The 283,355-nt window shown below is 41.1% G+C and overlaps 2 protein-coding genes across 9 annotated transcripts; both read left to right on the plus strand.

Annotated features, from left to right (window-relative positions):
• Positions 1-53,210: 53,210 nt before the first annotated feature.
• SLC35F4 (solute carrier family 35 member F4) lies at positions 53,211-210,524 on the plus strand. Of its 6 annotated transcripts, none has more exons than XM_084905254.1 (8): positions 53,211-53,549; positions 184,734-184,919; positions 190,772-191,069; positions 195,623-195,842; positions 203,067-203,192; positions 205,564-205,756; positions 207,833-207,922; positions 210,107-210,206. In XM_084905254.1, the coding sequence occupies exons 1-8, from the start codon at positions 53,444-53,446 to the stop codon at positions 210,193-210,195; spliced, it is 1,308 nt and encodes a 435-aa protein (XP_084761380.1). In that variant the 5' UTR covers positions 53,211-53,443; the 3' UTR covers positions 210,196-210,206. The 6 variants fall into 6 exon arrangements, with proteins under 6 accessions (XP_084761380.1, XP_084761378.1, XP_084761379.1 ...); XM_084905252.1 differs by having other exon boundaries at positions 53,212-53,549; positions 210,087-210,524; XM_084905253.1 differs by lacking the exon at positions 53,211-53,549 and adding an exon at positions 63,516-63,552 and having other exon boundaries at positions 210,087-210,524.
• A 31,346-nt stretch (positions 210,525-241,870) lies between these two features.
• CCDC198 (coiled-coil domain containing 198) lies at positions 241,871-261,846 on the plus strand. 3 transcript variants are annotated; one of them, XM_084872003.1, is made up of 6 exons: positions 241,871-242,327; positions 244,748-244,830; positions 253,778-253,864; positions 255,149-255,250; positions 256,040-256,199; positions 260,504-261,846. In XM_084872003.1, the coding sequence occupies exons 1-6, from the start codon at positions 242,105-242,107 to the stop codon at positions 260,737-260,739; spliced, it is 891 nt and encodes a 296-aa protein (XP_084728129.1). In that variant the 5' UTR covers positions 241,871-242,104; the 3' UTR covers positions 260,740-261,846. The 3 variants fall into 3 exon arrangements, with proteins under 3 accessions (XP_084728129.1, XP_084728131.1, XP_084728130.1); XM_084872005.1 differs by having other exon boundaries at positions 256,040-256,221; positions 260,354-260,824; XM_084872004.1 differs by having other exon boundaries at positions 241,920-242,327; positions 255,152-255,250.
• Positions 261,847-283,355: the final 21,509 nt, after the last annotated feature.

Below are 283,355 nucleotides of genomic sequence, written 5' to 3' on the forward strand. Positions count from 1 at the left end.
CAGCAATTACAAGGGTTCTAATATCTTGTTATTCTTGTTATTTTCCACATTTTTGATGATAGCTCTCCGAGTGGGTGTGAGGTAGTGCCTCATTGTGGTTTTGCTTTGCATTTCCCCAAAGACGTTCAGTATCTTCTCATGTGACATTCAGTATTTTTCCAAGGTAACCAACATACCTATAAGAAATGATGACAGGTCACTCGAAAAACATGGTCACCTTTGCCCCTGGGAGGGAGTAGAGCCTGAGATCAGAGAATGGAGAACTAGCAAATTTTGATTGGAGAGGTAAGGAGAGGAGAAGGTGGAGGAGGAGGGAGGTAAGGGCAGGCCTGGGCACTGCTGGAATTTGTGGAAGGGGAGCAATTGCCTAAGTGCATTTGAGAGAGAAGACTCCTCGCAACCAGGGACTGAGAGCTTTGTGTACCGTATTCGTGAGCTTGGGAGGATAGCAAGGTTAGCTTATGTGATCCTAGAGAGAAACATGTGAATGTTAAGGACCAGGCTCCCTTCTTCACAATTTATCTAAGAGCAACTACTCTGCTGATGAGCAAATGATTACACTGCTCAGGGAGAAGAAGCAGAACTATGCTCCAGTCATTAGGAAGCCTCTCCACCTGGCAGCACAGGAGAAAGCAGCCTTTACCTGAGACAAGAGAGGAGGGGGCAGCATTTGAGAACATCAAGAGTCCTCTTAAGATTGTGAGGTGGTGCAGGCCCCATCTTTAAAATTTTGGGAGGGGCCAAGATAGTGGCATAGGTAAATGTGGTATTCACATCCTCCCACAACTACATCAAAATTACAACTAAACCACGGAACAAACATCATTCAGAACCACCTGAAATATGGTTGAATAGAACCCTGCAACTAGAGAATTAAAAAGAAGCCACATTGAGACTGGAAGGGGGTGGATGCACTGAATGGACTGGTCTGAAACACACGTGTATTTTTTTTAAACACACATGTGTTTCAGACCAGTCCATTCAGTGCCTCCACCCCCTCTCAGGAGGCCCCAGAGTCAGTGCACCAAGTGGTCAGTTTCAGACCATGCCAGATTACAACCCTATCACATCCATGAACAACACACTCAAGGGGCAGACTTGGAGAGCACCAAAGCCCCACTGAAGCAAGTTCTGCTCCACAGGGGCATTTCCTGCACAGCAGCTCTTTTGTTGTAGTCACAGCTGGTCCGCACAGCCAATTGGCCTGGGGGGTCAATTCCTCTTAGTGATGCCAATAGCAATCAAGGCTCAACTACAACAGGAGAGTGCACACAGCTCACACAAAAGCACACCTGAGAATATTTTTTCCCATTGATTTTATAGAGGGATTGGAGGGGAAGCAGGAAGGAGAGGAAGGAAAGGAGAGAGAAAGAGTGAAAAGAAAGAGAGAGAGAGAGAGAGAGAGAGAGAGAGAGAGAGAGAGAGAGAGAAAGAGAGAGAGAGAGAGAGAGAGAGATACATCAGTGTGAGAGGGATACCACATTGATTGGTTGCATGCAACCCTGTCAGAGCTGGAGTCAAACCACAATCCAAGTATGTGTGCCCTTGACTGGGAATCTAACACTCAACCCTTCACTGGCCAGGGCTCAATTATTTTCTATATAGCAAGCACATTGCTAAGTACTTTATAACTTGTTGCATGGTTCCAAATTTAACTTGCTGTATAACCTGGATGTTTAAAAAAAATATATATAATATCTTTATTTTGTTTCTAAAATGTTTGGCCTTTTTCTCTAGTCCCAACCCACTGGGAAAAATTACTTAACTGCCCAGTTCAATTCCAAATATAGTCCAATCCCATAAATTAAGTAGCTCCCTTAGGTAGCATTGAGTCTCTCTCTCTTGGATAAAAATGCTCCGCTTCTCAGGGATCCTCCCTCCCTCCTTCTGCTCCTTCTTTTTTAAAATGTTGTTTAGGGATATGCAGGGAGGGGTGAATTTCCATAGCCATCGGGCAACATGAAAGAACCAGGCTCCTTATGGGTGATATTCTTTTCTCTTCTGGTCTTCAGGCCAATGTCCCATGTCTATCTGGGTGCTGGTTGCTCTGCTGACAAAGATGGCCAAAGTTGGTGGTTCTCTCTTGGTTTGGGCAGACTGTGTCACTTACAGGGGTCTTCAAACTACGGCCCGCGGGCCACATGCGGCCTGCAGAGGAGTCTGATCCGGCCCGCCAGATTTTTTGGGCAGTGAGCGCAGCCGAGGTGTTACAGTAGGAATTAGTAGTTCATATAGTCCGGCCCTCCAGCTCTCTGAGGGACCGTGATCTGGCCCCCACTTTAAAAAGTTTGAGGACCCCTGCGTCTAGCAGATGGAAGGGCTCCTTTGAGATCTAGCTGGCCCTAGCTAAGGAGGTCTGTCTTGGGGTCTTTCACCATTGGCAAAGAGATTCTCTCTGAAGAGCTTCCATGTCAGAAGCTCAGCTATTGTGGAAACATACCAAACTCCATTCTCTCTCTTATCACTCTGAAGTTGCACTGGCCTTCTTTCTGTTCCTTGAACACCCAAAGCTTAATCCCACCTCATGGCCTTTGGGATGCTCTACCCCCAGCTCTTCTCATGACTGACTTATTCTGGTCATAGAGGTCGCAGCTCAAATGGTTGAGAAAGTAATGGCATTAAAGTCAATTCTTGCCCTGGCCGGTTTGGTTCAGTGGTTAGAGTGTCTAGGGTTGCGAGTTGGATTCCTGGTCAAGGACATGTACCTTGGCCGCAGGTTCCCCAGCCCTGATGGGGGAGCATGCCAGAGGTGTCCAATTGATGTCTCTCTCTCTCCCTTCTATCTCCCTCCTGCTCTCTCTAGAAATCAATGGATACAATGTCCCTGGGTGAGGATGAAAGTTAATTTTTAACATCAAAATAGGTTTAGAAATAAATTGGTATTAATTCAGCAGTATTCTTGGAATAAGTGGTGGGAACTATGAAAACATCTCAGCAAAGATCAATATATTAAATTTCAATTTGTTCTTGACTGTATGTCTGAAAAACAGACCTGCTGAATGCATACCTTGATTTAAAAACTCTTTCATTTTTCTTTTTTGAAAATTCTGAACCAAATAGATATTTTCCAAAGAATGCTCAGCATATGACTCTCTTCATTGGGCAGCTGAAACACGTCATAGGTAAGTGTAAGAGCTGTGAGTGCTGGGAGTTTATGTCCACATGACCCTCCTCCAGCCAACCCTGATTGGTGTAGAAAACCCAGCTCTTTTGCAATGAGTCCAGACAAACTTTCAGAGCCAGTTCACACCAAAGCTGTTGTGGGATCAAACTGAGGCTGGACTCTGCCTCAATTCACACCATTGCATGGCTTCTTCTGCAATCTCATCCCATGTCCTTCCGTCTCTTATTGGTTTCCCCAGGCAGTGTGTCCTTAATAAATCATCTCCCCATGAATCTTAGTCTCAGGACTCACTTCTGGGGAACTTCACCCAAGAAGTAGAGATTGCATGTTTGATTGGGTGAGAAGGAAAGTCCTTCCTGAGAAGATGCCATTTGAGCTGAGACCCATTTGACTGAAAGAAGCCAATCATGAGAAGATCTGGGAGCAGAACATTCCAAAGGTGATGAAGCAGGAATGGGTGTTGGGTATTTTAGGATTAGAAAGGAGGTCAGTGTCATTTCAGAGTGACTAAGGGAGAACATGGGGGAAGAAGCATCCCACCAGCTCCCCTTCAGGACTGGAGGGCAGCCTACATTTGGTACAATCTTTCTCATCTCCACTTGGCAGAGGCATGAATTAGGGGAAGTTTAGTTGCTTTTCCTCCCCCAATACTCAGCACAATCTATGGAGAGGGGCCTATAAATGGGAAGCACCCATCTAAAAGATTACTGACTCCAAAGAAAATTGAGGCCAGCCTTTGTTTTTCTGCTGTAGTGCTCGAACAGCATCTTTGTTGCATAAGAGTCACTTGGAATGACCAAATATATCCAACAATTAGATGGCAATGGAGATCCCGGGAGATTCTGGCTCAGTTTCTGTGCATACTTGGTACTTTCATCAAAGAAAGGCCTCACTGCAGTGCCTGGAAGAGATTGATGTAATAATAATTTTCATGTCTTGGGAATCTTCTCATTTTAAGCGTAATGGTGTGTCAAGATACTTCACCAAGTATATGAATGTGATGCTGGCCAGAGGAGTGAAAGGAAGCATATGAAAGTCTGGATGGCCCTGTTAGGAATCCTTTGCTGGGGAGATGGATCAAACCTATAAAGCTGGGATCCAGACAACTCTACTGTGTGCCTTGGCTGGAAGAGAAAAGCCTTCCTAAATGAAAAGTAGGAAGGAAGAGGGATTTTTTTGCTTTAGCCTCACTGGGAATTGGTTAATAAGAACACTTCAAAGTATCACAGCATGCAGCCCACCTCACTTGACCATGAACTTGGCAATGAAAAGCCTCATCCATCCAATTAATCTTCTTTGTCAGAATGAATCATTGTTCATGCAATTGAACTTAGACTTAAATTTATACAAATAAAAATTACGTAGATGAAGACTGAGAACACCTCTAGTACCAATAGCACAAATAAGAAAAATATCATATTCTTTAAAGAAACCTATCCACTCAAATTGTTCAAGTCTTTAATTATATCTTCATGCCAAGACTTTATTTCTTGCTTCAGGTGCACTCAATGAGCAATAATTGGTGCCATTTCTTCCTGATCCATGTATGCTTTGTACTTAATGAAATTTTAAAAGGAAAAATTTAACAGAGTATTGATTATCTAGACCTAAAGTCCCTTAAGATCTCCTACCCCACCCCCCAATTTGTTTCTATTTTGTTTTGTCAATATTTGTGTTAAGCAATCTGCATTGATTTGAAAGAAGAAATGTTATCCAGCTACCTTTCTGGCCATGCACCAGAGCAAAAAGGAATCTTCTGCCAAACCCTTCTTGGCTGACTTACCAATTCAACCAACTGACTGGCATCAGCGTTGTTCTCTTATTTTCAATAAGAAAAGTGGTAGCATACAATAGGGAAAGGAACCTTACAGATTAAACATGGAGACCAAGTAATTAGCTTTAGTTAGCCCATTGCTTAGGGTCTCTGTGTTGTAAGTAATGTACTACCCAACAATTTGTAGGGTCTTTGGGTGAGATACTAAATGTACATCCCAAAAATAAATAAGAGAGAACGTTGCTTCATTGGCCTGAGATTAACACCAGAAGGAAAAGAGAGGAAGGTCATTTTCCTAAGGTAGAGAGGTTGAAATAGGTGTTGTATCCGAGGTGAAGAGTTTCTCTATAATCTACATCCATGATTTTTTATTCAGTTGTGAGTTCTATACATTTGATTATGTGCTGTTCATAAGTGTAGCCAGAGAAAAATCAAGCTGTGTGTGTCTTGAGGGAGTAGTAGGTAGGAGAAGTGAGGACTGGTCATGGCAGCTACCTGGTAAGGACCCATTCCCAGAAACCAAAACATGTTTGTTTCCCAGAAGCCTGGTTCAAACCCACCCATATCACCATTCTCTAGATTTACCAGTGAACTTTCTTCTTCTTTTATCTCCCTTATTTTTCTCTCTTGCTCATGTAAAAGGAGAGAGAGAGGCCAAAAATGGGGTTGGAGGAGGTAGTTCTCTGGATCATACATTTCATGGTATGGGCAGCTGCTACATATTTTTTGGTTGTTGCTATTTTTAAGGCACGTAGATAAGTTGATAACTAATAACTGTGATAATAATACTTTAGCAGCTCAGGAATTCTAAGCCTTCAGTCTTATATATCATAACAAATTGGAAAGCTTTGGCTAAACAAGCAAACACCACCAAATCTAGCAACTTGACATGACAATTCTTGCCTTTGAGTTACATTGGGAATTTGGGGGGAAATGTTATAAAGAGGACGCATTGCCCATAAATGATATGAATATTTTAACCATGTCAGCAAAGCAGTACGATGGACCAGAGAATGAAAGAGACCTCCTTCAAGGACATGGGGAACTGGCAAGATTTGGGGCTATTGCTGATCCTATTCCTATGTAACTTTAAGTCAACCCCGTAAATGATCATTTACTTCTCTTTCTTCACATGAAGAGTTTTGCATACACTGTGGGGGTGTAGGGCAGCAAATGGGAAGATTAAAACTGGCTCTTTTACTCAAGCTTGAACACGTTCCTTAGGACATTTTTGGCCCTCTATTGAGTTGTGCTTTGTGGTTCATTTAATGTGAAGACAGAGTGGGCTTTGGGTGTTTTCTTGACAGAGAAGCAGCTGTGAGATAATTGGTGAGCAGAGGTCAGAGGAGCTATAGATCTCTAGCAATTGGAGCTCTCACAGGCAGGACAATATGATGTAATGTTCAAAGAAGATGATGGGTGTCACCAGTTTCTGTTTGATGCAGACATATTGTTTCCCTTCCTTCCACCTACATTAGAAAGGACTAATTTCAGTTTTATGTGACTTGTTAGAATTTCTCATTTCTATTGGGATATTTTCAAACCCACATCACCAAGCCAGCAGGCTGTCACATCTGCACATCCTTTTTATAGACTCTACCTAGCTCTGTGCCCTTCTTTTCAGTTCGATCTTTGTCAGACAGCTATTCGTCAACATTACTAGAGATCCTCTTTTAACTCCATAAATAGAAGGGATGCATTTGATTATAACAAATTCAAAATTTGAGCATGATAATGTAAGAAGTATGGATTAAAGCAATGGAAAGTTATTTTTCTCATCTCTAAGTATCTAACCAGATACAGGTGTCAGGTGGCTGTCCATGAAATTGGACACCACCAATAATGTGTACTAGAAGGAGCCCTGGACTGGAAGCAAGTAGACCTGAGATTCTGGTTCTGATAGCAATTCACTGTGTCACTGGAACAAGTCTCTCTGGCTTTATTTTCCTCCTTTGTAAAACGAGACAGGTGAAAACAGTTAATCTCTAGGGTTCCCTTCAGGTGTAATGTTCTCTATTATTTTGATATCCTTTCTTACAAAGTGAAAAAAAATCACAAAATTATTCCCATTTAATATTTTTTCTATTTTTCCCCCCTAATTACCACTTCAGTTTCTCTGGAGGAGGTACCACATTGGGTCATTACTCTTTCTTTCTTCATGCTTAGGGCAAGCAAGGTTAGACTCGAGGCATGAACAGATTAGGAAATTGCCTTTTAAATGTCAGTTAAGTACTACATCTAAGTATTTCTCACATAGGCTTTCCTTTGAAATATGAAATTCCCTCCTCAAGACTTTGTTTCCTACAGATAAGTCACTGGCACTCGATTAATATACATACATATGCTCTGGGAGAGGCAAGGCATTATGCTTGTTTCAGCTAAATTAGAATACATTTATCTCAGTTTTCCCAATGAGCTGGCTAACTGACCACAGCATCTTGGAGGAAGAAAGAGACAATGGGACATTTTTTTTTTTATAGGGCAGAGGTGTGAGTGATACATAAAATATCATGACAATGCCTGGTGTTGCTACCTGGTGGGAGACAGAGTCAGAAACAATGAGGGGATAGGAAGGGGGTAGAAAAGGGGTTAATGGAACACTGTAATACAGGAAGTCCTGAACAGCAGTGAACAAGGAAGTCTGCAAACACAAGGACACCTTCTCCCCCAAGAACAAATTTGCCTTATGATTTTCCTTAGCCTGTGTCTGTCCATGTTCATTTGTATGAAACACAGGCAGTTCCACCTTGCTCAATGAGCACTTAAGAGCAAGAAGGCAAGGAAGGTAATCATTCTATATTAACTTGTGACTCTATACTTTCTCCTGGCTCCTCCAGAATCTCTTTGTTTTCATTTTGCTTGAATTTCAGATCTATAATTAGAGTTGAGAAGAGAATGTTCTGCACAGGGAGTTTTGTTCACATCACTGTTTTCGGGAGAGGAAGTTCTGACAGAGGTGAAGACTACGGTAAATCTTCCCATCCCTTTGTAAAACTCTCTTTTAAGAAGCGAACAATGGTAGGTTGTTGCAGTTTGTCTCTAAAAGAACTAACTTCTCTTTAGGGGACAAAAGACCAACCGAGACCACTTATCAATGTTGCTAGTGGCCACCCTGAAGCTTCTATGAGAGTGCGGGGTGAGAGGTGCATGTTGGGAAATTCACTTTTCTTTAGTGCTATGCTGGCTGAGGGGAGATTCCACTGATTTGATGTGTGTCTTTGTTTCACACTGTTCTGACATTTTATAATGTGGCTTTCTTCTGGTAAAGTAGATTATATAGTATTTTTTTCTTGCTTCAATAATTCATGTGTTTAACCTTACAAGTGACACTTGATGTTATAGTGATGGAGTGGTTAAGGAAGTTTGGTGAAAGTGTTATACATCAAATCTGTGTGTATCATAAAGAAGTGGTAGCCATGAGAAGATTTTGAAAAGGTCATTGCAAAGGTGAGGAATACTCTTCAGTAGTTCCAGTTTTTAGAGTTAATATCTCCTGAATGCCAATGATTCTTTTCTTCTCAGTGAACTTGATCCCACCAAGCTCAGATGCCATATTCAAAACGAAAAGTTTCTATTTCCACTCTATTTTGCTTTGTTTACCCTCTTCTTATTAATTCTTTCACCTTGTCTATTGGACAAAGAGAGGCCAAGGGATTAGGCCAATCTGTTTGGCCAATTAGTGGGAAGAACATAGCAGATGGGGATGTAGGAGCTCATCTACTCTACCTATAGTAACAAGATGGTCTTCAGTCCAGGCCCACTGCTCTTACACTGGCAACACAATCTCTTACACCTTAGAACTACTTATGTTTGCGTCCTTTTCCCCCCTGCAGGTTTGAATCTATTGATCTCTACTCCCTCCCCTTATTTTCTCCCATATTGTTCAGATTTGTTCATTTCCATTCCTTTATCTTTCAGCTCACTGAGTCTTTCCTTTCTTCCATTCTGCTTCTTAATTCAGTTACTGTTTTTATATTCAGTCATTCAATTACTGATATAATAGAGGAGAATGGAAGAGACAGAAGAAAGAATAAATGAACTGGAAGATAGAACAATAACAACTTATAGCCCTAAATTTACATCTGGTTCTTCTACTTATTTGCTGAAGTTTTCTATGTTTTCATTTGTTTCAAGAGTATTCATAATAGCCTGTTGAAGCATTTTTCTCAAAGATCCTTCAAAATCTTTGTCAACAATTTTAAAACCTCAGTTGTCTTGGTGTTGCCATGTTTTAATTGCATTTCCCCCCATTCAGTTTGAGTTCGTTCTAGTTCTTAATATGCCAAGTGATTTTCTGTTGAAACCGAGCACCTTAGATTATGTTATGAGACTCTGGATCTCAGTTAAAATTTCTGTTTTAACTGGGTTTACCTGACACCACTCTGGCAGGGAAGGGAGAGCCTTGCCTTGCTACTGCCAAGTCGAGGTAGAGGTCCATGTTTCCCGCTCAGGCTCTGTTGACACCTGAGAGAGAGGGTGTCTTATTACTCTTGGAAGGAAGTTCCAGTTCTCCACGTGGTCTCTCCTGACACTGAAGTGAGGTAACCTTGTTATCACCAGGTGATGGTGAAAATCCCAACTCTACTCTAGGCCACCTCTGAAAACACCCAATGGGAGGAAGAGAGGTGCTATCTGCCTGGCAGGGTTAAAGTATAGAGTCCCCACATGGCCTTCACTAACATAGTGGAGGAGGGTATAGAGAAGATGCATTATTGGCAAGGCTAAAGTTTCTGGCTTCCTACTTGGTCTTCTCTGATACTACCCTGGAAGGGGCATTGGGGTGCCTCATTAGAGCCTATGAGAATGGAAATCAAGGCTTGATTTCCATTCTCATAGGCTCTAATGAGGCACCCCAATGCCCCTCACTTAGCTTTTGCTGATATGGGGGAGGGGAGTAAAAAATTTTATTCTGTGCTATTATGGTGGAGTAGACCAGTTATTATCTAAGAATTTTCTGTCCTTAGATCATGAATTTAAATGTAAAACCTAAAATTTAGAAAGATTTTAGAAAAAAATGTAGAAGAACATATTGGGTATTAAGAGTTAGACAAAAAGTTCTTTGAATTGACACACACAAAAATGATCCATAATAAGAAAAGTTGATAAATTGGATTCCATCAAATTAAAAAAACTTTGGTCTGTGATATTGTTAAGAGGATAAAAAGACAAACTATAGACTGGAATAAAATATTTGCAAACCACATGTTCACCAAGGGAATGGTATCTAGAATACATTATTTAAAACTCTCAAAGTTTAACAGTATAAAACTCAAAACAATTCAATTAGAAAATGAACAATTGACATGAAGAGACATTTTCACCAAATAGTACTAGTATATACAAATGACAGATAAACACATGAAAAGATGTTCAACATAATTAAGAAAATGAAAATTAAAAGCCTTAATAAAATATAACTACATATCTATAAGAATTGCTCAAATAAAAAAAAACTATCAACACTAAATGCTGGGGAAGCTCTGGAAAAATGGAATCAGTCCTTGATAGGATTGTAAAATGGTACAACTCTCTGGAAAAGAGTTTGGCAGTTTCTTGAAAAAAAAACAAAAAAAACCCCCCAAAAACAAAACACACACACACACACACACACACACACACACACACACACAAAACAAACTCAAAAAAACCCAAAAAATAAAAAACCCAAAAAAACAAACCACCTCAAAATGTGACAACCATCCAATCCAACTTGGCATTTATCCTCACACAAACACCTCTACAAAAATGTTTATACCAGCTTTATTTATAACTAGAGGCCTGATGCACAAAATTCGTGCAAGGGGCTTGGCCCTTGCAGCTCTGACTTCATCTGGAAAGTCGTCTGGAAGGTTGTCCAGCTGTCCGGTTTAATTAGCATATTATGCTTCTATTTTTATAGATAACCCCAAACTTGAAACAACCCAGTTCTTCAGTGGGTGAATGATTAAACAAACAGTGGTGTATTGATGTCATAGACTACAACTCAGCCAAAAAAAATGAAAACAAACTACTGATACACAGAACAACCTGGGAAAGTCTCCAGAGAAGGATGCTTAGTAATAAAAGCCAATCCCAACAGTATATATGTATAATATAATAGTATGACTCCATTTATATAACATTATTGAAATGACACCATTATAGAAATGAAGAACAGGTCAAAGGTTGCCAAGAGTGAAGGAGGGTATGAAAGCAGGAAAAGAGAGCTGTGGTTATCAAAAGGCAACAGTGAAAGATCCTGGAAGTAAGGAACTGTGCATATTCGAGTCTTGATAAAACTGCAGGCTTACCTTATAATCAAGTGCTAATAGCGCCCACTCTTCAAGGGAGTTCATGTGTTCCAACAGAAACAGAACAACTGGCAAAGCCTGATCCATGGACAGGGCTCCCTTAGCCAGGCCTTCAGATGTAATGCTGGTGGGGTGCTGCTTGGAAGGCCCACCTCCAGGGCAGATTACACCAGCTGCACCTTTAAGGAAGGTACAAGCCAATGGCTTTGGGGATGCTGCCTCCATTCCCAGGTCTGGTCACCTGGCGGTGGTATTTCTTTTTAATCTCTGAGTTTGTGGCAAATTTCAGCATTGCTTCTCCCCTGCTCCTCAGGACACAGAGAGGCCAGACGGCAGCTGTGGGATCTCAGCAGGACTTAAACAGTCTCTGCTGGAGGTGAGCATGCAGATGGAGAACAAGTCTTTTGCCATCTTGTCTCCTCCCCAAGGCATCATCGTGCCTTTTGCTACACATCTCCATCCCCTCTCCCACTTTGTGGTTATAACCCCCCTTTTCCACCCAAAGAAATGGTGAAGGATATATTCTCAACAGAAGGAAATATACGAGTTGAGTCATTCAGTGTATTAGGGTTTTCCTATCCCTCACTTTTGGTTTGCAAGACCAGCCTGCATCCCATGTAGACCTTTCCTCATGTAGATTCCCCCCCTAATGTGCTTTCTAGCATCTGGATGCTTTTTCATCACTGCCTCGATCTTTAGAAAGCTGTTTCTCCCCTTATTAAATGTATGTAAGTCTCACTACCAGTGGCTGGAAGCAGAAAAGACTGTGAGTGTGTTTTTGTGATTTTGTAAGTGACAGGGGGGGAAGAGGGGGAAAGAGGGGAAGTTGTATGTGGTGTCGGCTTGTAAATTCGCTTGGCAGAAGTTAGCATCAAAATTCCTTCCTAAAGAAACAATGGAAACATCCTAATTATTGACAGCAAGCATTACAGGTTATGTGCTAAACACTGGGAGAGGTGCTGAGGGTATAAAACTGTTAGTGACACAGGTCCTGCACCAGGGCTTTATGGCTTGTTAATAAAAATGGAAAAAAACTGAAGGGGGTGTAAAGGAATATCTGCGATTGATAGTCAGGGCCTTGGTAGCATTATTAATTGCTCTCCACCATTCGGCAAGGTAGTGAGAACCATTCCAGCTCCCCACACATAAGAACGGACACTCAGATTCAAGGACTTGCCCAGGCTCCCAGAGCTAGAAAATGCTGATGTTCAGGTCTGAACCCATCTGCATATGCCATACTATCTCCAAACAGAAAAGAGGAGAAAAAAAATCAGTAAATGGGCAGGTGCTAAGGAAGTAGCCTCTTTTCTGGAAGCGGCAGATGATAGAGGCTGTGAGATACCTGAGGAGGGAGAGATGCCTATGCCAAGAGTGAGCACTTCATAAATATGAATGGCGAACTCTGCCTAATGTCTGAGCTGGAGGGTATTTTTTGTATTGGCTTAATTGGATGTGAGAGCTATAACAGCAGTCTAACACAAGCACATCAGTACACTTGGTAAAGTGGCACAAATTATCCTCTTGACAAAACATGAATACATTTTTATTAAAAAGAAAAAAATATATTCCTTCAAACTTGCCTCGGAGTTTTCCACTCGGTGAGGGTTTCTCTATTCTGTTTATTCCAGGACACTCCTGCCTGTCTTCTTTCTTCCTTCCCATTTCCCAGGAGCATCTGTTCTTGCCCAGTCTTTGTCTTTGAAGTTAGCCAATCCTCCAAAAATGCAGAAATATAGAGTGAGTGCAAAAATACACGCACAATACATCATCATTCAAGGAAACTCTTCATTCTTTGTGACTTCAATAGAATAAGGAGGCAGTAAGGGGAAAACAAACGACAGGCCAACTGGAGAGCTGTGTTAGGACAGAAGTGATTAACATGGGAATGTTCAAACAACCCAAGTCCTTCCAACTCCCTAACAAGCCTCCTCCAATGATGAGCTCTATTCCCCTCTTCTTCCCCGACCTAAAGAGGATATTTTCTTGCCTCCAGAGAAGCTAAGTCAGTTGACTAAATAAAGAATGGGAAGCAGAGGAGAGGCTAGAGAGGGAGATAAAGGCATCCAGAGGGAAGCTTTGGAATGGATGTGAAATGGGAAAGCAGCATAGTTGGAATTACGTATTTAGATTTTGTTTCAGATTTTAACTCAGATGAGATGGGTGTTTGAGCAATTTTTTTTTTTTTTTTTTGGTTTTTGGTGGGTAGAATTTCTACATTTTCAGGAGCCAGCGCCACTTCTGGATGATGCGCAAAGCTCACTACATTCCAGGACTTAGAGACCAGCCAGAATCAGCTCACCTGGTTCTATGGGTGGTTGGAGGGAGGTGGGTGAGCAAAGCAAATCAATTCAACAACAGCTAAGGTGCAAGGATTATCTGTGAGTAAACTATTAGGTTAGATTTTTGAAAGTGCCATATGAAGTATAAAAAATGTGGAATATTGCCGAAACTAGTTTAGCTCAGTGGTAGAGTGTCGGTCTGTGGCCTGAAAGGTCCCAGGTTTGATTCTGGTCAAAGGCATGTACACTGGTTGCGGGCACATCTCTGGTGGGGGATGTGCAGGAGGCAGCTGGTCGATGTTTCTCTCTCATCGATATTTCTATCTTTCTATCCCTCTCCCTTCCTCTCTGTAAAAAATCAATAAAATATATATATTTTTAAAAATGTGGAATATTGTCAGTTTCATATGATTTGATCTCATACAGTCTCCTCATCTTAAATCCATTTCTAGACTTTTTATAAGGATATTGAAATTAAGCATGTTGGAAGGAGTAGACACTGGTGCTAAAAGATATTTGAATTCTAGAGCTTTTTCTTATTTGACATATGATCTTGGGCAAGTTAGCTCAACTCATTTGAGCCCCAGTTTTCTTATTGAGATCTTTAGCCTTTATTTGCTTGGAATGTTGGACAACATAGTTCATCTATCTGGACTTTCACTACTCCCAGCTCTCAGAATCAGTTGTTTTAGAGGAATAAGGAGCCTAATTACTCATTTAACCTAATGCTGCATTTTACAAATGTGAAAAGCCAAGCCTGGAGACATTTCCCTGAGTCACAAAATTAGCCAGTGTCAAGATCCCTGCTAGCCAGGTCCAAGCCACCAGTTTCAGAGGCTTAAGTTGCTCAAGGTAGTTGGTCTGACATACACTGAATGGCCAGATTATTATGATCTCTGAATGCATAATAATCTGACCACTCAGTGTATATCTTATATAATAAAAGGCTAATATGCAAATTGTCCCCTCAATCAGGAGTTTGACCAGGAGGCAGGCTGGCCAACTGCCCGTGTCTCCTCCCCTTAGCCTGGCTGGCCAGACCCTACCCATGCACGAATTCATACACACACACACACACACACACACACACACACACACACACTGAGTGGCCAGATTATTATGAATTCAGAGATCATAATAATCTGGCCACTCAATGTATGGTGTCACTGTTCTTTCATCCATCCAGCAGAAACTCAGAGTGGGGAATAGAGGGACAAAGAGAACCCTGAATGTGCTCTAGAGTAAGCTTTCTTTTTCAGGATCTTTAAAAAAAATTGAGATGTAACTAACAGATAACATTATATTAGTTTCAGGTGTACAACATAATGATCTGATATTTTTATATATTGTGAAATGATAAGGCTCTTGTGTAGACTGTGTGGATCCCAGAAGACTCAGAACTGCTCTCAGCTTTGGGTAGGAATGGCAGATTGATTTCATCTCATGACCAATTCTTAGTAGTTGCCAGGGGAGCTGTGTTAAAGATCATGTGACCATTTTCAGGTTCATCAAGACAGAGTTCTATGATTGATTAATGATATCTTCCTTGACTGTGAAAGGGGAAAGTAGTAGCATGAATTTCTAGTTCAATGAGATGAATAAGCTCTTGAAATAAACATGATAATAACTGAAGACACATGAAAGAAATACAAAGTATACTGTTAAGATGGTCCATGCTTAAACTATTAGAAGACCATGTGAAAATGAAATCACCTGTAATTTTTTTTTCAGTAATATTGTTTATATTGCTATTAAGAGATTTTTTAAATCTATACATTTGTTGTAAAAATGTTCCCAGGGCCCTCAGCTACTGTTTCTTGATGCTGATGGGATCCTTCAAAGACTCACACCATTGGAAGAGAAGGTATCCCATAAGGGTTATAACCCTGATTACAATGTATTACTCTATTTATTTTTATCGACCCACTGCATATTATAGTTGTTAGTCCATGACCTAAGAGCCCAGGCTGCTCCTTAGGGAGGGGAAATGGTGACTAGATTAATTGGACATAGTCTTCCAAAGGCTTCCAATCATCAGAAGTAATTGGCCTGATTTTTATATGTGGCCATTAGTGTTTTATATTTGATTCAGGAAACATAAAGCAAGAAGAATTTATACCAAAGGCTAATGTAGAATGAGCCTGTTCATAGTAATTCAATTAAGCAAACATGGTTAAATAAACATAATTGGCTTTTTGAAGACATGCACTTTATAGAGTAAAGAATATGAGCTTTTAATAGAAAGATAAGGAAACAACATGCAAGTATGATGCTTATATCACAGATTTTACATGGCGGGCTGAACAGGGAGGCTCACTTCTCAAGGTGAAAGCAAACAGGAGAAGAGTTAAAACTTGTGGAAGCAATCTGAAAATTGGTGGAGAGACATAGAGAGGCAAAGAATGACCATCTGCAAAAGAATCACCATTTTCCCACTGGCCTTTTTTTCCACACGAAAGCCTTTGTCACATGATGCTCTGTCCTCAGAATTAATCTCCAATGCCTTCCTCTCCAATGCAGAGGCATCTCCCCCTGGAGTTCCCACTGGCCCTTGGACAGGACAGCTGGCATCTCACTCTGCCTGGTATTGTAGTTATTTGGGAATGCTCTCTCACACAGGTTCTACAAGGGCAGCTCCTTGACCCAGTGACCTTAGTTACCAGCCCACCCACCACGCCTGTTCCTCATATAAACCTGCAGAGGGATCCAGTTTTCTCTTTGCTGCTTCCTGACCACTCCCCATCTGCAGAACTCACGTATGATGGGAAACCAGGGGAGCAGAGATAGAACATTCACTCTGAGACAAGAGTTTGTTCACGCCCTAACACAAGTTAACTACTTGATAAACCTTTTTCCCAACTACTTTTTCCTTCTAAGTGTTGTGAGTTAGAAAACTTCCAAATTCTTTTTCCTCCCTTAAGAGTAGAGTATAGGGAGTATATTCTTGCTCCTTATTCCATGAGTGTAGTTCTTTCTCTCTATTAAGGTAAAACTAGCTGCTATAATTAATAAACATCAAACTTTTTAGTGGATTCATACAAGATAAATTTGTTTCTCTATCATGTAACAGTGTGATATGTGTAATCCTGCTCAGTACGAGGCTTTCTTACTTATGGTCATGCAGACACACAGGTTCCTTCCATCTGTGGACCTTCTGTCTTCTGCTTCCCACTAACAAAAAATTCTGAACATGGCACATATCCTTTCCGCTCACATTTCACTGACGTGAACTAGTCATATGGTCAAACCTGGATGTAAGGGATACTGGGTAACAAATCTATGATTGGACATTTACCTTTCAGCAACATATTCACACTACAGAAGAGGGAGCATAAATTTGGGGGGTTACTAGCAGTCTCTGGCACACTACACTATGCTAGCATGAGTAAGAACTATGGTGTTAACTACGTATTCCCTGCCTAATTGCCTCACTGCAGCCCAGCAGGCAGCATTTCCAAAGCTGTCCTTGAGTTGGGCTGGACCCCAGGACTGTTTAATTACCATCCAAAGGCATAAGCCAAGCCTTTGATGCTTTGGCAGGGTTGGAAGTGGGCTGTTGTAGAGGAGCTGGCAAGTATGGGCCAAGATCCCAAACCACTGCCTACAGCTCTGCCAGCCCTTTCCTATTCTGTAACTTTACTCTGGATAGTTACAAGTTTGGACACGGATATGGATATTTCTTACCCTATGGGCTTTGCAAAAATAAATATATTTTTAAAAGACCATACCTGGGTGCGCTTGTTTCTCTTTCAGCACTCAGGACTGTTTCCAAGTAGCCCTAACACAGTGCCTTGCTCATATAGGTTCTCATAAATATATGTTGAATGACTGGACAAACTAGTGTTAGTGGCTTACCAATGTCCAAGGGGAGCTGTATATTAGGGTTCTAAACATTTTATATGCCAACCAACTCGTGGCCTCAAATAAGAAGAATAGAACTTAGTGTTTACATCAGATGGGGACCATCCACATAAGGGAGCCACCCCAACCCATGATCTCTGCCTTCAATGCTCATGAAATAATGCTTTGGATGGGTCTTTTCTGGTCATTATTTGCTATGGAGAGGATTTGCCCCCCTGGACACTGACATGGATAGTTACTTAAGATTATAACTCATTATATTGGTTTATAAATTGGGCTGGGACAGTGTGAATCATTCTACAAGAATCTTAGTTGCTCTGTCCCTGAGTGCCTTGGCCAGCCAGACTCCTGAGGCCACAGCTGATCACATCAAAGCTCAGTACTCTCGCCATTTAAGGTGGAGGAGCAGAGACCATGGCTGTCAGCCTGGGTGCTAGTGGGCTAGGTTTGAGGGGAGGGGACTACAGAGTGGTAATATCCTTCAGAGTGAAGCAAATGAATATTGAATGGGTGCTTGAATGTCTCCCTGGAATTCAGCTAACAAAAGTTATGACCAGATAGAGAAATAGGTAAGCTAGAAGTATAGGAAGTATTTGTGAGAAGAAAATAACATGGGGAAAAACATTCAAATTATCTGGAAGCTTAATGAAATTTTAACCTATTTACTAGTCCTCAGATCTTCGTAAAGCAGAGCTGCTTTTCATTTCTTTTAAGACTTGATTTGCACTGAGGTCCTTGGGGAAGATTGATTGCATTTAGAGTGCAGTCTTTCCATGAATTCAGGAAGGGGTACTGGTAGGGCTGAGGGTGGGGTAGGGCCCCTTCTAGCTGTGCTTCTCTGTCTTCATCACAGGCAGAGAAATCTGTGGGAACATGTACAGAATTACCTGGGTAAATATATTGTCTGGCTCACCTGACATTTTACCCTACACTATCAAGACTCTTTCTAAAGGCATGGAATTCTCTCTAAAACATACAAGGCTTAGAACTATTGGATAATAACTTATTTATACTATGAATAAGCTGATAGCTCTTGAGTTGGCCTATAAGTCAAGGTAATTATAAATATGTAATGTAAAATACACACAAGAAAATTGGTACAACCTTTTGTGAAGGTACTATCTATTAAAAATGTGAATGTGCATATTCTTTGATCCAGAAATCCTACTTCTGGGATGTTACCCCAGAGAAATATTCCCACAGTTATGCAAGGATGTTGCATATAATGTTTTCTTGGGCATGTTTCTGGTGGCGAATAATTAGAAGCAATTCACATGTCCTTTTGTAGGGGATTGGTTAAATAAGTCAAGCATCAATCATGAAACAGAGTATTAAGAAACTTAAAAAGAATGAAGTGTTTCTATAGTAACTGATACAAACAGATGTCAAAGCATTATTGAAGAACATAGAAGTGCAATACAATACACACAGGGCAATTGTGTATATTTCTCTACTGTCCAGTCTTGGGAAAGGTCTGCAAGGACATACACTAAACTGTAAGTGGTAGACATCTTTAGGAAATGAGAGATTAGACTTTCTGCTTTTATTATTCTTCTACTATTTGAGTGTTCAATAACATATGTTACTTTTGAGATATATATATATATATATATATATATATATATATATATATATACACACACGCGTGTGCCCAGTTCTAGTTCTGTGCCCTCTTTCTGATCTCCCACCCTCATGCTGTTAATTAACTCTGTTAATCACACAGGTCCACCTGGGTGTTCTGGGTACAAGGTCTCCTTCATAAGGACTCACTGCCAGGCCTGAGTCTCCTGCAATTTGATGTCTTTGCTTCAAATCCTTTTAAACGTGCTTTCCCTTCATCACGTAACCACGCCTGTCTTCCATCTTCATTGCTTTCCTTCTCCCTCCTGCAGTTTCCAGTTCTCTATGTTCCACTCTCCAAAGTCTTTTATTTGACTTTCTTTCTCTCTGAAGAGTCCATCTGCTAAAAGTTGTCTTTCTCTAAGTCCTGTTGTTTACCGCCACCCACTCTGAACCGTGTAGAAAACTCTTTCACTTACTGCAGCTGAAGGTCTGAGCTCACCCGTGTGCAGCTGCTGGGATGCACACCAGCAGTTTTGCAGTAATTTCCTGACTTTCCGACTCTACACGAGGCCATTGACACACTGTCACTGGCCTAATGCAATCTGCGAACTGCCAGGGGAATAGCAGGAGGACTGAGGTGATGAGCCTCCAAGAAGACCCCCAGGGAGCCTCACCTGGTATTCTCACCCTGTGTACCCCTCTCATAGGGTAAATCAAGGTGGACCTGTGTGATTAATGGAGTCCTGGGGAAGGTCACAGGGGATGACTTCAGAGGACAGATCATAACAGACATTGCAGCATCTCCCTTGGTTTCATGGATTTCTGGCTCTGGGGGAAGCCAGCTATCAAGCTGTGAGGATGCTGAAGCAGCCCTGAGGAAAGGCCCACATGTAGAGAAACTGAGGCCTCCTGCCAACAGTCGCACCGCCTTGGCAGCTATCAGGGTGAGACCCTTGGGAGTAGATTCTCCAACTGCAGTTAAGGATGCAGATGGGTGGAGTCACATCAGACGTCTAACCTTCCGTGAGAAACTTAAATCAGAACCATTCAGCCAAACCACAGCCAAATTCTTGACCCACATATAGGGTGGGCAGAAGTAGGTTTACAGTTGTGAGTATGGGAAACAGTTTATTCTTGTATTATTATTTATTATATGTATTTTTTCCATGCAAACAACTATAAACCTGCGTTTGTCCATCCCGGTTTATGGCACTATGAGATAATAAATGATTCTACTAATTTGGATGGTGATTTGGATCATAGCATTAGATGAATAATGCAAGAGCCAAGTCCCAAAGACACATAATAGCTTTTCTCTCAATGGTCTTTCTATGTTTACTTTTTTGTAAAGTCAGGCTGTAGCAAGAAGTAATTAAGAGCATAGACGTTGGTGGTAGACCTGGTTCACATTCCAGCACCATCACTTTCTAGTTTTGTGACCTTGAAAAAAGCTGTTTAACCTCTCAGAGCTTCAGTTTCTTCATTTTTAAAATGGGGAGGTCCCAGCTGTTTTGCCTTAGTAGATAGAGCTTTGGCCTGCAGACTGAAGGGTCTTGGGTTTGATTTCGGTCAAGGGCACAGCCAGGGTTGCAGGCTCGATCCTCAGTAGGAGGGGTGCAGGAGGCCATTGATCAATGATTCTCTGTTCTCATGGATGTTTCTTTCTCTTCCTCTCCCTATCTCTCTGAAATCAATAAAAATATATTGAAAAATAAAAATAAAATGGGGAAGGATGATGGTATCCACTTAATGGAGCTGTGGGTTAAAGATGATTATATGTAAAATAAAAATCCTAGATGCTGATACAAATAAAATGTTTAATAAATATAATCTTAAATAAAGGCAGAGAGAGCCAACAACAAAGGCAGAACTCCCACACTGATTCTCCTATCGACTCTTTTTCTCGACTGATGTACATGAACTTAACAATTTGAATTCAGTTCAACTGTGTTTTGCTATTAAATTCATTGTTCATCCACTGCCTTGCTTTTGTGTGAGTGAAAATATCCTAAGCCTAGAATGGAATACTGGAGTCCATGAGGTTTCTTTCTTTCTTTCTTTCTTTCTTTCTTTCTTTCTTTCTTTCTTTCTTTCTTTCTTTCTTTCTTTCTTTCTTTCTTCCTATCTTTCTTTCTTTCTTTTTTAAGAGCCAAGGCCCCTCAGATCCTCAGGTATCAAAGGTCCTGGGGGGGGGGGGGTGCGGCAGGGGACACCATGTCTTCAAGGGAAGTCAGAGCCCAGTGCTGGACATCATAGGGGCTCCATGAGGTTTCTTTGGACAGTCCATTAAATCAAGAGACCTCTGAGAATATTGCCTGTTTTCCTTTATGGATATAGCCACACTGCTCATATTTCAATTATGAAAATGAGAACTTTCTGCAGAGACAGCATTTCTCTGCTTCAGAACATGAGAGACACATTGTTGTTTCGCCTATTCCTACAAAAGCACATTAGTGGAATTTTACCACCAATAGATACATCTTCCAGGGATGCTGGTAGATTTATGGTGGAATGAATAATTCAGAGCTTGTGCAGACCCCAAATTCCAGGCTTCAATTTTTAATGAATTTATCAGTGTGATAGATTGATACAGTCACATCTGAATATAAAACTACTAAATATTTATAGTGATTCTTTATTCAAAAGCCAAGTGATTCCACTTTCTCAAGCTAATAACTTGAGCTGTAAAGGCAGCACTTTTTCTTTGCAAGAATATTTTCCAATCTCCCAACCAGTTAAGTAAGTTGTGTAAGAATAGAACTTATAAAATTCATGTCAAATGGCAGAATCAAAGACTTATTGAAATGGATTATATGCTCAGGAATATCTATTACTGTGTCAGAAGGAAGTCTGTGGGAATTAGTTTTAAACAACCTTGTAGGATAGATCTCCATCATCACTGATAAACATTCATTTTACTCAGAGTAAATAATTTGAGAAGTTTCTACATAATTACCTCTCTTGTCAGAAATTTCCTGTTATCCACTTTAGACTTTTGCCTGTAAACCTTCTCTTTTGGGAGTAGTGTGATACTTAAACTCAACAGTTAATTAAATTATATTAAGTTTTTATGATGTGCAGGCTTTTAATGAGTGTGTGTGTGTGTGTGTGTGTGTGTGTGTATTTGTTTTGATTTTGAGAAAAAAATAACCCAATCATGGACTTTGTCAGACAAGCTCAACCCTCCACACAGATCCATTTTATATCAATCAGGGTTCAATTATACAAATAAAATCACTGGGGTATATATCTTCATAATCTGTATACATATAATTTTTAAATGGGGATTTCATAGGATACAATTGTGGGAGCTGGTTAAACAGTCTCTATAGGGCAGTCATTTCATAGCTGATCTGGTTTCTGAAGTCTTCAGGCAGGCAGTTGGGAAAGATGGGTGGGAAGTGAGGAAATAAAGGACCAAATGGAATCCAGGAGCATGAGCGAGAACTCAGGTCAATTCTCACTGACTCGCACCTTGGTGTCATGGGAGAAGTTGATAGCCTTCATCAAAAAACTTACCGCATGCCTGGCCAGAAGTGTAAGAAGATGCAGGAGGATTCAGAGCAAGGTGGAGTGACACTAGAGATACCTTACCGAAGGGTAAGTTATTACTGTTTCACACTAATGAGGTGAGCCAGCAACATATGTGAACTATAAAAATCCTGCCTCCACCTTCTGGGCATAAAAATAAAAATGGCCACTGCTCTAACTTCACCCTCTAAATCTTGCATGAAGTATATATTTTTGGCCCTTCCAAACTGGAAACTTATGTGGATGGCAATTCTGAGCTATGTGGTTCAGTCTGGCCAAGTCACCATATTACAAAGACACCGCATCCCCAGATCTTCTATACCAGTGCTTGGCAAACTGCTGCTCGTGAGCCACATGCAGCTCTTTGACCCCTTGAGTGTGGTTCTTCTACAAAATATCACATACAGTGCGACTGAAACTTCGTGGCCCATGCGCAGAAGTCGGTTTTTGGCTCTCAAAAAAAATTTCAATCATTGTACTGTTGGTATTTGGCTCTGTTGACTAATGAGTTTGCCGACCACGGCTCTATACCATTGTTCTTATGCCTAGCCTCCCTACCTGGTTTCAGAGGGCGTTAACCACTATCAGCCAACACTTGCAATTCTTCTCTTGAAGACATAAGCTTGGGCTACTGGAGATGCTTTTGGGAATGTCTGGGAGTTTACTTCCCTGCAAGGCAGACCTTGGCTGATGACTGTCCAGTGTATTAGTCCTCCGTGTACCCCAGTAACTTGGATCTTTGCTTTGGATTTAAGTTTCCCAACGATAAAATTCTTCTCTAGCATTTCATATGGCCCAGTCGCTAAAAATTTCCCCTAGAAACTTAACTTTTCTATGGTAAGATCCTTGAGAACACATACCTCTGTGCCTCTCTGAGATTGATGGCCTGACCTAAACCTGATTTGATAGGCACCCTCGGTCCTAGATCCCCCATCCTTTCCTTGTGACCTGGCTACGAGGTCTGGGCTCACCGTAAGACATGTCCTTCTCATGTATCCTTCCCAAGAATATCAGCTCTGGCCTGCGCTTATACGTTCAGGTCTTGTCCTTTACCCCACCAGCAGGCCTTCTGGATCTGCTTGTCAGAGCCTTCCCGAGACTGAGAGCCCTGTTTCTGACCAAAGGAAAGAAAAATAAAAGGAGTTGGAAAAGTAAAAAAATTTGATAAGTGAAAAAATATGGAAGTGGGAAGCTTGAAGAAGAAGAATCAAGACAGGATAAAATATTATTCAACATTATTCAGGATATTGTTCTAGATCAGTGGTTGGCAAACTGCAGCTCGCAAGCCATATGGGGCTCTTTGGCCCCTTGAGTGTGGCTCTTCCACAAAATACCACAGCCTGGGCGAGTCTATTTTGAAGAAGTGGCATTAGAAGAAGTTTAAGTTTAAAAAATTTGGCTCTCAAAAGAAATTTCAATCGTTGTACTGTTACTGTTGATATTTGGCCCTGTTGACTAATGAGTTTGCCGACCACTGTTCTAGATGATGGACACATTGCAATGAACTCACCCAAGCCCCTGACCTCATGGAGCCTATTGTCTCACGAGGAAGAGAAAGACAAAATAAAGAAATACATACGAGGTAGAAATAAGTCTTAAAGAAAACAAAGCACAGGATGGAGATTAAAAAAAGAACAGTGAGATTAAAAAAGACTGATTTACAAAATCAGTCTCAGGGATGCTGTTTAGAGAGCGTGGTTTGGAAAGTCCCCTGGGGGTAGGGGGCAGGGAGGTCACATTTAGGCAGAGGTCTGAAAGAAAGGAGGGAGTGCATGAAAGGTATCTGGGGAAAAGGATGGTCCATGCACATAAAACATAAATGTGAAGGCCCATTAGCTTGAGAGAATAAGCAGAGATTTATTGCAGCCTACATTAATTGATTAGGAGGCATCCTGTTATGCACTTTACATATATTATCTCTTTGAATTCTAAAATGGTGATGTGATTAATGTTATGAGAATGTTTTTATGTACAAAAATTTTTCTTCATTTATTTTAATAATTTTAATAGGATAAATTCCTACGAGTAGAATTGGAAATTAAAGGATATGGACATCTTTATAGCTCTTTATATTTTATTACCAAACTAGACGATAGAGTCCCTAGGTCTGGCTGGTGATCAGGGCTTATCTGCGGCCACCTGCTTGCCGGCTCCACACCCTGCCTCAGTTGTTGGTCAGTTCCCTCTATGGGGCCATTGGCGGGGCAATGTGTGGGGAGGGGTCCTGCTGGCACCTGCCTTGTCTGGCCTGGGGCCTCCAGGCTGGAGGCAGCTCCTGCATTGAGTGTCTGCCCCCTGGTGGTCAGTGCACATCATAGCAACTAATTGTTCCATCAGTTGTTCCACCATTTGGTCGATTTGCATATTAGGCTTTTATTATATAGGATTATCTTAAAAAACAAAAACAAAAAACTGTACCAACAATTTACATTACCACCAGGAATGTCTAATATAATAAAGAACTATTAGAATGGCATGTTTAGTTGCAAATGTCCACACTCAAAGGACAGTTTAATGTTTTCCCAAAGTATAGGGTAGAATGATGTTTTCTGAATTGTTTGTTGTTAGTAATGTTTTCTTTAAAGCAAATTTGCTTCCAGGGCACATTTAATAAAAATCCATATTATCAGACCTACACCAGCTTCCATGGACTGTATACCCATGAATTACCATAAACTTTCCTGAGTGCTTGATTTTTGGGAATTGTGGAGTTATAGAGAAGTGCTTTGTTGGCTATTAGGAGCAAATGAGGAACAAAATTCATCCAAAAGGCATAGGCTTGTTCTTCTGGAGTCCTCCACAGCCTTTTCCCAAAGTGGTTTTAAACCACAGATTCTGACTGATAGAAATATTGAAGAATATTCCTAGAAAACCTATTAAGGAAACGCATAACAAAGATTAATCTAATCAATACGGCAACACGGGAGAAATGGATAAGTAACTGGATATTTATTTCCATATTGAATAAGTTGTCAAAGAGCAACAGGGCTCTTACGGAATTTGCTGACCTCATTTCTCTTTCCTTTAACATAATACAATGCGAACACGCAAATTGAATAGTGGAACAACTGCCAGATATTTTAAGTGAGTGTTGCCTCATTTGAAATTCATGGATAATTGCATCACATGTCTGTATCGTTAAAGAGACAGGAGATGTTTTCCGGGTCTGTTTCCTATGTCTGTTTTCTTCTGGTTTTTCCCAAGAAACTTATTAAGGTTGGTGCTTAATGATCTGATTGAAGCACCCACACACCCAACTGGTTAACTTAGTTATTAACTTTCCATTTCCAAGGCAATAAAATACTCCAATCCCCGGTGTGTTAAGCCCAGAAGAAAAATCACTGCATGTCCTCAACCTAAGGCATGCAATGAATTGTGTTTAGCATGCTGCGTTCAAGCATTTCCATGTGTTGACCCAGCATAAGGATAGAAAAGGCAGAAGAGGCAACATTGTTATGAATCTGGTACATTTGGTTTTGTCACTGAGATAATTGCGTTGTTACTCTAATTTTGTTTTACTTGTTTGGGTTCAAGTGTGAGGGAAACCCAAGATGACATAAATGCTAACTGTTATTCAGGGTTTATAAAGTTTCCTTTTACAAAATCAGTCTCAGGGAGGCTTCTGGCAACATTTTATGTATGGAGATTATTTGTGATTTTGCTGTACTTCCTTGGCTACCGGAAGAAGGTATATTTCAAGCCATTTTAATCTTTTAGCACTTCAGTAGTCATCTCTTAACATCCATAGAGTCAGTGTTGTTTTTAATATTGGGGTTATTACTGGTGACTTTAAATGAAACTCATTGGGAATGCATTCCAAAATCGAAATAGTAAAAAACTGATTGCTTATGCTCTGTTTATAAATGTCATTGGTGGGGGCTAAATTTAGAAGCAAGGCAGCAGTGCCCTGGGTGAGAGCTCTCTTGAGATAATTTTTCATTGAAGAGAGGTAACCAAATTATTTTCCGTTTCAAAGATGTTTATTTTTTATAAGCAAAGGCAAAGGAGCTATGCAGAGTAAGAAGCCATCTACGTACCATCTCCCCACACAGGGTGGACAAGGTGAGCTTCAATGAGCCCCAGAAGACCTGGTTGCAAGCAGAGATGGAACTGCTGGAGCATGCATCACTGATCTGTGATCCCACAACAGGGCGGAGGGGTGACGGATCGTCTGCCTCTCCTGTGCTTGGTCCCAGGAGTTCCAATGCAGACTCTTTGTCCCTTCCTTGCAAGTGAAAAATGTATTATAAAGCCGGTTTGTGTACTCATCCTATATCCTTTTGGGTTCTTCTTGTTTTATGACCGCAGAGTTTCACTGTAGATTTTCTCCTGTCCTAATGCCTTCTCTTTGTCATTTATCATGCTGGCAGTTTAATAGAATTGCAAGCCTGACAGATGGTGTTGGGATGTTCTTTCCACACAGTGCTAAGGAGCTTTAACCCTATCCGTGAGTCTCCTGACACACTATTGCACAAAGTGACACTAACCATCCTGATATGACAAAGCAGCAACCAGCAAAGTAAAAGTGTACATGCATCAATTGCATGTGCTTTTACCTTCAGTGCTTTGGAAGAAGGGCCATCATGTAGGCAGCTGGGATAGTACACTTGGTTAATTAAACTCACAGAGGAGGTAAAGTAATGCTTGTGAAAATACCTAGGTAGGGTACAGCTGCTCTTCCAGACAATAGCAAGGAAAGCAGGATCTAGCAAGGCAGAGAGAATATGAAAAACAGTTACATCCTAAGCAACTAAAGAGACTTAACTGCAACAAGGCTGTACACAAGTACACAAAGGGGAGCACCAAGAATGTCTACCTCAGGTAACTGGGGAGGCTGACCACTGGGCCATATAAGACACCAAACATACAAAGCCATCCTACCAATTCAGGGAAGCAGTAAAAATGCCAAGGCAAGGAAGCAGATCTCAAACAAAAGAAATGGAGGAGAACAAAAGACTGGGTATAGAGTTCAAAACCATGGTTATAAGGTTTTTCAAGAATTTCCTAGAAAAGGCAGATAAAAAATATTATACAGAGACTCAACAGCAGACTAGAGGAACACAAAAATCAAGTCAAAGATTTGGAATACAAGGAGGCGAAGAACACGCCTCTGGAGAAGCAAGAAGAGAAGAGAATCCAGAAAGTTGAAGATAGTGTAAGGAGCCTCTGGGACAACTTCAAGCATACAACATAAGAATTATGTGCCAGAAGAAGAGAGAGGGTAAGATACTGAAAACCTATTTGAAGAAATAATGACAGAAAACTTCCCCACTTGGTGAAAGAAATAGACTTATAAGTCAGGAAGCACACAGAACTCCAAAATAAAAGGAATCCAAAGAGGACCACACCAAGACATATCATAATTAAAATGCCAAGGGCAAAAGACAAAGAGAGAATCCTACAAGCAGCAAGAGAAAAACAGTTAGTTACCTATTAGGAAGCCCCATATGATTATCAGCTAACTTTTCAACAGAAACTATGTAGGCCAGATGGGAGTGGCAAGACATATTCAAAGTGATGAATAGCAAGAACGTACAACCAAGATTATCCAGCAAAGCTATCATTCAGAATTGAAGGTCAGCTAAAGAGCTTCACAGATAAGAAAAAGCTAAAGGAGTTCATCATCACCAAACCAGTATTCTATGAAATGCTGAAAGGTATTCTTTAAGAAGAGGAAGAAGAAGAAAAAAGTAAAGATAAAAATTATGAACAACAAATACATATATATCAACAAGTGAATCTTAAAATCAAGTGAATCTGAAAATCTGAGGAACAAAATAAAGTGGTGAATATAATAGAATCAGGGGCAAAGAAAGGGAATGAATTGATAATTATCAGGGGGAAAGGGTGTGGGGGGTGCAGGAAGAGACTAGACTAAAATCTTACACCTATGAATGAGGATAATGAGGTGGGGGAGGTAAGGGCAGAGGGTGGGGTGGAAACTGGGTGGAAAGGAGCTATGGGGGAAGGGGGGGAGGATAAACAATTGTAATAATCTGAGTAATAAAGATTTATTAAATTTTAAAAAAAGTTGAGAATCTCAGACAAGGATCTGAATGCTTTGCATACATTATTGAACTAAACTGGCCCACCAATCTTTTCAGGCACTTTTTCTAACATACGTTTGCTGAGCTTGACTATAGGCCAGGCCATGTGCTAAACACTTTGCAGGCATTGGCTTATTTTCTTCTTCTCAATGACTTTACCTATTAAATATCTCTCCCAAGTCTATCCACTCCTGTGAATCTGTATTGCCAACATTCAAGGCCAGGCCACCAACACTATTTTAAAACTTTTTAACATAAAATAAAGAGTTTATGGGAAAGATCACAGTATAGTAAGGAGCCCACATTCTAGGTGCACAAACATACATATCCCGAGAGGATTGCCCTGATCAGGATAGGGGACATTTCTAGTGGTTTCCCTCTTGTCCTTCTCAGTTATTACTCTCCAAAGGAAAGAATTATGCTGCCCATTATCACCATAGCACCATGAACTGTTTTTTGTTTATTTGTTTGTTTGTTTGTTTTTTCCTGTTCTTGAACTTTATATATATGGGATCACACTGAATATATAATATCTAGGGCCTGGTTTCTTTCATGTAACACTATGTCTATGAGATTCACTCATGTTACTGCATAGATTAATCGTTTGTTCTTTTTCACTATTCTTTAGTTTCCCATTACATGAATATTAGAGGCCCAGGGCACTGGGGGCCAATGCTTCTGCTGGAAGGTCGTTCCGCTGTCCAATGAGCATATTACGCCTTTGTTATGATAGATAATAGCTTGTGCAGTGTTTCTTCTCTTGTTTGCTACTTGAGTTTTTATCCTTTTGCTGTTTAAGTAGTCCTTTTTAAAGGACTGTTTATACAATTGACTTCTTTCTTTTGAGCTATTTTTCTGGAACATGAAATCACTTCTTCAAAAATCATGAATTATTTAAAAACTTTTTTTTTACTCACTTTCATATTGCTTGATCTAATGTCAATGTATAGTACCTTGAATAATACTTATGCTTACTTGCACACTGATGGTAAACATTGGGTTTTATAATTTTAAGTTATCTTGTTTCATAGGAGTTTACATGTGTAAGAGACTAAATGTGATCTACCTCCATCCATTATCTTCCTATGAATGGGCTAATAAAACTTTGGCAAATTATTGCAGGGGCATCTTCTACCTATATTTAAGTTTGTGGATGTATAATATAGTTACTGTTAAGTTATCTGAATTTAAAATTAAACCATAATACTTCAAACTTTTCATTAAAAATATCCTCCCACAGAGCTTCTAAAAAGTTCCCATAAGCAGGTGGCAGAAATCTAACTGATTTTTGAATTGATCAAAATCATTTAGACTCATAACATTTTTTTCCTATCTTCTAAAGATCCAATACTATCCTTTGGGTATTTTTTTTATATAGAAGAAGGTTAATATAAACTAAATATAACCTATAATAAACTATTCATGAAATTTTCTGTTTTTTACAAGTCAAATTTTAGAAGGCCACCTGTCCCCACTGGTTTGCAGGCTGCCAAAATCTTAGAGATGTGCACAGGGAGAAGATTTTGCCATTTGTGAAAAAAGGACAGGTCCCCATTCATCACTGGATGAATATGGCTGGGGTCTATAACTTTTGTAAGAAAAAGAAAACTAATCACGGATGCTACCTCTAACACCAAAGTGCTAAGCCAAGTCATCTTGTGTTGCAAATATAAAGCAAAAATTGCAATTCATGCTTAATCCCTCACTAGAGGTGGAGTATTGGGTATAATCAGTGTTGAAACTTCAAATGAATTGTTCCCGTAACATCTGCCAGGCAGGCATCTCTCCTGCCAAGTGGTTCTGGGAGCGGTGGCTAGGAGAGTGGAATTATTTTCGGCATACCTTTTATCTGCCGGTAATGTGTTAATGGACTTGATCGATAGGCAGCCATCCTCTATGCATGCCTGTCTTGGCTGTGCAGCCAGAGTGCCACTCCTGGAGTCCTCTGGGAGACACATGGAAAGGATGCTCTTCTTCTGATGAAACCAAAAGTGACACCTGACTAATGTGTCTAGACACAAATCTTCACCAAACGTGAAGCCCTGATCCTGCCTCCAATAAGCATGTGGGATTGCGAGGCTCTTCAGGCCACACGTTCCTGACCTCTTTCTTCATTGACTAGAAGTGAAAAGGTGAAGGAAAATGCACTTAGGGACACAGAAAACACCTCCTAAACTGACTTCATATTAAAACAATAAAATGTGACTAGAAATTAATACATGGATTTTTGGAAAAAGATCTCACATTCATATTCTTGTTCATTTCAACTCTTGGAGTTCATTTCAAAACTCTGCAAATTCTTTGTCTTCATTATAGTATGTATAAGAAACCATAAATTCATAGACCTTTCCTATAAAAACCCAAGAACTATAGATCTAGAGTCTTACAGCATTCAGTTCAATTTACTGTATTTATATTATTACTAGAGGCCCAGTGCATGAAAATTCATGTACTGGGGTTGGGGGTGGGGGGTGTCCCTCAGTCCAGCCTGCCCCCTCTCACAGTCCGGGAGCCCTCAGGGGTGGGAGGTGATCCAGTGATCTGGGGAAGGCAACACCCGCATTACACCTCTCCTGCTGCCACTGCCAGCAGCACAGGCTTGGCTGGCCCTGGTTCACTGAGCAGCTGCCATCCAAGGCTTGCCTGCACCTTGGGCCAGCCCTGCGTGGCTGGGAAGCTGCCATCTGAGGGTTGCTTGCACCTTGGGCTGGCCCTGGGAGGCTGGAGGGCTCTGGAGGCAGGTGTGCAGAGCAGTTGGGCCTGCCTGGGGGTAGGCCTGGCCTTGCGGTGGGCCTGCCGCCCTGGCGGGGCTGAGGAGACAGGTCACTGCCATCTTGTGGCTGTGGGAACCACCATCTTTGAGGGCATGACAGTCAATTAGCATATTCCCTTCTTATTAGCTGTGGGTGCTGCCATCTTTGAGTACAGGGCAATCAATGAGCATATTCCCTCCTTATTATAGGCTGTAGACACCACCATCTTTGTGATGGCATGGGGGTCAATTAGCATATTCCCTCTTTATTAGATAGGATTTTACTCTAAATCAGCCATGCTTGTGATAGACTTAATCTCCATGAGTGCAAGTGATTTGCCTAATTTATGGCAGTATTTAAACTAAATAAAAAAGTGCTAGGCATACAGTAGATGTTTAATGAAATTTTGTTAAATGAATGAATGAACATCTATTTTTTAAAATAAAAGATACCATCTTAGTGGGGGCATCTCAAAAGGAATTTCACTTTTCCCATTAGGTCTATTGAGTTTTGCTTCATTTAATCTTTTTTGATGCTTATGGGAGTCAACAGGGGATATGGTCTGTGGGGTTTTCACTGCATCGAAAGATCCACAGTCTGGTAACACTAGGGAAACAGTGATTGGATACATTCCCTGATTCCGATCAGGCCCCAACTGCCCTGCTATCTTCTCATTAAACGAGTTTACCAGAGGAGCTGACCGGCTTTCCCTAGAAAAAGGTTTCTTTCTTTTCTTTTTTTTTTTTTTTTTTAAATATATTTTATTGATTTTTCACAGAGAGGAAGGGAGAGGGATAGAAAGCTAGAAACATCAATGAGATAGGTACATCGACCAGCTGCCTCCTGCACACCCCCCACTGGGGATGTGCCCGCAACCAATGTACATGCCCCCAACCGGAATTGAACCTGGGACCTTTCAGTTCGCAGACCGACACTCTATCCACTGAGCCAAACAGGTTTCAGCAAGAAAAAGGTTTCTATTGGTATTCTTCTCTCCTGTTTCTAACCTAGAACGGTCCTGCTAACCCAGCTTGCTTGTTTTTGTTTGTTCCTTAGTGCGGGAGAAAAAAAAGTTTGTCCATATATTTTACATTCATATTTTTTGGGGAAACTGTTATCTCGGTCCTTCAATTTTTCTCTTTTAACCCATCAACCGTATTTACGGATTCTCTGTCACAAGCCCAGCGGTTTGATTTCCCATGGCTTCCCGCCTTGTTTACAAGACCTTTGGCAACATTTCTCTCCCTCCTCGGAAACTCCAATTTGTTCACAGCTTCTTTAAAATACGAGTCCGGGAAGCTGGGCATACAAAAAGCAGCTGGTGCGCTGCTCCTTCAGGGAGACTAGGTTCCCTTTCACTCACAGCCAGGGAAGGGGATGTTGAGAAATGAAGCATCTGTGCAGATGTGGCAAGGAGAGGGGTTGACAACCACAGAGACGGTAAGAAACTCAATGCTTTCCAAAACGTCTCCTCTGGGCTACAGCTTTGTTTGTTTTTTTTTCCATATAAAATAAAAACCCCTTATAATCAAACTTTCAAAAATATTAGACATTTGCTTGCATTATTAGTCTCTGCGTTAGAGAGTTATGGCTACAATTATGTGTGTAACAAACCATCCCCAAATTCAGAAGCTTACAAAAACAAGGGCTTATTCCCATGCTCAAGAGTCTGCAGGTCAGCTACAGTCTGTTGATTCAGCTGATCCAGGCTGTCACCTCTGGTGGGTTTCTGTCTACTCCACATGTTCTCTCATCCTCCTGGGGCCGGTGGCTACCCAAAGCCTGTTCTTAGGAAGAAGGACAGAGAACTGCAAGAAGCGAGCATGTTGAGGGCTTCTGTTCGTGTGCCATCTGCTAATGTGCTTTTGGTTAAAGCAAGTCACACGTCCAAGTCCCATCTCAATGGGGGAAGAGAAGGATGCGGCCCCCTCCATAAGCGGGGGAAGGGAGTGAGTGAATGCTTTCTGAACAGTAATCTAAGTAATCATCAGCCCACTTGGCTGTAAATTTTACAAGGACTGGACTTCTGTCTGTTTTGCTCACCACTGTATTATTCCCAGGGCCCTGCACATGTAGTGGCTCAAAGAACATTAGTTAAATGAATTGATGGGGAAAAATGAGATCTTTTTTTTTTTGGGGGGGGGGAAGGGTGGGCCCTAGAAATCTGAATCTGTGCCAGTAACCTAATGCATATTCTTTTTTTTAAAAAAATATATTTTATTGATTTTTTACAGAAAGGAAGGGAGAGAGATAGAGAGCTAGAAACGTCGATGAGAGAGAAACATCAACCAGCTGCCTCTTGCACACCCCCTACCGGGGATGTACCCGCGACCAACGTACATGCCCTTGACCGGAATCGAACCCGGGACCCTTCAGTCCGCAGACTGACGCTCTACCGCTGAGCCAAACCGGTTTCGGCCTAATGCATATTCTTGTTAGCTTATAGTCTAGTCACTGCCCCTTCTTTAATTATCTGGTCCTGCAAGTCCTATTTACCTAAGTACTACTCCCATTTTAGAGAGGCCATAAACCATGAATAATACACACACCCCCACCCCCCACCCCAACAGAGTTACCAGCACTGGCGCCAGGCCAGGCCTTTAGATGTAGTCTCACGGCCCCCATCCCAACACATGGGGCATTTTTTTGCAAAGCCTGCGAAAGGTCTGAAAGTCCCATCCCAAATTTGGGGACAAAGAGTATCGAGGGAAAGCTTCCTCCATATTGGCTTGCTCAGGATTTGGAGAGAAACAGCCTCCCCTGAGAAACATCTGAAAATAAATGGGTTTTTCCTGCGCCTCTGGTACTCCTGCATATTTTCCGGTCACCTGGTGAATTCTGTAACAGAATGAATGAATGAGGAAGCCAATAATACAGATTTGGCAATCGCAAACTAGGAGGACATTTTCTTTAAAACAAAGCCATGCATTTTAATAAAAGATATGTTAAAAAGTATGACACAATTTGTACAAAGGTAACTGTAATGTGCATGCGACTATATTCCTGCGTCTTTTGTATTTGTCTCACTATCAGCTCAGTGTAAGAGCCACCCTTTTGACCTGATGACCTTTCCACACTGGGTAAGCCTGGAGGCCTCCTGCAACTCGGAGTGACTGCTGAGCCTGCATGGCCATGAGCCATTCTGCCTGGAGCTGATCGGACTGACCAGCCTGCCTGCTGAACATGAATCACCCGCTGCGATCGCTGCATGTAACTTCCCGGGTTACTGTGCTCCGATCAGCGGGGTCACACGGTTTGAAGCTGTACTGCAGGCTTCCCTGCTGGTCAGCCAGGACAGCTCCCGTTTCCAGCCCTCCCTGCTGTTGTTGATCCTGACACCTGGCACCGAAAGCAGAGCCAGCTGCTGCATCACCTGCCCCTGCTGGCCATCCTGCCTGGGTCCCAGACCGTGGTCTCCCGCAGTCACTGACGAATCGCCTGGGGAAGCCAGATAGTTTATCAGGCAGATTCAAGTCTGGCTGCTAAATAAAAGGCTGAACTCTCTTAAATTTGCTCTGGCTTGAAACTTCCTGCAGAATGTAAGTTGGGGCAGGCAATTCGTCTGTCCTGTTCAACATTATCATCCCAGTGACTGGCTCATGACACACACAGGGTGAGGCAAAAGTAGGTTTACAGTTGTTCGTATGGAAAATAATACAATAGTTAATAAAGAATAATGCAAAAATAAACTGTTTCATGTACTCATAACTGTAAACTTACTTTTTGCCCACCCTGTATTCTGTGAACCAAAAGCATGATGTCATCCAAATTGTATTCAGCTTAACAATAAAGTGTTTAATATGCTATAATATGATGTTATCAAATTGGTAATATTTAAAATTAAATAGATTTTGATTTCATATTTCTACATTTAGAGCAGTAACTGGCATCTAGTGGTTACTATACAGTATTTGATAAAGTAAAATAAGTTCAAAACAAGAATGAAGTGATTTTCCTGTTTTTGTTTTTCTGATTTGGAACAAAGTACAAATAATCTAACTTCTGTGTCATGACTCCCTCCTCTCCCCTCAGAGAGATCCTATCACTAATACGATGTTAATGATGATGACAGGAATAATGTAGTAATGCCACCTAGTATTTATTGAGCATTTACCATGCACCAGGCACTCTGCTAAATGTGTTGCATGCATTATATCATTTAATTCTTAAAACAGATGTATTAGGGGAAGCATATTATTATTATTACCTTTTAGCAAAGGAACCCACAGCTCTCGGATAGAAAACGATGAGGCAGTGTTTCAGATTTTAGTGTCCGTGCCTTTCAATGCTGTTTCCAACATGGGAGGGGGCTGTAGGTGGAAGTGCTTTGCATGTCCTTGTTAAGGAGGTTGATATCAAGTGCTAGCTGAAAGACGTGCACAGGTTTTTATTTTTTATTTTATTTTTAAAAAACATTTATTTATTTTTTTCATTTTTTTATTAAGATATTATATGTGTACATATCTTACTATTGCCCTCCCACTCCCACACATGCCCTCCCTCCCCAGAGTTTTTCGTCTATTGGTTTTGCTTATATGCAGGCATACAAATCCTTCAGTTGATCTCTTATCTCTCCCATATCTCCCTACCCTGCCCGCTGTAATTTGACAGTCTGTTACTTTACTGTCTCTGTATCTTATCTTTTTGTTCATCAGTTTATAATGTTCTTTATTATCCATAAATGAGTGAGATCATGTTGTGTTTTTCTTTCATTGACTGTCTTGTTTCACTCAGCATAATGTTCTCCAATTCCATCCAGGTTGCTGCAAATGATAAGAATTCCTTCTTTTTTATGACAGCATACGTGCACAGGTTTTTGAAGTGCCTCTGAAAACTCATCTCCCCTGTCTTGAGAGAAAGTTATTGAGGTCTGTGGCTTTTTAACATGCTCCTTAGTAGTTTGGCCTGAACTCCAGAATGAACCCAAATGTCCTGTCCTCTGAGATTCTCCTTGGCTCACACTGGCTTAAGCAAGTAAGAAGAGAGATTGTAATATCGTTCGCAGCAAAGTTAATAAAGCACAGTGGGTCTTCTACAACCGGGAACTCCATGGAGGACTTTTTAAAGAGTTTCACTGCGATGCCAGAGGCTACTGTGTCTCTTGGGTCAAAAAATCTACACCATCAGCATCTCTGAGAGGCGGTAGAAGATGTGACTTTGCGTTGCTCCAGGGAAGGGGGTGTGCTGAGGCTCCCTCCTGAGAATGCTGCCCAGGAGAGGCCGTGCCCAGGCTGACAGCAGCTCTGCTAATCCTCCTTGCCTCCGACACATTCCTGTACGGACTCCGTGGCTGGGCTCTGTAAGCCGTAGGTCTCTTGAGAGCAAGGGAGGAAAAGGGGCCTGAACGTACAGCTCTCTGATCTCCGTGAGACTCCTCACTGAAATGATGGGATGCTCATCCTTCAACATGACACCTGCGAAAGCCACACCCGTCACTCACAGAAAGAAAGGCTGCCCATTCAGAGGGCAACGTGGGCTCTGTCTTTCCCTCCTCAGCCTTAGCAGACAGCAGTTGCCAAGGTGATGTAATAGCATTCTGTTTATCAAGGGCAGTGAACACCGTGTATCACCTGTAGAACAGGTGACCTGGCCTAGCTCTATCATTTAAAGCACATGTGTCAAACACAAGGCCCGCGGGCCAAATCCAGCCCGCCAGGCCTTGCAATGTGGCCCGCACCGCGCTGTCATCACTGCACTCCGCTGTCAGTTTATGACATTGTCAGTTTATGACTGTTCAGTAAACCATTCGGCCCGCGATTTAGGCTGGATTTTAGATTTTGGCCCCTTCTCTGATTGAGTTCGACATCCCTAATTTAAAGTGTGGGGAAAGTCTCCTGGGCCCAGAGAGCCTGAATGTGGCCCAAGAAGCTTGCCTCCCTCCCTTCAAGGTCACCTTCCCCTGCCGTACTTGATGAAAGGGGTTGTCATTTTCTCTGGGTGGCCTTTAACCTCGCCCCTCACATCTTAGTCAGCATTACCCTGTTTTCTGCTCAAAGTGTCAGGACCGTGTGCCTCCCTCCATAGGAACCTGCTCTGCAGTGTTGTTCCCACAGGAAAACGATAATTCCCTTTACTACTTTATCCTTAAATTACCCACAGAGCCCCTAACTGAAGGCTGCTGTGTGTGCAGACGTTTAGCCATGGTTTTTGGGCAACAGGAGTTTTGTGTCCTGCAGCACAGCATGAAATAATAACACTGGAAATAGAAAAACAGGCGACTGCTGAAGAACACTGCTATTCTGAAGTGTCTTGACCATTTTTTTTCCTTACAGGGAATATTTTTTTGGCTTCCTTGCCTTGTTAGGGGTCCGCTCTCTTCTCTTCTCTTCTCTTCTCTTCTCTTCTCTTCTCTTCTCTTCTCTTCTCGTCTCGTCTCGTCTCGTCTCGTCTCGTCTCGTCTCGTCTCGTCCCGTCCCGTCCCGTCCCGTCCCGTCCCGTCCCTTCCCTTCCCTTCCCTTCCCTTCCCTTCCCTTCCCTTCCCTTCCCTTACCTTCCCTTCCCTTTCTTTCCTTTCCCTTCCCTTCCCTTTTCTTCTCTTCTCTATGAACCTGCAATTCCCAGTTCACTCTGCCTTTATTATGCCTAATAATTTAGTTTTCACATCTCCCTTCTTTGTCCCAAATAGTTCCTGACCTGCTTTTGTGTGATCAAAAGCTTAATAAAGAGTTTGGCTAGAGACAAGGCCTTCCATGCAGGCCTCTACTCTCAGCTATATAAAGAACGAGCAGGAACTTTTAAATCATATTCCCCCCCTTACTTTGGAAAGGGTCAAATTCTTTTGGTAAGAGAAAAAATGGTGAGAAAATATTTTAATTTCCACTTTCTTTCTATGTCCTTCCTGCAAAATAGAAGAAGCTCCCAGGAATAAAATTTTATTCCCTACCTCTGAGTTACATTAAGATGTTGACTTTAAAAAATTCCTATTAAGCTTAGGGTAGAGATAAACCTTATTTAGGGGGTTACTTATTCTAACCAATTCTGGAGAGAAATTCTGCCAACAGTCATATTAGTAAACACGTGTGCAGCATTTATTCTGTGCCAGGCATTGTTGTAAGCATCTTCCAAACGTATTTATATCATATAGCAAAACCATTATCTATGTTACCTGGAATGCATCCCCAGTATTATCTGTGTTACCTGTAATGCATCACCTACATTACAAAGGCACAGTGCGGCCCAGCTGACTTGTCCATGGTGACATAATTGATGATTGGTTGAGCTGGGCAGATTGGGTCCAAAATCTGTGCTTTAACTTCTGCATGATATTGACTTTCATACAAACAGAAAAGGGCTGTAAGGTGTGTTCGGGCAGGGGATCTTCACTTCTCCACATAGGTCTCTGTCTCTGTATATATTGTAGAAGTGAAACACTTTCTGGTGGAAAAGAAAGGTCAGGAAGTAATAACAAGGTGCATATCGAATGAGCTATTTTTGAGAAAACATGTTCTTATGCCCAATTGTATCCTCTGGAAAACCTTTGGCCTTCCTATTGTCTATGATAGCCTCACCAAAGCACAGAGGGAGAGGAGTTTTCCAGCACAGAAGTTCACAGATTCTTTGCTTTGCTGTAACTTGATTGATCATTTAATAATTGTTTCCATGACCCTGGAGAGTCAAGGGTGGAGGGCACAGTATTATTTGTTATTTTATGCTAGTCACAACAACAAAACTCTCCTTGTATAAAATCTCAAAACTTTAAGAACTGCATTCCTGATCTGCCAGGGTAAACAATAGGTGCTTAAAGAGGCTCTCTCTTTGCATTGACATGCTGTAGGTAACACATTAGGCTCCATGAAAAGAAGTGGCTCCTCTGGTTATGTATTTTTGTGAAATTTGTAACACTAAAATATCCCCTTTAGAAGGGAGGTGTAATGCCAGTATCACCTTCGTGAAAGGAAACTAAACTTTAAAGAGTTCCCAATCCATTCTGAGCATTTCCACCAAATTGCGAACTCAGTGGAAATTTGGAGACTATACCATCAGAGAAAGTGGGATTACATTTTTATTAAATATTGTAATCCCATCACTACACACACTGTACTGGTTGATTTGGTGCTACAGTTAAAGCTGATTTCATACATGATTAACAGCCAAAATCTGTTGAGGAGGAACAGATGCTCTGATACCTTTGATGTTGTAATTGGATTCCTGAAACTAAGAAGTTCCTGGAAGAGCTATTGTCAGTGCTCTGATATAAAAGAATTCAGGGTTTGTCACTATTATCAAATTGTCAAGGAAGTGCTAAAGTGGTAGCTAAATTTAGTACACTAAGTGGGGAGGGAGAGATCAATGAGGGAATGACACAAATGTAATAGCTTAATTAATAAAGAAAAAAAAATCACATCTTACAAAATAAATACTATCAGAAAAAATAGCAAAAATATATTAAGAGGAAAAACAAAATATACTACTGCATATACATTTTATTCCAATTTTGCAAAATACATGTATAAAAAGCACAGACCAGGAAAAACGAATTGAATTGTCTAAATGCTAATAGTGATTATCTCTGTTAGTGAGATTATAAGCTATTTTTATCATGTTTTATAATTAAATAAAATTTAAAAGGAAAAAAATAAATTTAGAACACTAAGAAAAGAAATTAAACAGTAAAAAAAACCTGGAACTATAATTGGGAAGTTATTTTCGTCCACTTTTGTTTTCAAGGAGATCACCTGACTTGTTAGATGGAGAGGTTTTTTTCTCCTTATATATGTGATTTCAAAGTTCAAAATTAATTAGAGTTTACAAATAACATAGACAACCAAATCAAATTCTTCCTAAAATTTGGGAAGACATAGATGATCCTAGAGAGACTAAAAGAAAAACAGCTGAAATGAAAGCATATTAGTTCATTCAATGGGGTCCAGGAAAGAAAATGGCCAAGTTAATATAAACCCGATTTTCCTCTTTGCCATCTCAACCCTGTTGTATTATACATTAGGATTATCAGAGAAAAAAATTTAAAATACCAATGTTGAGCCCCACACAGGACAATTAAATAAAAGCTCTGAGGTTGGAGCTTCAGTCAAAACAGAGACCCTACTAAAAATTACATTAAAGTCTACTTAAATAATGAGGTTATTTGTGCCCTATCCGTGAATTAGTTAACTTTTTTTTTTCTTTTTCGCTTCCAAAATTCAATTCATCCTTCATCACCTAAATTAGAAGGTCCCTCCCAATTCCAGGGCTTAAAAGCCTAAAATGACGATAGTACTTTGTTTTAGAGGTCCAATGCTAAAATGACAATGGCATTTTAAGACTATGTTCGTCCTGGTGCTGTAACTGTTGAGTGATCTGGCTACTAAAGAGTGACCACACATGTAGTTAGTGACAAAGTCAGGATAGAATCTAGGTCTCCCGACTTTTCCTACTGCTGCATGTTGCTGAGGTTCTCAAACCAATACTTTCCTGAGAAGTACAATGTCACATACCTTGTAGTGTAAGCTTGGAGTGTAAGTTTGACAACACTCACTTCAAAGTTTTCCCCACACTAAATTTATGATACTGTTTGGAGGGTTTAGAGGTTGGGGCCTCAATCACCCATATGCCATTGTTTAGGAGAGAATCATGACTTGTTTAGGGAGGAATATTTTGACCCTACCTGGATGGAGGTGGCAGAGGTGGTATGTGCTCCAATGTAGGCATGAGTGCTGTCAACATTCATTAGACAATGTCAAAAATACCCAGATCTATTGCCAGTTAAAGAAGGTAAATGGATCTTCCTTTAAGAAGTAACCCAGAATATTTGGCTACAAGGACTTGTCTGTCATAACCAATATCAATTAACCAATCAATTATGCAGATATTCACTAAACATGTACTCTGTATCTGACACTAGGCTATCCATTGGGAATACAGTGGTGAACAAAAACACAGCCAGGAGATGCCCTTGCGAAGCGTATAATCTAGTGAGGGAGACAGACAAATAAAGAGGGCTTTTTTGAAGATGCGGCTTCTAGCTGAAGATGTGAGGGGAACAGACAAAGGCAGGGGCAGAGGATTGAGGGATAAGAGAAATAGCACATTTAAAGAGCCAGAGGTGAGAGAGAACATGACTTTTTCAATAATCTCAAAGAAGTTCATTTGAAACAGCTGGAATGAAGGGAACCGAGAATTGCTAGAGATGCAGATGGAGGCCCAAGTCTGTATTCAACAGTTAGGGGTGTGGAATTCATGGTGAGAGCCCAATGGAGCCTTTCAGGCATTTAAAGCAGATATTTGTTCTAGAGAAAGTGGACTGGCTGTAGTTTGGAGAATGGATTAGAGTAGAGCAAACCAGTCAGAAACCTGTGTTGTAAACCTGGTTAAGAGGGCGGGTTGCCTGGCCCTGGGTAGTGGCATTGAAGAATGAGAGAACAAGACCAATCAGGAGCTCCTATCTACAGGATTTGGTGATGTCTAGCAGCTTTCATGTGAGAGAATAAGTATGAGACTTCCCTGAAGGATATGCTTGAGACTCCAAACTCTGATTAGGGACTAGTTCAGAATTATAAGAAGGTGCTATCTTTGAAGTGCATTATCCATGTGATTCTACTCAACAGTGCTTTAACAATGTGCCATCAGGCTATATGTTTTTGAATCTTCCTGTAGATGTGCTCTAGGCTATTGTTTAGAATATTTCACGGAATCCTCATTAGGAACATCCTGAAAAATCCTACTCATAAGGCGCCCACAAAACGACTTGTGCTTCTCCTGACTGTTCTGAGCTGTGACTGTGATGAGCAATGATAGGGACCACACCCTTCTTTTTGGTTGGTGTCTGGAAAACCCCAAGTCAAATTATTTCTGCTTTTACAAAGTAAATTAGACCTTGTGGCACTTACTGACCTCATTCTGGCTTCATTTTCTGGTTTCTATTTTTAATTTGACTTTCTTCCCAGTTTTATAGTTGGTTATTATTATTTTAAATCATGCAATGTAGTATATTTATAAACCACTTCAATTTCTTTTTGGAGTGGGATTGAGTATAAGTAATTATTATAATATAAAAAGAACTTCTTTGTGCCAGACAATTAGGAAGTTAATTTTGGAAATATACTCTTAAGTGTTTAATTGTGAATTTGAAATCAAGTTGTTTTTTTTAATCTAAGGATTTTCTTCACTTAAAAAGCAAAAACATGCACTTCCTGAGCCTCCTTCTCTGGGTCATAGGTTGAGCATCACAAACTTCTTCCTTCTGAGTAAAGCTGAATTAGTAGTGTTTTCTGTATTTGTAAGGAGTAACTTATCTTGGCCAGTATTTCTGTAATTTTTCATATGCAAGAATCTGAGTATTTTCAAAGATTCGTGAAAAAATATAAACGTGGTTATATTAGTGGTTTCCAGAATCACAGAAATAACACCCTTTCTCATTTCCTTCAACAACCAGGCTGTGAAGTATTTACTAGAAATATGGATTTAAAAGATTTATACATGTCCCGGAGAAACTAGAAACCTAGGGTGGGGGGAGAGGGAGTCAACTATGCAGTGTGATAAGTGCCCCCATCAGGATAAACAGTGAATACCTTCACTTTCCAGGTCCCCACTTTTTGTCTTGGTTGTGAAGACAGCCCTGCTCAGCCAAACTCATTGCATTTGCTTGTTCTGTGTCTCACTGTTATGCAGACCCAGCCTGTGTGGGCGTCTGACTTCTTGCTCCCATTTTGAAGTCAGAAGGTTTGGAATTGTATGTTATGCTGCAGCTTCTATTCAGACAAAAATCTCATCATTGCAGGTAACCTTTTAACGCCAGATTTTTCTTAACGAAGTTACTTCCACCACTACCTCTATTAACCTAAAATTGGAAGATTGCATTGCTGATCTGGATTCAGGGAATTCTATTAAAAGATAGTTTCTGCAAAAAGGACATTCTCATCTAGTCTCTGATAAATCTGTGTTGCAACATTAGCATGGACTTACACCGGTGGATGTGGTAGAAATTAAAAAATGACAACAGTGTTTTTTGCACAATCCTATCGAGAGGCAGAGTCGATTTTTCACCCCTTGAATCTGGGCTTGCCTTGCAACTTGCTGTGGTCAAGAAAATATTGCAGAAGCAATCTAGTAACAGTTCTGAGTCTGGGCCTCAAGAGGCCTTGCAAGCTTGCCTCTCACTCTTGGGACTTGACTGCTGTTTTGAAAAAGTCTGGGCCAGCCTGCTGGATGATGAGATATGTGGTCCCGTCATCTCTGTCTCCCATGCACTAGAGATATGAAGGAAACCACTGCAGACTATTCAGTTCCCAGTGGACTTATCTGCTGACCACAGATGCACGAGCCCAGCCAAGATCAGCCAAGCCTGGATAGACCAGCAGAACCACCTAGCTGACCAGTAGGTCATGAAAAGATAACAAATGGTTGCTTATTTTAAGCCACTAAGATTTGGAAGTGTTGGACATGCAGTAAAATCCAGATAGCAGAGGAGCAATTTTGATGTTACTGCAGTGGAATGCAGGTGTTAGTGAACTGCAGAGCAGAGAAGAATGAAGGAAGGAAGGGAGTTTAAAAAAAAAAAAAGGAAAAAAAGTAACATGCACTCACCACCTTCTGTATGTCCAGTTGATACTTTTTTAAACCTAAATCAATAAATAGCTAAACAACTTTCCTTAACATTATAGTAGGAGATTACACATAAAAAAGGAGATTCAAACCCTAATTAATTCTGATTCCCAAAAGATTTGTTAAAATGAGCCTATGGTGTTTATAGCAATGTAATTTAAAAATATAAGGCCCATAATAAGAAAATGTATAATTCTATTTATTTACTAACAGCTAAAGAGAATATACACCATTTGTTTATTTTGTCTCACCCCCCACTATCCAAAAGATGAAGGGTAATGTTTCAATTCAACTGGATACCAAATTGGATAAGTAACTAGGTCCCAATTATACCAGAAACGTAAGTCACATAATCTCTAGAAAAAAAGACTTTTTCTTGGGTTTCAGTTTAATTTAACAGAGCCTTTGGTGGGTATCCTTTCTGTCTGCTGAGCCCAGGGTTCAGCTAAGGAAAAAGAAGAGGAAGAAGAGACGTGCGTGATCTGATTAAAACAGGTGGGAGGAGGAGGAAGGGATGGAGACATTTTATAGATTTGATCCGATTTCAGAAAGTCAAATAGGAAAAGGTGGCATTGTACAGTGTTAGGGAAAGGTTGATGTATTGAAAATGTAACCATCTTACCCGTGAACCTTTAAACCATTGATGTAGGCTCTCTACCCTCAATTTCCCAGTTTGCATTGGGTAAGTTGTTAACTCTCTGTTCTAGAGACAAGCCAACCCATCCTGCCTGAGCCAGTGTTTGTGCCTCACCCCTTCTTAAAAAAAGATCCTAGTTCCTGATGAAAGGTTTTGTTTATTACAATGATTCTCTCAGCCTTTACCATGCTTTGATAGTTGGGTGTGTGCCAATCCCTGTCAGTGAAGGTCGTAAGTATTCAGTGTGGAAAAGACCACACGGCGTGGGAAGAACCCTGGTGGGGTAAATACCTGACCCTCTAGGAAGGGGCTGGTGCTCGAGAAGACTACCCAGAGAAGACCCTTTATAAATAGTTGAAGGATGAGTTGCAGTAGCCAGATGAAGAAGCATTGGTTAATTTACAAACTGCTCCCAGCCCCCTCCCCTCCCTCATCCCCTTACATGGAAGGCAAGAAGAAACTGAAGAAAGAGGCAGGGGACTCCACATTGGTAGGGGACAGGTTTAATAATAAAGGCTTGATTTGGGTGACCACAGGACTGCTGATCTTTGTACCTGCCCAACCAGAATCTTAAATGTTTATATGGAGGCCACAACTGGGTTCAATCATGTATACCACTCAAATGGTTTCAGCAACACAATGCTCTCCCAAGGCTGCATTCTTAAAAATGGTTCCAGCCCTGGGACTGGTGGGTAGACCCTACATTCCGAAGACAGGGGAGAGGGTGAGGAGCCTTTGATTGTCCAGGTCCAGTGCTCAGGTCAACCGGCAGTCACCTCCTCCAACAGCCTTGTAACAACTAGCCAAGCATGAATGGTCTTATCACTTAGTTCCACTGCATAGAACCAAGTGTTACTTGTGCCCAGATAACTGTGCACTTCAAATACTTTATTAGCTTAAGAATTTGAAGATTTCAGGACTATTATGAGATGTTACAAAATGTTTATGTATTCACTACCATGGATTCCTGCTTTATAATTTATAAGAACATTGAGAGCCAGAAGAATTCGAGACCTTTAGTCAGACTTCATCACATTCATGCGGAAGGAGATAATTGTAATCACTGAAGAGATTAATGTGCAGGCAGGTGGCTCTCTCCAGCACATTGCACATAAAAACCTAGCTGCACTGGAGAATAAAGAGCGAGAAGAGGTTTTAGGGTTTGTAGTGTGTGTGTATTCATCTTGAGGTTATTAAAACCATATCTCAGGAAGTTTGGAAAATAAAAGATTACTCATAATCCTTTTCCTCTAACAATCACTTTTTGAATTTTGAATAGCTTAACAACCTTTTCCCTAACAATACAAAGGCATGTTACTGAGTTGACCATCCTTACAAGACTGACTGATCTGGCCAATTGCTCTGTCTGTTGGGGGTCAGGTTGCATAAGTTACAACTTTTTAGGGTAGTCTGTTCAGCTCCTTTCTCCCACGATCACATGGGATCATGCATTACTTCTGTCCCTTGCACGTTCAGGTTGCACATGCCTGATCCAAACAGGTGCTCTTTCGTGTCTCAGCATCAACAGGGAAGCCTGGGGCAGGAGACTGGAGGTGCATGGCATTGGCAGGATGTGAGGCGCTGCCTGGCTGTGTCTGTGGTAGTCCATGGGAACCCACACAGAGTTGGTCACTGCCAAGGTGAAACTGGAGGAAGTGAATTGGAGCATAAAAGGTCTTGATGAAACCTTTTAACTTTTCTCTTGAAAGATGCACTCTTTCTGGTTAAGTTAGAAGCCTCCTCTAAGTCAGCTAGGGAGTCGAAAAAAAGGGAAGACAAATATCCACTTCAGTACTGATGGTTTGCATTTTTTTCAAGTTATTTGAATAGCAAGTTTTATTAAAGGGCATCACTGACACTCAAAATAATGATGAAATAAAACCACATGAACATATTTCTTGCAAATTAATAGTTCTTGAAGCTAAAGGCAAAGTCATTCTCGAGATTGCTTTTGGCAGTAGTTATTCAAGATGTAAATATATTGAACATCTATTCTAGGCTCTCTGTCTTACTGATGAGTTTTAAATTTTCCATCCTCTCTGATTTTTTCATACCACCCATAATGTTTCTTTCCAACAATTTATTTTGTTTTCAGTGTTGTTTATTGATAAATTGCTTCAAGAGCTGCTGATACTTAAACATTCATAATATAGCCTTGGAAAACAAAGGACAAAGAGAATAAGATTTGAAAACTAAATGTAGTGTTATGAAAGAAATTCAAATGCCTTTTGAGTTTATTTTTTTTTAAATATATATTTTATTGATTTTTTGCAGAGAGGAAGGGAGAGAGCTAGAGAGCTAGAAAAGTCGATGAGAGAGAAACATCGACCAGCTGCCTCCTGCACACCCCCCACTGGGGATGTGCCCGCAACCAATGTACATGCCCTTGACTGGAATCGAACCCGGGACCGTTCAGTCCGCAGACCGACGCTCTACCACTGAGCCAAACCGGCTTTGGCTTGACTTTAAATTTTTTAGTAAGTTTACATTTTATGTATCAAGGTCATCTTGAATGTTGATGGTCATCCTGTCAGAGAGAAAGAGAATTCCTAGTGTCATGTATCAGCTCTGGCTGGAATAAGAAGATTGTCCATTTTGTTCAAAACTTGAATCAGTCACATGGCCTTCACATAACCACAAGGGGGCAGGAGGTGCAATCCTGTGGTCTGCCTAAACTGGGGGAGAAACATAAATGCATATGACCACCACAGCAGGTTGGCATTAAAAAAAAACACAAAAAAACTTTATTGCTGAAAGTATTCCCTATGTCCCCTTTCTCCCCCTATTGATCCCTTCCAATCCACCCCACTGCCCACCCCAGGCCTTCAGCACCTGTGTCCATGGGTAATACATATATGCATACAAATTTCGGTTGATCTCTTCCCTCCCACTCATTCACCCCCACCTTTCCGCTGAGATTCACAGGCTGGTGTGTGTGTGTGTGTGTGTGTGTGTGTTTAAAAATATTTTGTTGATTTTTTTACAGAGAGGAAGGGAGAGGGATGGAGAATTAGAAACATCAATGAGAGAGAAACATCAACCAGCTGCCTCCTGCACACCCCCTACCGGGAATGTGTTCACAATCAATGTACAATGATTGGAATTGAACCTGGGACCTTTCAGTTCACAGGCCGACGCTCTATCCACTGAGCCAAACCAGTTTCGGCAACAGGTTGGAGTTTTTAGCAGGCAATGTTATAGAAGCCTTTCAACAATAAAGTTTTTTTGTGTTTTTTTTAATGCCAACCTGCTGTGGTGGTCATATGCAGTAGGCTTGAGGTTGTGAGTGCATGATGTTTTTAGATGTTTAAATTATAGTCTTATTTGTAAAATGAATGTACAGCTGGTTTGAATGTATAACCACCAACATGGCTGCTCCAAAAGGTTATAAAAATCTTTATTAGCTTTATATGCTATACATCTTACTCTGAGTCCCTGTCCCTCAGAGGAATAGTGGAAAATTCAATCTCAGTATTACCGGGATCCTCTGCGGCAGGGTTATACAGTCAGAGGTCTTTGGCTAAGCTCAAGCATCATGGAGACATCCTGGTCTTGAGCCCCCTGGTCACTGTTGAGATGTAACTTGTCAAGCTCACATTCCATCCCTCTGAGCTGGTGGCTCTGCTGCCTATGGGTCAGGCATGGGGGCACCAGAATCTCCTCTGAGGTTGGAAGCCCAGGGCTAGTGACCCAGTCTCCTCCAGGGCACCACACTGTGATCTGAGGCCACTCCACTTCTCTGGGACACTGTCATCTAGCAGGACCTGAGTCCTTCCTATGCCTGGGGGCCACCGGCCTGTGTTCCATTCTCAGTTCGAAGCAAACTCTCTGTGCTCCCAGGTCTTCTCAAAGGGATGAATAACTGCTGATCCTCAGCAGTTTCTCTTTCCACAAAGCCAGTAAACTGTGCAGCTCACCTGTCCCATTGGCCTGCCAATGTGGTTCCAAGATCTGTCTCAAGCGGTTATAGCCATGGTTGAAAGGATTAAAGGAGACTTTCCAAAGTGATTGCCACAAAGAAATTCCTAGTAATGTGAATGAAGTATTAAAGTGTGAGTTAACATTAGTAATAAATAATAAATAATGGGCAGGACAGCTGTGGAGAGGGAGAAGAAAATGAGTTTTTATTGTGTACCTACTATGTGCCAGACCTTGGTAAGGTATTTTCATATATTATCTCACTTAACCACCACAACAACACTATTATGAAGAGAGTATGAGCCCATTTTACAGAGGAGAAAGCTGAAGCTCAGAGAGTTCTGTGCACGCAAAAATTAAAATAATAATGATAGCTAGCTTTTATGAAGCTTATTATATGCCAAGCAGGGTTATAACTCTTTATGAATATAAACTCATTTTAATCTTCACAATAGTTCCATGAGGTAAGTACAATAGCTATAATATTCCTATTTTACAGATGAGAAAATTAAATCATAGAAAGTTCAGGAGACATACCCAAAGTCCTACCCCTAGAAAATGGTGAGATTTGACTCCAGGCAGAGTGGCTCTAAAGTTTATGATCTAAATCACTGTGTTATATGACTGAAGGAGAGGGAGGAGGAGAAAAGAGAAGAAAGGAGTTACAGAGGGAGAGCGGCAAGAGGGAGAGAGACAGAGAAAGAGCTAAAGAGAGCCAGGGAGAGAGAGAAAGAGAAAGAGAAAGAGAAAGAGAAAGAGAGGAAGAGGAGAGAGAGAGAGAGAGAGAGAGAGAGAGAGAGAGAGAGAGAGAGAGAGAGAGAGAGATTGAGGTTGTAAATAATTTATAAAATTTGAATATATTCTTTGAAATTAAGACTTTCTTCAAAGAAGTTCAATGCATATCCAAATTTGGGCCTCAGAAACAGTACTCAAATGGAGTTTGATTCTTAGACACTGAGTGCTGAGCTCCCAGCCCCCTTCAGTCCTGCCATGAGCTGAAAGGTAAATTAACAACAACACCTGCCATTGCCTAAGGTTGGGATCAAAAAGCGGTGTCAGCATTTCAAGTGGGCAGCTGGTTACTTGGAGGCTGAATACTCAGAATGGCTTTCCTGAAAATGGAATACGAAGACCACGTGTTTTCTTTTTTTCTTCCAAGATGTCAGTACTTATCACCTTGCTGGCTAGATACCAGATGCTTTTAAACACCAACTGTGCAAATTATGTGGGGTCAACTCTTTATAAATTGTGTTGACGATTGTACAAAGCAAAAACTGGCCCTTCGGTATTAAAAGCTTAAAAATTCTTGGCTCTCCAAACAGCCAAGTTCCTCTTGGCTCAAGGAGGGAGGTACATTATATTAGTTTCCCAGAGGGGAAAAAAGGTCATATTCTCTTCTTTCAGCATCTTTTCTTGGTAACTCCAAAAAGGTGGTTGGAAAGACTTAATCCCCAGATTTTCTTACTCCTAGCTGCTAATCAAAGTAAGGAAGACTAGATTGCATGGATCTTATTTTACTAACCCTTCCAAAGTATAAAGGCTGGTGACAGACTATATATCCTGGAATAGAATTTACATCCAGTGATCATATTTAGTTTCTAATGTTATTACTTAGTATAGTTTTTTTCAGCATCAGACACAAATATTGTAAGTGACTATCACATGAGCTATTTTATAAATGATTTGACATATTGTTTTATAACACAAATAGCTCAGTTCTGTATACTCAGTATAAATATCTAATCTGACTAGAACAGACTATCAAAATAAATATGGTCCAGATATCGAAAGTCCCTTGAAATCACAGACAGCTGCCCAGTGCTTACTGTAGTAGAAATATTCCTGTAAACTTGCATACAAACCAAATTTTTGTAGGTCAAATTAAGATTTATGTAGGAATTAGTTTACTGTTTGATTTACTAGGGAAATTGCCTATAAGACTCTGGTTACTATAAGGAACCATTTTGTTAATCAAATAACTACCTTCATTCCTCATTTGTTTATTTATATTTTTCTTTATATTCCAGGGCAGGTTTGAGGCACATTGATAACTTACATTTTGTAAACTGGAATTTCTACATTGCACTTGTCAAAACTGGTACACTGAGGCAAACATATAAAAATGTTTTTTAAAATTCTCCCCTCAAAACACTTTTGATCATTTTTAATGTAAGATGACATCTGAAAGGCTAAAAAAAATGTTTATCAAGTGTATGAAAGAGTCCTCATTACTAACAGAAATTTGCTTCTTAACATATAATTGTAGAATTTCTATTTCATTAAAAAAAAAAAGTGTGCCCTAGAGTTGTCAGGGGAGATGGGTGAGGGCTGGGTGAGAAGAGTGAAGGAATTAAGCAAAGAAAAAAAGAGAGAGACTTATGCAGACAACAATATGGTGATTGCCAAAGGGGATGGAGGTGGGGAGAGGTAAAGAGGGTAAAGGGGAATAAATGGTGATGGAAGAAGACTTGACTTGGGCTGGTAAACACACAATACAGATGATGTATTGCAGAATTGTATAACCTGAAATCTATAGTCTTATTAACTGATGTCAACCCAATAAAATCAATGAAAAATATGAAAAAGTGTGTCCTAGAGTATAGCATCTGCTTGAATTTACTGTTTTAGTTACCCTATTATAGATGATTACAGAGAAATTTGTAAATGCTCTGCCATCTAAAAATTAATTTCTAGGTTGGTCTGAGAAATTTTATAATTTCTTTTAGAAACATAGACTCTCATGGGTATATATTTACTTAAAAATATGTTGAATTTGCTGTTTGTGTGAATGAAATTCAGTTAAATACATTTCACTTACTCTGGAAATTTCTGTAAACAAAGCAGAACTTGGGAAGAAGGCAAGAACTTATATAACAAGTATAATTTAGGATTTGCATATATTAATTATGGCAAGATAAATTATAAACATTAATAGGACAAAGCCACTTGTCTTTCAAGTCTCTGCATATTTATATTCCTGTTACATTAGAAGGTTTTTGCTTAAATTGTTTTTTAATTTCTTTCTTATTGAATTTATATGTTAATATGCTACTGATTATGATGTTATTAAAACACATAGTAGATGTAATATAGGCAAATTTGTTTTATAGAAACTAAATAAAAAGGACATCAATTAATGGGATCAATCCATTTGACCATGTACAATGCATACATTTTATATAAGGTTTGCCACAGAAATAAAAATAATAAACATTTGCTGAAAATTGCTTCAGGTTGTTGGGGGGGGGGTGGTGTCAGTGGAAATGTAGAAGTATTATCCTTTCATTTCTTGCTCGAAATGCTCAGCTCCCCACCAATGCATAGAGTTGCTTTTTCCTTTCACTTTATTTTGACTTTTTACTTCATTTCAACCCTTCCATCTTTCCTAGCCCAGAAAGCAGGTGTGGGAGGAAATTGGTTTCATTATGAACTTTCTCCCAGGCACAATCATCTCAGATTCACTCCACTCTCAGGATTCTGTGCTAGGCTTTGTGTCCCGGTGAAAACCCTCAACACATTGTGAAATGTAATACTGCAATTTATTTATTTATTTATTTATTTATTTATTTATTTATTTATTTACCTTTTTATTCCTCCCTCCCCCTTGACCTCTCCCAGCTCATGTAATACTGCATTTTTATAAGCTTACACTTCATCTTTTAAAAAAAGTTTGCATATTTCTTCCCTCTGAAGGACCCACACACAATATGGAAAATGCTTGAAGGCAGAATGGCGTGATAGATTCATTGGCGGTTTCAGAAGAGGCACTGAAGATTACATGCTTTCATTCCCCGCCCCCCCCCCCTCCGTCCCCCCCAATCTTTAGAAATGTGAAATCTGGCAGGGGTGTCTGCAGCTGGCTCTGGATGGAAGGTGGACATTATGACCCCTAAGCTGATGAGCTGACACCCCACCCCACCCCCTCACACACCTTTAGGTTCTGAGGTGAATCACTGAAGATTCTGTTTCAGGAAGCTGTGACTGCAAACCAAGAAAACAGAAACCATCCCACTGCTCTCTGACCAGCCGGTGGGTCTCCTGTCCAAGCAGAGTCACAGCGGAGTCACAGCCGAGGGCCAGGGGAGGGTGCCCCTCTGAGCACACAGCCTCAAGGACCTTCTAGACTCGATGGGAAGTCTGGAGACTGTAGCTAAAACTTTCACCTGCCCAGACAGCCACAGTTAGAAGGGCTCCCCTCCTCCACCCCCTCCCCCCCACCCGACTTTTCGGCAGGAAAGAAGAAAACCAGCTCTCCTCTGGGCCTTTGGAATGGCACAGTAAACATGCTGTGAGCAGCTGCGTCTCCCAAGCCTGAGATGTTTTTTTTTTTTTTTTTTCCCTTGGAGGATGGAGGGCCCCTGACCTAGACCGTCAGACCTTCCTGGTGGCTGGATCTCTTCAAGTCCTTGGGTCCATCATACCTGGACAACCACTGCATGCTCCACCTGCTGGGGCCTCATTTTTCCTACAATAAGACTGTCCTTTGGGCAAGTTTCAAGAACTGATGAACGCCTGGGGTATAGACGTTAATCTTGCTCATCATCCTGGCTCAGATGGTGCAGGCGCCCCGAGGGATCGATCCCCTCTCCGAGCCACAGGGTGCACCATCTCTCTCTCCTCTGAACAGCCCTTTCCCCACTTGAATCCCTCCCCGCCGAGGCCCTGCCACCACCTCACCCTCCCTTTCCCCACCCCCCTGGACCAAGCATCCCTCAGTCAGGTGGGTAGGGGGATGTCTACCCTTCCGGGAAGGGGCGCCAAAGGGTTAATGATGAGGAGAGCCGCGGAGGCCAGGTGGGGCGCCCACAGCCGCCCGGTGGGCGTCGGAGGGAGGTGAGGGGGCGCTGTTGGGGCCGCGCTGCGCCGGGCGGGCGGGCGGCGGGCGGGCGGGAGAGCTGCCAGGCTGGCGGAGAGGACGGCCGGAGTGGGGGCCGCCGCCGCCGCTGTGATGCTGAGCCCGTGCTGCGCCGGGCGGTGCAGTCAGAGCCCGGGCGCCAGAGCGCCAGCTGCAACCTCGGCACCGGCACCGGCACCGGAGGCGGCGGCGGCGGCACCTGCGCCAGCTCCCGGGCCCCGCGCTGCCCTCTGCGCCCCGCCAAGCCCGGGGCCGCCGCCCGGCGCTCTCTATGGATGTCAAGGCGGCCCCCAACGGGGTGGCCACCATCGAGGACCGGATCTTGCGCATCACCGGCTACTATGGCTACTACCCGGGTTACTCCTCCAGCCAGAAAAGTAAGACGCCCGCCTGCCGCGGGGCTGCCCGGCTGGAGAGGGGCGGGAGGCGGGAGGGAGCGCCGTCCGGACACCTGCAGCCTGGCCGCCCGCCGGGGTCACTGGGGGAAACGCGTGTGCGCTGTCCTCGGTGCTGAACCTTGGAAGCGCCTTGGGGGCCCCGTCGTTTGTTCCTCTGAGTTTGGAGACGGTCGCAGCCTTAGGGGTTAGAGGCGCAGAGGGGACCCGGTGAGCTCTCTAGACGGCGGTCGGCCCTTCACCCCGGGCTTATTTACGACCCGAGGAGATGAACATGGCTGTGGACTTAGCGGGAAGTCAGCCCTTTGGGGCTGTGCTCTCAGAAAGCCCCTACTGGGTGCCAGGCTGCGGGCGGGGTGCCGAGTACGCAGGTGGGTACGTTCGGGGGTGGAGTCAGCCGGGCGGCGGGTCCAGACGTGGGTCCTGGCTCCCGCTGGGTCAGCCTGCTCTCTCCGGCTGCGGAGACGCCAGCAGCGCGGGAATGACTCCTGTTAAAACGTCTTGGGAGGTTCTCGATCCCGGGCAGAGAAAGAGCCTGCTCGGCTCTCCCAGTCCGGAGTCTTGGAGCTGGGAGCCAGAGACCCGGGCACAGGACCGGGGCGGGGCAGGGGCGGGTGGAGGCGCGACAGGGCCACCCGCCCGCGCTGCCCTCCGCACGTCGCGGCTTCCTCCGAGCCCCATTCTGTTCGGTGGTACCCACTCTCTTCTGGCTAAACAGGTCCTGAAGCACGGATGCTTTCCCGGTTCCAACCGGGGCAGTTTTGAGGGGAGGGAGAGGAGGTGCGCTCTACTCCGGCCCCCTCCCCCAACACACAAACCCACTGGCTGTGTTTACTGGGATTAGTTCTGCCAAGCGATCTAACTGGAGCTCGCTTCTTTGTTTCTCTCTTGGGGGAGTAAGCTGCGGCTTAATTCCCAGGCAAGTGGGGTTTCACTTCTATATCAATGCACTTCTGTGGCAATGGATGGCGCTTAATTTATGTTTTTGCTTATTTTTAACCAGAAGGCTTGGAAGCTCCTGGAAGCATTTCTGATTTGTATTTTTTTTCTGTGACATTTGGGGTACAAGCAGCATTGCAGTGCATCTGAAGCAGACAAACCTTGACACATAACCAGAAAACACTATTTTCCCCCCATGTAACTTTCTCCTCCACTATGGTCCATCTCTATTGAATAACAATTCAAGAGCTTTCTTCCATGGGCTGTCTTTACACAGATATTTTCTATTTAAATATTTCATTTGGCTTCAGGAAAGGCCTATCGGATTTGGATGGTTTCTGTCTAGCTGTTTTTAGCATTAGAGGCTTACATTATTCATTTTCCCACAAAAGTAATTATATAGTGTTAGAATTTTCTGGAAAGAAAATAACATGCTGTGGAATGCAGTTTGAAGTCTTTGTACTACAGACTCAAAAACTCATCCCTCTCTGTTGGCAAAGGGTTTCTTTTTTAACTCTAGAAACATAAGTGAAGGCACTAGGATACCATGTGGGGGTTCTTTAGATTTTACCCATGAATATTTTTATAAGGAACCATGGATTTTGGCTTCTTAGAGAATATAGAAGTTATCTGTGAAATTACAAGTCTCAGGGTAGTATATTGTTATGATTTTTATCACAATGGAACTTTGGTTAATAAAGAACAAACAAAAAAGAATACTGGAAAAGTGACATTTAAATAAAGACATGTTCCTATTACCTTTCGTACTTGCTGAAATAGGTACACGTGTTTCATTTGCCCTACAGTAACCAGATAAAAAGAGGAATGGGCATTGGCCAAGTCAGGAACCGCAGGTAAAAGGAATAAAGACGGGCACTTAACCTAACTTCAGGCCACGGAGTTCAAACAGTGAAGGCAGAGAAGCTCACAAGAAGAGAGAATTACATGATAATCAAATGACTTAGATTTCTTGTGCTTTCAGAGGTAGAAAGAGATTGCACAGGGAAGGAATAGGAGAGGAGAGAGCTGGAAGAAAGCCAGGCAGCTGAGCACCATGAAACAATCCTGCTCTTCATTCAGCTTTCACTAGTAAACAAGCACAGCGAAGCAAACCTGTACAGTATGGCCAACTGATTTAGCTGTTACCAGGCATGATCAACAGCTTGGGAGACGTCTGTGGGGATGTAGTATTTATGAAGACACTGTGGTGAGGAATATATAATATGTCAAGGCAAGGTGACTTTCCGGTTTTCTGACTGCTCGTGTATGAGGCCTTAAGGATGGGATGATCTCCTGATACCCATGCTGTTGACCGTTTTAGAAATAGGTGGGGACTCACCTGAGAATACGCATCCATGATCAGCCTCATGTTAGTGCATCCTGATGCCACCCCTGCCAATCAGGGAAATGAGTACTTGTCCTGGACAAGTTCTAGTAGTCAGGCTGATATGAAATACATATGTTTTATTCTGATACATATAAATGATATGGAGATGAATAAAGCACCTGTCTAGCCTGTAGTTACTTATGGACTGCTAGGGGAAATAGATCCTTCCTTCAACAGGTGTTAATTGAGCACCTCCGATAAGCCAGGAATGCATCAGTGAACAAAACAGACAAAAGTGTTTTCCTTTTCAGAGCTTAAGTTCTAGTGGGAGCAGACAGACAAATAAACAAGTTATCTAGTATATTTCAAGGTGGCAGCTGCTTTGGAAAACTACAACAGTGTGAAAAGGATAAAAACATTCTGAAGGGGGTAGTGATTTAGCAATCTTAAATGAGATGGTAATATAAGGCCTCATTGAGGAGGACACGATTGAGCAAAGACCCGAAGGATGTGAGGGAGTTAGCCAGGTGGACATCGGGAGGATGGCATTTCAGGCAGAGGGAGCAGCCAGTGCAAAGCTCCGAGGTGAAGGATACCTGGCATGCTAGAGAAAGAGCAAGGAGGCCTGCCTGGATGAAACGTGGTGAACAGTTGGGGCAGTGGTTGGAGATGAGATCACTATGACACAGAGGCTTAGATGAAGTAGGGCCTCATTGGCATTGTAAGTGGTTTGGCTTGTAGGTCTATTCAGGGTTTTTCAGAGGAGTGATGTGACTGGACTAACCTTTCAAAAGGACCAATTTGACTGCTCTATTGGGGCAGGAGTGGAAGCAGAGAGACTAGTTAGTATGTTATTGTAATTACTTGGGTGAAAGATGATCATAGTTTGAATCAGAGTGGCAGCAGTAGAGGTGGTCAGATTCTGGATGTAGTTGAAATTAGAGCCAACAGAGTTTCCTGATGGGTTGGATATGGTAACTGCAAGAAAGAGAGGAGTGAAAAGTGATCCCATCTTTTCTGATTGGACCAAGTTTGAGTTGCCAGTGGCTGCAGTGTGGAAGGCTCCAAAGTAGAGAAGTTTAGGGGGTTAGAGGCTAAGGATAACTTTGATAACATTTTGGAAAGGTTAAATGTAGCCGGAGATGTTGAACAAGCCTGGAGATGTCTGAATGGAGATATAAAGTAGAGATTTTCCAGCATTTGGATGTTATCTAAAGCCTAAGACTAAGGAGATCTCCAAGAAATAAATGATACAGAGAAGAGAAGAAGAGCAAGGACTGACCTGAGGGCCACTCAGACATTGAGAGGTTGGGGAGAAGAGAGGAGTCATTAAGAGACCAGAAGGAGTTCCCAGGGAGGTAAAATGAAAACCAGGAGCTGTGATGCCCTAGAAGCCAGAGAAGGGTTTCAGAGGGAGGGGATTAGCTGAGTCCAGTGCTGCAGAAAGGCCAATTAAAATGAAGAGTGATAACTGACCAGGGATTTGGCAATGGGGTGTCACTGGCTACCTTGACAGAGCAGGTAAAGTAGTATAACATGGATTAGAATGTGTTTAGAGAGAATTAGAGGAAGGAATTGGAAATGTGAGCATAGACAAGTCTTTAAGGGTTTTTGTGCAAAGGGAATCAAGAAGAAATGGGGATGGTAGTGTTAATAAGGTTTTTATTTTTAAATGGCAGATATAACAGCATATTTGCATGCATGTGAGAATGATTCAATAGAGAAAGAAAATTAATGATGTTGGTGAGACAGGGTACACATTTAGTGCACAAGGGAAGGGACATTGCTTTACTTTAGATGGATATAGGGCAGAGTGTGTGGGTGCAGGTTCTGGAAGATGGATAGCTGAGATGGTGGGAGTCTGTTGAGGTTTTCTTCTTGTTGCCTTAGTTTTCTCCGAATAGAAAGCAAGGTCATCTACTGAGAGTAGGATTTGGGAGGAGGTGATAGGGGGTGGAGGAGAGAGAAAGCGTGAATAGTTAAATAAGGAGAGTGTACAAACTGGGGAAGTGCAGTAAGCTTGTCTGGCTGCCTTAAACAGCCCACTTAAAAGTTTCTGGTCACATATTTAAAGTGAAACTAGCCAGTAGGTTGCTGTATTCACTGACATGGTGTATAGGCATGGAGCAAGTGAAGAGAAATATTTAACTGGAGTTTCAGGGGGTTGTGAATGTATGCAAGAAAGATCCTATATAATTAAGAGCTAATATGCTAGTTAAACCAAACAGCAGAACTACTGTCTGAATGACCTTCCTGAGTCCCTTGTATGAATTTCGTACATTGGGCCTCTAGTATTATTATAATGATTCACCACAGATTTTAAATCTGGTAAGTAAAGAAGAGAGGAAAGAAAGATGATTGGGGAGGGTGAAAAGTGATAGGATCAATAGATTGGAAATCTCTGTGGGATCAAAGGCTAGTGGAAGTTAGCTGAAAGAAAAGGGGTAGTGGTCAAAAACATAAGAGGGTTGTATACTATAAGAAGTCATTTCCTTAACTCAAGTCAAAGGATAAACCCATTTTGTTTTATTGTATTCCATTATTAATATATTTGGGGTGAGCCTTCTTTTTGTGCTTGTATAGGAGGCGGTATATTGTGTATATAGTAAACTAAGCCATAGTGGTTAGGAAATTGATTCTAGTCTTAAACCGTCCAGCAACTGGCTCTGAGACCTGGGACACTTCTCTTGGTAGACATCAGCTTCCTTGTTTGTAAAAAAAGGGTAAAGTCTCTGCCTCAGAGCAGCCAGGCAGCACACCAGCTTTGACAGGCTTCAAAACATCTCACCCTGGGTGGAAGAATCTTACCCAATAAACTCTAGTAGTAGTATGTTGCCTCTGTGCACTCTACCTCTTATCTCAGATGGTGGCCAGTTGCCTCTCTGTTTTATGTCAGCCTTCTGTTCTTTCTATTCCCCAGTAAGTGACCAGGTTCTGTGGTTGTTTCCTACTGGTAGTTGCATAGTTACGGTAAAACCTTTTCCCCTTGCACTGATCCTATCTCTGACCACCTCCTGCCCCAAAAGAATTTGACTAACTTCTGGCTCCTATGGCTCTCTGTGTTCACCAATTGCTGCTATGACTCACCATTTCCCAAGGTTCCAGCTTCAGCTGTCTCTCCTTACTCTTTCCTTTCCCTGAACGAGCTCATTCAATCCCATGGCTTTACTATCTTCCATATGTCTATATTTCCAGGTTCACTCTTTCTGAACCCAAACCCGTATTTCAAACTACCTACTAGAATACCCACCTGAATGTCCTCCAGGCATGTCACACATAAAACTAAATTTATCATTCTGTTCTTAAATGTGCCTTTTCCTTCTTATTATGCTTTTTAGCTTCTAATATCTATATCCAACCAATTGCCCAGAGTTATCCTCAAACTCTACCCTTGCCCCATACCCCATATTCACTTAATTGTACTATATCTATCCTACCCAAAATAAGTGCTTTACTTCTATCCATCACATCTCAAATTATTCTAATCCAATGTGCACACCTTAACCACATTTAATTCCCTGGAATGCAAATCTGCTCACCTCCTTTTCCTAATAGTCTGAAATAAATTTTCAGTTTCTGTGGAATGAAGTCCAAACTTCTGAGCACATCATAATATGAGTCCATCTTACATTGTTTTATTTTAGTACACATTCCTCGCCTTCCTTCCCTCCAATTTCCAAAGTAATGCACGTTTAGTGCAGAAAATCTGGAAGGCAGAGAAGCAAAAAGAGATTAAAATAAAATTACATATAATTTCACCACCCAGGGGTGATCAGTGTTAACATTTTGGTTAACACTATTCTTTTCTATATAGACACATGCAAATACTTTTTATTTCATACCCAACATTTCCCTTGTTGGTCTATATATTAACAATGTATGCATAGTCTTGAATATATTGAAGCACCTTAATAACTTAAGATGATGAATTTTTAGTTAACTTTTCCTTCTTTTTTTAAAAAAGTATATTTTATTGATTTTTTACAGAGAGAAAGGGAGAGGGATAGAGAGCTAGAAACAAACAGCCTCCTGCACACTCCCATAACCAATGTACATACCCTTGATTGGAATCAAACCGGGGACCTTACAGTCCACAGACAGATGCTCTATCCACTGAGCCAAACCAGTTTCAAGTAATTTCTTCTTCTTAATTTTACATTCCATGTGTTCCCTCCCCTCAACCCCAAACACTGGACATAGTCTCATCAAGCAGCTCGTTGTTTTCATACCCTTATTGTTCCCCATGTATTAAGACCCACAACGACTTCCTCTCTGTTTTCTTCATCACACTCTGGAAAGCTCCCATTTATCTTTTAAGGTTGAGTTTAAATGCGCTGGCCTTTGTAAAACTTCCCAATCGCCCCAGGCCTGGTTAATCCTTCCTGCCTGCTTCTGCAGTACTGTTCCTCACCTCTGCCCCAGCTTTTAGCACACTATTTTGGACTGTTTGTACCTGGCTACCTCACCCACAGAGCTGGGGAGGGCAAGGAGTTATCTTTATTCATTTATTTTCCTCTTAGGGGAAGTGACTAGTACATTCTGAGTGTTCAATAAAGTTAATTGTACTAGTGAATGAAGGATTACAGTTGCCTCTGAAGAAATTGGAGAGCTAATTATTTTCACACAGAAAAAGAAGAGTACAGGATGGTAGATATCAGAGAGAAATAAAAAAGTTTTCTCGCTATGAATGAATCAAACAGATGTGTCTATTCAAAGAATGAGATTACATCAAATCATATTTTATGATCACTTTACTTTTGTGGTGGTAACTTCTGCATTTGTGTCTTTCCTATTTCCTTCATAATGTTTTCTGTACTTGAATGAGGGGAAAGGCAACTTTCAAAAAGACAGAGTAGTGCCCTAGCTGGTTTGGCTCAGTGGATAGAGCATCAACCTGTGGACTGAAGGGTCCTGGCTTCGAATCTGGTCAAAGGCACATGCCCAGGTTGTGGGCTCGATCCCCAGTAGGATGTGTGCAGGAAGTAGCAGATGATTCTATCAATTGATGTTTCTATCTCTCTCTCCCCCTCTCCCTTCCTCTCGGGAATCAACAAAAATATATTTTTAAAGAATTATAATTACTATAATTATAAGAAATAAAATGTAATCCCCCAGAAGTGGTTATTATTGGTCTTTATGGTAACAATCTATACTAATAAAAGGGTAAAATGCTAATTAGACAAGGTTGACAGGCCATCTTCCAGACATCTGACTTTCTTCCAGGCAAATCCATGGTGGTGGGGGCTGAGGCAGAGGCAGTTAGGGGCGATCAGGCCGGCGAGGGGGGCGGCATTGGAGGCGACCAGGTCAGCAGGAGAGGACCATTGAGGGCATTAGGCAGGCAGTCGGACCTCCCCTGAGGGATACTGGATTGAAGAGGGTGCAGGTCAGGCTGAGGGAATCAAATTTTGTGCACTGAGCCTCTGGTATTTATATAAGCTTTAAGCATTCTAATTGGAGTAAGTTATAAAATTGTCTCCTATTGGTGAAATGAAAACACCAAATATGTCTCCCAGTTCATAGTCTGTTTATACTCTGATAATAAGCTTTATGCTTCTTTGTATATATAGGCAGTATTTTTTAAACAGTTATAATTACCATTAGTATGTGGTATTGAGAAAACTTTGTAACAAAGTTTTTAACTATGACATATAAGAGCTATGTTGATCCTACATAGCATTGTACATGCTATTGATGTTGGAAAATGTGGTCATTTCTACAGTGTTAATTTTTATGTGTATTTTTCATTTAAAATGTAAATTTACATGTAACTGGGTATTTGTATTATAAAATACTACTTCTACTACTAGCTAACAGGTGGATTTAACATTAAGTTCAGATATACTTTCTTTAGAAAGCCTATATTAGGTTTGTTTGAGGCCATGAGGACTAATGCAAAGTCCACCAGACTCTGCTGTGATACTTGCTAGCTTTTTAAAGTTGTGTAAGTTGATGTCTCAAATCAATAATTTTGCTCTTGGAAATGGGAATAATAATAATAGTTGCTTCACAGGTCATTGGGAGGATTATGTAAGATAATGTATATAGAATATCTGGCACAATGCCCAGTTTAATATGGAAGCTGTTATGCTTATGGAGGAAACCAGTAGATTTGGTTTCATAATATCTAAGAGCCTTGCTCACTTTTTTCTCCATATTCAATGTTGTTCTTTGAACTGTTGAAAATTGTGTTACAATAAGGTGAAAAGATAATTTACTAATTACTCAAGTTCACAATGGTTTTTATTTTTGAATGTTGCCTTCCACTCCTTACTCATTTCTGGCTAGCCTCGTGCTGTAACTGAAAGGGGCAGTCTTTCCTGGATTGTCCCTAGGGATAGTTTACAATTGGCTAGGGGCCATTTGTGATGAGGTTAAAAAATAAAAAAAAAGGAGAGAAATCTAGAGCCTATGGATGACAGATGGGTCTGTATATCTGGAGATGTAGAGGGGAGTGCAGGGGTGAGGGATGGGGAAAATGAGGGGAAGAGAATGGAAGAGAAGAAGTGTAGAATCTGAACTGAAGATGGGTAGCATGAGATGGGGTGGTTAGGGTTAAATAGGATTGGGAAGACAAACAAGTGGAGAGGAAGTGAAGGCTGAAGATTAATTTGGATTCTTTCTGTTGGAAATTGTATTGTTCCTTTTATATGTGGAGTCTTATAGGGCAAGTTCCCTGTTTAGTTATTCATATAAATATGAATAGGGTGTTTTATGTTCTATTTTTAAAAATACATCCTTATGTCATAAACACATTTATATATTTTTTTCATAGTCTTAAATGTAATAGTTATAATTTTTTAAAGATTTTAAATTGATTTTTAGAGAGAGAGAAAAGGAGAGGGAGAGAGAAATATTGATGTGAGAGCGAGACATTGATTGGCTCCCAACCTGGGCATGTGCCCTGACTGGGAATCAAACTGGCAACCTTTAGGTGCATGCGCGACATCCAACCAACTTAGCCACACTGGCCAGGGCAATAGTTTTATATATATATTTAATGTTATGTTATAAAGTATTTAACTAACAGATACAGGGGAATATAGATAAAAGGGGAAATATTCTTGTGACTCTAACATAGCTAATGTTATTTTGGTTAATTTCCTTCCAATCTTTCTAATGCACATATAGCTTCACTTCTTGATTTACTGATAAACAAGCGGAGAGGAAGTGAACTATAGTGTAGTCATAATTATGATATGTATACAATATTGTGCCTTGCTTCTTTTCCACTTAACATTTTAGAATAAGCATTTTCATGTTTTTGAATTTATCTGTTATGAGAAGTTGGAATTAGATTTTCTTTTCAGAGACTTTGGATTAAAAAATTTGGGCAAGTTGTTTCTCAGTTATTTGAAACTAAATAAAATGGAGAGACCTGGAGTGTTAGTGAGGGCTTCTGTAAAAAAATCAATAAAATATATTAAAAAAGAATCCATGTACATACCTACTTCTTAGGGACTTTTGAGAATGAATATTAGAAGTGGAGAACTTTTAATTTCTATTTTTTAAATTAATTAATTTATTTTTTTTTCTGAGAGAGAGAGAGAGAGAGAGAGAGAGAGAGAGAGAGAGAGAGAGAGAGAGAGAGATTTGCTTGCTGTTCCACTCATTCATGCATTCATTGGTTGCTTCTTTGACGTGCCCTGACCAGAGATCGAACCCACAACCTTGGGGTACCGGAATGACACTTACCAATGACCTACCTGACCTGCCAGGGTGAGAACTTCTAATTCTCCTTCATTTTTATAACAATTGTGAGCACTTGAAGCGGGAGCTTTTTTTTTTTTTTTTTTTTTTTAAATATATTTTATTGATTTTTTTACAGAGAGGAAGAGAGAGGGATAGAGAGAAACATCGATGAGAGAGAGTCATCGATCAGCTGCCTCTTGCACACCCCCTACCGGGGATGTGCCCGCAACCAAGGTACATGCCCCTGACCGGAATAGAACCCGGGACCTTTCAGTCCACAGACCAACGCTCTACCACTGAGCCAAACCGGTTTCGGAAAAGTGGGAGCTTCTTATCTTGCCCCTTTCTAGTCCTCATCCACATAGCAGCCTTTGTGATCTTTTAAAAGCATTAATTGAATTATGCCATTCCTCTTGGTTAAAGACCTTAGTGACTTCCTGTGTCTCTACAAGGCCTACCCCTGCCGGGTTCTTCAGGTGGCCCCGCTCTTCCACGCCCTCATTTTGCTTTGCTCAATCATACCGCATGTGCTCCAGGCCCCTTTTCTTTCTCTGAGCCAGTGAACAAGCCCCCTCTCTCCCTGGTGTTACCTGGCTGGCGCCTGGCCATCTCTCACTGCCTCAGAGAAACCTTTTTAGCTTCACACCACTCAGATCTCATGCACTTTTTTTGTAGCACTTACTACAAATTGCAGTTGCTATTTACGTTGCTCTTTTTTTGGGTAGCACTTATTACGAACTGCAATTACTATTTAGGTTGCTTTTTTTGTGTGTGTCTTTCCTGCTCATTTGTCTCTTAGCTCCCTAAAGGAAGGGATGGATGGGTCTATTTTGTTCAACACTCTGCACCTAGCAGACAGAACAGTGTCTATACACTCTATAAATATTTGTTGGATGATTAAACCTTGTTAAAAATTGAGTAGACTTAAAAAAATACTAACATTTTGGGAGGAATATTATTAAACTTACAGAAAAGCTGCAAAGATAATAGAGAGTTCCTGTATAACCTCATTCATTTCTCCCATTTTTATCACTATATTTCTAATATGTATTTGTCAAAACTAAGGAACTAATATTGGCACATTACCATTAATTAGCACCTAGGCTTCGTTTATATTTCCCTTGTTTTCCCATTAAGGTTCTCATTCTGTTCCTGGATCCAGTCTGGGATTCTGCATTACACTTAATTGTCACATCTCCCAAATAGGGTTTTAATACATTGAACTTGAAAAGGTAATTTCAGTTTTATAGGAAATTCCTGGCCTAATTTTTAGGACTTGGATGAGATCACATTTGAACATTAAACTACTAGTGTTCAAGGTGACATTGGATTAAATTCATGTTTGAAATGACCTATGACTTAACATGATAATTACATAGCATCTTAGAGGACTGTTCTATAGTATAAAACAATAATTTTTAACATTTTGGGAGGCCCAGAAATCTTTGAAACCTAAATAAAACTACAAACTATATCCTCCAATGCCCATATATACCAAACATTTTAAGCAGTTTATTTTATTACACTAGAAATTTGTTACTTCACAGGAAGAGGCTCTAAAATTGATAATTCCAACAAATTGTATCTGTTTATTTTATTTTATTTTATGAGGATGGGTGCAAAATTTAATGGCAATGCCTGAAAAATTGAAATATTTCAATTTTTTTTAACTAAAATAAATATAAACCAGTTTTATTCAAAAGTGAATTTTAGTAAGAACACTCTTACAGTTTGGACTGAATAAGAAACTGAAATTTTGGAGTGGTCTTAGGCATGGGGATATGCAGCTGATCTTTGACATCCAGTTGACTTCAACTTGATTAAAATTTTAACACCTTCTAAAAACTTTACTAGGCTATGAGGTAGCAAATAAAGTTAGAGATCCCATAACTTATTTTGCAGGGAGAGGGCAAATTTGTATCAAGAAACACCAGAATTCTCATAAATTCTTCAAGTTGAATTAATGTCACATCCTTTCACTTGTACTCAAGTCAATGAAGTCATCTTTGAGGAGAGATCTACATCATCATTCTGTCTTTGTTGGCAGAGAAAGGATGATGGAATCATGTTTCAATTTTAGGGTTGTCCATGCAGAATTAACCTTCAAATATATCCTGTGGTGTATCCAGATGTCTCCAGATTATTTGTCTGCACAGATGTTTTATGATATTTTGTCATTATGGATCCTTATTTTTCTGAGGAGCTAAGTTTCCAAAAAACCTTGTGATTTTCCGCTGCATAATAATAGTGACTTTAAAGTTTTTAGTGAAAAAAAGTATCATGTTGTTATCTATAAAGTAAGCAAAGTGAAGAATCATCTTTTCCTGAATGAACTGACTTATAAGGATATGCTTTCCTTTTCTCTCTGTTAAAGAAACAAGATTCAATTGAGTAAATTTGAAGTTTTAACTTTTTATCCAATGATTCATGAGTCAGGCAACATCCTACCTAGCAACTAGAAGGGCACTCTGAGGTACAATATGTAAGGTTTTTATAGTAAGAAGGATAGGACAAAGGAGCGACTAACAAGAAAATAAAGGTTTATTTTGAGACCAGAACATCTTTTGGAGGGAATGGCAAGGGTTTTTATCATTTATAATGCCTCTTCCTTCTATAGAGGATGGAGGGGGCCCATGTGACAGATTACTGGTGCTTGACCAGAAAATTCCAGACTGATTAAGATTACATTTCTGAGAGAGAGTGATACTGCGATTAGATCAGATATTAAATCTAGGTTTGGTATCATGGGCCTTTAGCATGAGTGATGCCACTTTGGCCTGCGACTTTCGCTTCAACATCTCAAAGGTGATATAAATTCCTTCCCAAATGTCATTCAAATGTTTCAAGTCAGGGTTTCTGGAAATATCTTACCTTGTAGGTAGTCAAGAACACCACATTCTGCTCACTGGCTCTGATGGAATTGACTTTTAAGGCAATAGAAAAGGTTTCTTGTGGATCATTAACAATATTTTGAGTGTCACTATGTGCTTATGTTTAAGATAGCAAGTTACACTGATATGCAATCTTCAGGTATAATTTGTGAAACATTGCAACCTTTCATACCTCCTAAAAAAAAAAAACTGATAGAATGGGCATTCTCTGTAGATGACATTCATACACAAATAGCAGAAAATCAGAAGTTGGAAGCAGTGTGAGATACACAGTTATTTGCTAAAAGGACATAGCATAGTTGCTGAAATCTCCAATATTTGCATTAGAATTATGGCAAATGAGCGAGTTTGGGGAAATGACTTTATTTCATAAAGGCATTAATTCTATCTTTATCTCCTGCTGCCAACCACAGTCCAGTTTATCTTTTCCCAAGGCACACAGGTTCCTAAGGTCTCTCCAGGAATAATTTGTCTGCAAGTAAAGAATGCTCAACTTATATTGGCTTAAGCAATAAGGACATTTATCCTCTTTTATAGCAGGGAGTTGAGAGCTAGGATGTCTGGCTTAAATGGCTTATGTTGTAATTAATTACCAGATGCTAACCTCTTGTCTCCTATCCTTCATATCTTTGTGTGTTCTACTTGGTAAGATATTTTCTTAACTTTATTCCAAACTCTTCTATTAAGTTTTCCACTTAAAATTTCATTTAAGGTTGTAATAGCTATCTTGTTTTCTTAATATTCCTTTAAAATTATGACATCTTATTTTTGTTTTATGGCTAGGATAGCTTCTTTTATTCCTTGAGGATATTATTAACATATACTTTTTTTTTTTAAGTTTAATTATTTTGAAGTAACTGTTTCTTCCCAGTTACTTTTTAAAATTTAAATATTATTGTTAGCCAATATTGTTGGATGATTTGTGTTTTTTGTTTATCTGTTTATATTCTAGAGTATAGGGCTATAAAACTATTCAGAAATGGTGGAAATGGTTGAGGAGGTCAAGAAATATGAAGGGTCTTACCCCATTTTCAAGTAAGCACTCTATAGTCCATGGATCCTAGCAGAAGACATGAGATTCCAGGGTCAGATACAAAGGACTTTATTACTCACAGTTAAGCAAGTAACAGTAGCTTCATGCTATGTTTCCCCTTGCTCCTCAGAGGCCCCAGGGACTTTCTCACTATGTAATAGTTGAGTGACAGCTGCGGAATCCTGAGATTAGGGAGTCCTAACTATATATAATTAGAGGCCTGGTACATGAATTCATGCACGAATGGGGACTGGCTGGGGAGGTATTATGGGAGGGTTCCAGGATGTGTCCAGTCCTCTTGTCTAGTCCTGATCTGCCAGACTCCAGCAGCAAGATAACCTACTGGTCATAGCATCTGCCCCATGGTGGACAGTGTGTGTCATAGCAACTGGTTGAGCGGCCAACCAAAAGGTTGGCCCATTGGTCAGATGCTTAGCGTATTATGCTTTTATTATATAGGATGGCCTACAACAAAACTACCAAACCTTTGCTCCAGACATTAGCAGAAAAACCTGCCTTCTGTTCTAGAGGGAGACACTAACTCTACCTTCCAAACTGTTCATCTTCAGGGTCTTGAAAAGGTAGTCCAAGCAAAAAGCCCCCAGATCCTGCATGAGATGTTCAAATATGGAAGAGAGACAAATTGTCTCCCAAGAAGGGCTTGTCAAACAGCTGGGCTTTTCCTTGGGAAACTTCAATATCATATTCTTAACATCAGGTCACTTGGATCATAGAAAATCTTTCTAATCTCCTGACTAGCTGCTAGTATTCTTGGGAACCAAGTAGGAAAGAAGCCTTGGCACCTTGGTGAGCCGTGTGCATAGATTAATTTGGTGTGGTACCCAGTGTCCCTGTAGAGTGTAGGTTCTTGTTGGGGTCTCTCCAGAGAATAAAGCACTGGCTTTTGCCAGAGTTAATGGAGGCATAGTCAAATGCTATACAGAGTGAGGGTGGAGATTAAGAAGCCTTTAGCCTTCTTCAACAGACTAAACCAAGACTACTGACTTTAGGCTCCTTGTCCTCCCTGACAGTGGTAGCTGGTAACTGTGGAAAATTCTGTGTTGTAAATTGGACAAATATCCATTTTTTTTATCCTTAGTTTAGATTTCTGTTTTGGTAGGCCTGAGAAGTCTTTTACTACTTTCCAGCTTCTAAAATATTGTTACTGTCTTCTCTCTGATTCTTGCGGATTTATGCCTTTAAAAAAATTCACTAATTGTCAATTAATGAATAAACAAATAAATACATGTGTATTAAATCTGCCATCTTTCCCAGAAAAAATCATTCTACTTCTTATTATTTCTTTGAAATCTTCCAACATATTATAAACTAGATCTACTATAAACCAAAACAAATGCCTTATTCATAGTGGTGGAGTACATTATCTCATTTTCTCCCAATGGGAAGCTATTGTAGATGTCATAACATGAGGGCCAAAAATATTGTGCATTCTATATTTCTTGATCTGAATGCTGGTTTTGTAGATGTGTTTAGTTAATGAAAATATCAAGCATTGAACGTAAGGTCTGTGTCCTTTCCTATATGCATGTTATATTGCAATACCAACTTTTTACATTAAAAATTGTACATAACATGACTGTAGATCATAGCATTCAGTCAATTTGCCTCTGATTTTAATAAAACATTGAATTGTAACTTAAAAATCTTTTGCAAATTTTCAAAGTAGCATTAAATAAATAATTACTTTTGTGTGTTCCCAGTTCACTAAACTCTTAAGTGCAACCCCTAATCTCTTACCCGCATGAAGAAAGTAGTTCTCAAACACTTTGCTGCATATTAGAAACTCAGGGGAGTTCTAAAAAAATGCTCCAAAGCCAAGGCTGCATTCCAATCTAATTAAAACAGATTCTCTAGGGTGGAGACCCAGGCATCTAAAGCTCCCCAGGGGTGTCCAGTGAACAGCCAACACTGTGAACATGGGTCTAGGGTAATGCTTCTCAAATTATCTGCAGTGAAGAACCAGCCTCCTTTTTAAAATGTTCCACTCATTATAGATCAAAACTCTTGCAAATCAGTAAAAATGAACTGCTAGAAAAAATAATCATGCCCTGAAATATCACAGTAATGTCAACTTGCTATGGAGTTTTTTCTGTGCTTCCTCTCAATTTCTGTATTTGTCTTGCCACAGACTGTTAACAGTCCATGGCCAGTATCAGTCTGTAGAGTACATGCTGAGTAGCACTGACTACTCAGAACACTGGGGTACTCTGTTTCCCAGCACGAGCTGAATATCCATATCTTCTCTCTGTGGACTGAGTCACTGGAGACCTGAAGGATTTGGGCTGGGGCCTGTAGTGTGTGCTTCCACCCATTTTCTGCAGCCCCACGGACACAGTGCATCCACTCTGATGCATTTCTGGGCTCTGAAAGCATGAGGTATAAACCATTGTTATAACTCATGTATTTGCTTCAGATTTTCCAAATATTGTTTCCCCTCAGCTGTATTAAGTCAGGATAAACTCTTGACTACTAAAATCTGAGCATGTGATCTCATGTGTATTTGCAGTGGATCGGATCTGTGAGTTGTATGTACAAGTGAATTTCAGAGAAAAATCCACTAAAGACTCTCAGGAACAAAAATATCACTTCACTCTTAGTGATTTTGTACTTGGATAGAATGCAATGAAAACTCTCCAAAGGACAAGTGGAGTTTCCCTCAGGCATTTGTCGGGGACCCTGTTGTGTTTGGGGCTGAATGAGAGCAAGTGAGCTGCTGTAATCTGCTACCCGAGACATTTGGCCCAATAGTCTGGCAACATGGGGATTCAGCCATGTGGAAGGAATCCCATTAGGTTTATGAAGCATGAAATGGAACTCGAGGTTTGGAATTGGTGGGACCTTCATGCTAGGGAGGAGTGCAGAATGACTCAGATGGATTTTCTGATGAGAACATCTTCTCCTCTTCCCTTTGGGAGATTATTTTGATGGTGATGCAACTGAATTCTAGTTGAAGCAGATTATCTGATTAAAGATGTCTCTCTCTGTCTCTGTCTCTTAATACTGTCTCACCTTAGAGAAGATGACACAATTATGCTTAGTAGGAACCAAGGGCCACAGCATATGTGGTTAATTTCACTCTCAGGCTCTTGCATGGTCTTTACTAAAGCTGTCTTCAATGGCCTTCTTGCCCCTTTTGACTTCTGTTACATTCTGATTATATTTGCTGGGAGTGTAGAATTTCACAGCAGCCCACCTAGGGGTGCCTTCGGTCTGTCTCCCAGAAAGTAAACAGAAAGGAGCAATGGGATATACTCTGTGACTTTGGACTTGAAGCCTTTCCCCGCTCAGGTTTGGTTACTTGATAAGGGATGAAAAATGGAGGCTGAATGTTTAATATAATTGTTTATGGAGTTCTATATTCCTTAAAGTCTTACACTCCACATAAAGCTCACGCATCTGAAACTCCTAGCACATGTCACATCTGGCACACGAAAGTTTTCTTGGGAAGAAAACCAGGAATGGGAATCTCAGCATAGGCTGCGACTTAAGAAGGAGTTAGTTATTTTGTGGCTTTACTAGGACATTATAAGCCAAATATGTACAGCCATGGTAGGATTGTAACAAATGTAAGGCTGAAGTATGTGCAGAGCGATCTCTGAGGATTGAGAAAAGATGAATGTTTATGAGATTTAAACACTGGAGCCTTAACTTACTACAGCACACAAAAGATTCAAGCTGTGAATTCTGAATAATGCTGCTGCCACTCATATACCACTTGTATAACATTATAGTATAGCATATAGTATATTATTTTTACATGTTGGAGGCAGTAGCATGTATGATTTCATGAAAACTCACAGCCTCTCTGTGAAGTGGATAGTACTACCACTGTGTGAAAGATGAGCAAATTGAGGCTCAAAGGTTTTACCTTGCCCAAGGGCATAGCTAACAGGTGGCAGGGCTTGAGTTTGAATCCAAAGCTGCCTGTTTCCCAAACCCATACTCTCCACCGAGAGTAATAAGAAGTCAAAACTAAAATTCAGATCTTCCCACGGTGCAGCTCCTCCACTTCCTCCCGAAGTTGTGGGAGAAGATAAACTGCTGCTTCATTTCCAGCAGTGCCCTTAACCCACAACGAATGCTGCCCAGCTCTGGCCAAGTTAGCCTCAGGATCCTCAGCGGGACCTCTCCCTCTCCTCCAAGTCTGAATTTTACCTCCATGGACTCCGTGTCTGAAGGCTATAGAAAGAAGAGGCGAGGTTGAACAAGATCACCTTGAGAATCAGGCTGTGTGTGTGTGTGTGTGTGTGTGTGTGTGTGTGAGAGAGAGAGAGAGAGAGAGAGAGAGAGAGAGAGAGAGAGAGAATTAGAATCTGAAGAAAGGATTTAGGAAGAGCAGTGGAGAGACAGAAAGAGACTGCCCCTCTCTTGAGTCCCACGTGGCTCAAGATTTTACCTGGATATATGAGGAGCTATCTCTCTGGTGACACTGAGGAAGACTTGCTTCCAGAAGGGAGATTTTCCTCTTGAGAAGAAGTCTCTATTTTCTGCATCCATGGGTTAAAAAGAAAGAGACATAATAAAGGGACATAGAGGAATGTGTCTCTTCCTGTGGTGAAGTACAGATGTCTGTAGTTTTGAGTCTTTTGTGCCTGGCATGGTACCTGTGGACTTTTACCCATACATCATTCTAAGGTGTCAATGCTTGCTCTGATGGCTAATATTTCTCTACTTATAACAAATCATTGGCATGTTGATACTGATGTTGCTGTTGTCCTTTTCAGAAAAAGAGTTCAATATTCCTTTAATATTGACTCTATGGGTCTTGGAGTCTCACCCTTTATTATTACTGAGGTTTCTATAAGACTCAATGCAGACCTCTGTCAATGGCTTTGAAAATGCAAGTGTGGTTGTAGTGATGCCTCATTCCAGCTGAGATTTGAGTATCATTAGATTCACTCCATTGTAGGTAAACCAGGCTTGTCCCTGACATTTCTCTGCTCTGTTTCAGAATGCCCTTAAAGAAGAGAAATTTAAAAATTTAACTGCTGTGAACCCATATATAGAAGGGATAAATGTAGGGAAAAACACACAAATGTTTTTGATTTTTCTTTTTAATGATACGCTATCAGCCATGTTACTTATCATTTTTTTGCTTGGTTATTTTTCTATCTTTTTTCACACTCTCAGAATAAACAACATAGAGCCCAGCATTTTTGTTATAGAGAAAGGAATGAGAGAAATACTACAGTATATAGAATTTGCTGTGACCAGAAAATAGACCATTAATATTGTCAACATCTGATAGGGGCACAAAAATAACTTGGTATGCCTAGTATCTCCTTTATATAATTTTTAAATATCAAGATGACTGACATTCAGTAGACAAAAATTTCTAAGTAATTACATGTTTGTTTTTTTTTAAATTCCCCATTATTTTAGTTTTGTAGAATCACATCTCAGAATTTCAAGACAATAGCAGATACCTTGTGAAATATGGTTACTACCTTTAATGCTCATTTTGCCCCCCAGTCACTGTAGATTTATAGTCCCCTTATAATCCTCACAGCTGGATTTAACCATTTTACTTCACCTGAAGATTCACCTTTTACTATGGTCCCTGGCAGCATTTCTCTGTCTTTAAGAGACTGGGAACTGGCTGGAATGGAGAAGCAGTAGGCTGATCCCAGGTCCAGTGCCCTGTGAGCATTATTCTAATCTTGTGCCCATTCCAAGTATGGAACTTTGCCTGTTTCCATTTGGGTCAAACTCTTCTGCATCCCAGTGGACCCAAACCCCTTGAGTGGGTTTGGGTCTCTAAGACCCCATTGGCTTGATCCCTATTTTGGTTTTCTTCATCGGACTCCAGAGACTGAAGCTTTGCTTTACACCTTGACACACGTGTTCTCATAGATTAGAGATCTGCCAATTAACCCAGCCCCCTTTGCCTGATTCCCCCTGCCCATTGGCCAGATCTTCCAGACTGCGACTGCCCAATTTCTTGGATTACCTCCCATCACCTAGGTGGGGTTCAAGCTTTCCTGGGTCTCCTGCTCAGCCCTGTGTTCCAATAGGTTAGCTATAACTGTGCAGCTAGTCATTGATAATATGGTTTGTTATATATTTTCTTTTTTAAAAACCTTGTAATAAACAAGATTTATTTATCTCTTATTTATCAAGGCACCCCTAGTATTTGAAATAACACAACTTTTAAAATTAAATGGATAAAGAATTAATTGAAATAATTGCTTAAATGAGAGATTCTTAATCTAAAGATTTTTTTTTCCATGAAGGTCTTTATAAGGTTCTTTAGCTACTTGGGGGCACTGTGGCCCTCAAAATATTGAAATAATCATAGGCTTAAGAGGTACAGTTAAGAAAGGAACACATGACTTGCTCTTTTGAAAACATTCATTCTTTCAGGGCATTTAAATATTCTGTAGCAGCCTATTGATAACTATTGATACTAAATGATGCTCAGATTGTCTTAAATAATGTGTATAGGGTTTCTCTTTTGGGATTCATAATAAGGTGATTTGATTATTAACCTTCAGCTCCTGGACATGAATGAGTATGACTCAGCTTTTGACAGCTTAGACCCGTGGGAATCAAAGTCAAAGCTCATTTTCTCAAGAGCTCATTTATGTTTTTTCATAACTATAAGCTTATACTTTTTCTCTCCTTTCAGAAAAATATTATTTTCTGATAGCAAAATCTTTACCTAATTAAGTTGCTGGGTAACAAAGCAACTTTGTTGTACCTTCTATTTTTAGCTTATTTGCTATAGTTTCTCACAAATTTTATCCATTATTCTGTTACTTTGGAGTGCATGAGTATTGATTTATTCTGTATGTGATGGAGAACTCAGTTCTCAGCATTCAGATGGCTCTTGACCAGACAGTTATTTAGTGAACAAATGAATATCACTACTTTTGGGAGAAAATGTAGTGAAGTGACTAAAAAGAGCATTTATTTTGCATCAGTGCACTCTTGGGTATGAGTTCCAACTCTTCCATCTAGCTTTATGACTTTGGAAATAGAAATATTAAAATATTTGGATTTTGTGAGAATTAAATCAGATAATATTTGTAAAAATATTTAGCACAGTGCCTAGGGGCAGAGTAGGTGCTTAAAAAGGTAACTATTAATATTATTATCATTAGCATTACTGTTAGATAACGTCTGGATTGCTTATAAGAGAGTAGAACACTGCATGTATGGCTTTCATTTAGATTTTAGATAATATATTTTGGGACATGTCTTAGATTACTGAGTATCTATCAAGTGCTGGCTGTGCATTTTCAGTATCTCTTGTGGAATATTAAAATAAATCAGGTGCCTGGCTTCAATGCAGGTCTTTGGGTGTGGGTCCAGGACATACCCTTGGGTGTGCAGGTTATGAATTCAGCTCATCTGCTTAAGAGCTCTGAGGATGCTGGACTGTCAGTCCTGGAGGTCAGAAGCCACAGTTGCCTTTTACATCTGGATATTCCTAGACTGACCTTGAAGAAATGGAACTCCTTAAGCCCCTGTGTTCTTATTGAAGAATTAATTTAGATAACTTATGGTTACCTGTATAATTCTGAGTAATAGGTGCACAACAAGTAGTTATTGTCATGTGTGTGTGTGTGTGTGTGTGTGTGTGTGTGTGTGTGTCTACACATTGCATCTCAAAGCGATCACTTATAGGAGGAGGTCAGCGAGAGGATGTTCCTGCAGGTGGATCTATGAGCTAGACCTAGGCAACCGAGTAATCAGAGGCTCCTCACCCCTTCCCTGCCATTGAAATGCACATTCTGGCCACTGGTCCCACTTTTAAGAACAGCCTTGAGAGAGTAAGGTGTTATGGAGACTGTCTGGATTGAGTACACGACTGCACCCTGTTAATCTTTACATGCAAACTTTTAAGATTTGGTGTGTGGATGTGCACATCTACTCACCTTGTGGCCACACAGGACAAGCCTCAAAGTCAGTTTCTTGTTCATTAAACCTGCCACCTACCAATCTGGATGGCCTGCTCCTTTCTTCAGTCTCTTCTTGTCCTTTGTGTTTGCGGGGGCAGTTTTAGGCTTCACCAAGGAAGATTTCCCGAGTTTGTGAACCACCATCCGTATTTATTTTTCTAGTTCTTTTATTTATGCTATCCTACCACTCAAATTCTCTATTCCAGCCAAATAGAGTTATTTACAAATCCTTGAACTTATCCTGTATTTTTCTGCTTTTCACTTGGCACCTATATACACCTATATCTTTATGAAATTTCCCCTGACCCACACAATGTAAAGTGACCACTTTCAAAAGAATTCTCATGGTTGCATTAATTTTGGCACCTGGTCATGTGCTACTTGAGTCTTTTTTTTTTTTCTATTATTAGACTGAACTGTCAAGTCTCCTATTGTTGCTTAATTCTCCTTGCTTCTATAGATAGAACTCCTCAGCTAGACTGCATTTTAAACAAGCATCAGACCTTGAAGGCAGAAACAATATTAAATTATATTTCCACATAACAAGAGTTCAGGGAAGATGCATTGGTTTGGAAAAAAAAATGACTTTATTATCTTCCCATTCCTTCATTTTCATGTATGAGTTTTTGATCAAGAGTTTTTTGTTGAAACTCCTAGACCTGCGTACTGCTGTCCCCCACATGGATGATAATTTGAGCACATAGACTGCTGAGGGAACAGCTGAGTCTGGGGGGACCCTAGACGTCTAAGAAGTAGGAGACATTCTCCTTCTTTTTGTGTGCCTGCCTGGTGAAGTCTCACTTGCTCTTGAAGCCTCACTTCTGTCCTTTCCACCCTCCCAGAACCCACCCAGGGAGATCAAATTCTTCCTCCCCTTGAATTCACAGAACCTCTTTTCTGGCTTTGTATCTCTTTGTTTATTCATTTTATTTCTCTCATTGGCCTGTGAGTTACTGAGGACAGATTTTAGCTTAGTCATCTTGATATCATCAGTATTAAGCATAATATTTTACCCATTCAATGAAGTCATTTAATCAGTAAAAACAATGGAACTCATATTCGAGATATAGAAATGGGATGTGGCAAAAAATGGTAACTATCAAAAGAAAAGCGTGTACCACATTTCCAATGAGTGATCAAAACAATGAGCTGCAGGGATTTGGAAAGAGTGCTGCAGGAAACTTAGGGAAGAAAACTTGGACAAGGTAGAGGGGTCAGATTTTGCTTCACGTAGACTGAGGGGTCATTCCTGGCAGAGGAAATGAGCCCAGTTAAGGAACGGGCAGGGATTCAGTCAGGGCTTTGGGTTGCACACAATAGCATTAACTACAGCTTGTCAGTAAAAAAGGAATTAACTAAAGGATTTAGAAAGTTCCCACAATCTCAGCACCAGAGAGTCATATGCTAAGTACCATTCCCATAGCCTAATATTTAGGACTCTGGAGATGTGATTTTTATTTTTATTTTTATTTTTTAGCTTTTACTTAGGAAGGTGGGGAAAATGAGTGAAGTAATCAGGACACAGAGTAGTATTAAACTACGTTAGGCAGACATAAATGATTTGGTGCCTGAGCATGTACTAGGCAGAAACCTGAATTAGAAGAAGACTCTTGACAAATATTAGGGAATGAATTGGAGAAGATCAGTGAGAGCCCGATCATGGAACTCATTAAATAGTATAAGATGTGAGCTTTTCTCTGTGAGAGGGGAGCCACAGGAGTGAGTTGAGTGTATGTTTATGGGTGTGGAGGTTAGATATATTCTGGAAAATGTCATATTTTGGCATTTCTTGAAGGCTTGGTGATTTAATCACAAGAGAAAGAGAGCGCTCAAGATGAAGCAGGATCTAGGACCTGACACTAAAGTCCCTTCTGGCTTTGGAGAGGCGGGTGTTAGGGTGGGTGACAATGAAGGTTCAAGAAATGATGGGATGGGGTGTGAGTGCCATCTGGCTGTGAAGTCAGTCACCTCATTGGTTGCCAGGTTTGATTCAGCTGATCTGGTTGGCTAGATGGTGTCCCTTTCCTCCTTCCACATCCATGGGCACTTCTCCTCCTGAAGCTGTGAGGTCAGAAAAGAAAATCTTCCCCAATAGAGGATGTTAATGTAAAAACATTCAAACCTGTAATGAAGTTTTGTGAGTTTATTTGAGCCAAACTATTGACAATTGCCAGGAAGCAGAATCTCAATGCATTGGGATAATGCTCCAGAGAATGGCGGTTTTTCACCTTCTTTTATACATTACAATCAAAAGAAAAGAGTAATGGGTTACATGAAATCCATTGGTGATAGATTAGAGAGGCTGGAGAAAGCAAAGCAGGGAAACTTTTGGGACTGGATAAAAAGTAAAATGATAGACACTTCTTTTACTTAGGTGGGTACAAGATAGTTAGTAATCAACAATTAACATGATTACAATAACAATGAAGGAATATGTGGTGTGGGTCCTGGTGACCACAGCATTTGGTTGTACCTCGAGGGATCTGGGAAAAAAGGGAAGTTACAAGTTACCCTGACATTTCAACTATTAATGTTATCCTAGATGCAAATAGACAAAGACTCAGTTAAGGTAAAGAATGACTTTGTCAGGGAAGATACTGGCCTAGGATGTAACTACTCACCATAACTGCTTTTAGTTAAAGTATTAATTTCAGACCATCCTTTGTGGTTACTTTAGGTCTTTAAGTTTGCAAGACTGTCATGCAGGCCTTCCTTGAGCTTGTCAGGTTAGCAGGTGGCCCCTTTGGTCCACAATGAGGTCTACCCTTTGGTCAAGGGCATGTGAGTATATGTGTTCCTCTTCTTGGGCACTAGGAGAATTCCTCTAGCAGAACCAAACAAACTCTCAGGAGGTGATGGGGTGACTGAATAAATGAAGGGACCCAGTAAGAGACTGTTCTTTCCTCCTTTGTAGCTCTCTTCAGTTCTTGCTGCTGCTAGAACAATTTCCCCAGATTGCGAATTCTATCAAGTCCATAATTCCCTATTCCCTAGGGCAGTATCTCCAAAGTGTGGGGCAAATATTCCCGGTGAAATGCAAGATGATTTAGGTGGTATATAGGCATGGCATCAAATAATATTAATTACATAGAAATTTATTCCTTTGAAAATACTTTTTTAATCCTTCTGCTTTTGACAATGAGTAAATGTAGCACTAGTATATCTAACACTTTCTAATCTCCATTTTTAATAAAAACAAGCCTCAAGCTAAGTGTTCCAAAAGCAAACATATCACGCCATAAATTTTATAACATTATTTTCCTTTATAAATTTCTGGCAAATAATTTGTTTTTCATATATTTCAGTGATATAAAAATGTTTTTAAAGTACATCAACAGAGAGTAATAGAAATGTAATAGATGGGTAGGAACATGTATTCTTTTTCTAAAAAAAATTATCTTTATTGCTGTATTACAGAAATTCCCTTCTCTCTCCCTCCCCTTCCCCCCCCCCCCCATTAACTCTCTCCATCCTCACCCCTTGGAGGCCTTCATCACACTATTGTCTGTATTCTTTAAAAAAAATGTCTGTATTGATTTTAGAGAAAGAGGGAGAGAGGGAAACATCAATGAGAGAGAAACATGATCAGCTGCCTCCTGCATGCCCTGTACTATGGATCAAGCCCACAACCCAGGCATGTGCCCTGACCAGAAATCGAATCAGTGACCTTTCAGTGTACTGGACAATGCTCAAACAACTGAACCATACCAGCCAGAACAGTGATATAAAATTTTAATGTACTGGACATTAGGTGATATTTAGGAGTTATTAACTATTTTGGGTATGACGATGGTATTGTAGTTATGTTTAAAAAATCCTTATCATGTACATATATAAATGACAGTATTTATGATCTGCTTATCACAGATGAGATAATTCAGCTATGTGTGTGCTGGGGAAGATGGTATGGTACGGAGACTACAGAGAAAACAGATTGGACATGGGTTGGTATTTGTTGTGTTGGGTACGTGTAGGTTTATGTCACTACTTTTGTATACATTTGAAAATTTCCATAAGAAAATGTTTAAAAAATAAAAAAAAAATTCAATGTTAAGTAAACCAATTAATACAAAAAAATAAATCTATTTGTAGAAAAACAAATAACAATATAAATGGAACGTGGACAAAGCATTTGTCAAATTTCTGAATCCTACAAAATCCTGGCCTGCTGGAAATAGTTCAAGCTTCTCATTGGGGAATCCAAAGTCCTCATGGGAGCCATTCTCACCTCTTTTCTTGCCACTCCAGACGAAGCAGTATCAGTCACAAGGAGTTTCCTAGTGAGCCTCGCTCACACACACCGTATGTCTTGATGCAGACTGTTCTGTTTCTTGGAATGTCTTCCTAACATGTTTGCTTGGAAAATTCCTGCTCATTCTTTAATGAGCCCAAATGATGGAAATGAAAAGAATGAAAAATTCTGAGCGATCCTGAAGGAAGAGTTGAAATCACTGGGGGCTAATTGTGGTTTGATACCAGCATAGGGTGGAGAGGAGGGTAACCCCAAGGTTTTAATGGATTGATGGCAACTTTGTCTAGGGAGGCTGCAAGGCAGTGGGTGGTGCTCCTGGATAATCCTGGTAAGTGAGGTTGTAGGCACGTTGAATTTGGGGCATCCTCCAGAACTCCAGGATGTTGATAGCAAAAGAAACTGGGCAGGGGCCATTTCTCCAACCAACCTTTGAGTATTCAGCAGATAATCACATGGCAGAAATATTGCAAAATTTTTGTGCTTCCCTCTCTCTTTCCTGTCAGTCATATTTTGAGTATTGTTTTGCTGACAGACAATGAGGCAGAGCCAAAGAAGGGAGAGGGTATGAATTGCAAATCAGTCATTTGTTGCTTTTTCAGGGATATTGAGAAAGGCTGGGGGGATGAGAGAGTTAGAAACTATTGGTTTATGTCAATTTTTTCATTATAACAGAATTATAATTACATTCTTCACCTATTATTTGATTTGACATCAACTGTAGTTAATATGGCACCACCATGGCTTGTGAACTGTGTGGGTTAACTGGACACATTTTGCATGACCTTCCTGGACTCTCTGTTCTTTTTAATACCTTGGTGTTTAATGAAGAGCAACCGTATGATTACAGCATCTCAGGGAGAATGGGGTGGGCTTTACTCCAAGCAAGGGTCACCCCTGGGGATAGTGAATAACAGTGGTTCTGCTTGCTTCAAGTTTCTGCAGCAAAAAACAGCATTTGTATCGGTCCGTTAACACATCCACAAATCTATTTTGGTTCTTTGATAGGCAGCTCTCTGTACTGACATTCAGGGCAAGAGGGATTTGATCTAATTTTAGTTGGAGTAAATATGATGCTGCCCTGCTATTGTATTTGCACTTTCCATTAATAGAATGATGGTTTGGTTATGCTACTGTCTGACTCGTCTCTCGTCTCCCCTCCCTTCACTGGCAGCAGAAATCAGGGATCTGTCCTACGGAGAGGTTTTTGTGATTGTCATCATTTTACACTGCAGGCCAGAAGTGTTTTCTGTGTATTTAAAACTGAGGAGTACATGATTAGTACTTGGGTCCTCCTTGTGAGCACAGGATTTGACACTATTTGCACTCTATAATTTATGACATTTTTATAGCTCACCGTGATGGCTTGCAAAAATCAGAGAGAATGAATCTGTAGAAGAAAACCTAAGAAGCAAAATGTGAATATATCTGTGTGCTGCAGTTATTCAGTGAGGTGCAAAATCTTATACTAGGTTGTTTTGTGTGAAACAGACTTTACTTCTCAGGACCCATTTGTTCTCAACTTTTACCAACTCAGTCCTTTTGGTGTTGACATTTTGTACTCTGAAAATTTAAGAGGTCATTTGTTCGTTGGTAAACTGTTCCTTAAAAATGTCAGTTGCTCTTGCCTTAGGTGGGTTTTGGAGTCTGCCTCTGATGTTATCTCAACTTATAAAGTTTTAATGATGTGTGTTATTTTTTTTTAATGTCTTAAATCAGCACAGGATTTTGTAAATAGATTCAAATTTATTGTAACATATGAAAAGAGAGGCAACAAAATGATTCATATAGTAAATTAAACACTTTTTCAAATTGAGGCTTTGGTTTGGTTTGTGTCCTTGTTTAATGTGCATTTTTATGGATTTGGTGTGAAGTTAGGGCTCATAAAGGTGATTTGTGAATGCATGAAAAAATAATCAGAAATGCATCAGAGTTGTGCGTGCAATCTCCATGGTATACTTAAGTACACTCAACAATGTCTTAACGAGCAAAGTTAGCATTTATCCAAATTGAAGCCAATGAGAGGTTAGCTGTGGGAATGGCTGGAGTCTGTCTGTATTTGAATTTTCATTTACCATAGATTGTTGCTTCCAAGGATCCTTGTGGTGGTGTGGGTATATTTATGCCTTCAGTTGAGGAAAGTATTTCTCATTTTTAGGTATTCATCAGAATCAACTTAAGGGAGCCTTTTCACAATACCCATCTCCCGGCCTCGAACCCCAGAGATTCTTAGACGGTTGTTCTGGGAAAGAGCCCAGGCATCTCTGTTCCCATTCATCAGAATCACCTGGAGAGCTTTTACAGCACACTGGGGCCTGGGTCCATCCAGAACACTGACTCAGATGCTTTGCAGATACAGGCTTTGGGAAATCTGTTTTAATCCTTGCAAAAGGATGAATGAAAAACCCCTGGCTTATCTAGCACACATGGTCATTGACAAATGTCATTTAGGGATAGTGTTGAGATACTCATGAGAGGCCATGAGAGAAGATGAGAATTCTGAGTCTCCAGTGAGAATGCCCTGAGATTGGATGGTAATGATGATGATGATAATGATGATGATGATGATAACCAAGTGATTGTAAGCTTTATATGAGTCTTGCTTCTATTAGCTCTAAATATAGGACTTTTGTGCTTTTGTGATCTTTGTCTGCTTAATTAACATCACTCAGTAGATACTTGCTCTCATGTTCTTAAAATATTTATCATTAACTAAATGAACAAATTCTCTCACAATTATGAGGAAAACATAAAAATCCACTGGCTTTGTGTTGGCTAGGCTGATTGAAACCAGCACCTGATACATTTCATGATATTTTCTGAAGGATACATTTGCTATGAAATGTGAAATTTCTTTATTGATGTGTGCAATTTTATAGATTAATTTCACTTTCTGAATGCGATTATCAGTTGACCAGAACAGCATGTTTATCACCATCAGAGTTGTATGGAGAATTTGAGTCCCCTTTTCCCCTCATCCCATTCATATTTGGAACCAGACCATGCAAAAATTGAAGGTGATGAAAGTGAGACAGTCCAGTAAGCCAGGACACGTGGAATAGGGAAACTGAGACAAGTAACTGAACAAACTGACAGAGCAATTTACAGCATGTACAGAAGGTCACCTCCCTAGAAATAACATCTAGGCCTCAGTTGTATTTTAGATCTAGACCTAGAAAAGCAGCAAAACCAGGTGGGCGACACCAGCTGTGATGACTAAGCAATCCGTGGAGACCAGGGCCTTGGAGGAGCACACCTAGAAAACTGATGAATATTCTGCTAACACCCTCCCCTAAGATTCCACCCGTGAGAAAGAAATAAAGCCTCAAGACAAAGGATACAGTACATGCTCTCCCTCTGGGGAGCAGCCCCTACCATTCCCTTTCCCCTCTTCTTCACCCACCTTCCTCCCCACAGGCACGCATATCCTAAGTTCTAAGGGACCCCATGAGATTTGAAATCTGGGGAGCAATGGGCATCAGCAACTCAGTGTAGGCCAGTCCCCTGCACCTGTTCCCAAGGCCCCCTTTATCTGACTTCCCAAAGAGCTAGGGCAGCCCAGCCAGGCTCTCCTATTGCTGCTCTTTTCCTAAGCCCTTTCATGTTTTACTGTCCTCAGCTTTAATAAGCATTCCCTCAGAGTCACCTGGACTCTTGCTGTGAAATTTTTCCTACACAAAGTCAAGAACCCACACACTCACTACCAGCCAGCCCTAGACAGACCAGCTCAGGCTTTCAGAGAACAAAAGCATTGGGCTAGGAAGATCAGGACTAGAGTTCTAGTATTTTCTTTTTCTAGTTACTAGTTCTGTGACCTTGGACAAGCCACTGGAAGTCTCTGGTCTCCTTTTCCTCAGGTATAAAATGATAAAATGATAACAATATGTCTGCAAGTAGGGGGTTAAACCAGTTGAACTCCCAAAGACCATTCCAGCTTCCAGATCCTGTACTGAGTCTGCAGAGGAAAGATGAGTGGCCAAGGTAAGTCCAAGTCAAGCAGGGTGGGCTTCAGAACCCAGGAAGACTGTGCATCCCTTCTAGTGTTGTCCTTCAAACACTGGCTGCCTCTGCCTCTCCAGTCTTGTTCCTGGTTGCCATGGTTTTCCAGGTCTCTTGGTTTGTTGACTCACGGTTTTGCTAAATAATGTGTGATAAAGCCTCAGTGGGACTTTTGAGTCACTTGTGAGGGATTAAAGACAATTTCTCAGAATTGTTTGCTGGCTTGGAGAGTTGCAGTGCTAAAACCATGTACTTGTTAAGACATGGATATACATTTATGATTAGGAGGCATTTTAATGAAACATTCATGACTATTTCCTCCATTCCTCTGGAAAAGTAAATTCAATCACAGTAGGATTTTTCACTCAATTGCTTATTAGAATGCATTCCTCTGCCTGGGTAATTTGAAGATATAGTTAGGTTTTTTTTCCTTTTCTGTTTTGCAAAGATATTATTGGACCCACAAATATCCTCTGTTCTCCTGAGAAGAAAAAAGCTTTAAGATTTTCACTCTTCAAATTACTAAAGTAAAGGGAAATAATTACATTATAATAGTCCCACTTGCTGCTTGAGAATTCCACAGACAACACTAACGCTAGGTGAATTAGTTATCATGGTGGTTTGTGCAGCAAAGATTGCTGCCATCCTGCAAGTCTACTTATCTCTTACTACCTGTATGTGGATGGTTTCAGTTTGCCCCCGTAGATGCCCTCTCTGTCCTTCTCCACTCTCCTCTGTGACCTGAGAGGCTAATCTGTTCCACTGTATCTACTAGTGTCTTAGCCTGCTCAGACTGCCAAAACAAAACACCATAGACATTTATTTCTCTGTTCTGGAGGCTGAGACATCCGAGATCAAGATGCCAGCCACTTCTGCTTCTGGCAAAGAATCTTCCTAGCCTGCAGACACTGCTTTCTTGCTATGTCCTCACATGATGAAGAGAAAGAACTCTGGTTTCTTCCTCTTCTTTAAGGGCACTAATCTCATTATGGGGCTCCACCCTCATGGCCTCATCTAAACCTAAGTACCTCCCAAAGGTCTCAATTTTTAGTACCTTTATATTGAGGGTTAGGGCTTTAACATATGGATTTGGGAGTGGGGAGACACAAACATTCAGTGCATGGTAACCAGGTTCCAATGCCTGCCCTCAGGTTCCATTGCCCTGCCCTGCTGGTCTAATGGAAGGCACTGGTAGGAAAGGCTGGAGGACAGTGAAGTCAAGTTTCCCTTCTTCTGGTTCCCACCTGTTGAGCTGCATCTACTGTTAGGCATCCTTTACTCTCTCCAGTGGCTGTCTTGTTCCCTTCCTCTTCATGCTGTCCTATTTTCCTCCTGCAAGTCTTAACTCTGCTTCATTCTTTTATAAACAGTCACTTAATAAATACCCCTCAACTCCCTATTGTAGAGCACAGTCTATTTCCTGCTGGGACCCTGACTGCTTCATCATCTGAAGAGTCTATTACAAAAGATCACTTAAGAACCTGCTTGCAGCATCAGTCCTCTGTTCATTGCACTCGGTGTTATTACAATATTTACTCTTGATTTACTCAAGAGTAATTTGGTTGAGAAGTCACCAAATTGATTTAAAAATACATCTTCCTCTACTTTCTGTTTTAAAAATAACAGTCATTGCCAGGGGAGGGTAGAGGAGAGATAATCAACCAAAGACCTTGTATGCATATATGCATAACCCATGGACATAGACAATAGGGTGGTGAAGGCCTAGGGTGGGGATGGGTTAGAGGGGGTCAATGGGGGGGGGGAGGGGACATATGTAATACTTTCAACAGTAGAGTTTTTAAAAAATAACAGTCATTGCATGGTGGGCATATGAAAATTCTGTATTTTCTATTGGGATGATAATTTGCTATAAACTTGATGGAAAAAATATAGTAGTGTATAGGAAGAGCCTTTGCAATATTTAACCTGATGACCTACTAATTTTATTTCTAACAATCCATCCAAAGGAAGTAATTGGAATTGCAATGATATGTGCACAAATAATCACATAATATTGTTATCTATAATAAATCACAATAATATAAATAACAATGTTCAGCAATGGGCTCGATGGTTGCACTGATAAAAGAGAGGAGATGTGTGAAAGTGGTGTTGGGCCAGTTTCCAGTCCTGGCCTTACGGAATTGGTATCTTCTACTTCCTGGCTCTTAAAACACTTGCATTTGGAACCCTGGATTGCCATGTAAGAAGAATGACTCCCCTAATGGGAGACCACATGGAGAGACCCTGAGAGTACATAGAGGATGAGAGGAGCCCAGTTGAGCCCAGCTTTCCAGGCTGTGAATGAAACCATCTTGTATCCTTCAGCCCAGAACAGCTGTTAGCTGAATACCACTGAATGTTCCTATTTGATGCTCATGGGCAGAATTCAAAGGATGCTTGATATTTTGGGCCACATAGTTTTAGGGTAGGTATTTATGCAGTAATAGATAATTAGACCACTAGGAGGCCCCATGGGCATTCAATTCAATTAGGCAGAAGACCCACCGCCCTTTACAGGGGAACAATACTGTTTCTTTGTTGGTATTTGAATTACCTATTTTTATTTGGAGCTAGAAATAGGTTGTGTGTTTTTTGTTTTGTTTTGTTTTGTTTTTAGCATATAAGAAAAAAAGACTTCAAGAAACTGTCAAATTGTTAATAAACAAAATTTTTAAGTGAATGTAGAGAATTATCTAGTTTACCTAGTCTTCTTCCCTATAAGTCTGCTATTACCTGCTAACTCCTTACACCTGCAGGATAATCACTGCTGTTCATTGCTGACCTTGATTTTCTGTACTTTGATTTTGATTCTTATTTTAGTGTTAAGTGTTGCACAGGTGATACTGTAGGAGGACAATGAGGTAATTGATGGAAAAGTGCCAAGAGACACAGTTAAAGGATGGAAGACGTATTTAATTGGAAAGGACACAAAAATTTACCAGCAGGAAGGTAACCACAGAAATCAGACAGTGCAACATGCTCCAGAGGTGGAGGCCTTCCAGACCCCCAAGTCTTCCATGGGGACTTCAGTGTTAGAGAAAGGTCAGTTTGGCCTGAGGATGTTGCTGGGCTCACAGTTAGGTTTTTTGCCTCTTTGTTTGTGTCCTCTTGCCCAGGGCTAAGAATAGGGTAAGTGCAGTGAGGGGCACCAGGGCACAACATTTAAGGAGGCCCTCACTTTCAAGGGTGTCCACATGCAGAACCAGTGGCTGAGCATGAGCGCCTCCTTAAATTTTGTCCTCAAATCAGGCCCCCTTTCCAGGATCTCCCAACCCACGTTCTGGATTTCCTGTAAGACAGCCTCCTAGCCAGGCTTACTATGGGATGCAGAACAACTCTGGCATATTTCTGGGTGGTAACTTCAACACCAGGTGAAATGGAAGTCAAATTTCTAAGTAACCATGGATACTGAGAGAAGAACTACAGTAGGCTGTAGGCTTGCTGCAAGTCCATTTCTGGACATTTATTTGCTAATACTGTAGTTGATTATTTGATTCCCATCCCTAGCAAAAAAAACAACAACAGAGAATTGACTATATTTGAGGTACTCATGGTTGTCCACAAATAAATTTTACTTGAATAGACATGATATTAAGTGAACTTCCCTACTTAGGTTGTTGTTCCAGGCCCCTTATAATCTTGTTTTAGTTTTTAAAAATGCCCTTATTGCCCTGGCCAGGTAGCTCTGGCTCTGTTGGTTGGAACATCATCCCTTACACCAAAAGGTAGCAAGTTCGATTCCTGGTCAGGTCACATACCTATGTTGAATTCAATCCCTGGTCAGGATGCATACAAGAGACAACTGATTGATGTCTCTCTTCTCTCTTCCCACTCCTCTCTTCTCTCTCCTCTCTCCTCTCTCCTCTCTCCTCTCCTCTCTCTTCTCTCTTCTCTCTTCTCTCTCCTCTTTGCTGCAGTTAATATGGTGCATGAATACACTATCATCCTACCATTAGAAACCTATTGGTTACTTAATATTTGCTTTTCCCCCAGTCATAGCCTAAGCTATAAAGTAAATTTCTACTTTTATAAATTATAATAACTATTTGTTAGAAAAGCCACCTGTAGAATCCAGATTCTAGTATAATTTGATGTTCTAGCACAAAAATCTTAAATCTAGGGAATAAGTTGAATGTGTGACTTTGAAAGTGCAGAGACATAGCATTGTTGTAGTGTTATATTGTAAATCAGGAAATACCTCAGTCAATAAGCCAAATTTATTTGGAGTACTTTTCATTTCACTAGCAGGCCCAGAGGAAATCTTGCTTCTCAAATTCTGGGGCCCAATATGGTGAAAGTCTTTCCTATTTATATATTTTTCAGCTCTTTGCTTTCCAAATTTGGAATGAGACTTCTGGACCTTCTGAGAGAGTCCTGTGTGCTGGGATAGGGCTGTGAGATCATATCTCAAGGCTTGGCTTGGTGCCAGCACTGACAACTCTGTCTGGGACATAGTTTATGGCCTCTCTGGAATGGGGAATAATATTATTTTTTTCTATTATTTAAATAAGCAAACATTTACAGAAGCCAGAATAGCAGGGTTAAAATTTTAAACAGCAGTTTTTACCCAAGATGGAAGTTACTATGCTTCAGTTGAAATTGACTTGAGATTTTATAAGGAGCAAATCAGGTACATGACTGATCAAACAACAATGGCAATTATGAGTGAACTAATTCATAAAAATATATGAAAAATTAAATAGGACTAATAACTGATATAGTAAATCAAGCTGAAAATATGATGTCACATTAAAAATATGGTGTTTTATGAGCGTTATGGGGTAGCAAACTTTCTCTTTTTATTAATACACATTTCCAAGGGGTTAGCTATATCAAGAAATCTTAGGATTCTCTCTACTTTAGAATTAAATCTTTACCAGGTTTTTTTTATTATTTTAATCAATTTAAATTTGTGAGACTCATAATCCTTACAGAAGCCAGTCCCTTGTCATGGGACTTGACACTAATAATAACATCCTCAGGGGTTACTCATTTCACACTCTAAAACTCAAGCAGTTTTATTTGCTACCTTTCTGTTCACACTCACTTGGCAAATACTTTCAAAAGGAAAAAAAATCTGAAGTAATTTAGGCAGCTGGGTTATAGACACTCTGAAGAGAACAATTAATTTAAGTTCAGAATAAAACTTTAATTACTGAGGTGTCTGTGCTGTGAGACACCTCTGATCATTGGTGAGAAATATACCTTACATTGACTTATAATTTGTCTCCCCTATGACTTGCTTTCTGTGCCATAAAAAATTAATTCCAACTCTTACATAAAGTATGCCATTTTTATCTTAACCATTATCACATTTTGTCCTCAACTGCTGTCCTAAAAACTCTTCAATCTACTCTTGATTATCCTAATTTATTTATAATGAAGTGTCACAGATGATGTGCAGATTCATATAATTATAATAATCATTACAATAATAAGCATATATTGAAAGAAACACTGTGCCAGGTTTTTTTTTTTTATGATTTCTTTGTGTATGTGTGTGCTGGGGGTAAGGGGTTACAGAAACTTTTTCCTAGCTAAAGGTTATAAAAATTCTGTATTTTCTTCTAAATATTTCAAGTTTTGTTTTTCATATGTAGGTTTTTAATATACCTGGAATTCCTTTTGTTGATGATGTGGTATAGGCATCCAGGTTTATTATTTTTCCCACATACATAACCAGTTGTCCCAGTATATTCATTGACTCATTCATTCATTTATTGTCTAAGATAACTGCAGTTCTACTACTCCTAGGGATCAGGATTTCATATAGGCATGGGTCCATTTCTGAATCCTCTATTCCATTGAACAATTTGCTGAGTCCCTTACCAACACCACATAGCCTTAACTACTATCCTATCTAATAAAAGAGTGATATGCAAATTGACCATACCCCCGCTATACCCATAAGCCATGCCTACCAGCCAATCAGGTGCGAGTATGCAAATTAACCCAACCAAGATGGCTACAGCCATAGAGCGAGCAGGAGACTTGGGTTTCCCTGGCAATGGAGGAAGCCAAGCTTCCTGCACAGCCTAGATGGCCGTTGATTCCACTCAAGGCTATAAAGTTTCATTATAGAAGATAAATAAATCCCAACAAAAATGGCTGTTGCCTCAGAGCAAGCAGGAGGCTTGGGTTGCCCTAGGCAATGGAGGAAGCCAAGCTTTCCGCCTGCCCTGGCCTACCCTAGCCTCTGCTCAAGGTTACAAAGTTTCAATTATAGAAGATAAATAATTCCCAGATACCAGGGCCTCTGCTTGAGGGCATGGCCGGCCTGCAAACCACCACAGGCTCCTCACCTCATGCCCCAAGGGAACTCCCACCCTGATCTGGGACAACCTTCAGGGCAAACCAGGTGGCCCCACCCATGCACCAAGCCTCTATCCTATCTAATAAAAGAGTTATATGCAGATTGACTGTCACTCCAACACAAGATGGCTGCCTCCATGTGGTCAAAGATGGCTGCCCCCATGTGGACACAAGATAGCTGCCACAAAATGGTCATCAGGGGAGGGCAGTTGGGAGGGACCAGGCCTGCAGAGGAGGGCAGTTAGGGGCAATTGGTCTGGCAGGGGAGCAGTTAGATATCAATCAGGTTGGCAGGGGAGTTGTTATGGGGTGATCAGGCTGGCAGGCAGAAGTGGTTGGGGCAATCAGGAAGGCAGGCAGGCGAGCAGTTGGGAGCCAGCAGTCCTGGATTGTGAGAGGGTCCCAGATTGGAAAGGGTGCAGGCCGGGCTAAGGGACATACCCCCCATGCATGAATTTCAAGCACCGGGCCTCTAGAAGGTTTCTAAGAAGCCTTGTTACTCAGTAGGGTTAGTTCTCCTATCTTTTTTTCAAAATTGTATGTTATTCTTGGTTTTGTGCTCTTTCATATAAATTATAGAATCAACTTATCAAATTTCATGAACAATTTTGTTAACATTGTTTTTGGAATTACATTGATTAATAGACTAATTGGGATTTCTCCCCGTCCTTGAACATTATCTGTCTGTTTATTCATGTATTTTAAATTTCCCAAGAGTGTTTTTGCAATTTCCTTCATATAATATATATTTACATTACTCATTGTGAATGAAATCTTCTTTAAATTTTATTTCCTCATCCAATATCATGGGTATAAAGGAATGTTATTTACTTTAGAATGTGGAGCTTGTATTTCACAACATGGGTAATCTTTTTATCAGTTCTTTATTCATAATTTTTCTTGGATTTTCTTTATTGGCAATCATAACATGTACAATAAAGGGAAATTTTATCTTTTCCTTTCCAATTCGTATTCCTATCAATATTTTCTTGACTTAATGTATTGGCTCTTATCTCTTCAGAATATTAACTAGCTGTCTTAAAATCAGGGACCCCTGTCTTGAAATTGAGTTTAAATGGGATTTTTAAAGAATTTAACCATTAAATGTGATGCTTGCCATAGGTTATGGTAAAAATCTTATGTGGTTACCAGCAAAGTTGTTGCAGTCCCATGAAATGTGTCAAACAGCAAGGCTATTTCAACAAGCTCTGATCATTTTGCAACTGGAGCTGAAGCTGTGATCGATGTTTATCATCACATTCCTATCTAACTCATTCTAAAGTTCATTCAGGCTTAGACAGTGTTTAAGCAGGTCTCAGTTGCTTGCCTGGTCAATGACCCAGATCTTTATCCCATAGAGCCTTTGTCTATTTTTATTACTAACACCTGTGGGCCATAGTTACTGAGATTTTTTACTTAATATGATCACAGGACACAAAAATACTCTAAAAAACTCACTAGTTTTCTCCTTTCATTCCTATTATGTCAATCCTAGACCTTTATTTATCATAATCAAGCTCAGTAACTCCCACCTTGATAGTGATCCTTTCTTTGGCTACTAGTCTACTGGAATGAGGAGACCATATAACTAACTGGATGTCATAGCTTCAGGTCTGCACTGCATCCTCTGGGAGAAATTTCCCCCTCTCTGTGAACCAGGAGGTTCAGAAGCAGGTGCAGAAGCACACATTCAGCGAGTAGGTCACTGAGAGAAATGGTGACAAGACCCAATCCTACTTCCACCTGTTGGTTCCACACCCATGAATTCTAGTTATGGGTGACAGAGCGCTCTGCTACTCCCACCTTGATGCTATGAAGGCAATTAATTCCTCCACATCTCTGATGATTAAGTGCCACCAGTCAGCCCCTGCCATTCCCAAATCCAGATACCACAGATACAGTGATGCCCAAGTCAGGAGCCTAGTCCCAAGCAATATCTCCTGCTGTCAATTTTAACCTACAGAGGATAGCCATTGCTTCTCGGTGAGATGGTATGCCTCTCACCTGAGCATTTTACCATTGGGTTTTTCTGGAGACTACATTCAGGTAGTGAACTCTCCAATTTCACTTAAATACATGTTAATATTCCCACCTTTCAGGGCCTCCTGACACCAACTTCAATATTTTGCTAAGACAAATTAATGTATCTACTTCATATACTGTGGGTTATTGTCATATTAAATTTTCAAGGGACCATTCCGGGAACATTTTTGGACCAGTTTCAGGTGGTTTTGCCAAATATTAAGCTTCCAAATCATAGGAAAATGTTAAGATACAAATAAATTCATTTTTTGTGGTCAGTTCTTTCTACAATATTATTTTTTATATTGAATTTATTGTGTAACCTTGGTTCCCAAAACCATTCAGATTTAAAGTGTAAAACTCAATAAAACATCATCTACACACTGACAAATTGCCCCAAGCAAAGTCTCTTTCCATCCTCATTCCTCCCCCTTCGTTTCCCCTCTTCTTCTCCCTCCCCTCACCCCCCTGCCCTTTGCCCACCTCTACCTAACCTTTAATCTTTTTCCCTCTGGCTAACACCACACTGTTGTTTGTATCTATGTGCTATATATATATTTTTGATTAATCTCTTACCTTCTTTCATCCAACCCACATTCCCCTCCCCTCTGTCAGCTTCCATTCTCTTCCAATTATCCATGCCCTGTTTCTATTTTGTCAGTTTATTTTGTTCTTCCACGTCCCAGCTTATACTTGTGTCTCTTACTCCAAAACCTTGAAGATTCATTCTCATATGTATTCTTCATTCTCCAGGTTCTTACTTGCACACATGGGCAGGTCCTATGAGCAAGTATCATTCCTCCTGGATCAGGGACTTTATTATTTTCCTGGAACTGCAGTTCAACCTAGTGTGGAAACAGTAAGGGCAAGTGGGAGAGTTCTTGAGGTGGACACGCCTTACCATGTGAAGCACCTGTCTCAGGCGAGGTCTTTGCAGAACGCTAGGTGAGCGGAGGCTGTTCTCTAGAAAGAGGGAGGGTGCCGCTTCTCCCTTTAGTCTGACATATCTTGGGAGATGCCTAGTGGCTCCATGTGAGTAGACCCTGGGAGGGTGGAAGGGAGGAAAGGGTACGGTTTGGGCTCCAGCAGGGCCCCCATTTTATCTGTACGGCAGATCTGTACTTACTTTGGATCTTGACATGTAAAAGGGTCCAGCACATTCCACCTCAGAGGCTATATTTAGGAGGCTTCAATAGCATGGCTCTGCTGCGTTCCTGGGGTCCCACCAGGGAATACACGTCAGCGCTTAGCGAGGCTGAGTGCCAATGTTGCTCCCCTTGCAGGCGATTGGAACAGCAAGACTTCTTTCCCCTTAAAAATTAATTTCTGGGTCAGATTCACAACAAACTCAGATGCTTGACTTACTATTCTTTTAATTGGAGAGCATTTACTGCAGACTTACCATGCTGTCAGCTACCCTTCGCCTGTCTTGTAGATCCTCTGACAGTCACACACCACATCCCTAGGCCTGATGACACTGGAAGCTTCATTTATGTTTTGCAATGCCCTTCTTCCACAGTTCCCTCTTTTTGCATTACCCCCATTCTCCCCCCTCCCCCCCTTAGGAAACAAAGTACAAAAAGGGCTGTGAAGGTTCTTTTAAAGTTAAAGTGCTTTACAAGCTAAGGAACCTGCAGAATCCCACGTGCCTTCGAGTCTGTTGTGGTCCTTGGAGGGCAAGAGGGAATACTTACTCAGTGCCTGTTAAATGGCAGGCATTGCATTGGGCCTCTTGATATAGATTTTATTTAATTCTCATGGTGAACTTGCAAGACTACTATTCTTCTTTCTTTTTAAAAAAAATATATTTTATTGATTTTTTTAGAGAGAGGAAGAGAGAGGGATAGAAAGTTAGAAACATCAATGAGAAAGAATCATCGATCAGCTGCCTCCTGCACACCTTCTACTGGGGATGTGCCCGCAACCATGGTACATGCCCTTGACCGGAATCGAACACAGGATCCTTCAGTTCTCAGGCCGATGCTCTATCCACCGAGCCAAACCAGTTTCAGCAAGACTACTATTCTTATCCTAAAGATGAGACAATCCAGTAAGGACAGAATCTGAACGTGAACCACACTGTGAAATCTTTGCTTTTTCCTTGCATACTCCCAGCCTCCTGAGATACAGTGCTCACTAGTGATGGGAAGTAGGGGAGAACTACCCAGTCCAAGTGATAAGTAATGCAAGCTTGAATTTGGAGGAGCTGCCGCTTCAGTTGTAATTTTAGATTCCCAAACAAGCTTCACTGTCCTCTCTCCAGCTTAGCTCAGCCAGGGCCTCTGCGGCCCACACTGCCCTCCACTTTGAAGTCAGAAGGTTTCTGGGAAATATCTGTTTGGTTTTGCCTCCAAAACTGGAACTTGGGACAGAAGATTTTCTTAATAAGTCAGTTTCTCACCTGACAGTATTAGTATTGCCTGATGTTATGCAAATTTATGCAAAGCATTCATCTGCCTTAGAGGAGTTAAAAAGTAAAAAGAGGCCACACTTTCCAGGGTAGTCTGAATGGTCACTTTCACCTCTCTCTGGGGTGGGACGAACCCTTCTCTTTGAGCCTTCCTTAGACTTGTGCAGTTCAGAGCCTTCCACCCTAAGCTGAGGTCGGGCCCTTTTGCACAGTGTTCTCTGAAATTACGCCTAGAGCATGAGCAGACATTGACAAAGGTAAGTGTTCAATTGGAACAAGAGCAATCCGGCATTCAGAAACTTTCCTGCAGGAAGGATGGACTCACAAGACCCTGAGTAAAAGAGTTCAGGTGGTGATGTTAAGAAAGATAAGAACAGAGGCTAAAACTGGGGGTGGTCAATGGTGGTGGCAAGAGATGATTTTGAGGATCTCCCTTCCCTATAACTTCCATCAGTTTCCTTCAACTACTGTAAACAAACAAATAAGCAAACGTAAAGTTCATTCAACAGATATATTCCAACGCTGCTATTCTAAGTGTGGTCATCTGCAGACCGTTGACATCACCAGGACACTTGTAGGAAAACACCCTCTCCGGCTCAACCCCAGGCCTACTGAGTTACAATCATGCCGGGGAAATTCCCAGCTTCCTGAAGCTTGGGAAGCACTGGTTTAGAGCATCTCCTCTGTCACGGTCATGGGCACTGGTGATAGCAAACAGTCGTCAGCCAGATGGGTAAGCTCGCTGCTGTCGTGGAAAAGAGATGCTAGTGGGTGGGGGCAGGGTGTGGAGAGGAACATACAAGAAGCAAGTAAACAAATATAGTAGTGAGATAACATAAATGGACAGGTGGCACTTCCTCATCTTGTGTCAAGTGTGAAAAAAAGCATCTTCAGAACACGTTGGTGTTTTTAATTGATCTGAATAAAATAGGTGATTAGTACTCAGGAACAGAGTGCCCTGACCTTCACTTCCTATCTGATTGCTACCCTACGAGTATGGAAGAGTAGAAGCATAGATGGACAAAGCCCCCAGCAGAGGGGGTTAAGAGAAAGTTTAGTTGTATGCTGAAAGGAAATGGAAGTGGAATAGTTGTTGATGCCCCGAATCAAGCAATTTCTATGTGTAGGGAATAATAGGCAAACCACACTAAAGTGTAGACATGTTAAATGAGATGTCTAACAACATGCAGTAGCTGAAATGCTGGCTCACCCGGAAGGCTTGAACTTACCTAGGATAACAGGACTGCGAAGTTTTGGCCGAGGCACCAAAATAAATCAAAAGTCCATTCCAAAAGGAATATTAGAAAGGGAAATCTAAAAATCACTTCTATGATTCATTAAGACCCTCACCGATGTCAAGGATAAGTGAATTGAGGTTCAAAAGTAAAATAGTTTTGTGATGAGAATTTGTCTTAAAAAAAAAAAAAAGGAGGGAAAAGCTGCATTCTGATTTTACCCATGCAAAAGGAAGACGTAGGGAAGTTCTCATCCCCTCATCTCAAATCTGAGGCGACTTCCACCAGACACACAACGTGACCCTGCAGGTAGAGAGGCTTTGTAGACCGGTGTCTGTCACCCAGTCTCCTATCCGCACTGAGACATGAAAGGAGCCAGAGAGATGGGGTGGTAAGCTGCTGCCACCTCTAACTAATCACACTGCCCTCTGGGGGAATGTGGGTCCTAGGGACCAGATGTGGAACCAACGGTCTGGAATAACTTTAATGGGTTTCAGCCAGCGTGAGGAGACCATGGCAATAAAGGCTGGGAGGTGGATACAGGTGGTGGCTGGGGGTGGGGTGTAGGAGACAGAAGCGTAGGGTGCTGGGAAGGGCAACCAAACGAAAGGCAGTGATGAGTCAACAGGGCTGCAGTCACAGGGACCCAGAAGGGAGTGTCTGGAGGATCCATAAAGATGCATGCAGTGGAGAGTGTCACCTTTACATGTCCACTACAGTGGAAAGAACAGCACTGTCTTACTATAGTCTTGGTCAAGTGGGAATTTTCCTGTTCTTTTACTTCCTTTACCCTGGCAGCTTTCCTCATGGTGGGATACAGGTCAGAAACAGCAGTGGGTAGGTGGGGAGGAAGAATTTAATACAGAAGATGTTAACCAGGCTCTCCTCTGATAAAATGAAGGAGCAGCTGGCCGCTGGCCCAGGACCAGGGATGGGCATGTGGAAGGAAGAAGTCTCTATTTTAAATGATGACTGATCTATTGATTACTATATCCAACTTGATGCTTTCATATAGTGAACTGGGGTTGCAATTGTGATGTAAAATGACAGCAGATTAAAAAAAAATACATATCTAAGCATGACTACTAAGTATAAAAATCAGGGTTAAAAAAGAAGCTGACCAGTTTTAAAGAGATAATGGGAAAAAGCAAGATTCTATGATTAAACCCCAGGAGTCCTACTTATTTACAGGGAAGTATTATCTGGAAGAGAAAAACCAGCAAGTTCCAGAGCAGAGTTAGCTAGAAGATGACTGGTCCAATGGCACCTTTCACTATTTTTGTCAGCATCTGGAAGCACATTTTCTATGGAATGATCACGCTGTGCGGGTGGGGACAGTGTCATCACTGTTTACTGAAGAGTAGTCATTTCAAGGGCTACACAGAGGAAAAATTTTCAAATACTAGTAAGTGGTAAGCACTTGTTTTAATGTATTGTATTAACCAGGATAAGCTAACTGCTGTCATAAACTATCTCAAAATCAAAGTGAGTTAAGACAGTAGAAGGCTTTTTCTCACCTCACATCACAGTCCAATGCCGGCTTTCGTGGGGGTGGGTCCTCTGCTCCATAGTCCTTCATGGACTGTGAGGTCAAGTGCCTGCAATCCTGGGGCTTTAGGTTCTCCAGATTTTTGTTGGCTTCCCCCAGCCACAGACAAAGAGAAGGCATTCAGGGATCACTGAAGGCACTAAGAATCACGTCTGCTCACATTCTATTGGCCAGAGTCAGTCATGTGACCCCACCTAACAGCAAGGGAGGCTGGGAAATGCATAGTGACTGTGTGAGCAGCAAGTGAAGGAAAGGAGACTTAACAGTGGCTCTCATCATGCATACTTTATAAAAAGGAATGCCCATCACATCCTTGACCTCACAGATACACTCTCACTGCTCAGGTGAAGCTAACTTAGCAGAACCAAGAATTGTAATTCACTTCCTGCAGACCACACGAGTCACTGAAGGCAGGCTCCTGTGGGGAAAGAGGAGGTGGGGTTGGGGATGGGTAAGAATGACTGCTGAGAAGTACATTGAAGAATGCAGTGGAGGAAAGCGCCATTATGTAAACTCAGAGTGATTTAAGTTCATTCCACCTCAGTAGATTTCTGTTTATGACATAGCACAAGAGAAGCAAAAACAAATTAAAACATTCTTTTCTTTCAGGGCATTTCACTCTAATCTAAAACTGAAGCCACTTGAAATGATGCTTTTATTATTGACTTATCATCAACAGTTATTTCTTGTATGAGAAAAATAGAATTTTCCAGAGTGGATTTTCATGAATCAACTGATTACAATTCTTTGTATTTCATTTTCATTTTAAAATGTAAAATGTTATTATTGACTTTATTAACAGTTATTTCTTGGGCAAAAAATTAGAATTTTCAGGTGCGAATTTTATCAATTGGTTATCATTGCTTTGCATTTCATTTTTCTACTTATACTATGAAACCATTGATGTTCTTTTCACTGCCTTTGTCGCTATGGTCACTTTCTATGTTTGGGGTGGGTCAGAGCTGAGTTAGAGCCAGGACAACCTGGGACAGGTTCCAATCTGCCCCTCCCTGGCTGCCTGAGTTTGAGCAAATTTCTTAATCTCCCCATACCTCAGTTTTTTCACCTAAAAGTGTCATCAATACTAGTTCCTACCTCATAGGATTATTATGAGAATTCTATGAGTTAGTATTTATGAAGCACTTATAATTGTGGCTGGCACATACTAAGTGCTATGTATGCTTTTGGTGTTAGTCTTTGACAAGTGGTACTTATTTTCCTTTCAGAGTGGTGATGCAGTATCCTTTGGCATAATACTTTAAATTAAAACACACTGATCCTGTAAAAGAGAAATATTAATAAATAAGAGCACAAGTCTTGGAGCACTATGGCTGGGGTTGTGATGCCAGTAAGCAGATTATCCAAGTATGGACTCACTGTCCCTGGGATGGCAGGTGGTTTCCTTATAAACCAGGCTGTAGATCGGGTTTGGAGTTGGTGCAAACCAATCCACAATACTTGGACGCCCTTTCCTGAGAGTAAGTAAGGTATTTTGCCCCGGCACTGTTGGAACAAAACCAGCCTAAGACTAATACTCAAAGAGGTTGGTTTCTGAACAAGCTGAAATATAAAAGCCTAAAGACAAGCCTAACTAGGACCTGTTTACTGGCTTGCTAACAGTTAACCCCTGGGGCCGAGTAGGAGGCTTGTCCAAGGGAGGCTCTGGGCTGGGAGAGCAGAGGGTCACCTGTGTGGATGGAAGAGTGAGCAGAGGGGAATGTGTCCTTTTTGTTAACCCCTTTGTGGAGGCATAAAGCTGTTTCTTTCTAATAAAGCTCTAAATGGTTAGAGTGCTCATTGTTCGGCTCCTTTGTAATCTTATGGCTTACAATGTCTGCACTACTCTTTCTAGTATTAATTAGTCTCATGTGACCTCACTCACTGGAGTGTCCTCCACAAGTTTGTTATTCTTCCATGAATCTTGGTGAGGCTTCTGTTTCTTGAATCACCTGCAGACATTCAGGGAAAGGTTAAGGTATTTTCTCTTCATGAGAGAGGGGGGAAAAATGTAGTGGAGACCTTACTTTAAAAAAAAAAATCAATTCATGGGTGATCTTAGTTGCTATGATATAAGAGTGTGTGTGTGTGTGTGTGTGTGTGTGTAGGAGGTAAGTTTTGCTGTTTCATGGCCCTTATCCTATAAAATAAAAAGCTAATATGCTAATTAGACCAGACAGCAGAACAACTTTCCAGAACGACCTTCCTGAACAACCAGTGGATGGGGGTTTGGGTCGTGGGGTCGTGGCTGGGAAGGCCTACCCTTGCATGAATTTCGTGCATCAGGCCTCTAGTAAATCATAAGAGAAATTATACATTCGACAAACTCCCAAAATTGTTCCTGAGCCTTTCTAGGAAATGTAGGTGAATCTTTGACATGGGACATAGCAATCTTTCATTGTTAGCTTTACAAAATGCCAAGAATCAATCTTCCATGCCATTTAAGATATGCTTGTATATTTCTTATATAAGGCAATTAATTTTTAATGAATGTTTCTAGATTTTAAGTGCACAAAATTATAAACTAGTAAGAGCCTGTGTAATTTTTAAAAGCTGGAAAAGAGTAGCATAGAGTTATTTGTTTATGCTTTGTTCTGCTAAACTTATTATTATCAGGCAATGAAATAGCATGTCATATTTTTGCAAACAGTTTAACAATAGTTATTAGAAGCAATTTCCCACAAAGCCAAATGGAAAGTAGTTGTGTGGTTTTTTTGTTTGTTTTTTTCCCCCCAAACATTTGCTTTGGAAATGAAAACACTAAATATTACTGTGTGCAAAATTACTGTGCAACATAGAAATTTTTATTTAAAAAGACATTTTCTCTATGTAGCCGAGTGGTAACATATATTTTCAAGATTCTAAGTACACACTCATGAAACATTCATAAATCAGTAAGTATCTGGCATGATAATATTTAACTTTCCATGGCCTTAGGAAAATCACTTCACATTTCTTTTTGTTTGTTTGTTTGTTTGTTTGTTAAGATTTAAAAAAATTGCTGAAACCGGTTTGGCTCAGTGGATAGAGCATCAGCCTGCGAACTGAAAGGTCCCAGGTTCGATTCCGGTCAAGGGCATTTACCTTGGTTGCGGGCCCATCCCCAGTAGGGGGTGTGCAGCTGGTTGATGATTCTTTCTCATCGATGTTTCTAACTCTCTATCCCTCTCTCTTTCTCTCTCTAAAAAATCAATAAAATATATATTTTAAAGAAAGATTTAAAAAAATTTTTTTAGAGAGAGAGAGAGAGAAGGGAGAGGAAGAAAGAAACATCCATTGGCTTCCTCCTGCACGCCCCTTACCTGGGATGGACCCTGCATCCTGGGCATATGCCCTGACCAGGAATCAAACCAGCCATCTTTTGGTACACGCGATGGTATTCCAACCAATTGAGCCACACCAGCCAGGGCCACATTTCTGTTTTCTAGTTGTCTTTGAAGAAATAGAGATCATTATATTTTATTACATAAAGTCTTTGAAGCTCTTTGGGATGAAGAATATGCTACTTCTTCATTCTTTTGACATTATAATATTTATAAGTTATTAAATAAAAGTTTTAAGTTAGGCCAGTCCATTATGTTGAAATTAGAGGCCCAGTGCATGGTTTCGAGCACCAGTGGGGTCCCTTGGGCTGGTCTGGGGGGATCAGACTGAAACTGGCTTTCCAACATCCCCTGAGGGGGTCCGGTATTGTGAGAGGGAAGTTCTGAGGTGACACAGTATTGGCTTTCCTCTTCTTTGACTCTGGGTGCGTCACCCAAGAATTGCAGTTACCAAGTCACTGCAGCTCAGCAGCTACTGTATTGAGCATCTGTCCCCTGGTGAACATTGCATGTCATAGCTACCAGTCAGGTGGTCAGATGGTCGCTTAGGCTTTTATATATATAGATAATTCCAAATTTGGAAATATGATTGGTGTGTCTTTGGGATATAATATTTTCATGTACTTTGTACTCACCTGCACCCAGGTATTGGGAATAAAATATTTTCTGATACATTATGGCCTCATGTCATAGGTGTGTGACCCTGGCCCACTCCAAACCATTTATTTGGTACTGAAATCCAAGAAGGTCTAGTAAGGGGTCCAGTAAGAACCATTGCAAGGTCCCAGCAACTGGGCACTTGGCACTCAAGGAGACCATGATCTTCTGGCTCCTGAGCTCCCCTTGTGTCTGGGGAGCCCCCTCCCCAGCCATGCTCCTGCATGGCTGAGCTTCTGCTGAACATATGACACTCACTTGGGCCCCCCTAGCCTTCCTCCAGACTGGTCTGGGTCGTGCCTGTGACTGGATAGTGGACATGTCCTTGCCTTGGCCTTCTCCTGCATCAATACTTAAAAATTTCACTAAGTCCCTTGGAGGTTTCTAGAAGATTCTTGAGTAACCTTATAATTGTGGTTTTAAACTCTATATCCAGCAGTTTGCTTTCTTCCATTTCTTTCATTTGTGACATGTTTCTTCATCTCTGCATTTGGCTGCTTCCCTGTGTTTGCTTCTATGTATTGGATACAGCTGCTAGGTCTCCTTGAGTTGATAGAGTGGCCTTGTGTAGTAGGTGTCCTATAGGGCTCAGTGGCTCAGCCTCCCCAGTCACCTGAGATGGACACTCTTGTTGCACCCCTTTGTGGGTTGTGTGCACAGTCTTGTAGTTGAGACTTGATTGCTATTGGTGTCATTGGGAGAAACTGACCTCCAGGCCAATTGTCTGTGAGGATCAGCTATGACTACAGTGGAGAGCTGCTGTGCAGGAGATACTCTTATGGAGCAGGACTTGCTTTAGAGGGGCTTTGGTGCTCACTGAACTGAGCCTGCTCCTCGGGTGTGTCATTTATGGATGTGAAGAGTTGTAATCTGGTATAGTCTCACACTGACCACTGGGTACACTGGCTCTTGGGTCTCCAGGTCCAGAGAAGTGCAAAGTCAGCCACTGTCTGAGACCAGCCAGAAGGAGCTACAGAGACATCTGTAGATTCTTCCTCTTGTATTGGGCTTGAAAGTGTCCAGACAAGGCCTAGCTGTAAAGCAACCCAGGCTGGTGCTGGTGCTGGGTCTTGAGCCTTTTATTGATAGGTTTGAGGCTCCCAGACACAGCTGCAACTTGTTTGACAGGTTTTAGCCTAAGAAAGAATGGGCCATTCATATACAAAACCAGCGGAGTACAGTTTGAGTGGGGTTGTAAATTGGATGGGGTGGGGGTTGTAAATTGAGTGGGGCAGGGTCTCAGGAATCACCAGGGTGGAGCAAACAGAAATGGCTGCCAGTCAGCCCTACGACCAACCAGGGAGGTCCCAGCACGGGAGCAATGACAGCTTCTGGCACCTCTATCTGGAAGATAGAGGTCCTCGAGTTCCTGCCCCAATGCCAGACAGTCCAGTTTCCCCTTGTATGTGTCTGGGTACCTCAGAGCCTTACCCAGCATTGGAGCTCAGAGGAATCGGACCCATGTAAATTCAGTTCGTGGTGTTGGCCTTTTAAGAACGTCTCCAGCAGCCTTTGTGTTACTGAGCCCCAGTCCACACTGGTCTTTACAGCCCATAGTTCTGACTGCTCCTAGGGACTTCTTTTCCCAATTCTGGGACCCTGGACTGGGGGTTTGGTGTGGGGCTGGGAACTCTTGCTCCTCCAGAAGGTCTCCACAGAGATGATCTCCCTCCTGGTTAAAAAAGCGGTACACGTGGGTACCAGCCCAGCCCATTCTGCACCTCCTACCAGTTTCAGTGTGCTTTCTTCTTTACTTCTCTGGTTGTAGGACTTCATTCAGCCAGCTTTCTGGTGGTTCTGGCTGATCGTTGTTCTGTATTTTAGTTGTAATTTTGATGTGGTTATAGGAGGCAGCGAGTGCAGATGTTTGCCTCTGCTGCTTTCTTGGTTCCAAGGCAACTGATCTTTTCTGTGCATTTTAAAATGTATTTTCATCACTCACTCTTTTTAAAAAAAATAGCTTTACATAAGTTTTATGGAAGTGGTGTACTCACACTCCTTGTCGAGGGTTGGAGTTGGAAGGTACTTGGAGTTTCAGTTCTATCATTCTGTAGATGAGAAAATTGGGGTCTAAAGAGGTTCCGTGACTGGCAAAAGGACACAACTAGTCAGTAACAAGACATTTTAATGTGCAAGGTGGAGAGCAGGACTTTCTAAAGTTATTTTTCTACTTGAACCATATGCCCTGTCTCATTCTGTGCCAGTTCCCAATGTCTCTTCCCAGGAGGAGTCTGGCAGGCTGGCCTGCACTGGAAATACTAAAACAGAACAATAGAGCACCTGGAGCAGAGGGAGCATGAATGAGAGCACCTGCAGGCAGCATGAATGAGTCCTCCCCCAGCACATGCGACAGAGCACAGGACTGCAGGCCTCTGGTCTTTTGAATGCCAGGTTGACAACCTCTTGCTGAGGGTGCCTTTTAAAACAGTTTATGAATCCTCACAAACTCCAAGAGGTTATAGCAAGATATTCTTCATGGATATTTGGGCCTGGTTCTGAAAGCCTTTCTGTTCAGCAAAGAGTCATGAAATTAGAAAGTATGAGGTGATTTGCATTCGTGCGAGTGCAGATGAATGTGCTTTAGCTGAGCAGCCAGAGCACATTCACCTTGTCGCTGTTGATAAAGTTGTTAATATGTGATATCACTCATGTCACCTGTCATCGGAGATTCCTGTGAAACTGAGTATTCCATCAACAACAGATAATATTTATTGAGTCGTGTGTGCATGGGCATGTGTGATGTGTGAGCGCCTCAGCGTGATGCTTAACTGCTTCCTTGGTCCCCTTCCATCTGCGATGGCCAGGAGCAGCTGTTCGTCTGCTCATTTCATTCTGCACATGTGGTGCTTTAGCAGCACACTATTTAGATACATCTGAAAAGGGGTTAATATCTGAAATTTATAAAGAATTCCTATACCAAAAAACAAACAATCCAATTTAAAATGGGCAGAGAACCTCAATAGACAGTTCTCCAAAGAGGACATACAGATGGCCAATAGTTATATGCAAAGATGCTTAGTGTCACTAATCGTCAGAGAAATGCAAATTAAAACCACCATGAGATAATATCTCATACCTGTCAGGATAGCTATTATCAATAAGTCAACAAACAGGTGTGGGTGAGGCTGAGGAGAAAGGGGAACCCTGGTGCACTTTTACTGGGAATGCAGATTGGGGCAGACATTGTGGAAAACAATATGGAAGATCCTCAAACAACTAAAAATGAAACTGCCGTAGGACCCAGTGATCTCACTTCGGATTATATATCTGAAGAAAGCCAAAACACTGATTTGAAAGGATATATGCATACCTGTGTTCATTTACAGTGTTTTTTGTTTGTTTTGTTTTGGTTTTATTTTATTTTATTTATTTTTTTAATTAATATATTTTATTGATTTTTCATAGAGAGGAAGAGAGAGGGATAGAGAGTTAGAAAGATCGATGAGAGAGAAACATCTATCAGCTGCCCCCTGCACACCCCCCACTGGGGATGTGCCCCCAACCAAGGTACATGCCCCTGCCCGGAATCGAACCTGGGACCCTTCAGTCCACAGGCTGACACTCTATCCACTGAGCCAAACCGGTTCTGGCTGTTTGTTTTGTTTTTACAATAGCCAAAATATGGAAGCAATCCAGGTGCCCATCAACAGACAAGTGGATTAAAAAGCAGTGGTAGACATATACAATGGAATATTATTTGGTCATAAAAAAAGACTGAAATCTTACCATTTTCTACAGCATGAATGGACCTAGAGGGTATTATGCTCAAGGCAATTACTCAGTCAGAGAAAGACAAATACCATATTACTTCACTCATATATGGAATCTAAAGAACAAAATAAAGGAATAAATAACATTGAAACAGGCTCATAGATACAGAGAATAGATTGATGGTTGCCAGAGAGAAGAGGAAATTGTGGGGGTAGGTGAAAAAGGTGAAGTACAAATTTAACCCTAGCTGGTTTGGCTCAGTGGATAGAGATTCGGCCTGTGGAGTGAAGAGTCCCAGATTCGATTCCATTTAAGGGCACATGCCCAGGTTGTGGGCTCATTCCTCAGTGGGTGGCATGCAGGAGGCAACCCATGAATGATTCTCTCATAATTGATGTTTCTATCTTTCCCTCTCCCTTCTTCTCTAAAATCAATAAAAAATATATGCATTAAAAAAGTATAAATTGATAGTTACAAAATAGTCATAAAGATATAAAGTATAACATAGGGGATATAGTCAATAATACTGCATTAATTATGTATGGTATCAGGTGGGTACTAGCTATATCAGGGGAACACTTTGTATATGATTGTCTAACCCAGTAGTCGGCAAACTCATTAGTCAACAGAGACGCAAACCGCAGCTCCAGAGCCGCAGTTTTCCAGCCACTGGTCTAACCACTATGCTGTACACCTGAAACTAATAGATAATAATATTGAATGTAAACTGTGATTGAAAAAAAAAATAAAAGCAATTAAATATACAATGACACTATTTACATCAAAATTTGAAAAAAAAAATATTTTGGAGGAAGAATCAAAACTCAGTTTTGCTTTGTTTTGTCTTGTTTTTTTACAACCTGAGATGCTCCATTCACTACCTACTCTGTTCCTAATGCTTTTGTTTGAGTTTTGCTATGTTTCCTTAATGTCAGTTAGAAGAGACAAGTGGTATAGACAGAAATCCATTATCTTCACCTTACTTGATAATACTTCTAATTGTTTCTAACTTTGACTGCAAAAACATTGTATAAAGTTAAAATTCATAGATCAGCATTAGTAGCAGTTTATTCTGTAGCTGAGGTGATCAAGCAAAAACTCGTGAACCTGATGAAAATAAGAAATAATGACTATTTATCAGAAATGACTATAATTGGGGAAGGGTCAGGGGAGGGAGGAGAATTCTCACTCTGCAGGAAAGAAAGTTAAAGATTTTGATTATTAAGTTTATGTTATTTATTTCATTGCAGAAATGTTTTAATACTATAATTTATGTATCAATTTCATCCATTTGGCTCTCTTTAGAAATCAACCTCATATTTCCTTGTGTTCTTCTATCAAAGAGGCGAGATTTGGCAGTTTCCATCTAGTGGTTGTAGTTCTTTGGATTTCTGGGTGACTTGCCTGCAGCTGATATTTCTGACTGTATAATGCCGTATCATGGACGATTTGGATCATCACACAGCCAAATCAAATGATTTGAGTGTGTGAAGTAGGCCATAATGACTTCACTGTGATCAGTTGAGTGGTTGCGAGTAAACACAGTGGCAAGCTCTTGAATCTTTTCTCCTTCCTTTGACACTCACTGGGGCCTCAGTGAATGCTTCCTACATGAATGGAGTCTTTAGTTTCTTTCAGATTACCAAAGAGAAACTTGAGGGCTGAGCGCACATATGAAAGCCATAGACAAAGCATAAAAGTGTATTTGCCAAAATTTTTCTATGATCTGAAAGAGAAAATTTGAGAACAATTTCTCCTCTCCTGCTAAGTCCCTGTTCAGGGCATTCCACTTCTCCACAGTCAAAGAGTGGCTGCCAGCACATGCAGTGCAGCAAATTGCATAAAATTTGAGTGTATTTCCCTAGTGTTGCTTCATAGATAGGTTTTCCTACTTCTGTGCAAGTATGCATGGAGACACACAGGGATTGACAGGGATAAAAGATAACACATGCTATGCAGAGTGAAACAAATTATGAGAACATACTGTGAAGCACAGATACATCTAGAAAAACGTAATTATACAATTTGAAAATATTAACAATTTTAGCAAGTGACAACCTATAACTTCAGGAAAACAATGGGTGGCAGATTTTATATATATGGAACTAACCTCTAGCCTTTCTTTCTATGCTGATAGAAAACATCACCCTATTCATTCATTTCTCCATGCAGGTTCCTGCTGTGTTTGTGCAGTTCCATTACAGCTTCATGGCCCCTTTGGTCTGAAGTGACTTGTGAGCTAAGAGGCATATTTTCAGCCCCACTTATGGAAGGCAGGGGAATTGGGGACTGCACATTGTAAATTACTTTCTACACTTATTAAATGGAACTTTGGGGTATGGACACAAATGGAGGCAAAAATGAGTGAGGTGAGATTTTCAGCCAGGTACAATTATAATTAACTAGAGGCAATGGTGGATTTGTGCACCGGTGGGGTCCCTCAGCCTGGCCTGCAGATATTGGACCAAAACTGGCTCTCTGACATCCCTCAAGGGGTCCTGGATTATGAGAGAGCAGTTCTTGGGTGATGCATCCTGGAATTGGGCTCCCTCCTCTCTAGTTCCAGGTGCATCACCTGAGAACAGCAGCTGCCAAGTCATCACAGCTTGGCAGCTCATGCATTGAGCATCTGCCCCTTGGTGGTCGGTGAGCATCATAGCTACCAGTCAGATGGTCGAACAGTTGGATGGTCACTTAGGCTTTTATATCTATACTAGAGGCCTGGTGCATGAAATTTTTACACTGGGAGGGGGAGGGTCCCCTTAGCCCAGCTTGCACCCTCTCCAATCCTGGACCCCTCAGGGGATGTGACTGCCAGTTTAGGCCCAATCCCCAAACTGGCAGTCAGACATCCCTTTCACAATTCTGGACTGCTGACTCCTAACTGCTCACCTGCCTGCCTGCCTGGTCGTCCCTAACTGCCTCTGCCTGCTGGCCTGGTCACCCTTCGCCCTTAACTGCCCTCCTCCCCCACCTGCCCGGTTGCCCCACACAGCCTGCTGCTCAGTCATGTGGTCATCCCTCACTAACCCCTCTGTCGGCCTGATCACCCCACATAGCCTGTTCGGTCGTCCATTCGGTTGTTTCGGTTGTAATGGTTGCTTAGGCTTTTATTTATATAGATATAGAAAAAGCTAATATGCTAAGTGGCCCTCCTACCCTCTGACTGGTTGCTATGATGTGCACTGACCACCAGGGGGAAGATGTGCAACGCAGGAGCTGCAGAACTACAGTGACTTGGCAGTGGCGGTTCTTGGGTGACACACCCTGAAACCAGAGAGGGTGGAGTCCGATTCCTCATTGGGGCCACATGATTTCACCTTTGGCTGTGGGTTATATTATTGCTGGGGCACTGTCAGCCCCAAATCTGGTTTACTGCACACTGGTGTTTGCATTCCACACCCTGTCCAACAGCAACTTTGCAGAGTACACTCTCGCACTCCAGGACCCCATGGGGGATGTCGGAGAGCTGGTTTCAGCCCAATCCTTGCTGGCCAGTCTGAGGGACCCCACTAGTGGAAGCACCCTGCTCACTCTACAGACATCAAGGAGGGGCTGCAGGAGGTTGGCTCCAGGGTGTGTCTGGCTCATCTTGCCCAGTCCCCACCCCCCTGCCAGCCAACTCTAATTAATTTCCTTTCAATGTGCATGAATCTGTGCACTGGGTCACTAGTATATAAGTAAGTTCAGAGCCAGGGGAAAAAATCTGACTGAGGCATTAAAGTTAGGAGGAAAATCACTGGAAACATAAGGCAAATTTATATTCTCCAAAAGAATCTATCCATGCTATAAAAGCTGTCAGAGACCATGAAATAACACTGGAATGGAGTGTGAGACCCGGAGGGACCTGTGAAGTATCCACAGGGGATAAAAGCCTGATATGAAATTTAACATTGGCCAGTGAAGTTTTGAGCATGTGAAATTTTGAGCATGCCTATTTGTCACATTAAGAAATCTTGTATGTATGCATATAAGCAAAACCGATGGATGAAAAAACTCTGGGGAGGGAGGGCATATATGGGAGTGGGTGGGGGGAGCAATGGAAATATATGTACACATATAATACCTTAAAAAAAAAAAAGAAATCTGAAGTGAAGAAATCCTAGCTTCTGAGTGTGCGGGACAAAAGAAAGAGTTTTGCCTATTAGGCCTTCCCTTGGTTTTAAGTGCACCAAGAAAGACAAAATTGGTATCCTATACCATGACTTACAGGGTAATGAATTGCCCTGAAAGTTCCAAGCTTTTACTGAATTACAGAACATACCAGAATCCATCTTTATTTCTTGCCATGGAGAAAGGCACCTTCAGATTTCACTTGATGGTCCTTGCACGACACTGTGTGCGTGAAACCCCACCATACTGGCTCTGCCCCTGCACCAGAACCTCAGCTCAGGGTGCTCGGAGAGCTCACAAGGAAGAGAGAAGTTAGGAAGTAGGAAAATCACCCACAAGGTTAAGCAATGCTCTTGCCTTTGCTCTCACCCCTCAGCATGTTTGGTTTTATACTTTGTTTTTCTGGCAACCTTGATCATTGGTTAGGAGAAGGCCCTTATCTCAATGATAACAACTAACTAGGAAATATAATTTTTTTGCTTCTTAAGTACAAAAGTTAAACAAGCCACGCACAACCCCTCCCAGCTACATCCCTCCAACCCCATCCCCGCTCCAACCCTTAAATGCTGCAAGTTGGCCAACAATCACACTGCACAGCAATCTAACAAACAGACGTCCTGCCATTTAGCCTTGGCACCGCCACCACTTGTCAGGCGGGAAGAGCCACCTGACCCGGTGTCCTTCCCTTGGAACTGCCCTCTGAAGTGTACTTCTGTGTCGCCCTGAGAGGCACTTAAAAGGCGGCTCACTCAGTAGTGCCGGCTTCCATTTCTTTGCTCCAGTGCATCACCTGGGACCTCGCTCTTCTCTTTCTAGAACAGATTGCTGGGTTGGTATTTTAACAATTTAATTTTTGTGTCTGTGGGGGTTTTGTTGTTATACTTTCTCGTCTAGGTTCAGAACAGGAGCACTTGACAAAGAAGGCAGATGGTGTTTTTAAATGATTAATGCAAAGCATCAGTAAAATATTGAAAATATGACTGCTCTTTTCCAAAGCATACTCACCCGCAGGCTATAGGAAATTGTGCTCAAAATCCATTTAAAACTTGAACTACATCGGTCTTGTAAAGAAAGGGACAGAAAATTAATATTTATTAATATTTATTCTTCCAAAGCACTGTTACGGAATCTCTAAGCCACCCGACAATGTTGGGTGTCCTTTGTCTGCCTCTCCAGACTTTTAACAGGGCCCTGTGGTTAGTGATGACATGGCCCTTCCAGCACTGACTTAGTTTTTCTGGTTGAATGCCAGCCCCTGTGGTTCTGTGTGGCCTTTGCCAGAACGAGAATCCACAAAGTCACCTTCCATGTGAGAAAGGCAGGTTGCCATTCACTACCTGTTAAAAGCAATAGGTACACGATGGATGTGTGACATTGAACTTCTGGAATTGGTTTATGGTGTTTGGGTTGATTGCATCTGTGCAGATTCAGAACCCAATCTTGCATTTCTGTGGAGGAAGGAGTTTTTCACATCCTGGCAGGTACTGCTCTGTGCCTTGGCTGGGGCTCCATGTACTTGGAAAGTCACCTTTTTCTAAAGCATTGTATGGATGTAGAGTGGCCTGGTGGCCCTTTGCTCCTGCTCTCAGTACTTAACAACTGGGCCGCTTCACTGTGGCTAGGAAAGCACTTACTCTCCCCCGCTTCCCACCCCCATTGTCTAGAGGACTCTGGGCAACCAGACTTCTGTTCAGCATTTAAGACCTTTGTTGACTGTAAGTTCTCAAACTTTTAGAAATTTTATTCAACTTCCTGTCAAACACATTGGCACATACACGTATCCAACATTAATTTAATATTCACTATATGAAAAGTTTTTTTAAAGTTTCCCTTGGAAATTATTAGGCAACTCATTTAATTCATTGTTGAGAATGATTTCTTGGCAATCATACGTATTCGGGAATTCTTGCAAAAGGAGATAATCTGACGAATTAATTATTTCCAAATGTAATGACATTTTAATGAATATTAATTTTGACAATTAGTGCTGTTGACACAATGTTACATTTTACAGACACTTAATTAAACATCTATGAATACTGATTTAGCAGTTTTCTTATTTGGGAGCCAATAAATCTCCCCCCCCCCCAAATTTTAAACATTTTGATAGGCTTTAAAAATGCTTTATTTATGGTTCCCAATGCACAATGGGCTTTGTGGGCAATAGCCTCCCAGTCCAGCTCCTACTGACAGGACCCTGGAGGGGGTGATCTTTACCTTCCTTGTGAGGTCTTTCTGAATCTCCAATTCCCGCCCCTGGTTGAGCCCTTTTCTAGGACCAGTGACAGCATGAACACCGACTCCTTTCCAGGGCATCTGCACCCTTATCCACACGTGTGTTTGCCCTTCAGTCTTCCAAAGACATCAGATAACAATAGTGCTGTACTTGTACATTTCCCCCAAACTAGAATTTTCTGTCTTGAGTAAGGACATGTTTAGAAAATAGGTATCCTGGTCCAATTGTAATCATAGTTCCACCACATCACATACTCCCTGAGGTCAAGAATACAGTCTATCACTAATGCCTAGAATAGTGCCCGGCCCATAGTAGGTACTCAATGCATATTTGTTTTAGGTTTGTACATATTTAAATAATTTTATAATAAAAATAATTTAAAAGAGTGCTGAGGATTTCCAATCATTTTTTTTCCCTTAAAAATGGCTCCAAGTTTGAGAATCATTGCTTTAAAGGAAGTAGCTACAAAGCTATACAACTCTGCTCACCCATGAGACCAGCCTTAAGGTTGTGCAGAACACTCAGCTCCTTCAAGTGGCGGCCCCAAACCTCCTCCCTGTTTTTAGAAAGGGGTCTTTGCAAGAGCCTTGCATAACTGAAGGTCCTTTGGCTTTCCTTGCTCTAAATCAAAGGTTCATCTGCCTCAAAGAAAAATCAAGTGTGAACACTTTCCTAAAGTGGCATAAAAATACTATTTTTAAATGGCTCCTTTCCCAGTTTTTACCCATGTAGGGTTTTAAAAATTCTGGAAGTCAGTGGAAGCTTCCTGACTTAATAAAAAAGCAATTCCTGAAGGGAGGGGTGAGCTTATGTTAGGAAGGGCCATTAATGTCAAATACTTCTGCTGAGAATGACTGTTCTGTAAGTGAGCTGTGAATGTGTAGTTTCCCTACTTCATGTCCAAGAGGACCGAGTCTGAATATTAGTTTGCTTTTACTTGGAACATAATGCTCTAGGTAAATCAACTTACACAAGACTAACCAAGATGGTTCTTAAAAACCACAGGTTGGGGAGACTGAAAGGTGTGTGTTTTAGGTGGCCATTGCTGCCGGACATAATATCCCAAAGCCTCGTAGCTCAAAACAACAATTCAAATAAAAGATTTTTGCTTCCATCTTTAAGAATTTAGCAAAGGAAGAGGGCATAGAGGGGATAAATGGTGTTGGAAAAAATAAAGTAAGAGAAGTAGCAAAAAGGAGAAAATGAAATCAAAGTGAGCAGAGAGAAGGAAAATATATAATTGCAGCAGAAGTCAATGGCATAGAAAACAGAGCAGCTGCCCAAAAAGTTCCCTAACCATTAAGGAAAGTGGATAAGCAGAGGGAGAAAAAGGAAGGGAGCCACTACATTGATCACTTTTTAGAAGCCTGGTTATAAAGTGGTGAGCAGGCATGAATGGCATGGTAGAAAGAGCACCGGACACAGAGTCTGCCCTGGCTTCCGCATCTGATTCTGCCTCTGATGGCCCCATGACTTTGGGCAAATCACTTAGCATCTCTGAGTCCATTGCAAAATATAACCAATAAGACAATGCATGTGAAAGCAATTTTCATAAAACTGCTGGGGGGGAAATGTGAAGTATATATTGGGTAAGGAGAAATTTGGAATTACTAGATAAACTGAAGCTTGGGGATTAATGTGCGGATTTTATTTACACACTAGGAGCCCAGCACGTGATTCGAAATTGTGCAGCACTGCCCACCCTTAGGTCGCTGGTCTGGCCCTGCCTCACTCTCTCTAGGCCCTGCAGCAGGTGCAGCCACTGCTGGTCAGGCCCTGCCTCCCCCTCCCGCCCTTGAAGCAGTCTTGGCTGCTGCTGATCAGGCCCTCCCCCAGGGGAGGCGCAGAGGCCCCTGCCGCCCGCTCCGATGCTATGCACGCAACTGCCTCCTGTCCAGTAAACCCATTATGGTGTCCCAGTTAATTAGCATATTCCTCTGTGTGTATATATATATATATATATATATATATATATATATATATATGTCATATTTGTGTTCTTTTAGCCCCTGATACAACTTAAAATATAGCACCTGATACAACTTATAATGTAGTGGGGTTATGAGCTTCCATATGCTCACCAATGCCCAGAATAGTGCAGAGGAAATGTAATTCCCTCATTTTTGTTTATAATAAATCTGGTCTTCCTTCTCTCTTGTGAGGGAATGGGAAAAAACAGTTGTGAACCCCACATTAAACTGATGGGACGATCATTTAAAACAGGCCTTTTAGATCCCCTCCTGGTGCTGCCCTCAGGGTGGTGTGTGTGAGAGAATTATTTGGGTGGAAGTTCATCATGGTTTTCCTGAAACTTGAGTGCATGTGGGGAAAAGCAATAGGTACCTGATCCAGAGGTGTCTGAAGGCCCAGTGAGTTTGGAAAGACCATGGCCTGAGGTATCTGGAGGAAAGGGAGCAAACCCTACCCCATATTCATCTCTCCAGCCCTCTAAGGATTTAGAAGACTACTTCTGAGGCACCAGTGTTTTTCTTTTTCTTTTTAAATATATTTTGTTAATTTTTTACAGAAAGGAAGAGAGAGGGATAGAGAGTTAGAAACATGGATGAGAGAGAATCATCGATCAGTTGCCTCTTGCATACCCCTACGGGGGATGTGCCCACAGTCAAGGTACATGCCCTTGACCAGAATTGAACCCAGGACCTTTCAGTCTGCAGGCTGACTCTCTATCCACTGAGCCAAACCGGTTTTGGCTGGTGTTTTTCTTAAAGGCTCATGGGAGTGGGTCAACAGGTAAGAAACCTTGGGATAGCCGAAACTGGTTTGGCTCAGTGGATAGAGCATTGGCCTGTGGACTGAAAGGTCCCAGGTTCAATTCTGATCAAGGGCATGTACTTTGGTTGCGGGCACATCTCCAGTGGGGGGTGTGCAGGAGGCAGCTGATTGATGTTCCTCTCTCATCGATGTTTCTGGCTCTCTATCCCTCTCCCTTCCTCTCTGTAAAAAAATAATAAAATATATATATTTTTAAAAAGACCCCTTGGGGTACATACATGCTGCTGGGCCAAGTGTTGGGGAGACCTAACCAGGAGAGAGGCAATGGTTGCTCCTGTAGGGGAGCCCTCAGTGATAGCAGGGGAAAGCAGGGCGTGGGTGTGTCTGAACACTGTCCCAAGATGGTTGTACATACCACCTTACAGATACTGCCTCTTCATCAGAGGCTGTCAGCATTCATCAGAAATAGTCTATATCAGAATGAGGCCACAGACACACAGCCCCACCATGCACACATGACTCTGTCATAGAAACAAAATCTCTCCTCTCCTTGCTGTCCTCAGTGGTAAAACAAAACCCCTCAGGGCCCCAAAGTCTGAAGGGAGGAGTGAAGACAATGACAGTAGCAATGTATAGGGCACAGATTTTACCTGTTTCTCAAGGTCATGCACCCCTGCTCTCCTGCTTCTGCTTTAGCTACAGCAGGATCCTATGCACTTTACTGACGTATCAGTTTCTTAAAATAGGAAATGGTTGTGGAAGATACTGACAGGTAAAAGCCATATTGGCCTCCCTACAGATACTGGGCTTTCTATCTCAAGGTCTAGCATCCACCCGGTAGGAGCTGACTGCTGGATTCTAGTTGTCCACACCTTCCTTCAGACAGCTGGAGCTGCAGTTGTGGAGGGGCTTGTTGATAAGGTTTGGGACTCTTTTATTTGGAGAGTAAGTTCGAGTTATCCTTTTAGGCAAACTCTAAAGTCAGCAAATTGTTGTGAAAAAGGATTAGTTAGAAATTACTCCAATAAAGCCAAAACCATTAAAATGCAAGACATTCTCTTAGAATGTCTTCCACCTTCACCTCTCCCCAACAAACTTTATCTCTCTGCTGAGAGATACTTTTTATTTATTTATTTATTTATTTATTTATTTATTTATTTATATTTTATTGATTTTCTACAGAGAGGAAGGGAGAGGGTTAGAAAGCTAGAAACATCGATGAGAGAGGAACATCAATTAGCTGCCTCCTGCACACCCCCTACCTGCCTCATGCACACCTCCTACTGGGGATGTGTCCACAACCAATGTATATGCCCTTGACTGGAATTGAACCTGGGACCTTTCAGTCCGCAGACTGACGCTCTATCCACTGAGCCAAACCGGTTTCGGCGAGAGTTGCTTTTTAGAGATTGCATTGAGCACCTCAGCTCCATCTGAAAAGTGGATGTGCTTGGAGGAGACTGATGAACTGCCCCGGAAGCCTGGAGTAGGGGGGTGCCTCAGAAATCTTACTTTTCTACCTAAATTGCTGGAAACAGTAATGGGTTGCTTGGTTAAGAAAGGGAAAACTAGATCACCTGCACACATACACAGATACAATGTTTTTTAAGAGCTTATTTTTAGAATCTCAGTGTGTGGATTCAGTGTTCCATATCGACTAAATAAAATTTTAATGAAGGCCAAATTCGATGCTTCAGAGAAACACCTATACCTACATAAACGCTGTATGATATTTTCACTGTGAGCATAGAATTTTTAATATATCCCCAAATATTTTTGAGAACTAACATCCTTTTATTTTTATCCTATTCCTTGTAATGTAGTTCAGACTTCTTTCTTTGTATCACGGCCTCATTCTGTATTCACCTGCAAGGCACCTAAATTAAATATTAACCAAAACAAAAACACAGGCCAGAAGCTCTAGGCATTTATAACTGTATTTAAAGTGAAGTGATTTGTTTTGTTGTTCCCTTTCTGGAATATTCAGCTCAAGTAAATTTCCATTTAGACAATGCAAGTAATGGCTTTTAAACAGCAGAATTGGACATTTATGAATAGTAGTCAGGAAAGGGACAACATCGTCTCTGAATGAGCACTAGCCTGAAAGTCATTGCTCTGAGAATACCTGCCTTGTCACTGAGTACCTCAGTTTTCTCATCTGTAAAGTGGAGATATTTACTACTAAGTACCTGTAGATGTCAATAGTGTTGAATATTTATTCACCTAAAGTAGAAATAAAATCTTTGCCTGCCTCTTCTTAGCCGTGTTACTCAGAGAAAATAACCTTCAGCTTTAGTTCTTTCTTACGAAAAATGGGGATAATTATATGTGCTCTATGTAGGTTTTATGAGTTAAATAAAATAATTTACATAAAAACTCTTGTGTCACGCTTGACACCTAAGTTTGTAGTATATTATTTCTGCTGTAATAATGATGATATTGATTTTCTAAATTGTGTATATTATGTAAAAGAGACAGAGGGGAGCTTAACAGGTGAGAAAAGGGCTGTCAGCTTCCAATTTAAAAGGACCCTGGACTAATAGTGAAAGCCAGCCAACGGAGGGACTGACAGTAACAACAGAAACTGCTCATAAAGTTACACCAGGGCTCCTACACAGATGCCACTGTATGTTTCATGAGAGGGACCTGGGTGAGAGTTCTATGTTCTGGTTCCTCCTCTCCTGGGTTCTCCAAGCAAACATGCCGAATGTTGGCATTTGTGAAAGAATGTGTCATGGCTGTCTGGGGAGACCTTGGTGTGTCAGCAAAGGAGACAGTGTGGACTCTGTAAGGCTGGGAAGCTTCTGAGAGGCTGGCCAGCTTGTGCCCATCTTCCACTGTGGGAAAATGGGAAGCAAATGGGAACATTTTTAGACCTGTACAATTTTTAATTGCAGAACCCAGTGCTTTTCAAGGACCAATTCTTTGTTCCCCATCAGTCACAAACCAGTACATGGTCCTGCCGAATATGACCAGCATGTGGCTGAGTCACATGGGACTCATTTTGTGAGTTTGGCATTCTGAATTGGCCTATATTCTCTTCAAGGACATAGGTTCACTGATCACTTACTTGGATGTGGCAGCAATGTCAAATTGCTATGAAAGTTTCTAAATACTTGCTCTCAGTTTCTATACTGTATTTACTTTGGTGCAGTTTGCTAACAGATATTTTGAGTGATGCTGCCCAATCCTATTATATACTTCCAAACAAAAATAATAACGAGAGCAGCAAAACTTAATGAAGATGAAATTTCAGTCACAAAATAGGAAATTTAGAGAGTGTTCATATTAATCTAACTCAGCTGCCCTCTGTTTTTTATCTGAGTTTTCTTGGCATTGTGGAAAGAGTATGAATATTGATGTCTGACTTACCTGGATTTTAATCCCAGCTCAGATGAGTACCAGCTGTATAACTGGTGGGCAAATGATTTCTCTGAGCCTTTATTTCTTCACCTGTAATATGTGGACCTTAAGACCCACAGAACAGAATTGGGGTGAGGATTAAATAACTTGTGTTGTAATATACCTAGCACAGTGCCCAGGTATGAAGCTAGAAAAGAGGTATGTTTTTTTTTATTGCATATGTGGGAATAAAATTACAGCTTGAACTTTGCAATTTTAGTTGACTCTAGGTGCAGCCACATATTACATTTCTCTCCAAAATCCAAAATAGCCTTTCCATGTGAGCTTGGACTAGATTCATTATATTTAGGTACAACAATTCTGGTTGCACCAGAATTTAAAAGTTCTAGATTAGGTATAGTTTTAAGTAAAATAATGTACATACTATAGCTGAAACACTGAGCTATAACAAAACTTAACAAATCGGCAGCTTGTTAAAATGCAAATTTAAGTGAAGCCCTGAAATTTATAAGCAATCCCTGGACCCATACCCAGATGATTTCAATATAGGTGATTCCTGAGTCATATCTTAAAGAAAAATCAACACTAAGAGAGTGGCATGAGGAATGCTTATAGTGAATCAATCCTATATCTCCACTGTGGTGGTGGTCATACAAATATACACATGTGATAAAATTGTATAACACACACACACACACACACACACACACACACACACGACCCAGACTATAGAAGCAACCTCAACATTCAGATGTATTTAGTTGTTTGGACTTCACTAGTTTATATTCCTGATTTTTTTCTAACCTACCAGTGAAAAACCTGAGAGTTTTTCTTAAAAACAAAACAAAACAACAAGTTAGCCAAGTGCTGACGGGGTCAAGCTGGCTTCATTAGATTTCTATATTTTCTTGGTCAGATGTAGAATTCTACAACTTGAGCCTAAAAATATCATGCTTTCACTTTTCCATGTGCAGGCATTCCATCACTCTGAGTTAAGTGGGTGGATTCAATGTACCATTTAAGTTCACTGGGCAAATGTCCCTAAAAGTGGATCACTTTCTACCCTGAAATAGACACTTTTTCTTGAAGTGTATGCTAGATACCGTTCACAACCAATACTTTAATTCCAACAAGGATTGTTCAGAGATTTGGGGTATCTGAGGCAGTTGTCATTATATGTGGATGCTTTGACTTGTGTATAATTGACTTATGCATAATTATGCAGAGGATAGCCAGAGTGGGATATTTACTGACATCAAAGAATCACTATAATGTTTTGTGGTGGCCTAAATACTATTGTGGTAAGGCATAAGAATAGGATTGTAATCTTTTAAAAATACGTGTTGAAATACTTATGAAGTGATATAATGAAGTGGGATTCACTTCAAAATATTCTGGGAATAGAAGAAATAGGTAAGGGTATAGATGGAACAAAATTGTTCATAGGTTGCTAATCATTGAAACTGGGTGATGAGTACCTGAAGTTCATGATACCATTTACTTTTGTATCAATCTGAAATATTTCGTATGAAACTGTGAAAGAAAAAGGTAGTCAAAATGAGAAGCAGCTTTAGTGCTGTATGTAAGACAAAGTTCAACCCTTTAAAGTGCTTGTTGGAATTTTGGCTTAAACCTATACAGACTTACAATTTTCATTTCTGGAATAATGTTATCAGAAAATTGTGCAGGTGGAATTTTTCCATTGCTAGTGGCAGTGGGGTGCTTGGGGTCCTACTACAATAAGAATTCCCAGAGACCCCACAGGAGGATGAGAGTAGAAAGCTTTATTTGCTTGGAATTATATTCCTTAGTTTCCAAAGTCCCGCGTCCCTAAAATTAGTCCTGGAAAAGGTGCAGGTGGAGATCCAGCAGAGCTAAAAGCAAAGCCAGTGTTCAAAATTTCTGTTCCATGGTGGAGTTGAATCTGGTGCAGCATCAGACCAATTCCATGTGAGTGGGGTCCAGGAGTCAGGCTCAAGCAGCAAGAGGGAGGGAGGGAAGGAGGGAGAGATGGAGGGAGGGTGTGAGGGAGGGAGGGAGGGGGAGAGAGAGAGAGAGAGAGAGAGAGAGAGAGAGAGAGAGAGAGAGAGAGAGAGAGAGAGAGAGAAGGAGAAGGAACCCCTTTGTTTAGAATCTTAAATATCAAATCTTCTCATGTTTGCAATGGCCATGGCTATATGCCTACTCTAGCCAATGCCCAATCCCAGGTATGACTGACAGGCAAGCACCCTCTCTGTTATTTAGACTTTACTGGGCATGTGTGTATTCTTTCTTTGTCCCGGCCCTTCCACTGGGACCTGCGGGGAACAGACCTGGACAGTCTTAAACTTTCTGGTACAAATGGCATGCCTATATTATCCTGCCTTTCCTCTGCTCCTTCCTGTTAATTAATTAATAACTGGGTTAATTACAATGGTATCAATAAGACACTCCTGAATTTCTCACTGAGGAAGAATGCACTGACTTCAGCAGGTCCCCGATGGCACAGTGTCCCGTGCATCCTCGTGCAGAGAGCATTTGCCCTCTAAGTTCTTGGCTTTACATCTTCAGTCCTTTTATTTAAGTGCCTCCCGAAAGCAGGCCTTTGTTCTGAGACAACCTTCAAGAGAGCAAGTCAAGTGTTTTAGGGGGCATTGTTGCTCACGTGTTTATTTCCCTTTTATTTTATTCCCCAGGGCCCTGAATATCCTAGTGGAATGGGTAATATTATTTTAGAAGTCTCAGTACTTAGTAAAGTGGATTTATCTTGAAAGCTTGCACACTGGGGATTTCCTCCAGGGTCCTCTCCCTGTGGGGACAGGAGACCGCACAGGGAGAGACTCTACCTCCCTGCAGGGCACATAAACCCTGAATGTTCCCAGCACAGTCTATATGTAAGAAGACACCCCATGCCACACACACAGACCTGGCCACCCCCTGTGGGCTGAGTACAAAAGAAACTTTGCATTATTTTTATAAGTTGGAATGTGAAAGTGAAAGTTGTTTCTTTGACTTTAGACGGACTGCCCCTTACTGAGCTGATGCAAACAGGGACAGGCTTGAACTCAGACCTGGCTCACACACTCCAGACCCTACTCTTCAACCCTTCATAATGACCTTCCTGAATGTGGAAAGCACATTTTCTCTACTCTTGCATTTCTGGATAATAACGGTGCTTGCATAATATTTATCCTTTGAGTTATTTTGGAATGACACAAAACTTTGGAAGACTAAAACCAGCAACCCATTCCCCCTCACAAAAACCCACAAAATCAACCAACAAACACTAGACTTTCTAAATCTTAGCATTCTTCCAGCAAGCATTCCTGGTGGATCTTCTGTGGATAGAGTCTAGGCTGCTTAAGGGTTTCCGCATATTTGGAGACAAAAATATGCATGTTATTGGAACAAGAGAAAACCAACAATTAAGTAATTTACCCACAGTCCTGAAATGGCCCAAATTATGTCAGTAAGTACTTGCAAAATGCAATATGTGACTAATAATTATAGTGCATAGTGGTGTTTCAAAAGTTATTTTAAAAATAGAGTTTTGTGGATTTTTTAAAATAAATTATTCCAAGTAGGTGTGAAAGTCTAGCCGGAGCCAGGTTACCAGTGCCTTGCATTTTAAATGAAGAGAACAATAGCTACCATTTGCTGAGAACTTGCAGCTAGGTACTCTGAACCGATGATGTTTTCCTGTTACACTGGACCTGGCAGGTAGGAATTATTACGTCTGATCTGTAGATGCAGAAACTCGGCCAGGTGAGGAGGATTATGCTTCAAGCCCAGGAGTGGGCTGAGACTGAGTCTCAATCCTCAGGCATCCCTGCCGGTCCCATCAGCCGCACAACCCACAGGGCAGTCTGATCCAGAAAGGGAGGGCCTTTGGATTCTGGTTGTTAGCCCAATGTTGCTTGTGAATACATGCCCTTCCCAATCAGACCTAGGAACTGTGTGATTAAAAACAAATAATTCTCCAACCCAACTTCTACCGCACAAAGCAACCGTCCAGTAGACAAAGGAAGGGAGAGAGAGAGAGTAATTAGCCACGTGCTTACCCTTGATGTGCTGTGGCTCCTTCTGCTCCCTGGGTCCCTAAGAGCACTTGGATGGAGCCTCTCAAATAGGACCCCCTGGTGGACGGTGGGGGAGATGTCACAGCTCCTCCGAGACTAAGTGCGCAAACACCTGGAACCCTGAGAACGCTGTCCCCTAAGTGTCTGCTCCCCTGTCCTGTTCTCAGAAGCTCCGCCTCCCTGCAGGTGCATAAACCCTGGACGTTCCCAGCACAATTCTTATGTAAGAAGAGACACCATGCCACACACACACAGAGCCTGGCCACCATCTGTGGGCTGAGAACAAAAGAAACTTTGCATAATTTTTATAAGTTGCAAAGTGAGAGCGAAAGTTGTTTCTTTGACTTTAGTCTGGAGGAAAGCTGTCCAGAACTCAATTGGTATATCTTCTGAATTACACCATTGCCAGGAGCTTTATTTATTTATTTATATATTTTTAAAAAATATATATTTTATTGATTTTTGTACAGAGAGGAAGGGAGAGAGATAGTTAGAAACATCAATGAGAGAGAGTCATTGATCAGCTGCCTCTTGCACACCCCCTACTGGGGATATGCCCGCAACCAAGGTACATGCCCTTGATCGGAATTGAACCCGGGACCCTTCAGTCCCCAAGCCGACGCTCTATCCATTGAGCCAAACCGGTTTCGGCCTGCCAGGAGCTTTAAAAAGAAGGAAAATTTAAACATTTGTGAAACAAAGCCTGACTATGTATACAAATGAATTTGGCATGGTAAATCTAGTGGAATTAGGCAGGCCTCCAATAATTTTGAGAAATAAACAAAGCAACAGTTAATGTAGCTGAAGAGCATGTTGATTAAATTTGCCTGTTTGTTTGTTTGTTTGTTAAACATCTTTGCATGTGATGATCTGCACCAGAACACAGGCAGCCACAAGGCCACCAAACAGTGTGGAAGGTTGCAGTAGGGAGGCTGAGTCAAGCTTTGAGCCAACAAGAATTCATATCCAGAGGGGGAAGTAGAATCACAGGGAGAATCGGATGGAAACCTAGGTGCAAGTAGTCAGGGTCCCGGATGTACAGTGAGGGTAGAGAGGGTTGGGAGCCAGGTGGATTTGCTTGGAGGAAAGGCTGTCTTAGAAGCAGTAATATTGGTGACTTTTCTTCCTAGGACAGATTGTTTTGCTTTGTGTCCAGATTTACACTCCCTGTGACACTGAGATGGATGCAAGCCATATAAACAGGAGGTCAGCAAAAAATTGTGGAATCAGCGAGAGAGTGCTGGCGAAGTGGTATCTACCTTTCAGGAGTTGAATAGATCCTAATGTCCTCCAAGGTAGGGAGAGCCTGGGAAGTTAGCTTCACAGATTACTGAACCTTCACCTGCAGCCATAGTGAGGGTGCCTCTCGGAATTTTTTATGTGGAAATATGTTATCTCTATTTTCCCCTTGTTCAAAGTTTCCATGTGTGTAAATCTTTGCCCCAATAGAATTTCTTTCTTCCAGTCACCTCTAGTACTTGCTGATCCTTTCCCAGGTAATGAGTACTGTAATCTAATAAGCCTTATCTCTATTTACTTTGGACTGGAAGATTCAATTAGTTGCATTTGGGAAAGATTAATTCAATCGTTCTGTCTTGGAGGCAGTAAGAGCCAAGCTTCTGCTCATCTGCGGTTTTGTCTCCGTTGCTCTGCCACATTCTGGGGAGCTGTTAGCATTTCATCACTCTTTGAGAAAGCCCAGTACAGCAGGGCTTACAGCAATAAAATGTGCATTATGTCACCTGAGGAGAGTCTAGAGAAAGGCTAATATGGCAGAATCTGAGATCTGAACTTGAGTATTCTAAAACCGGGAGCCTTTGGTCATGTACTGTTGTCTGCACCACATGCATTCAACCCCTAGCAGCTGACTGGGTCATCTTACCACTGCAGCAACCTTCCCGTTATCTATTCACAATTCTGGATATTGCACATTCTTTAGGTGCTATAATTCACCATCTATAGCAGTGGTTCTCAACCTTTCTAATGCTGCTACCCTGCTAGTAGTTCTCAACTTGTCATGACACACAGGTTGAGAACTGCTGCTATAGAGCCTAAGTCCATCAGAAAACACAGATATTTACATTACGATTCATTAACAGTAGCAAAATTACAGTTATGAAGTAGCAACGAAAGTAATTTTATGGTTGGGGGTCACCACAACATGAAGAACTGTATTAAAGAGTCTCGGTATTAGAAAGGTTGAGAACTACTGATCTAGAGTAAAGAGATGATGCAGTGCACATATTCTTTCAAGTAAAGTATGTTTTCAGTTAACCCTAGAAAGGGAGGGGGGAAAAAACAAAAAAACCCTGAGGAATCGAAGCAGGTGCAGAATTGGGAGTAGGTTGTAGGGACAGAGATCTACAGTTATTATATATCATCCTAGGTATTTCTGATCAATGGCTATAACCAATTTGGAGCATTGACAACCAGTCAATAGAAAAAAATACAAGCAAGCATCTGACACCTTGGAATATCTTTCATTTAATCTTTTAAAGAAGGGAGATATGAAGCATTGACTTACAGAAAATATGTATAGTGTTTCTCTCTATAATTTAGTACATTGCTGATGGAACCAAATTTTGGCTTAAAGCTCTGTAATAACTTCATGATTTTATTTTTTTTCAAATGAAATGTTTTAAAACTTAAGACAAGTTCATATTGGCATTGCAATCTCTTAAAATGACCAACTGATTAGTAATAGCCAAAACTTGGGGGAAACCATACTCTGGCATTTTATCATTTTATTTTATTTTATTAAATCTAAAATGTGTTCTGCATACCCTATGGGCAAAGACTTAAGCCCACAAATAACAACTAAAAAAAGTAGCAGTTGGAGAGGTCAGAGCTCCAGGTCTCTGAGTGCCAGCCCAGGTATGACCCACCACCCACTTGTTGCTATTCAGTTGCTCTTGGCCTTTGTTGGGGTCTATGGAATGGGAGAGAGACTGCTGTGTGGTCATGGCAACACAATGGGGGAGGCTTTCTGGCCACTCTGCATCTCAGTTACATTCTCCACTTGTGCATCTCAAAGATTTTCCTGCATGGACCCTCCAAGCATGGAAGTTGCTGGTATTGTAGGTGGTTGAACTTTTCCCCCCTCTACATTTTAAATAAAGAAATATTATTTTATTTTTTCACAGAGTGTATATATATATATATATATATATATATACACACACACACACACACACACACTCTGTGAAAAAATAAAATAAACATTTTTCCTTCCTTAAATTTCTACTTGCAGGTGAGGTCTTTTCTTTTATAGATTGTTAATAGTCAGAACACTGAGAGATGTGTTGCAATTCTAAGCAAACGCTTAGATTTTGACTGGAAAGAGAGCCCAGCCTGAGGCACTGTACTATCTATGCTTGGGCTTCAGAGAAGCCAAGTTTAGTTCTGAGAAAGGCAAGACACTTCATTTGGTAACATTGTTTAGAACCCTCTAAGGCTGATTGTTTTTTTTTTTTTTTTTTTAAATGGCTTTAATGTTTCCTCCCAAGGTTTTTGCAATGTGACTTTGCTGTTTCTCTCATTAAGAGGTGTCTTTGAATATGGGCTGGTCTTTTTTGACTTGCTTGACTCCATAGAATGTAATGGCAATAATATTATACACCTTCCAAGATCTTAATAGGCCTTGTACTTTCTGCTTTAGACCACTTAGGACAAGAACATTGTCCTGAGACAATCATGAAGGAAATCCAGTTTGGCCAACTGGAGAATAAGAGGTGAAATGGAGAATGAGGCATCCCGGCCAACAGCCGGCAGCAACTGTTAGACAAAAATGAGGCCGTCTTGACCCTCTGGCCCACCAGCTCTCTAGCTAAATGCAACTGTGAGTGAGCTCAGATGAAATCAGCAGAGGAACTGCCCAGCTACCATGCAGAATCATGAGAAAAAAATAAAAAAAGGTTTCTTTAGGCCAGTGGTCGGCAAACTGCGGTTCACGAGCCACATGCGGCTCTTTGGCCTCTTGAGTGTCCACAAAATACCACATGCGGGCGTGCATGTACAGTGGGATTGAAACTTCGTGGCCCATGTGCAGAAGTCGGTTTTAGGCCTGGGCGAGTCTATTTGAAGAAGTGGTTCTAAGGCCGAGCCATACTCAAGGGACCAAAGAACCGCATGTGGCTCACGAGCTGTGGTTTGCCAACCACTGCCGTAGGCCAATAAGGTTTGGGATCATTTGTTATAAACCATAGGCTAGCTGAAACACTCAATAAATAATTTTAGGTTTTTAAAAAGAAGCATATTTTTCTTTTGATAGCTATAGGGCACCCGTGAAAAGAGGGAAAGCAGGGCTCCCTCTTTCCAAGGGAAAAAAAAATATTCAAGAAGAAAAAAAATCTGCAATGAAGTCATCAAAGCCCTATGCACCCTAGATGAGAAGTCAAATCCAAAGAGATTCGCAAATGCTCCAGCATGTTGTATTGTATATGTCACAGATGGCAGTACTTGTCATGTGACAGGTACTTCTGAAAAAGAGTCTGTTTTTGTTTTTTAAAGCAAACCAAAGGAAACCATTGGTTCCATATAGAATAATAATGATGCCCCAAATAGCTGTTAGGAAATTTCCACATTGGAAATGAGTATTGGAAGGTAGAGGGAGCCAGCCATTCCTCAGAGAGATGCTGATTATGGGCACAAGGCTACATGAGAACTTATTTTATACTGAAGGTTCATGGGCAGTGCAACCACCTGGGAATCATTAATTTGAAATATGATACCATTAGAGCTGGGCATTAGGCTAGTGAGAGAAAGGGTAATTAAGGATTTTTCTACTTTAGGGTTTTTTTCCATTTCCTTTTAATGGGATTCTCTTCCCATTACTATCAAGAACTTTTCTTTTTCCAAATCTGTTATTTTCTCTATCCCATAAGAATGTGACTGAACAAAAAAAACTGATTTAGTTCTTATTGTATAAATCTCTGGAGTGATAGTCCCTGAGTTGTTCCAGTCTAATATTCTCCAATTCTTCTTACATGTGGATTGCCTAGAGAAAGTCTAGTTGGGGGTGGGGGGTGGGGATGGGGTGGGGTGGGGGGGAGAATCTACTAATTCAATATTTTAGTAAATGTTATCCTATTTTAGGACTGTGACTGAAAAATTATACATGTATGTGACTTCCTTTAGTAAAATACTTTTTTTTGGTATTGACTTGAGAGAGGAAGAGAGAAAGAGACATCAAAGATGAAAATTATGGATAGACTGCCTCCTGCACACCCCACACTGGGGATCGAGCCCACAACCTGGGCCTGTGTCCCCACCGGTAATCAAACTGTGACCTCCTGGTTCGCAAGTTGATACTCAACCACTAAGCCATGCCCGCCTGGCGTAAAATACTTTTATATCTGTGTGGGCTTTCTCTGTCATTATGTGCAACTTATTTTGGGAGTACAGGGAGATGAAAGAAAGAAGTGTTATTTAGTATCTCCCATGTGCTAGACATTTTATTTATCCTCATTGATTCCTAGTAGCAATGCAACTCTGTGACGGAAGGCTTGAGACTCAGAGAGGTGACACAACTACCACCTGGCAAAGCCAGGATTCAAACTCAGGTCTGTTTGTTTCCCCAGCACACTATCTTCCCCTGATTCCATGATTCAGGCATACCTTGTTTTATTGTGCTCTGCTTTATTGCACTTTGAAGATATTGCGATTTTTACCAATTGAAGATTTTTGGTAACCTGGTATTGAGCACATCTATAGGTACAATTTTTTTCAACAGCATTTATTCTCTTCATGTTTCTAGGCCACATTTTGATAATTCTCATAATACTTCCAACTTTATTATTATTATTATTCTTACTAAAGGCCCAATGCACAAAGATTTGTGCAAGAATGGGCCTTCCTTCCCCTGGCTGCTGGCACCACTTTCGCTCTGGCCAGAGCCGCCTTTCTGCCTTCCCATCCTGCTCAGAGGCCCAGAGCAGCTAGGGCGGTGCAGGAATACCTGCATCCTGCCCTGCCCCCGGCCGATCCATGCCTGTGTATGCAAATTAACCCACCATCTTTGTTGGGTTAATTTGCATACTCACTCCTGATTGGCTGGTGGACATCACAAAGGTATGATCAATTTGCATCTTTCTCTTTTATTTGTTAAGGTGATTTGTGATCAGTGATCTTTGATGTTACTATTGTAATTACAACTTGCTGAAGGCTCAAATGATGGGGTTAGCATTTTTAGCAATAAGTATTATAATTAAGATATGTACATTTTTAAACACTAATGCTATGGCCACTTAAAGAATAGGGAAACAAAAAAAATTCTATATGCATTGGGAAACAAAAAACATTCATGTGACTCACTTGGTTGATATATTTGCTTTAATTGAGGAGATCTGGAACTGAACCTGCAATGTCTCTGAGGTATGCCTATATTAAGTGTTTGTCGAACCCCAGCCTATATCTCAAACTTTCCAGGGATGGGTTACCCACTGCTTCATAAGACAGATTTCCTGCAATTTAAATAATTCCTATTGTTTCTGGAAAGACTTCCCTTACACTGTATGAGGGTATTGAATTGAGTGGGATATTGTTGATTAGATAATGATCTCTAAGTTCCCTTCGATCTGTTTTTTGATCCTTAAAATAGCTAGTTTAAAATTTTGGGTGGTAGCCAGGCAATAGAGTGAAGCTGAGCAGTTCCTTCAGAAAATAGCAGTACCATCCTTTATCATTCACTGAGATTACTGTCCACCTCCTAGGCTAAATCATGCCTGCACCATGAATTGATATCACTGAAGCTGATTAAAAGGTACTTGGAATTTATCCTCTCAACTTTTATTTATGGTTTAAAATTTCCACAATTAAAATATTAAACGTGTTTAAAATTCAGTGTTTGTATTATGTGTTACTAATACATCAATAGAAAAAGTGTTCTAGTAATTTTAAACACACATCAGTCTTGAAAATGTAAGGTGTTCATTTTTTCTACCAACGTATACCTCTCAGTTCAGTCTGTTTCCTTTGGGTATGCTGGACTGGCCCCTAAACGTTATCCTGGGTATTTCTAAATCCAGTGGTTGATTGAAAATCTCTCTACTTACCTTTGACCGTAAAAGTTAATTTTAATGGACATAGACAATTAAAAAAAAAGAGAGAGAGAATTGACATTCCATTGTAGCAGAAATGTATATTTTAAAGAAATTACCATCATATTTCTGCCTTGACTTCTGAACAGAAACCTTTAATTTTTAAAGTATATACTTTCCAAATCAGTCAGCTGAGAAGCTGGGGTTCCTGACATCACCTACACGAACCTAGGATGTGGCCGTTGGTCCGAGGCCCATGCTGAACAGTAGCAAAGCCAGCAGCCCAGGTCCTGATGTGAGCGATTTCTGGTGATAAGTTACCTATGTTCTACGAATCTGCAGGCAGGATATTTTTCATTTTTACATACTTACGTGATAGTGCTCTTCCTGTCACTTTGGTTCTGAAGCTCACTTCATAACCTTTTCTCTAAAAACTTCATCACGTTTCCTACAAACAACAGATGGCTTGTTTTCAAAATCCAATGTAAATTTTAAAACAAATTTTTAAATTTTTTATGCAGTCTGTGCAAGTGATTTGTATGTGTTAGAAATGCATGTTGGCTTTTATTTGCACGTGCACATGTTCTGATGTATGATATCCTGGGGGACTCTTTTTGTAGATCCATTTCCTTTCAATGAAGATTGAGGATTCCTGTTGCGCTTCCATAGCCCAGGTTAGCTGGGTCTGGGTTTTCTTCATCCCAACTTGTAAAACCTGCAGCTCTGCCTGAGCTTCCTTAGCTCTATGGGCGAGGCCATCTGCGTGTTACTGCAATTGGAGGGCTCAACTCTGGTTCCCAAAGACTTGTTGGCTCAACGTATTGACTTATACATTTTAGGATGAAGAGCCTGACAACAAAGCAATATGTGTAAACATTTAGCATATCTTGATTACCACCAACTAGGATTTTTCACTTCTATAGCATCTTGGAACCAAAAAAGCTTTTCCTATCCTGAGTAGGTGCGATACTAATTCACATATAAATCATGACTTTACTGTCCTTGCTTATCATACATTAGGTTGCAAATTTAGTCTGTCAAATGGTTTGTTTATCAGAGAAATGGAATCTGCCTCCAGGCCTGGCACCAAGCATCATGGTTCAATTGCGGCCATACTAAGGGCAAAGCATAGATAGAGGTGATGTTTTGCTTGAGACAGATTTTTTTTCTTTGTCGTTTACCTGTTTGTCCACCCACTGATGTTTTTCAAAAAGTAAAACTCAAAACGAGGAAAATTTAATAATATGAAGCTGCTAAACACTGATCTAAGTAAATATAGAGGAAGATTTAAAAACTAAACATCTCGGCATAGATAATGCCTTTCACACTGATCTTGCTGCTACCTCTTAAATTTTCATTTAATCCTGGTTTTTGGCTTCAGACTTGTGTGTATTGGTTCTTTATAACTCATCTTAAATTTTATCTTGGAATTGACATTTTTTATTTTTTTTTAAATAAAGAATACCTATGCTGTAGGGTCAATCATTTCAAACCGAAGAATAATACTGATATGACACCAAAACTTCATCAGCTGTTTATACCCAATTCTCAGCAGACTTGTAGTTTTTCTCTGCTTTTACCACATTTGGGAATATTTCCTGCGTCTTGCAAAGATGTATGAGAAGTCCTGGATAAAATACAGTGTTCAAAACACAGACTTGGGAGAGTGAGGTATGAAGTCTCAGGGGCAGGAACTAACCATCTGTCAGTCTTGGCTGGGACAACTGCTGGAATCATTGGACCCAACCGCATCTGCCCCTGGCTGCTGTTGGGTGGGAGGAAGTGCCTCTGGTAAGAGAAATTCCAGAGTCAGCTTTAGTGTCCACAGTGGATCGCAGGCACCTGGATTAACCCTTCAGCAAGGCCCACCCTAGGAGCAGAGAGGTGATTCCACAAAAGAATCAGGGAACTTTAGGAAATAATGCTTGGAAACCTCAGATATGTCATCTCCAAACGATGAATGCTTGATCCCCATTTCTTAAAGAAGAGGCTGTGGAAGGTAGAGCATTGACCCCCGTCCTGAGGATTCTTGCTTGCACCTGGGATCTGCTGTGGGTTGTTGAACAGACCCACCCCTCTGGGTTGTCATCCTGCTCTCAGTAAAAAGAAGAGGTGTCAATGAGTGATCTCTGTCTCGTCAAGGTCTCTCCTGTGAATCTAAGAGAGAACGTGTCCCCTCCTCAAGAGGCATCTCCCGCTGCTACATTAATTTAAATATCAGACTTACCCTTAGGAAATCCACCCTAACTGTCACCACCACCTCTAACATATGACATTTTGATTCAAAATCCTTTTGAAATGGTGCTGGTGTCTTACTTGTATCTGTTGGCTAAACTCATAGTTGCAGCTGCAGGGATTTTTGACAGATTTATGAGATAAATTTAGATATCCACTGCTGCAGAAGCGTGTGCATCTAAATAATGAAACAGGGAAAATAAAATAAAGCACACCCTTATTGCAGCCATTTATCAGAGATGCCCCTAGATCAGACAGGGATATTTTGATTGTTTAGATTACTCACTCAGAAGAGTTCCCCATAAGGACAAACCAAAATAAAAGTCACCTCCCCTATTTCTGTACAACTGGGGACCTCAGTTACAATCTTTCCATTATCTTGTTGGATATTTAGACTGTGGTTGACCCTTTCTCCCCTCCCAAAAACCCCCCATGAAAACGGGATAATGGGATGAGCCTCTGGTGTCCTGGGACTGAGGACCACAATCCTAGTCAGCACTTGAGAAGAGGAAAGTACTTACTGCTGGGCAGACAGGACATTTTTAGTCAAGAGGCTTTGCCATGTGCTCACAGACATGTGTCTCAGGCCTACCAGTAACTGGGACAGGGGTGGACTGGGGGAGGTTCAGTGATGAACCTTTCTCCACCTCCTTTTACACTCTCCTCCTATCCCTCCTGAGTCAGTAGGTCCAGATTTTTTTTCCTATTGTCTGTTCTCCACCCACCCCACACTATGATTTGAGGGCAGAAGAACCCAGACCTTTCCAAATTATTCTAAAGATATTGAATTTGTTGACAATTTTTTCTTTGGGTTGAAACATTTTGAGTTTTACCTTCTTTGTATTTGGTTTACAATAGTTTAATTTGCAATTTTAAGGAGTATTTTGAAAATATTTAGTGTGTTACACATTTTTGGGAAATTCAAAACAACTCATGGGTAATTGTTCATTAAGATCTGTCCCTATACTCCACACAGACGGGAAGAGCCAAATTGGGACAAACCACAATTCTCTCCCCAAATGATTTATAAAAATGCTATTGAAGATACATATGTGGGAAGCAGATGTGACTTATAGTCACCAGTCTTTTAGTCTAGCAATTGTTAAGTAATTACATAATATAACTTAAATGACACATTAGCTCAGAAAGGGTAAAGCAGCGAACCATCCTTGTTTCTTTCATTATACCACCCCTTGGAGTATAGGCTAGGATACAAGCAAAAGGAGATCCATGGCCTGCTACTCCCAAATCTCCTGTTGGTACCAATATTAAGGTTGAAGTTTGGTTTCTGCACTTTTTTGACCTCAGTAGGATTCACTTACCTGGAGATGAGCCCATGGCCTCTACCATAACAGGACCTTTGCTGCCCTCTGCAGACAGCATGGAAACCCTCACACAGTGGTGCTAACCATTCTCTCTCCTGGGGACACGCACCTTCTGTAGCTCACACAATAGTCTTTTTACTCCCCCACATCTCACAAACTACTGGCTTGCCCTTGACTGCTCTTCCTCCTCTTTTAAAAGCACGTCTTTGCCCTAGCTTGGTTTGCTCAGTGGTTAGAGCATTGGCCTGCAGACTGAAGGATCCCAGGTTTGATTCTGGTCAAGGGCACATGCCTGGGTTGTAGGCTCGTGCCAGCAGGGGGCATGCAGGAGGCAACCAATCAATAATATTCTCTCTCTCTCTCTCTCTCTCTCTCTCTCTCTCTCTCTCTCTCTCTCTCTCTCTTCTCCCTCTCTCTCTTCTCCCCTCCCTCTCCTGCTCCCTTCCTCTCTGAAATCAATAAAAATACATTTTTTTAAATTACATGTTTATATTGCATTTCAGGCACACAGCTATTTCATCTTGCACTTTTCTTCACTTCTGTCTCTCCTCTTCTTGCCAACTGCCGATTGTCTGCAACAGTGAAACCTGATTTATAGCTTCCCTTCCCACTCCAACTTCTGTCATATCCTCAAACACTTACTGCACATCTATAATAAGTGCCAGATGCTGATCTCAGTGGCTGTGAGAATGACCCATCCAACTGATGAGCTTCATATTTCCTGGGCTACCTCAACTCCAATGACTGTGATCTTTGTACCATCTCGGCCACTCACTCCCAGGACTACACACTCTCTCTTCTCATTATTAGGAACCCCTCTCTTCTTAAATCTTCATTCATTCATTCCATTCGTTGACCCTATCCCTTTAATCTCATACATATCCATGCACTTCCTTATTATTTCTTCCAGACCATCATTAGGGGACCATATAATTTATTGACCAAAAAAGGATCTTGTGCAGATGAAAGTGTTACAGAGAACTGGAATAAGTCAAGTTATGCTTTATTCACTGGTGAGAAAATGAATTCAAATTCTAAGCAAAGCTACAAGCAGAACTTCCCTTTTTATTAAAGATCCAGCCCTAGGTGTGCTTAGTGGTTATCTCGCTGGTGGCCTTGAAAACAACACAGTTCTATCCAATTAAAAAATACACCTGGCATGGTATTGAGAGTATAGGTGTATCTAGTCTCTGGCCTACAAGGTCAGACAGCTAAGTTTATCTTCCTTATTATTCAAGCAGGCTAAACAGGCTAGAATGCAAAGTTGTTATTATTATTATTATTATTATTATTATTATTATTATTTATTTATTTATTTTTTTAGAATAAGAGGCCTTCTAAAAATATAGCAGAGATTTCCAAACAGGAGTTTTACACAATAGGGGCTAGCTTTCTCAAAAGTGGACTTATAGTAATTGGTTCCGAACAAGCAGGGAATGCATGGTCACACTTGTCAATACACTGCGAAGTAACCTTCCTTTCCTACCCAACCTGTGGTGAGCCATCTGAACTGGTTTCTCACTGGCCCCCTTACTTCTTGTATTCTTCCGCCTTGTGGGTCTGTAAAACCCACGTGTTCCCATTTGTTCCTCTCCTACAACCCTGCAGACTGGCTTGACTACAGATTTAGTCTCCTAACTGAGCTCTCAGAGCCACTCTTCAACAGTTTTGTTATCGTCAGTCACCTTCATTTCCCATTCCTCTACAAAATGATCCCACACTGTCACTGCTCTTAGGAGAGATCATTCTATTCAATCCTTGCAAATGAGCTAGAATCCTCTGCTATTGAGAGAACTGAGATTAGTAGCTGTAAACTCCCTCATCTTCCCATTCCTCACTACATCTCACTACAGATTTATTCCTAACGTGCCTATTCTTGGTCCCTTAAATCTCAGAAATGTGTGTCTGTTCTTCTGCTCAGCCACTGTGGGTTAGATACTGCTCTTCTGAGCTTACACCAAACCCTGTGTGTGTCTCTATCACTAATCTCCCATCTGCTGTGCTATGTACCTGTTTCTCTACGTGATCTCCAGAGCCAGAAACCTGGGTTTTTGTTTAAAATTGGAAACAGCAGGTTTCTTGGCTTCTTTCCCCAGTATTATGGTGAATAAGTGTGAACCAGTTTTTAAACTCTGTCAGTCCAATATTGACAATTTAATATAATATGATTCAACCTGGAGTTACATTCAGGGACTCTTAACCACTTTCTCTTCATCTAATTTAGTGCATGATGTTCTCATACCCCCAGCCCTGTCTTCGTGTTGTTGTTGTTAATTCTTACCCGAGGATATTTTTCCATTAATTTTTAAAGAGAATGGAAGGGATCAGGAGAGACACAGAGAAACATTGATGTGAGAGAGACACATCAACTGGTTGCCTCCCACACTAGCCCTGACCAGGACTGGGAATCGAGCCTGCAACCCAGGTACATGCAGTTGAACAGAATCGAACCTGGGACCCTTCCGTCTAAGGGCCGATGCTCTACCCTCTGAGGTAAACTGCCTAGGACTACAGCCCTGTCTTTATCCTGCATTCCCTATCTCAGGAATTGGCATCATCATCCATCCAACTACACAGCCAGATAATGGGCAGTCATCACAACTTTACCTCCTAGTTTACTTTCCATATTCCATCAATTTCCAAGACTTACTGACTCTTTTTATTAATACTGTTTGAATCCATTATTATCACTCTCTTGGTTCAAACCAGTTTCATCCTTGGCCTGGCCTGAGCACACCAGCTCCCAAACTGTTCTCCCCACATCCATTTCCACCCTCTCTGATGGAGCTTTTCTACTGCAGCCAGAGGGATCTTTTCAGACTCTGATAATGACCGTCTCCTTCTTAGAGCCCTCCACTAGCTTCCCATTTGGCCTTAAGATAAAATCTATATTCTTTTTTTTAATATATATTTTAATTGATTTTTTACAGAGAGGAAGGGAGAGGGATAGAGAGCTAGAAACATCAATGAGAGAGAAACATCGGCCAGCAGCCTCCTGCATACCCCCCACAGGTGATGTGCCTGCAACCAAATTACATGCCCTTGACCAGAATTGAACCTGGTACCCTTCAGTCTGCAGGCCAACGCTCTATCCACTGAGCCAAACTGGTTTTGACCATATTCTTAATTTGGTTATAAAGTCCTGAATAATCTGCCCACTTCTACAGACTCAGCTTGTACTTTTTCTATAACGGCTACGCTGGCCTATTTCAACTCCTTGAACATGTGATCTTTTTGCCCATCTCTTGCTCTTTGCACATTTTGTTCCATCTTTCTCACCCCTACCTGTCTAGCCAACATCCATCTTTCAGGGCTCAGCTCATGCTTTGCTTTTTCAGAGAAGCCCTCCTTGACTACCCAGGGTAAGCTGGGTCCCCTGTCATATGCTCAAATAGCATCTGAATCTCTCAATCATTCTTATAAACTTAGTCAAAATTGTTCTTATCATCACAGTATAAACTCTTTGAAGGTAGAAGTCATTTCTGTCATACATACTGCCGTATCCTCTGTGCCTGGCATAGGGCCCGCCCCATGACAGACTTCAACCAGCATATATTAAGTGGAAAAAAATTCATTCTTCATGGACACTTTCAGCTTCTGAAGTAATGTTGTTAGCTTTTGCCTGTAAAATTCTCATTGCCCTATTATCAATTTTGTCCTTTTTTCTCTCACTTTAATGAAAAGACTAGAACTTAAGCTAGGGCAATGATATTTTTGTCAAAACTTGTATATTTCCTAATTTTTTTGTAGCTAGACATAGGCATAATATCTATAACACGCATACATAGTTATTATTAGTAACTGATTATGGCAGAAGTTGCAGTCTATTCATCGCTATGTTGAGTCTGGTCCTGCAGTCGAGAACAATCAGTCTAAACTATCTGGAACACACTCATAACAACAGGCACCTTAATTCTTAGAGAAGATTTTTTGTTGTTGTTGTTCATTTGGGGGAAACATGAGATGGAATGGAGCACTAGGGATGTTGGCCATATCTCTTTACCTTGAGCACTTGCTCTTTGTATTTTAGGTGGGGGAGTGAGGTGGAAGAGATAACGATGAAGCATGAACTAAATTGAAGGCAACTCTGCTAACTTCTAGTTGGGGAGAAAAGACTGATTTCAAGGAAACATCTAGATAAGAAAATAACAGTGTTTCAGTGTCCCAGTGGGAAACAGGTGCCACAGTCAAAAAGACTTAACTAAAGAAAATGTAATAGACTATTTTCAGAGATGTGGACAGCAGTAGGGGACCAGCAAGGTATGGTGAAATATCCAGAGTTTAGTCTTCATGGAAAACTGTTGTAACTTCTTGGTCTTGGGGGGTGAGGAGTGGCTTGGGGTGGGGAGGAGGCATTACCCAAACCCTGAGAGACCTGGATCATGGGAGGGGGGCACTCAGCAGGAGCTGTGGCTGTGGAGGAAGGGAGGAATGCAGCTCCTTCCCTCTCCTGCTGCAGCCTCCCACTGTCCACACTTCATATCTGTGAGTGAAGGGGCCCACGTGACAGAGGTCAGCTTTCTGGGACAGTGAGGAGAGTAGAGAATGGATCTGGTGGGGGATAAGGTCAAACAGAGGGCCAGCACAGGCAATGAATAATTTAACTAGTGTTGGGTTTTATGAGAATAATTGTAAATGCATTGAGGTAATGCTTCTTATTGTGCTAAATATATAATTAGGACTTATCATAACTTCTAGTTCCTGGCCTCCTTATACAATTAATTGAGAAAAAGAAGACTGTTTTGATTCCACATACTGTTGAGTTCCAGTAGTATTTTTTTTTCTTTGTAAATCAGGTGTTTGTTGTGTGTGTGTTTTTTTTGTTTGTTTGTTTGTTTTTGGCACTAATAGCTAACATTTATTAGTGCTATCTCAGTGCCAGACACTGTCCTTTAATTCTCAGAACAATTTTAGGAGCTAGGTATAATACTGCCTAATTAGTACCTTACTTATTCTTTATGCTTATTCTTTGTGCTGCTGAGATACTGCTGGTGACTTTCTATTGCTGCCTGGACTGCACTGGGGCAAGGCACTGGCCAAGGAGCACTTTTTCACTTCCACTCTGCTGCAAGAAGCCCTGCTTGGCAATTTGTATGCAGTGAGCTTCTACTGTATATTCCTAGGTAGAACAGACTATAGGGCAAGCTCGCTCTCTCTCTCTCTTTCTCTCTCTCTCTTTCTCTCTCTCTCTTTCTCTCTCTCTCTTTCTCTCTCTCTCTCTTCTATGCATATAACATCAATAATAAGTGAGAATTTTGGCTCACTTCCTATGTAAATGCACATAGGGCCACAGCACTGAGCTCCTTCTTTGCACAGTATATGTACTAGTGTAGGGACAAATTTATCTAGCTTGTGAGTCACCACTGGTCACCTTGGCCTTCTCATGCCTCTTTCCCCTTAACATATTCTTTCTTGTCTCTTTTTTTAAAAAAATATATTTTATTGATTTTGTACAGAGAGGAAGGGAGAGAGATAGAGAGCTAGAAACATTGATGAGAGAGAGTCATCGATCAGCTGCCTCTTGCACACCCCCCACTGGGGATATGCCCGCAACCAAGGTACATGCCCTTGACCAGAATCGAACCCGGGTCCCCTCAGTCCCCAAGCCGACGCTCTATCCATTGAGCCTAACCGGTTTGGGCTCTTTCTTGTCTCTTACAACAGGAGTGACAGGAGTCACTGGTGAGGAGACACCCCTTCTTGTCAGGATACATGAGAACATTAGCCATAGCATCCTGGAGTGGGGAGGCCCATCCAGCCCTGGGATTTTTGTGCCAATCTTTGTGACCTTTGTGACCTTTCCCTCATTTTTCTGTGACAACAATCCAGCTTTCATCAGAATAACTGATCTTGCCATTGACTATTATTGTTTAAATGGAAGAAGCTGAAGCCATAGAGATCAAGATCCCACACAAATATTATCAGAACTTGGACTAGGATCAGGCATTTTCTAGTTCAGGGTTTCCTTACATCAGACAGTCTTTCCACACAGGAAACCAGGATTTATGGTCAAGATGCTAAACTTGCTACCAGCCTCTTTGTAGCCTGGCAAGTTAGAACACTTATTCAAGTTCATGAAAGGAAATTTTGGATCCCTACATTTCTTCACATTAAAAAAAATAGTTTGTAATGCTCTCGCTTAAAGTCCTTTGTGCTGGAGAAAAGGTGAGGAGGAATATTTGGAATCAAGATCTGATTGTTGGGGCCTCGGGTGGCAGCATGGAAAGTTCCAGCAGGAAACCCCAAGGATCTTTGGGAATCTGGTTCACTGCACCAGCCCTGCTGCCTTTCATGGAGAATGAGACAAGCCTGTCCTTTTGAAGAATAGAATGATCTTTTGGGGGGACTTGTTTCCAAACGCAAAGTATGACAATAAAGAATTCCGAGACAGTACGAAAGTGGTTTGAAAGCTATCTTGATAGTTTCAGCTCCTTAGAGTGACTTCCTTTAGAATGAACGGCAAAGGATTTCCTGAGCAGTTTTGGAGGCTAATGCTAATAATGGATGAAGGGTATGAGAGTAGCTTGCCTTTGCTAAGTTTAACATCCAGGGGAAAGAGAAGAGTTTAAGGAGGGAGTTGTGCACAAATTCAACACATAATTTCATGGGGAATAATGATCTGGTATTGGATTAGTCCTGTCCAGAATAGCTCACCTCTCCCACTTCCCACCTGTCGGCAGTTGCCACCATCTGTAGCCCTTTGGACAGAGGAGGTAGTGATCGAAACAAGGAAATTACTCACATCTGTCCATTTGGTTACTTGTTAGCAGCTCATCTGAGGACTGTGCACATCCAACTTGGCCCTGTTCTGTGCTATTTGCTATTTCCACATGCAAACTTCAAATTGTCACTTGTTCAGGGTAAACAGCAATGGACAATGATTTAACTTAATCTGCCACCTACCATATGAGCTAATAAGAAGTGAACAGTCAATCATCTACTATCTACCAAATACTATGCTCACATTTTCTCTGTTATCTCCTTACCTCTCTGTGAAGATGGTATTCTTAGCACTCCCCAGATGAGGAAAAGCTGGTAGGTGGTGAAACCAAGGTTTGGATTAGTTCTACTTGACTCCAAAGTTGTAGTTTCTTTTCTTTTCTTTTTTTTTTTTTAAATATTTTTATTGATTTTTTTTTTTTACAGAGAGGAAGAGAGAGGGATAAAAAGTCAGAAATAGTGATGAGAGAGAAATATCTATCAGCTGCTTCCTGCACACTCCCCACTGGGGACATGCCTGCAACCCAGGCACACGCCCTCGACCGGAATGGAGCCTAGGACCCTTCAGTTCATATGCCGATGCTCCATCCACTGAGCCAAACCAGTCAAGGCTGTAGTTTTTACTCTGCTGTGCTATCTGCCTCAATAGAAGAGCTGGTGGGTGGTTTTATACCTATGTGTGCAAAGTTAATATAAACTGTAGCTTGATATAAAACATATGTGTGTGTGTTTGAAAAGTAAAGACAACATATCCCACAATCCACAGAAAAGGTGGGATCACAACTCAGAAATTCCTCCTCCTCATTGTCATCTCCCTTTTATAGCTGTAGCAGATGATTGTTGTCTCGTATGCCTGGATGTACTCATCCATAAAATGGAGACTAGACTGAACCAGCTCACGGAGCAGAGCAGCCAAAGTGATTAATAATAGAAAAGCACTTTGAAAAGAGAAAGTGCTCTATTGGTGCTATTCTTTGCTGGTCCAAAACCAATTAGTTTTGAAATCTGTCTTAGTCTTAAGATGTTTAAATTAGAAGAGCAGTTGACACATTTTTTTTTTACTGTTTCTGTGAATGTGCACTTTTCTGATAAATTATCATTACTAATTTGTATTAATGAGATCTCTTACTCAGCTAAATTGAAGATGTCAAAAAAGTTACCTGACTTTTTTTGCACAAAGACCTATCATATGGGAAGATATAAACAGTAGAGACTGGTAGCAGAATATCATTTAAAATAGAAGGAAGTAAAATGAATAGAAGAGGCTCAGGTTTGATACAAGTTTTCTGTGAAGCATCCTGATTTCCATACTTGCTAATCAAGCCCATGGTTTTGTCTCTCATAGTGAATAGGTCGCCTTCCCATCGCAGGGATGCTGAAGATATACTGAATCAGTTATTCTGTATAACTGCATCTTAATTTTACAGAAAAATCTCACATTCTGGAGGCGAACAGAAGTGAACCATGGAGTATAAATTATGTTTGAGAAGATTTGCAATTATTTGAAGAAAGCTTTTATAATGAAAAGAACTTTGTGCTCCTCCTTTTCCTAGTTTTCTGGGTCTATGTGTCCTTAAAGTACATCAGCTTCTTCTCTATCAGTTAGTTTGTTTACTGCGATAAAATATAATTGCTTCAACTCTTCCTCCAAACAGGGCTGCCCTTTTGCTAGAGTTTTCTTGAGATAAGATGGCTTTCCTGGAGTGATCTCTCTTTTAGTATGATTATCTTTAGCTGTTGGCAGGTCTTGATTTGGTAGAATGGCTCCAACTGTTTAACTTTAAAAAAAAATTTTTTTTAATTCTTTATTGATTAAGGTATTATATATGTGTCCTTATCCCTGCATTGCCCCCCCCCATGCCCTCACCCCCCTGTTGTCTGTGTCCATTGGTTATGCTTATATGCATCATATAAGTCCTTTGGTTGATCTCTCCCTCTTACCCCCACACTCTCCTACTTTCCCTCTGAGGTTTGATGGTCTGGTCAATGTTTCTCTGTCTCTGGATCTGTTTTTGTTCATCAGTTTATGTTGTTCATTATATTCCACAAATGAGTGAGATCATGTGATATTTATATTTCTCTGACTGGCTTATTTCATTTAGCATAATGCTCTCCAGTTCCATCCATGCTGTTGCAAATGGTATTTACTTTTAATGCTTGGTTAAATATGCAAAATGCCTGGCCTGGTTTCACCAGCCACACTTTTCTAGCTGAGATGATGAGATTCTTGAGTTTGGTCTTATTTCCCTGCTGACCAGAGTTTTTTTCAAACATTTGCTATTCACGTTGGGAAATAGAGTCTAATGTTGATGTTCGTTAAGATAAAACTTTGAAGTCCTCTTCATGCCATTTTCTTTACCTCTCTAAACTCTACCCTTAAGAATTTCACTGTTAAATCATGGAAGGAATTGTCTCTAAACCTTCCGTATTTTTATTCTTATGAATCAAGTACACTTTTCATCAAATCAGGAAGCTAAGTATTCATGGTTGCAAATGTCCCTCTGTGTATGTGTGTATCTATATCTATATCTATATCTATATCTATATCTATATCTATATCTATATCTATATCTATATCTATATCTATATCTATATCTATATCTATGGAGGGAACAGTTTTCAATTCATTACATATTTTATATTTATATATATTATAGAACATATATATTTTATATACTACACATATTACATTTCTATTTTAAGCATTCTACATGCTGTTAAATATTTTCCTTTAATAAAAGATCTATCATCTACACTCACAAAAAGTGAATTTACATCTAACTTTAAAAAGCTAGAAATGCCTAAAAGACAATTTTTCTCAATCAGCTTACTGATTTTCTAGACTTAATTAATACAGTTTAAAAACTTGCCTAGTGAAGCAGCACATTCTCCTTTGTACTGTCATCTACTGTCATCCTTCTGGGACTCATTTATAAAAGCAATGTTCATGCCCTGAGGCCCTGGAATGAAATCCTTTCTTTGGGGAGCTCTTTCCAACTTAACCTAGCGAGTTGTGTTCTAATGCTATTATCTACTCAAACCTCAACAATAATTATTTTAGAAGATATTGGAAAATACCTTCTAATATGACACATCTGCACACTCTGTCCCATAATAATGGGTTGGTAAGTAAATTAGAGCAAATGAACAAACAAAATTAGACCTTCTTTGGGATTTAGGCGAAAGAATCAAAAACTTTAAAAATATGTCCGTCCTTCACAATAGCAAATATAATTCTGTGAATTCATCTTAAGGAAGAAAATGATCATGAATGTATCCTATACCTGTGATCTTTATCACAGTAAGTTTATACTGGTGAGTATTGGAAATATCCAAATGCCTGTTACTAAGGTTTGAGCTAAACAAACCTGGTGCATCCTTACACTGGACCCATGACAAGGGGAAGCAATGATGGGAAACAGCAAGCTCTTATATGTCAACAAGATGGCAGTGTTATCATTGGGGAGAGGTCCCCATCCCTGCTGGTTGTGCATGGGAGTAGGTTTCTTGCAATATCCCAAGAAAATGAATTTTCTGAGACTCGCACAGGAAAAACCAGCGATTTTTTTTTTTTTTTTAATTTGAGTGGAATTAAACCCCTAAGTTTCCAAGGTCCCATTTCCCTTTGTCCTGTCAAGGAAGAAGTCCCATTTTGCTGTGAGCAGGGTTAAAATCAGAGCCAGTGTCCAAAGTTTCCATTGTATGTTAGGGCATAGTCTAATGCAGCCTCAGACTAGTTTACTTTGTGGTTCTCACTGCAGTCCCTCAGTCGGTCCATTGTGTGTAGGGTCCACCTGACTGTAGGCCATGTGGTTATGGAAGGAACATGGATGAATGCAAATAAGCAGGAGCAAAATCAAGGAAGGAGCCAAAGGAGCCACGAGTCCAGAGAATTCCTTTGTTTGGGAAATTGTGTATCCCCAAATTCTTGCGGGCATGCATTGGCTTCACTTCTCTGGCTAATAATCTCTGTTTCCAGTTTTAACTGACAGGCACCTTCCCTAAATGCCCCAGCTTCACTGTGCATGTGTCTATCTCCCCTTTGTTGGACCCCTTCTCCAGTGTTTAGCAGGGAATGGGCTGCTGGTTCCCTGGGGAGTGCATAGGTGCAACTTCCTGAGGAAGCTGCCCAAGTGACATGCTTATAATGTATGCTTCTTCCCTATCTACACTAATAAAAGAGAAAAATGCTAATTGACCATATCTTCGCTACGCCCGCAGCCAATCAGAGCAGGTATGCAAATTAACCCAAGAAAGATGATGGTTAATTTGCATACACTGAGGGAGGGAGGGAGGGGTGAAGACTGAAGACAGCATAGAAGGAAGAGGGAGGGAAAGTGTGTGTGGGGGGGGTGAGACAGAGGTGGCAGAAAAAGCATGGGGGGGTGAGGGGGCAGAAGAGGTGGAGTGGCAGGAAGGAAGCCCACCAGAAGCCCTGTTCTTGCAGGAATCTTCCTGCAACGGGCCTCTAGTTATTAATAACTAGCTAATTGAAACGGTATCACTGGGTGCTATTCTATGTAGTTTATTTGTATTAATTAAAATCATTCTCTTAACAATCCCTATGAACTCAATGTTATTGTTATCATCGCCATTTTACATGGAAAAACTGAAGTACAAGAATTTAAGGACCTCATCAAAGGTTACATAGCTAGTAAACTGTGAAACCTAGATTTGGATCCAGGCAGTGTAGCTTAAGAGCTCATGCCTTAACCATATCTTTACATAGATAAAGTATCTATATGGTATGATTCTACATTTATAAATGTGTATATGCCTATATATAACACATATACACACGTAACACATATATACATGCTTATATATACATGCTTATATATCTGTGTGTATAATAAAATAAATTAAACAGTACACACTAGTATCAAACTGTTAACTATCTCTGGGCAATGAATTTTTTAAATGTTATTTTTGCTCATATAGAATTTCTAAATGTTCCATACTGATCATGTTCTGAGCCATTAAACTTTAACACCTTTATAAAATATTGAAATCATGCTAAGCATGTTATTTGAATATAAATGAATTAAACTTGAAATTAATAACAGAAATATATCTGAAAAATGCTTAAATATTTGGAATTAAACAACACCCTTCTAAATGATCAATGTGTCAAAGAGAAAGTCACAAGGAAAACTGGAAACATTTTGAATTGAACGAAAATAAAATGACGACATATCAAAATTGACGGGTGCAGCTATAATGATGCTTGGGCTAATTTACATAATTAAATACTTGTACTAGAAAATTATAAGTCTCAAATTAATGATCTAAGTTTCTACCTTAAGAAACTTTTAAAAAGACAAAGAGCAAATTAAACTCAAACAAGAATTAAGATGTAATAATAAAACTAAGAAATGAGATTGAAAACATCAAAACAGTAGAGGAAATCATTGAAACCAAAAATTGGTTCTCTGGAAAGATCAATAAACCTGATAAACCTCTACTTAAGAGCTGGTGTGGCAGAAACCAGTGTGAAATTTTATCTTTCTGCTCCCTTCCTTTTTATCTTTCTTACGTCCTTTTTTAATCCAAAATTCATTGACTGCTTATTACAAGCCAGACGCTCTGCTGTGACCTCATTTACAAGAAAATAAATAAGATGCCATTTCTCTTCTGTGGTCACAGGCTAGAGGACAAGAAAGACATTATTACTAAGAAAATAAAAAGAAGACACAAATTATCAATATCTGTAATGGAAAAGGAGACATTGCTATAGACCCATGAGATACTAAAAAAATAAGAGAATATTATAAACAGCTTTATGCTCATAAATTTGATTAAATGAAATGGAAAAATTCTTGGATAGACACAAAACACAGAGCTCACAGAGGAAGACATAGAAAATGTGAATTGCCTTATGTATAGTAAATAAATTAAATTTATAGTTAAAAACCTTTAAGGCCAATATGGTTTCACTGGTGAAACCAGCAATTATCTAAGGAATAAACAATACTAATTTTACATGAGCTGTTCCAGAAAATAGAAGAGGAAAGAACACTCTAAATCTTTTTATAAAGCCAGCATCATCCTGGCACCAAAATAAAAGACACTGGGAAAGAAAAGAAAAATATAAACCAATATCATTAGTCAAATGGCTTTGGGTAGCATGGATGTTTTAACAATGTTTTTGATCCATGAACATGGAATATCTTTCCATTAATTTGTGTCTTCTCTAATTTATTTCATCAAGATTTTATAGTTTTTGTTGTCTAGATCTTTCACCTCCTTAGTTAAATTTATTCCTAAGTATTTTATTGTTGTTGATGCTAATGAAATGGGATTGTTTTCCTTATTTCTTTTTCAGATTGTTCATTGTTAGTGGGTAGAAACAAAACTGATTTTCCTAAGTTGATTTTGTAGCCTGTGACTTTACCAAATCTGTTGATTAGTTCTAATGGTTTTCTTATAGAATCTTTAGGATATTCTCTATATAAGATAATGTTATTTGCAGAGAAAAACAATATTTACTTATCCCATCATCTCCATCTGGCCAAATCCTACCACACCCTTTAAGACCAATTTCTCATGGTACATCCTTTGTATGGCCTGCCACCCCTGTAGCATTAACTATCTCTTATAAAGAATCAGCCACATTTGACATCATAGAGATGATATTTTTCCTCCCCTTTTTACTGTAACTCCTTAAGGTAAGGGGCCTGTTTTCTAAACTTTTAAATACCCCCTAACAGAGCCCAGCTAAATATCTTTAATATGGTGGGCCCTACATATTGGATGTTAATTTGATAAGGTAGTAAAGAAAGGGAACCTTAAAAATGTAATCTTTCGTGATTAAAATTATCATTGTGCTGCCAGATAAACATAAATGGTCAGCAGATCACATAAATGACTGCAATTAATATTACCTTTACATAGCCAGCATAAGCGTCTGTTTTTCTGTGAATTATTCACACTCTAGTATTATAATCAGCATCCCTGTTCTTAATTTTCCTAATGAGCATGTCTATCTTACCTAATAATAGAGTAATATGCAAGTTAACCACCACTCCGCTACACCGACCACGTCCACTAGCCATGCCCACCAGCCAATCAGAGTGAGTATGCAAATTAACCCAACAAAGATGGCGGTTAGTTTGCATACATGGATGGAGGGAGGAGTGAAGACCAAAGACAGAAGAGGGAGGGAAAGTGGAAAGCAAGGTGGCTGCAGCTGCTGAAAGGAAAGCACTGGCAGCGGGTGTGGGGTGGGGTGGACAGAGCAGGGTGAGGCGTGCAGTGGTGGTGGCAGCTGGAGAGGTGAGGATGTGGGGGGGGGGGTTGGGGAGGGGGATTGTAGGAGGGAAGTCCGCTGGAAGTCTTGCAGGAATATTCCTGCAACAGGTGCCTAGTCATTATATATACCCTGATTGCAGTTCTGGATCTGACACCATAATATCTATAAAATCTTTTACCAACTCTGAACTCCCATCCTTGGCTGTGGATGGCAGTTCCCTTTGGCCTTCAATGTACAAAAAGTTAAGTGTCAGTCTATCTGCCTTCAGTTCGGTTTGCTACTTAAGAGCTGGTGTGGCAGAAACCAGTGTGAAGTTTCCTCTTTCTGTTCCCTTCCTTTTTTATCTTTCTTCTGTCCTTTTTTTTATCCAAAATTCATTGATTGCTTATTATCTAATACAAGCAAGACACTCTGCTGTGACCTCATTTACATCAATAAATAAGATGTCGTTGCTCTTCTGTGGTCACAGGCTAGAGGACAAGGAAGACATGCAAGTAAATGAAAACCCAAAAATGTGCTAAGTTGTCTCCGCTTTCTCATCTCCAATTCTGACCTCAGTCTATCCCAGTTATATTTTTGGCCCTGTCTCATTAAAGATATTGCACTTTTTGTTTAACACCTGTCTCTCTCCACTAGAATAGTAGTTAAATGAGAACATGGACCTTACCTTTCTTATTTGCTACTGTGTGCCTCGCATCTAACACATAGTAGGTTCTCAGTAGTTATTGTTTAGTGAATAATTTACAGGGAAGATTTGTGTAGCTTTTGGACTGTTGACAGAATCAATTAACTCATTCTAAGAGATGCTGGCTTGGCCAGATGAAATATTTCATTTTAGGCTTAAAAGCTGAGGTAAAGAAACTTAGGAGTAGAGAGAGGGTGTGCAAAGGGTATATTAGAAAGGGGGAGTAGAGTTGAAAGATGGAGAGGTGGGAGGAAGCATGACTTATGTGAGAAGTAAATGGATCCATCCAGTGTGGGCAGGGATGAAGTGGTTAGAATGCTAAGAAATTTGAAGGATATCTTTAATGTATTGAAAAGTCTTAGACAAAGAAATAATATACCTAATTTTCATTTTCAAAAGATCCCTCTAGGAGCGGGAGGGAAAATGGCTTGAGGGACAGAGGTGAGGAAGGGAGACCAGACACAGGGAGTGTTTTGTTATTGTTGTTTTAATAAAGGTATGTGAGCTTAGCATTCCTCCAGGTAAATAATGATGTGTATCTAGTGGGAGTGAGCTACAGAGAGGTGGGATAGATCCCATAAATTATTAGAAAGTAGAGTTGGGCATTAGGGATTGTGAATTGGGGATGAGAATGAGAGAGTAGTTGATCGTGGTGTGGAGGTCTCTAATTTGATTGGAGGGTGCTATTAACTGAAGTCAAGAATTTAGGAAGTGAGAAGAAATTAGTTCATTTTGAAGAGTGCTGAATTTGAAACAGCATATTCAGATGAAGAAAGAGGAGACACAGAAAATAATAGTTTTCCACTGATTTAAAAGAATATATGTACCCCTATGTTCACTGCAGCATTATTTACAATAATCAAGATATGAAAGCAACTCAAGTGCCCATTAATAGGCGAGTGGATAAAAAGGCTGTGGTACATATACTATGGAATATTATTCGGTCATAAAAAAGAATGAAATCTTAACATTTGCTACAGCACAGATGGACCTAGAGGGTATTATGCCAAGTAAAATAAGTCACACAGAGAAAAACAAATACCATATGATTTTACTTATATGTAAAATAGAAAGTACAAAATAAATAAACAAAATAGAAACAGACTCAATAGACACAGACAACAGGCTGATAGTTGCCAGAGGGGAGGGGGGTTGGAGGGTTGAGTAAAACTGGTGAAAGGTTTAAGAAATATGAATTAGTAATCACAAAATAGTTATGGGAGTATAAAGTACAGCATAGGGAATATCATCAATAATATTCTAATAGCTATGTATGGTGTCATGTGGGTACTGGAAGCATGGGCGGGGAGAGAGAGACTAGTTTGTAAACTATATGGTTATCTGAAACTAATACAACATAATATAGAATGTAAGATAATTTAAAAAATAAAAAAATCTCAAAAGAAAAATAATAGTTTTCTAATGCTGTGTTTTCATTTAACATCTTGATAAAAATATTCTCTGTAGTAATTGACTAGCAAATAATATGTACACAGTAACTTTGATGTAATCTCACTAACTTCACTATTCATGATTACTTTCCCTGGTACTAAACATCATATTGCCATGGCACTATTTTAACCAGATTTTTCTTGTTGTTTATTAGATTTGAGAATGAAAAAAAAAATCCAAATTAATTTACAATAATAAATAATGAGAATCCCAGTAGGAAGAATAGCAGGAAAACAGAGTTGCAGTTGGTTAGCAGACCATGGGTTACATCTAGATAAAACCTGGCCCATCTTGACATCTTTATTTGGTTGCTCAGATTAAGAGGTGGAACCAACTTCATCATAAAGAAAACACATTTCAGAGATGCAATCATCATTCATTTCCTCCTGGTCCTCTTTAAGGACTTTTTCAAAAGAAACTATAACCATGGTTGTATTCTGCTATTATCCCTGTCTGAGTTAGCAATATAAAGAACCCATCATCTCATCAAAATAGCCCACGGTACCCTGTAATTTATAAAGCTGTCTCATGGTGATGCCACAATTAGTTACCATCCATTCTGCAATACAATTTAGAGTTGTTTTTATCAAGGTCTTCATATGAATCTCTTAGCTGCAATCAAACCTAATTTATTCTCTATTTTGCTTGCAAAGGAAACACTGGGTCCTGCATAGTAGTTAGAAACAAAAAATAAACCAATCCCTTTCCCCATCTATTTCCCAATCTCTATTTTTGATAATTTCCATCTATTCCCTCTCCCCTTCTTCCAACCCCCCCCCCCTAATGATCCTCCTTCTGAGGCCTGTCTCCTTGACTTGTAGATGACAACATTCTCTCTGTGTCTCCCCATTGTCCTCCCTCTGTGTCTATCTGTCTCTCCTAATCTCTTTTTATAAGAATACCAGACATATTGGATTAGAGTCCACCTTAATGACCTGGTTTTAACTTACTTGCCCTTTGTAGACCTTATTTCCTAGTACAGACACATTCTGAGATACTGGAATTAGGACTTCGACATGTAAATTTGGTGGTGGCTGTGGGGGAACACAATTCAGTCCATAGTAAACTTAGAAAATACAATAATTTGCAATACATCCGAAAATGTAATTAATAAAGACCGCAGTGATCACTTTGTATTATCTAGGGACCCACATTTTAATGTTGACATGAGATTATCAAAAGCCCTGAAAAGTAAGTGAATATCCTAGACATGGGTCAGAGCAGAATGGGTTTTGTGCCAAAATGACACTCTCCTTTTGATCTTCAGAGCCAAGATCAGCATTGTCATATAACTTTGATTCTGGGTGAGCTTCTAACTGCATGCTTGCCTGCCTGCAGCCTGTGTCAAAAGCAATTTAGGAAAAAAGGCTCTCGCATTGAACCTCTGTGGTCCCAAGGCAGGAAAAAGTGCAGGAGAGTGGGGAGCTGTTAAAAAGGCAACCAGAGTCTTTTAATGGCTTTTGGTAATCGGCCCAGCTGTACTAATTTGATTTTTTTGAACTGAAAACCCCAGGATACTGCCCTGAACGAGTGAGCTCATGCTGGAAATAGCATCCTTTCAAGTGTGGCTCCAGGGACAACCTGCATATTATAAATAGCTTTAGGAATTAATTTTTAGATATGGGCCAGGTAAGTAAGAAACGGACTCCTTGGTAACATTAAGACATTTTCCAAGATGTGTTGAATGTTTTCATCTCTTGATAGATTTTTAATTGAAATAATGACCCAGTGACATGAGAATGAATGCTTCCTCAAAATGCCTGATTACTATCTAGAAACTATGGTTCAACATTACTTATTTGAAACTCAGGTATCTGGTAACCTCATCCAGCCTGAACACAACCAAGAACCAAGAAATAACCACAATGGTCCTTGGACAGCAAATCTTGATTCCAGATTGAGTGATGATAACACATTTTGTTTCTTGGAGATCTGCTCAAACCCATTCTTATCACATATTTACTCTTGGTTTTCATGTAGCTCAGATGGCCATGGTTGTCTAATTTCTAAACCCGAAAGCCCAGGCACCTGAGATAGTAAGGACTTCTAGTGAACAGTATGCAGCAGTGAGAAGAGTCATTGGACTGATCCTAGGGAAAATTTCAGGACAGTCTCTAGTAAACAAATAATTTAAAAAGCAGTGAATTGGGGGGTTGCTAGTATATGAGGCAAAGATCTTGCTCATGTCAAATGGCTTTTGATAGTATCACTATATTATATCCTAGAACACCAACTGAGATTTGTAATGATGACCTCAGATAATTAAGGAGGGTCTGATCATTATGGAGTGCGCTCCAAGTTAGTAATAACACTGCTTACCCTTATTTGCAGTTAAGATATAACCCACCTCATTTATAGCCTTTTGAAAAATCTGGTTATTGTTGCATAGATTATCTATACTGATTCATTTATACTCATCCAAATTCTGCAAGAAATATACCTCACAAAAAATAACAAGTGGATTTTCACATTGTTCTGATTTATAGTTCAGTCCTGAAGCTCAAAACAAAAAGTGCTAAGTATCCCATGAGCCACCACGACTGGGGCTGGACATCCCCAATCTCACTCTACCTTCCTCACCCCTCCCTTCCCTAATCAGCTAACTAAAGAGCCCCAGAATCTGCCCACAAACCTTGAAGAGACCCCTGAGAGAGGACGGGGAGATGTTCTCTCCAAGTGAGTCAAGTGGCTTCTGAAAAAAGAATTTCCTCGTAGAGACGAGGGTGCTTTCCAGAGGGGAAGACTGGCAGATGGTTTTTTATTCAACCTGCAGACCCATAAGAATGTCTCTGCCAGGAGACAGTATCTGGGAAGACCTCTGCAGGTGCTGCTTGGGGACGGGGAGGGGTGTGGGGGAAGGATGTAAACATAGTGTCTTGTGTCTGCTCTGGAGAGACTGTACCAACTGGGGTTGGGATTGCTAGGGAGAAGATGGTGTCAATCACCCTTTACCTCATCCATTTTCCAAGGCTCTGGGAGGCTGTGGAAAAGAGATGCTGTGATCTCGTGGCTGCCCTAAGGGTAGAGGAAATCATAAAGGGAGGGTTGTAGGGATCCACAGGTGCCCCTGGAAGTGGCAAGACTTCTCTCATGAAGGAACCTGAAGAGATGAACACCACCCAGGGAAAACCACCCCCATCCAAGCCCAAGTCCTTTAGGGTTGGGGCAGGAGGTGAACAGATGGGGCAGAAGACTTAGAAAGGGATATTGGGTTGACACTATTCTGGTGACAAAAGCGAGATAACATCTAGGACACAGTCATTCCTTAGCAATTATGAAATCATAGATATAGATGGTCCCTGACTTAATGATAGTTCAACTTACAATTTTAAAAAATAATATTTTTTATTGATTTCAGAGAGGAAGGGAGAGGGAAAGAGAGATAGAAACATTAATGACAAGAGAGAATCATTGATGGGCTGCCTCCTGCATGCCCTCTACTCGGGATCGAGCCCACAACCCAAGCATGTGCCCTTGACCAGAATAGAACCCAGGACCTTTCAGTCTGCAGGCCGACGCTATCCACGGAGCCAAACCAGCTAGTGCCAACTTACAATTTTTTAACTTTATAATGGTGCGAAAGCAATATGCATTCAGTAAACATCATACTTCAAATTTTGAATTTGGTCTTTTCCCTGGCTGGTGAAATGTGATATGACCCTCTCTCACGTTGCTGGGCAGCAGGTCCCAGTTAGATATGTGATCATGAAGGCAAATAACCTGTACTAGTACCTCTACAGTATACCATGTAGGCAGCATTTTTGGATTGTGCTCTGAGCATGTTTAAGGTCGATAGGCTAAGCTATGATGTTTGGTAGGTTAGGTGTATTAAATGCATTTTCAACTTATGAAATTTTCAATTTACAATGGATGTAGCAGGGTTAAAAGAAGGAGCTGACCAGTTTTAAAGAGATAATGAGAAAAAGCAAGATTCTGTGAATAAACCCCAGGAGTCCTACTTACTCATTGTGCCTGTACAGTGAAGCATTATCTGGAAGAGAAAACTCAGCAAGTTCCAGAACAGAGTTAGCTAGAAGATGACTTGGTATGATGCCACCTTTGACTATTTTTGTCAGCATCTGGAAGCACATTTTTAAAATATATATATATATATTTTTTTTTTTGGAGGAAGAGAGAGGGAAAGAGATAGAAACATCAATAATGAGAGAGAAGCATTGATTGGCTGCCTTCTGCACTCCCCCTACTGAGAATCAAACCCACAACCTAGGCATGTGCCCTGACTGGGAATTAAACCGTGACCTCCTAATTCATAGGTCAATTCTCAACCATTGAGCCTCACTGGCTGAGTGAGAATTTTTTTTTTCAATAAGAGCTGAAAATACCGACAGAAACATGCCTATGGATTGTGCAGCACCTGTGGGCTGCCGATTTGTGATCTCTCACTGTCCACGGCCCAGGACGCTTCACGTCTTCTTGTCTTCTTATCGGGGAATGAGAGGCAATACTGACCTGTCATTCCTAACGAGGGCCCAGCAGCCTGTTTTACCAGCAGACCAATTTGTGGCAATTGTCAAGTTCGGGTCTTAGTTACCTGTGGCACTTTTCATTGCTGGAACCCCACGGAACTAAAGGGTTGACATTTGTCCCAAATGTGTCACTGACAAACTGGAAAAATCAGAGCAGTGTTGTGGAGATATGAGGTGTGTGCCACTGTGTCCTGGTTCCGTGGTCCCTACATGTAGTGACAGTCACAGAGATGTCGTTTTAACAAGCTTTCCAGGGCATGCAGTTGCTCACAGAAGTCTGAGTCTTGCTGCTTTAGAGTTTAGGGCCCTTATTATCCTGTCACATGGGGCACATTCACCTCTGGATCTATAGCCTTCACATACAACAGCTATGAGCTTGAGGTCCCGACTAAAGTCCTTTAATAAGTCAACTTCTATTGTTGGTAGCACTGAGATTGACTTTTACTGATTTATTATTTATTGGATTAAAATCATTGCATTGCCAAGACCATGTTGAAATGCCTAGTCCTAATCCTAAACTTAACCCTGAACCTAACCCTAACCCTAACCCTAAACCTAACTCTAACCCTAACCCTAATTTAAACCAGACTCTAACTTCAAAGCTAACTCTAACTCTAAATTTAACCCTAACTTGACCTTAATGATTAGTTGTGTGCCCCAGAGGCTCCTGATGGATTTGGAGGTGCCTGAAAGGGCAATGACATTATGACATTGACTGGGTGACCATGGACAAGTCATTTCACTTCTGTGGACCTGGACCTGGACAAATAAAAGGCTGAAAAGGCTGCTCCACTGTTCTGTAACTATTTACATGGTGACAGGATAGGTCTGCCAGGTTTAATTTTCTGTGAACCTATTGCCTGTGGCCACCTACAGTGCAGAAGAAACTGAGCAATTCAAACTGGCAAGTGTTAGCCAAATGGATGTATTAGTTCACTGCTGCATAACAAGTAATCCCACAGTGTACAGCAACAAATCTTTACTGTTTCACAATTTCTGTGAATCAGGAATCTGGGAACTGGGCATGGCTTAATTGGGTGGTTCTGGTTCAGGTCTCTCATGAGCTTTCAGTCAAAATATCTGATGACTTGATTGGTCTGGAGCCGTGGTCGGCAAACTGTGGCTTGTGAGCCACATGCAGCTCTTTGGCCCCTTGAGTGTGGCTCTTCCACAAAATACCACGGCCTGGGTGAGTCTATTTTGAAAAAGTGGCGTTAGAATAAGTTTAAGTTTAAAAAATTTGGCTCTCAGAAGAAATTTCAGTCGTTGTATTGTTGATATTTGGCTCTGTTGACTAATGAGTTTGCCGACCACGGGTCTGGAGGATCTGCTTTCAAGCTTACTTATGCTGGCAGGAGGCTTCAGTTTCTCAGTGCCTGGGCCTCTACTCAAAGCTGCTCACAAGAAGGCAGCTATCTTCCCACAGAGAAAATTATCTGATAAAGAGAATGAGCAACCAGGACAGTGTCGCTTACCACCTCACTTCAATAACGGCATGCCACCATTTCTGCCCTTTTCTATTGGTCACACAGACCACCTTGAGTTCCATGTGGGAGGGAACCACATGAGGGTGTGAACACCAGGAGACAGGACCACGGAGGACCATCTTAGAGGCTGGTTTCCACAGCTGGACCATGGTTCCACAGTGAACCACACAGCTGTTGATGGATTGCTTCCACATTGTGATGGGTGCAGGTGTGAGAGCAGCTGTGAACTCTAAAGGTAGACCCAGCAGGAACTGGTCAAGAGCCAAGCTTTTTGCTAATTGTGATGCCTTTGAATTTAGTCCAGATACTGCCTTTGATGTTTTGTTTACACATCACTGCCCCAGCGTGGATCATTTATGTGTACACACATATGCATTCCTGAAGATGGTGGCCTGCAAATGTTTACCAGCCAAAAAGGCCTTACAAATCATGCTTCATTGAACGTTTTTGGCCATGCCCATCCCCTCTAATTGAACACCACTTTGAAAAATGTATTTTTATTTATTTCAGAGAGGGAAAGAGAGATAGAAACATCAATGATGAGAAAGAATCATTGATTGGCTGTCTCCAGTATGCCCACACTGGGGATTGAGTCCGAAATCTGGGCATGTTCCCTGACTGGGAATTGAACCATGACCTCCTGGGTCATAGGTTAATGCTCAACCGTTGAACTACACCAACTGGGAAGCCCCATTTTCCTAGGATGCTCAAATGTATTTGTTTATTCCTTACAAACAGGTATGCAAACCAAACCAAGATAATCTCTTTGAAGCACATGAGACACAGAGCTCTCCTCACTTTCAGAGGGCCTGCCTTTTGGTAATTTGAAATTGAATCAGCAGTTATTAATTTGTGTAGCTATGCTTACAACTAATGAGCTAACCACATCATGCCTCTTCAGGAGGTTTCTTAGAATTACTTTTTATTTTTTCAGCACATCTGCTCCATCGTGAAAGTAATTTTTCATGCTTGTATCACCAAAACACTTTATTCTTATTTTGAGGGGGGAATTCATTAAGCTGATACATTAATTATAATTCATCATTGAATTGTTTTTTTCTCAGATTTAAGTAAATAATGATGCTAGAGATGAATTCCTATATACTCAGGTATAAGTATTCATGTGGTGGTTAACTGCCAAGACTCTGGGAAAGATTACACAGAATCGAACCCTGACTCTACCATTTACCAACAGTGAGGCCATGGATAAGATACTTGACTCCTCTGTGCCTCAGTCTCCTCATCTGTAAAATGGGGGTAATAATAGTATCTATATCATAAACAGTATCCAGCACATAGGTTGTCACTTAATACTGCTACTCCCTTTAAGGACTCTGGGTAGCAGAGGCAGCTGCTTGTAGGAAATTTCACGCCTGAACTGCTGAGACTCAGGGACCTTTACCTGGCCTAGACCAGAGAGAGGCTTCCAGTCCCAACCCCTTTGCTGTCCTGGAAGCCAGGCACACTATTCCTCCTCATTTTAAGGGTGTCCCTCCTAATTATTGCAGGGAGCCAGTCACACACATGAGGAAGGTAGAAAAAAAAATTTCTGAATTCTTACAACCAAAGGATGCTCCTCCATAAACCCCTGGTTTCCCTGATGATGATACCCAAAAACTTTGTAGTCTCATTCTCTCTTCTTAAGGATGGACATTGAACCCTCCCCTCTAAATCTCCTCTTTGTTCTCTCTGGGTCTTGCTGACCTCTTTCTGTTTGAAGGCTCTCCTTCAAAATCTATAGTCCTAAAATGTTCAATAGGGAACACGGGGGTAGAAATTAGTTCATTTATTTACTAGAAATATGTATTGAGTGTTTGCTGTGCGGTAGGCACTGTCCTTGGGTTTGTTTGCTTGTCTTTGCACTTGGGGCTGGGTGATGGGGACAGGTGACATCCATATCTACAGAGTTTGCCCACTGAGTCAGGCTTGTTACCCTTAGTATTACTCCAAAGAATCTTGGCAACCAGAGTCACATTGGCTTTAACTGGGTCTCAGTTTAGGAATTGGTGTTGGAATTAGGAAATCAGTGATCTGCTCTCAAATTTTAAAAAAGAAAATAAATGTTAGGAAATCCCTTGGAAGCTGGTGGATAAGGGCTCCACTTTTCTTGTCTGCTATTTTATTTTTGCTAAGGGAGCATCATCCTCTCTAATTGCTGAGTATTGCAAATGTATGCAAATGTGCAAAGAAATCAACTGGTGACCTGACCAATACCATTGTCACTATGACAAGCACTGAATCAAAGTTGTTTCAACACAGATGTTTCTATTTGATTAAAAGACACTTAAAATAATGATCAGAACATTTAGAAAGCTTACATATTTGGCATCTGTTTTATTAATAAAATATTGGAAGAGCAAATATTTCATATGAAATCATAGCTAACTGCTTCTCTGAAAAATAGAATGAATGTCTCCTTCTGTAGAAAGACTTTCAGCTGAGACTCAGTGCATTTAGTGGATATTAAGTTATAAAACAGTCTTGTCAGATGACTCTAAGTGACAACTATGGTTTCTATTTTGAAGAAAGAAGATGGAATCATCGAGGAGAAAAGCAACGTGCCTGCGTTTTCATAATTTTAATAGCTGCTTCTCATCAAGCCTTTACCTTGCTCAGGCATGCTGTTGACATGTGTTATGTGCATTCTCATTTGATTCTCAAAAAAAAGCTTTGTGAATAGTATAATAATTAAGACTCAGAGAGGTTAAATAACTTCCTTAAAGTGGTACAGTAATTTACCCAAGTTTATATCCCTGCGCTATATGTAGTAAACTAGTGGCAAACACACAATTGAAACCTTTCTCTGTTGGTACCTCTCTAGTCCTATGTTTCTTTCTGTGTGTTTAAAATATATATATTATTGATTTCAGAGGGAAAGGAAGAGGAAAAGAGAAATAGAAACATTAATGATGAGAGAGAATCATTAATTAGCTGCCTCCTTCACGCCCCCTCTTAAGGATTGAACCCATAACCCCAGGCATTTGCCCTTGGCCGGAATCGAACCCGGAACCCTTCAGTCCACAGTCCGACGCTCTATCTACTGAGCCAAACCAGCTAAGGCAGTGCTTCTCAACCTTTCTAATTCCTCAACCCTTTAATACAGTTCCTCATGTTGTGGTGACCCCCAACCATAAAATTATTTTCGTTGCTACTTCATAACTGTAATTTCGCTACTGTTATGAATTGTAATGTAAATATCTGTGTTTTCTGATGGTCTCAGGTGACCCTGCTAGTGACCTACAGGTTGAAAACTGCTGCTGTAGAGCCCAAGACTACAGGAAAACACAGATATTTACAATACAAGGGTCAAGGTTTTAGAAAGGTTGAGAACCACTGAGTTAGAGCCTATGTTTCTTTATCTAATTATTTTAGAATGTTTAAAAGTCTCAAATTCCCCAGAATAATGAGTTGTCCACCAGGTATTGTGCTAAATAAACCACAGAGAGGGCCTGATTTCTGAGTCAGGCTGCCGTCCTTTGGAGAAGATCTATCCAGCCCTATTTGATGGGATGAACTTTTCACAGCTGCACAGAGCCTCCTGTGTAATGCCATTTGTGGCCCAGCCGAGAAAAGCAAGATAAACACCAATCTTGTGATGGGGGTGTGGGGTGACGGGGATAATGCATGCGTGATATTGTGACAGTCTAGCAACCCTCACCCTGAGGAGACAGCTTAAATTATATCACACCCCCAAAACCCGCAGAAATCACTAATGGCAATATGTTGGGTCAATATAGAAAGTTCATGGAGAGAAGAAACAGACCCATAGCATGAGATGGCCCTCGGTTCTGACTTGAAGCTTCAATTGCCAGATCAGAGGGATCAGTGTTGCAAAGTTGTGTTAACACATTCTATCACAGACAACATCTTAACCAGGTCAAAGCTCAGGAAAGGACTAAGTAGCCAGTGCTGGGGGCGGGGGGGGGGGGGGGGGGGGGTCCTCATGGCTCTTCCCCCTCTTTTACCCAAAAGGGGAAAGACAGAGGGAAGAATACACACCTGACAACTAATTTCAGTGGGAAAGACCTAGGCAGAGAGGAAATCAAGGAAAGCAAACAAAAGCTATTTGAGTCAGAGACCCAGATGATGCTTAAACTTGTGCTTTATGATTCATGAACAGCTTTGGAAGTGAACCTTGACTAAGCACCTGCCATGTGTAAGTCTCTGTGCTCAGTGCTTTGAGGGAACAGGCAGGTATTTCCATTACGGAGCATGCTAATAGCCAAGACAAATAATAAGCCATGGTGGACTGTGATAAGTAAGTCATTCGCACTAAGAATGCCACAGAAGCACAGAATGGGGTGGGGGAGATAAATTCTTATTGGGAGAATTGCATAGGATTTGGCACATGCTATTGGGCAAGAAACATCAAAGCAAAAAGAACAGAAAATAAAGGCACGAAAATGAAAAGTTTTTAACAATGTTTAAAAGAGGCCAGTAGTCCAATTTGGCAGCAAACACCACCTGCTTCCTGACATATATTCCTTCAAAGCAACATTTTCAGGATATAACCAGAGTCTTCATTAGGAAGACAATAAAGAAGCTAAATAAATTTGCATTTCCAGCATTTCTATTTTGTATCTAAATTGAGGTGATGAAAAGTGAATCAAAGGCTCACTATACCTGCTCTCAGTATGAGTTTGGACACAGAGCTAACAACTCAGTCACTGGTCCCTGCTGGCCCTCTGGTGCTGACCAGTGATTCTGTCCACATTCACCTCAGGTCCAAGGTGAGAGATGCCGAGGTTCACCTTGCTCTCTGCCACTTGTTTCTTTAGGAGGGAATAGCCTTGGTTTTGCTGGGTCCTCTCTTTGAAAGAGTCTCCCTTGGGAATTTTTTCCCCACTGAGACTTGACTGCTCTTGTTACAATGAAATCAGTGAAGTACTCTTTCATGCCTTACTTTATTTGGCCTGGCAGGATATTGCAAACACGTCAAGGCAGAGATTCCACTTTTATCTCTTCTCTAAAGCTCCAGGACATTGAACATGTAATTTATTTAGTAGTAACTATAAAAGGCCTTTGAAAGTAATCCTTGTAAATGGCCTTGTGACTTCCGTGATATTGAATTTCCACAGGAATATATACTTGAGGCTTTTTAGTATTGAAGGCCAATGCTTCTAACAGTCTGAAGGGATTGCCTAAAATTTAAAGAAATTCCTCGATGGAGGAAAAACTCCATGGAGAAAAGAATCAAGCAGAATCTTCCATGAGGCAGCCACAGCACTAAATAAGAAGGAAATGAGTGCTTAGTTAAACTGTTCTGGATTCGAATTGTTTGCAAGATGAACCATCAGCTTTGGTTCGATATCCCAAATCATTTATCCTCTTCTCCTCACTCATAATTACACAGCAGACAACAGATTTGAGTACATTTAGAGTAAATTGGACTCTCAAACTCTCAAAATTAAATATTCAGTTTAGTCAGTTCTACATGCTAAACCGTGTGGGAATTTTGCTATTTGCTTTTAAGTAAGGCAACAAAAAGATATATTCATTCATTTTACCAACTTATTTTGAAGGGCGTTTTTGTTTAATTTGGTTTTTGTTGTTTAGGCTAGTCCAGTCCAACAGGCTCATCTTAAAGATGAAGAAACTGAGGCCCAGAGAGATTAGGCTCACCTGGCAGCCCAGGTCCCTGGCATCTTATGCTGCAGCCATCTCTGTTGACCTTGGTAAGATTTTTCAGTGAAACTGGGAGTATTGTTTATCACCACCTTATTTTACAAATAACCTCTATTTTTAAACTTAGCTTCTCCATGATCATTGTTCCTCTGTGTAAATACAGGCAGTCCTCAGGTTATGTTGGACTAGACATACATAGTTTCGTGGTTACATCACCATCTCCCATTTATTTATATAAAAAAAAGTTTCGTTATTTCAACATATGTACATATATGCTTTATGCTTTTTATTATTTATTTACCACAAGTAAAAGTCAGGAATTGTTATCATTCTTTTAAAATTTTTTTACTGTTTCACTTCATTACTGCTGTGTATGTGCTCCATGTGAGTGACCTAGGTGCTTATGTAGGTGGGTTCTGACTTAGGGTGAAAATCGCGTTATGTCAAACCATAGGTACGGATCTTCAACATAACCTGAGGACCTACTGTAATTAAGATGCAATAGGTGCTTCTGATATTAAACAGAAAAAGGCTTACATTCTATAACTACTTACCTTCCTCTCTAAGCTAGTTTATACTTTTTCACAGGACCTCTGTTTTTGTTTTGTTTTTTAGAAAATTGTATTTATTTTTACTTTTGTGATAATGCCTTCTAGCAAGAAAAATGAATTTTTAAAAAGGCCAGAAATCCATTATATTGGTGTACAGAGTCAGCCCCCACTAACGAGTTAATTCATAGCTCACATAAACTTCTATTTTCTATCATCTCATAAATTCCACAGTGTATCACCTGTCTGCCTTCAATAGCCTATGTAAGTTCTATTTTTATGTTAATACTAGAGGCCTGGTGCACAAAATTTGTGCACTGGGTGCGCAGGGGGGAAGGGGGGAGGGCCCCCAGTCTGGCCTGTGCCCTCTCACAGTGTGGAAGCCCCACAATCAATTTCCCCAAAGAGGTAAGCCAGAGCCAGGGATCCCACAGTAGGACCCCCAGGCCTGGTTGTGCAAAGTGGCCACCAGACCCCGCCTCTGTGCCTTGCACACAGTGTCAAGTCCCTGCCCACCTGCACACACCCGCTGCACACATAGCCTCCTGATGGATTGTGGAATTTTGACGGCGTGAGGGCATCAGGTAATGTTGTAAAACTTTAAAGTTGCAAGATGAACCATCAGCTTTGGTTCGATATCCCAAATCATTTATCCTCTTCTCCTCATACTCATAATTAAAGTTATAAAACTTTACCTGATTCCTTTTGAGTCTCAAATGGTTTTTTAGAGGACAGAACATAAAAATACTTATCTTTTCTAGGTACTGTTTTGAAATAGATAACCTATGTGAACCAAACTTATGAGAAATATGTTATCTAAAATTATATGTCAGGGCTCTGTGTGATTATACTTGCTGTATAACCTTACTCATTTTATTTAACTTCTCTAGCTCTCAATTTTTTCCATCCATAAAATAGGGATAATGCCTCACCAAAGAAGAAGCAAGTAAAATATCCTTTTAACGCTCTTAAGTAGTATTTGGAACATGACAAAAGAAGGTTTTTTACTGAAATTTGTTGGGTGTGAGGACTAGTACCAAAATACAACAAGGGCATTTATTCAAAGCCAGAATTTAAGAGGCATAAAACACTTAGCACTGCAATTAGTTCAAGCCCCATGTGTTCATAGTGTTTCTTGGCTTGATGCTTTCTACCATTTCTTATCCCTTCCTAAGGTTTGGAGTAATTTTATTTATTTATTTATTTATTTATTTATTTATTTATTTATTTATTTTGGCTTGGTACTTTTTGTGATTAGGGTTTAAGTGAGCAGAAATGGATTATCTTTCCTATATTTACTCTGTGGGACTCACAGAATTTGAGTTGCTAAAATATTGGCAACACCATGAAGTCAAGATATTGAAAACACATGATCCATCTGGAACACTTACAGTGCATATCAGAAGATAAGGAAACCAAAGCAGACCCTCAGGGAGAAACTTGAAGCTTTCCTCCCCTCTTGTGGCCACCTTTCCCAACTAGAAACTTGTGATTTATTATGAGTTATAAGTTGTTATCATCCAAGGAAGGGGTTGTATTGAGAGGAAAAGAGAGAAGATCTTTAATATGGAAGAAGGGGCTGGCCTTTTTCAGCTTTGAGGAAAAGTTTGTTCTTCAAGCTGGACATGAGATGATGCCTCACATACCATGATATCAATAGGCACCATGAACTGAGGAGAATTTCTTAAGGTCCTCTGGATAGATCAGCCTATGTCTTCCCCTCATTACTGCAGAACATCTGGGAGGCCAAGTTTTCTAAGGCAGAAAGTCTGCTGGTAGAACTAGTAGTAACTTTATGCACTGGTAGGTTCATGATGATTAGACCTAGTATACAAGTAGATTTAGATCATTGCTATTTGTGCAATTTGGGGTCAGTGCCTTGTCCTCTGCCACATCGCTTAATAAATCATCAGGCCTCTGACCAAGAAGGCCATAATGTTCCTGGAATTATTTTTAATATTGAATTGTGAGAGCCTTTATATGAGATCATTTTTCAGAATTTTGTCTGACACTGATGATACAAATAAATATCTTCTTTATTTGACTTGGGTTTGGGTGAACAGTAAACCAAGCATAATCATGAACCACGTGAAATTTTATAGATCCAAGTTAATCTCCGGAGAGGGTACTGTATTAAGATAGGACTGGGGAGATGGGAATTTCTCATTTAATATTCTTTTATATTTATACTCATAGAAAAAAAATGGTTTCACAAGAGAAAAAGGAGAAATAGAATAGCTTGTGTCAATAATAAGGTAGGATAAACTTTGGGCAGGAAACAGGCAATGTAGTGATTCAGGGACATCTCTCATTATCCCCAGTCAGGTCAAACCCTGAAACTGACTCAATCTTCAACGTAGCTAATGAGGTTGTTTTTTTCATTTTGTTTTCTAAGAACTGGTAATAGCTATTAGGTCAAATGTCATTAACATCCCTTGCTCAGGGCCACTAAAATGCTCCTGATACTTCCATTATCAAGTGACAGGTCCCTATCTAAAACTGGATTAAGGAAAAAAAAAAACAACAAAAAACAAAACAAAACAAAAAACAAAAAACAAAAAACAGAATTTATTGGCTTATGAAACCAAAAAGTCCAGGGGTTGTATTGAATTAGGTGAAACCTATACTAATGCCAAAACAATGATGATGCTTCTCTCTCAACTTTTCTTTTATGGCAAAGATGACCCCAACAACTCTAGCCTCACATTCTATCAATTTAAGCAGTCTCAACAATTAAAGATTACCCTTCCCATAAGGTATGGCGAGAGTCCTAGGCCAACCCTCATTGGTATACCTTGAGTCTTGTGAGGCTGAGTTATGGAACAGACTGATTGGTCTGAAATGGGTCCATCTTGGCTTAAATTAAATAAGAGCCTAGTATAATCATTAGAACTTAACCTGTCTCTGGAGTTAAACTTCTTCATTTTACATTCCAGCTTCATCACTTGTATGAACTTGGGTTAATAATTCAGTTACATATGCGCTTGAGTTTCCTTATGTATAAAATGGGGTAATAATAGTTCATAGAATTGTGATAACAATTCAGAGTGAATGTATGTAAAGCAATTCAAAGAGTTCCAAGAAATTGCCTTTCCCACAAAAACTGGTTGATTATGATTCCCCAACCCTTAGTTCCTGGTTTCCCGTACTCCCACTCTATTGGACAGTCATCCTGGGCAGGATCACTTTTAAGACCATCAAGCCAGCTCCCTCACTGGTCCCCAGCACTTATGGTTCTCCCCAGTGTAGGAAGAAGGGCTTGTTCTTTATACTCACAGAGGGACAGCTCCAGACACATTCGTCTTTGAATTTCTCTTGGAGGGGGTGCAGAGTAGGGCTCAGGTTGCAATGTTTATGAACCCCAGACCCCAGTGAACACACATCAAGTGCTGCAGTGATTCCCCTGTTGCCCCTCCACCTAAAATGAGGGAGAAGTACTCCTTTCCACCACTAAAGGGTGAGGGGGCGAGAGGGCCACAGCACAGACCATGGACAGCTCTCTCCAGAGTGGTCTCTTTTATAGGGGGGCTTAGGTGATGTGCCCCAAATTTAGGATCTGGGGACACTTGGCAACTTTTGTATTATTTTCTGCTTTGGTGGCCTCATCCAAAACTGAAGACAGAGGAGTTCAATTTTAGGATTCTACTTTAGCAGTTATTATTTTCCTCAGCTCCCAGAATCCTATAGAAAAAAGAAGCACTTTTTTGAGTTGGAAATCCATTGACTGGTTTTGGAGCACTATGACTTACTATCCACTCACAAGCAAGTCACGTGACTTCTCCAAGCTGTGATTTCCTCAACTATAAATTGGGCTTAATATTATTTGCTCTTTGAAGGTCCAATAAGATAATATGCAAAACTCTTAGTAAACTAAAAAGGACTTTTATATGTAATGATTAAGAGATGAAATTTTCTTGGCCAGAATAATAATTTGTAATTATTTAATGTAATATCCCAAATTATAATTTTTGCCTGTTATGCTGTAGTTAATAAACATCAGTCTGCGTTTTTCATTTTGTTGATATACTTTTTCTGGAAAACAAAACATTTAGAATCATTTTATATAATGTAAAAATAAAAGAGCTTGGTTGGCCTAGTTGGTTCATAAAAAGTTTCTAATAACTTGTAACATTGCCAAGTTTTGCACATAAAAATTAAGAACACTCAGTTAACTGTAAATCAGATAAACAATGAATTATTTTAGTATATGTCTATCCCACATATCCTATATGATTTTTGTCTATTAACTCCACTCATAAGTATCAGTGGACTATGAATCATTACCTAATTTATTTTCATAGTTCCAGATCTAATATTTTCTAATATTTATTCTAATAAAATAATCATTAGAATATTTATTTGGACAACTGTTGGCCATGTGATAAATTACTTTTACCGACCCTTTTGAGGTTTGGATTACTCATCAGTTAAGCAAAAGTAACAGGAAGTGCCTTACAGATCAATGGAAAGGCAACATGAAATGGTCTATCTGAGCCATATTTACAAATTGTTAAAGCAATCTACAAATGTGCTGCAAATCGTTATAAATAGCACAAGGAGCAGAGCTGCTGAGTGTGGTATTTTCCAGGTAGCCTCTGCAGTAAAGAGTAGAAAGTAAGTTTTCTAAATATTTCAGTAAGAACTACATGCTCAGTAAGTAAATCCAATGTACAGAAAACAATTCTGCTCAGGCTGTTCTGATCCCCTCACTGCATCCCCACTCTCCAGAGGGAGTTGTGCCCAGTGTTTACATGTTAACATTTGCATCGGTGTCCGCAGGGCATTAAATTGGACCCCACTCCTGGTTCCCTAGGATCCCTCCATGGCCATCCCTGCTCTTTGCGTGCCTCAGGCTGTCTTATTCGGTGATTATGGAGCAATCATTAAGGTCTGCTGTGTAAGTTCTGGATAATTTTCTCAAAGCATCTGTTAAAACTATGCAACGCCTACTTTAACAAGTTAACAGTAGAAGCTGGAAGCGAAAGCTGTTTTACTTCACCTGGTATAGCCAGGAAGCCATGAGTCAAGGGAACAACTCCATGTTCCCTTGCTTTGTCCACATTTTCTCATTCCGTTGAAGTGGTGCATGGTTTTTAGGTGCCATATGTGTCAGCATAAGTATGTTGACAGTCTTGGCCACGTGATCAATCTGTTTTACTTATCCTATCTAATAAAAAGGGAATATGCTAATTGACCCTCATGCCATCGCAAAGATGGCAGTGCCCACAGCCAATAAAAAGAAAATATGCTAATTTATGCCCCACCCTCAAAGATGCCAGCACCCACAGCCAGTAACAAGGGAATAAGCTAATTGACTTCCCTGCCCTCAAAGATGGCAGTGCCCCCAGCCAATTGGGAGGGAATATGCTAATTGACTGCCCTGCCCTCAAATATGGCAGCACCCACAGCCACAAGATGGTGGTGCCCAGTCCCCTCAGCCTTGCTGGGGCAGCAGGCATGCAGCAAGGCCACTCTATGCACCTGCCTCTAGTATCCAAGTTCCCTCAGCTGCCCATCTGCCCAGAGCTGGTTCAAGGTGCAAGCAAGCCTCAGATGGCAGCTGCCCAGATGCCCAGGGCTGCCCAAGGTTCAGGTAACCAGGGCCAATGTTTTTGCTGCCAGCAGTGGCAGCAGCAGAGGTGTGACTGGTATCATCTTCCCCTGATCGCCGAGTCGCCTTCTGCCACTAAGGGCTCCTGGACTGTGAGGGGGGACAGGCTGGGCTGAGGGACCTCCCCCCCCCCCCCCCCCCGCTCCAGTGCATGAATTTTCATGCACAGGGCATCTAGAGTATTAATAATAAGCTCTAAATATCAGATAAAACACCTAGAGCTAGTTTTAAATCCTCTCTTGGATCTCACTTCATATGGTTTTATTATTGAAATGCAAAAAGAAAATAAACCTCATCATAAGACATCATTATTACCCTATGGATAAGCAGACTCTACTGCATTTAGGTAGCATCTTTAAAGTCCTGTCCGTTGCCTACACATCAGGTGTTTCTTTTCTGAATGACAGAAACATTTAATTTTTGAGAAAAAATTGTTATGATCTGTGAATGGCATGCAGTGTGTCCTAGGTTCCCTACTACACTGCTTGGCTAGCTCCTCCTCTGAGATGCTGCTCACTAATAGATTTCACTTCCCCAGGAAGGCTCTTATGATCCCCCAGCCTGTTTAGACAGCCCAGCCACGGCTCACACAGATCCCCTCTCCCTTTCTTATCACACTGCTTATCTCTTCTATTGCAATTGCCCATTTCCCGGTCTATATTTCCCTTTATATTATACTTTGTGAGGGCAGAGACAGTCTCATTTTCCCAGCACCCATGATAGTGCCTGGCACATGCATGGTATTGGGCAAATGTTTGTTGAGTGAATGGCTGAACAAATGCATACACATCCTATCTATTAAAAGGGTAATACACAAATTAACCATCACTCTGTAACAAAAATAGTGATGCCCATAGCCACAAAATGGCAGTGCCCAGTCTTCTCAGCCCTGCTGGAGTCCCCCAGTCTTAGGGGGTAGTTACTGAGAGCAGGCAGCATGAGTGGCCTGGTGGAATGCTTGCTTTGTCACCGTGGCTACAGATGGGCCTCTGGGCCACAGAGAGCCTTTGAGCAATGGGAACAGAATGGAGCGGCCAGGCCCCACAGAGAGCTAATGGTGTACAAATTCATACACAGGGCTACTAGTTTTATATAAAAGACATCTCTGGTTAGTGCAATTAGAATGAACTCATATTTCCAATATGGGATTTCTCTGCATGGAAGTCTGACCTATAAGTCAGCATCAGAAAACTGAGGCTCAATCAAATTATTGGATTTAAAATTGACATGATTTTTGCAAAATATAGAAGACCACGTTTTCATAATGTGCAATGTAGCGGCTGTGGCTCTGTTTAGGGGTGGAAGAGGAGGTAGGAGAAGGTAGAAAGGGGGTTAATGCTTAGCCAGCTGTGGCCAGGAGAGGAGCACAGGAGACTAACTTCCAACGGCACAGGATTAAGCAAAAGGGAACCTTGTCCTTGTCCAAGATGGGGGTGGGGCTGCAGGTGATGTGTGAGGGTCTGGGATATATTGACAAAGGAAGCAGAGAGGCAAGAGTTGGTCCAAAGCAGCAGGTAAAGGAATGGGATTCAAAATACACAGCAAATAATGGATAGTTGACAGGTGAAAGGCAGAGCCTGGGAAGTCCCCGGATGCATTGGTGCACAGGGGTCTCTTCTGGGAAGACTCGGCCAGCCCACCCGGTTCATCAGCTTCCCTGGAAGGTTCATCTCCTGGAGGCGAACTGTGTCCGTCTTCTCAGGGAGCACTTGCTTTTGTTTGCATTGAAAGGGGCTAGAATTCCCTTCCTGTGCTTTTCAGGGGATGGTGAGGATATACACAACAGAGTTCTAATGTTCACACTTTCAATCATCAGAACTTGATACGTAAGTCTTGTAGCACTTTTGACATCACACTACCCACTCTGCAGTTTGCAATTTCCTCTTCATAATTTCATATAATTACTTTCTCACCACCACACGAAGAGGCACGTGGTATCAGAACTCGACTGGATGATGCCCTAAGTGGATTAAGAGAAATGTTATTAAAATAAGAAAATGGGTACAGAGTTACAGTTTGGGAAGATAAAAAAGCTTTGGAGATGGATCGAAGTGATGATTGAACAATATGAATGTATTTAATGCCACTGAACTGTACATTTAAAAATGGCTAAAGTGATAACATTTATGTTATACTACAATACCACAATAAGAAGTTGTAAGAGGAGCCGAAACCGGTTTGGCTCAATGGATAGAGCGTTGGCCTGTGGACTGAAAGGTCCCAGGTTCGATTCCGGTCAAGGGCATGTACTTTGGTTGCGGGCACATCCCCAGTGGGGGGGTGTGCAAGAGGCAGCTGATCGATGATTCTCTCTCATCGGTGTTTCTAACTCTATATCCCTCTCTCTTCCTTTCTGTAAAAAATCAATAAAATATATTTTTTTTAGAAAGAAGTTGTAAGAGGATATCACTAAAATCTTGATATGAGTAAATGACAGTTATTTTCCAGGTTCACATGTAGAAAATCAACAGACAGAAAGATAAAAGGAACACCCAGGGACAGATGCTTAGTCAGGAGGTAACACAGTCACTACGCCCTCAGAATCCCAATTTCTGGTACAGTGTTCTTTTCAGGCAAAACTCCAAATCTAAGCCTATCACTTTTCTATGTATAACTGAGATTCCAAAACCTCCTGATGTTGTCTGTAAAAAATGATCAATTTCACAGTGTGTACAGTGGATTTTTAAAACTATGTCATTTGACAAAAGCCCTTAGTACATAAGTTAAATTGTCATATACAGGGTGTCTCAAAAAATGTATACACACTTTAACGATAGCTCAATTTTGAAAATGAAATGTATTTTAATAAAACACTTAGTGTGTTTATACATTTTGGGAGGACACCCTATATTCTATTATATTTAATTTCTCTCAAAAAGCAGCACTTAACACTGCAGAAGATGAGCAATTTTTATGTTTTTAAAAAAGTTAGTTTCCATTTCTTTTTTCCCCTCTCACTTATATCTTTTACTCGAGGGAAAGTTTCAAATTCGTTGTTAGAAACCCCAAAATATCCTGCCCTGTATCCAGGCATAATTCTGAAAATCCCTTGCTTAGAAGAAACAAAACTACTTCTCATTGTCATGGTGATGCTCAGGAAAGGTAACTTTTAAGGATGTGAAAGTGAAGGACCATATTGAGTTTTATAAGCAGAGTCTATGATTTTAATTTATATTTTTATGGAAACAGAGAGCTAGTTGATATGAAATTATAGGTCTTCATAAAAACTTAAGAAGTTCACACTGAAATCACCTATAAAATGTCTAGTCCCATTTTCTCATTTTATATTTGAGAACACCCAAAGCTAGGAAGTTGAAGTGACTTCCCAAGGTCACTCAGCTTCCTCCTTTCACCTCACCTTACAAACCCTTCCTATACCCTTGTCTACAGGCACCAAGTTCCCCATTGGCTGGCATACCACAAAGAAGCATTATGGGAAACTGTTCTGAAATCCTGAGCACCACTCACATGTTTTCCCTGAGAGAGAGAGAGAGGAAGAGAGAGAGCAGAGCGCTCATATGCCATTTTACTCTGCTGTGACAGCCCACTTCTTCATTAAAATTATTGCTTGTGTTAGAACTCACTCTCTCTCTCTCTCTCTTTCTCTCTCCCACTACTTTTAACTCTGTTTACTTCCAATTTTTTCACCATATTCTTAGAGTTATTACAAAACTTGTTTTCTCTCGCTCATCTTTTTACATTTTCTCTTCCTTGGAAAAGAGCAACTGTGCTATTGAAATCCTATTTGATAAGCAAGGAACTGATGCTAAAGGGATACCTGTAACAGGGGAGGTAGGATGAAGGTTTGGTGGAAATTAAACAGAATAAAGATGCAGGGCATCAACACTGAGCCTTCAGGTAATACACAAAGGTTTCCCTAGGTCCCTTCAATAACTGCCTGCAACTTTTTCCTCTTTCTTAAATGTAATCTACTTTTCTTCAACTGCCAACTTTCAAGATAAATATAAAACTGTTTTTAGCCAATGTTCCCTTGTTTTGTTCCCCCATTGCAAATGTGCAGTATTTTAGCAATACTATGCACTACAGGGAATTTTAGTACCAATCTGTGGTCAAACCACAATTTATAGCTTTGTTTATATGGAAAAATGCATTTAGAGTTGGGTAACATTCCATCTTATAAGTGGAATTCTGCCTAGGATACATGCCTTGAGTTTGAACAAAACTCAATCCGCAAATATTTTTTGAGAACCTTCTAGGTGAAAGGCACCATTTCAAGGCCTATAACGCTCTGCAAATAAAATAACAACAACGAGATACATCACGTGATCGAATCCTTACAGCATCCCTTCTAGATACATATTACCTTCCTCCTGGCCAGGAGGAACGATTGTGTAACACAAGTGAGAGGCAGAGCGGACATTTCGTCCCAGGTTGTCTGACTTCCAAGTCTGGGCTCTTTCAACTGCGTGATGGTGCAGACATTGTGCTTAAGGAGATGGTGACAGGAGCCACGCTGGGCCTTAGAAAAGCCTTGGAAGCTAAGCTGTCAGCAGCTTCTGGGAAAAGAGAAAAATTTGTGCTAAATCTCAGAAAAAGTTCTCTCAGACTGTAACTATACAGTATCGGAAATGCCTCTAAGTGCATGCTATTCCCAGTGACTAAAAGATTAAAAAAAAAAAATCATTAGAGCAACTGAGACCCCCGGAGGACAGGGGGTTTCTGGGGCTTGTGACTGTGAGGTCCATTGGTGAGGAGAGAAGAGGCACACACAGGGGCACAAACCGCCACTTTCTCAGGGAAGCTCATGAACACCCTGCTTTTGCCTTTCAAACAGGACTGTAAATATCAAGCCTCGGATGTCTCATTCCGATCTAAACCCCTGATGGAGCCAGACCCACAATAAATTTTATAATTACCCTATTAAGATTTGGAAAGCTGATTCTCTTCCCTGCCCCTGCTAATCAGACCAGCTCAGCATGTCTATCTATTAATGGTCTCCATTCAGAAGGCAGCAACAGGAGCGGGAAAACAACCCTGTCCTTGCCCTTCAGATCTTACTCGTAAATGTTGACGCTCCTGAGTGTCGACACATCCGGTGTTCACGAGAGATCTATTATACAAGTAACTGCCAGTGCAGTTCCCATTTCAGGCTCACATTTCAAAGGTGCAAATGTGAGGAGATTCCAGATGCATCTGCAGTTTGCTGACTAGCCTGCTACTCAACCAATTTCACAGTATTTATTGAACAGTGAATATAGACCCAACATCTTTTCACAGAGGCCTAAGTGATTCGAAACAAGTAGAAATGGGTTCGTCTTAATTAAGGCATTTTTACTGCTGTCAATGTACTCATTTAGTCATTAAATATTTCTTGGAAATGAGTGGGGATTAAGATATTTGCACATTAAATGTATTGAATATAGTAGAGCATAATCAGGTGCGATACTTAGTTTCTCCTTAAGGGCCAGTCAACTCAATTAAAAGCTAAGGGCCAGGAATGGCCAAAACAGAGCCCATACTATTAAGAAGTGGACAGCCAGGGAGAAAAAGAAGTAAAGCAGAAATTACAATACAAGATGGTATAATTAGGTGAGTACAGCATGCACAGAGGAGAGCAAATGGTCAAGGAATGCCCTGGAAGGTGAACAACACTTGGACTGAGTCTTAAAACTTAAATATGAGTTCACAGAATGTAGGCCCAGGGCTGCATGCAGAGAAGTGGCCAATGGCATGGCTGGAGAAAAAGGCAAATTGTGACTTGCTTGTACCAGCTTCAGAAGTCACAGCTCCCTCCTCTCCACTGCCCCAACAATTCCAGCGACTGCAGCTGTCCCAAATTTTGATCTCTGCCTCCTCTACTCAGTGGTACCTCAGAGCTCCACTCAGATTCAGCTCTCTGCACCACAGGGAGGAAATTGCCCCCAAGCAGAAGCCAAGCTCAAATAGCTGACCTTGTGACCTTTCTTAGAGATTTCACTCTTGCGCCACCTGTTGGCCAATGCTTGAAAGCAGTTGCCTTACGTGGTTTGTCCAGTTTTGTTTAGTTTGCAATGGGAGGGAGGACTAGCCTTGCGTGAGGATTAAGACATACCCGTTAAATGTATTGAATATAGTAGGGCATAATCAGGCGCTATACTTAGTTTCTTCTTAAGGGCCAGTCAACTCAATTAAAATATATGGGAAACATGGAGCTTTTCCATATATTTTGAACAGCCCTTCACTAGATCCTTATGCTGTCTACCTTCCAATTTCTCAAATATCTGCCCCCATTCCTTTTCCTTCCCCTTCCTTCACCTCCTCTCCAGCAAAACTGCTTTTATAAGTCACCTGTGCCATCCTTATTGTCCTAGTCAGTGGGTATTTCTTCCACCCCCAATCTCCCTGGCCTCTTGGTAATATGCGAAAGGTTAACATATCTCCTATTTGAAACTCTCTTCTTTTGGGTTCTCACCTCTGTGATTCTGTTTCTGCCTCAGACTCCTTCTGCTCTATTTTAGTTGCTGTTCTCCATTTCTCTACCTCCTGATAACAGGACTATTCCACAGCGGGCTCATCCTGGACCTCTTGGGCATCCACTACTATATATTCCTAGGTTTAGATATTTAATTTATTGCCTTGTCTTTTATGCTAATGATTCCACTTTGTGAGACCAATCCTGTCTCCACCCAAACTCTTGTCAGATTTGTCCAGTTGCCTAGTAGATATTTGTATCTGGATATCCCACCTCAGAACTGATCTGGCTTTTGTCTCCTTTTTAACTTTATCTTATACTCTTCTCTCCTTTGTCTATTGTTGCATCTACACTGACTTGCATTTAAATTCCTAAAGCACACCAAATTCTTTCCCACCGCAAGGTTTTTGCACATGTTGTTTCTGCTTCCTGAATCACTCTTCCCTTTCTTTTTATATATCTATCTTCTCCTCATCCTAAGGTCTCCATTTTCCCTTTAATCTCCTCAGACAGACTTCCCTTGACTACACGGTCTATCTAAGCACCACCCTATCATTCTCTATCATTATTCCTCTTGCTTCTTTCACAGTACTTATAATTTGTGATTATTTGTTATATACCTGCTAACCTGTGCTGTATTTATTTGCCTATGTGTTTGTTCACTTATTCTAAGCTTCATAAGGATGGGCTCTTACATGTTTTATCAATAAAGTTCTGTTTGGCATCTAGCTCAGTGTCTGGCACATAGTAGATACTAAGTAAATGCTTGTTGGATGTGTGAGTGAGCGCATATCCAGACTCACTATCCTTTTCTTCTCTACAGAAAGGTCCTCCACCCCAGGTTTCCTGTGCTAGAGACACAAACATATAAAGCATAGTCTTTCATACTTCTGCAACTTTTTATCAATTAATAAAAAATACTACAGTTTCTGAGAACAAGTTTCTGAGACACTGAGCTGAAAGAAACCAAGGGGTTAGAGTCTGTGGGATGGGGCTTGAGAAAAGGAGCCGATCACAAAGTTTTTAAGGCTGAAACCACCATTAGTCTGGTAGCCCAAATTGCATGTCATTACAACTTATTATTACTATTGTTGAGTCCACATGGTACAGTGACCCCACACACCATGGGCTGTTTTCCTGCTGGTTTTTGCTAGTTTTCCAAGAAGTAATTGCTCTATAAATGTTGTTCCTACTCCTAGGGTTTTACAACTTCTCACACCCTCCAGGCTCAGGTTCCTGCGGATCTTTATTTCCATTAAGCCCAAGATTTGTCAGTGTGTTAGCCTTTTCCATGTCGGGCTTTAGTTCACCTGTTTCCCAACCTCTTTCCCCCAATATACTGTTAACCATGGCAGAGACACTAGGCCTTTGCCCTCTTTGTAGCCCCCATATCCTAGTTCAATGTCCAACACATAGGAGGCCCCTCAGTAAATGTGCATGAATGAAAGGTTTGCTAAGCCTTCTCTAACCAAAACAAATAGTGACCAGGAAAATGAGTCTCTGGGCAATAGGTGTATGGCCAAGGTCAAACCAGAGTTTTCTCTGTGACGACAGATAACATTCATTTTCACATGGCAGCTCCTCTCTGTGCAAACCTGGGGACAGGGAGCACGTGGCAGTCAGTTGTGCAAAGAAAGAGCAACAGGACATAATGTGAGGAATTGGAGTGGTAAAGATGGCTAGAGAAGATGGACTCAAGGAATGTTTAAAAGATAATGCCAGCAAGAACTTTTGCCTTATCCCAGGCCCTGCAGAGTAAATTTAAGCCATCTTCCAGACAGAGTGAATATTGGAAGCATCTTCCACTCCATTAGATAAAATTAGAATTCGAGAGTAGAACATGCCTAACTACAAGAGCTGCCTCTACAGGAGAATTTTAAAATATATTACGCTCAGTTGCCAGTGCCGGTGCATTAAGCATTCTGTCACTTGCATAGCTGCTGTAATTTGCTTCACATGGGTGAATACAATACTCTCAGGAGATAATTTAATCTCATTTGCTTACCAAAGAAACAGAACTTTAATATATATTTCTCATCTTTGGCCAAGCTATGATGTTTATAGTGAGGATTTTGATTGAACATTTGCACCAACCATGGGAGTAGGGAGGCGATTAATGTGCTAAATTGGGTCTGCTGAATTCTGGGTAGGAAGGTTTCAAGGACCTTAAAGAAAGTTTTACATCATCTCCTATTAAATTACAGAGCCACACATGAAACTTTTGCATGGTGAATAAAGGATTATCTTCAAACAAAACTACCCTGAATTACCGGCTCTGCTGTCTATTTTTCAATCCATCCTGCAGATCTTCATTTGTCAGTGTATGAGAGTTTTTTATGTTGGATTAAAATTCACTTGTTTTTAGAATCTATGTTGAGACAACATTTCCTTTCTCTTTGCATTAGTGCTGTCTACACTTCCTGCGTGCTCTTTCTCACCTCCCACGTCTTTCTCAGTAAGTGCTGATCCTTCTGCCTGTACTGCTCAGCGAACAGTACTCTTTCCACAGTCCACAGTAACTGTCATGTCACAAAAGCACACTTTGTGCCATGGTCTTCTCCCTCACTCACTTTCTTTGACTTCCACAGTGTTACATTTTCCCCCACCTTTTTGGCTGCTTTTTTTTTTTTTTTTTACTGATTCAAATTCCTTTTTATTATTGGTTTTCTTGAGTCTCAGCTCTAGTTATCTGCATTTCTCAGTCAACATTCTCTGTCTGGATGGCGTCATTCCCTCCTGTTTCCTAGGGCTACCGTAACAAAGTACCACCGACTCAATGGCTTAAATACCAGAAATGTATTGTCTCACAGTTCAGGAGGCTAGAAGTCCAAGATCAAGGTGTCAGCAGGGTTGCTTCCTTCTGAGGCCTTTGAGAAGGAATCTATTCAATGCCTTTTGCCTCTTGCCCAGCTCCAGGTGTTTTGCTGACAATCTTTGGCATTATCTGGCTTGTAGAAGCATCACCCCTATATCTGCCTTTGTATTCATGTGGTCTTTTCCCTGTGTGTGTCTGTGTCCAAATTTCTCATTTTTATATGGACACTAGTCATATGTGGTTAGGGCTCACTTTAATTTAATTACCTCTTATCTGTACACAAAATGTCAAGTTCTGTCATACAGCAGGTTAGGACTTCAACATGCAAATTTGGGGGGACACAATTTAACGCCATAACCTCTCCTATAGCTTCAATGACTTGTCCATGTGCTGGTGACTCTCAAATCTGTGTCTCCATCCCAAACCTGTCTTTTCAACTCCAAACCTGTGTGCTCAACCGCCTGCTGTCCATCTTCCCCTGGATGACTTGTATGCACCTTAAACTCAACATGTCACCTTCTCCCTGAATGAGGTCCTCTTTTTAGCCCAGTGAATGGTGTCTGATGTGAATGGAAGTAGACCTTGGGCCCAGACAGTTGATTTTAGGCTTGGAGCTGGACATTAACAGGAGAGTAGGATCGAGGTAAGCGAGAAAGAGGCTTGTATGACTGTGGAACTGGGACTTGCCACCTGGTAGGTGAGGACACCCATAACAATTGTGGAAATGGCTTGATAATGGTAGCTTCCTTTATATGCCCCAAGACAAAAACTTGCAAATAGTTTTGTTATCAGTGGAACTGAAGTTTTTGGGGTACCTTTGGGGATAGGAATTTCCTGATGCTCCCCTGGGAGGATGGGATTTCATGGAAAGCTTTATTGATGATGTAAAATTAAGGAAGTTCCCCTCCAACATCCCATCTCCATCCATCCTGCATGGAAGAAGTCCAATCTTGTCTTCAGCAGGGCCAGATTTAAGGCCACTGCCCAGAATTTCTGCTCCATAGGAGAGTCCAGTGCAGTACAGCATCTGGGTAGTCTAGCTTATGTTCCCACCTGCAGTCCATTGTGTGTGAGGTCTGCATGGACATGAGCCACATGGCTATGGAGGGAGAACAGGTGAGCACATGGGCATGTGTGGGTCATGGAGCAAGAGAGAGCAAGAACGAGCAAGAGCACAAGAGCCAGAGAGAGCAGACTCTGTCTGGACATTTCCCCCTTCCAAGATTTCACACCCTTGAGTGGCTTCACCCTCCTAGTCAGTGATCTTTTTCCCAGGCTAGACCAGAGACAAGCACCTTCCCTACGTCATTGTACAGGAGCCTACCTCCCCCTTGGTTCTATCTCTTCCTCCAGAGTTCTGCAGGGAATAGATGAGTGGTTCCCTGGGGAACATGAAGCTCCCCAGATGACCATGCTTATAGTGTCTAGCCTCCCTTTTGCTCTCTGTCTTTTATTAACATTAATAACTAGCTAATTACAACAATAATGGTTTCATTTAGGTTGTGGGTTAAGTCAGTAATTAGCTGCCTCTGCCAGCTTTTGTCTTGCACTCCTCCTGAGTGAAACATGTAAATGCTAACAGCATTAGCTGTACCCTGGTATACTCAACTGCAATTTAATTTTTTCCGCTCTTGAAAAAGGCATACGTATTTTGTGAACTAATCCACAGGCTAATGGTTTAAGAGTCAATTCCCACATGAAAAAGACACTGGCAGTGGCCAGGGGCTGAGCAGTCTGCTGGGTCCTTGATTAAAGGCTGGCTTATCCACCCATTCAGTATTTAACTCTCTTTATGGAATTACTTATAATTGGATTTCCCCCCTCCCCCCATCTGGACAGTAAGAAAATGAGGGCAGTCTTCATACCTTCTTGTCTTTCTTGCACTAAACTGAGGGCTAGACACATAGTAGGCATCAATAACTTGATAATTAATTGGTTATCAAAGAACCAGGCCAATTGTCACTGGCCTTTGGGTTTATCCTGAACTGGTTTGAATATAATGACTTGTGAATCTGCCTTATTAATGCTTTGTCGAATCCATCAATCAAGGTTCTCACTGGGGCCATCAAAAGGGAATGTATTCCAGGGAGCCCTAACAGAGAGGAATTTGTAAGTAAAGGGTTTCCACAGTTAGTAGGGAATATTTTCCAAGATCTTTAGGGGAAAAGTGACATTGTGAAAGGATGGTAGTGATGGTACACGGTGCACAGAAGGATCTTAGTGCCCTTTATATGTATTGTATGTGGGTCAATACCCTGATTCAAATGACAAGGAAATCAATACTTTGGGGGCAGAAGAGACAAAGACATTACTAGAAGAAAGTCAATGTGAAGGCATAATGAGAAGCAAACAGGATGATTCAAGGGAGCAAGCTCAGCATATGAGAAGCCAGAATTAGAAAACAAATAGCAAGTAGTTACTTACTTTAATAAGTCATTCTTTCTAGCATAAACACTTCCACTACATCTAATATATGATTTAAATACTATTATATTATTTTTGTGATTTAAGAGTAGTCCACGTGGTGTTGTAAAAAACAAATACTTGCATAGTTGTAAGGCTCGCAACTTACTTCTTAAAAGGAAGGGGTGGGGGTGTGTTCAAAATTACAGCTTCCAGAACTAAAACTTCTATAGATTTATACCAGACTAGGACAGCACTTTTAGTTTTATTTCTTCATAGAGCACACTATTTTCTTACCTATTTTGCTTCAACTTATTGAGCTGATCTCTGGGAAATATTCTGAACTGGATCCTAAATTTCTTTGGATTTTCTTGGGTTGAAGTGAATATTTTAGGACAGGCCTTTTTACTGTAAGGCTAATGAATCACCACTTGTTACTGGTATCAAGGTGACAGGAATTACATGAGGAGAAGTGAGGTTGGTGCATTGTAGAGATTTTCCCTCTCCACCTTCACTTGGGCATCAGCCAGCAATCTTCCAGGGGGAAACTTGCCCCCAGGTTTCAGCAAAGGTAAATTGGGTAGCTATGTCCCCTTATGAATGTATGCCATTGGGTTCTTACAGGGACGCTGCCAAGAATTCCAGAAAATCTTCCTAAATGCTTTCAATGGTTCCCTCTCTGAGCTCAGAGATTATCCTCTATAGAGGGGGTTGCAATTCAAAAAGAAGTGGTGCGGCTGCCAAGTGGGAGGGGATTGGAGATATGGATAAAAGAAGATGAAGTGATTAAGAAGTATACATTCTGTTTATATAAACAGTCATGGAAATGTAAAGTAAAGCATAGGGAATATTGTTAATAACATTGTAATAACTATGTGTGATGTCAGATGGGCACTAGACTTATTGGGGTGATCAGTTTGTAAGTTACCTAAATGTCTAATCACTATGTCATACACATGAAACTAATATAATGTATGTCAACTTTAATTTAAAAAAAAATTTTAATTAAGAAGTGGTAAGTAAAGCCATCAGAGAGAAAGGGGAAAAGGCAGCTGAGGAGGGAGCTGTGGGGTCATGTTAAAGCCCTGATTGTCAGCATTAGACAGGGCTCTTGACTGGAAATCTCAGAAGTCAGTTAACAAAAGGGAGGTTTACTGAGTAGATCTGGGAGGTGAGACTCACAGAACCTTGAAAAATGGGTGGGGAACTAAGAGGACATCACAGCTGAGCAGCCAGGACAATCTGCCAGGATGCTATTGTTACCATCACTACCTGATACCCTGCTGCTCATGAAATAGCAACAAGCTGACTTCCTTGAGATTCAAAGTTCTGGATAAGGTGGTTTGATTGGCTGAAACTAAGTCATGTCTGCACCCTATTGCCAAGGGCAGGGGGAATTCTCTGGTTTCCTTTAGCTTTCTTTGTGGGGTATGGTAGGGACTTTGTTTCCCTAAATGGGAAGGAAATTGGGTGCTGGCAATTAAAAATAGGACAAAGGGCCACATTAAAAACACTCAGGGAGCTGTTAACTGGACTTAGATTTTTAAAAAAAAATATTTATTCTTTTGCAACAACTTTCTATTATCTTAGGAAATTATTTAAAATCAGGACTATCACCAAATATTGTAAAGGCAATTTTGTGCTATTCTACTGATTCCATCTTATTCTAAAGGATCAGCCAAATACATTCAAAATTCTTCCTTAGGTATTTTGGGAATACTTAAAAACCCATTTCAGATTTCTATGATTATTCAGAAGAAATCACCTAGGTTAACCCATAACTTAATTTACCTATGACAGAATGTGTAACAGGCTCAGTAGTCAGAGACTGGGCATGAGCAAGATACGAGGTAGCTGAAGTTAGAAGAAAAAAGTTTAGACATAATAAAACGTTGGTATGATTAGGGCCATATTGAGATATCACTGAGGAAATAAAATTGATATTGGAGGGAGACTTAGGGACAGAAATTATCTAAACAAGCAAGTATTAAGGATGATATTTTATTTGGGGGAAGGGAGCCAGAATCAATGAATCTTGCCCCCCAACCTGTTTTTTAGAATACAAATCCAGAACATGTGTTTTACAATTATGAGGGCTGCTCAAGCAAGAATGTCTTTAGTGGGGGAGGGAGGAGAGGAAGTCTCTCATTAGCCTCTCATGTGACTAATGAGAGACTTCCAAACCATCACTCCTAATACAGTTTACTCTCAATACCTATTAAAATCTGAATACTGCTCACTCACAGTGTTTGCAATGCCCGAGCATTCACTGTGGCCTAGAAAATAGATATGATTTATTTATGATCCTTGACTGCATCCTAAGTGACATTCTTAATATTTATTTTTGTCAGGGCTGGCTTTATATTAACCGAATTCCAAGGCCTTACATATAGCATGGGGCAGTGTCTTCATTTATAGGATCGAAGGTGATTGTTTCATGGCCCAAGCCCTGACATGCCTCTGGGCCTGGCTCTGAAGTTTCAAGTTTGCCTTTTTAGGACAATGATTGAAATATCTCCAGTGGCTCAACGACTGTTGGATCTTTCCACAAATCAACCAATGGGAGGCAGTTGGCAGCAGGCAATGGTCTTTGAGCTCTATTGCATAAGGAGGTACAGAAGCAAGGGCATAACACATCAGTGAAAATGAAGAAGCAAAAGAAATTACTAGTTTGGCTTACAAATCTAACACTTGCTAGCTGCACATGATATGCCAACTTTTTAGTAACTATGGCCAATATTTGATCTCAACTTACTATCCAACCTATTTTTGGACTTGTTCCTTTTCATCTTCTACAATTGCCAAATGACCACAAAATGAAACCTGATATTCACCAAAGGAAACTTGAGAAGACACAACTCATCCTATCTAATAAAGAGGGAATATGCAAATTGACCATCACATTGTCACAAAGATGGTGGCATCCAGTCCTTTCAATCCCGCCAAAGTCCCCCAGTCCTTTCAGCCCTGCCAGGGAGGGGGTGGTGGTGGTAGGCGTGTGGTGTGGCCAGACCTGTTCTTAGCCCCCCAGCTGCCCAGGGCTGATCCGAGGTGCAGGCAAATCTCCGATGGTGGCTGCTCAGCTGCCCAGGGCCACCCAAGGCTCAGATAACCAGGGCCAGCCAAGGCTTGCACTGCCGGCAGTGGCGACAGCAGAGGTGTGATGGGGGTGTCACCTTCCCTTGATCGCCAGGTCATCTCCCACCCCTGAGGGCTCCCAGACTGTGAGAGGGTGCAGGCTGGGCTGAGGGACCCCCCTCCAGTGCATGAATTTTCATGCACTGGGCCTCTAGTGTAAAAATAAAAAAAGATGTTTGAAAGATAAATTAAAAATGACTTGGAGTATCTGAGTGTGAGTGCCTTTTGAAGAGTATGAATAAATGAGGGTTCACTGAATTCCAGGCAGTCTCTTTTTATCAACTTTAAAATATTCAATCAAAAACCATAATAAATTTTTAGATATATAACCATTTTTAGATACGTAAAATAATAACATCTATTTTGGCACTTTGATAATAATATTAATATAACATTAATTTAAGCATAGTAATCAGCATGTAATTCTTCTGTTGATTTTTTGAGTATCTGTACATTTTTTATTTAATTCCAAGATTAAATAATAAATTTTCATCAAGTCATCTTGAGGCACTACTAATAGATAATACAGCAACTCCATTTTCAGATACCTCTACTTATTTTTTCCTAAGATTGAGAAATAAAAGAAAAGAAAACCATATATACTGTTAGGCCTGGACTGTGGAGCTAACATTTGCATCTAAGTTGCACTGTTTTGCTAGGTTCTTGAGGCTCAGGAACTCAAGATTACTTTGGACATCACTGCTTCCTTCAAGTGATTACTCACACAAGTATATAACCTGATGTATTCAAAGCCAAATTCAAATCAAGAAGTCATTGCTATTTCAAGATTTTGCTTTCCATTTGACAGTTTTTACCTCCTTTCTGCCATCTCAGAAACACCACAGCAAGACCTCATCCCCATAACCCAAAGAAAGTAATATCCTCTGTTTTCCACCTTGTATCAGAAAGATTATAAAGAAACTCCTAACTTACAAGGAAGAACAAACACAAATGCCCCAGAGAGTGGTCAGAGCAGTCTACCTGTCTTAGAACTGATGTCCATCAGTGTCCAAGTTGACTCTGATACTCTGTTTCTAAAGATCCCAGTTGCTTCCCATCTGGTATTTTATGAGGTCATGCTGTGTATAGAATATTTTATCTTAGACATAATTTTTAAAAGTGTAGAATATGCCGAAACCGGTTTGGCTTAGTGGTAGAGCGTCGGTCTGCAGACTGAAAGATCCCAGGTTCGATTCTGGTCAAGGGCATGTACATTGGTTGCAGGCACAACCCCGGTAGGGGGTGTGCAAGAGGCAGCTGGTTGATGTTTCTCTCTCATTGATGTTTCTAGCTCTCTATTACTCTCTCCTCCTCTCTGTAAAAAATCAATAAAATATATTAAAACTAACTAACTAACTAAATAAATAAATAAATAAATATAAAGAAAAGTGTTGAATGTATAGATAATAAGAATAATTATAGATGCATGTATATACATGGGTTGATATATATATATATATATATATATATATATATATATATATATATATATATATGTATTTCCTAGTTCTGACCTACTAAGACCTACTTTCAGGGGTATCCCACTAACCGTAAACACACAGCCAGATGTTTGTTTCTAAATACCATTCTCCAGTGAAAGGAAATAGGGATCCTGGAAGAGATGACTGATTCTAGGAGTGGGCAGGGAAAATAAAAGATGAGTCCAGAGCACCTTGCAATGCCAGAAAGTAAGGAAAAACTCCAAAAACAAAAGAATGGGAGTACAGCAAAGGAACTCAGAAGTCAATCTCCCAATGGTGAAAGATGAAATAGTTTAAGCAAAAGAATAAACAATCCAGGTTTGATCATAACTCAAAGTAGAAAATAAATATACTTGAGTCCACACTGAAATAGATAAATGATTGGAAAAAAGGAGGAAAAGAGAAAAATATTCTTTTCACAAGAATTCCAAATAATATGTGCGGACCCTCTCCCTCCAGAAGGTAAAGTTCAACACACCCCCCTTCCCCACACCAAGTGTAGGCTGGACTTAGTTACCTGCTTCCAAAGAACAAAGTATATAAGGGGGAGAAAGACGGGGGAACCAGGCCAACCCTGCTTTGGCCAGGTGATAAGGGAAACATCACCAGTAATAAGCCATCCTGGTAGCATATAATGACTGATAGTACATGATAAGGACACTTCACTTCTGTTGTGTTTTCCCCCAAAACACATAGCCCCAATATAATCATGAGAAAAGGCATCTAGTAAACCCCAATTTGAGGGACATCCTACAAAATACTTCCCTAGCACTTCTCAAAACCATCGTTAATGAGAAACAAGGACAGACTGAAGCACTGGCATAGACTGTGGGCGGCTAAGGAGACATGATGAGTAATGTAATGTGGTGTCCTGGGTGGAATCCTGGAATAGAGGAAAGTCATTACTGACACAGCCAGTGTAATCCAGGGAATTCTGAAGTGCGATTAGTAGTAATTGCCAACATTAATACCTTCATTTTGACAAATGCCCCCAGGGTATGTAAAATATTAACGCTAAAGAAAACTGGATGGAGAGCATATGGGAACTCTGAACTGTCTTTTGAACTCTTCTGTAAATATAAAATAGTTCCACACTTAAAAGTTTAGTTAAAGAGTGAGAAGAACACAGTCTCTGACATCAGACAGCTTCGCAGATAGAGAGGCAGAGCACCACATAGGAGAAAGGGAAGCAATGGGCAGCAAGTGCAAGCCTGCTGGCAGTGAGCTCAGACGGCCCAAGTTCAAAGACAGTGCAGGTGCATATGATCTACCAGTGAACAGTGCATGAACCAATCTGAATCTGATCGAGGATTTAAGCATTGGGCTAGCTTCAGAGTGTTCCAGATAGAGGAACAGCCCGTGGAAGGCTTGAAAGCTGTCAGTACTGAGAGTAAAGGGTCAGAGCACAGCCAGACCAGATTCCTTGAGATGGAGTATTCAGGTTGGGGTAGGACTGGCCATGTAAATTGAGGTCCCCGTGCAAAATAAAAATGTAGGGCCCCTTGGACAAAAAGCAGAAAATATGGCTTTTTTTTTCCCCTTAGGCTCTTTCTGTCTCTCTTTTTCTCTGTCTCTCTCTCTCTCTCTCTCTCTCTCTCTCTCTCTCTCTCTCTCTCTCTCTGTGTGTGTGTGTGTGTGTGTGTGTGTGTGTCTATATCTCTCTTCATACCTGGCATTTTTTTTGCTATTTAATATCTGCTCCCTTGGACACTGGATATTCGTTGGGTGAGTGAAGGCCCCCACAGATACTGGCAGCCCCACCCTGAAACCCCAGCATCTACATTCCAGCTTCAAGGGGCCTGTGAGATGGCTAGTCAGGACCAAAGGTGAACACCCACCCCCAGAGGTAGGGACACAACAGGAGACAGTAGCATGCATGAACTGAGGTTCTGAGTCTTTGCGTATGCTTTGTTATCGCATCAGAAGTCACTTACCAAAACACACACACACACACACACACACACACACAAAGTTTAAGAGATAAAAGTATTAAAAATTTCCAAGTGGTAACTATATATCACCCAGCCTTGGATGTGTGTGGTGATGGAGTGGGGAAGGGGTCCTTTTGAGCCCAGCGCCCTGTGTGACTACTCTGGATGCAGGCACATGAAGCCGACCTGAGTTGGCGGTTGGTGGGAGATTAATCAGAATCGGAAGGGGCTTAACCTGTGGAGGATCCTGAAGGCTGAGTTTCGTCTGTAATCGTGGACAGAGGCCAGAGGTGACTGAGGACACAACGAAATTGGATATTAGTGATCAATCTGACAGAAAGTGCATCATGGATTTGATAGGAGACACTGGTTGGCAGCTTTACCAGTTAGGAATTGAACAATCAGCCTTGGGAAGAAAAGGAGGAAGTTAGCATAACATAACAATTCCCTTTCCTTGAGGCAAACTATTAGACAGTGTTAACAGTTCCGATTCAGAACAGATGCATCAACCCAAACACCACATTCTAATGTTCATTTCTAGTTAGTGGATTTATCTCAAAAGACTCTCGTCAACGTAGCATTTTCCATTTAGGAGCCCCTTTTATAAAGTTAGAAACAAGCTCAATGAATGTTCCATATGGCTGTGATTGTGGCTGCCATGTATTTTACTGCCAAGGCATTTTAAATCTGTTTCTAATTTTTTTCCTCCAGAAAGTTCTCAAACTGGTGAATGCTTTCTTCCCAGGTACCTCCAAATCATCAGTCCCTCGATGTAAACCAGGAGCCAACTGCCCTAGTTCACACAGCGGCATCAGTAGGCAGCTGTCCCCTCTGTCTGTCACCGAAGATTCTTCTGCTCCTATTCTTGAACTTCAGAGCCGAGGATCCTCTGGCGTTTGTGGACACAGAGTCGAGAGGCCGAACAGATCAGGTATGGTGCTGACCTCTTACTAACAGTACATCCAGGGAACCTTCTATCCAGCTGTCTGCCATTGTCACATAACATAGATGTTACATGAATGTTTAGGAGTGGTGAAAGAAGGTTTGTCAAGCAGGAGGAGACAGAAGAGGGAAATGTATAGATAGGGACAGTCCACAAATTAGGATGGTTTGGCTTTGGATTTTTTTACTTTAAGATGGTGTGAAACCAAAGTGCATTCAGTAGAAACTACATTTTGAATTTTGGATCTTGATCTTTTCTGGGCTAGGGATATGTGGTATGATACTCTTTCCTGACGTTGGACAGCAGTAGTAGCCACAGCTTCCAGTCAGCCATGCGATCATGAGGGGAAACAAGCTATACTCTACAGTGTAGTATTAATAGCATTTTAGACTTATGATATTTTCAATTTATGATGGGTTGATTGGGGTGAAACCCCATCATAAGTTGAGTATGATTTGTACAGCCTTTTAATGTGCACAATGTAGCAGAGAAAACTGAATATCAAAACCTATTGTTGAAGGGTTTAACATGGCTAAACAATGACATCTAATGGCGTTTACAAGGTAACTGGTGTCTCATCTTCAAGGAATCAAAAGCCAGCATCTTTTATCTCAGCCCTGGGTTACTAGCAGCAGTGTGCCCATTCTGAAAAGAATAGAAACACCAGTGGAATCAGACTCTGCTCTTGCTCTCATCGGACTGCCATTCCTTGGAGCACCTGCAGTTTTCCCAATTTTACACTTCCTTCAGGACACTTGTCACTTGCCTCTCTAATCAGCATTTGCTGATCAGTCAAGACCCTTAGCCTTTCCTCTCATCTGCCTGACCACTTACCAACTCCTGAGCTACTTGAATTGCTAGATAAATCTCATAACTATATCCACGAGTTTCTCAACAAATTTATCACTTTTAATGTAGCCAACACCACTAGGCTACTGCCCAATACTGGTTTTTTATGTTGGTCATCGTTATGCTATCCCCAGAGAATGCTCTCAATCCCTGAGTCCATACTCACTTTTTATCATGACTACACTCTACCTTCCCCCAAAGAGCAAAAGAACTGTGTGCTGTCAGGTGCTTTCCTCCCTGCCTCAACATCTCTGTTCCCTTGTTGCCTACTATTGTCCATGCGGGACCACCTTTGACTTGCATGTTTTCTACCATTCTGCTAACTTCTTTTCCTGTATCTAGGGTCACCTCCTCTCCATCTCTTCCACTGGCATTTTTCAATTTCTCCTCCATTTGTTCCCTCAGGTTGGCCAGCAACATGTCCTGCAGCCTTAAAAACAATAACAACAGCAAAAACAGCAAAATACTCGATCCAAAATAATTGGGTAGAAAAAATAAAACAAAACAAAAAAACTACCAAGGGCCAAGGGGCGGGCCACTGGCTCAGCCCTTCCTCCCTCCCTTGGACAGAATGTGTTAAATGGGTATTCTCGGCCAATATCTGCACACAGCGGTGGTGTTCTGTCATTTACACACAATGTTCTCATTAAAAAGTGAATTATAGATACATGCAAAAGAATGAAACTGGATCACCAACTTACACCATACACAAAAATAAACTCAAAATGGATACAGAACTTAAACATAAGACGGGAAACCATAAAAATACTAGAGGCATCCACAGGCAGCAAAATCTCAGACATAGGCCAAAAGAACTTCTTCATTGATACTTCCCCTAGGGCAATGGAAGCTAAAGAGAAAATGGGACTACATCAAAATAAAAAGCTTTTTTACAGCAAAGGAAACCATCAACAAAACAACAAGAAAGCCCTCTATATGGGAGAACATATTTGCAAATGTTATCACTGATAAAGGTTTAATCTCCAACATCTACAGACAGCTTATACAACTTAATAAAAGGAAGATAAATGACCCAATTAAAAAATGGGCAATGGATCTAAATAGAATCTTTTCAAAAGAAGACAGAAGGAAGGCCAAGAGGCACATGAAAATATGCTCAAAGTCACTAATTATCCGAGAAATGCAAATCAAAACAACAATGCGGTGCCATCTCACACCTGTCAGAATGGCCAACATCAACAAATCAACAAACGACAAGTGTTGGTGAGGTTGCGGAGAAAAAGGAACCCTCGTGCACTGCTGGTGGGAATGTAGACTGGTGCAACCACTGTGGAGAACAGTATGGAGCTTCCTCAAAAAACTGAAAATGGAACTCCCATTTGACCCAGTAATCCCACTCCTAAGAATATATCCCAAGAAGCTAGAAACATCAATCAGAAAAGATATATGCACCCCTATGTTCATAGCAGCACAATTTACAATAGCTATGATTTGGAAACAGCCTAGGTGCCCATCAGCAGATGATTGGATCCAAAAACTATGGTACATTTACACAATGGAATATTATGCTGCCATAAAAAAGAAAAAATTCTCATCGTTTGCAGCAACCTGGATGGAATTGGAGAACATCATGCTGAGTGAAACAAGCCAGTCAATGAAAGAGAGACACCACATGACTTCACTTATTTATGAATGATAAAGAACATTATAAACTGAAGAACCAAAAGATAGATATAGAGACAGTAAAGCAACAAGCAGAGTGTCAAATTACAGCGGGGAGGTTGGGGAGATCTGGGGGAGATAATAGATCAACCGAAGGACTTGTATACATGCATATAAGTACAACCAATGGACACAAAACTCTGGGGAGGGAGGGTATGTACGGGGAGGGGGGGCATTGGTATATGTACAAAAATAATAATTTAATAAAAAAAATATATTTAAAAAAATTAAAAGTGAATTATACTCGGGGGAAAAAACAACAACCTTAAAACTCTGAGAAAACTTGCTTTAAAAATAGAGAAATGACAACTCAGGGAACACGGTTAGGGTGAGATAAACCAAAGTATAGAGGAGGCCTGAAAGCACCTCTAGGGTCCTACTAATTTGAGAAGAGGTTTCTTTATGTAAGCAAAGATCTTTTTCAGAAAGTGACAATATTTTTAAATGATATGAACTCCAAGATTCAAATTCTTTCCAAAGGTGAAGAAAACGGCTTCTTAAATCTTCATAAAGTTTTAATTGGCTTTAATATGTTGCAGTAATATTCCTATTATTCCAGTCATCTGCAGAGCAGAATGTTCCAGTTAATTAACTGCTGGTTAATAAAGACTTGCCCTATCTATCATATACACATTACACATTTCAAACACTCTACCATTAAAGATCATATGGGACATAATTTACTCTTTCTGTAATGTTCAGAAGCCATTTGGTATATTCCAGGGCACCAAAGAAAAAGAGAACAGAATAATCTGGAAAGCAGCCCACCAGTCATGTAACTCTTGTTATGTTACTCAGACTCAAAATGAATGCCATAATATAGATATTATCGCTGTTTGACAGATAAAGAAACCAAGACTGGAATGAAACATACACGCAGGGCCATACAATGGCAAGGCCAGGACTTACATGCATGTTTCCAAATTCCAATGGCCTCTACCATCAATTCACATGGCTCCAATCAAAGTCCATAAAAATGGATGGAGTTCCCAGTAAATAAATCACAAGGATATATACAAAACTATAAATGTAAGCAGAACTATGTAAAAATCATGTTTAAAGTAGAAAAATAAATGAATTCTGGAGACTCAATCTTTGTGTCATACCTATAGAGGGAAAATTTAAAGAATTGCCAACAACTAAATGTAGTTAGCAGAAGAATGGGTCGACACTGTGGGAGGATTTAGGTGACTCCTGATGTCATCAGAAGTCCTGTCTGTGGTATGATGGTAGTACAGTACATGAAAGCAGATGCCAGCTCAAAGGGATCCTTAAAATCTCTGTAGAATCATTTCTCCTTTATGAGATAGTCCCTGAGAATAATGTGATTTGAAATGCGATCCATTAAGCATCACTTCTCTGAAACCTCATGCAAGATTGTCATTCCCGCCAGGAAAGACAACTTTTCCTCCCAACCATTTCTGAAATGTCCCGTGCCTGAACAGAGTGCTCAAGCCTGAATCCCAGTCAGAATGAATATTCAGAATAAAAAGCTTGGACCCTGAGGTCATACTGACTTGGAGTTAGCCATGATAATCTTAAGCCAAGTCTCGGGTTTTTCATCTATAAAATGGGAATGATGATACCTTCTTCATTGGGTATATTTGTGTTCCTTCCTAGCCTCCCAACATGAGAATCTCTTATTCTGCCCTCTTATGAATTCTAAGTCCCCTCCCCCCAACTCTCTGCATAAGTCACATGATCATAGAGGAAATTCGCACAACTGTTTTCAAGAGAAGCTATTCACTGTCCATGGTCAAGGCTAGCTCATTCTTCCAGACTCAGCTAATGTCACTGCATCATGAAAGTTTCTCCTGATCATCTCCCACACCACCCCATAATGAGTGCCTGTTCTCAGCCTCTGTATGGCCTTGTATCTGCCAACGTTGGCCCTTTTCACACTGAGATGTGCTTTCTGGCTTTCCACCGGGCCATGAACTCAGGTCTTTCATCTTTGAACCCCTGCGACCCAGCAAGCTATCTAACTTCTGATAGCCTCCACAGGATTTGGTTTTCATCCTCTGAAGGCCTAGATGTGAGAACTCAGTACTGTTTGTAAGACTTGAAAGTCGTGTAACTCCTGTAGTAACTCCTGTATTCATCCTCACTTGGTTTATAATCCCCAATGAAGAATTCACTTTCCATACTTGCAACCCCCCACCCCTCCACCCCTGCTCTCCCAATAATTATATCAGAAAGCCTTAGCTGGGTGGAAAGCTTTATCCCAATTGGGCATTCACACCTGGCTTATTAAGTCATACGAATGCATTCAGCAGGTTCTAGAGATGTAAAGCGAGAAACCCATCTACCTGCAATCTGTGGACTGCACCACACTCTTTACCAGGATAAACCTTGTGCTTCAGGGAGGTGCCTACAGACACAATGGAATCTTGCAGATAATTCTGCCTCCCTTCCCCCAGGATTCTACCACCTGCGACCTCAGCACTGGGACTCAGGGGGACCTTTTCTCCCCACTTAACTTCCTGACAGGTACATACATTTACTGTTGAACTTGTTTTCCCTATCACACCAGAAGGCCTTTAGGGTTGTCACTTTCAGGGAGCTTTGACTATTTTAGTGTGGAAAAAAAAGCTACTAAATATTTTTAGTAAATGTAAAAAAAAAAAAAAAAAAAAATCCAAAACAAAATAGAACTCACTGTGCTCCCAGGACTACATTAAATAGTAATTTGCCCTGAGGTGGGGAATGGTTTTGTGTAGTCAGGACTTCCTCTATTCTTGGGGCACATTGTTTTCCAATTTCATAGTCATCTTTGCTGCAGGGTTGTTGTTTTTTAAATCCAGTGGAATATAACCACGAATACTTATTTCTCACTCACTTTTCACATCAGCAGATACAAGGCTGCTTTGGCTGGGTTCTGCTTGTTCTGCCACATAGACCAAAAGAGCGGCAACTCTGGTACTTGCCATTCTGGTGACAGAGAGGACTCACAAGAGAGCTGGTGGGACCTTTGATGCCTCTTAAAAGGGAGGTGTTACACTGCTCATGTTTGATTAGACAAAGCAGGTCATGTAGCCAAGACCAAACTCTTCGGGGCTGAAATGTGTAATGCTCTTACAAGAAAGTGGGTAGGGCACCCTGGGAAATAGCACAGCATCCACCATGTTCATGAACATTGTCATGGCCTGGATGAAATAATACTGTACCTTACAGACCGAGATTCTGGAGAGAGCATGAGCCAGAGTTATAAGTCTCTTCAAATGATGAACCTGATTCTGCTGCCTGCCTCTTTGATTGCTGTTTCATAATTCGATTCCCACATATTTGTATTCCTTTCCTGTTTTCAGGGGATGATGGAACACAGACCAATCCTGAGAATAGCAGCCAAGAAAACAGAATGAAGGCTCGCTGCCTGTCCTGCTCATCCATGCTTCTGAAGGCTGTCTGGGGACTCTTGATCATCTTGTCAGTGTCATCGTCTTGGGTTGGAACCACACAGATTGTAAAAATTACTTATAAGAACTTCTACTGCCCATTTTTCATGACTTGGTTTTCAACAAACTGGAACATTATGTTTTTCCCAGTCTATTATTCTGGTCATCTGGCCACTGCTCAAGTAAAACAATCGCCAATGAAAAAATTCAGGTAGGTTTTGTGTTAAATGGCCAATAGGAGGTTTTCTAAAATATTTTCATGCAAATATGTATGTTTTCATGTCTTTGGAATATGAGCTGAGTTGACTTGGGGAGTGTGGAGATACAGAATCTAAGGCCGGTAATGAACACTAGGAAACAGGATAATTCCTCCCATAAAACAAGCAAATAACAAAACAAACAAAACATTGTGTGTCTACAACATGCCTGCCACTGTACTGGTGCTTTTTATATCTTGCCTTATTTAGTTATCATTGATGATAACATCTACCTTTTACAGAAAGGTTAAATGACTTATTCAAGGTCACATACTTATAGAGGAACCCAGATTTCTATCCAGTCCTATTTATCTCTGAAAGTCATGTTTTAAAAGAATACCCAGTGTCTCAAGCCCAGAAAAAACACTATATTAATAATAGAATTGTTACAAAAACATTTGCTCAATGTTCTGGACACTGTGGTGCTGAAGCCAATGCAATGACCTGATTCCATGCAAAGGGAAGTTTGGCCCTGGAATACTTTGAAAGATGCCATTCTTTGCTGACTAGGAGCACGTGTCTGTTGGTTTGTAAGCCATGAACTTGATAGTGCCATGGTTCTAGCAGTTTCTCTGTGCTCAACCTGGCTTCTACAGCCTCACCTTGGAGCTCAGGAAGTTGGCAGGGACCCTGTCGTCCAGTCCCACACAGTACCCAAGTAAGGCAAAGGCAGCTTTTGGGTCAAAATTCCTCTGCTAAGGGACAGATTCTCAGAAAGGAAAAGCCCAGAGCTAAGGAATAACTTCTAGAACAATCACTCTGATCACCAAGGGAAAGTAGTAGTCAGGCCCCCAGTGGATGGCAGCGGGAAAGGGACAGTTCTCTACACCAGCTTGTTGCTCCTTGGCTGAATGACCATCAGTTTGCCTTGCAGGAGACAAAAGAACCTTTCCTTCTTGCCTGGACAAAGAAAAGAAGGAATGACTATTATAATGGGTGATTATACTCTTAAAAACTTCACAAATTGGAAAGGGTAAATCTTCAACTTCTATTTTCTATCACCAGCTTGGAGTTGCTTGGGAATGTTAAAGTCACACTGTGAGCTCATTTCCCATGTGTGTCTATGAAAACTCAATGATAATAGATGAAAATGAACATTTTAAAAATAAATATGTTCTGGTTAAGAGGAAGGTAAAAGCCTTATAGCTATTTGTGATTGTTAAAGATATTTTGTATTTGATTTGCATCAAAAATAGACATGATCTTGGGGCAAAAGGAATTTTTTAATGATACTATTTAATAAATGATCACAGAGAGTGTGATTATCAGACTAAAATTGTCCTTATTTGAAAATACTTGTGTGCACCCATGGCTGGCGTGGCTGCTGGAATGCTCCTATGGTTTAGATATACATGCTGATACAAACAACAAAAGTGTAGTAGGGGAAGTAGTACCTCAGAAGGCCTCAGAGCAAGCCAAGTGGGTTTCATTTAACATAACCCATTTCCAAGAGGCTGCTGCTGACAGAGGTGTTTTGGCAATAGGCTTCATCTTCACCACATCTCTCATGTCGGGCTAACTCTGAGTTTAGCGAAATCTGTGATTTGATGGGACACCTCCACCTATTTGTGCAGGTAGAGTAAAGCTGATCATTTCTAAAACCAAGTCAAAGAGCTGTTGTCAAGCAGATAAATTGTCTTTGAAGGGACTATTTCCCAGGGCTTACCTCCAGATGAGAGGTAAATGCTATCAGAAAACTCTGAGATCCTTGATCTGATTTCCCCTGTAGATCCATCAGCCAGGAAGGTAACTGGGCAGAAGAAGGTGGAAATGAAGTTAGTGTGTAAGACCAGGAACAGAATTTGTCCCACAGTGCCAGACCCTCTCACTCATTTCTTCTTTGCTCTTGAATGGCATAAAAGCATTTCCAGTTTTATATTTCTTATCACTAACATGGGAAGACATTTTAATTGAGTATCAAATCTAGATGGTAACAGTTGTCCATTTGGAAGTTGTTTTTGATATTTTCATCATTCCATTTATGTACTATCAAGAGAATTCAATTGCCTCAGGTGAATTTGAAATTTAAGAAGAAAAAACACACAATATACTATAGTTTGAACACAAGGGTTCTCTTTAGGGAAAGGTCTCTAGAGGGAAATATCTATTTGGCCATGTCAGGCACCAATGAAATGACATCAGAAAAGGGTCAATTACTAGCAGGTGCTGTAAGGATGATGGCTGTGATTAAATTAGTGTCCCCACCTTCTAAGCTTCAGCCCAAGTTTCTTCCCCTCTCAGTGCTGCTTGTCTAGAAATCCTAATCCCATCATCCCAAGGAGAGACACACTTTATTTGCTTCTCTGTAGAAATAGATTCTTTTTTGAGTCTTTGCATTTCTTAGCACCTTAATGCTTAAATAGCAGAAGGTTCTACACAGGTGACCTGGTGTTTGAATGGAGGGCATTTTTAATTCCTGCAACAGCAGTGACAAATGCAGAAAAGGTTGGCAGTGAGAGAAAGAGGGAGAAAGAGTGTACCTATTAGGTAGTCAATAGCTGGGTAAAGGGTGAGCCAGGTGAAAGGTGAAAAGAACAGTCTCTTCGGGCAAGGGTGGGGGCCCTCCCTCAGCAGTGCTTTGCTTGGGGAGGCTCTGTGTGTGTGTGTGTGTGTGTGTGTGTGTGTCTGTGGGTGGGTTGGTGGGTATGTGTGCGGAGGGTGTGGAGCGGCTCTACCTGTCCATGTGCCCCCGCTGGTCTTCCCCTAGGGATCTAGCATTTGCTTGCATGTATACAAAGTCTTAGATTGAGAGCACTCTATCCAACCTGATGGTGGGCTCTGAGAAGGAGAAACCATCTCTGGCTAGGGCCAGTGATAAAAAAAAAAAAAAAAAAAAGACATTCTTTAATCAGAAATGGGTTTGTTGTGGTTCTCCATAAATGTATACTGAAGGCATTTAGTAGTTGTAGATGTTAGGATTAACCTATAACTCTCAACTCTAGCTCTCCCTGGCCAACTCTCACAGAGCAGATCCCTTGAAAATACAGAATACAAACTGTGTGCCATGATGTTCTGTGGGAAGTCTGCCTTTCTTTGTGTGGCTCTAATTCTGGTATCTCCGTGGTTGTGTGGTTTGAGAGAGGCCATCTATTTTCCTGTGTGTGCTCACACACACATGTCATTTGTGTTTCCTTTACAAAGGCTATGCCTTTGGGTTACTTAGTCCCTTCATTAAAGTTTTGTCTCTTTCAAGGCAAAGTTTACCTTTGGAAAATCATGTTTTCGTGTTATGAAAATTCTTTTCTTTGGTTATTTCCTGCATGAAAAGAAAACACGTCGCAGTTTCTATGTGTGCAAATTGCATTTTTAACCTTCCTGGAATCTCTAGTTTGCAACTGCCAGCATTCTCAGCAACATTTTCTATGAGACTTGCTGTCAAAGGCCACACCTCTGTGCTTAGAGCTTCACCACTTTGTTACTTCCCCCACCATAAGGTCCTCTTGCTTCCTTCATGAGACAAAGGATTACTTTGGTTTGCAATACTCTGAGGCACAATTATTTCTCTTCAGAAAAAGCTAGAAGAAAAACTAGTACTAGTACCTTCTGGAACCATGTAAATATGTGTGCAAACTTTAGTAACTTATTGCTTTGAACAAGGCATTTAAATTACTCTTGAAAATACAATGCCTGGCACATGATAGTTGCCCAATAGATGTCTGAATGTTCATGAACAACTGAGTGAAAGAAAAAATAAAGCTGAATTCTCCCAGGGGCAAGCCTGTTTTCAGTGTATAGTAAAATAAGCAGTTATTCTATCACTTCCATTACTGCTTATCATCTGTATCACTGTTTTGAACACTTTGATTAAAATTGCCCCTTGGGCTAAATAATCAATTTAGTCAGAAATCAAACAAATCAAAGTTTTAACCGAAGTGACTATTTTTGTATAATGAATCCAGATGACTCCTTCAAAATAGCCAAATGTTTGTATATAGCAAAGTTATATCTTGTTGAGTTTTGTTTTTATTTTCTTTGTTTTTTTATGGTTTAAAATGCTGGAGAAAAAATAAATTAGCCAATTGGGCAGATATATTAGAAAGAGGCATAGTGTCGTAGAAATAGTAGAATCCCAAGCTATGTGTGTCTTTGCAAGATATTGAGGCTGAGAGTTTCAGCCTGTTCATGCAGGAGCAGCCATCTGTCCTGCCACATCCTCCCCTTGGGAAAGAATATTCTCCCTTTTTCACTAGCTAATCATCCCGCAACCACACATTTCTGTATTTCTCGGGGTTTCCCTGAGTTGTTGGGATCAGCAAAATGGCCGCCACAGTAGTCTCAAGAGCATATCTAGATAGGAGAAGCCTAGCTCTGTGCCTGGAGAGATGCAGGCTCTTTTGCATTGAACCATTGTGGCCTGTAGGTGGCAGTACGGGGTTCAGTAGGTTCCACAGATGACCAATGAATCCTGAATGTTCTGGGCTCTTTCCTGGGAATGGGTGCCAGGAGTTAGGCAACACAAGATGTGTCACAAGTAGTACCTGACTATTCACCTCTTTTTCTTTCCTAGGGAATGCAGTCGGATTTTTGGGGAAGATGGTCTGACGTTGAAGCTCTTTCTTAAAAGGACTGCTCCCTTTTCTATTCTATGGACTTTGACAAACTACCTGTACTTATTGGCTTTAAAGAAGCTGACAGCCACGGATGTCTCCGCTCTGTTCTGTTGTAACAAAGCCTTTGTCTTTTTGCTGTCGTGGATCGTGCTGAAAGACAGGTTCATGGGAGTGAGGGTAATGGCACATTTGATTCAATGCGCAAGGCCGCCCTTGGTTGTAAATCCTGGCATCGGGAGAACTGCTTTGCTTCATGGACTTTCTGTAAAACTTTCCTATTGGTCCTGAGTACAAAATGGGATTTGAAGATGGATTAGTATGCCTAGGCAGTTGCAACATCATGAAAGGATAAAGAGGTTTCCATTGGGCAGTCAGCTGATGTCAACAGGAGGCACTAAAACATGGAAAATAAGCTTTTTATTTATTATTTTAAGAATTAATGGTGGGATCAACTCCTTCTGTTCTCAGGAAAGAAGGTCTGAGCAAATTAGCCACAGTGAAGATTAGGATTTGTTTTTTTTTTTCAATCAGCCTATGTTGGGATAACGCCCTCATGTTTCTCTCCCCCAGATATGGAGTTGATTAATATTAGTATAAGTAGACAAGATAAACAAACAGTAGTTAAAGTCACCTTACTTGGGAAAAAATGGTCTTTGCAGACATAATTAAAGATCTTGCAAAGAGGACATTATCCTGGGTCATCTGAGTGGCCCCTAAATCCAACAATAACCCTTATAAGAGATGCATACGGAAGAGACACGCAGAAGAGGAAGAGACAATGTGACCACAGAGACAGATTTTGGAGTGATGTGGCCACAAGCCCAGGAAAACCGGGGCAGCCACCAGAACCTGAAAGAGGCAAGGAATGTATTCTTTCCAAGAGGAGCCCCTGGGAGCCTAGCTCTGCTGAATTTAAACTTCTCGCCTCCGGAACTGGGATAGAATACATTTCTGTTGGTTTTAGTCACCAAATTTGTGGCAATTTTTTACAGTAGCCTCAGGAAACTAAATAGCATCTGTAAGTAATAAGATCTGATAGAAAAAATGTTGAGGAGTCCATAAGCAATTGTTATAAATATATACATAAAGTAAGACATCAGAGATGGCAAAATGGTAAGCATTAGTGTCAGGCATGCTGGTAGAAGACAGATACTTTTCTTGTTAAATGACAGGCATTGGGAAGGGTATAAACCATGTTTCAGAAGATTGTCAAGGTGTAATTTTAATGATGCCCAGAATCAGGCCAGGGAATAGGAGAAGCACCAGAACGCATTCAGCATTTTGCCTTTTGACAGTCTCAGCAATTCTTTTTTTCCTGAGACATATTGAGAACATGCATAATTAGGTCATTTGAGAAATTAAAGGAGGGCAAATAGAATACTGACAGCATAAACACAGCTTTTAGTGGTCCTGTCCACAAATAATCTAAGCCCAGTCTGTAAGTGCCACCTCACTTGCACTTCTCTTTTTCTAACTAGAAGTTAAAGGGTCATCAGATTAAAATTAATATTTCTGACTGGTTCTTGAGGCTTTGGTAGTTTAGAAAAAAATCATTTTTTTTTTTTTGGATTATAATTCCATTTGCTTGACCTCAAGAATGGTTCCACTTAAGATTAAATATATGGCCTATTTTTTATGTCAAATAACACCATGAACAGAATGAAGGATGCCTTACTTTACAGTATCAGTAAAGATGGTTTTATCTGGAGCAACGGTTGGCCAGAATTATCAGTGCTCACAGAAAAACTAATTTTGTAATATGAACAATTTACTAGTTTGTTTCTTTGGACTATTGATTGACTTATAGATGAAAAAGTAATCTGTTATACATTTAGTTTTCTGTTATGAAATCATTTCAACCAATTTTCTGGTAAACTCTGGTGTGTTAGGAAACTCATGAATAGTTGCTTACAGCTGATATGTGATCACCCCAAGGGAATTAGTCTAGTTCTTTAAAAGATCATTTTTTTAAATTGCAAAGATGTTGGTGAGAATCCAGTTCTTGGAGCTTTGGTGAAAATGGGTGTTTTCCCATCTCTGGAATCTTGCCTTGGGTAGCTAGCATTCTTCAATCCATGAGAGGCAGAGAAACCACCTTAATAAAAAAAGGGTTTTCCCCCTCCCCCCAAAAAAGGGTTTTCCTTAAAGAAAATCAGTCAGAGTTGGTTTTTCTTCTCTGTCTCTGATGTCTATTTCCCTCCAATTAAAAGTACATGTCACACTAGAAAGTTAAAATATTTTCTTTCAGATCTTGCCCTTCCCTTATTTTTCATATTATTGATTTTTTTCTTTTATTTTTAAAATTTCTTTGAACATATGAAGAAAACTGATGGGTGGTAAATGGTTCAGTAGACCCAGGGTTTTGGGGGTTTTTTGTTTTGCTTTTTAGCAGATTTAGGAGATGAATTCATATCACTTTGAATTGTGATGTGCATTCATCTTGGCACCCACATATTTTCTAGCTGTAATTGGGTTGCTATACGGTTAACTTCCCAAACTGTGGCTCTTTTGGAGACTTTCCTACATGCACCAAGCACCAACTGGAGTATGCCAGTTAGAGAGAATCTCTCATTGCTTAAACTGCACTTCTCTGAATTCAAATTGGGCTCCAGAGCGCTCTAAATCAGGACACTGAAGCTGAGCTGCTGCTGATTTGTGCCAATATCATGCATTTAGATAAGATTCAAGAAAACCTTTTGTTTCCATCTTGTCTTTGGTTGACATTTATGCAGTCGCTGTTCATTCAGGTTAGTGCAGAATCCTCTATCCAGAGCCTTTGATGGTTCCTTAAGGAGGCAGTTGAGGATGGACAGTGAGACTAATCCTTTTCAACCCTCTCTTGGGGGAAGAATAATTTATGAATATAGGAAGTGTGGAGGCTCTGATTTATGTCCAGAAGGAATCCGTAACCCCTTCATCAAGGTGTTGTCAATAGATCCACTCTATACACCAATCCCACTCCCCCACTCCCCCTCCATCACACACACACACACTATTTAGTCTCTCCATCTGGCATTTCTTTTCCTGATTTCCATCTTGGTCTCATTGAGATTATTTTTAGATAGGTTTCATTCATATAAAAATAGATGTGCATCCGTGGCAGGGAGTAGGGAGTGGGAATCTTGGTTGGAGGCTCTGCACCCCTTGGGTCTGACCCATTCTAGGGATCCACCCTCCACCTGTCATACACACAGTGGACTTCCCACCTCTTTCACTTCTCTCACTTCATTTCAAATCCTGACCAATTGCATTGGATCTGAATAAAACAGATGGTTCTTTTTGTGGAACCTAAATGTAACATGTAAATATGTTTTATGATTTCATATAGACATGGTTTCTTGAAAATACTCTATCTAAATATAATCAGAGAAAATAGCATGATCATTGGAGCAGGTCTCACTGGCCAAGCCATGAATGTGCATCTCACCTTCAGCTGCTGACCTTTAGTCTTGAACTTGAGCACAGCTCTGAGGCCTTTCACTTTAGAGGTTGTTGTGGGCTTGGGCCTCCCCATGCTCCACCCGGCTTCAGGAACAGCTGACCACAAGGCAAATTAAGGAAAGATGATGGGGTTACAAATAGAAATAGAAGCAATTAAAGGTTCATCTCAGTACCCTGAACCCTAGAGGGGCTGACATTGTTATGTAAATAATAATTCCAGAAACCATTTGTCAAGGGGAAACACAATGAATAGTAATGAGGCTGGAAATCCTCATGAAGATTCAGAAAAAGGGTCCACCCTTGTGATTTTTGAGGGCCTGAGCCAAAAGTGCAGGGGGAAGGGGGAGGAGACCATACAGAAAACAAAAACAGCCAAAAGCCAGATGCTTCTTTAGCCTTTGTCTGTACAAACGAATTCTTTAAGAGGTGGAAGAAGCTAGCTTTCATGAAGGGTCATGGGTGGTCTACAGCACAGTGAAATCACCAAATGTGAACCTTCAGGCCTTCTTGGGGTTCAGGAACAGGCTCCAACAACCTCATGGTCCCTCCAATTGGCCCTGCAAGTTGATGCGGAGGCTCTCAGAGGGGTTTGAACCTGCAAAGGAAGGTAACCATCTCCTGAGGTGACGGTGCTCTCGTGGCCTGCTGGGATAGTGGGCTCAGCATGATGTAAGAGGGCAAAGAAAGTTAAGAATGAGGCATTGTCAGTTTTATGGTCATTGGTTAGTAACCTTCTCATGCCAGGCAGATTCAGGTGATGGTAGAGGTGGGATTTCTGCCTTAGTTAGACCCCTCTGGTTGGCGATAGGCTAGAATTGGAATAGGCTGTGAGAACTGAGTGTCTGTGGAGCCGAGGGGTTGGCAACTGCAGGTGGTGCGAGTTCAGCACAGGAGTCCTTCATATGCACACACAAGTGCTCGGTTTCACCATGTGGCTGTGCACATATGAGCACTGTTGACACAGTATTTAAGGCACCGGTTTCCTGCAGGCATGTTTCTAGTGTCTTGAGCCCAATAAGAGTCGTCTGTGTTTTTCTGTTGAGAACAAACTATTAATCCTTCCTTAATGACTGATTAATTCTGAAAATTCATGTGACTCAGATCTGTGCTTGTGTTATTTGTTCTCTGGAAGTTTGAAGAGTTGAACCCATGGAGCCAAGCAGTGCCACTCTGGGACCATCTGAATAATGCTCCAAAAGGGACTTCCACCTAATACACTCCTGCAGTTTCTAGATTAGATGGGATCCCTTCCCTTAGTTCCAACTGTGTAGATAGGAAAATTTTTAAAACGTGGCCATAGAGAACTTATTCTATCTGATAGCTGTGGAATTTAAATTAAAATGTGGAAAATAAGTTAACTTATCTTTCTCCCCAGGAAACCTATATAGCCTATAAATGATTAATCTATAAATGGCTGTTCATAGCAGAGAGAATTTTTCTAACATCTCAAATATTCAGATTTTCATGTTTTTAGAACTTAACTAACAGTGTTGTCTGACCTCCTGAAGTGAAAAATGCTTCTCACCATGAAGGCAATTGGAAGAGACACTGTTGTAATTGATATGTCAATTTAAGTGGTCCAGCTTAATATCTTCACAAGCACTTGAATATAAAATGTAATGGAGGTTTCCAAGAGGCTCACCCTGGTTCTAACATTGAATTTCTAAAGATTATGTAATCTATGTCCACATCTAATTCCTACCTTGAGGAAAATTTATAATAGTAATATTATGCCTATAAATTTTTACTAATGGATAACTCAGAAAAAGAACAGTGCCCAACTAGGCCCAGATCCGGGGGATAACAGTATTGTTTTCATCCCTTTCTAGACAGTGATTTTATTTGGTGCTGTTTGTTTGTTTGGGTTGGTTGTTTTCATAATTCCCTAAACCCAGAATTATAGTAGTATATGATAGACTTCTTTTAGTAATTTTAAATATGAAACAACATATCATGTTAAAGTTCATTAAGATTAGCACTGTGTTCTTTTAACCCCATTTTGTTTATTTGACCAGGAAATACAACTAATGCTAGACCAAAAATCAAACCAAAAAACCCTACAAATATCTATTAAAATTTATTATCCTACAAGTTCAGTCTTACGGCGGAGATCTATGTGTGCACCTAAACATTTTAACTCATTAAAACACAAAACAAATCAGAAAACGCCAGCATCTAAAGAGCTTTTTCATTCTCTGAAATCAGACTGCCCAAAGAAATGTCTCAAATCCCTGGCTGAACTGTAAATCCGCAAAATGAAGACAATGATAGCCCTCACTGAATCTCCAGGTCTAGATACCCCCCTCCTCATGTTTATTTATGAGTCTATGGCTCCTTGTTTAGAAAATTTCCCTGACACCTCCTGGTGTGTGTATTAAATTCTATTCCCTATAGTTGGAGGCATGGTCTAACTAGAACACATGCCTGGAAGCTTCAGAGAATATGATATTCACTCAGCAAGAGAAACACCTCCCATCAAGCAGCCTCCCGGATAACACTTTATGAAGGCAGTTTTTCATTGCTGACACGGTGGCGTCTGTTCTCAAGTTCTCCTGCTGTTTTCCATAAAGGGCCCTTTAGTATGGAGCTGGCTCTGAAACCCACTGTGCACTTGCTCTTGGTGGTCATTAACAAAAGAATTCAGCAGCATCTAAATTATATATGTCATCATGAACATACATTGTGCTGGCCTTGAGCAAGCCTGCAGTTATGTGTTAAAGATCTACATTTATTGTAATAAAGAATTCACTAATAATGTTCAAAGGGGCAAAAAAACAAACATTAATCACATGTGAAAAAGCTATCCACAGGGAAATTGATTTACTTGGGAATACTCAAAACTGAAGCTTGACAAAATTAATCATCACATGTGCTGAAATTTCTGACAAGGTTGCATCTTGGTTTTAAAGTTGGTGAGACAACCTTTGAAATGCCTGAGTTGCTCAAGTTCAAGATAATAAAAGAAACAAGTGCAAACCAGCATTTCACAAAGGGATGGACTCTTGTTTTATTTTTATTTTTTTAATATATTTTATTAATTTTTTACAGAGAGGAAGGGAAAGGGATAGAGAGCTAGAAACATCACTGAGAGAGTAACATCGAGCAGCTGCCTCCTGCACACCCCTTACCGGGGATGTGCCCGCAACCAATGTACATGCCCTTGACCGGAATTGAACCTGGGACCTTTCAGTCCACAGGCCGATGCTCTATCCACAGAGCCAAACCGGTTTCAGAGGACTCCTGTTTTTAAATATACCGAGCATCATATCAATTTATAGTAAAGCATTATGATTGCAATCATATTTTGAACATTTCACTGTTATGCAATTAACGCTCTAGAATAATTAACTAAAAGTATCATTCTGTGGTTTAATTTACATGAAAACAAGAGGAAGGACTGGCCTCCATTTGATATTCCAAGTGACAGTGCAAGCTTGCTCCTTATAAACTATTATGAAATTACTCACTTCTGTTTTCCCCTTGCTCTATATGTTGCCTCTTAGCTGCATCAATATATCTCCCTAATCAAATCCTCATTATGTGGAGGTAGTCAGAAACATGCATTGATCCAAGGGGCTGATTAAAATGTACGCTGAAATATTTGAAGAAAAGGAATACAGTATACATGAACAGGCAGAGAACCAATTTCCTATTGACATTATTTCACCAATATGGATATAAATCTCTAGGAAGTTGAACTAAAAAATTACATTAAGATTATTAGTCCTTGATTTGAATGTGAGCAGCTTTTATATTCTCTGCCTGGGTGTCTCATGAGTATACCGATTTCTTGTTAATACTGACCCTTCTACAATTGAACACAGATGTACACAGGTAATTGGGATTCAGAAAGCAATTTAGCAGCTTTCATGAAGTCTTCAATTGCTTGCTCAATTGCTTGCTTAGGGATATAGAGTCACCAGTTGTTGGTTTTTAATTTATTTGCATTCTATTCGACAGATAGTTGCCACAATAATGGCAATCACGGGCATTGTCATGATGGCGTATGCAGATAATTTCCATGCTGACTCGATCATAGGAGTGGCATTTGCAGTGGGCTCAGCCTCCACATCTGCATTGTATAAGGTACGTTGTGCACTGTCTTAGGTAGTCGATTGTTACTTATAGCTTAGACTTAATAAAGTAAGGAAGGACAAAGAAAATCTTGACTAGAAAAAAATAAAGATGGTTTCATGATTTAAAAAAAACAAACAAAAAAAACTCTTACTGCGTCCTTGCTAATGCTGGACACTTGCCAGAAAATGTCACCTGTATTAATGCACCCTATGAGACACAGGTGCTTCTCCCCGATTTCAAAGACAGAACTAGGTTGGAGGAAGCATTTAGCAACTTCCATGAAGTACTCAATTGCTTGCTGCGGAATATGGAGTCATCAAAAATGTTATTTCTTTGCATTTGGTGTGTTAATCTTGTTTGAATGACAGATGAGGAAAGGAAGGCTTTGAAACATTAAGTAACTTGCCCAAGGTCATACAACCAGGAAATGATAGAGCCAAGGTTAAAACTTGAACTGCCAACTCCAAAGCCCTTGCTCCATGGCTTCACCCCTCCCAAATCATCAACCAGTTGCGGAGGGGCTGAGAAAGACCTCTCTTCTCTTTGTGTTTCTTTAATTGCTACCGGTGGCCGTTATTTTAACTCCAATTGAAGTGTTAAAAATAATTAACTCTCATTTGAGAGGTCACCTTTTGCTACATATCAACTCTGTGGCACAGAAGCTTGTGCTATTAGTAAAATGAAAAGTCTCTTTTCCTCTCTGAAGGATACTCTGGGTCTGCGCTAAGTCCTCACCACTCTTTCTTCCCTGGAGCTGCCTGTCATTAATGAAAATTCTATTCAGAGCCATTGCCCTTCACTTCAGAAGTGAGGACTGAGAGAGCAGACCTCAAAGGTTATTCCCCGAAGCTCCACATTTCAGAGCCAACTTTCTGGATGTAGCTAAAGGACTATTCCACTTTCATCTCTCTTGGTGCTTCAGTGAGAAAATTCTCTCTGAAAGGCAGAAAATGCCCTTTGCAACTCTCCTGGATGCCTGTTCTGATTATTCACCAGCCCTGCAGCTCGGAGGACACTGAGTCTATTTCCATACTGACATTTCTTGGCCCGTTGATTCTGTGTGACAAACTTGACAAGTGTTCACTCAATCACCATTAGTGTCTAACCTGCCCCCAACTGAGACTCCACTGAGGTGTCTGATGTGACCAAAGACTAGCAAGTGATCAAGGTCTCTTGACTGCATCTCTCAAAAGGAAAAAGAAAAAAAGAAAAAAAAAAGGAAAAAAAGAAAAGAAAAGAAAAGAAAAAAGTTCGATTAAAATGAAAAGCAATATCTGGCATTCTCCTGACCATGTTCCAGTTAGTTTCATTCGGGAAGTGATAATGTCGGCTGACATGCACAAAATTATATGTGCACCTTAGAAAAGATCGGCTCCATTCTCCACTGTTTGAGGGTTAATAAAGGAAGCAGAGGGGTTAAAAAGCCAAGAAATGTGGACTAGAGTCCGGCTCCCCCTCGCCTCCTCCCACCTGTGCCCTCCCCCGCCCCCCACTTCCTCCCCCACCGGTCAGATTTGTGACTTTAGGTTGACTACTCATGCCTCCTGGCCATCTTTCTCTGTACACAGATTTAATATATATTTTATTGATTTTTTTACAGAGAGGAAGAGAGAGGGATAGAGAGGTAGAAACATTGATGAGAGAGAATCATCTATCAGCTGCCTCTTGCACACTCCCTACTGGGGATGTGCCCGCAACCAAGGTACATGCCCTTGACCGGACTCGAACCCAGGACCTTTCAGTCTGCAGACTGATGCTCTATCCAATGAGCCAAACCGGTCTCGGCTGTACACAGATTTAGAGCCCAGAAAATAAGAAAGAAAAAGAATTGTTAATCTGGAGAATAAACACAGTGTTTGTGAAAATATTTTAAGCTCTGAGAGAAAAGTACTTGTAAATCCAAGGCATCATTATCATTTCTCTCAGCACATAATGATAGGCTTTCTCTCTCCAATATAGTTTTCAAGTATCTGTCAAAATAAGAGCAAAATGAATCCCAGGCTGGAAGGGAAGAATTGACAGCATCTCAATCCGAGAAGATTTCTCAGGGTTTCTCTGCTTTTGTTTATTATTCATCCTATACCCATCACTGATCGTATGCATAACACAGTGTGCGGTATCCCATCAGTTTCCAACCCCACAAGGAATTTGTTTGATGGCTTTTGCTGCTTCCTCTGAAGATTATAGAGAATTTTCATTCCTCATCTCAATAACGCCTTAGATGTCATTGTTGAGATAAGGAATTAAGGAGATGGCAGGTAAGAGGATATGGAGGATAAACACTGGGCCAGGTAGCTCCCTGTGCAGATGAGCAGACCTTGCCTTTCTGATGCAGCCAGACCTCCGATGGTGTGGCTTAAGAGTGTCCTTCCCATTCCAGGTTATGTTTAAGATGTTTCTCGGAAGTGCCAACTTTGGCGAAGCAGCACACTTTGTCTCCACGTTGGGTTTCTTCAATTTAATCTTCATCTCCTTCACCCCCGTCATCCTGTATTTCACCAAGGTGGAGCACTGGTCCTCCTTCGCAGCTCTGCCCTGGGGCTGTCTCTGTGGGATGGCAGGGATGTGGCTAGGTAAGTGACCCCAGGCTTTGCCTTCCATTCCCTAAATCACTCGACCTCTCCTTGGATAGTTAAGTTATCATATTAGATTATTCCCTTGGATGCCTCTGTCCTCTATTTCCCAAATGTATCTAGGGTTGGTTCATGTTATTGAATGTTGGGGGAGGACCACAGTGTCCAGCTGCACAGGTGGTACCCAGCCCGAGGTTCTGTGTGGATTATTGCTTGATTAGATCTGAGCTCTCCAACTGGTGTGCCTCCCATGGGTTACGTTGTGAGCCCAAGGCCCAGCCACTGTGATCACCACAGGTCTTCAAGTAGCCTCGTCATGCTTTGTGATGCACTGTATGATGTTACTGTGTTCCAAGTGTGCCATGGTGTGTCGGGCAGAGGGAGAGGGGGACACTCTCATTCAAGGAACTCAAAGTGGTTCAAAATGTCTGGAGCACTCACTGCAGGCGGAATGGGGAGGAAGAAAGGTAGGAGGGAAGGAAGGAAGGACGGAGAGAGGGAGGGAGGGAAGGAAAGAAGGAAGAAAGAAGGAAGGAAGGAGGGAGGGAGGGAGGGAGGGAGGGAGGGAGGGAGGGAGGGAAGGAAGGAAGGAAGGAAGGAAGGGAGGGAGGGAGAGAGGGAGGAGAGAAGGAGAGAAGGAAGGAAGGAAGGAAGGTAAAAGAAGACATTTAGGAGGGAAGTGGGCTATGGAGGACCTGGGAAGCCTCATGGAACAGGTTGAATTTAAAATCCATTTACTAATCTCTCAGCAGGGAGATGACAGCCTCACACCTGCAGCTGACACAGCCCACTCTAGCTGAGTATAGAGAATGAATTTGAGCTAGCAAACCCTCACAAAGCAGGGCAAGAAGACAGAACTGGGCTTGGTGGCTCAGCCAAGTAGGCTGTCCCCTAGTCAATGACAAAAAAAAAAAAAAAAAAAAAAGGCACCTAGACTCTTTAGTAATATTCTTTCTCCCAATTCCCTATGTGAGTGTGGGGATTGGGAGCAACTAGGGGCTCCCACTTTCGGGCTGTGCTCCTGCTGTAGGTTGATATGAGAGGAACCTGGAAAATAACAAGCCTGCTCTTCTCTGGCCACGCAGTCGAACACATGCACCCCCACCCCCATGACTCAGGCCCTTTACTCAGAATTGAATTGTTTTCATTCTGCTCCTCTCCTCAGACCACCTAAGGCAGCCCCTTCTGCCCACTCCACATTTGCCCACAAGACTTGGCTTGCAGGACATCTGCCAACCCTCACTTGACATCCCCTCATCCTCTGAAGCATAATCTGAAGCAGCACTGCAATTCTTAGAAGAAGAAAAAAATGCCCTTATTTGCTTCCCCCCTTGGCACTGAGTCTTCTTTTTCTACTCTGGCCCAGGCCCCTAAGGGAAGATCTTAAGCAAGACAGGAAATGCAACAAGAGAATAATCAGATACCAATTGTTGGTCCTTTGAATTCTACTTTTGAAGGCCAAAAATATGTGGTGATGACCTGTCATAACCCCTGCTAATTTAAGTAGAAATCAATAGGAGTGTTTCCTTAAGATGAAACATCCTAATGAAAAGTACCTAGATGATTTCCTGGCCAAAACCAATCTATCTGGGAACAATCGAAATTTCACTGACTGTGGCCCCATCTGTGTGCACATGATCTCCAGCTTGCTGCAAAGTAGCCCTCCTCCAGAGTATACCCCTGGACAGGCTCCTGAGCAAGGGTACCACCTGTGCGGCTGGACACTGTGGTCCTCCCCCACGCAGCAAGGTCTTCACACTCCACTGGGTGCAGTGTGACAGCACAGTGGATTGATCATTTCACCTCTTTGCATTTGCTCCATACACCCTTGGTCAGCCAATTGGCAAGAGGTCAGGCAACCAGAGTGGCAGAGGAGGAGAAAAGAATAAGACTATTTCTGGTGAGATACCCATGCATCTACCTCCAAAATCAGAGGATTAATTGACCAAAGGTGCAGACAGCGTAAAGGGCATGGTTAACATTGGCATTGATTCTTTTATGTTAAGAAGGAAAGCACCCAGCATATCAACTCTCCTTTATCCTTCAATATTCTCAATAGCCTCCTCTCTTTTACAGTCTTCAACATCCTGGTGAATGTCGGCGTGGTGCTGACATACCCGATCCTAATCTCCATTGGGACACTGCTCAGTGTTCCTGGAAATGCAGGTACTGGTACGATTTGACATGCGCACAGTAAGTCTTCCTGCTTGTGTTTGTTTTACACCCTGCATTCGTTGTTTCTTGGAGCAATTGTGAATTATGTCCCTTGCCTGGGAAGATGTTTTTAAATATCACGAAGGTGGCAGACAACAGAATAGCTAGGCAACAGATTTAAAATTTGCAGCTACAAACACTGTCTTTACTTGGTTGTGCTTTTAGAGGTAAATACCAAATACATCGTTTGAGTTGCAGGTAATCTCCCTGACAACCTAATTTTGTGGTGTTTTTAGAGGAAATCCTATGGAAACAAAAGGCATCCCAGCATAGGACTCTCAAGTAAATGCCACTAATGAAAGTGTAGGAAATGCACAGGGTGTTGGCTCCAATCAGACTACCCATGGGGAGCTGGGAAAGCTTCCCCCGGGGGCACAGCAGATGGCTCTCTTGCATAGATATAGGAAAAAGCAATTTGATTCTCTTCAGGGAAAAGAGAAGCTATTTTTCCAGGATAATCTTTCTAATGAAATCTTTCAGTGGAACAGGTATTGGAAGTAGGTTATCTGGATGACTCTACAGTCCTTCTAACTTTAAAATTCTACGATTCCAAGCCTTGGGTGGCCATTTTTATTTTTATTTTATTTATTTATTTATTTTTTGTCTCAGGACAAAAAAAAAATGTTTCTTGAGCACTTACTATATGATCAGGATTATAGAAGAAACAGGAAAATGATAATATTGTTCCCTTAAGAAGCATTTGGAAAATAATACCACCATGCATGAAATAAATTAGAACTCTACAAAGTAATTTATGACTAAATGTCAAATTATGTAATAGACTCCAAGGACTATAAGATAGTCAGAAGAAAGGAATACTAAGTAGGAATGGAGCTGTCAAAAAAGTTTATTAATTCATCCATGTGTTCATTTATTCAATAAATGATTTCAGAGCACGTTGTATAGCCAGCAACTCTGATAACACTGGTGATACATTCTGAATAAGGCATAGTCCCTGATTTCAGACTATGTATTAACAGAGGGAGACAAGAGTTATTGAGTAAATACAATGTAGAGAGAATTGCTTTGACAGAGGTATGTATTGAATTCTCTGATGGGAGGGGCAACCAAGAAGATTTCCTGCAAAAAAAACCTAAATAGGGAGATCTATTGGGGGGGGGGGGGGAGTATTGGCTGGATGAAGTGGATATGAGGAGGGAAGGGCATTCTATGGAAAAAGAATAGCATTTGTATGACCAACAATGCCACTATGGTACATACCCCCCAAATTGAAAACTGGGACTCAAAAATATCATTGTATACAAATGTAAATAGCAGCATTATTCACAATGGTCCAATATGGAAACACCCAAATGTCCATCAACAAGTGAATGGATAAACAAATCATGATACATATAATGAGATATCATTCAGCCATTAAAAGGGAGAACGTATGAATACATGATGCAACATGGATAAACCTCAGAAACATCATGCTAAGTGAAAGAAGCCAGACACAAAAGATCACATAGACCATGACTCCATTTATATGAAATGTACCAAATAGGTAAAGCCATAGAAACCAACAGTAGATTGGTGGCTGCCAGAGGCTGGGGGCTGGGACTAGGAGGCTGCTTAATGAATACAAGGTTTTATTTCAAAATGATGGAGATGCTTTGGAAGCAGGTAGAGGTGATGACTGTACAACATGATGCATGCACTGAATGCCACTAAATTCACTTTAAAATGGTCAATTTTATGTTACATGAACTTCACCTCAATTGAAAATTTGTAAAAGAACAGCATGTGCAAAAGACCTAGACATTAACAGCCTTGGCTCATTTGAAAAATCTTCAGTGGGCCGATGAAACTGGAGAAGCATGAAGGGACACAGAGGAAATATGCTAAGACGTAAAACTGCAGACAGAGGTAATAAAATCAGATCGTAGGGGCCTTGAAGGATAAGTATCATTTAGAGATAAGGAATGCAAAGCAAAAGAAGGAAACACTACAGATGATGGTATAAAAAAAAAAAGGAAAGATGAGCTTGAAAGAACAAGGAAGACCTTTGGAAATCTCTAGAAATAGCACCAACTTTGGTCTTTTCTTTTAAAATAATAATAATAAAGCTTAGAAAGAGCTGTAGATAGTGACTGACCTGGTATTTCTTACTTAGCTGTGGATCTCCTGAAGCAGGAGGTGATCTTCAATGTCGTGCGCCTGGCTGCCACCATCATCATCTGCATCGGGTTTCTGCTGATGCTCTTGCCGGAGGAGTGGGATGAAATCACCCTGCGATTCATCAATAGCCTGAAGGAGAAGAAGAGTGAGGAGCCTGTGGAGGACATCGCAGAGTCCAGTGTCCACCTGCGGAGCAGAAGCAGGGCCAACGGGGCAGTGTCTATACCGCTGGCTTAAGGAGGGACACGTTCTGAGTGCACGTGTCTGTATATTCTGTGAATATAATAAAATTTTCTTAACTACTTGTATACTCATGTGATGGTATTAACTCTGAATTTGGATAAGTCATCTGTGAAATAAAGCCAACAATAAAAGTTTACATTTATATGCTTATCAAGAAGGTGTAAATAATCACAATAAAATTTTTTATTAAAACATATTCATCCTTGTTCTATTTCTTCTGTGGGTTTTTTTTTTATTTTTTTTTTTTGGGGGGGGGTCCCTAATTCACAAAGCTTTCTGAAAACATGCCATTCTATTAAATTTTTATGGATCTGTGTCATTAACTTTTTCCCACCTGGAATTGAGACCTTTTTAATTCAGAGGAAGTTGCATAAGAGGCAAACACATGAAAACACACACTTTATATATATTTAAGTCTTATAAGAGCATTGAATTTGAAAGCTGGAAAGTACTCGTAACTAAACATATCAACAGAGCACCTTCTTTCTACATGCAAGACCTACATTAGGAACTAAGAAGAGATGAGGATGTAGAAGACCCCATCTGTACTTTCAACATGCCTGCAGTAGTACAGAGCACAAGAGAGGTTACAAATACCTCTAATAGGAGGTACACATCTAAAAATGGCACAGTGGTGCTAGAGAGGGCATCTGTTACCAAACATCTCAAAAGTCCTTCACCACCAAGTTTTTGAGAGTCATTTGTAGTTGCTGTCACTTCTTCAACTCCCATTCACTCTTCAACCCACCTGCTCCTATCACTCCCCAGAAAGTTCACTCCCCAAAGTCACCAATGAATGGCCTCTCTCTTGAAAAAACCATATTGACACCATTCAACCCCCACTTTATTGTCCTCTCTGCAGCATTTGACACGATGACCATTCCTTTCTTCCTGAAATAGTTTCTTCTTCTCGATCTCACTATCATCTCCTAGTTCTCTTCCTCTCTCACTGGCTGCTTCTCTGGGCTCCTCTTTCTAGGCTGATCTCATCATTGGCCTTCTTAGCATCTCACTCCACATTTTCACTTGGGGACCTCATATGCTTTCATGCATCAAATGTCATTCAGGTGGTGGCGGCGGCTTAAGAATCTTTATCTCCAGCCCAGAGCCTCAGATTAGACTATCCAAACGCCTTCTGTGCTTGGATGCCTCACTGTTCACTTTAGATTCCAGAATACAGTTAAATTTATCATCCTTCCTCTCCCTTGTTCCCTGTCTAGGTTAATGGTACCACCAATCATTAGCTGTCCAAGGCAGAAATCAATCTTAACTTCTGCCTTCCTCACCCCCCACATCTATACCCTAAGTCTTGTTACTTCTCTTTCTTAATATTTTCAAATCTATACACTTCCCTAGTATGTTGCTTATTCTCTGCCCAATCATCTCTTTCCCTGATTAATGAAAGTCTTTACATTGGACTCTAACTCCCAGTCTTAGCTCGTTCATCCCTCTTGTGCCTTGCAGAGTGACTTTTCTAATATACAAATTTGATCATTCTACTCCCTTGTGTGAAATACTCCAGTGGCATCTCATTGTCCTTAGGATAAGGCCCAACCATCTTTGCAAGTCCATTTCACAAACCATATTAGATCAGTCTTAGCTAAGGGCAGGCTATTTCATAGCTGAGATTAGTTAAAGGCCAAAAGAGGCTAAATAACACAGCCTTTGTTGTTTTTACAAAATGCCAACATACTAAACTGATAAAAGGCATTTCTTCCCTAAGAGACTGGTTAGGGCAGGTAGCAATTTAAAATAATCTGCATTTCTGGGAAATTTAGTGCAAGATCCCAAGCCTTTCTGATATTTATTTTGCTTTTTTTTTTTTTTTTTTTTTTTTTTTCCCATTCAAATGTCCCCAAAAGTGTAGGTGAGACAATACCTGGGCAAGCAGAGGGGACTCAGGATTCCACACATGCTGGCTTCATGGTCAATTAAAACCTTGACATTTTTTCATTTCTCTGTCATTTTTTTTTTTTTTTTAAAAGGCAATGCCAGTCCCCTAACATAGACAGATACCATGACATTAACTAAAATAATCACCAGGGTACACTTTAAGCTTCATGAAAAATGACACAAAATAAATGAAATATATTATTAATAAATGTGACTTTATTCATAATCTAAGTGGAGTTGGTTTTGACTATTTAAATGCCATATTGGCACAAACATGGTTTCTGTTTTGTTTTTAAATTACTGTTAAACAACAGTAATCACTGACTAAACCACTCCGGTATTTTGCCATTCATTACTTAGCACGACATTTAAAACTGCATTTTGACATGTTTAAGAAGTGAGTTGTTTTGCTCTTTTGGATGATTCATTTTGAAAAATGGAGTCAGCTACCCTGAAAAGCACTAATTCAGCCAATGACTGATCACTGTCATCAGCTCAGTCTGTATTAAGAAACACTTCCATTATGGTATACCTTCGTTTATCCATTCAACAATTCTTAAGTTTCACTTCCAGTTCTGGATTAGGGTGGGATGTTAGGTGACCACCACTGGCCTCTGCCTGCCTCTAGAGCACATGTGTCAAACACAAGGCCCGCGGGCCAAATCCAGCCCGCCAGGCCTTGCAATGTGGCCCGCACCGCGCTGTCATCACTGCACTCCGCTGTCAGTTTATGACATTGTCAGTTTATGACTGTTCAGTAAACCATTCGGCCCGCGATTTAGGCTGGATTTTAGATTTTGGCCCCTTCTCTGATTGAGTTCGACACCCCTACCTAGAGCAGCACTGTCTGATAGCACCCTGTCATCGCAGGAGTGTCCTCTCTCTGCACTGTGACGAATGGGACACAAACGTATAGGAAATGGTCCCTTCTCCTGGGAACTTCAGCCTTCACAGGTAAGTTGTCACCACCACAATTAAAACTGCAACAACTCAGAAATCTGTTTCAATCACTTTGGGAAGATGAGATATCCCCTATAATTCAGGTAAAGTAATCATAAATAAAGATAATAATACCTTTCCTTGCTTCCTCTCAGGGTCATTGTGAGTCAAATGGGATCATGTAGTTCAGTCACGGAACGAATATGACTGTGCCTCCTTTGTGCCTATCATGCACCTTCAGTGAGTCAAGTTTTGCTGGGTTTGGAGGATTCTGACATGGTCCCTGCCCTCATGTGGGGAAGTGCATTGCTGGGGTTACCATGATCTTGTCTTTTCATCCAGACCGGGTTCCTTCCGGAAGCCCAGGCCTTGGCTCTCAGTGACTGAGCAAGCAGCATAGCTCAGGAATTGAGAGCATCCATGTTGCAACCCAGGTGCGCTTCTCCAACTGTGACTGGCTAATTACTAACCTCTCTTTGCCCCTTGATTTCATCATTAGTAAAATGAGGATATCAATACCTATCATTTGAGGTTGTTCGTAATAATATAATAATACAAGCGTGATATGCAAATTGACCGAATGGCCCAACAGCAGAATACCCGGACTACGAGGCTATGACACACTCTGGCGCCAGGTCAGCCAAAGCTGGTGGGATGCGATTGGTAGGGCGGCCATCGCCACATGATAGTCCCACAGAGGGAGGCCCAGGCCACCAGCAGGCGGGGCGATCAAGGGGGGACTCCACGATGTCCCCAAAGAGAGAGGCCTAGGCTACCCAACTGGGGCGCTGGGGTGGGTGGACGGGACCTCCCTCTGCAGGGCGATCCATCGCGGGGCTCCCGGACTGTGAGCTGAACACATTGTCAAACAACCTAGAAGTATTAATTAATGTTAGGATTTCCTCTCTCTGCTTATCCTTCCCCAACTCCTTCTCCAGAGCACTTACCCACAGAGCTGTGCTCAGCAAACTCAGAGAACCTGGCGTGCAGAAGGGAATTTGACCCAAAAGAAACACTGGAGGAAGCAACACAGGGCACGCACTCCCCCGCGCCCGGTTCCCCGCGGCACCGCATCAGGGCACGCAGGCCCGGCCCAGCCGGCGGAACGAATTGCCTGACAAAAAGCCAGACAGGCGACTGGGGCTCCGAAATTGAAATCACCTCAGCCCCGTTCTGATCACTTCACAAACAAATTATAGGCAGATCGTATTGCTCCTCCAGGCTTCGCACGCCTGCTTCGGTGCCGGTGCCGGCGCTTTGTCAGGATGCGCTGGAGGACAAACGCCTCGGAGAAGGACAGGGCGACCCATAGAAGCGTGAACGGTATGATCGGCCAAGCGTCAGGATGTGTCTGATATTCAAGTACAAATCCTCTTTCTTATCCGTAAACCCTTGTCGCAAATACAAAAAACACCTAGTACAGGAGATGCCAGTTTATCTAGAAATCTTTATTAATTCTAATTCTTTTTATTTATTTCTCTCTCCCCCTCCTGCCCCTCCCCGGCCCAAACCTGTAGCAATTGATGGTGAAGTGAGAACAGCCGAGTACAGGAGCTGCTGCTGCTGATGATGTGGGGGACAGGAAGGGGGTGAGGGGGTGGGAGGGAGGACGGGGGTGTGTGTAGTAACAAGAAACCAGGGACGGAAAGAGCAGAAGCCCGCGTTTTAAAGCTCGGATGAGCCAGTGTGTCCCCCCATGTACACCACAAAAGCAAAGGCTGTTTTGTCATTTTCTGCTGGAAACAGCAACACCAGGTCCTCTGGGAGCTGTGGGAACCTTAAGAGCAAGAATTCCGACCTGGGCTCCAGGAATGGGTGTCAGTGGTTGTTCCAAAACCCCCTGGCTGAGTTTTCAGAATTGTGTGAATTTGGCTGCTTTATTCTGGTGGCAAAAGTGCAGAGATCTCGGAGGCTCTAAAACCACAAAGTCACTAGCCACCCGAAGCTGTTGAATTATAGCTAGTCCAAACTGAGATACACTGCGTCAAATGCACCTGGTTCTGAAGACGTAGTATGGGGGGGGGGGGGGGGGGGGGGGAGCACGTAGGCTATTTCATCACAGTTTTATATTCATTACATATTTGAAGTGGGAATATTTTGGATATCTAGGGTTAAATAAAGACATTATCCACTCTTTTCACCTGTTTCTTTTTACTTTTTTTAATGTGCCTACTAGAAATTTAACATGTTCAAATTTGCTTCTGTAGCTCACATTATAGATTGCCCAGCAATTTAGTTTTTTTGTTTTTTAATTGTCTAAAGTTTTACACATGTCTCCTTTTTTCCCTGATTGACACCCCCCCCCCCTTCCAGTCCCACCCTGGGCAAGACCCCACCACCCCAGTGTCCGTGTCCATTAGTTATGCTAATATGCTTGCATACAAATCCTATGGTTGGTCTCTAACCCACTCCCCCACCCCAGCAACCTAGTTTTAGCAAGCTCTGCTGGAAATGAACCACACACATGCTCACGTGATGTAAATGATTTCCATGCATACTAAAGATTAAGAACCACTAGACTAATGACTGCTTGACTGTAAGCAGAAAAATGTACTCATTGATATCATAAATTGAACTGTCATATGGACCAAAACTGTCACATTATAAAGGCTAGTGCAATCTTTCTCTGAGGGGCAAGTCTGGGAAGCTGAGTGTTAATGAAAAGGTTGCCTAGTGAGCCTGAAATGAAAGCAAAGAGAGTCAGCTGTATGACTCAAACTCTTCCCTTCCATTTCAAGTCCTCCGCCCTTGAGAAGACGAGCTTGTCCTTGCTGGACTATAGTGGTAATGAGAGGAACTTAAAGAACCAACTGATACAATTGCTGCCATCCCAAGCCATTTACACAATCCACTTGTGAAATGTGTTCTACCAAATCCCAGGTTAATGATATTAACAAATAGACATCATAGATTGGCCAACACTTGATTTATAGACACAAACGTTGATGACCAAAATAGTCAATATGGTCCCCAGAAGTGTTCAGCAGATAGACCTCTTTATGAGCTTATTTGCTACACAAATTCCTTCTTAACTCCTTTTCCATTGAGGGAAAAGCTAACACGTCCACAGTTAATCCTTCCTTGATTACTTCCCTTACATATGGATTTTCTTCTTATAATAGAATTAGGAGTTCCTTTCAGTGATGCACTGAAATCCAATCTTTGCAAAGATCTCTGTACAATCAGTGCCCTTGGCTTAACCCATTCTTAAAATCCCAAGGACACAGAAACAAGGCCCTCTTCATCTTTTGCATCTTATTGGTTTTGTGATTTATCTGGACACATTCACCAAAATTTCCATCTTGTTATACTTTTTATTTCCATTAACTCATCTTAATGTTAAAATATTTCCAGCTTTCATCTTTCATACAGCTTTTTATAAAGCCCAACTTTGACTTGTAATTTTTAAACTTGACTTATATTTTTACCTTTAATGATTTTATTTCTGTCAGTTAAAACCAGTTTAATTCTCTCCTTTTTACATACAAGTTTCCCCTTTCCTTCAATAACCCCTACACATGATCCTGTATCCCTCAACAGTGCTGAATAGATACTGCAATGTTTTCTCCTTTGTGTTTTATTATGTTTTTTATTGACTTGAGAGAGAGAGGAAAGGAGAGGGAGAGAGAGAGAAACACTGATGGGCTTCCACCTGTACACCACCGCAACCCAGGCAGGGAATCAACTGGCGACCTTTTGGCGCATGGGATGATGCCCATCCAACTGAATTACACCAGCCAGGGCTGATCACCTACTTCTGATTGCTAGGTTTTTTCTCTTGGAAATGTTAACATCATCTATTATATTTTAGCTGACTCTAAAATTCTTCTTACCCTTGGTTTTGAAAGAGTACTATCTTCAAGATGCCACTGCTATTACCAAATCTTAAAAATGGTGTTAACTTTTCCCCATCAAATCTCAGTTTCCCAAAAGCCTGCCTAGCACATCCGCATCTTGTCTATGTCCCTATCTTCTGTCTTTACATATACAATAAAATAAAAGTCCACATTCATGATTTTGATCCTTTGGTTCTACATGTTTTTAAGTGCTCTCCTGATTTCTGTCTGTAAAATTAGAAAAAAAAAATCATGCAGTTCCTATGTGTGTTTTGCACCTTCTCAAAGGAAGTGGACAGAGATAATAATTAACTTCACATTTGTTAAATATGTATTAAAATGTCAGAGCATGAAAGTGAGGGACCCTGAACTTCAGCTTCATTAACCTCATTAAAAAAAAATAAAAAAATAAAACAAAACTCCCTTTATATCTCAGGAAAAAAATTAGATTGTAACAGTGGCCTGCCCAAAATTGCTCATTAGCTTGTGGTAGATCGCTGGCCTAACCAGGCTGACTCCTGGTTCACTGTTTGTGGGTGTTGTTTTTGTTTGTTTATTTTCAGTAGAGTTAATGTTCCATCTCATCCTGGGCAAGGGCATCAGTTTTCACAAAAGTAATAGCACTTGTTTTCTTCTCAATTAGTGAATGTTTGCCATTGAATTTCAAGCCAATGCTTATTAAAAAAATGACAAATTGATAAGCAATATTTTTGGCTGTTTCTCTTCTAGCCAGTATTGTTCTGCTATCTTTATTTTTATGTGGATGAGAAAGGAAAGCAAGATTCTGCTATTACAGATAAGTTTTGTGCCCAGCAAAACACCTTGTAAGGAAAGCACCCTTTTCTTAAAACAGTACACCACTTATAAATCAAAACTCAGAAAAGTTGAAAATTAAGCTAAAACCCAGAGCATCATTTTAAAATGCCATTTTCATAGTAGCGATTGCTAAAACCTTGCAGTTTGTGAAATTATTTTTTTCTTCAATGGGAATGCTTTGATTCATGAAACATTCCAATTTAATTTCACCATCTCCTATCTTTTAACCCAGGTGCATGGTTCACTGAGAGGTCAATTGATCAAATAATAGCTGACTAGCCAAAAGTTCCTCTGAGGTTTGGCAGATGGAAAATGAACTGTTGTGTCTTTCCATTGAGGGTTAAATGCCACACAAATTATTCATGATACTGCTGGGAGCTGCAGTGAGTCAATAAATCATAGAAGTGCCTCAATGTTAGTTGCTCATATCCATGAAATCTGACTTGCTATGGTGGATGGTGGGGCTAGAGAGAAACAAGAGGACCTGATGTCAGGAGCAGGGTGATTAAATCAGAGTCTTCCAGGTCTATGGCTGTTTTTACTCTGACGCATGCCATTTCTTTTTCCTCTGTAACCTGCCACCATGCTCTTGATTGTAAAAGGAGGAGCAGTTAAAACCTAAAAGAAAATGGTCTTACTCTCGGTCAGTGAAGCACGCACACACAGCCCTAGAGAGTGTCCAGCCAATCTTTGCTTCTGGCCAGTGAAAAAATTCCTAGCCATTTCAAGGCCATGTCAAGGTCACTTCTCTAGATTGTTCAATGTGTCTCCAAGTGTTCTCTCCTTGTTACTTGGTTTTGGTCCAGCCTCTTGAGCAGAAACTCCCAGTTAACCTGCCATAAAAAGATTTCCCTTATTCCCTCCTCCTCGAGCCCTCTATCTCTCCCAGCCTCCCATCCCCAGGTTCTCAGTCCTTTTCACCATCTACCACCCCTTTCCCTCATCAAGGTCCTGCCTTTCCCATGTCTTATCTCCATGGAGAATTCTAAGTCATTTTTGTGTCTTTGTCTAGTGTCCCTGAATGGGTAGGATGGTGAGGGGTCAATTCACATCAGCATTGCAGTAAAGGAGAGGAGGGGAGTCCTCAGATAAAAGATCTGGAAGACAACTAGCACTTTTCAGTTACAGTGATTAAACTCCAGCCACCTCATCTCCTGCAATGTATCTTGCTAAAAATACCTGTATCCTTCCTAGCTTTGCATTATATCCTGAGGGTTCCCCTATATTCATAGCCTTTGTAAGTGACAGTCTCCATCTGGGGAGAAGCAAAAGAGATAAAAAGCTTTCCCTCTCCTTCCCTCATCCTCTTCCCCACTTCCTCACTCTCCTCCCTCCTCTATTTCTCTCCCCCCTCCCTCTGAAACCTCAGTCCCATTTTTTAAGGCTTTCCAACTTTATATTCCTTCTACCTTTATCACACACTCTCACTATCCATTCCCACACATATTCTGCAGATTTCTGTCTATATAAATGGGGGGGAAAACCACAATGCAGTTCTTTATGTGTCTCATACCTTCTCACACTTATTAAATTGGAGCATGCAAGTGAAGGGCCCTGAACTTCAGATTCATTAGCATCATCAAAAATCCACCTGTGTATTCTAGGAGGGGGACATAGAACTTAGAATCAAATGTAAGGAAACTTAACATCTCCTTGTATCTGGGAGAAAGCACAGGTAAGGGCAACAGCTATAACAATATGAAAAGCATGCATAACTTTCAAGCCCGGAGACAGAGAATGAAGAGAATTTAATGATTCAATCTTTTTTATATAGAAAAGAAGAATGAATCAGCACAGGTCACTCATTGCTTCACGCATTTGCTCACTCAGTGGAGTTTTACTGAATGTCAGTTAGATGCCAGACACATGTCCCTGCTCACATTCAGAGCAGAACATTTAGGAGGTGCCTGTCTCCCTAATCCAGGAAAATTTAGAGAACAATTATCTCCTTGTTTATAAATCTCTCATTCTATTTTATAATCTATTAAGTGAACACTAGTTTTAATAGTTGACCTATTCTATAAGCACACAGGCTATTCTGGCTCTCTCCTTCCCAAAATGCTTATTTGTTCCAACATTTGGCTCTGTGGAATAAAAATGAGCCACAGGAACTCACACTCCATCGCTACCATGTGACAATATATTTTTTCAGCTCAAGCATATCTTCTCAAGCATGCCTCTCAAGAATCACTGATGGCTTCTTCTTCTTTTAGTAGGAGGGTTTAAACTCCAAAATTCAAACAATGAGAAACTGATACAGAAACAGAAAATATTTGACTGAATCCTAAATCAATTTCCTAAATCAATATAACATGAACGAATTCTAGAATTTTGAACCTGAGATGAACACAAGAGATTGTCTTCTCTCACCTCATTTTAGAGATGTAAAAAAAGTGAGGTTGGGTAAGATTTGCATCACTTCACAGAGCCTGTTAGCAGAGGTCAGCCTGGATACACAGTCTCTAACTATTGTTCCATGGAGAAAGCAAAGCAGTCTCACTTAAAGAACCCCCCAAAAAATATTCACTCAGGCTTTCAACTACTTATTGAACTTACTATTTCCTGCTCATTCTTCCAGGTGCTAAGCAAATGAATGACCTGATCCCTACTCTTTAGGAGTCCACAATGCAAGGAGAAAGATGTATTCTGCAGCATTCCCACAAAGTAAGGCTGTTCAGTTGAGTTTCACATTTGCTTTATTATTTGCTTTAACAAGTGAAGTGATTCATGGGGATCTGTAAACAACTTCACTTGCTCAGGGTTTTTCAAGGACACCACATGAAGTCAGCTCTGCAGTAGAAAGAGTCCAGATGAGGCTATAGAAATCCTGGCTTACCCCAAGGAACAATAAATACTTTTCCTCCCTTGTGGTCCAGGCCAATCCCATGTGCTGTATTGAAAAGTATACTGGAAGGGGAACCAAGTGACCCGGGCTGTAGACCTTTTTCTAACACCTAAAATATCAACTTTTTCCATCTCTGAACTCTCCCACTGGGCTTTTGAAAGGATTAAAAAGAAGATAATAAATGAGAAAGCAGAGGTTGGATGGTTTGGTTATTTATTTATTTATTTATTTATTTATTTATTTAGAGAAATCAATCACCTCACCATTCTGGGCCTCGATTCCCTCACCAGTAAATTAGGGATGTTAGACTAGATCAAAGATGCAAATGTAAATGCCTTCGGGGGCCTGGAAGATAAGAAAAAACAATGGCACAGTTGGGGAATGCAAGCCTATAAGAACACGCGCGCGCGCGCGCACACACACACACACACACACACACACACACACCCATACCCTGTGACAGATGACACAGTCTCAAATGATCCATAGAGGGACAGCCTGTTGAAGAGGACACTCTACCAAATACCTCCCTTCGCAGAAAAATCAAGCACAGTGGTACCCTCTTATCCTCAGATGATACATTCCAAGACCCCAGTGGATGCCTGAAATCTCAGCTAGTACCAAACCCTAATCAAACTCCTCAGTGCTGCCAGAATGTGGTAGTAGCATCTTCATCAACAGACACAGCTTCTACAGCAATTCATATTATTTTATTTATTTGTTTTGTTTTAACTTTGAAAGTATAAAGGCTACAAAACTTATGTAACACATCATCCCAAAACTTACATAACACCTGAGTCTGTGTTAACCATCCTTTACTTGAAGTAAATAAATGGCTTAATGTCACTTATGCCAGGGGATCTCTTGCTGAAGTCTTCATATGGGTTCAATGCTTTCTGGTGCGCCATGTTGCCATCAATTGGAATATGTTTTCTGTTCAAGTCTTCCACCCACAGACTTAGTACATTTCCCTTTTAAGTGAGCACTTACCACACACTGTAGCTGCAATCTTGGCAGTTTGAGGTACAATAGCAACACTAGCATGGTTTTCTTTTACCTTCTTCACAATTTCATGAATAGAAGAGTCGTTCCTAGTAACCTCTGCCTACAGCCTTTCTTTGGCTTCTCGTTGGCATATCCAGCTTGCCAGCATCACTAGTCTTGCATTTTGGGGCCATAACTAAGTAAAATAGTAAAATAAGGTTACTTGAACACAACACAAGGACTGTGATATAGTGACACTCAATCTGAAAACTGAGATGGCTACTAAGTGATTACCAAGTGGACATATTGGACAGAGGGATGATGCATACCCTGGGCGAGGCAGAGCGGAGCAGCATGACATTGCATCATGATACTCAGAAAGGCTCGAAATTTAAAACTTATTTGTTTATTTGTTTATAAATAAACTTGTTTATTTCTGTAATTTTTCACTTCACCTTTTCAATCTGCAGTTGACCTCTGGTAACTGAAGCTATGGAAAGAAAAACGTTGGATGAGGGAGACTGTAACTGGAGTACAAAGATTTTTTTTTTTTTTTTAATAAATATATTTTATTGATTTTTTACAGAGAGGAAGGGAGAGGGATAGAGAGTTAGAAACATCGATGAGAGAGAGTCATCGATCAGCTGCCTCTTGCACACCCCCTGCTGGGGATGTGCCCGCAACCAAGGTACATGCCCTTGACCGGAATCGAACCCGGGACCCTTCAGTCCCCAAGCCGACGCTCTATCCATTGAGCCAAACCGGTCTCAGCTGGAGTACAAAGATTTGAAGAGCCAGTCAGAGTGGGGTGGGGTTGAGCGGGGGGAATGATGCAGGGAGGAGCAGGGAGAAAGGGAGCAGATGGATCTTAGGGGGTTGGTGATGGCTTAATGCAAACAATTGGTAACAGTTCATCCATTCTACCAATGCACCCAGAAGCTATGATTTTCTCTGGAATTGAAGTGTACTCTAAGGAGATCCCTGAGAAAGAGAGCCCACACAGGGATCCTGAGTCTTCTGGCCTTCGGCTATTTTCCTACATTACTGGGTCTTCCATGGAAAGTTCCCTACTTTTGCAGATTGTTTCTAAAGATGGCACGCTGTGTACTCTTTTGCAAAGGGACTTTACCACTACAACATCAACAGATGGCGGGTCAATTTCCCCTCCCCTTGAATTCAGGGTGGCTCTGACTTGCTTTGATCAATGGAATATGGGAGAAGGGATGCTGTATAAATTACAGGCTTGGGGCTTAAGAGGCCTTGAAATTTGCATTTTTACCCTTTTCAAAGCCTTGATATGCAAAAACAAAAAACAAACAAACAAACAAAAACACACACAGTCAGGGCTCTTCTGCTGGAGAAACAAGTTGAGCAGAGCTGAGATCTTGAGCCAATAGCCAGAACCAAAGCCTCAGTATGCGAGGGAGGTCATCTTGGACATTTTAGCCCCAACTAAGCCAGCCAAATACAGCCACTTGCAGTCAAGTGGCTCCAGAGAGAGCAGAAGAATTGCCCAACTGAGCCCACCAACCACAGAGTTATGAGAAATACTAAATCCTTATTGTTTTAAGCCACTGCTCTTAGGTGATAAAGCACAATGTAACTGAAACAGAGACACAACATTATGGCCATCTAGAAGCCACAAGAATTCTAAAGATTTATAAAGTCAAACCTTTGACTTTATAAAAGTCAACTCCTGAAGGGACATTCAGAACTACAGCTTGTTTTACAGGGGGGAAAAACTGTCCTCAGTGGCACCTGCATGGTTTTCCCCAATAGGCCTGGGTTCACGTGAGAATGTGAGAGCTGTAAAACAGCATGAATATCAAGGTAGAGGCTCTCATTTAACAGAATCTAAGGCCGGAGAGATCAAGAAGCTGGCTCAAGGTCACACAGCCCACTGGCAGTCAAGCTGGGACTTGAATTCAAGGTCCATGAGTTTTAATCTACCGCTCTTTGTAATAAACTACGCTGCTTCCTACCATTCCACAAAGAGATTTCCATCACAACAGAATTATAAACAAAATAATAGTCCCAGGCAAAATCGTAGTCTCAGAAAAGAATGGTTGGCAAATATTGTGCAGCCCAGTAGGCAAAATGTAGTGCACTGTAGTATAGTGAGCACAGGCTTTGGGGGTCAGAATATCTGGGTCTGAGTCCCTAAGCTACCACATATTTCCTGTGTAACCTCTTCAAGCCTATTTCTCAACAGTGAAGCACTCCCAGGACTGTAAACATGAACATGCTTTACAACTGCTAAAAGCACTCTACAGATTCCATAGGAACTATTAATAGGAAAGCAGCCTGTTCTTATGGCTTGACACCATTGCCTTAGACTCCCAGGAGCATTTCCTGAGAGTTGACTTTGGATTTGAAATTTGCCTCCACTGTGAAAGTCAGGTTTGAGGTTACTGAAAAGGAAGCTGAAGCCTGGCTGCCTCACCTAGGAACCTTGTCCTAGACTCCAAGAGCAGGTGGCATGACTGCTGGGGACTGACTGAGCTGGGAGAGATGGACAAACAATGACGCCCACTCCACACTCGACCTCATTTCATGCTGGTGTGCTCATGAGGAAGTGTGGCCCCAAATTACCCCAGATAACAGGGTTAGATAAGACCCAAAGCATGATTCCAGGCTGCAGGACAGTTTTAAAGGCTTCAGACCACATGCTGCCTCTAGACCTTGCAAGCACACCCTATAGAATACCTATCATTCTCTTGGGCCCCGGGATATAAGGAAGTATGGTTGCTAAGAACTGTGCTCGGAACATGACCAAGCTTGCCCTTGTCTCAGGCACTGGGGAAAAAAACAGTGTTTGAGTTGCCCCTTGATAATTGCCCTTCCCCACCCCCCCAAGGCAGAAGAATATCTCAATCCTGTTGGGAGGGAGGGATGAGACCTGCCAATTTTTCCAAGGAGAAATATGTGACCTCCACTTACAAATCATTTACCCTGCCCCACCTGTCTACTTTGGGCAGCCATTCTTATTTGTACTTCCCAACTGTGCACATTCTCTGTGCCCCAGCAATCTGACATGGTTTTTTGTCAAACGAGATGTTGCTTCATATGGCCAACCCCCTGGAATATGTAAATTTGCAAATCAGGATCGGAAGCAGTGACTGTCCCATCAGTGTTGCGTGTGTGTGAAAGAGGCGAAAGGGGTCTGGCAGCAGAAGGAGGAAATGTGTCAGGAATCTATGAAGGTGAATACTTAGCTTTACAATGCATCACAGCCCAGAACCAAAGGGGCATCAAGAAGCAGTGGGAGAGACTCCCATGGAAACTGCTACAGGCATGGGGGCACTCAATATTCAGAAAAGGCAAAGCTTATTGAAAGAAGAGGGAGAAAGGACTCATTTGATAGAAATGAGTTGGGAGCAGTGAAAGACAAGATATGCAAGGCAAGGCTGGGCAAGTCTGTGGGAGGCCATCAAGGCCAGATGTAGAAATACCAAGTTTGGGGGATTTGGTCTAAAGCTTGTCAGTCTACCTCTCATTAGCCCTTTCCCTTCATCGTCCAACCTACTATAACAATTGAGTTGCTCAGTGTATAGTCTTCCCTTATTAGAATGCAAGCTCCATAAGGCATGGATTTCTTTCTATTTTGTTCAATAATGTATCTCCATCCCCTAAATCAATACCAGTAGGTGCCTAAGAAATATTTGTTGAATGAATGAACAGATTCAATAATATGTATCAGGTTGAAAGGGAAAAAGAACACAATGACCTTTTATCCCATTGAAAGAATGGAAATAAATGCAAGAGCAACAAAATTCAATTTCCTCTAAGGGCTAGATTTGGAATAAAGATTGTTTTCGGATGATAGATATAACTTTCTGTAAAATCTGAGAGGTGCTACCACCTCCAGACCTTCACTTTCTTATCTCTTCCCATAATAGTGTAAATCATCATAAATCCCTGTCCTATCATTCTTGTATGGACTCTGTTCTCCTGCCAAAGTTTCAATCAAACCTTGATTGAAAAAGTTGTTGATACCAGGAGTGGTCCCAGGAGAACAGAAGAATAAGGATGGGAATCCAGAATTGGTTCTCTGGTTAGATTTAAATGCATTATTGGTCATGTTTCTATTGGTAAAAGATACTAAAACAGTTCATGGCATAGAGTGACAAAAAGTTACCTAAAGTACTATCTGTATTACCTGGAGTCAAATTCCTACAGAAGGTAAAGGCTTTGGATGATCAAGTAGTTGCTGCTATAGAAGCTTTTAGTGAAAATATAGTATAAGGACTATAGGATCGGTTGGTTGCTTCCTTGATTCTAAGTGAGCTGGAGAGACTGAAGAAAACACTGATGAGTATAGGCCTTTGCATTTCCAGCTAAATATCTGTGTAAGTTATCAGAAAGCTTCTATGACTGTTCTGAAAGAAACTATATCTCAATAGCTGCAGGATTGGATTTTTTTAAAAAATCTATCTTTATTGTTGACAGTATTACAGATGTCTCCTTCTTCCCCCCCCCCCCCCCCTTCCCACTAACTTCCTCCAACTCACTCCTGCCCCACCTCCTTTCCAGACCTTTACAGGGTTGAATTTTTGAAAGTCTAATTCTGCAGATGGGGTACTTCCCTATAAGATAGAGTAAATGAAGAAAAAAGAAAAGAAAAGAAAAATAAAAACAGAGGCAAATTACAGTGCCATCTCCTTATAGGTTGAATGCTTGTGCCTGAGAAGCAAGGGGTAAAAGTGGACACGGCTCCTCTCATTATTAGATTTAATAACCTACCTAAGGAGTGCTGGCTCTTTATGCTAATGCTGCAACCTTGAGTTTAATGGTTCTGTAAGGCATCCTGCCCAAAAGAGAAGTGGCTCATCAGTAAGCATAGCCTGTGCTCTATTAAATTGAAGCTGGGACTTTCCTCTAGTCAATTTAGGTTTTTCATGCCAATGAACCAACAGTCAGTGCTGAGAGCCTGATTTTTATTGACTATGTCAGTAGGTCTTCCTTGCCATCTGGCTCCCAGTAGAGTTTGGCCAATGAAAAGCACTGGCAGAAGATGCAAAGGATGGGAGGAGAGAGGATTGAAGTATTTATTCACCAGACTCCCTCCCTGCTAACCCATGGGTTGACAGTGTCTGAATTTCTTCCTCTACCGAAGACCACAGCTCCCATTAGGTGGACTATAGTTATAAGTCTCTCTGGGTTCTAGAAATCACATCTTTCTTTTGACCCTTCAAACTTAGGCCTACTAATGGCCGCCTGCTGCTCTTAGACTCTGAGTGCTTACCCCTACCCACACCTATATAAATAGTCTCTTCATCACCCACATTCTAATACATGGGCCATCCTGACAGCTGCCTGAATAATAGCTGCCTGGATAATACAAGAAAGTTGTGATCTGTGTCTCATTCTGGTCACATTATTTAATTTTCTCATTAGCTCTTAGAATTATTAAATTGATTGCCTTGGATTTTCTAAGTACCTAGTAATATCATCGATAAATAATTTGTTTTGATCAGTAAAAAGAAACCTTGTTTTAACAAGTAGCAAAAGAGTTAGGCAAAGATGTCTCAGAATACAAAAAGCAAAAGTATAAGCAAATATGGAAGTGTATACTTCATTGAAGTTTAAAACCGTTGCTATACAAAAGATACTCTTAGGAAAATGGGAAGGCAGAACCAGTCTTGGAGAAAATAGTTGCATAACATATATCTAATAAAATACTTTTATTCAAAAAACATAAAGAACACTTAAAACTCAAGAATAAGAAGACAAAAAGAAAAAATTTAATGGGCAAACACAAACAATTTAAGTGGACAAAAGATATTTCACCAAAGAAGATAGATGGAGATAAAGTAAGCAAGTGGAAATCCAAATTAAAATTGCAGTGAGAGTGGCTAAATTTAAATGGCTGAAAATATCAAATGTTGTCAAGGATGTGGAATAGCTGAAATTCTCATATACTGTTGATGGGAATGTAAAATAGTACACCACTTTGAAAAACCAGTTTCTTTAAAAGTTAAATATACATTCAAAACATGACCCACCAACTCTACTTTTACACATTTAGCCAAGAGAAATGAAACGTCTCTTGTGTATCCACATGAAAACGTGTACACAAATGTTCATAGCAGCTCTAGTCATTGCAGGCAATGATTGGAAACAATCCCATCAATAGGTGAATGAATAAGTAAATTGCAGTATATTCATACAATGAAATATGACAACATCAAAAAGGAATAAACTGCACATACATGCAACAATATGAATGAATCTTAAATTCCTTATGCTAAGCTAAGAAGATGCACACAAATGAGTGTACCTTATGATTTTATTTCCATGAAACTTTAGAAATAACAAATCAAATCTGAAGGGACAAAAGCAGATCTGCAGTTGCCTGAGGCGATGGGTGTGGGAAATGGAGAGAATGACTAGGCTGCAGCACAAAGGAACTCTTGGGGGGAGACAAATATTCTGCATATTAATTGAGGTGTTAATCACACAGATGTATACATTTGTCTAAACTCGTTGAGATGTACAGTTAAAATGTATGCATATTTCGATAATAATGTTGATGAGGAAGAAAAGAAGCAGAACAAACTGGTGTAACATCGGCATGCTCAGATACTCTTCTCTACAAATCATCTGTGGATTGCAATCCCAGTTGTTCATCAGCAGCCTCTAGAACTGGCTTACAGCCAGTAAACATGCTCCCAGATGCAGGAACATCAGTCACGATGAAGAGATCATATTTCAGCTCCTGTTTGGGAGATTTGATATATTCCCCCGTCTTAAATAGGACACTACCACTGGATATGGAACACTGCATTCCACAGATAAAGAATTGCAGGCTCGTCTGTAATCTGACTCTCTCATACGGTTCAACATCAATAATTTTTCTCCTGTTATCAGACAAAATTCAAGGAAAGCTATGCAGGATAAAGATTACAAATAAGGATGTGTATCCAGATTTAAAGATGGCTAGTTACATCTAAGACAAGTAATATCAGAAAGACAATCTTCAGATTTCCAGTACAAATAGCTATAACTCAGACTCCGACTCTATCTGAGCTTCACCAGTTCTCAAGGCAAACCAATCACATCCAGCACACAAGCACTGCCCTGAACCAAGACTTGGTCTTTGACTAAACGAGCTTTATTTTTTTAGTTATTGCCATTTATCTTTTTAGGGGTGAAGTGATGAAGCAAAATCTCTATTAAATAGGCCATAAAGTTTGTCTCTTGTCCAAGAATTAGATAAACTAGCAACCTAGACAACATTATCTAGGGCTTTTTTAAAAACGTACATGGAATCTGGCCTATGGCCAAGCAAATGATATTAAATTGGCACAGAGTAAGGCCATGGGGCAGATGGCATTTAAGAAAAGAGAGTTGGCAGAGAGGCTGATTAAATGCATAGTGGAGACTTATTTTCCTGGAATTCAATCATTTGAAAATTCAAATAACATTTTTTTTTTTTTGCTGTATTATTCAAGAATATCTGATGTTCATAGTAAAAAGGCAAAGATATTTCAAATGGTGTCTGAACCAAAGAAAACCTTAGATTTAGTATAACTTAACATTAAATATATTTATTATACTCCAATTCTTTTGGGGGAAAAAACACCTGTGTTTTATGGTAATAAGTCTCAATAAACCAGGATATTCAATTTATTAATCTCTAGGAAATCCTTATAAATTGGGACTATATAACTTTTTTTTTAAATATATTTTATTGATTTTTCACAGAGAGGAAGAGAGAGGGATAGAGAGCTAGAAACATCGATGAGAGAGAATCATCAATCAGCTGCCTCTTGTACACCCCCTACTGGGGATGTGCCCGCAACCAAGGTACATGCCCTTGACCAGAATCTAACCCGGGACCTTTCAATCCGCAGGCCGACGCTCTATCCACTGAGCCAAACCGGTCCCGGCAGGACTATATAACTTTTATTTCATCTTAATACCTAGCTCAGAACTAAGCACAAAATGTGCATTCAATAAATGTTAATTGAAATAAAAGTAAAACATACAATATGGTTCCATTTTTAAAGAAAAATATATACATGTTCATATGTCCATATGAGCATTTTAAAAAAATGACACTATGCACATCAAACAATAACCAAAAAAACACCTCATGGATTTTTCACATTGGGGGAAATGTAACATTTCCTTTAATACATAGCACAATGGTCAAAACCATAGGCTCAAGAGTCAGAGTAGGTTTGAATCACAACCATACCACTTCTCACATGAGTCATTGGGCAAGTTCTTAACCTCTCTGTGTCCTCATTCCCTCGTTTCTGAATGGAGGTCATTATGGTTCCAACCTCACAGGGTTAAGATGAAGATTGAGATAATCCATATAATGAACTTCAGGGTGCTTGAACCTTAGCAAGCACTTGATAAATGTTCACTATATTAGTATTTTGTTTGATTTCCTTGACTGTTTGGTCATCAAGCAGTACTTTTAAAATTAAGAAAAAATATTTCACACCAAAATAATTTTAAAGAAACAAATTGTAATACAAGAAAAAGTAAGAGATGAAGAAAAAAGACAAGTAAAAGGAAATGGGGGGGAGAGGGGGAGAGAATGGGGAAGATAAAAATAGCTGTCTATCTCATCCTGAAGAAATCTCTCCCTGAGCCTTCTGATTAGCTACAAGGTGGACTGGTTGCTCCATGCTTGTTACTTGGCTATCATCTTGGATTTTCCTTTCACTGTCATCCTTGGGATTTCTTTTGTCCATCACTTACATTGAATCATATTTCCCTGGGTCCCAGGTTTACTCTTCATTTACTCTTTCATTTCGGTAGGACATATCCACCAGCATCTTCTTAAGGAAGGGTGAGATATGGCATGGCCGAAAGGTCTTTATTATACTCTTACACTAAAGTGTGCTTTTGCTTGAACAAGCTTCAGTGTTCTTAAACCTTATCTCATTGTTTTTTAGCTTCTGACAACTCCTTAGAAACGTTTAGTACCATTCTGAATCTTTGAGTAAAACTTGAGTTTTCCCTCTGGAAGCTTTTGGGATCTTCTCTTTGTGCCATGTGCTCTGAAAGTCCACAATGACTAGACCTGGCACTTTCATCCATTGTGCTGGGCACTTGGTAGACCCTTTCAGTCTGGCCACGCATGTCTTTCAGTACAGGAGATGTTCATAAATTATTTCTGTGAAAACTTCCTCTCCTTTATTTTTTTCACTCTCTTCTTGTTTAGTTCTCCATTGTTCCTATTTTCTATCTCCTTATCTTTTTCCCTTCCTATTTTGCAAAAATTTCAACCTTATTTTCCAAAATTTCTATGGAGTAAAATTTTCTCCTATGATATTTTTAATTTCTAAGAAGTCTTTTCTTGTTCTTTGTCATATATATATATATATATATATATATATATATATATATGAAAATTCAATAAAAAAATATATATATACTATATATATATGTGTGTGTGTTTATTGAATTTTTAGAGAGAGAGAGAGAGAGAGGGAAAGGGAAAAAGAGATAGAAACATCAATGAGAGAGAAACATCAACATCAATGGCTGCCTCCTGCATGTCCCCTGCTAAGGATCAAGCCTGCAACCTGGGCATGTGCCCTGACTAGGAATCACACCCTGACCTCCTGGTTCATCGGTTGATGCTCAACTGCTAAGCCACACTGGCAGGGCTGAATGTCCTTTTTTTTTTTTTTTTTAACATTCTGCATTTGCAGTCTTTTTTGTTTTTATTTGTTTGTTTTCATTTGTTTGTTTTCATTTCTATCTTTCATATTTCCTCCATCCATATTTAAAAGTGGGGCACAAAAATGTTGCTTGGATGTGCTTGTTGATTGTGAAGAAGAAAAAAATGGCAAAAAGAAACAGCAGCTGTTCCTGCAGAGGAAGTCAGGAAGCAAATGACTCACAATGAGAACTTCCTAAACATACGGACCACATGGCCCATACATAGGTTAACCCTATTTCAACGGGTGTTCCCAGCTTTTTGTTCTACTGGAATTGGGGTAAGTCAAGTATGTCTTAACACAAGAGTTCACTCAGTTTTATAGTTGTAACACCATTGATTTTTCTCTCTTCTGTTATGATACCACTTCATGGGTGTTCAAACACACAACACAGTAAGTAGTTCCAGGCCAGGCTGGCTTCCTGATAGGCTGGTCCATCCAGCTTAGTAGCAACTGGAGATCATGTCCATTTAAAGGCTGTGCAATGTACCGAGTGCTACTTTCTCTTCTAAGTGAGGGGGTCTCCACCTCGCCAAAACCGATGTCCTCATCAGCACCCTGGTGAAAGGGCCAGAGATGGAAGTCAAGCCTGCAACTGAGCAGTCAGGATGGATGCAGCACAGACCAGCCGTGGCCAGGGGAGTCATTCCCCCATTTTCTGGGCAGGAAGCATGCCACACAGCCCTCATGGCGCATACCCCCAACACACATCTTGGCTGTTAAAAAGCAGCTACTGCCCTAACCGGTTTGGCTCAGTGGCCTGCGGACTGAAGAGTCCCTGGTTCGATTCCGGTCAAGGGCATGTACCTTGGTTGTGGGCACATCCCCAGTAGGGGCTGAGAAGGAGGCAGCTGATGGATGTTTCTAGCTCTCTATCCTCTCCCTTCCTCTCTATAAAAAAATCAATAAAATATATATATATTTTTAAAAAGCAGCTACTGAATCCAAGATTTTCTTCTAATTAGGGGTGGGGGGGGAGAGGAGAGGGGAAGACTCCAAATGCTTCACTTGGATCTTTACCATGTACATGACAATGAAGACAATTACAGACTAACAGCTGTAAGATGTGGATTGGTCACTGCTTTTCTTCTTTATGCTTAATAAAGCTCATTAGGAGCTTAATGAGGATTTACCAGTGTTTTCTCTTTCGGTTATTCTGAAGATCTGGCATTAACAAGAAACCAGTGTTCTTTCCCCAGAGCCTGGGCAGATGAGAGGAGAAGCCTGGTAAGATAGCCATTCTTCCAATGGCCTGTTCTACAAGGGCCTGTTCTACAGAAGGTTCTGCATTGAGTCTGTAGAGCATGGTGGTGAGGAATGGTACAAAGAGGTGGGTAGGATGTAGTTGCTACTCTTCAGAAATGTACAACTTACTACACAATGAGGCAGATAGAGCTGGGATTCTAGACTAGCCAGAGCACTTGAATCCATGCCCTATTTACACATTCTGCGTGACTGGATGAGCGACAGTCTCTCCAAGCTTCCATTTCCCCATTAGGGATAATGACAGGACCGTTGTCATAGTAATATTGTAAGAATTAAATGAAAGACTATATTTTAAAAGTTTTATAAAGTGTCTAGTACATAGTTGTGGCTCAGAATCTGTTAATTGTTATTATTATTATTATTGTAAATACCCAAAAGCAGGTGAGAATCACACTATGACAAAAATCAGTGTTTTGCATAGCAATATGCTTCGAAGGGGTTTGGCCCCCTGTAAGATTGGAAGTTTCATAAAACATTTGACAAGATTGAAAGCTGTAAGTTTTCCCAAAATAAGGATTTCTCTTCTCTTCAGTAGACCTAAATTTCAGCCCCACCTCCAGACTGCTGCCTGTCCCCACGCCACCGTGCTTTTGAGTGTTCTCCACCCTTCGGCTCTGCCTCTAACCTCATGGTATTGTTTCCTAGGGCTCTGTCCCTCCAAATACAAAGCAGTCTTCCTGGATATTAAACTTCTCAACTCCAACTTCCCTGCTCCCTGACCACAGGCTGCGTAGGCCAGCTTTCCACTATTGGCCCCCACAACCTCATTGAGCCTTAATATCTTTCTTCCTTAAAATCTTACTTCTTCTTAAAAATATATATATATTTCATTGATTTTTTACAGAGAGGAAGGGAGAGGGACAGAGAGTCAGAAACATCGATGAAAGAGGAACATCGATCAGCCGCCTCCTGCACACCTCCCACTGGGGATGTGCCTGCAACCAAGGTACATGCCCTTGACCGGAATCAAACCTGGGACCCTTCAGTCTGCAGGCTGATGCTCTATCCACTGAACCAAAACAGTCAGGGCTAAAATCTTACTTAATTCATGCAGACTTTATTCCCTACCCTCCAGAAACAAAATGAGATCAGAAATGGGGCCAAAAGTCTGGGCAACTACTTTTTTTCTCTTAGGGATATGTCCTTTGCCGACTTGGCAAAAAATTTGGGGATTGGAGAGAGGCTATTAGGAGTCCCTTCTAGGTGGGTTAGCCCAACACTCACATGCTCCAAGTCACTATGCTTGTCCTTTAGGGAAAGTTGTAATTATTATTTTTCAGAGTGGAGGGGCCCAGGAACTTTTTCCCAGATGTCAAGGAAACATAGCCACGGTGCAGAGATAATGACTGGCACTGCCGGAGAAGTCTGCCTCTGGGCCCAAGATAGCAGCTGCAGGGATTCAGCCCTGGGCTCTCCCGGTGGAGTTCCAGCCCCAGGACACATCTGGATGCTGTAGGACTGGGCAGAGTGTTAATGAGAACAGAATGCGTGGGAATGTCATCAGATCACTTGGTGCTTTGGGGTCTATTCCGGGCCTCAGCCAGATCTGATTGCATAATAGAACCATCTGACATAATTGAAAATGGAAACTGACAATTTCTTTGCTTGTCCAAGACCTGTGGCAGCTGGCATGAGACACACAGAGGGCCCCAGCCCCATCTGGAATGCACCTGGGAAGTGCAGGGAAGAAAGGGCTGCTCCTGGCACTTGGCTGGCCCTGGTTAAAAGGCAGGAGCCTTGCTGCTGTCCTCAGCTCTGTGCCAACGTCTCCTGTCCTGACTGTACAGTGGTCAATCTCTGCAGCCCGCAGAGTCCGACCTCTCCACATGGAAGCTGAAAAGATAAGGTCTTAAAGCCTTTCCCAGGCTGGGTCCAGAGAATTACGAAGGCTGTCATACATCTGAGATGCCTCTGTTGGTTCAGGCTCCACACCTCGGTGGGAGTCAGATCTGGCATGGCCACATCTAATTGAAAACTTAGGGTTGAGATACTTTTATTATATTATGGTTAAGAGTACAGGCATTAAAAGTATCACTCCATGGGTGGTTACTTGATTATTAAAAGGGGGATAAATCAGCTTTGCAACTGGGGGTGGGCATCCCCTGTCACCTCTTTAACCCACAGTCAGTCCTAGCATGCAGCCTCCCCAGGGCGCAGTGTGCCCTACACAGGACCGGCTAGAATCAGGGTCTCTAACTGATCCAACTTCCAGCTCACAGGCCTTGACTCCCAGTTTACAGAAAGCCCAGGGGCTGGAGGAACAAGGTCAATGACACCAGGAGGAAACCATCAGATCACAGGACAACTGATTCCACAGTCTCTTCCACAAGCTAGTGACTCAGAGAAGGTGGGAGATTTGCTTTGATAAAATATTTAACATGTTAGAGTTATAACAACTAAAAATAAAAAGGCAGCCAAAACTGGTTTGGCTCAGTGGATAGAGCGTCAGCCTGCAGACTGAAGAGTCCCGGGTTCGATTCCGGTCAAGGGCATGTACATTGGTTATGGGCACATCCCCAGTGGGGAGTGTGCAAGAGGCAGCTGATCAATGATTCTCTCTCATCAATGTTTCTAACTCTCTATCCCTCTCTCTTCCTCTCTGTAAAAAAATCAATAAAATATATTTTAAAAATAATAATAATAATAAATAATAAATAAAATAAAAAGGCAAAAACAAAAATCTGGGAGTCAGACAAGGGGGGCTTCATCTTGTCTTTACCACTGATGGCATGGGGACAAGTTACTGGGCCTCTCTGAGCCTGTTTCCTTACCTGCAACATGAGGGAGGTTGTGAAGATGGACTGAGAAGATGCAGGAAGGCCTTTAGCGTAGTACCTGGGCATTCTGGGTACTCAGAAGTGGCAGCCACTAGAATCACGCCAGAGGTCTGTTTAGTGAGGAAACTGTTCTCATGGAAAGCCCTGCAGCATGGTGCTACCCTGGCCTTCCTGCTTACCACCTATCAACTTCTTTACATGGCAATGCCTAACTTAGCCTACTGAAAATGTCATCTCCCCAAACACGAATGCCCCTCCTCTACTCTGCCTCCCTGAGCTAAGGCTGGAGATGTCACCAGAGCTGGCCTGTGCGGGAAAACGTGAGAGCATGTTCCAAGGACACTGTTGGTGCCCTGCCAGGTCTCCTGGGCCTTCCCTATTTCAGAGCAGACTGCCAGCCCTCATCACTGTGTTTCAGCTTCTCTCACTGCCAGAGCCCATGCTGACCTCAAGAGCGTGCCCAGCTGGAAGTGCCAGGGAATTGACACTCTTCTCCCCGTTCTCCCCTCAGCAGTTCTCAACCAGTGACAGGCAGGAGGGGTATACTATCCTTGTCCCTCTGGAGAGATATCTTTCAAGTGTGTTTCGCAGAGATCTATAGCAGGATTAGATCTACTCAGGGTGAAACAAACTAGGTAACGTCCCCTTTATTAGTTTTTCTCTCTTTCCTGAATTACTTCCCCACCTGCCACCTGTGTTTTCTGAATCACCTGCTCAATAAACCACTTGCACTAGAAGCTTTGTCTGAGGGAACCCAAGACACCACATGGATGAGTTTGGATTGTGCTCTCAGGCAACAGGAAGCCACTGGCATCGCTAAGCTGCAGCTATCAGTGTCATTCCAGAGCGAGCTCTGCGCCACTCCTTGCCCATCCGCCATCAGTGCTAGCTTTTGAACTCAGGGAGAGTAATAAGTGTTGTGTCTCATTCACATCAGATACTCCCCACGTAGTGCCTGTCCCAGCGGGCTGCTTCTCCCACCAGCAGCGACAGGCAAGGAGACTGGGGAGACGCCCAGAGCCTGTGGTTACACAGAGCCTGCACATTGCAGCCACCATGGCTGCAAACAGTTGCATAGAAATTCACTACTGCTTGCTGCTTGCAGGTGTCTGAAGTCTAAGAGTAAAATCCAGGGGAGAGCAGCATGCCAGTTAGGGTAGGAAGCATCTAGAAAAGATGAAGGTCTGAGGGAGCATTTGAATGCCTATGAGCCCAGCGCCAGGGGAACTAGATTCCACGGGATAACTAAGAAAGCTCTGGAAAAGACCTTTGGAAAACTGCACAGCTCCAATTAAGAGAGTTATTTGCCCTCTGCCTTGCTGCACTGACAGTGCCCATGAGCCTGCTGATGAGGTCCAGAACAAATCATAAGCAATGAGGTGAGGCAGCTGGCCAAACTGCTGGCAAAACACTGTGCTCTACTCTTGGAGAAACAAGGGCGTATTGTGATGGAAGACTCTTGAGAGAGTCTTTCCAGGAAAACCTGAGACCCCCTGACAGTTCTGGGCAATATTTTTCCCTTCTTATGAGAAGCAGATGAAATAGATTGAGCCTATTGTTCTATTATTCTTTTGTTCTAAAGTAAGATATTTCAAATCCATGTTCTTTATTAGGATACAAGTTGGAAGCAAGGAAGCCTGTTTAACATTAGCAAACCCTTTGATTCTATACCTTTGTTTAGCAATCATGCTGATTTGCTTTCTGTTTGAATTAGGAAGGAAGGAAGAAAGGGAGGAAGGAAGGGACTGAGGGAGGGAGGGAGGGAGGGAGGGAGGGAGGAAGGAAGGAAGGAAGGAAGGAAGGAAGGAAGGAAGGAAGGAAGAGAGGGAGGAAGAGAGGGAGGGAATTGACACCCTTCTTCCTGTTCTCCCTTCAGCAGTTCTCAACCAGTGACAGGCAGGAGGGGTATATTATCCCTCCCTTTCCCTTCTGGAGAGATATCTTTGAAGAGTGAAGGAAGGGAGGGAGAGAGGGAGGGAGAAAGGGAGGGAAAGAGGAAGAAAGGAAGAAAGTTGCCTCCTACAGAGCCCAAAAGAGATCATAGAGTTAAATGTGGATGTCATCACAAACATAATTTCTGCCCAGAAGGAAAGTGGTAAACGAGGTCAGAGTGACCACCTGACTGCGCTGGCCAGAGCTCAGCCCCAGGTAACAGGAAGTCTCTGTACTCATTGCTTTGCCAAGTGACCTGAGCCAGATCAGGTTCCTGGCCACCTGGACGAATGAAGGCAGAGGGCCAGCGCAGTGAGGGTGGTACCTCGGTGTTGCTTGGCATTACATTTGATGGGAAATAAAAGGAATAAAAGAGGGAATGAAGGGAGGGGAAATTTTGGAGGAGATCTCTTTATTTGATATCCTCTAATATCATCTCAAAACAATTTTTTTTTAAATTTACTTATTAGTTTGAGAGAGAGAAAGAGGACATCAATTTATTGTTCCATTTATTTATACATTCATTAGTTGCTTTTTCTATGTGCCCTGGATGGGGATCAAACTTATAATCTTGGTATATTGGGACAATGCTCTAACCAAGTGAGCTACCCAGTCAGCACTTTCAAAGCAATTTTTAAAAGAGCCACGTACAGACTTTCTCAGAACAGAGACATCCTGATTTGGGCAGACCCAGAATGGAGGCAGTTTTCATCCTCTGACAACTGGGGTTTCTGAGCTTGGGAGCTAGCACTGGCCAGACTAGTGTTCAGTTCAATGACACCAACTGAAGCTTCTCTCTGGGCCTCTTTGGGTCGCCCTGAACTGCTGGTTCTCTGTACTCCTCTTTACCCTGTTCCTGTGCTGCCTTAACATTTATAAATTCACTTCTTCACCTCTGGGTCCACAATTAAATTTCTTAAAAAAAAAAAAAAAAAAAAAAGAGGGACTCAAAATTTGGTTCAGTAGGTATTCAGTAGGCACTTATCTTAGGGAAAAGTATACATCATTTAATTTAGGCCTATATCCTCAATGACTGTTTAGACCGGACAGGGGGAATGTATTGAAGGTTAAATGTCAGTGTAAATTCTTGAGACAAACACCCCTGGACAATAGTTAAAATGTAATCTGGAAGGAAGGAAGGAAGGAAGGAAGGAAGGGAGGAAAGAAGTCAGATGGAGGGCCAGAGCAGTGAGAGTAGCATTACATTTGATGGGAAATAAGAGAATAAAGGAGGAAATAACAGAATAAAGAAGAGAAAGGCAAAGGGAAACGTGGTCATTATAGCGAAAGGTTGATGTTCTCCCAGTAAGAAATAAAATACAGAAAAATGATTTGGCCTAAGTTAAATCCATTAGCAATGCATTTTAAGAAACCCATGCATTGGCTATCTTCAGATATGTGATGGTTTGATTTTTAGCATTTAATTCAATGATACACTTGCAGACTGCATTTAAAGGGTAAAAATATATATTTGATTAAACTGATCTTGTTTAACAGCTTACACAAGCAGCTTAAATTCACATTTTTTTACCTATTTGTTTTGCTTCAGCAATTCCAAATGAAGGAGATCTAATTGCACATTCCCCCTCCCACCCAATGTATGGGTAAATATAGAGGGAAATAATCACTGGGGGGAAAATTAAGATTTGGTCATACATCAACTCTGCTTAGCTGGCATCCAAACACATAATTCACATTGCTGAAAAGCCTCCAGTGATGGCTTAGCCACTACCGATCAATTGCAGAAAAGGCTATAACTTTATTAGAAGCATCATTTAAAAATCCTGTAAACACTTAAGATTTACACCCCACTTTCTAAATGGCCAATGCATAGTAATTAACCCATGTGTGAAATTAAATCCAACCCTAAGGAAGATTTATACATACATTGTTTTCAATTCTGTCCAAACCTTCCTCAAAAACAAACTAACAAACAAACAAAAACCATTAAGCTGAAGGATCAAAAGGCAATTCAACCAACCTGATCAAAGCACCACCATCCAATGCTAAGGAAAATCACTTAGTGGTCATCACCTGCCTACTATAAAACATCCAGCCCAAACAGTGTGATTCAGTGAGTGAGCGTTGACCTATGCACCAGGAGGTCACAGTTCGATTCCTGATCAGGGCACATGCCCATGTTGTGGGCTCAAATCCCAGAAGGGGGCATGCAGAAGGCAAGCTGATCAATGATTCTCTCTCATCATAAACATCTGAATATATGGATATATATACTCTATTAAAATTATTATAGTCTATTGATATTCTCTAATATTAGATTGTTTAAATATCAAAATTTTCTATTTGTGAATGTGCATAGCCATTGATCATTTGTGTGGTTTTACATTGCCTGTAGCTGCTTAGAACCTACTGCTACTGCTACTACTATTGCAGTCCCCATTCATTACCTGTTGGATTCACATGGTACCTGTGAGCTTCCTGCAGAAAAATCTACCTTTCCTCCTCCATGCTTCTTATCTCCAAGAGCCATCTGATCCAGGGAGTGTGGATGAGCCTGGGAAGTCCATCGAAACTAAGGCAAGAGCTATCAAAACACAATCCTATGAACAAAGATAAGTAATGTTTTTACATGGGAGGGGGGACGGGGGAGAAAGAGGGGAAGAACCTTTTGTCTTGCTCACTCAGAGGAGACATATATCGATAGTGTAAATCCGGCTATGAAAAATTGTAAGGAAGTGTAAAAAGGCACCTCACCACTCTCTGATACCAAACTTAGACTTAAAGCATCGTTCAAATGTAGACTTTCTCTTAATAGTGAGCAGAAACATCCACGGGTCTCCGTGACACTGCATTAACTTTACTATAGAATTTTTTTAGGGAGGAGTCAACCCTATTTCTTTTTTTTTTCTTTCTTTCTTTATTGATTAAGGTATTACATGTGTGTCCTATTCCCCATTGCTCCCCCACTGCCCCCCCCAACTCATGTCCTCACCCCCCTCGTGTGTTTGTGTGTTTATTGATTAGGCTTATATGCATGCATACAAGTCCTTTCGTTGATCTCTCCCCCTTACACCTACCTTCCCCTATCTTTCCTCTGAGATTTGATTATCTGATCGTTCTCTGTCTCTGAATCTGTTTTTGTTCATCAGTGTATGTTGTTCATTATATTCCACAAATGAGTGAGATCATGTGATATTTATCTTTCTCTGGCTAATTTTACTTAGCATAATGCTCTCCAGTTCCATCCATGTTGTTGCAAATAGTAAGAATTTCTTCTTTTTAAACACAGAATAGTATCCCATTGAGTAGATGTACCAGTTTTCTAATCCACTCATCTGCTGATGGGCACCTAGGCAGTTTCCAAATCTTAGTTATGGTAAATTGTGCTGCTGTGAACATAGAGGTGCACATATCCTTTTGATTGGTGTTTCTTGTTTTTTTGGGATATTCCTAGAAGTGGGATCACTGGGTCAAATGGGAGTTCCATTTTTATTGTTTTGAGAAGTCAGGAGAGAACCAAGAACAAAAGCAGAGATTTCTGACTAAGAAAGCAGCTTTGTAGCTTTGCTCTCTCCAGTTTGAATGGAAAAGCAAAAAGGAGTGTTAGGAGTGGGATAATAGGTACTTAGCTCACTCCATGTCCTAAAGGGAGGTGTTCAATACACAAGGTAAGAAAGCTCTGATCACTGGAGCTTGTGCAAGGACACTCCTTGAGAACTCCATGGTCAGATTGCCCACAGGGTCAAGCCTAAACCAGCAGTCGGTCATCTCTCTCGCAATCCAGGAGCACTGGCTCCTAACCGCTCACCTGACTGTCTACTCCCCTGCCTGCCTGATCACCTCTAATTTCCTCTGCCTGCCTGACTGATCTCCCCTAACTGCCTCTGCCTGTCCACCTAATCGCCCCTAACTGCCTCTGCCTGCCTGCCTGATTGCCCCTAACTGCTCTCCTATATAATTTCTCATTCATTTGTTGACTCACAATACTTTACCCTGCCCTTAGGAATACTTAAACTGATTGTATCCAAAAAAATAAATCTGCTAGATATTGTTTGAATATCTTAATCTTTATCATAATTTTGTTTGAAGATACTGTTAACTGGTTTACTGGTACTTGAACCATTTATTAAGGTTTACTTGAACCATTTATTCAAGAAGTTTGTCCCATTGTCTTTGGGGAAAATTCCTATTGTCTCCCTAGCCTCCTATAATGTATTCATCTCTTCTAAGGCAATTCAAGTTATTGAATTGACAGAAAAATCAAATTATTTTCGCTTTTCTGCTGTTTCTTTACCTATTTGGAAGATAAATTCTTCAATTTAAATTAAAGATTGACTAAGCCTTAGATGATAAGCCTGTATCCCTCCTGTCCAAAGGTGATTTAGCTATTCTTACTTCGTTGGTAGCTCTTACAGGTGGGGTTTAAAGGTCCATGCAATGAAAGGGTCAAGTTTAAGACTTTTCTAACCCTCTGCTCTCCATCTCTGTTAATGACCTTTCTGGGGCTAGAGATCTGTTTAATGATCAATAGAGGTCTCTACTCCTGCCACTGAGCCTTTCAGAAAGTAGCATAACCAAGTCAATGTTTAACTGAATTCTTTGGGTCTGAAATGACAAAGTGGGAGTTGGAGGGAAGTCTCTATGGAAACCACCCTCCCAGGAAGTGGCCAGAAGGGTTAGTGTGTGGTTAACTAGGCCTACAAAGATGTCGGGAAGGAAACAAGTGCTTTGGAAAGCAAGGCTAAACGTCTGAAATATCTTGATCAAAACGACTTACATTAAAGGCCCCATGCTCTCTTCCCTCATGGTTTTCGTTTGACTGTCTTTAGGGTAAAATGGGCCTGAGCCACTCTAAGGCTCACCCTAAAGTGATCAAAGTAGCACCTTTGCAAAACAAAGAGGAAGAGACACCCTCGGCTGGTCCTGTGGGCTTCGCATTCACTCGGAACCTGGAAGAAAAGAGTACATATCCGCTGGCCAGACTGCAGGAGCGGAGTCAAGCTTTGGAAGGACAGTTGCCCCCTCTCCGAGAGACCTGGTATGGAAGGTATTCTGCAGGTAAGCATGAAGCCTGTGTGAGATTTGTGTATTTCTGAGATTTGAGAGCTATTAATAGGTTTACCTGTCTAACCCCATAATCTCAGAAAGTTTCTCAATGACTGAAACATAAGGGAACATCTTTTGATGGGAGATCGAATGTTTGTCAATTGTTAAGTATTCTGGGTATGTTAGAATGGGTGTGTAAACCACAGAAAGGGCTTTTCACCATTCCATCTGAGAAGGAAAATTCCTTTTGTTTCAGTTTAGTTTATAGTGCTTTCAATGTTTATACATAGCTTTGCCAGACAATTAAAATTATTTAGATAAAGGTGTGGTACCTTGTGACCATCATGTTGTTTCCATCAGATTCTAAATTTAAATCATCCTCTCCAGTACTGTGTAATGCCTCCGGCTTTGTTATTTTGAAAGCAGCACTGTAAGAGTTCACTCTAATGTGAATTTGGAAACCGCCCCAAACAAAATTGATTTATTGCAGTACAGATGAGTGGATGAGTCACCCTGTCCCCAACTCCATATTTTCATGGTCATCTGCAGAACTAAGAACATTTTTTTCCCCATTAAGATAGGAAGCTCTGGGCCTGGAGTGGCTGTAAATTATCCTGGGATATTTTACTAGACTTCTAACTTGGGAAGAGAAGTGTGCATGAATAATGTAAACATACTAGTACATATATTTATATGTGATTTTCTTTTTTCTTCACATTCTAGATCAATAACACATTATCAAGCTCCCATTATTGGTCAACTTGGCCAGAAAGCCTTATATCTATTTTGGTACCTAGGAAGTCTTACTGAGAATGACTTTCAGGGCTACTTTCTGTAACTGACAACCTTTGATTGGCTCCCTATGATTTAGGTTTTTTTTATGTTCTTCAACTTGCTAAGGTCATGAATGGGAACTTTCCTCTTAATTTTATTGAATAATTCCCTTTTTAAAAACAATCTAAACCCTTTATCCGGTTTTAAGATTTTGGTATCTGAATGGTAAAAGCTGATTTTAATGGATTAGAGTCACAACTGGGAAATATTCTTATTTTTGAAATAGCAAAATCACATTAAAAATAACTAGGGAATGGTGGGCATTTTTAAAATATATCTTATTGATTTTTCACAGAGAGGAAGAGAGAGGGATAGAGTTAGAAACATCGATGAGAGAGAAACAAATCAGCTGCCCCTTGCACATACTGAGGAAGTGTCCACAACCAAAGTACATATGGCCCTTGACCAGAATCGAACCTGGGAACTTTCAGCCCGTAAGCCAACGCTCTATCCCCTGAGCCAAACCGGTTTCAGCAATGGTGAGCATTTTGACCACTATTTTCAAGGGGCCATATTCAAACCACAGCGCCATCAAATACCAAATGGTATGACTTGAGCAGTCTACTTCCTCTGTTTTCTTCAATTATAAATCAGAGATACTAGTAAAAATAACTACTTGACACTGCCTATGCCATTTCAGGAGAATCAAATTAAATAATGAAGTGATATAGCTCAAATCATAGTATACAATTACAGAAGAGTCAGGTTACTGAAGAAAATTTTGCTGAAAATATTTTTATTTTTAAATCCCACATGTTTTTAGTTGCCTTTGCTATTGTTTCTGTCTTGCTCACTATGCTGGCATCTCTTAAAAGAAAATAAGAACAGAGCAAAATTCTTGATGTGGTCATTGAAGTATCATAAGGATAGGAATACATAATTATCCAGGAATTTTTCCATTTAAATTTTTCCATGCAACATGGAGCTGTAGGACAGTCTACACAAGAATCTAGAAATCAGAATGCCTCCAGCCTGTTGAGAGGAAAGGACAAGAACTTCATTCATGCAGTGTTGGTCATGGTAGTGGTCCCAAGGGCTCAGGAAAATCAAGCTAAAAAATCCAATAAACAATGGAGCTCTGGAGCCTCTGTTTCCTAACAAGGTTGTTTTTATCAAGAAATAATATTGACATGCTACAAAATTGTGTGGTCACATATTACCAATGGTCTTGAGGAGCTGAGAAAGTTGATTTGCAGGGAGGGAATAAAGCAAATGCATATAGAATAGCTTAGGGGAGACACATAGAAAGTACAAAATTGTGTTAACCAATTAACACAATAGAGAGTGAGAAACATTGATGTGAAATATCATCATCCTACATGCCCCCTATACCCACTGGGAATTGAGCCTGCAACCCTGGGCATGTGCCCTGATCCAGAATTGAACTGTGAACTTCTTGGTTCCTGGGTGGACATTCAACTGCTGAGCCATACTGGGCATGCAGGATGATGATATTTCACATCAATGTTTCTCACATCAATGTTTCTAAAAGAAGGTACAAAATTGTGTTAACCAAGTCTAAAATCTAATTGTTAAACTCATTTAATAGTAAATTGTTTCTAATGTGTCTTTTCTTGCTTCTCCCCCAATCCTTCAAGTGCCCAGGGCCATGTATTTTGACATCCCACTGGAACAGGGAGAAACAAGTATTATTAAAAGGCATCCACCCCGAAGACTTCAAGTAAGATAAATTTAAAAAGCTTCATAGGAATTTAAAGGTCACATCCCCTTTTAACTATAATTGTAAAAGAGAGATATTAAAAGGACCAAGCAAATGAGAATGACAATAATGTTAAAGAGAATGTTACCAGTGCAAAGGCCATCTTTCTTTAGGTTTTCTGTTGTAATGATTTCACTTTTAAAGCCATTACCAAAAGAAGACAGTATAGTACCAAAGACATAGCCATGATGAGGCTCAAAGGACCTGAAGCTTGCTTGATTAGTTGAACGACTATGGGGAAATCACTTGTAATAGACAATCATAACAATAACAATAGCTACTACTATTTTATTTTCACCTACTACAAGCCAGAGACACCCCAGACAACTTGATCTATGTCACCCATTTAATCCTCATACCCCTCTATGAGAAAGGAAGTATTATCTTTGCTTTATGCAGGTAGATCAGAGTGTTAACAAGGACAACAGAGACCACATATCAACCAGCTCTTCAAAGCTCGTTTTCTTAACTGGGCAGAGATGATCCTTACAACCCTGCTGTCCCTTACCCTTTTATTGTTTTAAGTGTCAATTGGTTGTTGAAACTGAGAACATTAGATTTCAAGGCAGCAAAGCAAGTTTTAAATGCACTCGCCTTAATAAATATTTAATGAATTTTGTCTAGAGAACTGTAAAATATCAGAACTCTCATCATAGAAACGGAAAGAGATATGAGTGGGTCTTTGGAAATAAGCACCAGCTGAAAGCAGGGCTGGGGGTGGGGGGGGAGGTGGGAGAAGTGGGTTGTCTAAGTGAGCAGGATCTATCTCTGACATTTGAAAAGAATCAGAGCGAAGTCCCACCAGCTACACTATTCACCCCGGTAACTAGACCAATCCTAGGTGTATTTGAGCTCATTTGATAGGCCTTATTTCTGTTTCAGTTGGTTTTTATTTACCTGTTTTCTCCAAAAGCTCACAATCATTATTTGTTGTATTTATATCCTTTGGTCACACACACACAAAAAAGCATCTTTTCCCAAATTATTAAAAGCCTTAAAATATTGTTTAATGAAAAGTAACCAGTGAAAAGTTAGTGCGTAGCAGTCTGTAGTTCACAAAGTACTTTCCTAAATAAGCTAAGAGAGTACATAAATCCATCAAGCTCAAAAAAGAGAACTCTGGTATTTCAAAGACTACATCCCCACATCCTAACCAAACCATCTTAAAAAGAAAAACCAAGACAAATAAATTATTTGAGTGCAAAGACCATGTCTTATTCATTCTTATATGTTCACTCACTAACACTTAATACATACCCCACAATATTTTGTGAATGACTATAACAGATCAATGAATAAGAAAGAGACCCATTGTCCCTGGTGGGGGGAAAAATCAAATTGCACTCCCTACTGGAGACCTGTACCATCACTAAATTGGACTAAATTAGTCAATTGGACTAGATTGTAAGTTTAATTGACTAACTAAAATAATAAATGTGATGAAGAATAAAGGAGTGTTTTATTGAACCCAAGAGTTGGGAGGCACCTGGATTTCAGGGAAGAACTGTGCCTTGGAACCTGAAGGTAGAACTTTCTATGTGTCTTCCCTAAGCTATTCTCTATGCATTTGCTTTATTCCCTCTCTACAAATCAACTTTCTCAGCTCCTCAAGACCATTAGTGATATATGACCATTAATTTGCATCTTATAGTGTGGCCTGGCCCTCTTGGCTCCAATCCAAATTCCTAAGAGAAAAAAAAAAAATCTTATTGGCTCAGTTCTGCTCATGATTCCAGGTTTGGTCCAAAGAGCTATGACCGGGGGTTTGTCATTCATGGAAATGTATATTCTAAAGGTAGCTCCCTAAGAAGAGGGAAATCACTGGGAACTTGGCAGATATCTGAAAAAATATAAACTATAATTATCTTTCACAAATGAGGCTCAGCACATTTTCCACTACAAATGGGTTTTTGAGAGAATAATAAATGCTAGGTTCCCATGACATGCTAATTAATAGCCTAATCTCTGCCAGAGAAAAAAATTCTAAAAGTATTTTTTTAATTATTAAACCAAATTGAATTGAACCTTAAATAATTTGACTTGCATATTTGGCACTCTCTACTTCCTAAACATTTACTCCTCAAAGAGCAGGTCATGAACTCAGGTTCTCTCTAGCTTGGAGTTGTTTAGATCTGAGAACCTCTTCCAGGGAACTCTAAAGCAAATGTGCCTGCCCCAGGCTGGAGAGTTGACCCACCATCACTGTCCCTTCTGGCCTGATTCACCTTCTCATCCAGCTATCTCAGGTCCAGCCTAAGATGGAGATGTCCCCCCCGAACCTGCCACCCCACTATATAGTGTTTCCTCAGGTAATCTCCCTCAGGTAATGACTCCCTCATCTCCAAAGATTTGCTCAAATCTCACCTTCCCTGGGAGGCTTATCCTGACAATCCATTGACAATTGCAGCCCTCACCCTAGCGCTCCTGATTGCTCAGGCCCTTCATTATCTCCCCCGTTCCCCAGAACACTTATTTTCATCCAACACAAGCAGTAACCTAACTATTATGTTCAATCTGTATTTTCTTCAGTGCCTCTTCATCCTCCCCCAAACCCAATGCTAGAATATAATCTTCACAGAAGCAGGGATCTCTGTCTGTTGTCTTCAGTAATGTATGCAAGTATCTAAAACTGCATATACGCATAACCAATGGACGCAAGACACTGGGAGGGGGGTGAGGACACATGCTGGGGGCTAGGGGAAGCTGGGGAAGGTCAATTGGGAGAAAAAAAGGAGACATATGTACTACTATGTGTAATACTTTAAACAATAAAAAGATTTTTTAAAAAAAACAGTACATGGCAGGTAGAAGGCGAGCAATAAGTATGTGTTGAATAAATGTTGAATGAATGAATGGAGAGGAGAGAAAGATGAGCATAAAGACATATGATGATGATGAGAAATATGGTGGATGAGAAATATGAAGGATGATTCTGACCTGGGTGGTCTTGTTATGTTGTTTTTGGTATTAGACAATTTGTCACAAACTTATTCTTTTTCTTTACCATTTTTAGTCCTTTGCAAATTTTCTAATAGCTTTTTCTTTGTGATTCATAAGAATTCTTTATGAGACCTGATCTTTTTTTAATTATCTGTGTTGCTAATATCTTCTTTTCATCTATGGATTGCTTCTTCATTTGGCATGCGCACATGCATGAGTGTGTGTACACATAAATTTCCTGTTTTAATGTCAAATTTCTCAATCTTAACCTTTATGTTTTGTATTTCTTGTATTTTGACTAATTATTCCCCCAAGTTCATAAAGATATTTGGGATTTCTAAAATTTATACTATTTAACTTTTCACACTTAGGTCTTAATTCATCTGAAATTCATTTGTGTGCAGTGTGAAATTGAAATCTAATTTTACTTTTTCCCCATTTGATTAATCTATTGTCCAAGCACTCTTTATGGAATCATCCATTCTTTCACCTTTGATTTTGAAATGTTTCTTCTGTCATATATCCAATATCCGGAGCTTCGTGAGTCTGTTTCTGGGCTCTCTCCTCTGTTGCGCTGGCCTACCTGGTATCTCCACAGGAATTCCACAGCCGTAACTATTAACTTAAAACCGAGTTTTTATATCCAATAAGGTAAGTCCCCTCACTTTATCCTTCTTCAGAATTATCTTTGCTTTCCATAGTCCTCTGCTCTTCCGTGTGTAGTTTGGATCTTCTTGGCAAGTTCCACAAAAACCCTTATCAGCATTAAGAGAATAACTTGGGGAAGATTAGCCAAGTTTACAATATTGAGTCTTCTAAACCATGAACATGGCATAAATCTCCATTTACTTGTATTTTCTTTTCGATGTTTCAATAATATTTCATAATTTTTCCACAGAGGTCTTGTGTAATTTTTTTAGTTGTATTTCTTGGTACATCTCTCAGCTTACTACATTTTGATGCAGCTTTTTTTCACCAGGAAAAGGGGTGAAAAAGCCCTTGAGTTGAAACTGTGAGCCTGGCTCAAGTTTCCCATCTTGTATGGAGCACTGTTAGGTTCCATTTAACCTATAGAAATAACTCACAGCCACCAGGAATCCTAAATGCCTTATTAATCTGCCTCCCCCAAGTTTTCTGTTCTGTTTTCTATTCCAAGGAGATCTATATCTTGTATTAAAGGCTGACCATATCTTTTTGGTTTCCTGATTTATTTATTTATTTTTGCTATATGTTTGGAGCAATGAATGTGATTAAAATGTGAGCTCCTTGTAATGCTTTGACCAGAAATTCCCCTTTGGCCTTACGATTTCTTCCTCCAATGTGACCTTGGACATTTTAACCTTTGTCCCAGAGCCGTAGAGGGCACATTCTTCAGTCACGGTGCCAAATGAATTTTATTCTCACTTCAAGTTGTTCCTGCCCACCTTTCTCCTACTAGTAAATAGAAGCTCAGTTTAGTGTTTGTCACCACTAACAGATTGAATGTCCTGTCTCTTATGCGACACTTCCACTGGTTATCCTGACCATTTTTTTTTTTTTTTGAGAAGCCAAATAATCCAGAAATCTTTAGACAAATAATCTTTCTTTTTTAATGTCATTCTAACAATTCTCCAAATAATTCCTTCAGTCATGTTCTCTCTGAAGATGATAAAGTAAGGCACCCCATTTCCCAGGGAGGGAAAGGGAACTTTATATGAAGCCAGAATTCCAAGGCCATTTCACTTGACTACTTTGTTTAGAGAAGCCTATTTTCCAACTATATTTTTCTGCAGTGCTTCCCAGGTCAAGTAAAAAAAGATTTAACAGAGGCATCCCATTTGCGATGTTAGTTGCTGCCATCTAGTGTCCTTTCTGGAGAAATAGTGTGAGCCCTTAGGTTCTTTTCAATGGCCAGGAAGAAAGTAATTGCCTACTGAAAGTACTTGAAGACACCTGCTCTTAACCCTTATCTGAACTGCAGATTCAATATCAGAACTACAGGTACATCCATCAGACTCCTTAATATTTACCCCAACTGAATCGAAATCTCATGTCCATACAAAAGTCTACACACAGATGTTTATAGAAGCTTTATTCATAACTGCCAAAACTTGGAAGCAACCAAGATGCCCTTCAGTAGGTGAATGGGTACATAAATTGTGATATATCCAGCAAATGGAATATTATTCAGCATTAAAAGGAAATGTGCCCCATCAAGCCATGAAAAGACATGGGGGAAACATAAATGCATACAACTAAGTGAAAGAAACCAATCTTAAAAGATTACATACTGTGTGATTCCAACTTTATGACATTCTGGGAAATGTAAAACTATAGAGATAGCCATAAAAGTACTAGTGGTCACCAGGAGTTAGGGGGGAAGATGGATGAGTAAATAGAGGGTTTAGAGGATAATATAACCACTCTGTATTGTACTTCAATGGTAGGTACATGTCATTATACATTTGTCCAAACCCATTAGAATGTACACCACCAAGAGTGAACCTTACTGTAAACTAAAGACTTTGGGTGATAATAATATGTCACTGAAGGTTTATCAGTTTTAATAAATGTTCCATTCTGGTGCAGGCTGTTGGTAACAGAGAGGTTGTGTGCAGAAGATATATGAGAGTTCTACTTTCTGGTAAATTTTGCTGTGAACCTAAATATGCTCTCAAAAAATAAAGTTTATTAATTAAACACACACACACAATATATATATATATATATATATATATATATATATATATATATATATATATATATATAATTTATTTTTTGCCAGAACTAGCCCAGACCTGTTGAATCTCAATCCCCAATGAATTGCTCAGGACTTTTTTCTTTTAATTCCCAAGTTTCTAGTGATAAATCGGGTTTAGGAACAAGTGGTGAAGGAAAAAAGCATGAAGTTTGGAACTGGACGGACCTGAGTTTGAATCCTGGAGTTGCCAATTACTATGCAACTTTGGACATGTCACTAACCTCTCTGAAATGGGGAACTATCATCATCATCTACATGGTTCCCGTGACAATTGAATAAGATGATATATTGTGACCCTGAGCATGATGGACAATAAGGGCTGCAAAGGCATTTGGGCCTAATCCCCAGAAAGACCCAAATCCTGAACCATGCCAGGGGATAAAATAAACACTTCCTGTTCTTTCCTCACCCCCCAAGCTCCCTAGTTATTGCTGATTCTCCCTCTAATTTGCCTGGATATCCCTTGATCCTTGGTCTCCATCCCCCTTCCTTTTCTACTCCATTCCCCTCAGGGTTCTGACTTGACCAGTTGCTGTTTCTTCTGCCAGCAGGTCCCATTAGTCCTGCATCTTTATGTTCAGCCGAGAAGAGACACAAACCTCTCTCGTACTAGTATTGACCACCCCTCATGATAAGTCACTATGTTAAAAACAAACAAAAAACTACTTCCTCACGTTAGGCTGCTTTAGCAGAAAGAAATGCTGGCTGCCCTCCTGAGAGCAGCCCAGACCCAGGCCCAGGGACCAGAAATGGCCCCATAGGGAAGTAGCAGGAAGCACATGTCACTCGCCCACTATGAGTGCTGGATGCTCAGCATTCGTTTCCTGTGGTCTCACTCTGTCTCTTTTCACCCTTGAAAGCTACACTGGCTTCCAGGACTATGCCTTGATAGTACAACAAATCAGACTACAATGAAAAATAATTTTCAAGATGTTAGGATTTGCCTTTCATGTTGGACTAAGGGAGTAGTGCTCACATTGTTTGCTGCAGCCCATGGCGTCCTGTTTCCTCCTGCTTCCTGAGTCATCACTTCTGTCTCCTTGGCCATTTCATCTTCACACACTAGCCTCTCGGTGTTGGACTCCTTGGCACTGCTCTTCTCATTCTTGACTCGCCCATGACTATGGCTTCAGTTTTGCTTTACCCAGCAGAGACTTGTCCTCTGAGCTCCTTGCCTGTATATCTGATCTACTCAACATCGACACTGATATGTCTCAAAGGCTTCTCAAACACAACCTGTTCTAAACCGAATTTGTATTTTCCTGCTATATTCCACCTAAACCTGGTCCTCCTCTAGAATTCCCCATCTCAGTGACCGATAACACTATCTGTACCTTGTATCTGAATATCATCTGAACACTTCACTCTCCCTCACCAGCCATCATGAATCCTGTTTGGTCAGTTTTAAATATTTGTAGAGTCCATCAGTGTCCTTCCACGAGGCACAGCCCCCTCACTACTCTCTTTAGTTTCCACACTGCAGCTACAGTGATCATTTTTAAAAACAAATGTAGTAATCATGTCACTACTTTGCTTAAAATGTGTCAATGACTGCCCATCGTCTTAAGAAAACCAACATCTGATACTACCCCATTAGGCCCGGTGTAAGCTGACCCCTGCCTTCCTCTCCAGCCTCATTTGAGCTGCTCTTCCTTTCACTCTGAACTGTAGCCAACTGACTTCTTGCAATTCCTTCAATAGCTTATGCACTCTCCTAATCTTAGTCCCCTTACTACTTCCAACTTCTGCTGAAAAATTACTTCTTCAGCAAACTTTCGTGGACTGTCTCCTTACCCTTCTCCCTCTTGTATTATTTTTGTAGGGCTACAAATCATGAAGTATAAAAAATTGTGTGACTTAAAATAACAGAAATGTACTTTGTCACAGTCCTGGAAGCTATGAAATCAAGGTGTTGGCAGGGTAGGTTTCTTCTGAGGACTGGGAGGGAGAATCTGCTCCATGCCTTTCTCTTAGCTTCTGGGGATTTGCTGGAGGTCTTCGGCATTCCTTTTCTTATGAAACATCACTCCAATGTCCACCTTTATCTTCACATGGTGCTCTTCCAAATTTCCTCTTTTTAGGAGGACACCAACATAATGAATTAAAGGTCTAATCTACTATAGTATAACCTCATATTAACTAATTTTACCTGCAAGGACCCTATTACCCAATAAGGTCACATTCTGAAGTACTAGGGGTTAGAACTTCAACATATAAGTTTGGGAGAAGGAACACATTTCAACTCATAATACCACCCATTTCTGAGATGGAGTCCTCCAGGTATAATATATTGTTACTGTCCTGCCCTGCAGACTTTTTCCTCAATTATTGATTAGTTTATAATCCTTAATTGAATAATCACACAAGCAAAAGTATATTTGCTCCTCCTCCCCCATAGACTGTAAGCTCCATGAGGGACCATTCCTATTTTTGTTGACCACTGTACCGCCATGCCTGGCATATGGCAATTGTTCAATAAGTATTCCCTGAGTGAAGCAATGAACTCCGTGGCCCTCACGGTCCTTGACTGCATGTCAATGTGAACAGGGCAGCCTTTATGTCCCTGCCTACTCAATCACCTCCCAGTGCTCTAGCTTCTGGAACAGTCAGTCATCTGAGGCAAGTAGGACTGGAGGCAGCTCTACTGGTTCATCAATTGCTGCCCAGTTAGTGACCCCTTGAAACTCCAGCATCACTTTCCCTATAAAGCCAAACCCCCGCTAGGAAAAGCCATGTCTAAGATTTGTTAGCACACTAAACTTGCATGTCACGTGTGCCTCATAAGCACCACTGATTACTATTGAGGAGGATAAGGGAGCTTCTCTGAAGATGTTAAAAATACATCACTTCCCCAAGAACCAGAAGAGTTCAGCTGAGTTGTTAATGGATGAAGAAAATAGCTTCTTTCATCTCTAATACTCAAAGATCCTCATTGTTCGATAACTTTAGACATGGTCCCTCAATGCAGCTAGAAAAGGATTCTTAGCCTTTTAACTCTGACCACTATTTAGATCAAAAAGTCACTGACAACAGCACAATAGAACCCAGAGAGGTCCAAAGGCCTTTTGCACAGATACCACTGTAATCCCATCGAAATTGCCTTCACTGTGTGCTCTCAAGAGTAAGTGCTGCTTTTGCAACGTGTTAAGATAGTTTAATGCCTGGCTTTTATGTTTCATCATCTCACAACTTGAGGAATGCTGAATGCTCTAAATGTTGGGCTTCTAGAAGCTTGAACCCATTGACCTGCCACAAGTAATCACTTCTGAAAGGATCTTGAGCCAGCGAGAAGCCAGGATGACTCGCAAAGCAAAGGTAAACTGCAGTGGTACTCGGAGGGGGGTGGGTATAAATGGGGGGTGGGCTGTCTTTTTCATCTGCTCCCTGCACAGAGGACTTCAAAGCAAATCACACTCTTACGTTATTCAGAATTAGAACTTGACAAAGCCCTCCATCTTCTCCTGGGCCTGCCTCCTGCTGGCAATTGCTCTTGTCTCTCAGGTAAACCCGGGCCCTTCTCCGATTCCTGGTGGAACAGGGAGAAGAAGAAGAGACAGAGAAATTGTACTTGGAAATTGGTGATTCTAGAAGTGTTCAGATACTTCTATGTGGAAAAGTCCAGCATAACTCTTACCTTTCATTTCTTCTGCTCAGCTAAAACTTTCTCTTTGTTCTCAGTTTTCAGGATAAATCATATGACAATGCACCAAAAAGTCACCCTAGAAAGGGCATACAGTAGAGTTCTTTCTTTTTACAAACTTGTCAGGAGTTTTCCCCTCATGCAGAAATGTAAAATGTGAGATAGAAGCATATTTTTTAACACTTTCTACTCCTGATTCATTTTGGAACCAGCTAGATACTGCTGTGTGCTGGCTCACTTGGTAGAAGATGTCCAGGTAGTTTTGGATCTTCAAGAGGCCATGTTTGAGATGGCCTCTTCCTGAGGCTCACATCAGTGAACACAGTCATTGTCCACTGGCCACCACAAAACATCACTGAACGCATTTGGTGGTAAATGAGTGTGTATTCACCCCTGATTGCCCTCAATGACTGTCTGCACTGTCCCACTGGAATTTATTGGAAGGGCATCAAAGTCACAAATAATCAACTTCAAGTCCTTCCTAAACTGCAGTATACCAGGGCTTATTTTGGTATATAGGGGAACACTCTGTATAAATAGGCTCTAATTTCATAGCCAGACAAGTAGTCAGTGGAGGACAAACAGGGAGAAAGAGAAGAGAGGCTGGTCTCATCAAACCAGAACACATTTCTGGGGAGATAGTAATGAGCATCTATTGATAGAGGAATTGATATCTTGTCAAAATGAGATGTGAAAAGGTATGTCCATTCAAGGTCTGAAACACTCCACAGGAACCTTAAAGAACTACATTGCATACTTTGCAAACTGCCACTCCATTCACTGGTAGCTACACAAAGGACTTACCAGGGAACTGCAGTGGTCCGTCTTTGATATCACAAGAGATCTCAGTGAATTATAGTTGTTGATTTATCTTGTCCTGTTCCAAAAAGAATTTTAATTTTAGATTGCAGAGTCATTAACTACTTATCTCACACTAATGAAGGTGTCGTCTTTTGTAGCAGGAATTGGAAAAGAAGATGCAAATTCCAATGTATACTTCTGGGAAAAGACAATATTTACATAAGATGCAAATGCTGGAAATAAACCGGAAAAGACAAGAGGTAAATATGAGACAAATATCACATTTACCAAATTCACTGAGCATGATAACTGCCCTGGCACATAGAGGTAGTTAAGTGTTCATCTTCAGTCTTTTTAAAACTAGTCATTAGGTCCAAAGATTCAACTACTGGAGTTGGGAAGAACCAGCAATATTCCTTATCCTACCAACTAAGTCTTTCCTCTGTTTACATGATGTAGCTGTGTCTCAAGTCTCTCTTTTTAAACTCTTGCTTCTATGACATTCTGACTGCAGCAGAAAAAAAAAACTGGGTTTAGATAATTTTTCTTGGTTTAGTAAAAGTAAAAAGGGGGTGGTTGTGGGGGGTTGGTGAGTGGTCTTTATTTTGATACTGAAGCATCTCTGCAATGTACGCCATCTCTACAATGATCTTACAAGAAAGGCCTCTTGTTACAAGGCCATGTACAGTATGGCTCCTCTAATTGTCATATCCCAAACTTTTCACTCTAGTGAGTAAGCCTAAAACCACTGTCCACTGCTATTCCAAATATATCAAGTAGCCGTCAGAGAAAATGCTTTAACCGAAGTCCTCACCTTTTTGAGACTGTGGATATACTCTCCCTTCTCCTAACAGACCTGTCCATACAGAAAAACTCTGTACCTTCTAATAGGAAAAAGAGAGTCCTATTCTGATTTGGGGAGCACAGATGCCCACAGATGATTACACAACTGCAAAGTGGCCAACCCATGGACCTATTCTAGTGAAAGTAGCTAAGGGTGGAGAAAGGGGGTGGGAGGACTTGAACTATTTATAACTGATCATTTTCAGGCCCAAGTGGAGTTGAAGAAAAGTCTTTATAGGGAGGTGAGGATTAATAAGGAAAAACCGAGGGACAACACAGCCAAGAAAATCTTTGACAGCATCCCCAGAGATGATGACAGTGACTTTCTAACCGTGTTCCCTGATGAAACCTTAAACCCAAGTCCAGGTGAGTCATGCAATTGTTTTCAGTAAAATAAAGTATTCCAAATGCTTCAATCATCACCAAGTAAACTTTCAGGGGTAAGAGTAGGGAACTTGTTAGGGTAGGAGGTCAGTAAATAGTCTTAGGTCCCTGCTAATATTTATTTCCTGAAATAGTAGATAGGTTATCATGTAATTTGGATGGCCTGAAAGAAAAGGCAGAAGTTTAAGCACTGTAGTAAGATGCTTCTTTCTGTATAGAGGTTTACTATACTTTGTATGCATGATTGGCATCCTCCCTCCATCTCTAGGAGGGAAAAAGACCAAAGAGCCTTATCTTGTGGTGAAAGAGAATAAAACATGTGGAGGAAATTGGTATTAGCCAGTTTGGTGCCATAAGCAGACACTCTCGCCCCCAGCCCATTTTTCCCCACAGCACACTCAGAATATCTAAAACTGAACCCAGACCTGCTCCTACTGCATCCATGCATTCAGTGAGGCCTCCATGCCCTGGGGCCTTCTGTTCCCTTTCCTTGCAACTGGTCAGTCGCCAAGTCCTATTGAGGACACCTAGCGCTGAAATCTTTCTTCTTTCTTCCATTCCCCATGTCACTTTTAGGCCATCGTGTCAAACCAGGGCTATTGCTACAGCCTCCTGCTATACTCCTCACACAGATCTCACCCTCCCACATCAGCCTCCATACCAGTGGTTCTCAGTGTGGTCCCCAGAACTCTAGCACCAACCTCGCCGGGGAACTTATTAGGACCTCAGCCAGAGTGACTGAATCAGAAACTATAGGGATGGGCCCAGCAATCTGGGTTTAACACCCTTTACCGAGGAGATTCAATGCCCATAAAGTTTAAGAACCACAGGTCTATTGTGTAGCAGGGTCTGCATCACCTGGTAGTTTATTAGGAAAGTGGAATTTCAGCACACCCCAGACCTACTGAATCAGGCCCCACATTTTGTCAAGATTCCATAGGGATTCCCCTGCATAATAATGTTCTAGAAATACTGCCCTCAGAGTGGAGTAACCTTATACAATGCAAATCTGACCAATTCACTGTCTTGCAAAAAAAAAAAAAAAAAAAAAAAAAATCCTATAGTGAGTCTCCATCAGCCTGAGGACAAAGTCTAACTCCCTCCCTAGCTTCATCTCCTGCCATTCTCATACCCAGTCCCACACCGCAGTCAAGCCAGATTGCTCATAGCCTGATAGCCTTGAGATTTCCAACAGATATCTGCATACATAACCTCTGTGCTATGTTGCCCCACCAATTAGAGCCCCATAACATTTGCCCTGTCTGTATTGCCCCAGGGCAAGCCCACCATTGCAAATGTACAATGCTGTCTACACTCTCGGATTGCCCTGCTTTGGGCCAAATCCCCACCTCAGCAAGACTGACTACTGAGAGCTCTAGAGTGATGTTGGCCACACCTCTGGTGGTCTTGGGCTTCTAAGAGCAAAATAGGCAGCTGAAAGAGATCCTGCTCCTGCTCAGAGGAACAAGATGCTTAATCAATACGTTAATGAAATAAGAACAAGCTGAATAATTGAAAATCTACTTGAGGCATCTATGTAACCTATACTCCTGAGTCCCAGAATAAAATATGCTGTGTAGTCATGTAGAAAAACAACTTTTACAATTAAAAAAATATATTGGCAAAACAAACCAAGAAAAGTGCCTCAGCTGCAGTTAGACATGTAGACTCATTGCTTGCAATCAAGCCAAGAAAAACCAACACAGGTGTAGGCCTTGGGAGATGCTCCAGATTTGGAGGGGATCAGGGCAGACTGTGACACAAGATGACTGGGTTTTCTGTTTTCCTCGTGCTTTTCTGAGCTGCTTCATTTTGCTCTGGCAAAGGTTTATTAAGTGCTTACTATAAGCCAGGCACTGTGGTCTGCTCTTAAATGCATTATTGCATTTAATCCTCACATAACCTATACGATAGGAGTTACTATTAGCCCCATGTAATGGAACCAATATTCAAGGCCAAGTGCTTCTGACTCCCAAGTGTGCTCTCTCACCCACCCCCTTGTATGGCCTCATTGGAGCTTCGTCCAGGACAACCATGGGAGGGTCTGCAAATATAGAGGTTGTGACTCCTCAACCTTATCTTTCAAGAGAAAGCTGCCTTCTGCAAAGCCTATAGATTTCACTATGGCAGTAAGCATATGCTGGATCAATGATTCCTTTTTACTTATTCCCAAATAGCATCTTTGATTTCTTTTCCTGCCTTCTAAAAACAATTTCTTTGTTTTCTCCTAGAAGTACAGTGTTGCCAAGATCCTAGGCTTATAAGAGGATCCTGCTAGTTAGATTCTGGTAGTTAAGATTCTTCTGTACCCATCTCCTCTGATTTAATGCTATATTTGCCTATTCCGTTCCCTCTTTTGGAATTGGAGAGTTCAAGTCTCTTCTTTTTCTTTCCTGCAGCTTCTTTAAAATGAAATCGCCCACACTTTACATACATTTATATAATAAATTATATATGCTGTCTATGTATATATATGAAATGATACATAACTTACACAAAGTGAACATCATTTTTTTGGAGCTTAAAATTCTAGGAGTTTTAAGATGTTTATGTTGCTCTTGCCCTTTCCAGAAGACATAATATAGTGGGTAGAAAAAGCCATGGACTTGGAACCAAGGTCTTTCATTTGAGCCCCACCAGGACATTTATTAACTGTAATAAATGGGATCAGGGACCTTTTCTAGGTCCTAGAACGGTGCCTGGTACATAGTATCTCTCAATAAGTATTAGCTATATGTTTATCTACATGAAATTATTCTATAGACAGAGAGATTACAGCTAAATTATAGTCATTTAACCTCTGCAAACCTCAATTTCCACATTGTCACCAAGTAGGTTTTATGTAAAAATTAATATAAATCTGTGTAAAAGCACATATAAAATGTAAAGTGTCATGTAAATGTATGGGGACATGAATAAAACTGAAATCTTATAGTGAAAATAACTATATGCCTCAGGGAAGTGGCATCCTAAATACATCATTTGTCACCTTCATAATTCTGCTCTTATTGGGACACCTTTGCTATTATTTACTTAGTATTTTTCTATAAGCTTTCTTCTAAGAACAAGCTTTCCTATATAACCACAATACAGTTATTACACTTACAAATGTTAACATTGATACCTACTATTTTCAAATGTTTGGTCTGTATGTAAATAGCCATGGTTAGCCCCATAATGTCCTTTATGGCTACTTTTTGTTTCCCTGTTTGTGCTTTCTTTTTTCTTTTTTTATTTGTTTGGTTTTTTTTTTAAGAGAAAAATCAATCAGCTGCCTCCTGTTCACCCCCTACTGGGAATGTGCCCACCACCAAGGTACATGCCCTTGACTGGAATCAAACCTAGGACCCTTGAGTCCGCAGGTCAACACTCTATCTGTTGAGCCAAACCAGTCAGGGCTGTGCTTTCTTTTTTAGATCCAGGATCCAAACCAGGATCATACATTGCGTTTTATTTTCTGTTTCTCCGTCTCCTTTTTGGCTTGTTTATTGTTTAGTTTTATTGGGTTGTTGTTGTTGTTGTTGTTGTTGTTGTTGTTTTAGAGAGAGAGGATGGGGGCAGGGAGGAGAGAGGGAGGGAGGGAGGGAGAGAGAGAGAGAGAGAGAGAGAGAGAGAGAGAGAGAGAGAGACAGACATTGATTTGTTGACCACTTACTTTTGCATTCATTGGTTGATTCTTGTATGTGCCCTAACTGGGGATCAAACCTAACTGACTAACTGAGAGCATAGCTCATAACTAACTGAGCTATGCTCTCAGTTAGTTAGAGCATAGCTCAGTTAGTTATGCTCTAACTAACTGAGCTAACTAACAGATAGCTCAGTTAGTTAGAGCATCACCTTGGCATATCAGGGCAATGCTCTAACTAACAGAGATATCTGGTCAGGGCTTCTTGGTCTCCTTGATTTTCTTCTTTTTTTCTTTTCTCCTTCCTGCCCTTGTTCTTAGGAGATTCGTGGTGATGGGCTTGGTGGGGGCAGGGAGTGACTCTACAACTAATTCTCAAATGGTTCAACTGAAAAGTACATATGTAGTGACAAATGTTGTTGGTGAGTTGGAGTATACAGGTATATATACAGGTGTACTATTCTTATGCCTTACAAAAGATTTAATTTTTTTTAAAAAAAGGATAAGAGAGATATCTTGAATCTTTACCAAGATGGAATCCTGTATATGTGTATATATTTTTAAAATACCAAACAGATTATTCTGTGTTCATACAAAAACTTAAACAAATACACCATTGTCAGAGGGGAAATGGATTAAACGAACTTTTAATTTTTTGTAGGAAATTCACAGAATGCAGGATTTTTAGAGCATCACTCAAGGAATGACTATGGTCCCCGGAAAATTGGCAAAATGGAAACTTGGCTCCGTGAACAAGAGGCCCGGGGACAGCTGCTGTGGGACAGCTCTAGCTCTGACTCTGATGAGTTGGGGAAAGTCACAAAGAAACCACGAGCCCTGGTGAGGACCAGGACAGAGAGAATCCTACCTTTTGATGAGTTTTTTGACCGAGAATAAGAATGCTATTCACTAACCTAGATTCTCAGTGCATTGAAGACTTACTTTCCTATTAAAACTCTTCAAGTTAGCATATGAGTTATTCTGAAGGAACCAGTTTACTTGCTTTTTATTTAAAGTCTTATGATTAACAGAGGTGGCATAGTTTGTTAATGATGCTGCATAACCAACTGCCTCAACATGTAGGGGCATAAACAACAGCCACTTGTTGTTTCACTCTTCTGTGGGTTGCTGGGTTCAGTTGGGTGGTTCTTCTGCTGGTCTTTTTTGAAGTCTTTCATGAAGTTGAAGTCAGCCAGCAGCAAGGGCTTGACCAGGACACTGAGACAGCTGGACCTCACTCCCTCTTCATATAGCCTCAGAGCTTCTTCACATGGTTTCTCCAAGTGGTCTCTTCAGCCAGGTAGTGAATGGGGAGCTCAGGGCCCCAAAATACAAATGTTCCAAGAGGAGGAAGCAGAGCCTGCCAGTCCTCTAAAGGGTAATCATGGAACTGACTCTGTATCACTCCTAAATTCTGTTTGTTGAAGCAAATCATTGTCCAGATCACAGTCAATGAAAAAGGGCATGAATTCCAAACTGTGGATCCATTGGGGTCCATTTCTGAGACTTGCCCCTGCACCATATTTTGAAAAAGCAAATTATAGCTTATAAAACAAAGAGATTAAAAAGTTGATTTGATACAAATAAAAATGACTTTTTAAAGATGCTACATTAGAGATTAAGCTCCCTAAATCACAGTCTTGTGAGTTAGCAGTTTATGATCTTATAACTGAGAGGTTACAGGAAACAGGTGAGATAATGTTTAGTGTGAAAGGTTGTTGTGAATTAAAGCTCAAAGTTAAATGAAAAACTCTTAAGAGTATGAGGTAGATCTTAGAACTCTTTAAAACTAAAAGGAATGATAGAAATCTTCAATACAAAAGTTACTCCATTTATAAAAATTAGATTTTTAGGAAGCTTTAAGAGTTTCTTTGGGGTAAAATTTGTCTCTACTTTTAGCATACTCTAAAAGTACTTTTATGTAATAAGCTTCTAAGATATTAGTAAAACTTAAAGCAAAATAAAAACACTCTTGAAAGCCTTATTTAGGAGACTCCCCCACTCAAAAAAAAAAAAAAAAAAAAAAAAAGAGAAAATTATCCCTGACTTTGATGTTCAGTGCATTTATGTCAGTCATAAAGAACCGAAAAAGAAAGACTGCTGTGTCAGGGGATAAACAATCATGTTTCCTTCAAGGACAAGCAGGGGTCTTCAAACTACGGCCCGCGGGCCACATGCGGCCCGCAGAGGAGTCTGATCCGGCCCGCCAGGTTTTTTGGGCAGTGAGCGCAGCCGAGGTGTTACAGTAGGAATTAGTAGTTCATATAGTCCGGCCCTCCAGCTCTCTGAGGGACCGTGATCTGGCCCCCACTTTAAAAAGTTTGAGGACCCCTGAAAAGGGCCTCTAGATCACCCCTAGGTATTGTTATCCCCAGTTCTTTGCAAGAAGTATTCTTACTTTTTCTGTGGATTGTAAAAAGCTTATTTCCTACAAAAGAATACATAATGGTTTGACCAGTCAGCCTTCTTGAAAAAGTAAGATCCTTGAGAGGAAAAAAATGAGTCCAACCTATTCATAATTAATATTATGGTTTATCTGGAAGATTTACAACAAAGTGGGGCAGTCAGCTCCCAGTGTGGAAGATAGCAGAGCTTAAGAATATCTTCATCATGCTGATCTGAGACTTGAAATTGGAATGAACTCACTGGATTGTGAGCTCCATGAGGGCATGCACCATGTCTCCTCCAGGTGGCATCCCCACATCCTAGCACAACATCTGGCACTAATTATTAAATGTTTGTTGAATTCATTAGCTTATGTGTTGAACTAACCAGTTAATTAGAGAGGCACTTGTTTCCCTCCAGCTGTGCAGGGCTCCCTCTCATTTCCATCATTTCCCACAAGTCTGAAATATACAAGGCTGGTTATATAGTAAAGAAAGAAAAATTTCTTCAGAAGCTCATGAAATGTATACATCTAAATGGATGGCATGAATTAGACATTGCCTTGGGATACAGAAGCTAGACACGTATGTACCATAGTGATGATGCCATAGCTCAAACATTTTTTCAAAACTCTATCAGAGTGTGTTAGCTGCAAAAGAAAATCAATCATAATGGTGAAAACTATAAATTTCAGCCCAGAGGCAACGTTGTCAATCTTCTTCAACTAAAAATCTCCCCAGCTTTGGAAAGGAAAATGGCTTGTCAATGGCCAAATGCATGCTTCTTTTGTGAAAATAATATTTTCCTTCTACCTCTGCATTTTTCAAAAGAAAATCTTTTTTGGCACACTTTTGGAAATGTATTTTTCTCAATTGTTTTTTTTTCTTTTTTTCAGGCAGACAGCCATTTGTCTTTGTCTATTTTGATGATAATTCTATTACTATACCTGCATTTAACCAAAGAGAACTCTTGTGGGAGTCATCTGTGAAAGTCTTATAAACAAATAGATAGTGTTTTCTGCTTACACCAAACCTTTAAACACAGAAAAACAAAACTCCCTTTCTTACCAGGAAAGCATGTAATCATCAAGTCATAATATTTCCTGCCTCAAACGAACAACAAAAGCCCATTTCCACATATTGCTGCAAAACCTCACTTACTTAGAATACTTACAGGAAGGGCTTTGGAGGAAGTGTGTTAATAGGTAAATTGGGAAAGGTCAGACCATTAAAAATCTGAATTACATCTCATTTTTAAAAAATACTATTTTTATTTCAGCACAGAATAAGCAAAGCACATTTGAAAAAGAGTTAATAGTTGAGATTTACTTTTTTAAATATGTCTATTAATTTTGAGAGAGAGAGAGAAAGGGAGAGAGAGAGAAACATCTTTGTAAAAGTACATAACTATGAAACTGTAAAGACAAATCCATTATGATTCACTATAATGTGATTGAAGGCTAGACCACCCAACAAACCAACTGGATAACAACTTGGAATTAATAATGTAAGTATATAGGTATCTGAATAAAAGAGATATATTTTTAAAATCAATAAGCTTTTGAAAACCATTTCTCAGAATTTATCCAAAGAGAATAAACATTCTTGAAGGTAAAATTTTGATATGCTATTAGAAATGCACTATGAACCTTATAGCAAGCGCACGCACATGCGAGCACACACACACACACACCACAAAAATAAAAACAAAAGAGGACTAGCTAATAAACCAAAGAGGAAATAAAAATAACTCATAAAAATTATGCAATCCAAAAAAAAGTCAGAAAAAGAGGGAAAGGGAGAACAAAAGAGAAGAAGCAAAAACGAAATCCAAATACCAAAGTGGCAAATTTAACCCATGATTTAAATGCAGAGATGGTCAGATTGAATAAAAGAGCAAGAACCAAATCTATGCTATCTACAAGAAGCAAACTTTAAATATAATGACACAAGCAGGTTAAAAGTAAAAAGATGAACAATGTATGCCATGTCAACACTAATCAAAAGAAAGCTGGAGTGTCCATATTACTATTCAATGAAGCAGGTTTCAGAGCATATAAGAGGCATCGTTACAAAGAGAAAGAGGGAGAGGAAAATGAGTGAAAGCTAAAGGGATTGCAAAGTAGAGATTGGTAGTACCAAATAGTTCTACAGATGTAAAGTATTGCCTAGGGAATCTTATATAATAAAAGCCTAATATGCTAAGTGTCTGGTCATCTGTTCAACCAATCAAAGCACAATATGCTAATGATATACTAAGGCTGCTCAACCACTTGCTATGATGTACACTGACCACAGGGGGCAGACAGTCGACCCTTTGGCCAGTCGCTATAACATGCACTGACCACCAGGGGGCAGATGCTCCAATCAGTAGATTAGCTTGCTGCTGGGGTTTGGCCTATCGGGACTGAGCAAAATGGGTTGGACACATCCTGGAGCCCTACCGTGGTCCCTCCCCAGCTGGCCAGCCTCCCACATGCCTCCCCAGCTTCAGTTGTGCACCACTGGGGTCCCTCAGCCTGGCCTGTGGCCTCTCGCAATCCAGGACCCTAATTGGGATATTGGAAAGCCGGTTTTGGCCTGATCTCACAGGTCAGGCCAAGGGACCCCTCTGTACGGGGTGGGGACCACTTTGTAAAATAGACGACTATCTAATCACTATGTTGTATACCTGAAACTAATCTATAATAATAAAAGTGCAATATGCTAATTAGACCAGACATCCTTCCAGATTACCTTCCAGAGGAAGCCGGGGCTGTGAGAGAAGCCCTGGTCCTGGGTGCCAGAGGGAAGCTCATGCCAGCAGCCAGGTAAGGAAGGCCTACTCTTGCACAAATTTTGTATATGGGGCCTCTAGTAAAAAAAATAATATTGAATGTAAACTGTAATTGAAAAATAAATAAAATAAGAAAAACATCTGAGAGTGAAAAAAAAGGATTTTAAGTAATAGTGATATTTTTCAGTTCAGTTAAAATACTGCAAAAAGACCCATTTCTTTGAATGAGATCTACCCATTACAGGCCTTCTTCAACCTAAGGGTTGTACAAGTTTGCCACCTACTGACCTTTTGCTAAAGTACCTCGTTCTCCTCAAAATATTGCTAGCAATCATAATTCTATGTCATAACATACATCAAATGCATGCAACTATTTCCCAATAAAATGTGAAGGATTTTCAAAATTTTTATTTTAAAAATCCTATAAGGAAGAGCATTCAAAGCTCAAAGGTCCTACCCAAATGTTAAACTATGTTCAGTGTTCATGTCCATTTGAAGGCCCTCTGCTGACCATTCTCATTACATGCACTGCTTAATTAAAATAAAATAAAATGAAAAGTAATCAGAAAACCTTGGGGATAGTGAGGACATTTTTCTGACATTCAATTCACTTCGGTGTTTCTTTTCCAGCCTGCTTCCCCCACTGGGGTCTGAGTGCGCTGCCAGCCATTCTGGCAGCCCTTTCCTGGAGAAGAGGTCTGCAGAGAGCCTGACCTCTGTCTTGTTCTGAGCTGACTTGAGCTTTTTCCAAGATTGTTTGCAAAGTTTCTGTTATCTAGTTTATGGCTTCTTTCCTGATTTCCAATTTCAGAGGTGGCCCTAAAAACAGGTTATAAAGGGAATACTGAGGCTTTATAATATCTAATTACTACTAGGCTGGGAGCTCTTAGAGGCAGACACAGGAAGTCATGCCCAGTTATTGTGTAGTGATCCCCTGCAGACCAGCTGTGAACATCTCAGGTCAAGATGCATCACCCACCAAACTCTGAGGGCAGAGTCTTTTCCATTATGAATCCTCCCTTCTCCACTCTCATTTTTAATCTTTTTGTCATCCCTATTTCCCTTGCAGAATCTGTTAGGCTACTCTGCATCTCATCCCCTTATTCTGCAGGCTGTAAATATTGAACAATAAAACTCTGCCCATTTGTCTAAGGGTGGAGGGCAGCTGGCCCAATTCTATGGTGATAGGCCAATCCACTGCAGAGTTGATGTAAAATACCTTAGCATAGCCCTAGCTGGTTTGGCTCAGTGGATAGAGTATTAGCCTGTGAACTGAAGCATCCTGGGGTTCAATTCAGGTCAAGGGCACATGCCAGGGTTGCTGGTTTGATACCCAGTGGGAGGGAGGGAAGGCCTGCAGGAGGCAGCCCATCAATGATTCTCTCTCATTATTGATGTTTCTATCTTTCCCTCTCCTCCTTTCCTCTCTGAAATCAATTAAAAAATATATTTTTTAAATTAAAAACAAAACACTCTAGCATAGATATAAATGAATTGTAAAGAATCAGGGCATCTTGGAGAAATGACTGATTCCAGTAAGCAGCAAGAATGTGCAAGATGATCATGGACCACTTTGTTGTTCAAGAAAGAAAAAAATTTATCATCTTTAGTTTGCAGTAGCCTCCTGCAGGGGTTCCAACTAATAAATGATGAGAAAATTTGAGCACAAAAGACAAATAACTGCAATGGATTGAAATATAAAACATAAAAAATCCCATCCTATATAATAAAGAGCTAATATGCAAATGACCATCATTCCAACACACAAGATGGCTGCCACCTTGTGGTCAAAGATGGCCACTTCCATGTGGACACAAGATGACCGCCACAAGATGGTCAGCAGGGAAGGACAGTTGTGGGTGATCAGGTCAGCAGGTGAGGGCAGTTGGGAGGGACCAGGTCTGCAGGGGAAGGCAGTTAAGGGTGATTGAGCCTGTAGAGGAGGGGAGTTAGGGGCAAGCAGGCCTGCAGGGGAGGACAGTTGTGGGGGACCCGGCCTGCGGGGGGGGAGGGGGGCAGTTGGGGGCGAACAGGCCGGCAGGCTGCGGGGGTGGGCAGTTAGGAGTGACCAGGCCGGCAGGGGAGGGCAGTTAGGGGCAATCAGGCTGGCAGGAGAGAGGTTAGGGGGTGATCAGGCTGGCAGGCTTAAGCGGTTAGGGGCAATCAGGCAGGAAGGCGAGCAGTTGGGAGCCAGCAGTCCTGGATTGTGAGAGGGATCTGACTGTCCGTTTAGACATCCCTCGGGGGCCCCAGATTGGAGAGAGTGCAGGCTGGGCTGAGGCCCCCCTCCCCCCCCCCATGCATGAATTTTGTTCACTGGACCTCTAGTTAGTTCATAACACTCAAAAGATGAATATACTGATTACTTTGGAGATTGCTACCACTGCAACTAATTTTTCTTAAAATTGTTAAATAACAAACAGGAAAGAACTGGCAATTAATCCCATCTTTCCTGTAAAAATTAGATTTCAGCATAATCAAACAGTAGATAAAAGAAAATTCTTTATAGAAACAGTCCTACTAATGAATGCAAACAGAATAATAGCATTAGAGTGACATCACTTTGCAACCTCTAGTGAAATAATGGCTCTAAGTAATAAACATCAATTGACGCTAAAAATCTTTCCCTGAAAAGCTAATGGGAGCTTTGTAATGGAGAGATCAGGCTGACACCACCTGCGCCCACGACCAATCTTTTTATTGTTTATTTAAGTGCATAGCACATGCTGTGAAGGATCTGAGATTTCATTCTATTTGTAAGCTAACAAATTAATCTGCCACAATTTCATGGAAGATGACAGAAGATACAGATTCTGGGTCAGAATGTTGTGATGGTTAATTTTACGTGTCAACCTGACTGGGCCATGGGGTGCCCAGACATTTGGTTAAACATGTCTGGGTGTGTCTATAAAGATGATTAGCATTTGAATCGGTAGACAGTAAAGCAGATTGCCTGCCCTTATGTGGGTGGGCCTCATCTAATCCATCAAAGGCCTGAAAAGAATAAAATGCTGAGTAAGAAAGAATTCTTTCTCTGCACATGACTGCTTCTGAGCTGGGACATTGGTCTCCTCTTGCATTCAGACCAGCTGTCCTGCCTCTCGGGCCTTTGGACTTGGACTGGAACATACACTATTGGTTTCCTGAGTCTCCAGCCTGCTGATGTTGGCCTTTTTAGCTTCCAGAAGCACATGAGTAAATCATTCTCTCTCTAACGCTGTGTGTGTGAGTCAGTGTGTGAGTGTGTGAGTGTGAATCAGTGTGTAAGTATGTGAGTATGAGTGTGTGTGTGTGTGTGTGTGTGTGTGTGTGTGTGTAGAGGGGAGTGTGCTTCTCTGGAGAATCCAGACTAATCAAAGACTAAGGACAGTCTATTGCTACAGCAATAGCAGTAGCCAGAGTATTATTATTTTTCCTCTAGTTCCCTGGGTGTCAGTTCTAACAAAGAGGGTCAAATGACCCTGTACACACAGTGGGCTGCTTTAGCGGAAAGGTACCCTGAGCTTAGGGAATTCTGATGTTTTATGCTGTCCAGTAAGCTTGTCTGTCCTCTTGCTCCAGTGAGAGACACTATCTCTTTCTTCCAAGACTGCTTCACGATATAAACACCCCTGAAAAGAATGCAGACAAAGCCTCTTCTTGCAAAACATAAAAGAATGCAGAGCCCAGTGGAGAATTGTCACCCAACAGCCTAATCAGCTGATCAATCTTAACATCAGTACAAATGGGACGTCATATGTCTCCTGACGAGGCGCAAGACATACAAAGCACCACCTAGGATTTATTCTTGCCAAAGAAGTTTTATCTCAATCTAATTGAGCCTGGATCTGGTTTGCAGGAAACGCAGGGAATAAAAAAGCAAGTAGGGAACAAGTTGGACAAGGAGGCAATTGGCCAAATCTAGAAGATAGGAAATGGCATGTAATAAGTAACCCAGTTTCACCAACAAATAAGTGGAATTTTAAAAGGTGGGAGAAGAAATAATTATAGATGAAAAGAGACTTAGGAAATAATACAGTATGTGGTTCTTGTTTGATTATAACCCAAACAAACCAATTGTAGAACAATTTTTAGACAATGGGGAAGATTTTAGCATGGGGGAATTAAGTATTATTAAAATTACATGACAGAATTATTGTTAGGGATGATAATGGCATTGGGGTTATGTCTTTAAAATTCCTTGTATGTTAGTTAATGAACTATTTAGGGGCTAAAATGATAACAATGTAAGCATTTGCTTTAAATTACTTCACCACCAACAACATCAACAAAAGTGGAAGGAAAAAGATGAAACAAGGTTGGTAAAATGTTATTAATTGTTAAAGCTAGGTGATAGTTCATGAATGTTCATGATACTCTTTTCTTCTATATAATTTTGAAATTTTCCATTAAAATTTTTTTTTTAAATATATTTTATTGATTTTGTACAGAGAGGAAGGGAGAGAGATAGAGAGTTAGAAACATCGATGAGAGAGAGTCATCGATCAGTTGCCTCCTGCACACCCCCTACTGGGGATATGCCCGCAACCAAGGTACATGCCCTTGACTGGAATCGAACCCGGGTCCCTTCAGTCCCCAAGCCGACTCTCTATCCATTGAGCTAAACCGGTCCCGGCTCCATTAAAATTTTTTAATAAATAAAACTGTGAAAGAATGAAAAAAACATAACCCCCAAAAGTGAGATAAATTAACTACAAACATAAAAGGCTGATGCAGAGCTGCTTTAATTTAGACTTTAGTGGAACATCTCAGATCTTCAGAAGCCTGCCCTTCAAGAGATTAACTTGCATTTTTTCTTCTCAATGTGGAATAACTCATATCCTTTGCTCAGTGAAAATATAGACTTCCTATGGATAAAAGTGAGGTTGTAAGGAAAGGGAAGGGAAATAAAAGAAGGGAAGGGAAGGGAAGGGAAGGGAAGGGAAGGGAAGGGAAGGGAAGGGAAGGGAAGGGAAGGGAAGGGAAGGGAAGGGAAGGGAAGGGAAAGGAAAAGAGAAAAAGAGGGAGAAATAGAGAAGGGAAGGGAGAGAGGATAATACAGATGTATCCCCTTCTCATGAATTTTATTGTTGGGAGCCAGCAGAGTTGAGGCAAGCAACTCAGTCTTAAGGAAATAGAATTAAGTTCCTTCTAGCAGAAGTTATGCGGTGCCCTGAGGGCTTGGCCAGAAGATAAGATAACCTGCAGCTTAACATCTTCCTGCTTAGCATCTTCCTGCCACTTCCCCTTCCTGATCCTCCCCCCTAGATGGCCCAGCCTTGGAATGTTGCACCTTGGAATATCACACCGCCCCTGGCAGTTAGCCAATCCTGTGTTGCCAGGTACCAAAGACCCCCCTGCATAGGCAACCCTGCCCTCCTTTGTTTCTGCTGTATAAATACAGCCATTTCAGAGAATAAAGTTCGGAGCTTGATCAGAACCTTGTCTTGCTCCCATTCTTTCACGTTCCTTGTTTGCCTCATTCTCTTAGGTGGTTCCTGCGGGCCCCTGTTGTTGTCCCGCAGGCCGGGACATTTTATAGTCTAGTAGAGGTGACATCCATTAATCTAATAATCACCAAGATTGTTTAATTATCAGTGGAGATAAATGCTATGAAGTGAAAGAAGAAATTTCTATCAGAGCAGATAACACAAGAACTTGGAAGGCAAATCAACCTCCCTAAGGGGTGACCCTTGCTGGTGCTGAGACCTGAAGGGTGAGTGGATGTTAATTAGGCAAAAGGGTTTGGGGAGGGCTGTTATAGGACAGTCAAGCAAGAAGGCTTCAACTTTAGGATTCAGAGAGAAAAGTACACAAAGAAGGGAGGCCAGGAGATTCTTTCAGTGGCCCCACCAGAGGTAATGATGGCTTACACCAGAGAGATTTCTTTTTTTTAATTCTCACCCGAGGATATTTTTCCATTGATTTTTAGAGAGAGGGAAAGACAGAGAGAAACATTGATGTGAGAGAAACACATTAATTGGTTGCCTCCTGCATGAGCCCCAACCAAGGTCCAGGCCAGGAAGGAGCCTACAACCAAGGTAGGTATCCTTGACTGGAATTGAACCTGGGACCCTTTGGTCCCCAGGCCAATGTTCTATCTACTAAGACAAACAGACTAGGGTGAGAGATATTTAGGAAGGAAAATTAACTCGACTTGGTAATGAATTAGATATGATGATGAGTAATAGATGTTTCATATTGTGCTCTTAGAATTATTTGTGCACCATTGTTAGAAGAGGTGATCAAGAAGATATGACTGCCAATTTGACTTACAAGCTGGACCCAGGAATCAGGCTCTTTACACCTTTTCCCATCCTTGGAAGTTACATCCTGCTCATTCTTCCCACAGTGGGAGTCAGTTCAAGGACACAGCCGTGAGAAAGTACAGTGTTGTCAAGACCGTCTAGACTGAATGTGTGACTGAACCCAGTTAAGATCAATATATAAACTTTTATGATTCTAACTTAATGGATGCAAAGGTCTGTTGGCATCTTAGGGAGGTGGGAGTGGGGTTGAAAGGCACTTGCTATAGCTCTAACTGGTCAATCAGGGTTCTGGCTTTGATGCCACCCCTTTTCAGACACACTAGCACAGACTTGACCCATGAATACTGATAAACAGCTGGCACCATTTGTCCTGTGATGGCAGGTGTTGGCAGCCAAGTTTCAACACACTGATTTGCTTGTTGATTTTGAAAGCTTCGACAGGTTCTAATGACCATTTCAACCTTGCATAGGACCAGGAAAAATCAACCGAGGCTTCTAAACTAGAACTCTCCTGGTCTTGAGTAAAAAACATGCCAATCCAATGTTTCTCATGGTGTGGTCCATGGGTCACCTATTCCTGACCTCCTGGGGATCTCATTAAGATGCAGATACTGGCCGAAACCGGTTTGGCTCAATGGATAGAGCGTCGGCTTGGGGACTGAAGGGTCCTGGGTTCGATTCCGGTCAAGGGCATGTACCTTGGTTGTGGGCATATCCCTGGTAGGGGGTGTGTAAGAGGCAGCTGATCGATGACTCTCTCTCATCAATGTTTCTAACTCTCTATCTCTCTCCCTTCCTCTCTGTACAAAATCAATAAAATACATTTATTAAAAAAAAAAAAGATGCAGATACTGAATCAGAATCTCTGAGTGTGGGCCCAGGTATCTGCATTGTTAACCAGCACCACAGGAGTTTGGATGCTCATTCCAGTTTGAGGACTGGTTAAGCAAACCCAGGGTTATCAGTCAAACTACTAAGGCTACATAATAAACAATATTTCAAGCTAGAACAACATTTAAGTTTATTGAAGTGCTAAGTTCCAAAGATAAAAAAATGAGTGCAATCTGAGGTTAAGCTGGTGACAAACCCTATCTGGTTTGGTTCAGTGGATAGAGCATTGGCCTGTGGGCCAAAGGGTCTCGGGTTTGATTCTGACCAAGGGCATGTAACTTGGTTGTAGACTTCTCCCGGGCCCTGACCTTGGTCAAGGCTTGTACACAAGGCAACCCATCAATGTGTTTCTCTCACATAGATGTTTCTCTCCATCTTTCCCTCTCTCTTCCACTCTCCCTAAAAATCAATGGAAAAATATCCTCTGGTAAGGACTAACAAAAATAAAATAATAAAATAAAATATAAACTGTTGGCAAAATCTGATTTTCATAATTTTACATGCATTAATTAAACACATTGTTTGCACTAAAAAGGGCAGATCTGTCCGTTATGCAATAAAATGATTGACATTAATGGCTTCAATGGGGTGTTACATTATCTCAGGTAATAAAATTAAGCAGAGCAGATAATCACTTGCCAAGTCAATCACTAACTAACAATTGAGTGTGAACCTTCACTTTGTGTTTTTATTTGTCTGATTTAAACTTAGAATTGGATTTTAGCAGGAAAAACACTTATATTACACTGAGCAGCAGAACTATTTTAGGCTTCATTAAAGAAAATGTATACCATCTCTTCCCCTTCCATTTCCCTTAGTCAAGGTCAAGAACTTGGCTGGTGAGCTAGCATAGTCAGTGAGGCTGGGGCCAAAGAGGCAGCCGGTATGGTTAGGACATTGGTTACATACAGGAGCAATGACAAACTAAGCAAACAATTGAGGCTAATGGGAGCCAAGTTTTTCAGTGATGAAGAAAGGTGTTACAAATAGGTAAAGGAGGAAAGGATAAAAAGCCCTGTGGTGTTGGATTGGAATTGAAGGTATCAAGTGTGAGTTCATGCTATTTTAATATAGATAGATAATAGGTAGGTAGGTAGATAGATAGATGACAGATAGACATGGATATATGCGAGTGTGTACATACATATTTCCTATTCCTCTGAGAAAAATTAAAAGTAATTACATACCCTGCAGGGTTGGCCTGGCTCAGTGGTTGAGCATCGACCTATAAAGCCAGGAGGTCACAGTTCGGTTCCCAGTCGGGGCACATGCCTGGGTTACAGCCTCCATCCCTGGTGTGGGACATGCAGGAGGGAGCCAATCGATGACTCTCTTCCACCATGGATGTCTCTATCTCTCTCTCCCTCTCCTTTCCTCTTTGAAACCAATAAAAATATATTTTAAAAAGAAAGTGATGACATACCAATATCAATGAGCATTGAGATCATGCTTTCTAAATTATATAATCCCTTAAAAGGAACCAGGACTCTTTAAAGAAATAACTGATTCCAGGGCTGTGACAGAAAATGGCAGGTGAGCCTGGAACATTGTGTTGTGCCAGAAAGTAAGGAAGTGCTTCAAAGAATGATGGGGACACATTAAAAGGACATAGGAGCCAGCTTAAGGGGACTAATAAATAATCATAGTAACAGGCAATAACACATGGAACAAAACAGAAGTTCATATAAATAAACTAAAGGCCCAGTGCATGAAATTGGTGTACAGGTAGAGTCCCTAGCAGCTGCAGCTGCTGGCTGCTAGTTAGGGCCTTCCTTCTTTCTACACCACCCGATGGTGGTCAGCACATGTCATAGTAAGTGATCAAACTCCTGGTCTCCCAGTCGAACTCCCGAGGGGACACTTTGCATATTAGGATTTTATATATATAGATGAGTTAATACATAAATAAATAAGGAGAAAGGACAAGTTTTACCTTATAAGAGAATGCCAAATAAAAAAATATAAAAGTAAGCCCTGGCTTGTGTGGTTCAGTTGGCTGGAGCGTCGTCCCATATACCAAAGGGTGGTGGGTTGGATTCTGGGTCAGAGCATATACCCAGATTGAGGGTTTGATCCCCAGTTGGAGCATGTATGGGAGGCAACCGATCGAGGTTTCTCTCTCATATTGATGTTTTTTCTCTCTCTCCCTCCCTTCCTCTCTCTAAAATAACATATCCATGGGTGAGAAATACATCTGTATAGAGAAAGGGAGGTAATAATGAAATTATAAAATTACCATTTGGCAACTGTCATTATAATAACTGATTAAATCATGAATTATCAATAGCTCTTAAAGCAAATAGGTAAAAATTTGATGAGGGGCAGGATATTTACATAATCTCATAGCATCTCTCTATAAGATACTTACTCATTGCTTATTAATAAAGAAGTACATACTAGTTAACAGCTGTATAATAGAGTACCCAGGCAGACATCATCTTAACCAAGTGATAAAAGTTAATATCTAGAGTAATAGGACAAGTAACTATCATATGCCTCCTAATACTACTAGTATACACTGAGAGAATACAACATCACTTCTGTAGTATTCCTGTCTGAGATGAATAATCTGAATCTAATCATGAGGAAACATCAGATATACCCAAACTGAGAAACATTTTACAGAGCAAATTTTAAAAACTTTCAATACCATAAAAAATAAGAAAACACTGGGAAACTGCTCTTGGTTGAGGGAGACTCAAACCAATGATAACTAAGTGTAACACATGACCCTAGATTGGATCCTGGACTTATGAAGAATATTACTGGGTAATTACTGAGATAATCAGCAAATTGTTAGTGGGTTCTAGGGCTTAGAAGATAGTATTGAGAGAAAGTATCTCTTTTTAGGAAATATACTTTGCAGTATTAAGGGGCAATGGGATGTCATGTCTATAACTTTCAAATGATTTAGAAAAAATCCTATATAATAAGAGAGGAATATGCTAATTATCCATTACACCATAAAGCGTAATGACCAACCACGTAACGACCAGATCACGAATCTGCAGGAGGGTGGGACAGCAAACTACAAGTGGGCAGTGGAGAGCTACAGGAGGGGGCAGGGCAGCAAGCAAGTGAGAGGTGGAGAGCAACAGGAGTGGGCAGGGCAGCAAGCTATGAAAGGGGGCTGGGGAAGCTACAGGAGGGAGCCAGCGACCTCTTGGCACACAGATTCGTGTGCAGGGCTACTAGTAAATATATAAAGAGTTAGGAAATTACCACCATTTGCCCACCATCCAGAACTGAAATATCATTGCTGACATGCACACACATAAGGAACTGTTTGACATTGAAATTGGATCTCAAAAGAACTGGTGGCCCAGAAGGAAACTCACTACAGACTGATTCATATGCCTTCCAGCATAATGATTATCGCTTGTCTCATTTTTTATTCTTAGAAGTATATTTCCAGTAGGACATGATCTCACTCATCTAGGGGAAATGGTGAACAATACAGACTGATGAACAAGAACAGACCCAGAGATAAGGAGCCATGGGTCAGACTATTGGATCTCAAAGGGAGGGTAGGGATAAAAGAGAGAGATCAACCAAAGGACTTATGTGCATACATATGAGCCTAACCAGTGGTCAAGGACAATAGGGGGATGGGGCATGGGGGGGGGATTGGAATGGGGGGTTTAGGACAAATATGTGATACCTTAATCAATAAAGAAATTAAAATAAGAGGATCCAAGATGGCTGCTCGGGTAGACACCTAGCCGCAGCAGCTCACAACAATTTCAATGGAATACAACTAAAATGTAGAGTGGACATTGCCCAGAGCTACAGGTAGTCGACTGACTGAAAACTCTACAATAGGAAGGAGGGAGAAAACCAGAAGGAAAATCAGAGGAGCTGAAAAAAAAGCCTAAGGTACGGAGACATGCTGCGCGCTCGCATGCACGCGCGCGCGGAGAGGTTGCAGCCGGAGAGGAGGAGAGGGCTGGGTGCTGCCTGGCGTTCCCTAGCAGGAAGGAAATAGAACCCCCAGCCTGGGCTGAACCCCCGAACCGGCAACGCTGAGCCCCAAGCTATGGGCCAGACCCTGGGGACCCAGGCTCCGGCAGGGGGAGACGGGGCTGTGAGGCGGAATTCCGGGGGATGGCGAAAGGCGGGGCCCCCGGAGTCGCGCGCACATGGCGCGCAGAGGACTGAATGTTGACTCTGATGCTGGATTACCCTAGCCGGAAGAAACAAAGCCTCAGGCAGTGGCGCTGAGCCTCAGTCCAGACCGCCCCGAACTCCAGATCTGGGCCAGTCCCTGGGGACCCAGGCTCGGGCAGGGGGAGACGGGGCTGTGAGGTGGAGTCCTGGGAGCTCGGCGAAAGGCCAAGCCCCCGGAGTCGCGCACACTGCGCGCAGAGGACAGTCTGTTGACTCTGATCCTGGACTCCCCTAGTGGGAGGGAGAAAGAAAGCTCCAGTCTGGAGGAACGCGACGAGGAGCAGGAGCCCCTGCTGGACACCGACCAGCCGGGCGCCAGCAAGGAGCCGGGCGACGGGGCTCCCGGGGGGGGGGGGGGGGGGGGGGGTGTGCCCCTGAGCCTTCGACTGCTGAGCACGGGCAACGGAACCAAGGACGGGGGCTGCTTCCTGGGCGGCGCTGACCCCAGTAACAGGCTGAAGCAGTGCAGGAGCCTGCGGAGAACAAAGGGGTGCCACAGGCCAACCTGCTGAGCTCCCAGGACAAGGAGGAAGAAACCAAAGAAGTTCTCAATGTGAAGAAATCAAGTGAGAGCAAATGATAGTAAAATTACTTAAGAAAGAATACAAAGAAGATCTTGAAAAATCAAAGACTAAGTCAGAACTCAACGCACCAGCCAACATTGCAACATAAATGCGTTGTGTTTTTTTTTTTAAAAAGAAAAAAAAAGAGAAAAAAGGGACAGATTGTTGGAACAGCGGCAACCAGGCCTAGAGTGGCCAGGCACAAGGCAGTGGCAGCTGGGCCCGGAGAAGCAGTGGCCAGGCCCCTGAGCAGCAGCAGCCAGAACAAGAGCATCAACGGCCAGCACTGGAGCAGCCAGACCTGGGGCAGTGGCAGCCAGGCCTGAGGCAGAGGCGGCCAAGCCCAGGGTGGCCAATCCAGGAACACCCAGACACGGAGTGGCCGGGCCCGGAGAAGCTGGGCCCAGAGCAGCCGGGTTGGGAGCAGCCAGGCCCAGAACAGCAGTAGCCAAGCACGGAGCATCCAGGCTGGGAGCAGCCAGACTCGGAGCAGCCGGGTCGGGTGCGGCCAGGCCCGGAACAGTGGCTGCCAGGCTAGGAGCGGCCAGGCCCGGAGCAGCAGCTGCCAGGCTGGGAGCATCCAGGCCCGGAGCAGCCGGGTCTGGTGTGGCCAGGCCCGGAGCAGCGGCTGCCAGGCTGGGAGCGGCCAGGCCCGGAACAGCCGGGCCTGGTGGGGCCAGGCCCGGAGCAGCGGCTGCCAGGCTGGAAGCGGCCAGGCCCAGAGCAACAGCTGCCAGGCTGGGAGCGGCCAGGCCCGGAGCAGCGGGTCTGGTGTGGCCTGGCCCGGAGCAGCGGCTGCCAGGCTGGGAGCGGCCAGGCCCGGAGCAGCCGGGTCTTGTGCGGCCAGGCCCGGAGCAGCGGCTGCCAGGCTGGGAGCGGCCAGGCCCGGAGCAGCCGGGTCTGGTGCAGCCAGGCCAGGAGCAGCGGCTGCCAGGCTGGGAGCGGCCAGGCCCGGAGCAGCTGGGTCTGGTGCAGCCAGGCCAGGAGCAGCGGCTGCCAGGCTGGGAGCGGCCAGGCCCGGAGCAGCCGGGTCTGGTGCGGCCAGGCCAGGAGCAGTGGCTGCCAGGCTGGGAGCGGCCAGGCCCGGAGCAGCAGCTGCCAGGCTGGGAGCGGCCAGGCCTGGAGCAGCCGGGTCTGGTGCGGCCAGGCCAGGAGCAGCGGCTGCCAGGCTGGGAGCGGCCAGGCCCGGAGCAGCAGCTGCCAGGCTGGGAGCGGCCAGGCCCGGAGCAGCCGGGTCTGGTGCGGCCAGGCCCGGAGCAGTGGCTGCCAGGCTGGGAGTGGCCAGGCCTGGAGAAGCGGCTGCCAGGCTGGGAGCGGCCAGGCCCGGAGCAACCGGGTCGGGTGCGGCCAGGCCCGGAGCAGCGGCTGACAGGCTGGGAGCGGCCAGGCCCGGAGCGGCCGGGACCGGAGCAACCGGGCCCAGAGCAGCCGGGTCGGGTGCGGCCAGGCCTGTAGCAGCAACAGCCAAGTCCAGAGCAACTAGGTCGGGAGCGGCAGTGACCAGACCCGGAGCAGCTGGTTGTGGAACGAACCAGAGCAACAGAGGCCAGACCCGGAGCAGCCAGGCCCGAAACAGCTCGCTCCTTGCCTGTCCCTGCCCACGGCTGCCTCTCAGACATGGCTGGAAACTTTTGCGGGAACTTGAGGGTCTGCTGAATCAAGTGATGAAGGCTTAGATCTGGATGTGTTGAGTTAGTATAGCGCTGGGGTGTTGATCTGTGAGTGCCTTGGGTGGGGCCTGGATGAGGCTGGTTGACCTATTTGGAAATGTCTTTTGTGTGAAATGTATCATTGGGCATGTGGAGGTATTATTGATATGAGAAAATGCTAAGTAACAGATTTACTATCTGAAAAGGGATTTACTATCGGGGAAAGGGAGGGAGGAAGAGACTGAACATAAACTGTGCACCTATGGATGAGGACAATGGGGGATGGGGAGGGGGCAGAGGGTGGGGTGGGAACCTGGTGGAGGGGGGAAGAAATGAGGAACCTTTGTAATAATATGAACAATAAAGATTGATTAAAAAAAAAGAAAAAGAATCAACCAATGAATGTATAAATACATGGAACAACAACAACAACAAAAATCAATAAAGAAATTAAAATAATAAATAAATAAAAAGATAGGAAAGATAAGGCAAAATGTTAATGTAGAGGAGGAAAAACTTGTCCTCTATCCTCTTAAATTATATCTGAGGCCTGCAAATTAAATTGACTGAAGACAGATTAACAGGGGAAAATATTTATTCACATAAACACGAGAACCTGCTAAAGAAGTACCTGACTCTTTATATGATTTAAGTTAAAGATTTATATACCTAACTTAGGGGAAAAGGAGAGGGGAGAAAAGGCTTTTCTGGGAAGAATGAATAGGTTTCTTTAGGAAAAACAAATGGGTTTTTAGGATAACGATCAGGAGAGAAGGAAGTTAGCCAATATTGCTTGTCTATACAGATATGAATGGTTTTTTGTCTCCTTCACAGCCATACAACTGCCCCTGGAGAAGGAATTTAGGGAAGGTTTTATTCATGTTCCTCCCTATGGACATAGATATACCCATAGAAAAAATTTATTAAAAAAAAGAAATTTATTGCAGCTTTATTTCCCAGAAATTGTTGCTTTTAGTTAGGTAAGGGAAGCTTCAAGAAGACTTATTCCCATCTGTTGATTCTCAAATGTCTTAAGTTTAAAATAATATTTATATCAACTCTGGAATTCTGAGTGGGTTCCTACATTAAATATTGAGAAATGTTGATGAGAGATATATAGAAGTTCTTTGTATCATATTTTTTCAAATTCTATGTTAACTTGAAAGTATTTCAAATAAAAAGTGTTTAAAACATTTTCCCATCTTCTTTTGCAATTATTTCATTTTACCTAGATCCCTACCATAGCAGATCTGAGAGAAAGATGACAGAAACATAGGAGTCTGCTAGAAATTGCTCCAGCCCCAAAATACTTACCCAAAGTCTAGACCTGTCTCTCATCAGCTGGAAGACAAGAATGGTGAGGGTTGGGATGTGGAGAACAGGCCTAAGGACTATTCTCTCTCCCTCTCTCTCTCTCTCTCTCTCTCTCTCTCTCTCTCTCTCTCTCTCTCTCAGCTTTATTGACGTATAATTGACAAAAAATCGTATATACTTGAAGTGTACAATTTGATATTTCATGTACACATACATTGTGAAATGATCACTAAAATCAACAAATTAACATATCCATGACTTCATATAGGTACTATTTTCTTTATTTTTTACAAATGTGTTGAGAACACTTAAAATTCTAAATATACAATACAGTTAACTACAATCCCATTAGTACATACAGGGGTGGGCAAAAGTAGGTCTACATTCTGTACCAACATGTGTTCCAGTAGGGGAAGCAGACTATAAGACTGTGTAAAGAATGAAGGCCAGCAATGAACAACTGTAAAATTATTTATGCCCACCCCTGTATTATTGAATAGATCTCCCGAACTTATTGATCTTATGTAACTGAAACTTTGTACCCCTTGATCAGAATTTTATACTTCACACACACACACACACACACACACACACACACACACACACACAGCATCTGGCAACCACCCTTCCACTCTCTGCTTCTATGAGTTTGATTGTTTTAGTTTCCACATATTATATAAGTGAGATCATGCAGTATTTGTTTTTCTATGTCATTCTTTCTATGTCTTTCTTTGACCAAGGGCTTTTCCAATTGTAAAACATTATTGTTCAGGCCCAGGTAACCACATTTGACTCAAAGGTGACAGAGGTCAAGGTCCAACAGGATCAGAGAATGGGTTCCTCAGCCTACATGGCACCACTGCTTATATACACTTATATAATACTTGGACCCTATCCTTGCATTCCCAGACCCCTGAAAGCTGGACAAGATGATGCCACAAGTGTCATCTCCAAGCTCTGCCCTTGGGCTCCCTATGTGAAATAGGCTCTAGTGATAATGAAAATAAATTTGAGTACAACATGTTACAGTGACTGGTATTTAATCATCACCATAAACATATAAAGTAACTTTTATTATTCTTTTTTTCTGGGTGAGAAAGTTGTGGTTTACAGTATTTAAATAACTCATCTACACTAATAAAAGAGAAAGGTTCAAATTGACTGTACCTTCGAGTTGCCCACCAGCCAATCAGGAGTATGCAAATTAACCCAACAAAGATTAATTTGTATACACAGGCGCTGAGTGGCTAGGAGGCAGGAGTGCTTGCATCGTCACCATGGTGGCAACGCAGCCGCTCCGGGCCTCTGGGCAGCATAGGAAGGTGGAAAGGCGGCTCCAAAGCAGTGCCAACAGCCAGGGGAAGGAAGGTCCATTCTTGCATGAATCTTTGTGCATCACGCTTCTAGTTTAAAATAAAACACAGAGCCGAAACCGGTTTGGCTCAGTGGTAGAGCATCGGTCTGTGGACTGAAAGGTCCCAGGTTCGATTCCGGGCAAGGGCATGTGCATTGGTTGTGGGCACATCCCTTGTGGGGGGTGTGCAAGAGGCAGCTGGTCGATGTTTCTCTCATCAATGTTTCTAGCTCTCTATCCCTCTCCCTTCCTCTCTGTAAAAAGTCAATAAAATATATATTAAAAAAATAAATAAAATAAAATAAAACACAGATATGATTTTGAACCCAAATCTCTCTGACTCTGAGATGAAGCTTTTAACTCAAGACTTAGTTTTGATTTTACTGAGCTCTTCCATTGTCCTCCTAAACCTAGAAGCTGGCTGAAGCATCGATTTTCTGCTCCAACCCCCAATATCCCATTAGTCCTTAATGGGAAGAAACACAAAGGTGGCTAGTATTGAAGCCTCAGTTTTGCTACAAGTCTCTGACCCCTTCCAGGCATGCCATATGCGAACACGTGGGAAACAGACTGAGATGGAGATCAGCATGCAGGAAGTCATCAGGAAGCACTCTTAGGAAGCAGCTGAATGGAAAGGGAAGCTGATCTGAGATTCAGCCTCCTTGAAGGCTCAGCCAATCCCATAGGGAGTTCTGGCACCCAAAAGGCCCTTTAGAATTGGTGGCGGGGCAGCCAGCCCACATCAACCTCACTTGGGCTGCTCTGGGATGGGCATCACATTGGGTAAAGCCTCTCTGGCTGAGGTACTTCCTGACAGCTGAGGACTGTCTGCCAGCAGCACTCCCAGCAATGGGGGAAACTGGGGCCCCAACACACACACACACACACACACACACACACACACACACACACACGCAAAACCCAAGCCACTCAACAATGTCTTTTAGATTTACTTTTTTTAGGAGAAAGGACAGAGAGTTGCTATAAAATGCTGATTATGAACTGAAAAGAGAATAATTAGGCTGCTGACAAGATCCAGCCACATTTGCATCATGAGTATTGCCCAGTTTTAAACTGTTTGCAGGGAGGGCTTCTCCCTTGCTTCCTAATTAATCTTTCAAAATTGGCCTCCCATAGCTCTGACTCACCAGATATCTGAATGCTTATTTAAGTGTTCCCAAGCTTCCCATTAGAATTCTGTGATTGCTGTCTGCTTGAAGAATACAGATTACGCAGGGCCCCTTCGGCCTTCAATTAGTGCTTCCTCTTCCGTTCCCTAGACTTCTGCTGTCTTGGACTTCACACACTATTTGATGCTAAGAGTGGTGGTTTTCTTGTACAGTCATATGTGCATTTTCTGGCACATAGTAGGTGCTTAGTAAATATAGGTCATATGGGTAAATGGCGCGCTCTAGTTGTGAATTTAAATATCTCTTCTGATGCTAGCAATGCTCTACCAGTGTTTGTGCTGAATGGTTTCCCATTGACTGCCCAGCGCAGAGCCATTTGCCAGGAGTTATGCTCAGACGTGGAACCAGAGGATCACTTCCCAGGCATTCCTCTACCTCATTATCTATAATAATAAACGCATAACATGCAAATCGGCTGAACAGCCGAACAGTGGAATGACAGTCTGGACGACTTTCTGGACGAAGCTGGGGCTGCGAAGGCCTACTCTTGCACAAATTTTGTGCATTGGGCCTCTAGTCCAAATAGATAAGCTGGTAGTTCAGTCAAATCCCTGAGGTTTAAGAAAAAGAAGTGAGTCTCACACATAGTTACTACTACCTAACCATTCAGTACTTGCAATTAAGTCAAACATACAGAAAAGTCAACATTTTCCCTGGGTAAAAGCAAACTAAACTTCTCAAAGAAGCCACCTTTCAAAATAGGTGTAATGATTTTAGCTGAAATAGAATATATGCCTTCCTATAACATTTAAAAAATATCTCTTTGTAAAAATAAAATCATTCTGGATTAAGACTCAGACTTTTCTACTTTAATCCACAAAAATCTCTAATATTCTTTCCCCTTCTTCTGCCTGTTTAAATAACTGCATACTTAGCCCTACCTGGATCCCCTTTGCTTCTATTTTTCTCAATATAACTCTGACTCTGTTTTTAGCCTTGATTCTCCTTGCTGTCAGGAGGCTGATTTGACTGAAAAG

This window comes from Pipistrellus hanaki (genome assembly GCF_964339955.1).
Source record: "Pipistrellus hanaki genome assembly, chromosome: 1".
NCBI classification, from domain to species: domain Eukaryota; kingdom Metazoa; phylum Chordata; class Mammalia; order Chiroptera; family Vespertilionidae; genus Pipistrellus; species Pipistrellus hanaki.

Bases quoted from the DNA above. Each gene is read 5' to 3' on its own strand.
- SLC35F4 (XM_084905252.1), top strand. From the start codon at position 53,444: ATGGATGTCAAGGCGGCCCCCAACGGGGTGGCCACCATCGAGGACCGG. The intron at 184,920-190,771 runs GTATGGTGCTGA...TCCTGTTTTCAG, and splicing joins CGAGAGGCCGAACAGATCAG to GGGATGATGGAACACAGACC. The intron at 207,923-210,086 runs GTACTGGTACGA...TTTCTTACTTAG, and splicing joins CAGTGTTCCTGGAAATGCAG to CTGTGGATCTCCTGAAGCAG.
- CCDC198 (XM_084872003.1), top strand. From the start codon at position 242,105: ATGGGCCTGAGCCACTCTAAGGCTCACCCTAAAGTGATCAAAGTAGCA. The intron at 242,328-244,747 runs GTAAGCATGAAG...CAATCCTTCAAG, and splicing joins GTATGGAAGGTATTCTGCAG to TGCCCAGGGCCATGTATTTT. The intron at 244,831-253,777 runs GTAAGATAAATT...TTGGGCTTCTAG, and splicing joins ATCCACCCCGAAGACTTCAA to AAGCTTGAACCCATTGACCT.